Source organism: Oncorhynchus gorbuscha, linkage group LG25 (genome assembly GCF_021184085.1).
Source record: "Oncorhynchus gorbuscha isolate QuinsamMale2020 ecotype Even-year linkage group LG25, OgorEven_v1.0, whole genome shotgun sequence".
Lineage (NCBI taxonomy): Eukaryota > Metazoa > Chordata > Actinopteri > Salmoniformes > Salmonidae > Oncorhynchus > Oncorhynchus gorbuscha.
The window spans coordinates 14525517-14788278 of NC_060197.1; the positions used below are offsets into that span (position 1 = coordinate 14525517).

The 262762-nt window shown below is 44.4% G+C and overlaps 1 protein-coding gene across 1 annotated transcript; it reads left to right on the forward strand.

The window, feature by feature from the left end:
- Nucleotides 1-34116: 34116 nt before the first annotated feature.
- LOC124013791 (dedicator of cytokinesis protein 4-like) lies at nucleotides 34117-184773 on the forward strand. The gene is given in 53 exon segments (XM_046328315.1): nucleotides 34117-34300; nucleotides 73650-73733; nucleotides 78806-78846; nucleotides 79269-79324; nucleotides 79792-79888; nucleotides 80405-80553; nucleotides 81043-81127; nucleotides 92431-92582; nucleotides 100166-100247; nucleotides 100395-100455; nucleotides 100661-100793; nucleotides 101353-101441; nucleotides 111545-111670; nucleotides 117286-117410; nucleotides 118047-118209; nucleotides 120286-120392; nucleotides 127378-127531; nucleotides 129854-129951; nucleotides 130156-130239; nucleotides 131004-131104; nucleotides 133265-133346; nucleotides 133684-133854; nucleotides 137025-137217; nucleotides 137640-137776; nucleotides 140347-140481; nucleotides 140963-141061; nucleotides 141471-141565; nucleotides 141718-141793; nucleotides 141885-141985; nucleotides 142092-142150; nucleotides 142270-142418; nucleotides 142612-142697; nucleotides 143645-143671; nucleotides 144016-144172; nucleotides 144836-144929; nucleotides 145073-145221; nucleotides 145877-145963; nucleotides 146069-146173; nucleotides 146560-146701; nucleotides 150827-150993; nucleotides 152108-152194; nucleotides 155545-155721; nucleotides 159613-159696; nucleotides 159829-159948; nucleotides 160139-160263; nucleotides 160948-161068; nucleotides 161262-161343; nucleotides 166250-166359; nucleotides 166584-166656; nucleotides 168385-168504; nucleotides 169726-169787; nucleotides 182135-182461; nucleotides 182463-184773. Coding segments are annotated over 53 exon segments (5964 nt in total). The 5' UTR covers nucleotides 34117-34263; the 3' UTR covers nucleotides 182604-184773.
- The last annotated feature ends 77989 nt before the right edge of the window (nucleotides 184774-262762 follow it).

Consider the following 262762-nt stretch of genomic DNA (forward strand, 5'->3'; position numbering starts at 1 on the left):
TAGCTCAGTTGGTAGAGCATGGCGCTTGTAACGCCAGGGTTGTGGGTTCGATTCCCGGGATCACCCATACGTAGAATGTATGCACACATGACTGTAAGTCGCTTTGGATAAAAGCATCTGCTAAATGGCATATATTATTATATTATATAAACCTGAAGGAGGGGAGTGTGTTTCTCCATAGAGATGCAGAGAGGAACTCTCCACCTCTCCTCTTCACTATTCACTCTCTGTATCGCCAGAGGACACAAACAAAGACAAACAAGTCTGTGCTGCATTGTGTACCCCAAACTCACCCCTCGCTCTGGGGAATGGGGGAAGGGAAACAGAGCCGGAAGAGGAGGAGAGAGGGAACAAGAAGGAGAAGCAGCAGAGCTAGAGAATGAGAGATATGGTGAGAGAGAGAGAGAGAGCGAGAGAGATGGAGAGAGAAAGAGAGAGAGATGGAGAGAGAGAGAGAGAGAGAGAGAGAGAGAGAGAGAGAGAAGAGAGAGAGATGGAGAGATGAGAGAGATGGAGAGATGGAGAGAGAGAGATGGAGAGAGAGAGCGATAGAGAGAGAGAGAGATGGAGAGAGAGAGAGAGAGAGAGAGAGAGAGAGAGAGAGAGAGAGAGAGAGAGAGAGAGAGAGAGAGAGAGAGAGAGAGAGATGGAGAGAGAGAGAGAGAGAGAGATGGAGAGATGGAGAGAGAGAGAGAGAGATGGAGAGATGGTGAGAGAGAGAGAGAGAGAGAGATGGAGAGATGGAGAGAGAAAGAGAACAATAGAAAGAAAGAGAGAAACAGCTGTGGGCAGTATTTAAATGAGTCTGGCAGTCAAACACACAGCTACAGCTGAGTGTGAATTAATTCCACTGTCTGCTCTACTGGAGCTGCTTCCCGACAGCTCTTTGCAATCTAAATAAGACCTACATAAAGAATGGAAAGGTTAAAAAACAGGACCTGGTGGATCGGAGGAAAGGTCGATGGCTCCCCCTTTGTTGCTCACTCTCTCTTCTCCCCAGTCTGCCTGGTATCCTGACCCTGAGATAGAGGCACCGGCCTGGGGAGATGAGCAGATTTGGGGTACCGGGTCGGGTAGAACCGGGGAGCTGGGCCTTTCCCCTGAGTTCTACTACTCCCTCCCTACTCCTTCTGGTGCAGACACACCAGGGAGGGGTGATCCACATACTGTACTGTAACAGCTGGCAGACACCACAGGTCGTCGCCAAATGTTCTGGGTCAGCTCTAGTCTGGTTTTAGAAGGCTAACGTGTGTGTGTGTGTGTGTGTGTGTGTGTGTGTGTGTGTGTGTGTGTGTGTGTGTGTGTGTGTGTGTGTGTGTGTGTGTGTGTGTGTGTGTGTGTGTGTGTGTGTGTGTGTGTGTGTGTGTGTGTGTGTGTGTGTGTGTGTCCTACCTGTATGCACCTCATATCGGCTGCAGTCTGATGTTTCTTTCCTCAACACAAACTTGTGGTGTTGACTGAGCACCTGTATGGTACTTGTTATGAGGTAATCTGTTGTTGGCTGATCACCTGTATGGTACTTGTTATGAGGTAATCTGTTGTTGACTGAGCACCTGTATGGTACTTGTTATGAGGTAATCTGTTGTTGGCTGATCACTTGTATGGTACTTGTTATGAGGTAATCTGTTGTTTGCTGATCACCTGTATGGTACTTGTTATGAGGTAATCTGTTGTTGGCTGAGCACCTGTATGGTACTTGTTCTGATGTAATATGTTGTTGGCTGAGCACCTGTATGGTACTTGTTATGAGGTCATCTGTTGTTGACTGGGCACATGTATGGTACTTGTTCTGATGTAACCTGTTGTTGGCTGAGCACCTGTATGGTACTTGTTCTGAGGTAATCTGTTGTTGGCTGAGCACCTGTATGGTACTTGTTCTGATGTAATCTGTTGTTTGCTGAGCACCTGTATGGTACTTGTTATGAGGTCATCTGTTGTTGACTGAGCACATGTATGGTACTTGTTCTGATGTAACCTGTTGTTGGCTGAGCACCTGTATGGTACTTGTTCTGAGGTAATCTGTTGTTGACTGAGCACATGTATGGTACTTGTTATGAGGTAATCTGTTGTTGGCTGAGCACATGTATGGTACTTGTTCTGAGGTAATCTGTTGTTGACTGAGCACATGTATGGTACTTGTTATGAGGTAATCTGTTGTTGGCTGAGCACCTGTATGGTACTTGTTATGAGGTAATCTGTTGTTGACTGAGCACCTGTATTGTACTTGTTTTGAGGTAATCTGTTGTTGGCTGAGCACCTGTATGGTACTTGTTATGAGGTAACCTGTTGCTGTTGTGTTGGTGGCTAAAACTGTCACGCTGAAAGGACTTTGTCTGCTTTCTACCTGGCTGGTTTGGTCTGAAGGACACACACACACCACAGAAGGCTGCCGAGAGGACGACGGCTCATAGTAATGGTTGGAATGGAATAAATGGAATGGCATCAACCACATGGAAACCATGTTTGATACCATTCTACTCCGTTCCATTGATTGACAACGGCAGCCCAATGGCCCCTCTATGACTCTCTCAATGTTTATCACACATCAAAAATGGAGCGAGAGGAGTAAGGATTCATGAGACTAGCCTATTACTGTTTTCGATTTTGTTATTTTGTTTGAGTGTTTTTAAAATTAAAATCATGAACACTTTCCACGCTGCGCCTTGGTCTACTCTTTCTACCGCCAACGAGAGCCGTTACAATAATTGAGCGTTCACACTTCCCTTTGAGGATTCCAGATTACTTTATGATTTTAAGCCCATCACCCTCCTACACCGCTCAGAGGTAAAACTCTGACGATTCACTTAACTCGTCTGTGATGTGGCCAACATCTAGATTAAACAACGTATAGAAAAGACTGGAGGCTTGAGATATAATATGACACAACCTTGCAAACAACATTAAACTGGCCAGGCATTGAAGGAGGCTGTGAGGGAGACATAGGTATTGAAGTTCACATTAAATCTTCTGCATGGCATTTTTCTTAGTGGAATTACTGCACAGTAGAGTGATAGGGAATTACAACAGAGTTATAAGAGTTCTGCCTCAGCACAAGGCAGTGCCAAGGCAAAAATAGAACTGTCTGATGTAAGACATTAAGCCCAAAGGGCTCTTAAAGGTTATGGCACTGGAATGACAGTTTGAGGAAAAAGATAAGTTGAGCTGTATCACTATATTACTAGGTCCTCTGTATGGTTTGGGTATTATCCTATTGAGAAAGAGAGAGAGAAAGAGAAAGAGAGAGAGAGAGAGAGAGAGAGAGAGAGAGAGAGAGAGAGAGAGAGAGAGAGAGAGAGAGAGAGAGAGAGAGAGAGAGAGAGAGAGAGAGAGAGAGAGAGAGAGAGAGAGAGAGAGAGAGAGAGAGAGAGAGAGATGGAAAAGAAAAGGAAGAGAAGAGAAAGAGTTGTATAGGATGTACAGTGCCTTCAGAAAGTATATTCTCACCCCTTGACTTTTTCCACATTTTATTGTGTTACAAAGTGGGATTAAAATCGATTTAATTGTCATTTTTCGTCGACAATCGACACCATTCTTTTTTTACATAAAATTGTAACGCTCTGGGCGTAGTGGGTGCGAAGTCAGCCGCAGGAAGCAGAGAGTACAGGGTAGTGCTTTTAAATGCACACAAGGTGAACATAAGCCACCCCACGAAACACAGGGAGCACACAAAACAAATACCCCAAACACGGGGACTCAAACAGTCCAGAGAAAAGGCCTACTGGCTAACATAGCCCGACTAATCAGCCTACACATAAAACAGGTGAAACCAATAAGCAGAAAGGGGAAAGGGATCAGTGGCAGCTGGCGCGCCGACACAGGCCTCGAGGGCGATCTGGAGGGCGAGGCGCAGGGCGATCCGGATGGAGGCGATGGAAATCCCTCAACAGTGACGGGTCCAAGATGTCCCCCACCGGTGCCCAGCACCTCTCCTCCGGGCCGTACCCCTCCCAGTCCATAAGTACTGCAGGCCCCTCACCCGGTGTCTCGAGTCCAGAATGGCACGTATAGTGTACGCCGGGGACCCCTCGATGTCCAGAGGGGGCGGAGGGACCACCGGCCTGAGGAGAGACACATGAAACGAGGGGTTAATAAGATAATAGGAAGGGAGTTGTAATTTATAACACACCTCGTTTATCCTCCTCAGGACTTTGAAGGGCCCCGCACACTGCGGCCCCAGCTTCCGGCAGGACAAGCGGAGGGGTAGGTTTCGGGTCGAGAGCCAGACCCTGGCTAACACGGGGGCCTCACTGCGGTGCGGGTCAGCACTCCTCATCTGCCGTCCACCGGCTTGCTTGATGGATTCCTGGGTGGCTCTCCAGGTCTCCTTGGAGCGCTGCACCCACTCCTTCACTGCAGGAGCCTCGGGTCTGACTCTGATTCCATGGTGCCAGGAGCTGCTGGTAGCCCAACACACACTGAAATGGTGATAGGTGTGACGGAGTGAGTTCTGGGCCAACTCCGCCCATGGGACGTACCTCGAACACTCCCATGGCCGGTCCTGGCATTACGACCGCAGAAACCCACCCACCTCCTGGTTTACTCTCTCCACCTGCCCATTACTCTCGGGGTGATAAACGGAGGTCAGGCTGACCGAGACCCCCAGACGCTAAATAAATGCCCTTCATACCTGGGATGTGAACTGGGAACATCGATCAGAGACGAAGACGTGGGTAGATAGCACCTCAGCAGTCTGTAGGGCTGTAAGGAGCCCGGGCAATGGGAGGAGACAGCAGGACTTAGAAAACCGATCCACAACAACCAGGACCGTAGTGTTCCCCTGAGATGGGGGGAGATCGGTCAGGAAATCCACTGACAGGCTGAGACCATGGCCGTTGTGGAACGGGGAGGTGCTGTAACTTCCCTCTAGGAAGTTGCCTAGAACAGGAAGAGACATAGAACCTAACATCCCTAGCCAAGGTGGGCCACCAGTACTTCCCCCTGAGACACCACACTGTCCTCGCCACACCAGGATGACCCGAAAAGGGTAGTGTGTGAGCCCACCGAATCAATTGATCATGAACACCAAGCGTCACGTACTTGTGACCTGTCGGACACTGAGGAGGCACAGGTTCCACCCATAACACCCACTCGATGTCCGAGTTCACCTCCCATACCACTGGTGCCATCAGCCTAGAGGCTGGAAGGATGGGAGTAGGATCGATGGGCCGATCCTCCATGTCATAGAGACGGGACAGTGTGTTGGCCTTCGTGTTCAGGGAGCCTGGTCTATAAGAAATGGTGAACCTGAATCGGGTGAAGAACATCCGGATATACTCCAGATTCTGGTGGTCGGTCCAGATGAGAAAAGGGTGCCTAGCCCCCTCAAGCAAGTGTCTCCACACCTTCAGGGCCTTTACCACTGCTAGCAAATCCCGGTCCCCCACATCATAGTTACGCTCCGCCGGACTGAGCTTCCTCGAAAATAAAGTTTTGGTGGCGTACCCGAGCGCTGTGATAACATGGCACCCACCCCAGCCTCGGACGCGTCCACCTCCACAATGAATACTAAAGAGGGGTCCGGGTGCGCCAACACGGGTGCATCGGTGAACCGCGCCTTCAACCTATTGAAGGCTCTGTCAGCCTCTGCCGACCACTGCAAATGCACCGGCCCCCCCTTCAGCAGTGAGGTAATGGGGTCCGCTACCTTGCCAAAACCCCGGATAAACCTCCAGTAGTAATTGGCAAACCCTAAGAACCACTGTACTTCCTCCGCCGTGGTTGGAGTCGGCCAATTACGCACGGCCTTAACGCGGTCACACTCCATCACCACCCCCGAGGTGGAAATGCGCTAACCCAGGAAGGAGACGGGTCGTTCGGAGAACACACACTTCTCAGCCTTGACGTATAGGTCATGCTCCAGCAGTCTAACAAGCACCCTGCGCACCAGAGACACATGTGCGGCGTGGGTGGTGGAATAGATCAGAATATCATCGATATAGACAACCACGCCCTGCCTGTGCAGGTCCCTGAGAATCTCATCTAAAAACGGTTGAAAGACAGCTGGAGCATTCTTTAACCCATACGGCATGACTCATAACTAAACGCGGTTTTCCACTCGTCTCCATCCCGAATACGCACCAGATTATACGCGCTCCTGAGGTCCAGTTTTGTGAAAAACCGTGCTCCATGAAATGATTCCAACGCAGTAGCGAACTAAACCCCACCTTGATGGCATTTAGACCTCTATAATCAATGCACGGATGCAGACCTCCCTCCTTTTTTTCACAAAAAAGAAACTTGAGGAGACGGGTGAAATGGAGGGCCGAATGTACCCCTGTCCCAGAGATTCCGTGACGTATGTCTCCATAGCCAACGTCTCCTCCTGCAACAATGGGTACACGTGACTCTTGGGAAGTGCAGCATTTACCTGGAGATATATCGCACAATCCCCCTGTCGATGAGGTGGTAATTTAGTCACCCTCTTCTTACAGAAAGTGGTAGCCAAATCGGCATATTCAGGAGGAATGCGCACAGTGGAAAACTGGTCTGGACTCTCCACCGACGTGGCACAGATGGAAACTCCCATACACCTCCCTGAACAATCCTCTGACCACCCCTGGAGAGCCCCCTGTCTCCCTGAAATCCTGGGATTGTGATTAGCCAGCCAGGGAACCCCCAGCACTACTGGAAACGCAGGTGAATCGATAAGGAAGAGACTAATCCGCTCCTTTATTCCCCTGCGTTACCATGTCCAGTGGAACCGTGGCCTCCCTGACCAACCCTGACCAACCCTAACCAACCCTGATCCTAATGGCCGGCTATCTAAGGAGTGCACGGGGAAGGGGGGGATCTATCGGCACTAGCGGAATTCCCAGCTTGATGGCGAGTCCGCGATCCATAAAGTTCCCAGCTGCGCCTGAATTGACTTGCGCCTTACGCTGGGAAGAGGGAGAAAAGTCAAGAAACAAAATGAATACAAAACATGTGACCAACAGGGGGTTCTGGGTGAGTTTGGTGCTGACTCACCTGGGGTGACCGAGAAGTGTTCTGTCTGCCCTCTCGACTCCCAGACGGGCTCCTCCAGCACCGGTTGGCCGTGTGTCCTCTCCGACCACAGCTGGTGCAGGAGGAGCCTTCCTCCTCTGGTACCCCTCGGCACGCCCCCCCCCCCAACTCCATAGGAATGGGAGCGGGAGTGCTAGGAAGTGGAACAGACAGGACCCTTTCTGAACGCCTGCGGGCAGCCAGCAGATTGTCCAGACGGATTGACATGTCTATCAGTTCGTCGAGGGAGAGTGCGGCCTCCCGACACGCTAGCTCCTCCCGGAGACTACACTGATAGTGGTCTATCAGGGCCCTGTCGTTCCACCCAGTCCCAGAGGCCAAGTTCCGGAACTCCAACGCGAAGTCCTGCGCGCTCCTCATCTCCTCCCTAAGATGGAATAGTCGCTCACCTGCCGCTCGGCCCTTCGGAGGATGGTCAAATACGGCGGTGGGTGGACTCTGGATAGTGCTCCTTCGCCGAGTCTGGGCCATTTCAGACCGTGTTGGCCCACCCCAGAGCACGACCCGTCAGGCAGGAGACGAGGACACTCACACTTTCCTCCCCCGAGGGAGTCGGTCTCACGGTAGCCAGGTACAGCTCAAGTTGGAGCAAAAAACCCTGGCACCCAGCCGCCGCTGCATCGTACTCCCTCAGGAGTGCAAGACAAAGTGCGCTGGAGCCGGATGCGGGGGGAGGAGGAGGTGGACTCGTCGGAGGAACCGAAGGTGAAGAGAGGAGCCCAATCCTCTCCCATCAGTCCATTCTCTCCATCATCTGATCCATAGCCGATCCTATCCGATGGGGGATGGTGGTATGATGGAGGACGCGTTCCTTCATCGATGGAAGGGGGGTAGCAGCTGCTCCTGCTGACTCCATTGGTAAGGTGCGGGATTCTGTAACGCTCTGGGCATAGTGGGTGTGAAGTCAGGCGCAGGAAGCAGAGAGTACAGGGTAGTGCTTTTAACACAGCTAACATAAGCCACCCCACGAAACACAGGGCGCACACAAACCAAATGCCCCAAACACGGGGACTCAAACAGTCCGGAGAAAAGCCCACGAACAAAAACACGTCAACCTCAAACGTGCACAGTAGCAACACAAAACAATCCCGCACAAAGAGCAGGAGGGCCTACTGGCTAAGGGGAAAAGGGATCAGTGGCAGCTAGTAGGCCGGTGACGACGACCGCCACCCGAACAGGAAAGGGAGCCACACTCCATAGGAGTCAAAACGTTGGAGTTGTAAATATAAAACACTAGTATACAGTGTTGTGATTAGATAAGTATTCATTCCTCCATGTTAGAATCACCTTTGGTGAGTCTTTGTGAGTCTTTCTGGGCAAGTCTCTAAGAGCTTTGCACAACTGGATTGTACAAAATATGCACATGATTATTATTCAACTTCTTCAAGGTCTGTCAAATTGGTTGTTGATCATTCTAGACAGCCATTTCAAACCTTGCCATACAGTTTCAAGCCGATTTAAGTCAAACCTGTAACTAGGCCACTCAGGAACATTAAATGTTGTCTTGGTAAGCCACTCCAGTGTATATTTGGCCTTGTGTTTCAGTTTATTGACCTGCTGAAAGGTGAATTTGTCTCCCAGCGTCTGTTGGAAACAGGCTGAACCAAGTTTTCCCCTAGGACTTTGCCTGTGCTTAGTTCTATTCCATTTCCATTTATCGTATCCATACTCATGCTTGAAAATATGAAGAGTGGTACTCAGTGATGTGTTGTGTTGAATTTGCCGCAAACATAATGCTTTGTATTGAAGACATAAAGTTAATGTCTTTGCCACGGTTTTTGCAGTTTTACTTTAGTGCCTTATTGCAAACAGGATGCATGTTTTGAAATATTTGGAATCTGCCAGGCTTCCTTCTTTTCAGTCTGTCAATTAGGTTAGTATTGTGGAGTAACTACAATGTTGTTGATCCATCCTCAGTTTTCTCCTATCACAGCCATTAAACTCTGTGACTGTTTTAAAATCACCAATGGCCTCATGGTGAAATCCCTGATCAGTTTCCTTCCTCTCCAGCAACTGAGTTAGGAAGGACACCTGTATCTTTGTAGTGACTGGGTGTATTGATACAAGCATCCAAAGTGTAATTAATAACATCACGATGCTCAAAGGGATATTCAATGTCTGCTTTTTTTAACGTATACCCATCTACTAATAGGTGTCCTTCTGTGCGAGGCATTGTAAAACCTTCCTGATCTTCATGTTTGAATCTGTGTTTGAAATTCACTGCTTGACTGAGGGACCCAGATAATTGTACGCGTGGGGTACAGAGATGAGGTAGTCATTATTGCACCGATTCCATGCAATTTATGTGACTTGTGAAGTAAAACAATTATTGCCATAACAAAGCGGTTGGATACTTATTAAATCAAGACATTTCAGCTTTTCATTTTTAATTCATTTGTAAAACTTTCGAAGAACATAAATCCACGTTGACATTATAGAGTATTGTATGTAAGCCAGTGACGAAAAATCTCAATATAATCCATTTTAAATTCAGGCTGTAAAACAACAAAATGTGGAAATGGTTAAGGGGTGTACTTATTTTCTGAAGACGGTGTATGAGTGGAAATCTTCCCAGGCCCACCGGTGGCAATAAAACCATAGCATTTCTGTTTATGTCGAAGAAGGGCCACAATTTTCCACTCCAAAGAGCAGATGGAGCAACATTTTTATTTAAACACTAAGCAACTTTGTGAGAGGGAAACAAATTAAGCCGAGCTCACTCGCCTACACCGATTCCCCGCCAGGGCTTGTTGAGCTCAATCTATTTTCTAACCATCACTGAAGGAGGTGTGTGTGTGTGTGTGTGCGTGTACAGTATGTGGGGTTTTGTTGGGTATGAAAGCATCCACTGACAGCAGAATACCTTGGGCGATAAAACACACATGCTGATATCTCCTTCAATGAAGCAGCCGTCCACGATCAATAATATCTCTGTAATAGCTGTGCCTAAGTGCCAAGACTGTATCTAAACCATGCACTAAAAAGATCACAAGGCCATGTTGTACTGTACAAAAGTTTATGTGGACAAGATGAGACTGTCAAGGGAAGAGGGAATGTATATATCATATTCAGTTATCTGACAGACTCGACACTTGGTAATGTAGCCCAGTCTGTTTGATGTGGAGGTCTGACATTTGAGGAGGGTTTTTGATGTGGTAGGGATGGCATGGGATGTGCTGTGTGTGTGTGTGTGTGTGTGTGTGTGTGTGTGTGTGTGTGTGTGTGTGTGTGTGTGTGTGTGTGTGTGTGTGTGTGTGTGTGTGTGTGTGTGTGTGTGTGTGTGTGTGTGTGTGTGTGTGTGTGTGTGTGTGTGTGTGTGTGTACCTCTCCATGTGTTTGTGTCAGTGTGTGTGTGTGTGTGCGGGCATACATCTGTGTTTGTGTGTGAGTGTGCATGTGTGTAGCATACAGAGGCATTGTGGGATAGCCAGTCCTCCATGGCCAATGTTCCCAGTCTGCAGGTTATCAGGCTGCAGCCCGTTGCGTCTCCCACTGTGCCAGTCTACACATTGCGACATCACTACCCATGATTCCATCTCTACCCCAGCTTTGATCTGCGCTTCACTGGCCTTCGGCTGCTACAGACAACAGACACAGCAGGCTGAATATGTTTCGCACTGTACTGCCCTGGGTGTAATGAGCCATGACTTCAACTTTCAACACAATTCATGTTACAAAGGAAGAAAGTTACACACATGATTTATGTATTGTTGTATGTATCGTTCATTCCCTGTGTATGGACTGTATGTTCTGTATGTGTGTACTGTTGTAGACCTATCTTTATCATTTTTTTGTATTTTTATATATTTTTTCTATTTTTACTATTTTTTACATTGTAGAATTTGGCAAGAACAGCTCAAATAAGCGAAGAAAAACGACAGTCCATCATTACTTTAAGACATGAAGGTCAGTCAACCCGAAAAATCTCAATAACTTTGAAAGTTTCTTCAAGTGCAGTCGCAAAAACCATAAATCACTATGATGAAACTTGCTCTCATGAGGACCGCCACAGGAAAGGAAGACCCAGAGTTACCTCTGTTGCAGAGGATAAGTTCAGTGGAGTTACCAGCCTCTGAAATTGCATCCCAAATAACTGTTCACAGAGTTCAAGAAACAGACACATCTCAACATCAACTGTTCAGAGGAGATTACAGGAATCAGGCCTTCATTTTTTATTGAACCTTTATTTAACTAGGCAAGTCAGTTAAGAACAAATTCCTATTTACAATGACGGCCTACACTGGCCAAACCTGGACAACTGTGCACCACCCTATGAACCTCCCAATCACAGCTGGTTGTGATACAGCCTGGAATTGAACCAGGGTGTCTGTAGTGACACCTCTAGCACTGAGATGCAGTGCCTTTGACCGCTGCGCCCCTTGGGAACCTCATGTTCAAATTGTTGCAAAGAAACCACTCAAGGACACCAATAAGAAGAAGAGACTTGCTTGGCCCAAGAAATACAAGCAATGGACATTAGACTGGTGGAAATCTGTCCTTTGGTCTGATTTGAATTTGAGATTTCTGGTTCCAACCGCAGTGTCTTTGTGAGCTGCAGAGTAGGTGAATGGACAAATTCCACGTGTGATTCCCACCGTGTGGTTCCCACCATGAAGCATCCACAGAGCTGGGCTTTATGGAAGAGTGGCCAGAACAAAGTCATTGCTTAAAGAAAAGCATAAGCAAGCACGTTCACCAAAAGCCATGTGGGAGAACATATGGAAGAAGGTACTCTGGTCAGATGAGACTAAAATGGAGTTTTTTGGCCATCAAGGAAAGCGCTATGTCTGGCGCGAACTCAACACCTCTCATCACCCCGAGAACATCGCGGGGATGTTTTACAACCGGCAGGGACTGGGAAACTGGTCAGAATTGAAGGAATGATGGATGGTGGTAAATACAGGGAAATTCTTGAGGGAAACCTGTTTCAGCGTTCCGGAGATTTGAGACTAGGACGGAGGTTCACTTTCCAGCAGGACAATGACCCTAAGCACACTGCTAAAGCAACAATTGAGTGGTTTAAGGGGAAACATTTAAATATCTTGGAATGGCCTAATCAAAGCCCAGACCTCAATCCAATTGAGAATCTGTGGTATACTTAAAGATTGCTGTACACCAGCGGAACCCACCCAACTTGAAGGAGCTGGAGCAGTTTTGCTTTGAAGAATGGGCACAAATCTCCCAGTGACTAGAGGTGCCAAGCTTATAGAGACATACCCCCAACAAACGTGCAGCTGTAATTGCTGCAAAAGGTGTCTCTACAAAGTATTGACTTTGAGGGGGTGAATAGTTATGCACACTGAAGTTCCGTTTTTTGTTCTTATTTCTTGTTTGTTTCACCATTTTGCATCTTCAAAGTGGTAGGCATGGTGTGTAAGTCAAATGATACAACCCCCCTCCCAAAAGGTTTTCATCAATGATCTCTCTGTACTTTGCGCCATTCATCTTTCCCGTCTCCCAGTCCTTGCTGCTGAAAAACATCCCCACAGCAAGATGCTGCCACCACCATGCTTCACCGTAGAGATGGTGCCAGGTTTCCTCCAGATGTGATGCTTGGCATTCAGTCCAATGAGTTCAATCTTGGTTTCATCAGACCGGAGAATCTGGTTTCTCATGGTCTGAGAGTCTTTAGTTTCCTTTTGGCAAACTCCAAGCAGGCTGTCATGACCTGATTGGTGGAGTGCTGCAGAGATGGTAGTCCTTCTGGAAGCTTCTCCCTTCTCAACAGAGGAACTATGGATCTCTCTGGAGTTCTCTCACCTCCCTGACCAAGGCCCTTCTCCCCCGATTGCTCCCCCTATTGCTCAGTTTGACCAGGCGGTCAGCTCTAAAAAGAGTCTTGGTGGTTGCAAACATATTTTATTTAAGAATGATGGAGGCCACTGTGTTCTTGGGGACCGTCAATACTGCAGTAATGTTTTGGCACCCTTCCCCAGATTTGGGCCTCAACATAAACCTGTCTCGGAGCTCTACGGACAATTCCTTTGACCTCATGGCTTGGTTTTTGCTCTGACATGCACTGTCAACCGTGGGACCTTATATAGAAAGGCGTGTGCCTTTCCAAATCATGTCCAATCAATTGAATTTACCACAGGTGGACTACAATTAAGTTTAATAAACATCTCAAGGATGATCAATGGAAACAGAATGCACCCGAATTCAATTTTGAGTATCATACTGTAGCAAAGGGTCTGAATACTTATGTAAATAAGTTATTTCTGTTTATTTATTTTTTTGCGAACATTTTTAAAAGCCTGTTTTCACTTTGTCATTATTGGGTATTGAGTGTTGATTGATGAGGAAAACATTTGATTTAATCAATTTTCGAATAAGTCTGTAACGTTAAAAAAATGTGGAAAAGGTAAAGGGGTCTGAATACTTTCCGAAGGCACTGTATGTACAGGTTGTACTGTATACTTTTTGTATGCGCTGTGTGTATGGTACATTCAATGGTATGTGAGGGGTTCTGCTTTGATATTACAGTCACATAAATACAGGGTATCTCATCCCCCATGGTGATTTATAAATCTGTTGACATGTTTCTCCCCGTCATCAGTCATCTCTGATGTTACAGCTTAAACACACTAAACCTATGAGCTGCTTCCTCTGATGACATACAGCAGAGTACTGTGCATACATAGACACTACACCACATTGATATTCATTTCACTCAGTCGCAGACAGTACATTGCATCATCCTGATATATGGTGTAAATATTGTTGGAGTATGGCATATAGAGAATGGAGATTGTTGGTGGTTGTTTACTTGAAAGTCACTGCAATGCAAGGCATTCAAATTAATTTGTTTCGCATACATTTAATCTCCTTGATATATCGGCATGATGTACAGTGACTTCAGAAAGTATTAACACCCCTGGATTCTTTTCACATCTTGAATCATTAAGTATTCAAACCCTTTGTTATGGCAAACCCTTTGTTATTGGCTATCTGTAAATAAATAAAAAACAAGAAAATGGTACCATCTGGTTTACTAAATCTAAGGAATTAGGAATTATTTATACTTTTACTTTTGATGCTTAAGTATATTTTAGCAATTACATTTACTTCTGATACTTAAGTATATTTAAAACCAAATACAGTGGGGCAAAAAAGTATTTAGTCAGCCACCAATCTTCTTCTGGATCATCCAAATGCTTTCTAGCAAACTTCAGACGGGTCTGGACATGTAGTGGCTTAAGCAGGGGACACGTGTGGCACTGCAGGATTTGAGACCCTGGCGGCGTAGTGTGTTACTGATGGTAGGCTTTGTTACTTTGGTCCCAGCTCTCTGCAGGTCCCCCGTGTGGTTCTGGGATTTTTGCTCACCATTCTTGTGATCATTCTGACCCCACGGGGTGAGATCTTGCGTGGAGCCCCAGATCGAGGGAGATTATCAATGGTCGTGTATGTCTTCCATTTCCTAATAATTGCTCCCACAGTTGATTTCTTCAAACCAAGCTGCTTACCTATTGCAGATTCAGTCTTCCCAGCCTGGTGCAGGTCTACAATTTTGTTTCTGGTGTCCTTTGACAGCTCTTTGGTCTTGGCCATAGTGGAGTTTGGAGTGTGACGGTTTGAGGGTGTGGACAGGTGTCTTTTATACTGATAACAAGTTCAAACAGGTGCCATTAATACAGGTAACGAGTGGAGGACAGAGGAGCCTCTTAAAGAAGAAGTTACAGGTCTGTGAGAGCCAGAAATCTTGCTTGTTTGTAGGTGACCAAATACTTATTTTCCACCATAATTTGCAAATAAATTCATTAAAAATCCTACAATGTGATTCTCTGGATGTTTTTCCTCATTTTGTCTGTCATAGTTGACGTGTACCTATGATGAAAATTACAGGCCTCTCTCATCTTTTTAAGTGGGACAACTTGCACAATTGGTGGCTGACTAAATACTTTTTTGCCCTACTGTACTTTTAGAATTTTACTCTCAGGTAGTATTTTACTGGGGGACTTCTATTAAGGTATCTTTACTTTTACTCAAGTATGACAATTGGGTACTTTTTTCACCACTGTCACATAATATGTTGCATGGGACTCACTCTGTGTGCAATAATAGTGTTTAACATGATTTTTCAATGACTATCTTGTCATGACGTTACCTGGGGGTAGGTTTATGACAGTCATAAATACCTCTTCCCCCCTTTTTCCTCTCTCTACCCTACTGAGGTTACATTTGCAAAACCCTTGGTTAACATAGAGATTCTGGGAACATCAGAAGGTGGGGGGAAATTATCTATATTCTGGCAATCTGATCAATTGAACATATGCGGTGGTACTTAATGAATATGATGTCAGTTCGGTTGTCATCTGAGACATTCTCATCAATGATAAGATGACATAAACTCTACAGTGGAAAGTCTACACATCAGAGTTATCGGATTCACATGGAATTGTTGTTCAATTTAAATGTTTGAATATGAAATGATTCGTGATGGGATGAAATGTGATTTTAGCTTCTAAAATGTGAGATTTGGGTTTTCATGAGATAGGGCTCTGCTCAATCAGTGGCCCGCCCCTGTGATGGGACATGGGCTATGAATCTTTTCAAACACGCCCTCCTCTCCCTTCCTATATAAGCCCTTGATGACAATATAACCTCCTGCTCCGAGGACGTGAGGACGACAGTCCTATGTCAGAATGGTTCAGATAATAACTACAGAATGAAGCCAACATCAGCGTGAGCTTTGGTTACGAATGGTATGAACTTTGAACTCTTATTCACTACAGAAGTGATACCTCCTAGCCGTTGAGTTAGCAACAGCCGCTGCAAACAAGGGTTAGGAAGGAACAGGCAGAGTATCCCGTCTACCACACAACGACTTTACTACAACATATTAAATTTACCAGCAGAGACATTCTTCAAGGGACAAAGGCCTCGGTTGGGCAACACAGCCTTCCATCCGTCGGCAGTGAACTGGCGGAAGAGGGTGTCAGGCTTGGTGTTCCTAGAACCGGGGCGAGTGTGAAGTTAAACCTCCCAAAGAACACAATGCCCACTTGGCTTGCCGGGAATTCAGACACTTGGCGGTCTGGATGTAGGACAGGTTTTTGTGGTCCATCCACACGACGAAGTGGAGAATAGAACCCTCCAGCCAGTGACGCCATTCCTCAAGAGCTAGCTTCACTGTCAGGAGTTCCCAGTTACCGATCAAGATTTCTCTCTGCAGGTGAAAGCATATGGGAAAAGAATGCACATGGGTGGAGCTCCTGATTAGAGGGTGAACGTTGAGACAGAACAGCACCTAACCTTATGTCGGAGGCATCCACCTCCACAATGAACTGGAGTTCTGGGTCTGGCTGGGTGAGGATCGGCGTGGCAGTGAAGTGACTCTTGAGTTCAAGGAAAGCTGCCACTGCCTCAGGGGTCCAGTGGAACGGAGTGGAGGTGGAGGTGAGAGTTGTGAGAGTTGCTGCCATACGGCTATAGTTGCAGATGAAACTTCTGTAAAAATTTGCAAACCCCGGGAAACACTGTAGCTGCTTCAGGTTTGAGGGCACAGGCCACTGTGACTGCCCTGACCTTGGCGGGATTCATACAAAACCGTCCCTGTGCAATAATATAACCCAAGAAAGATACAGAGGAAGCATGGAATTCACCATTTTCAGCTTATTCTCAAACAGCTGTTGGAGAACTTGGCGAACGTGTTGCTGGTGAGCCTCAGAGTCCTTCGAAAAATCTGAATGTCATCCACAGACAAAAATGAAGCATCCAATCACATCCCTCAGTACATCATTGACTAGGCTCTGGAAAACAGCAGGGGCGTTAGTGAGACCAAAAAGCATGACCAAATACTCAAAGTGTCCAAGTGGTGTGTTGAACGCCTTTTTCCACTTGTCCCCCTCTCTGATGCGGACAAGGTGGTAGGCATTCCGGAGGTCGAGTTTGGTGAACACCGTGGCACCGTGGAGGGGGGCAAAAGCATACCTGATGAGTGGCAAGGGATACTTGTTCTTCACAGTGATGTTATTCAACCCACTGAAGTCTATGCACGGCCTCAGCTACCCATCCTTTTTCTTTACAAAGAAAAAAATATCAGCTACCCGAGAGGAAGAAGGCCTGATATGGCCTGCAGCCAGGGAATCCTGGATGTACCCCTTCATGGCCTACTGCTCGCGATGAGAGAGGTTATACAACCAGCTACAGGGGAGATGAGCTCCAAGTTGGAGGTCCATGGAGCAGTTGTATGGCCAATGAGGTGGCAGCGACATAGCGTGGTGCTTGCTGAACACAGGAGCTAGATTGTGATACTTGAGAGGGACTGATGACAGGTATGGAGGTTCTGGAATGGACTGCGGCACAGACAAGGCAGGGGAAAGGGCAGAACGAAGACAATTTGAGTGACAAAATGAACTCCAAGTCTCCTTTCTGGTGGTCCAGTCGACCTGTGGATTGTGCAGCTTTAACCAAGGATGGCCAAGGACCTTGGGAGAGGGCAGTCGGTTATGTGGAGACCGATCCTTTCCTGGTGATTCCCAGAGAGACGAAAGGATGACAAGGACAGTTCTCTCAGACACAAGCGAGGAGCTGTCCATTGAGAGTGTTGGCATCGAGGGGTGAATCAAGTGGAACAGTGTCCAGGTCCAACTGGATAACGACACCTCAGTGCAGGAAACTCTCGTTGGCACCCAAGTCTATATGGGCAGGCAGAGGATAAGCCTGCCTCTGCCACACAAGGGTGCCATCTAGCAAAGGTCTAGGAGAGATGGACCGGTGATTTGGCTCAATAGTATATCCCCCACAACTGCCGAGCCACCTCCTTTTGCCTGTCGCAGGGAACAAGTGGAGACGAAGGGACCAACTTGGCCACAGTATAGGCAGCTCCTAGTGATGATTCGCCGCTGCCTCTCCTCGGGTGAGAGACGGGCCCGGTAGAGCTGCATGGGTTCAGGTTCTGGAAGAGCCTTGGGAAGGGAAGCAGTCGGAGGAGGAGAACCAAGAAAAGCCACAGATGTAGTGATGGGGCATGCAACCCTACCTGCCCTCTCCCTCCAACGCTCACGGAGACGGTTGTCGATGGAGATGGCGAGAGCGATGAGCTCCTCGAGTCCTTCAAGCTCATCCCTGGAAACCAACTCATCATTGATGGTCTCAGTGAAAGCTTGCTGGAATGCTACCCGAAGGGCCTCTTCATTCCAGTCGCTCTGAGTGGCGAGGTTGCGAAACTCAATCGTCATCTCAGCAACGCTATGGGAGCCTTGACGGAGGGACAGAAGTCGCTTAGCGGCATCCTTACCGCAGACAGGGTGGTTGAAGACTCCTTTCATCTTCTTTGTGAAGCTGGAGTAGGAAGAGCTGGCCCAGGAAAGTGCTGCTCCACAGAGGCTGCCGATCAGGAAGGAAATCTTGGTCCGTTCGCTAGCATAAGCTTGGGACTGGTGCTCTTACACAAGGGAACATTGTACCAAATAGGCTTGCAAGCTCCGAGGTTGCCATCGTTAAGCTCGGGCGCCGGAACATTCAGCTCATGGGGCAGAGGAGAGGAACTCTGGACTGCCTCCAGCACCTGTCTCCGCCCACACAATCACACAACACACACAGAGAGAAAGAGGGAGAGAACACTGGGGGAGTGGCAGCAGGTCAGGGAGACACAGGATCAGCAGTAGAGGGCGTGGCAGGCGCAGATGTAACAGTATCAATATACTCGGTCATTAAACATATATAGGCGTCCTTCCGGAAAAGAAGGAAACTCAGGGATTTCACCATGAGGTCAATGGTGACTTTAAAACAGTTACAGAGTTTAATGGCTGTAATAGGAGAAAACTGAGGATGAATCAACAACATTGTAGTCACTCCACAATACTAACCTGATTGACAGATGAAAAATAAACATAATGGTGCTAAGTACAGCCTAAATCCTAGAGGAAAACCTGCTTCAGTCAGCTTTCCACCAGACACTGGTAGATGAATTCAACTTTCAGCAGGGCAATAACCTAAAACACATAGGAAAATCCGGACTAGAGTTGCTTACGAAGAAGACAGTGATTGTTCCTGAGTGGGCGAGTTACAGTTTTAACTTACATATGCTTGAAAATCTTTTGAAAGACATGAAAATCGTTGTCGAGCAATGATCAACAACCAATTTTTGATAGAGCTTAAAGATTTTGAAAATAATAATGGGCAAATGTTGCACAATCAAGGTGTGGAAAGCTCTTAGACACTTAACCAGAAAGACTCACAGCTGTAATCACCGCCAAAGGTGCTTCTATAAAGTATTGACTTAGGGGTGTGAATACTCATGAAAATAAGATATTTTGTTTTCACTTTGTCATTATGGAGTATTGTGTGAAGATGGGTGAGAAAAAACTCATATTTAATCAATTTTGAATTCAGGCTGAAACAACAAAAGGTTGAATGTCAAGGAGCATGAATACTTTCTGAAGGCACTGTATATTGTTAGACAATATATTCATATAGTCATAGACAATATATTCATAGACAATGCAGAATGTGTTATTTGCCTCGGTTGTATATTTGGATCACTATGCAACATTGACGTAAAATGTTGTTTCTCTGACTTTTACTATCGGTATATATAAATCTGGTTATATCAGTGCGAATGTGATGCATCTCATTTCAACTCCTCAGGCCAAGAACAGTGCATGCATGTGCTATGATACACTAGGTGTTACATGCTACAATGAATGGTGTGAGCAGCATGTATTTAGTGCATTAGGCCATGTATACACACACTCTAATCACACGCGCACACGCACACACATGCACACTAATTATACCATGCCACAGCACATGCATCAAGGCATGTTTAAGAGAGACAGAAAATATGTGTTTGTTTGCCCTGGGGTACCAACTACCAGTGTAACCATCATTATCTCTATGTCTAGATAAGCCAGTGTACACTCCAAAAAATGCTGGGTTAAAAACACCCCAGCGCTGGGTAAATAGTGGACAGAACACATGTTGGGTCACTTACTGTAGTTGTGTTTATGAGCTATGATCCACCAGGTCAGATCAGAAGACAGGAGGCTTGGCTTAGTAGGGGCTTGGCTTTCAGATCGTTATTTTTGGCCACCCGAGAAAGTAAATGTCATTCCAGTGAATCTGTTCTACTGTCTTATCAACACACGTTAAGATTGAGCACGGACACATTTGTAGTTTAATTAGGCTTACACAAGTTTAGTTCCTCATGTGCCTATGGGTATCCAATGTCACCACTTTGTTATGACATTTTTATAATAATGTTATTAATTGAAATCACATTTAAATATGTACAGTAATGTGCAAAAATATTGAAGGGGAATTAAGTGGATGTATTTTTTTATTTTTGCCATGTATGCACACTCACACTCCAACACATACACAAGCACTCCATAATTTGCTCACACACACACACACACGCACGTACGCACGCACGCACGCACACACACACGCACGCACACACACACACACACACACACACACACACACACGTACATACATTTATAAATCAAATCAAATTGTATTTAAACAGGCGTAGGTAGACCTTACATTGAAATGATTACTTGCATGCCCTTAACAAACAATGCTGTTTAAAAATAATAATAATAGAAATATAACAAATAATTAAGAAGCAACAATAATAGTCCGGGTAGCCATTTGATTAACTGTTCAAGATTCTTATGGCTTGGGGGTAGAAGCTGTTAAGAAGCCTTTTAGACCTATACTTGGCGCTCCGGTACTGCTTGCCGTGTGGTAGCAGAGAGAACAGTCTATGACTAGGGTGGCTGGAGTCCTTGGCAATTTTTGGGGCCTTCCTCTGACACCACATTATATAGAGGTCCTGGATGGTAGGACGCTTGGCCCCAGTGATATACTGGCCGTACGCACTACCCTCTGTAGTGCCAGTCACTGGTATTCCTGCTTTAGTTTTTTCTTGTAATCAGGAATCAGGAGGATAGAGTTATGGGCAGATTTGCCAAATGGAGGGGGAAGGAGACATTTGTACGCGTCTCTGTGTGTGGAGTAACGGTGGTCTAGAGTTTTTATTCCCTCTGGTTGCACATTTAACATGATGGTAGAAATGAGGTAAAACAGATTTATGTTTCCCTGCATTTAAAGTCCCCGACCACTAAGAGTGCCGCCTCTGTATGAGCATTTTCCTGTTTGCTTATGGCCCTATACAGCTCGTTGAGTGCCGTCTTGAGTGCCGTCTTAGTGGTTTGTGGTGGTAAATAGACAGCTAATATTAATGAAAACTCTCTTGGTAAATAGTGCGGTTGTCACGACTTCCGCCAAAGTTGGTCCCTCTTCTTGTTCGGGCAACGTTCGGCGGTCGACGTCACCGGCTTTCTAGTCACCACCGATCCATGTTTAATTTTCTTTTTGTTTTGTCTTCACTATACACACCTGGTTCCCATTCCATAATCAATGTTCCTTATTTAACCCTCTGGCTTCCCTTTCTGTTTTGTGAGTGATTGTCATTGTCATGTGGGTTCATTCTTTGTGCTCTGGATATTTGTATTTTTCCTTGTTGGAACATTGCTTACCTTTTGAGTAAATTCAGATTATTACTCATACCTGTGTCCTTCGCCTGACTCCGCTTATCCATTCACCTAATCGCTTACAGTGGTCTACAGCTTATCATGAGACACTCTACCTCAGGCCAGCAAAACCTCAAGACTTCCTTAATTGTGACAAGATTGCGTTTAGAGGTAGGTGAAGGAGTCAGGCGCAGGAGAGCAGAGATGTCTGAGATGCATATTTTAATGGGCAAGTCCACAAACACACAGGTAAAGTACAATACCCAAAATAAAACGCCCTCGACAACAGAGAAACTGGTTACTCACGAAAGGAGGAAAAAAACAACGCTCCTAAATGTATATTTATGGGGCGGCAGGGTAGCCTAGTGGTTAGAGCGTTGGACTAGTAACCTGAAGGTTGCAAGTTCAAATCCCCGAGCTGACAAGGTACAAAGGCAGCCCTACCTCCACCCCCTTTTTCTCCGACTTTTCTTCCCGCAAATGACGGGGATTTGGGCCCGTTCCTAAGAAAGCAGTATATCCTTCACGTTGGACTCGTTAATGAAAAATATTTGTCTAGTTCGAGGTGAATAATCTCTGTAGAAGTTATTTTCGGTCATAACATTATGTTCAAAATAAGTTTAAAAAGTAAGTTACAAACAACGCCCCAAAAAAACCAGAACAAAATAGCACAGTTGGAATCGAGCACGTAAAACGGCAGCCATCCCCTCCGGCGCCATTATTAACTATACTGACTACACACACATCCACTCCTATACAATCATCATAAACGCTGCTGCTGATGCCTATACATATCCTATACATACTATACATACTAACCCTATACATGCCTATACATACTAACCCTATACATATCTACCTCGTATCACGGCCAGTATCCCTGCACATTGTAAATATGATATTGGAACTGACTGATCCTGTATATAGTATGCTTACTTACTTATTGTGTTCTTCTTATTTACATTTATTGTGTGTTTATTGTTCTCATTGTGTTATTTTTTAGTATTACATTGGTATTGATTACTGCATTGTTAGGTTTAGAGCTTGCAAGAAGGTTTAGAGCTCGCATTTCACTTTACTTGTGCATATATTTGACATTAAAACTTGAAAACCTTGAAAACATAAAAATAAAAAAACATCTTCTGGGGCAACCCAGCATGAAAGTGAATAAAAGACCAACTAATGGTTAAATTAAGCCATGTTTTGGTAATTCAAAGGTGTGGCCTATTGGGGGCTTAGCTTTCAGATAGTTATATTTAGCCACCCGTGAGAATAAATGTCCTCCATATTCATCATGTTAAGTTTGTACATTGCAAATGTATATTTTCCTTCAATATTTTAGCAGATTACATATTTTAATACAACATTTATAACACTATTATTTAAATATTATAACAAAGGTGTAAGTATCCCAACATTGGGATATGCAAATACATTGAATGAACTCGTACTCTTGTGAAAGCCTTATTAAAGTTACAAAAGTATCAGTGCTCAACCTTAACATGTGTTGACAATACAACAGAATGGATTAAGCAGAATTAAATGTCCTCTCACGTGTGACCAAAAATAATGATCTGAAAGCCACACCCCTGGTCTTCTGCTCTGACCCGGTGGATCATAGCTCAATAACCCAGCATCAACAAACCAACTTAAAGAAAATAATGGGTTGTTTGTGACCTAATTGTGTTCTGTCCAATAGTTACCCAAATTGGGTTGTTTTCAACCAAGCGTTTTTTTTTGGTGTGTGTAGGTGTGGTGGGAAGAGCTTTAGTCAGTAGTACAGTTTTTCACACCAACACCCACCAGTCAGTGAGATAATTTCTCCATCCTCCCAAATGACCAAATAACATTATGATTATGCTGTGTATCACCAGCCTCAGATGCACAGATATGACTAAGTTCACTGTCTAAGGATAGCAATTACAGGAGTTTCACTGGGGTGTGCGTGTATCTGCGTGAATGTGTGCATGCGTGTCAGTCTTTCGGCATCTGTATGTCTCTGTGTGTGTGTGTGTGTGTGTGTGTGTGTGTGTGTGTGTGTGTGTGTGTGTGTGTGTGTGTGTGTGTGTGTGTGTGTGTGTGTGTGTGTGTGTGTGTGTGTGTGTGTGTGTGTGTGTGTGTGTGTGTTAACAATAGGGACAGGCCGTGGCTGGTTGGGTGTGGAGGGGTCAGGTTGACTGGGCCTGGGAATAGTTTCAACTCTTACAGACAGAACCAGTAGTGAGTGTTTTAACGACAGCCATCTGGCTCAGCAAGTGTGTGTGTGTGTGTGTGTGTGTGTGTGTGTGTGTGTGTGTGTGTGTGTGTGTGTGTGTGTGTGTGTGTGTGTGTGTGTGTGTGTGTGTGTGTGTGTGTGTGTGTGTGTGTGTGTGTGTGTGTGTGTGTGTGTGTGTGTGTGTGTGAGAGAGAGAGAGAAAGAGGACTGGAGACTGCAGGTGGGCATGGTGCTCCAGGTGGCTCTGCACCTACATAGAAGCATCCAAAATTGCACCCTATTCCCTATGTAGGGAACAGGTTGAAAAGTAGTGCACTACATAGGGAATAGGGTGGTATTTCGGATGCGCATTGATATTTCTTCCACTGAGCCTATAACAGCAGGCGAGATATGAGGCTCGATATGACAGCAGCTCTTAGTCACAGACACACAGTCATAGGCACAGCCCGCCGAGCTCGGGGCTCACACTGATACTGTCAATCTGGTAAACCAGACAACCAACAATCCAATCTCAGAGAAAAACTTTAACATGCATTTTCATGTGGTCTACTTTGTGTGCGAACCGACCTTTTTCAATGAACTTCCTATTCGTGTTCCGCACCAAATGCACTGTACTCTATCAAATCTCCAGGTGGGCCAAATGACATAGAGATAGACAGGCCTGTGTAGGCTACTCCTGGAGACTCTCTGAAAGACATTAAGTCAGACTGTTCAGTGCTCGCACATTGACTACGAACATCTCATAGGCTCAGAGACCACTTGTGTGTGGGTAACGGGACGCAGTGGGAGTGAGTAGAGAGGGACAGTGGACACATTCCAGTGCTAATCTCTGTGTTCTAGGCTGCCCAGGGAAGCTTCGTGGCAGTGAAAGGAGAATTTGTCGCTGCAGACAGGATTACAAGCACACACACACACACACACACACACACACACACACACACACACACACACACACACACACACACACACACACACACACACACACACACACACACACACACACACACACACACACACACACACACACACACACACACACACACACACACACACACACACACACACACACACACAGTGTAACACGCCTCAGTTCAGCAGTAAAGCCAAGCTCCGGTGAAAGAAGCGGTAGCTGGAAACGTGTTAGCGCACAGGGGGAAATAATTGGATCTAAATCCCTCCTCTCCTCTGCTCCCTCACAACTACAGGGTTTTTGATGGTAAACGGTCCCCGTGTATCAGAGAAAGGTGTGAACGAGACAAGACAAGAAACACCTGCATTTTCAGCCGTTTGATTCAGACAGGATGCCCGGGAATTCATGTGACAAGATTTCCACCACCACCGCCAAAAACCCGAGTCATGTTTCCTTTTGAACACTCTCTATTACATGTCAAGTCAATGGGGGAAAAAAAGGGGAAACATCCTTGGTGTATTCCATGTTGACGTTTACCATCGGAAGGCGGGAGATGTGGAAGCTATATTTTCTTTTCACGTGCAGGTAGATGATGTTCTGAAGTGTAGGCTGCATCGGAGGGGAGAAAAAGAGACTGACATCTGCTCAGATCTGTAGAGGCACACTCTCCCGTTGTCCATGTCTCTGATTGCGTGCGTATAAATGGGCAGAAATGTTGACTGGTTTGTAGGCTTATCTCACACTCGCACCTGCTTTTACACTTCCTGATTCAATTACAAAGCTGTGGTGTGGCCTAATCTCAGACATGCGTTGGCTTCTATGATCCAGTTGGAAAATGAAGGGGGGATACAGTCGGGCTGCATCCGATATGGCACCCTATCACCATAGGGATCGGGTCAAAAGTAGTGCACTATAAAGGGAATAGGGTGCCATTTCAGCTGCAGCCTAGGTCTGGATAGCATTGTGATGTGGGTACCCATATGAAAAGAAATCCTATATGAAGACATACAGTGCCTTCAGAAAGTATTCTTACTCCTTGACTTAATGCACGTTGTGTTGTGTTACAGCCTGCAATTTTTCTCTCTCACCTATCTACACACAATACCCCATAACGACAAAGTGAAAACATGTTTAAGCACATTTTTACAGTATCAATACTGTGTCAATACTATGTAGGAGCACCTTGGCAGCGATTACAGTCTTTCTGGTTAAGTGTCTAAGAGCTTTCCACACCTGGATTGTGCAACATTTGCCTATTATTCTTCCAAAATTCTTCAAGCTCTGTCAAATTGGTTGTTGACCATTGCTATAAACCCATTTGCAGGTCTTTCACTGTCTTTTCTTTGTAAAAAACTAAAGTGTAGATTTGACCTTGTGTTTTAGGTTATTGTCCTGCTGAAGGGTGAATTAATCTCCCAGTGTCTGGTGGAAAGCAGACTGAACCAGGTTTTCCTGTGCCTGTGTTTAGCTCCATTCCGTTTCATTTTTATCCTGGAAAAACTCCCCAGTCCTTAACTATTACAAGCATACCCATAACATGATGCAGCCTCTACTATGCTTGCAAATACAGAGTGGTACTCAGTAATGTGTTGTATTAGATTTGCCCCAAACAAAACACTTTGTATTCAGGTGATTCCTTTCCCACATTTTATGCAGTATTACTTAGTGCCTTGATGCAAACAGGATGCATGTTTTGTAATATTTTATTCTGTACCCGCTTCCTTCTTTTCACTCTGTCAATTAGGTTAGTATTGTGGCGTAACTACAATGTTGTTGATCCATCCTCAGTTTTCTCCTATCACAGCCATTCAACTCTGTAACTGTTTTAACGTCCCCATTGGCCTCATGGTGAAATCCCTGAGCAGTTTCCTTCCTCTCCGGCAAATGAGAGGAAGGACCCCCTGTAACTTTGTAGTGACTGGGTGTATTGATACACCATCCAAAGTGTCACTAAGGACTTCACCATGCTCAAAGGGATATTCGATGTCTGCTTTTTTTTTACCCATCTACCAATAGGTATCCTTCTTTGCAAGGCCTTACAGATAATTGTATGTGTGTGGAACAGAGATGAGGTAGACATTCAAATATATATGATTGCACACAGAGTGAGTCCATGCAACGTATTGTGTGACTTGTTAAGCAGATTTGTAATCCTGAACTTGTTTATTCTTGCCATGACAAAAGGGTTGAATACTTATTGACTCAATACATTTCAGCTTGACTTTTGTCATTCATTTGTAAATATATGCAGTATATAATATATATAAACACAACTTTGACATTACGGGGTATTGTGTGTAGGGTAGTGACAAAATATCTACATTTAAAATGTAGGCTGTATTTCAACAAAATGTGGAAAAAGTCAAGTGGTGTGAATACTTTCTGTATTAATGGGTATTTTCTGGAGGATTATGGTTTTAGCAGGTATTACTTCTATACTTCTACTTCTATAGAGCAGACTGGCTAATCCTTATAGGCTATTTGTGCCAGTACTGTAATGTAATGTGCTGTCTAGGTACAGTAATACAGCCAGCCTTCTCAGTACAATTAAGGCCTAAACTAAGGCCATCAGTTTTCAGATGAAAGATCTCCATTAAAATCCTTAGTACTAAAATAGGTACAGCACTAAAATAGGTATAGCACTAAAATAGTAGGTACAGCCTACATTTAACCCTTTTACTGTGGAGCTGTTTTCATGTTGCTTAGAAAGTTCAGATACTGAGAGAGCGTGGGGGACTATAAGGTTATATCTGCATTTTAGTCAAAATGTAGCTATTGGCATAGCATTTTTCTGTTCAATTCTCTCTACCTATATAGTACTCCGAATTCATGTTGTTTAGTTAAACAGAATACAAGATAGAAATTGCGGACACTATTCAAACCAGTGAGGGTTCGGAACTTTAAAGCCAATTATCTCAGAATCATCTTTTAGCAGATAAAGTCCCAAGCTCTCAACATGCACAGCTTAAATCAGAAATGGGCTCTTTTCTGAGATATATTTAGACAGTTCTATCCTGTGGTCAGAAAAAGGAAATTGCCAACTGTTAGTCTGTTACAGTAGGGCATACAGTATGATCGCCTTGGCAGACCAACACAGCATGATGTGAATAAAATGAAAGACAGAACTGCTGTAATACAGATAGAGTACTAGTCTCTTGTGATTACCAAATGTACTATTACTTAACTCAACAAGCCAGCAATGACAAAGTCAACCAACACTGAGCAGCTTAAATTTGCTGAATTATCAAGCAAGGTGACCGGTATGATGCCTGAAGGAATTCTCTAGGAGAAAGGGAAGGACATGACAAGGACACTCCTGGGGAGAGAAGGAGACTTGAAAGGTTTGGTGCCATTAAATATGTGTCACTGGCCATAGCCTGTCTCTACAAACTCATGGTAGAGTACAAATGGTATGGTCTCTGTAGAAAATAGTGAATAGAAGTATAGTATAATAGTATGAAAAATAGAGTAGAATAGAGTAGAATTCTAGAATAGTAGGAAAACACTTATCTTCATCTCTTTCCTTTCCTATCCTTCCTTCCCCTCTCCTCTCCTGTTCATTCTTCTCCTCTCCTCTCAGCCAGATCAAATGTCTCTACTTGTTTTATGAATTGTAAATGAGCGATGGTGGGTGATTTGCAGAAATGAAGCGCTAGGTGATATTTCAGGGTTCTATCTGGGTTACTGGGTCTGTGTGTGGTTCAGTGTGGTTCAGCCTCAGACATCATCTCAGTGGCTCTGCCAACACACTGTCATTGACACTGACCCAACTCCAGCCATTTTAATAATGGGAATTGATGGGAAATGATGTAAATATATCTAGCCACTTTAAACAATGCTACCTTATATAATGTTACTACCCTACATTATTCATCTCATATGCATATGTCTCTGTCTCTCTCTCTCTCTCTCTCTCTCTCTCTCTCTCTCTCTCTCTCTCTCTCTCTCTCTCTCTCTCTCTCTCTCTCTCTCTCTCTCTCTCTCTCTCTCTCTCTATATATATATATATATATATATATATAATCTCCCTCTCTCTCTCTGTCGCATCCTACGTGAACTATTCAAGCTATGTAACTGTGTCTTTCCAGGGACCATATGGCACCAAGCTGGGTCTAGGACACTGTGAGCCTGCAGTGTCATCTCGGTCATAGTCCACACAACCGCGTGATCAGTGGAAAACACCGTAACCCGACTGATCTTTCTCTCTGTTTGTTATTCTCTTCATCCTTGTTTTACTCTCTCTGTCCATCCTTTTACTCTCTCTGTCCATCCTCGCTTCTCTATTGTATTCCTCTGTTGACCCATGTTTTTCCTCCCTGTTCCTATCCCTGTGGTGGTGTTCTCTATCCATCTCTCTCCTTTATCCCCCATGTGGTCTCTCCATCTCTCCTCTTCAAAGAGCACTGGCTTACTCAGTTCACATGGGATACTCACAGTGGTAGAGGACATGCTATGTCCTTGTGAGACTTGATGCTTTGATAAAGCCAGAGATGCATTACATACAACATAATACATATGATGGCAAATACCAAAGGCATTATGAATCATTTATAAATCACCTGCTATAAATAAATAGTCAACAACTTCTAAATGTCGTCACTCATTTTTATTCATGTTTTTACTTCTCCCTGGCTGACCCGAGAGGTGTGATGGAACTACATGCTGGAACCGGCTAGACTTAAGTTTCCTACCCTTAACAAAAGAGCACTACCCACCCAGATCTCTTTTCTTTACAGGGAGGGAGGAAGGAAGGAATACATCAATACATCAACAAAAAAACTTTACCCCTTGTCTCCTCTTGTGATTATTTAATCTCAGATGGAGTTTTCCGTGGGCCCATCTCTCCATGCCCCATCGAGACATGGCAGAGACCACGATGGCGTGCAGGGTGAACGACTTGTAACATGGCGGAAACACTGTATAAACTGTAGTCTAAACCCAGCCAGCTAGCTAGCTCAACCACCCATTTCTTTGTTGTTGTGCTAAACACATTTGCATTTACAGCAGTGGGGTGAGGGAAGCTAGGTCCATAAGGGGAAACCAACCTACCCACAGCCCACAGCTTCACAGTAGAACAGAGTATGAGTGAGGAGGCTTCTGTGCAGCTGTTTCAATAAACAACATCTATGCTTTAAGTTGCAAAGAGAAGCAAACTACGCAGCTTGCAGCTGGAATTACTATTAGAGGCTATTTGAAAGGGGTTGGCGCTGCCTCTGAACTGATCTGAAACACAGAGTTGGAGGGAGGGAGGAAAACTGGGTGAGATTAGGAGGTCAGAGCTTTAAAATCATACAGATTGACTTAGTTAATTGCAGGCATTATGTGAGCTACAAACCCGAGACGGTGCCTTGAATTTTTGGCTGTATACTGGAGTGTCTTGCGGTCCTCAACACACTCATGCATTATTTTTGTGCTCACCCTAGGAGCAGAAGAGCTGTAAGAGGACTGGAATGCATGTCCTGCAACAGCCTTCTCTTCCATGCCTGGCATGTGAAATATGGGTTATGTCAGCCAACACGTACACCATCTGTAGTCAATGCGCAACCTCTGAATCTGAAACACCCTGGTGCCACAACACTTGGGATCTCTAGCAATATCACTGTCACGTTGTTAGACCCATAGAGATTCTATGATTTACTTGTGCATTTTGTTTTTCATGTATATGTAATGGTATGGTTAGGCCATCCTTAGACCAGGGGCTCTCAAAGTTTTGGGACCCCTTTGGTGAAAGCAAATTCATCAGGGACCCCCTCATAATCAGAGCACAAGTGAGTGAGCTAAAACAAAAAATAGCATACAAGGAGTTCTACAATGACTTTGGCAGTGCATGTCAGGACGAACCAAGTCTTGGGCACTGGGAAATAACATTTTAAGGAACATTTCCTGCAATTCTACACATTTAGCCATGAAGCAGAGATAAAACCTTGCAGTTTTAAAACTTACATTACAGTGCATTTTATTTAATTTATTTTTTATTGGGGAATTACAAGAAGTATTGCGTGGACAAATGTGATAATTGGTGGAGTACTATGGATATCAATATCCCTGTGAGCCTCCCAGGCCTATGTTGCCCAGGGTTAACTGCACTTAGAGACATACAAATGGTATCCACAAATTCAGGACTCTAAGGGAACTAGGTAAGGGGCCTTATTGCCAAAATCCCAAAGTATCCCTTTAAGAACATATATCGTAGATTCATAATATAATTGAATCTCTTCTTGTTTATTGATTTAAGTAGGCGAGTCAGTTAAGAACAAATTCTTATTTACAATGACGGCCTATCCCGGCCAAGCCCTAACCCGGACGACACTGGGCCAATTGTGCGCCGCCCCATGGGACTCCCAATCACGGCCAGTTGTGGTACAGTTTGGAATCAAACCATGTTTGTAGTGACGACTCTAGCACTGAGATGCAGTGTCTTAGACCGCTTAGACTGCACCACTCAGACGCCTATAGGCCTATCATCTCCATCTCCATTGATGGAGACCATGAGACATGGTTGGCAGCCCTTTGACAAGGCCTACAATTTCATATTGGCCTTTTTCTCGCTCTCTCACTCAGACTGTCTGCCTGTCTGGCATAAATCTAACTAGCCTACTGCATCAGGCTCACATCTACCGATCCAATGACAAGGCAGTATTACACAACTCAAGAATAGTAAAGCGTTCATGTATGTAATCATAGAGCCTCACAGTGGAGGTGTCATAATACCCATAAAACCTAGCGGTCAAACAGGGAAATGGTTCCAATCATTTATCCACCATTAATTTCCCCCCTAGGGGATTTTAGAAACACTTCAACTAAGGCCTGTGTTTCGTGTAGGCTTACCCTGGCATGAAGTTTTGATAAATATGTAAATCCCGGTCGGACAAGGTGACTTTAATCAATATGTTTGTCACTATTTACTCTCAGATTCTAAATGCTAATTAGCATCACAGTGGACATCCTAGACCCACTCCAATTTGCTTACCGCCCAAATAGGTCCACAGACGATGCAATCTCAACCACACTGCACACTGCCCTAACCCACCTGGACAAGAGGAATACCTATGTGAGAATGCTGTTCATCGACTACAGCTCGGCATTCAACACCATAGTACCCTCCAAGCTCGTCATCAAGCTCGAGACCCTGGGTCTCGACCCCGCCCTGTGCAACTGGGTACTGGACTTCCTGACGGGCCGCCCCCAGGTGGTGAGGGTAGGCAACAACATCTCCTCCCCGCTGATCCTCAACACGGGGGCCCCACAAGGGTGCGTTCTGAGCCCTCTCCTGTACTCCCGGTTCACCCACGACTGCGTGGCCACGCACGCCTCCAACTCAATCATCAAGTTTGCGGACGACACAACAGTGGTAGGCTTGATTACCAACAACGACGAGACGGCCTACAGGGAGGAGGTGAGGGCCCTCGGAGTGTGGTGTCAGGAAAATAACCTCACACTCAACGTCAACAAAACTAAGGAGATGATTGTGGACTTCAGGAAACAGCAGAGGGAACACCCCCTATCCACATCGATGGAACAGTAGTGGAGAGGGTAGCTAGTTTTAAGTTCCTCGGCATACACATCACAGACAAACTGAATTGGTCCACTCACACTGACAGCGTCGTGAAGAAGGCGCAGCAGCGCCTATTCAACCTCAGGAGGCTAAAGAAATTTGGCTTGTCACCAAAAGCACTCACAAACTTCTACAGATGCACAATCGAGAGCATCCTGGCGGGCTGTATCACCGCCTGGTACGGCAACTGCTCCGCCCTCAACCGTAAGGCTCTCCAGAGGGTAGTGAGGACTGCACAACGCATCACCGGGGGCAAACTACCTGCCCTCCAGGACACCTACACCACCCGTTGTTACAGGAAGGCCATAAAGATCATCAAGGACATCAACCACCCGAACCACTGCCTGTTCACCCCGCTATCATCCAGAAGGCGAGGTCAGTACAGGTGCATCAAAGCTGGGACCGAGAGACTGAAAAACAGCTTCTATCTCAAGGCCATCAGACTGTTAAACAGCCACCACTAACATTGAGTGGCTGCTGCCAACACACTGTCATTGACACTGACCCAACTCCAGCCATTTTAATAATGGGAATTGATGGGAAATGATGTAAATATATCACTAGCCACTTTAAACAATGCTACCTTATATAATGTTACTTACCCTACATTATTCATCTCATATGCATATGTATATACTGTACTCTACATCATCGACTGCATCCTTATGTAACACATGTATCACTAGCCACTTTAACTATGCCACTTTGTTTACTTTGTCTACACACTCATCTCATATGTATATACTGTACTCGATACCATCTACTGTATGCTGCTCTGTACCATCACTCATTCATATATCCTTATGTACATGTTCCTTATCCCCTTACACTGTGTATAAGACAGTAGTTTTGGAATTGTTAGTTAGATTACTTGTTGGTTATCACTGCACCATGTGTATGTGACAAATAAAATTTTATTTGATTTGATTTGACATCATGCAAAACTACAAATCCCTGCAAGCTCCTGCATGTCATTTCTAGCTGACACCTTTACAAACAGGCACTGTGTCAATTTAAAACTTGCACAAGACATTTCACAGAATTGTCCATTAAAATAAATGTTGCCAATTTATTGTTTACTACATTTAGCTAACGTTAGCTAGTTAATGAAGAGATTCTTACCTTTGCCTCAATTCGGAAGTTTCATCCAGAACGTCATGAAATTTGTAGTTCTTTATGATAGCCACATTAGCAGCTAATTAGCATTTCATTTTTGGGTGGTAAATACAGGTGAATATATTGATAAAAGTCACCTTGTCCAAGCGAGATTTGCACAGTCATCAAAACATCACACCAGGGTAAGCCTACAGGAAACACAGCCCTTATTTTACATTTTTCTAAGGGTGCATTCGTAAGTTCACTCTGGAGTGCCAGAGAGTGTTCAGTGTGATCTGGGCGTTCGTAAATTCAGAGTGTTGTCAGATTGTCCGTTCGTAAATTCAGAGCGTTTCGCTGATCCTACTGTTCTGAACTCAGTCAAACACCCAAGCTAACTGGCTAAAGTTGGCTAGCTTGCTAGCTACTTCCAGACATAAATGGCAGAACACCTCACTCTGACCATTTTCTCGCCCTAGAAGAGCTGGTTAGGCTGTTTTCATGTTATCCAGAGCGTTGGTGACTGTAACTGTGCTGCTGGCTACAATTGAATTATGCTTTTTTGTTATTCTGCGCTCTGGCACACTCTGACGAGAGTGCTCCAGAGGGAATTTACGAGCGCACCCTAAAATCCACTATGGTGGAAAAACAATTGGAAACATTTCCCTGTTTGACTGCTAGGTTTTATGGGTATTATGACTCATACTGTGGTTCTCTATTTCATCCATGTATTCATTATGGCTTTGTGGGACTCTGAGTCCTTTTTTTTCTCTCAGTTTGTTTACGTCATTCGGTTTTACTACAAACCCCACAATGCAAAGCTCCTTTTCCTCTCAATCCACTATGAAGATACAGTAGCCGCTCTCTCTCCTGCAATCTGAACAATGACTTCAGAGCGGAGGAAAGGAATTCAATAGCCTAGAATGCGTTATACAGCACGAAATATCTGCATTGAGCTGCTGTTCTCACAAATTACTTTAATGTACCAATCGTAAATATGTGGATACCTACAGAACACGAGAAATACGGCGTCGGTAAGTTTATTGGTTATATGTTTTAGTTTATTGGTTATATGCTTTAAAAATGCGGCGCTCTCGTTTACACCAAAAAATGTAATTAGTTTCAATCTAATAGGGAATGTGCTGCTGTTTCATTTTGTTACACACTATCAACATAACAACGACCACTTGTCTTTTATCTTGTAGTTTACTAACGGTTACTAACGCGTGCTTATTTCATAGGCACCACCACTTCCACGCATTTCACGAGTCTTTGCTCTTTCGATGCATTTGTAGGCTATAGGCTATGAGTGCATTATGGTTTTACAGCTATAAAAATGAACGCACCACGCATGACTCGGGGCAATGGAACCTCCGTGATCAGTGCATCTCTTTGCACTCTGTGCCCGCTTAATCGCTTTGTTGGTTGTTGTTACATTGTGTCTGATAAATTAATGGAAGCAAACAAAATACGATACTCTGTGCAAAACATTTATTCAGTACTTTATATGCGTGTATTGTGTTTACTCCTCATTGAAAATAAAATAAAGTGTCGATACATTTAAAAAAAAACACAAAAAAACGTTCGAATGGAACATTGTTTGTGTTTTTGGTATTCGGAAATTCCACTGAACCTTCAACCTTGTTTATCTAGTCTCTCTCAGTGAAAATAGGGAGTGAAGCTGACCTCCTAGTGTGCATTGTTCTGAGCGGCATTGGGTATCATCACCACAGATAAAACGTTGAAGTGAAGCAAACACAATGCGAGTGAAATATATACTATGGGAGTAAAATAAATAGTGCTATAATATCAAATCGAAGTGGGGGATATTCACTGTGCGCCCACATTCTGTCAAAACATCCTATTGAGATGCGTTCCCTTATTGACCAAAAACAGTGTTGCAAAGCATATTTATTGGTTGTAAAGAGTGCATGTTTGGGATGCTTTATCCATCCCCTAACTGCTTGAAATCTCACCATTGCAGAAATATTGCCATATTGTGTTATGTGGGCCTATCAGTCACACCTCTAGGTGCCTGAAGGCCTACCTTGTCTTGACCTGAAATCATTGGAACACAGTGATTCACTGAACCAGAAACTGGCCTCTGCCCTGTATCTGTTACAATGGTTTTTTGGTCACTAACTGGCCCTGCTCTTTTTTTCCCCGGGTGTGTGCATGTTTTTCTTCCCTCCCTGTCACAACTGAGCTAAGAAGCCTTTGGTACTGTATAATTTAAAGACTCAAGTTAGAACCCGGCGCTTGCGGTTCGATGCATTGCCTCATTTCAACAATTTCAACCTCTTTCTAAGTTCAGTCCATGGAGACAGGTGGGAGGAGGGTTGTATAACATTCAATGTATTCTCAGTGCTTAAATGCCTTCATTGTCTTAAATTGCAAGTGAGGCTTTAAGTGGATTAAGCAGCCTTGATCCTATTTTCAATAAGACTCTTTTAATTAGCTCAGATTTAGAGCCTGTGGTTGGGTAGTAGGGGACTTCCTCCCTATGACGGTGGTGATTCTGGAGAAGAATGACTGTTTCCTTCCTGTGCAACTCTGGTCATAAGCCCTCTGTTGTCTTTAAGTGGACCAAGAAGCAACAACACAACGTTGACTAAATGTAGTGATTTGTCCATGTTTTGTAACTCAGGTTAAGCTTTATGCACACATTGTTTGATAATGGACAAAGAGTGCAAAAGCAGCATACAGCAAATGACATTTGGATATATGTTAATGATGTAGAGAGATGTTTGATGGATGAAGACATAGCCCTATGTAGAAGTACTGTAGTTGATCGTTGGTTGTTTGTTTGGATGCTTTGGGCTGCTATGTAGGTTAAGTGGAGAAATCGGCGGAGTTCAGAGAAGGCCGTGTGTTTTCATCATCAAGACTCGCTCCCTTGTTTATAAATTCCTCCTGCCCATCGGTACACAGGGTGCTCCTTCCATTGAAGAGGTTTTTACTGTGTGTACCTTTTACTGAAACAGATAGTTGAGGTAAACATACATTTAGGCCTTTCAGTATGTTTTCCTGCGTCTTTAAAGTCCTCGTCACCATGGTTTTGGTTCATTGGTTTTGAATGAGCAAAAAAAAAAAAAAAAAAAATAGAATTGCAGACATTCATTCGTAGGATTCAAAAGGATCCCGGCGCGCGGAACACATTGCTATTCTATAGCTATATGACACCCAACCAGCTAATTACCCTCTGTGATCATCATTGATCACGAACACTCACTGAGGCTCAACACAGAATGTTATTTGAGAATATTCATGTTTCAGTGAAACAGCTGTCTTCAAAACCCTGGTTTTAACCGTTTCACCCCCGAGGTCTTTAGTCTCAAGATGTATGGATGTCCATTATGTCTTTGATGTTCCAGTGGCATTGATATAGTAGCCGGCTGTATTTGAATATGATGGATATAGTATGCACTGCAAATGTGATATCCTTGAGGTCCTGTCAGTGAACATTTGAACCCCCTTTAAACCAGGGCTGGCTTCCCAAAATGGGTTGAGGTTCTTGGATCCTTGGTGCGAACCATTTGATCTCTCGCCACAGAGCGAAATTTAGAATTCCAGCTTTTAATTGGGAGGTATTGGGCTTTGATGTTGATTTGCCTTATGCATGGGAGGAGAGCCAAGGAGGAGGAGCGCACTCTATCTATCTACCATTGATGAAATATGAATGGAGTCCGGCAGAGGAAGACAGTGCAGCATTACGGCTCCTATTAGTACACCATTTAAGTGACTACAGGTTTGTAACCGTAAGCGCAGGGGTGCTGTAAAATTGGATTCCTAATGGACATTGAGTCTACGGTGGCGTTGCGTTCTGCCAAGAGGAGAGATTTTCATAGCAAAGAGGGTTGGAATGTATTTCAGTTAAACATGAGGTGGGAATTTGAATAAAAATGTGTACATTGAGAAAGGATGGTAGACGAATGGAATAGTAGAACTGAATGTGGGGAATATTTTCACTGGAATTCCCACCTTTGGAAAAATCCACTGCATCTGGTTCCTTTTGAATGCTGGAATCCTGGAATTCTCAGTGGATTTTATCCACCATCCGTGAAACACACAACAGCTAACAATGTAGCTTCACAGCCTTGGAGAGAGAACATTGCCTCTGTTTCGGGAGATTGTATTTGCTGCACATGGTCTTAAATGATGATTAACAGGAAGAGAAGGAGCCTTTCTCTCCTTGTTAAGACTGATATTGCAGCCAATCAAGCATGTCATTGCTCATCATAATTTAATGAGCTGCGTTAGATTGTGTGAGTGTGTGTATTGAATATAATTTTCCAGCGAGCATTCAAACAAAATACTTTATATTTAGCATATAACCACAGCCTGGTGTTTACTTTTGTAATCTCAATGTTTACCCACAGCTGCCTATGGAAACACATAAATAATCCTCAACATATAAACACCCTCAAGGGAATGATAGAATAACAGAATGGAGCGGTTGAGTAGTGAAGAGCTGCCCTTGAATGGCCCTGGCCCTTGTGCAATGCATGTAGTAGAGTGGAGGAGTTTGAGGCCTGCTATGTAGTGGGGGTCTGTGTCAGGCCTGGGGCTGTCCTTCTCCCCTGGCTGCTGTCGCCTGCCCCCCTCTGGGGGGATGTCACTGGGCCGAGGGGTGGGTGGCGGGCCCTGCCTGGCGGCGTGTGTCAGGAGGCCTTATTGTTGGACGTACCCACCCTACCCAACACCCCCTACCCCCGTGGGATTAGCAGGTTGTTTGGCAGGGGGAACGGGGCCTGTGGTCCCATTCCTTCATTATATTACAACCCCCCTGCCTCCTTAATGAACACCGCCCCGGGGCACAGGGAGGCGTGGCCCCACAACGCCACCCCAGCTTGTAATTGCTTCTTCATCCGCTCCCCTCTGCTGTCTTCATCCATTAGGCTTCATCTACTAGCCGCGGCCGGGCCAACACAGGCAATCATTTAGGGATGATGATCGCTGGAGGGAGTTGCCCTAGTCAATATTGGAACTCCCTGGTGAATTAGACAGGCACAGTGGGATCAGAGAGAGAGATAGCGAGAGAGGGGGGAGAAGGAAGGGAGAGGGATGGGGAAAGGGAGGGAAAGAGGGAGCTAAACCTCTGACATTTTAGCCTAGCTGGTGTTATAGGTAGACAGGGGCAACTAGCCATGTATATTTTATTCCTCCGCTCCAACAAAATATTTTTGTGTTTATTTACAATGAAAATCATGCACAACACTTTATCTATTTAACATGGTTGGTGAATACTAGACTGGATTGAAAAATGCTGCTTTTAGCCTGTTTGTGCCATCCCATTACTGCAGCTCTATGTACTTTCAGTTGAAAATACGAGAAACGTCACTCTATCCCATTTATTATATAAAAACACACAGAAAAAAACGCTGCTACTTTCCGGGTCTTATTTCTTACAAAATCAGCATGTTGACCTTTTCACCCCCTGTGGCGACGCAGCCTAACAACTGGACTGAGGGGGCATCACTATAGCCACATGCTGTACATAGTACATGCATGTATGTCCTATTAATGTATTACTTAATGTACATTAAAATGACTACTGTGAAATAGATATATGTAAAAGCCAGGGTTTTAAAAAAGGGGTGATATCAGCCTATTCATTGTTCTGCTTCCCCTCTGAGTGGTTTCATGTATTACTTTCAGGCCTATGGGGCCTACTTATTGAACTGGACCCTATATTTAAACCATACTGATATAAATCCTACTTTAGGTACATTGTAAGGAAGTAGCCGTCCTATTCCAGAGGTCTATCTACTGTATGGTCACCGTGGTTTCCCTGGTACCAATCTGTGAACCCAGTAAGAGGTTAATGGGGCGTGTTCTATTATGAATTCCCAGGTCGTGCTCATCAACACTGCGACAGCGGAGGTGGGGGGGTGGGGGGGGGGGGTGGAAGAAATGACAGGCTGTCACCAGCGTTGTCAGAAACGAATGCTATATTCACAGACGACAATCATTGGGATTGATGTGTGAAAAGAACTATTGATGCGTTTTGAGTTTTTTGTGCACATGCTCATTTTTAAAAGGGGCAAAAAAAAGAACAGATTCCCTAAGAAATTGATTTCCAGGGGTGTTGAGTTATATAGTGTCCAATGGCTGTGTAATCTCAGTCTTGCTGTATTGATCATGGGCTCTGCTTGTGTCTCAAAATGGCACCTTATTCCCTTTAAAGTGCAATACTGTTGACTGGAGCGCTATGTGCACTATAAAGGGAATATGGTACCATTTGGGTCGCAGCAGCCATTGAGACTCTGTGACCCGCACAACACACCAGTCACCGTCTGACAACCTCTTGTCCTCAGTTCTTAAAAGGAACAATAAGAGGTATGTTATTCATGCACTATTAATGCTTTATAATGAATTGTCATTGTTGTGGTTGCGTTGTGGTTGAACCAGGCTTTTATGTGCGGTGCTGCTTGTGTTAGAGGTGTTAATACATTATGAATGCCTAATAAAATGGGTTGTTGTGGTTGGTCGTACGAAGGTTGAACCAGGCCTTTCTGTGCAGTGATGGTCCTGGTTGTGTTCGAGGCCATCGAGCAGACTCTCTCCTCTTGGCAGGCAGAAAACATGTCAGTGTCAGGAGTGGGCAGGGAGCGGGCTGTTTGCAGAGATTGGAGGTTACTCTCCCCCATATCTTCTTATCTCAATCTCTCTCTCTCTCTCTCTCTCTCTCTCTCTCTCTCTCTCTCTCTCTCTCTCTCTCTCTCTCTCTCTCTCTCTCTCTCTCTCTCTCTCTCTCTCTCTCTCTCTCTCTCTCTCTCTCTCTCTTACTATTCATTCTGCCTATCTCTCTTTTCTCTTTCTCTCTCTGTCTGTTGATCTGTCTGTCGGGTGGTTCTCTCTGTCTCTGTCTCTCTTTGTTATTTTCTCTCTTTACCCACCGCTCTCCATATCCGTCTTTCCATCTGTCTTATTTTTATCTGCTCTCCTCCCATTTGTCTATTTCGCTCCCTCTCTTTTGTCTCTTTCACTCCTTCTGTTTGTCCATTCTTCCTCCTCCCCAGACACTTCCGTAATGCTGTTGTGGTCTCTCTAGGGCAGAGAAACAGACAGAGCGACTGAGGATGGTAGTAAAGTAGTAAAGTAGTAAAACCTCACTGGCTCTCTGTGTCGTGTCTACCTCTTCCACTATCTCTATGCATTTACCTACAGTATGTCCCCGTCTCCCCATTCGGCTCCCCAAATGAATATGGATGATCATATCTGGGCATGGAGCATGTTGCTGCTGCTATCACAAGACACACAAAGGCTTCCGTTGAGTACAGAACCCCACAACTGAGCTGGTGCCTGGCCAAAATTAATTTAGGTGTTCATCTACATGAAAGAGATAGAGATCACTACCACCACAGTTGGTTGTAATCAAAGCGTATAGAACACTGTCTCTGTCTGTGTCCCAATTAAATGACACCCTATTCCCTATGTAGTGCACTACTTTTGACCAGAACCCTATGGGTCCCCTAGGATACCATTTGCGACGCACAAACTCTCTCTTTCTGGGTTGTGTTTTGTGTTGGTAAAGAACAATGTATCAGGCCAGATGGCTTTAATGTTTCCCTGGCTCTCCATGTCCTTGGCTCCTGTTTTGTCTGTGTTGTTGAAGGGTGATGTTAGAATGCTGCTCTGGCTCGGAAAAGCAGAAAGTATGATCCATTGTCGTGGTATGATTGTACTCTAGGCTGTTCTGCTTGCCCAGCTCTCATCACTCTTTCATGTGAGTGATAATGATGTATCTCTCTCTCTCTAAGCATCACAACTATTATTTTACCCTGCTGATTTAAAACTCTTCACTCTCCCTGTCGCACGTACAGTATGAATAAATATACTTGGCTGCCAGTGTTTGACTTGATACTACCTGAGCTGCTAGTGAGGTGTTAGATTTCCATTCCATTAGATCAATTCACACAACACACAATATACTGTGTTAGTTTTCCGTTCACGTCACTTGCATGCACACACACACACCACATGAATCAGCTCGATGCGGCTGGGCAGATGATGGTTTGACCTTGGCTGCTGTAACCATCATCTTACCTGTCAGTGTGTGTGTGTGTGTGTGTGTGTGTGTGTGTGTGTGTGTGTGTGTGTGTGTGTGTGTGTGTGTGTGTGTGTGTGTGTGTGTGTGTGTGTGTGTGTGTGTGTGTGTGTGTGTGTGTGTGTGTGTGTGTGTGTTAGAGGTCGACCGAATATGATTTTTCAATGCCGATACCGATTATTGGAGGACCAGAAAAGCCGATACCGATTAATCGGACGTTTTTTTGTGTTTAAAAAAAATGTATTTGTGATAATGACAATTACAACAATACTGAATGAACACTTATTTTAACTTCAGTACTTCAGTTCCTTGCTCAGAACATGAAAACATATGAAAGCTGGTGGTTCCTTTTAACATGAGTCTTCAATATTCCCAGGTAAGTTTTACACATACAACAACACAGAGTTACACATGGAATAAACTAAACATACAGTCAATAATACAGTAGAACAAAAGAAAACAAAAAGTCTATATACAGTGAGTGCAAATGAGGTAAGGAAATAAATAGGCCATGGTGGCGAAGTAATTACAATATAGCAATTAAACACTGGAATGGTAGATCGGCAGAAGATGAATGTGCAGGTGGAGATACTGGGGTGCAAAGGAGCAAAATATATAAATACCAGTATGGGGATGAGGTAGGTAGATAGATGGGCTGTTTACAGATGGGCTATGTACAGGTGCAGTGATCTGTAAGCTGCTCTGACAGCTGGTGCTTAAAGCTAGTGAGGGAGATGTGAGTCTCCAGCTTCAGAGATTTTTTGCAATTCGTTCCAGTCATGGGCTGCAGAGAACTGGAAGGAAAGACGACCGAATGAGGAATTGGCTTTGGGGGTGACCAGTGAGATATACCTGCTGGAGCGCATTTTCCCTCTATACCATATGTATTTAATTAACCGTTGACTATTGGATGTTCTTATAGTCATTTTAGTATTGCCAGTTTAACAGTATAGCTTCCGTCCCTCTCCTCGCTCCTTCCTGGGCTCGAACCAGCAACACAACGACAACAGCTACCACATCGAAGCAGCGTTATCCATGCAGAGCAAGGGAACCAACCACCCCAAGGCTCAGAGCGAGTAGCGTGCGCTAACTAGCCAGCCATTTCACTTCGGTTACACCAGCCTCATCTCGGAAATTGATAGGCTTGAAGTCATAAACAGCGCAATGCGTGACGCACAACGAAGAGCTGCTGACAAAACGCACGAGAGTGCTGTTTGAATCAATGTTTACGCGCCTGCTTCTACCTTCCACCGCTCAGTCAGATACTTAGATACTTGTATGCTTGTATGCTCAGTCAGATTATATGCAACGCAGGACACACTAGATAGTAATAATCTAGTAATATCATCAGCCATGTGTAGTTAACTAGTGATTATGATTGATTTTTATAAGATATGTTTAATGCTAGCTAGCAACTTACCTTGGCTTACTGCATTTGCATAACAGGCAGTCTCCTTGTGGAGTGCAACGAGAGAGAGGCAGGTCGCGTTGGACTAGTTAACTGTAAGGATGCAAGATTGGATCCCCCGAGCCGACAAGGTGAAAATCTGTCGTTCTGCCTCTGAACGAGGCAGTTAACCCACCGTTTCTAGGCCATTATTGAAAATAAGAATGTGTTCTTAACTGACTGGCCAAGTTAAATAAAGATTAAATAAAGGTGTACAAATAAAATACATGTTTTTTTATTTTAAAAATCTGCAAATCGGCACCCAAAAATACAGATTTCCGATTGTTATGAAAACTTGAAATTGGCCCTAATTAATCGGCCATTCCGATTAATCGGTCGACCACTAGTGTGTGTGTGTGTGTGTGTGTGTGTGTGTGTGTGTGTGTGTGTGTGTGTGTGTGTGTGTGTGTGTGTGTGTGTGTGTGTGTGTGTGTGTGTGTGTGTGTGTGTGTGTGTGTGTGATCTGTTTCCTTGCCCTGCCTGGTTCAGGGTCTGGCTCAACACACACACACAACCACAAACCACACGCACATCCTCCCCCACGTCCTTTATATCCTGTCTTGGACATCCACAGACAAGCCAGTTTAACTTCATGTTAGTTTGACATTCAAAGGGGTTTTATTGTAATTCACTGTTGGTCCATGGCTGTTTTTCACCCAGCGAAAAGCTGAGTGGGTATTTAGACCAATTGAAAATCATTTTATCCTGGTGCGTTGGTTGAAATGGCTTCGTTCTCCTTAAAGTGAGTAGGCTACACACATTGTACTTAACAATCTACATAGGTTGTTCTGTCACACTCGTTGATGGAAGGATCGGATCAAGGCGCAGCGTACTTAGAGTTCCACATGTTTAAGAAATATGTAACTCACCAAAAACAATACAGAAGGAAACGAAACGTGACGTTCTGGGCTGCTCACAGGCAGCTACACAAAAACAATATCCCACAAACAACAGGGGAGAAAAGACAATCAGAGACAACGATAGACAGCTGCCTCTGATTGGAAACCATACAAGGCCAACAAATAAATAGAAAACATAGATTGCCCACCCTAGTCACACCCTAACCTAACCAAATAGAGAATGAAGAGGATATCTAAGGTCAGGGCGTGACAGTACCCCCCCCCCCCCAAAGGAACCTAGAGGGTCCAGGTGGGCATCTACCCTCGGTGGCGACTCCGGTGCGGGACGCAGACCCTGCTCCGCTCGTGGCTCCGCCAACTTCGGTGGCGCCTCTGGTGTGGGGATCGTCGCTGGATGCTCCGGACCGTGAATCATCGCCAGAGGAATCGAACCGTGGATCATCGCCGGGGACTCCGGACAGTAGATCGTCGCCGGGGACTGCGGACCGTAGATCTTTGCCGGAGACTCCGGACTGTGGATCATCGCCGGAGGAACCGGGCCGTGGATCGTGACCGGAGGAACCGGGCTGTGGATCGTCACCGGAGGCGCTGGACTGGGAACCATCGCCGGAGGCTCTAGACTGGGGACCCTCGCCGGAGGCTCTGGACTGGGAACCCTCACAGGAGGCTCTGGACCGGGAATCCACGCAGGAGGCTCAGGACTAGGGGTCGTCGCAGGATGCCTGGTGCGTGGGGCCGGTACAGGTGGCACCGGACTGGTGACACGCACTTCAGGGCGAGTGTGAGGAGCTAGCACAGGACGTACTGGGCTGTGGAGGAGTACATCAGGGCGAGTGCGGGGAGCAGCCACAGGACGTACCGGACTGGGGACACGTAATTCAGGGTGAGTATGAGGAAGAGACACAGGATGTACCGGACTGGGGAGGCGCACTGGAGGCCTGATGCGTGGGACTGGCACAGATTGCATTGGACTGGTGACACGCTCTTCCAAAGCCTGCGTTGCCGCATACTCCTCGCCAACTCCATTCTCCGGTATCCCTCCTCGCACTGTTCTATTGGCTCCTAGGCGGGCTCTCGCACTCTCCCTGGGTCGACCGACCACCTCTCTACCTCCTCCCAGGTTGTCTCTGGTTCACACCTCGGCACCGCCAACCACCCCATGTGCCCCCCACAATTTTCTTCCGTGCTGCCTTTGTGGCCGCGAACCCCGGCGTCGTCGCTGTTGCTCCTTCGCTGCCTCCGCCTGCTTCCATGGCAAGCTTCTGTCTCCTGCCATGATTTCATTCCACGTCCAGGATGCCCTCCACTCCTGGCTTTCCTCCCAGGCCCAGGATCCCTGCTCCTCCTGGGCACGCTGCTTGGTCCGTGGGTGGTGGGATCTTCTGTCACGCTCGTTGATGGAAGGATCGGATCAAGGCGCAGCGTACTTAGAGTTCCACATGTTTAATAAATATGCAACTCACCAAAAACAATACAGAAGGAAACGAAACGTGACGTTCTGGGCTGCTCACAGGCAGCTACACAAAAACAATATCCCACAAACAACAGGGGAGAAAAGGCTGCCTAAATATGATCCCCAATCAGAGACAACGATAGACATCTGCCTCTAATTGGGAACCATACCAGGCCAACAAAGAAATAGAAAACATAGATTGCCCACCCTAGTCACACCTTGACTTAACCAAATAGAGAATGAAAAGGATCTCTAAGGTCAGGGCGTGACATGTTCAATGTTCCCAGTTGGCTTTGAAGAGACCAGAATAGAATAACAGTGTATTCTGCCATATTCCCAGTCACCTTGCCATGGATAAATGTGGTGGTTCGCATTTTGAGTTTCGTGCGAATGATACCATCTATTCACTGTTTCTGGTTAGGGTAGGTTTTACTATTCACAGTGAGTCCGACATCTATACACTTTATGAAAAACTGTCAACGTTTCAGTGTATTAATCCAAATTATTTTCGGAAGATACCCAGAACATATCCCAGTCCGTGTGATCAAAACAATCCTTAAGCGTGGATTGCGATTGGTCAGCCCATCGTTGAATAGTCCTTAGCACGGGTACTTCCTGTTTGAGTTTCTGCCTATATGAAGGGAAGAGCAAAATGGAGTCATGGTCAGATTTGCCCCGAAAAGAGGGCGGGGGAGGGCCTTGTAAGCATGTCGGTTTGTTAGCTGTGGTCGAGTGTTTTACCCACGCGAGTACAGTCAATATGTTGATAGAACTTCGGCAGCCTAGTCCTCAAATTTGCAATGAGTCGTTAAACAATGAGTCGTTAATCATGAAACACACACCTCTGTCCTTCTGCTTCCCGGAAGATATATTTATTCCTGTCTGTGCGATGAACTGAGAATCCTTCTGGCTGGATTGATTTCGACAGAATAGACAGAGAGACATGTTTCCGTGAAGCAAAGTATGTTACAGGCCCTGATGTCTTTCTGGAAAGAAAACCTTGCCCTGAGCTCGTCAACTTTGCTATCGAAAGACTGAACATCAGCAAGTAATATACTTGGAAGCGATGGGTGGTGTGCACGCCTCCTAAGTCAAACCAGCAGGCCGCTCTGAGTGCCTCTCCTCCACCGGCGATGTTTTGGGTCGGCCTCTGGAATCAGTTTATTATCCCTGGGGAGAGCGAACAAAGGATCTGCTTCGGGGAAGTCGTATTCCTGGTCGTAATGATGTTAGTTCTGGTGAGTTACCGCCGCTCTGATATCCAATAGTTCTTCCGAGCTGTATGTAATGACACAAAACATTTCCTGAGCTAATAATGTAAAAAATAATACGTAAAAAAATGAAATACCGCAAAGTTTCGTAAGAGGTAGTCAGATGCCATCTCCGTCGGCGCCAGGTTCCTCCAATCCTCAATGGGTGTTCCATGCCATTTTGGGAATTTTCAGATTCTCTCCGACTGCCTAGTTTTTATTTTGGGGATTGTTAGTTCTCAAAGATGATCTTATAAAAAAAAAAATCTATTGCTCTATCTTTTATCTTTTCTAAATACTTTGTCTGGTTTTAGTCATCTAGGTTAAAATTGAAAATGTTTTACCATCCCGAAAAGTATTGATATTGCCACTGGGTGGTAGAGGTTTTGCCTAAAAGAGGCTGTGTTTAATTTATTGAGTTGACTATACCGCCGACTGTTACCCACTCCACTTAGTCTCCTACTTAACCTGTCTTTTGGAGCTTTTTTCTGTCTGCATGTTTATCCAACTAAACCGAAAGCCTTTAAACCATTAAGGCGGAAACCAGAATTCTGTTAGGCTTTTCCTGAATAATAATGACCCGGTTCTCTCTCAAGTTGTTCGTCTGGGGACGCTGTGTCTTCTCTTCCTCATCATTGATTGAATGGGGCCTTTTTTGCATTCTTTCAGCATCAACACCAAAGGTTGGCATTGCAAAGCATTATGGGATGCCCCTTTGTTTCCTGGCCTTTTTACTGGCTGTGAGGATTCCTTCGATTTATTCATTAGGCAGCTTTTGTATCCTTGTCATTTAACAGTCTTTGTGTTACTCAACCATGACCTATTAATTTCAAAGCAAGAGTGGATTGAAGTTGTTTGCTGAATATTTTCTTTTATGAGTAAGAAGTAACTTATTGAGTAAGAAGTAACTTATTCAGCAGTGGCGGACCCAGACTGACATCCCTGTCTGGCCTCCAGTATTAGTAAATACTGTACTGAGTTGCCTCTGGTCTGGCATTTCAAGTTTATACAGTACGTGGAGTGAGGGTGTAGTCTAGATCACATCTCTGTACTGTGCATATCATATCATATGATGATATGCACAGTACACTTTTTTTTCACAAGGTACTGTAACTACACCAAGAAGAAGCTGCCACAGTCCGGGCCTGTTATAATATTGCATATCTCTCAGACAGGTTACAGTCCAGTTCAAACGAACCTCAGACTGGAGTCATTCCTAGGGCTGGTGTCTCTTTACACTTCACTTCCCGACCGATGGGCCACTGAAACCAACTGCAGTGGGACGACTGCTAGTGAAGTGGCCCGCTTTGCCCACAAGCCCTTAACCCCACAACCCCTTTCCTCTCTCTCATTCCTTTTCATCTCCACCTGGTCCCTTTATTTGACTCCTTCACTTCCCCTCGGGGGTGAACATTTAGTCCTAAGTGTCTGCGGCGAAGTGCAGTTCAGCAAAAAGTCTGCGTAATGTATACCCTTTGTGTGGGCGAGTGGGCTGGAAAGGACTGTGGCAGTCCCGCTGTGAGAGCTTTTGTGTGGGACGTTAATGCAAAGTGTTCATGTGATGACAGATGGAGACCTGGGGCTATAGTCAATGCAGCAGGAGAGGGAAGAGATACTGTATGCACAACACTGGAGAACACTTAGCCTCTATACAGCCACCTTTCTGTGTGTCAGTGGATAGGGCATAGGAGGTTTGGAGAGAATGAGAATATGGTTGGTTCCCATGCTTGAACCTATGCCAAAAACAGCATTGGCTTGGATAATCAGCGAGCATTCATACTTTATAGTCTGAATACAGTTCTCCATTTGATGGCAGATGCCAAAATGTGTATTTTCATCTTGAAATTTTGTCATCTTGAATAAGTCAATAAAATGTGACTCACCACCTGGATTTGGTCTTACGTAGCAACATTTGAAATTGTGACTTTTACATTTGATAAAGTAGAGACTCAGAGCTACAAAATGGTATATCATCCACTGCATTTTTGAGGAACAATGTGGAAGTAATCTTGCTTTGAAAGTTGATAAACTTGTAAACTCACTTTTGAGAAAATGGCCTTTAAATGTTTTGGTATTTTAGTGAAGAGCTCTTCTTTGTCTACACCCATTCAGCATCGTTCTCACCCTCTTAAGCTTTAGCCCCACCCATCTCAATTTGCTCTCGGAGCGTTCAGAGCGCACACTTGACGTATGGATAACATGAAAACAGTTGTACACTTTAGCTTAAGATATGTACTGTAGCTAGCTAGCTAGGTAAACAATGAACATAGCTAGGTAAACAACGCGTAAGATCACACACGTCACATAACGTTAGCTAACGAGCCAGCCAGCTAATGTTAGCTAGTTAAACAACAATGAACATAGTGCCAAATCATGTCGTTACTGCGCTGCATGAATATACCGGGAGCTAACCAACCAGGTTCAATGTTAGCTAGCTAACATTAGGCTCTAACTAGCAAAGCAAACAGCTCTGGGATACGAATGATAATGTCAGCTAGGGAGCCAGCCAGCTAACGTTAGCTAGCTAGTTAACAGTACACTTTAGCTTGAAATGAAACCACTTTCTGTCAAAATTAGAAATGTTTAATATCTGAAAATGTAGCTAGCTATCTTACCTGTATACATCATCAAATCAAATCAAAATCAAATCAAATCACATCATGCATGATGTCAGGGATTCCATGCCACGGTTGCCCTTAGTGTGAAGATGTAATCCAGAGACAGGTGTTTTCTCCATCTCTTTAGATATCATACTTTAATTCCACTGATTTCAAAATTTGATCCTCCAGAAAGTGGAGAGCAAACCTTATGCAGCTCCATTACACAATACTTTAAAAAAGTAGTGTTCAACAGGATTTCCAACACAGACTGACCAGCTCAAATAGACAGAAGCCTTCTGTATGCCAGACCAATCCAAACTCCTCTCTAGGTAGGCATGTCCAGCCCACTCATTATCTCAGACAATCATGGTTTTATTTATTTTTTATTGAACCTTTATTTGACTAGGCAAGTCAGTTAAGAACAAATTCTTATTTACAATGATGGCCTAACCCGGCCAAACCCTAACCGGGACGACGCTGGGCCCATTGTGCGCCATGCAATGGGACTCCCAATCACGGCCAGTTGTGATACAGCCTGGAATCGAACCAGGGTCTGTAGTGACACCTCTAGCACTGAGATGCAGTGTCTTAGACTGCTGGGCCACTCGGGAGCCCCCGGGGCAAAGGTGAGTACCTTTAGAACTATACAGATATTTTCTCTCCCACGCACCGGGAGAGTACATGGTATTACCTGGTATTTACATGGTAACAGTGTCATTATGTTTTGTCCCTATTCAATTATATGGACCCTCTCCAGAAGATACAGTAATAAACAGTATGAATCTTTCTGGTTAATACTGAAGTCAAAGGCCAGGATAATAGCTTGATGATTGGATTGATATGAATCGGAATCCAGGCCATTCTTTTATTTATTCATCAATTTACCTAAGGAATGTTCCCACTCCACTCCAGACATCCTCATCAGCACCTGCGGTGGTGACTAAATCTCTCCTGGTTGGTTTTGACCTGGAGTCGCGCCATGATCCTCTTTGATGTTGGCCCTAATGCAGTGCGAAGGCTACTGCATCCCTCCACTCACACCACCAGTGCCACCAAGAAATAGGCCTATCCTATCAACAGGACAGCAGCAGAGAAGTGCAGAGGCTTCCCCTGAATGGATCCCCCATCCCAAGCCCAGTCAGTGTAGCACAGCTCTGACAATAGGCCACACAGCAGCCTGTCACCCTGCCAGGCCGGATCCTACCTGCAAGACTGAGAGGATTACAGAGGGGGGGGGGGGTCTGAGCCATCTGTAGCCCAGTGTTGGGTTTCATCCCCAGCTGGATCTGTGGATGAGAGGCTTGTGATGTGTTGCACATATTTGAGTGTGTTGGAATACAGAGAGACAGGAAGTAAGTTAACCACTTCTGTCAGTTGGATACATTTTACAGCTTATTTATTTTTTATTTCACCTTTATTTAACCAGGTAGGCTAGCTGAGAACAAGTTATCATTTACAACTGCGACCTGGCCACGATAAAGCGTAGCAGTGTGAACAGACAACAACACAGAGTTACACATGGAGTAAACAATAAACAAGTCAATAAAACAGTAGAAAAAAAGAAAGTGTCTATATACATTGTGTGCAAAAGGCATGAGGAGGTAGGCGAATAATTACAATTTTGCAGAATAACACTGGTGACACATGATCAGATGGTCATGTGCACGTAGAGATAACGGTGTGCAAAAGAGCAGAAAAGTAAATAAATAAAAACTGTATGGGGATGAGGTAGGTAAATTGGGTGGGCTATTTACCGATGGACTATGTACAGCTGCAGCGATCAGTTAGCTGCTCAGATAGCAGATGTTTATAGTTGGTGAGGGAGATAAAAGTCTCCAACTTCAGCGATTTGTGTAATTCGTTCCAGTCACAGGCAGCAGAGAACTGGAAGGGAAGGCGGCCAAATGAGGTGTTGGCTTTAGGGATGATCAGTGAGATACACCTGCTGGAGCGCATGCTACGGGTGGGTGTTGCCATCGTGACCAGTGAACTGAAATAAGGCGTAGCTTTACCTAGCATGGACTTGTAGATTAGTCCCGTATCATCCATATTATGGGATCGACTGCCGAATTAGCCAGGCACTGCGTTGGCATGAGGGTTGTGCCTGTTTGGCTTTGAAGAACACTGAGGAGCTCATTAAAGGTTTTATACCAACCCATCCATTGCCCCCAGGGAGCTGTAAAGATGGCACGACTCACATACACAAATTAGGAAACATTTCTTTTTTGGTATACGCTCTTATACACCTCGTACTGGGGGACTGTGAAGGGAGTAAAACAAAGATGAAATTAATCACACCAACCAACCTCCCCTTTTCCTCCCATTCCATTTCCCCCAACACCTCCACATCCTCAGCCTTCTACAAAGCTTTTAACTAGTTTTGTTTAATTACAGGCAGTTTGAGGGTGTAAATGGCTGCCGCTGACCCAAATTCAGGTTGGAAACTGGGGCGCAGATCTTTTTTTTTTTTTTCAACCTCACTTTACTTTCCTCTATCGATTTTGCCTGGCTGTGTGGACCCCGGTCAGCATGAATAAATTAGCAGAGCTTAACCACTTTGACTCACGACAGGAGCAGCAATAGCTGCCGCATCTAAATCGTCCAACTGAGGAAGTGGGTCTACTCAGGCATAACTGTTTTCTTTCCATCCAATTTTAATCTGCAAGTAAAGTACAAGAATTGAAAACTCGTTCATTTCTGTTTGACTGGACGAGCTATAAACTTGAGAGTCTTTATGGAACTAAATGAGAAGCCCAGTATTAGTTTAAAGCGTGAAATGCCCGTGGCTGGACTGTAATTGGCAAGATTAAGATAATAGCAGCAGATGTGGGAAGTAGCTGTTTCACCGCAACTCAAAGCAGAGCCTTGAGAGATGAACTCATATGACAGCTGAGTAGCAGTTAATCATGACTATGTTGTGAGGTAGCTGGAGAATGCACACTCTCTTGGCTGTGCTGTGTTCTCCTGTCCTCACCCCTCCCCACCCACTCTGTGGCTACTGGCTATGCCTCCTGTCTCTTTGGCTGGCTTTGACAAATTGAGTTCCATTCCTGAAGGAACTCTCATACTGAGCCAATGGCGGTCTTCGCGGTTCCGTCGTGGCTCTCTCGCGCAGTTCCCCCGACCCCTGGAATAATCCGGCATGATCCACCAACGGCATGCGCCGGCAGCAGCGGGCGGCAAAATAACTCAGACAGCTGAAGCTCTTAGCCTCAGAGGAATGCTTAACCACGTGCACAAGCTTCCGATACCGAGGGCTATACTGTTGGGAAACCAGCTTAACCGTACTGTAGTTTACTTTAGCCCTTTCACTGTTTCTCTCTGATACTTTGTTGAATATTATTTTGTTCAACAGTAGTCCACTGTGACCTGAGAGCCTGTACTTGGTGTGTGTCCATGATGACCATGTGTCTCGAATCCCATTCCCATAACTGATCGACTTTAGGCCAAGGCTCATGTCCACACCACACCTCAGAGTGTGTTCTGGTGTCAGTGGGCTGTCAATGGGCCGGATGGAAGCCAGGGTGGCGGTTATTGGTTAGTCTAAATCCAACCAAAGGGCATAGCTGACTCTGGCATGCCTAAGGTTTAAAGGGCCTCTTCACAACCTTAGCTATTGAGGAGGAACACGTTTTCCACTTGGGGGAAAAACGGAACACCACAGCAGCATGGATGGACTCGTTTAGTCGCTTGGTAACATCTTCTGGCAGGCAGGGAAGTGGAGGGGGGAGGGAATGTTAGTGTGACAAGAAAATGACATGAATTCATACGAGGGGTTTTGGTTTGGATGACACAACTCATTTTGTTTTTCACCGTCACCATATTGTATTGGCTCTGCAGTGGACAAGCTCTGAAGACACCACAGACACAGGCATATTCTTAATGTAAGACAGCAACAGCATTCTCTCAGTCCATTAAACATGGTTGTCCTTCACTTCTCCTCCCACTGCTCTGTTGTAAATGGATGATTATCTATTCCAGCGCGTGTGGCTCTGGGATGTGTCCTAAATAGTGCCCTATTCCCTTGTATAGTGCCCTACTAAACGCAGTGGACTATATAGGGAATCGGGTGTCATTTGGGACGCAGGCGTTGCAAAACTGTGTTGTGTCAGTGCCACTGTGCTCACGGGCCACGGCTCGCGCTCCTTTCTGACGGGATGAATGGCTTAATGCTAAAACAAACAAACAGTGTTGGCACTCCTATAACCAGATGTATCAGATGATGATAGCTGGGGGTACTGGAACGTCTCTGACAGCACGGTGGGTGACGTAATGTTATAGGTTGCTGTGGAACTGGACACCACGCTCTCAATCCTGCTTGACCCAAATACAGTACAGATTTAGGTATACAAACTAATACTCTGTTTACTGAGTAAACGTGACATCTTCAAAATGCCTTTTCCCAGTATTGTGTTTTGTGTTTTGATGTAATTGAAATAGACATACATGAATAACCGTGTAACTAATGGTTATGGATGGAGACCGCCATGCAAATAAAATAACAGTCAACTATTGAAATAGGCCTACATTATATTTTATTAACTTTATTTTCATGTAGATAAACGTGACCTAATAGTGGGAGTATTTACTACGGATTATAAGCAATTGTTTTGCTAACTTAGTCTCCCTATTAAGTTAAACTGTCTACATCTTCTCCTCTTTCCAACTTTAGGTACATATGGACAACGCGCCAAACCTCTCAAACCTGGCACGGTAGAATTTGATAGTGGATCTTTTCTTAATTTATACACGAATCAACACTGATAAATAGGCTATGGACATGTTGCGTGTATTTATTTATATTTGAATGACAGTATGGAAGGGACAATCGCATAGCTATCTCTCGCCCCTTTTAAGGAAAGGATAAATATTTGCTCTTGTGTCTGACATTCACTGGCGGCTTTGATTGACGGGTCCTTTTACGGGCGTGTGTGAGTTCGCTGATTCTCTCTATAGGCCTATATACCCATTCAGATTCCTAAAGTAGCATGTCTGGACTCCATCTCTTTAATACGAATTAAAGGCTCCTGTCATGATTTCATAGAGTAAAAGGCCTCTTTTCAGTAGCTTAGGCTACATTATTTCTCTCATTACGGCATCTTCTCTTTGAAGAACATATGCCACTGCCATCGAATTACCACAGCAGCAGGGTTTGTGACATTATGCTAATTTTTTGGGACATTTTGAGAAAAAAACATCGGACTTCACGTGAATGGATTTGTGCGTCGAAATAGGAACTTTATTAGATTTTTTTTATTTGCAGAAAGGCCAACAGACAAGGTCAATAGAGGCATATCTCACACAAATTACAATGAACCTACCAGGTACAACCCCAAATCCGTAAACATGGGCACCCTCATAGATATCATCCTAACCAACCTACCCTCCAAATACATCTCTGCTGTCTTCAACCAGGATCTCAGCGATCACTGCCTCATTGCCTGCGTCCGTAACGGGTCTGCGGTCAAACGACCACCCCTCAGCACTGTCAAACGCTGGAAAATAAGAGCACCTCCTCCCAGCTGCCCACTGCACTGAGGCTAAGAAACACAGTCACCACCGATAAATCTGCGATAATTGAGAATTTCAATAAGCATTTTTCTATGACTGGTCATGCTTTCCACCTGGCTACCCCTATCCCGGTCAACAGCCCTGCACCCCCCCACAGCAACTTGCCCCCCCCCATTTCTCCTTCACCCAAATTCAGATAGCTGATGTTCTGAAAGAGCTGCGAAATCTGGACCCCTACAAATCAGCCGGGCTAGACAATCTGGATCCTCTCTTTCTAAAATGATCCACCAACATTGTTGCAACCCCTATTACTAACCTGTTCAACCACTCTTTCGTATCGTCTGAGATCCCAAAAGATTGGAAAGCTGCCGCGGTCATCCCCCCTCTTCAAAGGGGGAGACACTCTAGACCCAAACTGCTACAGACCTATATCTATCCTACCCTGCCTCTCTAAGGTCTTCAAAAGCCAGGTTAAACAAACAGATCACCGACCATTTCGAATCCCACCGTACCTTCTCCGCTATGCAATCTGGTTTCCGAGCTGGTCATGGGTGCGCCTCAGCCACGATCAAGGTCCTAAACGATATCATAACCGCCATCGATAAGAGACAATACTGTGCAGCTGTATTCATCAACCTGGCCAAGGCTTTCGACTGTCAATCACCACATTCTTATCGGCAGACTCAACAGCCTTGTTTTCTCAAATGACTGCCTCGCCTGGTTCACCAATTACTTATCAGACAGAGTTCAGTGTGTCAAATCGGAGGGCCTGTTGTCTCTATGGGGGTACCACAGGATTCAATTCTCTGGCCGACTCTTTTCTCTTTATATATCAATGATGTTGCTCTTGCTGCGGGTGATTCCCTGATCCACCTCTACACAGGTGACACTATTCTGTATACATCTGGCCCTTCTTTGGACACTGTGTTAACTAACCTCCAAACGAGCTTCAATGCCATACAACTCTCCTTCCGTGGCTTTCAACTGCTCTTAAACGCTAGTAAAACTAAATGCATGCTTTCAACCGTTCACTGCCCGCACCTGCCACCCGTACAGCATCACTACTCTGGACGGTTCTGACATAGAATACGTGGACAACTACAAATACGTAGGTGTCTGGCTAGACTGTAAACTCTCCTTCCAGACTCATATCAAACATCTACAATCCAAAATCAAATCTAGAGTCGGCTTTCTATTTCGCAACAAAGCTTCCTTCACTCACGCCGCCAAACTTACCCTAGTAAAACTGACTATCCTACCGATCCTCGACTTCGGCGATGTCATCTACAAAATAGTTTGCGACCTGTATGCTCTCGTCGGCTGGCCCTCGCTTCATATTAGTCGCCAGACCCACTGGCTCCAGGTCATCTATAAGTCTATGCTAGGTAAAGCTCTGACTTATCTCAGCTCACTGGTCACGATAACAACACCCACCCATAGCACGCGCTCCAGCAGGTACTATATATCTCACTGGTCATCCCTAAAGCCACACCTCACTTGGCCGCCTTTCCTTCCAGTTCTCTGCTGCCAGTGACAGGAACGAATCGCTGAAGCTGGAGACTTCGCTGAAGCTGGAGACTTACATTTCCCTCACTAACTTTAAACATCAGCTATCTGAGCAGCTAACCTATCACTGCAGCTGTACATAGTCCATCTGTAAATAGCCCACCCAATCTTCCTACCTCCTCCCCATATTGTTTTTATTTACTTTGCTGCTCTTTTTGCACACCAGTGTCACTACTTACCCACCATCATCTGCTCATCTTCATCTGCTCCTCTATCACTCCAGTGTTAATCTGCTAAATTGTAGTTACTTTGCTACTATTGGCCTATTTATTGCCTTACCTCCTTACTTGCCATTTGCACACACTGTATATGGACTTTCTTTTTTTCTATTGTGTTATTGACTGTACGCTTGTTTATTCCATGTGTAACTAACTCCGTGTTGTTGTTTCTGTCGCACTGCTTGGCTTTATCTTGGCCAGGTCACAGTTGTAAATCAGAACTTGTTCTCAACTAGCCTACCTGGTTAAGTAAAGGTGAAATAAATAAATAAAAAATGTAAAAAAATGTAACAAAATGGACACATCAAAAACAACACGAAAAATACATTAAAAGTGAAAGAAAAGTGAAGACCAGTAACGAAGTGTGGCGCAATAGTGAAATTGCACGTTTACTTTGAGTCTGAAAGCCTTTGTGTTAAGTTGTGTCAATATGAAAATGTGACAATCCTCTCCAATCTGACATTTCTGAATTTATATACTAGACAAATATTTAGAGGTAATTATAACTGAAATGCTACTGATAATCACGAAGTGGAATGGTAATGGTGAACTTGCACAAAATGCATTATTTTACAGATGGTTCATCTGTGTTTTTCTACCTACTGGCCAGATTCGCTTTGGCTGAACAAAGACAATTCTCATTGCCCCACAATGGGAGTGAGTGCTGGAGATGCAGCTCTGGGTTGAAGTTGGCCCTAACCATGTCCCCAATCATAATCTTTAAAGGACAACTCCAACACTTTTCAACCTCATTTTCATTATCTCCAGCACAAAACCGGTGTCAACATACACTGAGTGTACAAAACATTAAGGGCACCTTTCTAATATCGAGTTGCACCCCCGCCTGTTGCCTTCAGAACAGCCGCAAATTTGTCGGGGGATGGACTCCACAAGGTGTCGAGCGTTCCACAGGGATGATGGCCCATGTTGACTCCAATGCTTCCCAAAGGCGTGTCAAGTTGGCTGGATGTCATTTGAGCTGTGGATCATTCCCGATACACACGGGAAACAGTTGAGTTTTTGACACAAACCGGTGCACCTGGCACCTCCTACCATACCTCATTGAAAGGCACTTAAATATTTTGTCTTGCCCGTTCACCCTTTGAACTGCACACACATAGGATCAAGGCTTAAAAATCCTTCTTTAACCCGACTCCGTACTCGTATTCCTACCCTATCCCATTCAGCTCACCCAGACCCCTGCAAGATACCCAGACTATTGTGCGACACACGCCTGACCACCCCTCTCACATTACTAATGTCTTCACCCGACCCTTTCTTATGTCTTCCACCTTTTTTTGTATATATATGTTCATACCTTTATTTAACTAGGCAAGCCAGTGAAGAACAAATTCTTCTTTTCAATGACGGCCTAGGAACAGTGCTTTGTTCAGGGGCAGAACGACAGGTTTTTACCCTGTCAGCTCGGGGATTCGATCTCGCAACCTTTCGGGTTACTAGTCCAATGCTCTAACTTCTTTCTACCCTTCCAACCATCCTCTTTCTCCCCCTCCTCTTCTCAACCTCCTCTCTTTCTATCCTGGCCATCATTCTCTCTCTCTCCGCCCTTCTCTCTTTCCTCTCTGACAACCATGCTATCTTTCAACCTCCTCTGCCTCTCCCCAACTTCTCCATCTCCCCCTCTTTTTCTGCCAAACATCCAACCATCGAACAAGTCATTCAGCTACGACTGATTCCTACAAAAATGAACATCTCTCTCCAGTCTCTACCACTGGTTCTTCTGCTCGTCTGTGTCTGGGCCCAGGCTTGATTTGTATGGATGAAATATCTTGTGACCCTGGATGACTGAGTGTTTATATGGTTAGCATGGCGGTTCCTGGGCCTGTTCTCATATTGTTGTGAGCCTGGGATGGTTGCTTCACTTGCATTTTGCGCTCAATCTAAATCACAGGTTGGGATATTGTAGTCAGAGGCTGGCTAGATGAGTTGATAATAAGGTATGCTCCACTGGCTTGTTTGTGTAGCGGTCTTGTGTGTGTGTGTGTGTGTGTGTGTGTGTGTGTGTGTGTGTGTGTGTGTGTGTGTGTGTGTGTGTGTGTGTGTGTGTGTGTGTGTGTGTGTGTGTGTGTGTGTGTGTGTGTGTGTGTGTGTGTGTGTGTGTGTGTGTGTGTGTGTGTGTGTGTGTGTGTGTGTGTGGTGCCTGCTTGTATACACTGGCTACTGTCTTCTTTGTAGGGACTTCCTCTGCCCTGGCTGTGCTCTGAGCCGTGCGTGCGTGCATGCACTGAACCCTAACGCACATCTGAAGACCAGGCGTGTGTCCGGCTCTCCCACTGTGCGCTCTTCCTTCTGTAGCTCTGCAGTGACCAGAGCATTTCATACACTCACTGCTCTAATATTGCTCAGTACTCTACTCGTACACTCACGGCACTGTGATTCTTCGTTTGCACTAGTTAACTTCTATTGAGGCCGAATTGTCAAAATAAGCCATCGATAATGATTAAACCAATAGACATTTTCTGTCAGCTGATAATGGTGATGTTGATGCTTAGAGAGAAATACCTGATTCATCCTTTACCCCTCCAGTCTTAGAGCTGATGAGCTTTAATCCCGCGCGCACGTGTGTGTGTGTGTGCATGCATGCGTGCGTGCGTGTGTGCGTGTGTGTGTGTGTCAATACCACTTCTCTTTCTGCTTCCTATACAGAATACATGTTCACTGGGGATAGCTGAGGTGCATTAGGGGCTATATATCCTTGCCCCATTACCACAGCCATTCAAAGTGACAAGTTAGTCTGATCTTTATTGAAAGCTCTTTTTATCGACGTGCTAATGAGATGCAAATGGATATAGTTTAAAGGGAATCCAAACCTCCGGGCCCCAGCTCCATTTTGTTCTGAGAATTCAATCCATCTCCTCTGCCTCCCTTCCTTGCTCTGATCTGCTCTGCCTCCCTTTATCCCTTCCTCTCTCTCTCCCTACATCCATTTATTCATCCCTCCCTCTGTTCTACTTCCCCTCTTTCTCCCTCTCTTCCTCTCCTCTTGCCCCTCTGTCTCTTCCTCCCTCGCTCTGCCCTCTCCCTCATCCTGACTCCCTCTCTCCCTCTATGAACCATAGGGCTGAGGGTGCTAATCAGATGAGGCAGTGACGCGGTCCTGGGGGCCCAGGGGTCGAGGACACTCGCCAGCTTTGACTTGCTGTGCCATTAAAACACACACACACACACACACACACACACACACACACACACACACACACACACACACACACACACACACACACACACACACACACACACACACACACACACACACACACACACACACACACACACACACACACACACACACACACACACACACACACACACACACACACACAAAGTGGTGGTGTTATTGTGTGTTTTTCTCATCCTGAAGTGGTGTTGGTTGTCAGGGCCTTTCAAAATGGCTAATCGGTGTGTGTCTGTTTTTATATGGAATGAACAATGTAACTGCCTGACAATATTTCAGAGGCTACTGTCATGCAACCATCCAGCAGATTCACAAAAGAAAACCATATGGTCTTCATGGCTCAGTGCGGATTGAAATATGCTAGGCAATCCGCTAACACCACCCTGTGTGGGGCAATTTGGGGTAGAAATATTTTCATATTTTTAGCAGAAGTGACGAGCACCGTTTTGTGGTGTTGTAATAATCCATATTAACAACATGATATCATACCACTTCAGTTGAGAACCCAGCTTCCACACAGACATGGTCTGCATTGTAGGAAATGAGATGGTTGTAGCGTAGACAGTCTAAATTCAAGTGGGAGAAAAGGTGCAGCTACTCAGAAGTAGTATTTCATCTTCCCCAAGGAGAGAAATAGTGAAAGTGTACAGCCTTGCTATTAAATAATCATCGAAAAAAACACTCTATTCTCCCCAGACACGCGGTCTCCACACAATATTCACACACACACGCGCACACACGCACACGCGCACACGCACACACACACGCACACGCACACACACACACACACACACACACACACACACACACACACACACACACACACACACACACACACACACACACACACACACACACACACACACACACACACACACACACACACACACACTCCTCACAGCATATATCCCATCCTGACCAGTAACATCAGTCCTCTCGTGTGTTTAGCTCTCCCCCATTTCCTTCCCCCCTGGTTCAGTCCAGGGCTTTTGTGTTGTGGAGGAGAGTCGAGTGCTAGTGAATCACTTTATATTAGACTGATACCAGACGGAAACAGAGAATGGGGGAGACAGTAGAATGATATGCATGAGGTCTGACAGGCACTTATCTCTCCTCCTTTCCCTCTCTCTTCGTTCCTCTTTTCCCTCTCCCCTCTACACTCCCTTGTTTGTTGTAACCCCACTGGTGTCTGGCTGTACAGACAGGGGCTTGAGTCGGATGCTGTTTGTGTGTCTGGTCTAAGATCCAGTAACCTACTGTCTGTCTGCTTTAGGGCTGTCCCCAACTGAAAGTAATCTTGGTCGACCTAGAGCCTTCTGACCAATCAATTGGTTGAAATAGAATTTAAAAAAAGTGTATTTCTCCATAGTTTCTTCTTAACTGACTTGCCTAGTTAAATAAAGGTTACATATATAGACACACCTTATGTGTTTTAATAAAATCAACTATATGCTCTGAGCTTGTCTGATGCTTTAAGTAGGCTTGGTCGGTATCCAGATTGTCACACCTTCATACTGAGCTTGTGCCATACTGGGATATTCTGTAATACTGGCACTGAACACAAGGGGCGCTGTTTTCACACCCCACTGATACTTAGCGTCTGCTAAATGACTAAATGTAAATGTATTAAAAAAAAGTTCAAATAAATAGTTTCAACAGTATTGACTGACGGTATACCGCCTAGCTTTAAGCGCACTGTTTGATTAAATAATTAAGAAACGCAAATTATTTGAGTGAGCCAGGGATCAAGATAACCTGTCAGACCCCCCCCCCCTCAACTCTCTCTCTCCCTCCCTGCCCCCGCTGCTGCAGATTTTTATTTTACCTTTATTTTACGAGGCAAGTCAGTTAAGAACAAATTCTTAGAAACAGTGTGTTAACCTCTTACCTCCACCTGACACGCAGGTGTCCCATCTAGATATCTGGAAATGCAAATGCACTACGCTAAATGCTAATAGCACTCGTTAAAACTCAAACGTTCATTAAAACACACATGCAGGGTATTGAATTAAAGCTACACCCGTTGTGAATCCAGCCAACAAGTCAGATTTTTAAAATGCTTTTCGGCGAAAGCATGAGAAGCTATTATCTGATAGCATGCAACACCCCTAAAGACCCGCAGGGGACGTAAAGAAAATAATTAGCATAGTCGGCGCTACACAAAATGCAGAAATAAAATATAAAACATTCATTACCTTTGACCATCTTCTTTGTTGGCACTCCTAGATGTCCCATAAACATCACTATTGGTTCTTTTTTCCGATTAAATCGGTCCATATATAGCCTAGATATCGATCTATGAAGACTGTGTGATCAAGGAAAAAAACAGCGTTTTATAACGCAACGTCATTTTTTAAAATAAAAAAAGTTGACGATAAAACTTTCACAAAACACTTCGGAATACTTTTGTAATGCAACTTTAGGTATTAGTAAACGTTAATAATCGATCAAATTGATCACGAGGCGATGTATATTCTATAGCTGTACGTCTTGAAATAATGTCCGGGTAAATCTCAACCAAAATATCCGGTCGGAGACCGGAAGAAATGGGTTGCCTCTTGTCCGTTTGACCAAGAAACAAATCCTAGGCAAATGACAAGACTGTTGACATCGTGTGGAAGCTGTAGGTATTGCAACCTCGGCTCCAGGTATTGTGGTTTCTATTCAACAATACATTCAAGTGGCGCATTGATATATTTTCCAGTTTTCAGTGATCAGATTTTCCTGCGCTTTTCGATGAAACGCACGTTCTGTTATAGTCACAGCCGTGATTTAACCAGTTTTAGAAACGTCTGAGTGTTTTCTATCCACATATACTAATCATATGCATATACTATATTCCTGGCATGAGTAGCAGGGCGCTGAAATGTTGCGCGATTTTTAACAGAATGTTCGAAACAGTAGGGGGTAGGATCAACAGGTTAACTGCCTTGTTCAGGGGCAGAATGACAGATTTTTTGTTACCTTGTCAGCTCGGGGATTTTATCTTGCAGCCTTTTGGTTACAAGTCCAACGCTCTAACCACTAGGCTACCTGCCGTCCCATTACTGCCCCAAGTTTCCAGTAATAGGCTACACCAATGGTTCCCAACCAGGGGTACTAGGACCCCCTGTGGTTTCTTTACCTATCAATAGTGGATACTTAAGAAGACTCATGAGACCCTAAGCCTAATGGTAAAATGTGCGAGGGGGGGGGGTATTTCCGGGGTACTCCGGGCATAACAAAATTCAGTTGGTGATATCGTAACCGAAAAAGGTTGCGAACCACTGGGTTACACAATAGGCCTTGTTGTAACTATATTTGAGAAGGCCAAGTAAAATGCAGGAGAAAGCGCTCACTATCCAACACGGGAGAAAGCGCTCACTGAAGATTCAGTTCAGCACCATGGAGAGAGCCACTGCAGCGGGCCACTGTCAAGCATATAAAACCCATCAATGTTGTAGCATGCAACTAGAAAAACTAAGTTGGCTAACTTACTGTTTTCATGTGGTATGTCGTATTCGTCGTCGAACGATGTGCTATTTGCAGACTTTGCATTCCACTTTTTTTTGCCGTCATCCTGCCCGACTGCAGACCGTTTCTTTCATTTTGTCTTAAGTAGGTCTAATATGAGTATCTAGTAGTAACCGTATGTACCGGGAAGCAAGTCTTAGGCTACAATTAGGCTCATTTGCACGTGCCGTCTGCAAAACAATCAAGTGAATGCACAGTTTGATGAAAGAGGGTGTTTGGCATTATATGTTAATAGTAACAAACCAAAGAATTTGGGTAAACATATTTGGTATAAAATGTTGCACCGTCGTTCTTACATAATATAACCATATACAATTTCAGCAGGACATATGTCTTAAGAGTGATGGACTGTGCCATCCCCGCAGCCTCCACAAAGGATTAGTGTGTCTCGTGTGCCATAAAAATCTCTGTCGAACAACAGCCTATCGACCAAACAAACCAGACGACTAAATGGGGTCAGCCCTAGGCTGCTGGACCACTTCCTGTCTGACTTCCCTCAAAACATTCAAGTAAAACAAAGTGAAGAGGAATGGTCAACCTCACACTCTCTTACGAAGACTTTCATTATCCTCAAAAGGTAGCGCTCCACAAAGATTACTCACAGGCAGGATATCTCTTATTATTATTTTATTACAAGTGTGTGGGATATTTCTTTTCTCCGAGCCGTGATTTCTTGGCTGAGGCTGAAGCTGCTAAAACAAGGCATCTGTCATCTCTGTTACTCTGTCACTCAGACAATGGGGATTAGGGAAAGAGAGAGGGGGAGGGGGGAGAGTGGGGACAGTTCCTCACATGCCCAGTCAATGGCCCCTTGCTCACTTGTGTCTGCTGTACACGTGTGTGCGTGTGCGTGTGCGTGTGTCTGTGTCTGTGTCTGTGTCTGTGTGTGTGTGTGTGTGTGTGTGTGTGTGTGTGTGTGTGTGTGTGTGTGTGTGTGTGCGTGCGTGCGTGCGTGCGTGTGTGTATGTGTGTGTCTGTGTGTGTGTGTCTGTGTGTTGCTCACACGTTTTTTTCCCCTCTCTGACTGCTAGGTATTTACAACACAAACGCCTGCTCATTTGATACCCTGTGTGCACATAATGTTTGTGTTCGCCCGCAAATGTGTGTGTGTTCATACACGTGCCGTGGGAAGAGAAGGTTATGGATGTCATTTCACTTGAAGCGCGGGTGGAGTAGGTGGTCACTCACTCCTCCCCTCACCTCAGATGGAAGGATGGAGGGATGTGGTGAACAAAGATACTACGATGCAGCACGCCTCATATAACCTCTACACTACCTCTACCCTCCCTCCCACAGAAAGACACTCCGATGAGCACGCCTCATATAACCTCTACACTACCTCTACCCTCCCTTCCACAGAAAGACACTCCGATGCAGCACGCCTCATATAACCTCTACACTGTCTCTACCCTCCCTTCCACAGAAAGACACTCCGATGCAGCACGCCTCATATAACCTCTACCCTCCCTCCCACAGAAAGACACTCCGATGCAGCACGCCTCATATAACCTCTACCCTCCCTCCCACAGAAAGACACTCCGATGCAGCACGCCTCATATAACCTCTACCCTCTCTCCCACAGAAAGACACTCCGATGCAGCACGCCTCATATAACCTCTACACTGCCTCTACCCTCCCTCCCACAGAAAGACACTCCGATGCAGCACGCTTCATATAACCTCTACCCTCCCTTCCACAGAAAGACACTCCGATGCAGCACGCCTCATATAACCTCTACCCTCCCTCCCACAGAAAGACACTCCGATGCAGCACGCTTCATATAACCTCTACCCTCCCTCCCACAGAAAGACACTCCGATGCAGCACGCTTCATATAACCTCTACCCTCCCTTCCACAGAAAGACACTCCGATGCAGCACGCCTCATATAACCTCTACCCTCCCTCCCACATAAAGACACTCCCCGATGCAGCACGCTTCATATAACCTCTACCCTCCCTTCCACAGAAAGACACTCCGATGCAGCACGCCTCATATCATATGACCTCTACCCTCCCTCCCACATAAAGACACTCCGATGCAGCACGCCTCATATAACCTCTACCCTCCCTCCCACAGAAAGACACTCCGATGCAGCACGCTTCATATAACCTCTACCCTCCCTCCCACAGAAAGACACTACAATGGGGCACGCTTCATATAACCTCTACCCTCCCTCCCACAGAAAGACACTACAATGGGGCACGCTTCATATAACCTCTACTCTCCCTTCCACAGAAAGACACTACGATGCGGCACGCTTCATATCACCTCTACCCTCCCTCCCACAGAAAGACACTACGATGCGGCACGCTTCATATAACCTCTACCCTCCCTCCCACACAAAGTCACGTTACCTGAGAATTACAGGCCTCTTTTTTCCCTCGTTCACTCTCTCGCTCACTCTCTCTCCTCTCGCTCTTTCTAATTATCCTCACCCATCCCTTTTTTCTCTCCTCTTCAGATGTCGCTCTATATCCCCGTCTTTCTCTCCTCCCTCTGCCCTCTCCCTCTGTCCTCCCCTCTCAGCTGGATGTGATGATGTGGATGTGGCGTAGGCACCTGTGTGTTTCCAGTCTACCACACCGTTGACATGCAGTACTTTGTGAAGTTACAGCATCGACAACATCACTTTTCAGTGTCAAAATGCAAAGTGAGTGAGAGTAGAACACAGAGAACTCAATGCCCCCTCCACACACAAACAGTGCACACACACACAATGCCCCCCCCCCCCTCCACACCCCAGCTAGTCCACAGTGAGAGGCAGTAGGCAGGCAGATTAGGCCTGAAACTGAGAATGAGGTGAAGTGGGATTGCTTTGCATTGGACTCGCTCTGACCTATATTCCCCTTTAATCTGAGTCACGTCTGATTTCCTCTGCCTGGCCTAGTCATTAGGCAGGCTGTCACCATTTCACGGGTTTCACGGCATTGTTTAAGCAATATGGGACCTCTGATCTGGTCAACAAAGATGAGATGTTACACTGTCATTACTGTTTATGTTCGCCGTGACATTATGCAGATGTTAAACAATCGGTTCATTAAAAAAAAAATGTTACTCTATTTTCATGTCTGAACTGAAGAAGAAAAAAAATCACCCGCTGCTCTGCTGATTACAATCAGGCTATGTGGTTAATTGCAGAGATTTTGTTCGTGTTTGTGTGTCATCTTCCTTGTCTCGATGCGGCGTACCATACGCGGTAAACACACTGTGCGATTTATGCGATGTCGTTCAGGCCTAGACGCGTTTCTCAGAGCCATGGGAGCTCTTTCTTTACGAGAGGCTTTAGTTCGTGCTAATCACGCACTGGGAAAGATCTGCATTCTAAAGCAGCCACAGCAGAGCACTCAGTTCCTCTCAGACTTCCTTTTTAATGAGTAGAAATATAAGGGGCTCGAAAAGGGTCTCGCAGGATGCTGCTGAAAGGTGGCGGACACACACACACAGTTATCATGCACATGTAGACAAACACACACACACACACACACACAATTAACACCTCTCTAAGAGCACACTGCTCTCCGGGGCGCCGTTCAAACTCATAATCTTGCATTTTATGAATACATTCAGACCAGAGCGAACAAAGCACCAACCAAGCGGAATTTCAATTTGACTCTTTGTGAGGTCTTGCATGATTTACTTGCATTGACATTTGTAGGAGGAAGCCTATTGCGTGGCTTACAATTGTATTGATCGAACATTATGCATCCCGGTATGATGTTCTTTTGCTCACAGTTATTTGTAGTAATTACATTGTTTTGTATTTATTTATGTTCCGTGCGTGGCCTTGCCACCACATGGAAGCTATACACTTATCTTTTACGAAAGCTCATTGTGAGGTGTTGCGATTCGAGGGAAGGCTATTGTTGCCAGCGAGCGCTTGTTTCCCCGAGCCTGCTTATCGCTATTATCTTGACATACAAAGGCATCGAAAGGACAACTGGAAATGGAAAAGGTGAAATGAAAGCCGTTCCTCATGAGCGATTTCGCCATCTTAGCTTTTGTTGGCCTGTCTTTCCCTCTCTAGCACAGATAGAGAGTGCCTATATATATATATATATATATATATATATATATATATATATATATATATATATATATATATATATATATATATATATATATATATATATATATATATATATATATCTGTAGCTGACGCATTGTGGCGCAATGTGGGTCTTCTCCGTATCGTCTGGATGCTGTGAGGCAGGCGTGTGTGTGTTTGTTTGCTGTGAGGCGTGCGTGTGTGTGTGTGCGCGCGCATATACTCTATGCTGTGAGGCAGGCGTCTGCTGTTGACTCATCTCACGCTGTCAGCCCCTGTTGATTCCACCTGCTTTAAAATGCATAGCGGCCTCTTCCGGGGTCGAAGCTCATCCCCAGGAGATCACCTTTGTCAAAGAGAGCAGAGCGCGGCACTTATTTAATCCCCGTCTCGGTTTTACAGCGCTCTGTCAGATGACCAGGCTTGGCCCAAAGCTTCGTGCCCCTTTGTCTCACTGGACTGTGGTGCGCGTATACACACACACACGCATGCACACACATACATTTCTCTGCGCCAAAGCTGCTTAGTGTGTTTGGAGGGGCTGAGGGCTGTAGGCATGTGTACTTAACCACGGGGGCTGAGTCATTGCCTTGAGTCAATAACACAGTGGAAAAGTATATTAGGAATGGGTATTTAAAGACGCATCTGTTCTCCGCATTGAAAAGAATGTCCAACTGTAATGTTTCCCTAGAACTGGGATATAATGGGTTGGGACCCATTCAAACAACGTGGTTAATGCTGGGTTACTCTGTCATGTTTATTCGCATAGCTAGAATAGAGAGTATGTTGGTCCAGAGAATTGCACAGCAAAGCGATATGAAGACAGTCTTAGACTTGGACAGACAGATGCTGTCTTTGTTTCGATTGGGGCTCCACTGTAATGCATAAATAATTATTTTTCTCTACCCGTGTCGAAGCCACAATGGCATGCCTGTACCAACTACCAGCCCTATGCTAGAGAACATTAAGGATCTGTTCAGGACTTTGAATAAATCACTGATTCTTTAGGGACTTTTGATATTCTAACTGTGACAGCAGAGTTCCCATTATGAAACCCAACCGTTTCATGGTTATCACGTCAAACCCAAGCAGATGGCTGTGGTTTGAGATGTCAATTCTGCAGACGCCAGAGTATAAAGAAAGCGGGATGTAACCATCCTCTACTCGCAGCCTTACATATAGCGATGGAATAGAACAAGGAGGAGAGGAGAGGGAACGAGAGGAGGGATGGATTAGAGCAGGGGAAAGCGAGGGATGTCACCTTCCATTTTGAATATCACTCACTGCTGATGACTTGTTTTGTAACTTCCTGCAACTCATTCGCGGTCCCGTTCTCTCCATTATTTATTAACCTGATTACATTACATTACATTATGTTCCAGTATGTGTGGATTGTAGTAGGAATCCAACAACTACACATCTGAATAATGCGAAATGCATGCTGGCTCTTTTCTGGCAGCAGGGTCAATGGACCACCCGTGTCTGTGGCGACGAATTAGCATATTAATGATGTGTTGAATAATTGATGACGGAGGAGTGGATTACGAGTGTGATTCGTTGTCGGAACACAAATCAGAGAGAAAGGGGTGAGGCTGGGCTGTTTAATGCACTTTTATAGAGCCTTTTCAAATCAATTTGCTTGTCTGGTTGGAGTCAACTGCAGCCTGTTTTTCTGGGTTTTTAGGCAGATACTCTCAGTGGTGTAAAGGACTTAATGAAAAATACTTTAAAGTACTACTTAAGTCATTTTTGGGGGGGGGGGGGGGGGGTACTCATTACATTTTGAATGCTACCAGGACAGGACAATTGTCTAATTCATGCACCAAGAGGATATCCCTGGTCATCCCTATTGCCTCTGATCTGGTGAACTTACTAAACACAAATGCATAGTTTGTAAATGATGCCTGAGTGTTGGAGTGTACCCCTGGCTATCTGTAAATAAAAAATAACAAAATGGTGCCGTCTGGTTTGCGTAATATAGGGAATGTTTTATTATTTTTGCTTCTTTTTCAATACTGATTATATTTTAGCAATCACATTGTCACGACCTCCGCCGAAGACTCCTTGTTCGGGTGGCGTTCGGCGGTCGACGTCACCGGCTTTCTAGCCTCCACCGATCTACATTTCCTTTTCCATTTGTTTTGTCTTGATTGTACACACCTGGTTCCCATTACGTTTGAATTATTCCCCTATTTAGCCCTCTGGAGCCATCATGGTTTTGTGCGTGTTTATTGTTGTCAGTTGTCTCGTTTATGTGATTCTGGATCTTCGTTTCTCTTTCGTTGGAAGATTATCTTTGAGTAAAGTTACTTTTATTACTCATCTCTGTGTCCTGTGCCTGACCCACATCACCCCGACTCTGACACACATTTACTTTTGATACTTAAGTATATTTAAAACCAAATACTTTTAGACTTTTACTCAAGTGGTATTTTACTGGGCGACTTTCACTTTTACCGGAGTCATTTTCGATTATGGTATCTTTACTTTTACTCAAGTTTGATACTCTCTGTACTAAGAACTGACTATGTATGTCTCGTTGTCTTCTCAGAATATTCTGTCTGGCACATGAAACCCAACCGTTTCATATTATTTTAAAGTAACCTTTCAAACGTTGTTGTTGTTATGCCTGCCACACTCAATCAGGAGCTACTTACCTTTTCCACCGGGCATGGTTTGAACACATACCTAGCTAGCTGTAAACCTGACATTGCTTGATAAATTCAGTATAACCTGTGGAACCCAGTGCCTTTGAACGCAACTCAACAAACTACGCCAAAGAACTAGTGGTCTGCATCATGTTCCTATAAGGAGCTTAGAGGGAGACCGACAAAAAACAACTGTAGGATCATTTGACAGACCTAGACTCCAAATGGCAGCCTAAAGCACATGTAAGCCTAATTCACACAAACACTCTTTGTACTGATCTGCCTGCTTTTCCCCATCCACCCAGGGCAGAACACTGAGAACACAGTACACAGTCAGTCTTCTCTCTGGCTTTGGGGGACTGCTTTAGGATTAGGGCAAGGTGAGATTGGCAGTCACACGTGGGTAGATTACTGGGCGTCAGTGCGACTAAGTCTCCACTTTGACTCAGGAATGGAGCATAGTCACCTACTTCCCGTTTGGACATACAGTTGAAGTCGGAAGTTTACATACACTTATGACTTGGAGTCATTAAAACTTTTCAACCACTCCACAAATGACGCGTTAATAAACGATAGTTTTGGCAAGTCGGTTAGGACATCTACTTTGTGCATGACCCAAGTCATTTTTCCAACAATTCTTTTCAGACACATTATTTTACTTATAATTCACTGTATCACAACTCTTGTGGGTCAGAAGTTCACATACACTAAGTTGACTGTGCCTTTAAACAGCTTGGAAAATTCCAGAAAATGATGTCATGGCTTTAGACATTTCTGATAGGCTAATTTGAGTCAATTGGAGGTGTACCTGTGGATGTATCCTAGAGTATCCTAGAGATGAACGTACTTTAGTGTAAAAAGTGAAAATCAATCCCAGAACAACAGCAAAGGACCTTGTGAAGATGCTGGAGGAAACAGGTACAAAAATATCGATATCCACAGTAAAACGAGTCCTATATCAACATAACCTCAAAGGCCGCTCAGCAAGGAAGAATCCCCTGCTCTAAACCCCCATAAAAAAGCAAGACTACGGTTTGAAAATGCGCATGGGGACAAAAATAGTACTTTTTGGAGAAATGTCCTCTAGTCTGATGAACCAAAAAATAGAACTGTTTAACCATGATGACCATTGTTATGTTTGGAGGAGAAAGGGGGAGGCTTGCAAGCTGAAGAACACCATCCCAACCGTGAAGCACGGGGGTGGCAGCATCATGTTGTGGGGGTGGCAGCATCATGTTGTGGGGGTGCTGCAGGAGGGACTGGTGCACCTCACAAAATAGATGGCTTCATGAGGAAGGGAAAATATGTGTATATATGGATATATTGAAGCAACATCTCAAGACATCATTAAGGAACTTTAAGCTTGGTTTCAAATGGGTCTTCCAAATGGACAATGACCTCAACCATACTTCCAAAGTTGTGGCAAAATGGCTTAAGGACAACAAGTCAAGGTACTGGACTGGCCATCACAAATCTCTGACCTCAATCCTATAGAAAATTTGTGGGCTGAACTGAAAAAGTGTGTGCGAGCAAGGGGGCCTACAAACCTGACTCAGTTACACCAGCTCTGTCAGGAGGAATCGGCCAAAATTCACACAACTTATTGTGAGAAGCTTGTGGAAGGCTACCCGAAACGTTTGACACAAGTTACACAATTTAAAGGCAATGCTACCAAATACTAATTGAGTGTATGTAAACTTCTGACCCACTGGGAATGTGATGAAAGAAACTAAAGCTGAAATGAATCATTCTCTCTACTATTATTCTGACATTTCACATTCTTAAAATAAAGTGGTGATCCTAACTGACCTAAGACAGGGAATTTTTGTGGATTAAATGTAAGGTATTGTGAAAAACTGAGTTGAAGTGTATTTTGCTAAGGTGAATGTAAACTTCCCCGACTTCAACTGTAAGCTTTACATCTCAAATCTGAAGAAGCTGTTGTCATATAAACCCATGGATCTCAGTCATAGTTCTGTCCAGTACTTTTATTTAAGTTTGTGACTTTTATCCCAGTTCCTGAATTCCTGTGTGTGTGTGTGTGTCTTTTTTCCAGTTTCCTGCGGTCTTTACGTAATGTCTAAGTTAGTTCAGCACGAATGAGGCTGCCTGGTCAGAAATAGGAACAGCCATTTGCCCATCGAGTAGATGTGTGTCACAGCAGAGCAGAGCACAGCTTGTCGTGACTGAACTCCTGCCTCAAACCAAGCCGACTGGAAACATGGGCCCTGACCCTGTTTGACAGGTTCATGTACACATATCATACCAGTGCGTCTGTGGTTTTGCTATATTTGTGTGTGAAGCTTTTTTTTAAAACCCCAGTTCATCTATTTCATTACGCTGTGGTGTGTGTGTGTGTGTGTGTGTGTGTGTGTGTGTGTGTGTGTGTGTGTGTGTGTGTGTGTGTGTGTGTGTGTGTGTGTGTGTGTGTGTGTGTGTGTGTGTGTGTGTGTGTGTGTGTGTGTGTGTGTGTGTGTGTGTGTGTGTGTGTGTGTGTGTGTGTGTGTAGGTGCCAGGCTTTGGACTTCTGTTTGCGCTTGATCTCTTCTCTCGGTCCCCTTCTTTCGTTCCTGCGCGTGTTTGTGTGTGTGCGCGTGCTGTCCTCTCTCTCCTGCCTTTAAGGTGGCACTTCCTCCACTCCCCTGGAGAGAAAATTAAAAAAATCTATTCCCGCTGAGTGAACACCTTACAAGTGCCAACATCTCTGGAAAAGAGCCATGGCAGTTTGCAGACAGACAACAGCTGGGGGATGGTTTATGAGGAAGTGATTCAGCTCTATCAAAACTCTACTCCAAGCTGCATAATTTAGTACACTGCAGCTGGAAAACTCGACTTGTAAAACTCCTGCATTAGACTTGATGTGTTTACCCCCCCCACCCATGTGACCCATGAAATGAAGCTCTCTCCAAACCCTTTTCTCTACCCAATTTTGTGATATCCAATTGGTAGTCACAGTCTTGTCTCACCGCTGCATCTCCCGTACGGACTCGGGAGAGGCGAAGGTCGAGAGCCGTGCATCCTCCCAAACACAACCCAACCAAGCTGCACTGCTTCTTGACACAATGCCTGCTTAACCCGGAAACCAGCCACACAAATTGGTCGGAAGGAAACACCGTACACCTGGCGACCGTGTCAGCGTGCACTGTGCCCGGGCTCGCCACAGGAGGCGCTATTGCGCGATGGGACAAGGACATCCCTGCCGGCCGAACCCTACCCTAACCCGGACGACGCTGGGCCAATTGTGCGCCGCCACATGGGTCTCCCGGCTGCGGCCGGCTGCGACAGAGCCTGGACTCAAACCCAGAATCTCTCGTGGCACGGCACCACTCGGGAGGCACTTGACTCTTCCTCATTTCCATGTTGTAGTACTAACCCTATTAGTCCCCCCCCCCCGAGTGTGTCAGTGTGTGCCAGCTTGGATAATTCTCTGACTGCTGCTGTTATCATGTCCTGTCTCTCAGAACCACAGAGAATGGCATCTGTCGACACTCCTCACTACTAGATGCTGTTAGACCAAAGTGCTCTGTGCTGATCGACAGAGATGTTACTCTCTTTCTCTCTCTTGCTCGCTTGTTTGCTCTCTCTCTCTCTCTCTCTCTCTCTCTCTCTCTCTCTCTCTCTCTCTCTCTCTCTCTCTCTCTAACTGACAGTGTTTCTCATCAGCGAGAGTCCTACTCTAAGCCTCCTCAGGTGTTGCCTCCCTCCTCTACAAGAGCACTCCTAGCAGAAAGACCCAGGATGACATTATATTCCCAGCTTATTTTCCCTCCACTTCAGCCTGACACCCAGAGGTGTACTCAATCTACCAGCAGTCAGCAGGCTATTCTTTTCTCTCTTTCTCTCTGCCCGGAGAGCACTAGAAACAAATCACCGCACAGCTTCAAAGTCAAGACAGTTGTGCTCGGATTCAATTCTAGTGACATGAAAAGAGAGTGATTTTTTTGGGGGGACTGTGTGTGTGTGTGTCGATTTGGTGTGTGTGTGTTACCTACTTACGCACGTAAAAATACCTTATTGTGTTTCAGTGCTGGCCACTTTCCGAGGGACGGTCCAGCATGGCTTGCCATTGGAGATTGGGGACACGGTGCAGCTCCTGGAGAAATGTGAAGGTAACTGATAACCTCTACTCATTTCACACCCATATAAACCATGATCCCCCCTTCGAGCTTCACAGACTCACAGATGGGCTGCTACTGCTACTTGGGCTGTACGTTTCCACATTTCCTTCCCCAGTCTGTCCCTCTAGGAGTATTGTGTTGTACATGAAATGTTAATAGACTTTCTTCTTCTTTTTGTTGTTGTACTTGATGAGATTGTGGAGGCTTTCAGTTTGCTACTGTTTCCTGTGCCGCAAGAGGGAGAAGCCTTTGGTTCAGTCTTCCCGCCCACATTGAGCTCAGAGTGTGTGTGTGTTTGCTTGCCTTAGACACAAAGACGGAGAGCTTGTGTGTGCTTGCTTGCGTGTGGGTGTGTGTGCACAGGACAGTGTGTGTGTGCTTGCTGGTGTATTGCGAAGGAGTGTGTGAGCCTCAAGGTCAAGGCCGAGGCACTCACACTCACACACCAAGGTTAATTTTTGACATAGTTTCAGACAGAGCAGAGCAGGCGCCCGACACACATTCCTGTTTCTACCCAGCTTACTTACACAGCATTGACGCAACCTTCCTCCCTTCTCAGAGCGGCACAATCTCACTTCCTGTTGTTGCTCAAGGCCAGACAGACAGACGACAGATCTGTCTGAGATAGCTGATGATGCATTCCAAACTCACCCAAGGAAATTATCTGACATCTAGCACACAGCCATGCATTCTCCATAGACAAACATTGGCAGTAGAATGGCCTTACTGAAGAGCTCAGTGACTTTCAATGTGGCACCGTCATAGGATGCCACCTTTCCAACAAGTCAGTTCATCAAATTTCTGCCCTGCTAGAGCTGCCCCGGTCAACTGTAAATCCTGTTATTGCAAAGTAGAAACGTATAGGAGCAACAGTGGCTCAGCCGCAAAGTGGTAGGTCACACAAGGTCACAGAACTGGATCCCAGAATGCTGTAGCACGTAACAATTGTCTGTCCTCGGTTGCAGCACTCACTACCATTGTTTCAAACATCAGCACAAGAGCTGTTAGTCGGGAGCTTCATGAAATGGGTTTCCACGGCCGAGCAGCTGGACACAAGCCCAAGATCACCATGCGCAATGCTAAGATTCGGCTGGAGTAGTGTAAAGCTCGCCACCTTGAACTCTGGAGCAGTGGAAACGCGTTCTCTGGAGTAGAGGTCGACCGATTATGATTTTTCGACACCGATACCGATTATTGGAGGACCAAACAAAGCCGATGCCGATTGATCGGACGATTTTTAAAATGTATTTGTAATAATGACAATTACAACAATACTGAATGCACACTTATTTTAACTTAATATAATACATCAATAAAAATCCATTTAGCCTCAAATAAATAATGAAACATGTTCAATTTGGTTTAAATAATGTGAAAACCAAGTGTTGGAGAAGAAAGTAAAAGTGAAATATGTGCCATGTAAGAAAGCTAACGTTTAAGTTCCTTGCTCACAACATGAAAACATATGAAAGCTGGTGGTTCCTTTTAACATGAGACTTCAATATTCCAAGGTAAGAGGTTTTAGGTTGTAGTTAATATAGTATTTATATTTCTCTCGATACCATTTGTATTTCATATACCTTTGAGTATTGTATTTGCTTATAGGAACTTTAGTATTGTCAGTGTAACAGTATAGCTTCCGTCCCTCTCCTCGCCCCTACCTGGGCTCGAACCAGGAACACATCGACAACAGCCACCCTCGAAGCATCGTTACCCAAGGGGAACAACTACTCCAAGTCTCAGAGCGAGTGACGTTTGAAACGCTATTTGCGCGCACCCCGCTAACTAGCTAGCCATTTCACATTGGTTACACCAGCCTAATCTCTGGAGTTGATAGGCTTGAAGTCATAAACAGCTCAATGCTTGAAGCACAGCGAAGAGCTGCTGGCAAAACGCACTGTTTGAATGAATGCTGTTTGAATGAATGCTCACGAGCAAATCATAGACTTAATTATAACATAATAACACACAGAAATACAAGCCTTTGGTCATTAATATGGTCGAATCAGGAAACTATCCTTTTGAAAACAAAACATTTATTATTTCAGTGAAATACGGAACTGTTCCGTATTTTATCTAACGGGTGGCATCCATAAGTCTAAATATTGCTATTACATTGTACAACCTTCAATGTTCGCAACGAGCCAGGCGACCCAAACTGCTGCATATACCCTGACTCTGATGCAAGAGAAGTGACACGATTTACCTAGTTAAAAGAAATTCATGTTAGCAGGCAATATTAACTAAATATGCAGGTTTAAAAATATATACTTGTGTATTGATTTTAAGAAAGGCTTTGATGTTTATGGTTAGGAATGCGCACCGCATCGATTATATGCAATGCAGGACACGCTAGATAAACTAGTAATATCATCAACCATGTGTAGTTAACTAGTGATTATGATTGATTGATTGTTTGTTTTGTATAAGATAAGTTTAATGCTAGCTAGCAACTTATCTTGGCTTCTTACTGCATTCCCGTAACAGGCAGGCTCCTCGTGGAGTGCAATGAGAGGCAGGTGGTTAGAGCGTTGGACTAGTTAACTGTAAGGTTCCCCGAGCTGACAAGGTAAAAATCTGTTGTTCTGCCCCTGAACAAAGCAGTTAACCCACTGTTCCTAGGCCGTCATTGAAAATAAGAATGTGTTCTTAACTGACTTGCCTAGTTAAATAAAGGTGTAAAAAAATATATTATTTTAATTCGGCCAAATCGGCTCGGCCCCTTAGTTCCAGTGTAGGGAAATCTTCATGCTACAGCATACAATGACATTCTAAACAATTCTGTGCTTCCAACTTTGTGGCAACAGTTTGGGGAAGGTCCTTTCCTGTAACAGCATGACAATGCCCCTGTGCACAAAGCAAGGTCCATACAGAAATGGTTTGTCGAGATCGGTGTAGAAGAACTTGACTGGCCTACACAGAGCCCTGACCTCAACCCCATCAAACACGTTTAGGATGAATCAGTGTCCAACCTCACTAATGCTCTTGTGGCTGAATGGAAGCATGTCCCCGCAGCAATGTTCCAAAGACTAGTGGAAAGACTTCCCAGAAAAGTGGAGGCTGTTATAGCAGCAAAGGGGGGGACCAACTCCATATTAATGCCCATGAGTTTGGAATGAGATGCTTGACGAGCAGGTGTCCACATACCTTTGGTCATGTAGTGTATGTGTTCAGTTTGGATGAAGGGAATAAATAAAATATGTACCAGTCCCCACAACTCAAAGGCAAGACAGGGTGTTGACAAGAATGTCTATCTGTTCTGTACTAGAGAGGAAATAAGTTACTATAAAAAGGGCTTCTGCCAGTGCAGTGTCATCAAGTTGCTACTGTAGTGTGATAGGTAACATACGACCGCTTCTTCTCTTACACTCTGGCCAATCAAAAACTAGAAAGAGCTCTAAAGAAAATGCCTAGCCGAGGTCCTTCAGGAGGCAAGACCACAAGTCAGTGGCAGCAGTGAGGCTCATTCTCACCTTGTCTCTAACACTCTCACCTCTAGCACTGTCACAGACAGGTGTTGGACCAAGGAGCACATTATGACCTTAGGTTACTAGTACTACTGACACCCACCGGTGCTACTTACAGTCCCTGGTGCTACTGACACTCTCCGGTGCTACTTACAGTCCCTGGTGCTACTTACACTCCCCGGTGCTACTTACAGTCCCTGGTGCTACTGACACTCCCCGGTGCTACTTACAGTCCCTGGTGCTACTGACACCCCCCGGTGCTACTTACAGTCCCTGGTGCTACTTACACCCCCCGGTGCTACTTACAGTCCCTGGTGCTACTGACACTCCCCGGTGCTACTTACAGTCACTGGTGCTACTGACACCCCCCGGTGCTACTTACAGTCCCTGGTTCTACTGACACTCCCCGGTGCTACTTACAGTCCTTGGTGCTACTTACACTCCCCGGTGCTACTTACAGTCCCTGGTGCTACTTACACTCCCCGGTGCTACTTACAGTCCTTGGTGCTACTTACACTCCCCGGTGCTACTTACAGTCCCTGGTGCTACTGACACCCCCCGGTGCTACTTTACAGTCCCTGGTGCTACTGACACTCCCCGGTGCTACTTACAGTCCCTGGTGCTACTGACACCCCCCGGTGCTACTTACAGTCCCTGATGCTACTGACACTCCCCGGTGCTACTTACTGTCCCTGGTGCTACTGACACCCCCCGGTGCTACTGACACCCCCCGGTGCTACTTACAGTCCCTGGTGCTACTGACACCCCCCGGTGCTACTTACAGTCCCTGGTGCTACTGACACTCCCTGGTGCTACTTACAGTCCCTGGTGCTACTGACACCCCTCGGTGCTACTTACAGTCCTTGGTGCTACTTACACTCCCCGGTGCTACTTACAGTCCTTGGTGCTACTGACACTCCCCGGTGCTACTTACAGTGCCTGGTGCTACTGACATTCCCCGGTGCTACTTACAGTCCTTGGTGCTACTGACATTCCCCGGTGCTACTTACAGTCCTTGGTGCGACTGACACCCCCTGGCTCACCAGCCTGGCCTGTGCCCACAACAAATACTGTAACACCGTACCTGGTAGGCTGCAGTAAACAGTGCAGTGACAGATACGGCCTCCCGTGATAAAGTGTTCCAACTGGGCGTTTTGTTTTACAGCTCGGCAGCGCTACGACTGGTGTGGTCGGAGCTGAAGTGGCGATGCTTCAGTAACCCGGGGCCTCTGTCCCAAATGGCAGCCTATAGCCCATAGGGCTAAAGTAGTGCACTATAGGGACTAGGGTGCCATTTGAGACACAACCCCAGTCATTAGTTTGGCAGTGATAGGCAGACATTACTTAACCAGACAGCTTTTTCTCTCCTACTCTCCACCCCCATATCAGATGCTGTATAGAGATGGAATGAAATTGATTATTTGGTGGTTGACATTTTAACTGAGAGCGCAGAAGAGCCAATCTACAGAATCATAATAGGGCTGCTATCTATTAGTTCAGTGGACACACACACACAATTTGATAGAAGGAAAGATAGCGGATCTGAAAGTCACGGTGACACGATGAAAATGTGATTTTTTTTTGTTGTCTCCTCAGGCTGGTACAGAGGGTTCGTCCATAAGAATCCAAATGCCAAGGTGGGTGAGACTCTTTTGTGTGTTTTTGAGGCTGTCAGTGCAGCTGCTCTTTTCAGATTCAGAAATATCAGCTCTCTGCTTGGATCTGAGGGCTGTGCAGCAAGCAGGTCAATATGGAGAGGCTCATAGTTTAATAATGTCATGTTGACACACGCACACACACACACACACACACACACACACACACACACACACACACACACACACACACACACACACACACACGCACACGCACACGCACACGCACACGCACACGCACACGCACACGCACACACACACACACACACACACACACATTTCATTTGTATTGATTATATGCATCATTTACACTCGCTAACCGAATGTGTTAATGGCAGTGCTGTTTAATGATACAGTTAGAATGACATTCCCCATTCATTAGCCTGTTTATTCTCTCCCCTCAGGGTATTTTCCCATGCACTTATATTCACTTGAAGAACGCCCATATCAAGAACAAAGGGTAAGTAATGAGTGCATTGTGTGTGTCTGTTTCCATGTGTGTGTGTGCATGTGTGTGTGTGTCTGTTTCAGTGTGTGTCTGTTTCAGTGTGTGTCTGTGTCAGTGTGTGTCTGTTTCAGTGTGTGTATCTGTTTCTCTCTCTCTCTCTCTCTCTCTCTGTGTGTGTGTGTGTGTGTGTGTGTGTGTGTGTGTGTGTGTCTGTCTCTGAGAAGGCAAACAGCCTTATTAGATCAGCCAGTCTGGAAGGTGAGGGAAGTTTGTGTCATTTCTGTGGAAAGGAAACGTTAGATAAACATTAGATTAACGTCATATTAACAGAGCAGAGGTTGAGTGCTTCTTCTACCAGCCTCTCATAATGACACTGCATTATTATCTGTGTGTGTGTATGTGTGTGCGTGTGGGTGTGGGGGGGGGGTATACTGTTGTAATTTGATGTCCCTTTCTCTCTCTCTCTCTCTGACCCACAGGCAGTTTGAGACTGTCATCCCGACAGAGGACTCTGTTATCACTGAGATGACAACCACCCTGAGAGATTGGGGGGCCATGTGGAAACGGCTCTACGTGGTAAAGACTGTTCAACACACACATGTAGGAATGCATGCAGGAATTCGCACAGACTTGCATGAATTTACACATAAACACGTGCATGCAAACACGCACACACGCATGTATGTGCATGTCCCTGTGTGTACCACACACCTGCAGAGAGGAGAATAGACCTGGGAATACCTTTCAACTACTGGGCAATGTGTTTCCCCTGCAGCAAACAGTGGAAGCTTTTTTTCTGCTTATTAATTACTAATCTTGCTTGTGTTTGTGTCCCTAATAACTATATGTGCATGTTAGACAGAAAGCATTTATTTGTGATTTTATTTTATCGAAGGCTGACTTTCTGGACCCAATTTTTTTTACTCTGAAATCTCTCTCTCTCTCTCTCTCTCTCTCTCTCTCTCTCTCTCTCTCTCTCTCTCTCTCTCTCTCTCTCTCTCTCTCTCTCTCTCTCTCTCTCTCTCTCTCTCTCTCTCTCTCTCTCTCTCTCTCTCTCTCTCTCTCTCTCTCTCTCTTGCTCTCTCTCTGTAGAAGAATGAGGGGGATCTGTTCCATCGGTTGTGGCACGTGATGAATGAGATCCTGGACCTGAGGAGACAGGTTCTGGTTGGTCACCTCACCAACGACCGCATGAAAGACGTCAAACAGCACATCACTGCCAGGTTGGACTGGGGAAACGAGTGAGTAGTGGAGAGAGAGAAACATTCCTGCCTCCCCAGTCCTCCAGTCCCTCTGTCTTTGAATGTCACACTCCCTCCCCAGGCATATGCTGTGCTCAATCGGTTTCCGTTCCCCTTCAAACAGACACACCACACGTTCAAACAGACACACACACTTTTCGTTTTGTATCAAACAGACACACACAAACACTTCCCACCGTGCCTCTATCTCCCGGGCATAAGGGATAAAACGACACCCGTCAGTCCCTTGCTGTTTGGTGTGGACAGACGACAGATGGCTCCTCCTGCCTCTCCTTGTCTTATACCATCCCATGCTTTGAAAGACTTATCTAATCTATCCCTGGGAGATTGGAGAGCGTGTGTGTGGGTACCCATCTACGCCTCTATGTCCTTGTGAGACATAGCAGACTTGCAGTTCTGTCAAGTGTGTCCTTTCTGAATGGTTTGATGCACTGTCCTGTGGTGTGTGTGTGTGTGTGTGTGTTCCAGACAACTGAGTTTGGACCTGGTACCCCGCAGGGAGTTCAGCATGGTGGACCCAGATGAGATCAGCGTCACAGAACTCTTCAAACTGGTGAGTTATATGCCCAAAACCTGGAACAATTGTCTGAACACTGTTCTCTTGTTACTCTGTATTTCCCATTGTTAGGTTCTAAATGAACCGAGTAAAAACTCACGGACGATTAGTAAAGCTCAAACCAAAGTTTATTCACCCAAAGGCCCAGACAGCTGAACTGACAGACATGTTTCCGCCAGCACAAGTATTTAACCTTTCCTCCTCTGCTGAGTCTCCTTACACATCTACACATCCTATACACCTCTGCTGTGTCTCCTTACACATCTACACGTCCAATACACCTCTGCTGAGTCTCCTTACACATCTACACATCCAATACACCTCTGCTGAGTCTCCTTACACATCCAATACACCTCTGCTGTGTCTCCTTACACATCTACACATCCAATACACCTCTGCTGAGTCTCCTTACACATCCAATACACCTCTGCTGAGTCTCCTTACACATCTACACATCCAATACACCTCTGCTGAGTCTCCTTACACATCTACACGTCCAATACACCTCTGCTGAGTCTCCTTACACATCTACACGTCCAATACACCTCTGCTGAGTCTCCTTACACATCTACACGTCCAATACACCTCTGCTGAGTCTCCTTACACATCTACACATCCAATACACCTCTGCTGAGTCTCCTTACACATCTACACATCCAATACACCTCTGTTGCTCGAGAAAACTTTGGTGATATCTGTTTTTCCTCACTTCGTCTGACCTGACCTCTGCCCAAATTCCTCACTTCTCATGGCTGTCATGTTGACTTGTACCTGACTGCGGCCATTCTCCTTCCCGTAGGATCCCTGAGGTCTAACAATGACATATTCTGACAGAATGTAAAAACGTTACACATTCCCCTTCCTCGGTGACATGAATGAGGATACCTCATATTTTCAAGTTTAGAAGTCAGAACCCATCACTATCCTCATCAATCCTCTGCCCTACTATACCTTTCTCTAGCATTAGCCACATAGCCCTTGTGACTGCTGAGTGTGTGACAGTATTCTTTTCTGTGATTCAGGTGTGTATTTTACTCTTTAAGGCTGAATAAAGGCACATAAGTCTCCCTTCCCCTTTCCCTTCCTCACTCTTCCTCCCCAGGCAGCGCTTTCCTCCACAGCCCCTCCCCATTTCTGTCTCCCACCCCGTAACCATAGCAACCACACCCCCTCTGCCTGATGCTCCCATCCGGATGTGAGAATGGCTTTTCTTTTCCCACACAATGTAATTGAGGCACTTAATCCTTTTTTTGATAAACAAAGAAGGTACATGGGGATGAGAAAGAGGGGAGTGAGGGATGAGAGAAATAAAAGCCTAATGCATCTCCATTACAGCGTGTAGGATGTGGAACATTACAGTAATTCCTTAGTAACTGAGACGGAAGATACAAAGGGGGAAGAACTAAACAATTACTGTTGTCGTCATGGACGCAAAACAATAATAACATCACCATCATCATCACAACAGCAGCAGAGATCCCGTTTCATTTGTTTGGTGACAAAGGCAGATCGTTATTTGTGTCCCTCCGCATTGTGTGGCTTTATTAAGTTGCAGATATGGCTGTTGCGGTGACTGCATTACCGCGACACCGGCAGTCATTCGTCAGGACTGCAGTCAAATTCTATGTGACCGTTGTGTCACAGTAATCACCTCTTATGCACTCTGGACATGTGTTAGTAGCACCCAACTCTATAATGATCGTCAGGTCGCTAATGGCCGGGTTATCAAGACTCTATTGTCCCTCTAACCACTCTGACATCAATGCAAGAATCACATCAAAATACATGAAAACAGTATTGTGCTTTTACAACTCACCTCACTGTGATGATCAATTTGAAGAAAGATGTTCAACAGCAGGTTAAAACTGAGTGTAAAATATGGTCATTGTGGATGTTGTTTCAAAGCCTAGCACAACGAAATGGAAAGTGCTTTCTATGGTGATGATTAATTCAAAACATCCATATGCGTATTAGAGCTTATACCTATATATGAGTCCAACCCTTCCCCCCCAAAAAACCCAGATTTAAGATATATTTGGTACATAATTTCAGAGATACCCTACATTATAATGAATTTGTATTTGAGTTTGAATAGCCTAGTAATAGGGCGCTTTTTATATTTTCATAATGAATAGGCTAATGCATTACCCTAAGCTACAGAATATCTCACCACCGCGTTTCCATCTCCTCCCCTGTCTCCTTTCTTCAGCGCCCAGAGAGAGGAGCTGTCAACAGTTTAATGAAATACAAAAGTATGTGGACACCCATTCAAATGAGTGGATTTGGCTATTTCAGCCAAATCGAGCACACAGCCATGCAATCTCCATGGACAAATATTACTGTAGAGCTCAGTGACGTTCAACATTGCACCGTCGACATCTAGGAGCAACAACGGCTTAGCCACAATTTGGTAGGCCACACAAGCTCACAGAACGGTACAGCCGAGTGCTGAAGCAAGTAGCGCATAAAAATCGCGTGGCCTCGGTTGCAACACTCACTACCGAGTTCCAACCTGCCTCTGGAAACAGCGTCAGCACAATAACCATGGCCGAGCAAATGCACACAAGCTTTAGATCACCATGCGCAACGCCAAGCCGACGCTAGAGCGGTTTAAAGCTTGGACTCTGGAGCAGTGGAAACACGTTCTCTGGCAGTCCGATGGACTAATCTGGTTTTGGCAGATGCCAGGAGAATGCTACCTGCCAAATGTAAAGTTTGGTGGAGGAGGAATTATGGTCTGGGGCCCTTTTCCATTTCCTTTCCCTTTCCAGGGAAGGGAAATCTTAATGCCGACAATGACATTCTAGATGATTCTGTACTTCCAACTTTGTGGCAACAGTTTGGGGAAGGCCCTTTCCTGTTTCAGCATGACAAAGCCCCTGTGCACAAAGCAAAGCCCATACAGAAATGAGCTTGGTGTGTAAAAACTTAACTGGCCTGCATAGAGCCCTGACCTCAACCCTGACCTGTTTCGTTGGGAACACCTTTGGGATGAATTGGAGTTGTCAAGCACCTCTAAATCTAACATATAGGACCTGTTTCAAATTCACTTTTACGCTCAACATAGCTACTTCGTATGTGCACTCTAACTCCGGAATGGGAAAAAGTATCATTTCTATGTTACTCAGCTAAGTTCAATTATAATCTTCTTACTATAAAATCATATAATATAAAATAATTGGCATGGGACTTATACGCTTGTCTTGTCAGCTAAATGAACAAGCCAACAGCCTATGGCACGAAGCATAGTCAGATAACATACAGTAGGCCAACATATTCTATTCTTCTGAATTCATTTTCTTCATGTCATAATGTTTCTCTAGACCTGCCTAAAATAAATAATGGATGTATTGTGATGGTGTATATTCAATTGATTTATTATATATGTTTTTACTGTAGATGATCCAAAGGGCGCACGCATCAGCAGCTTGTGTGTGTGTGTGTGTGTGTGTGTGTGTGTGTGTGTGTGTGTGTGTGTGTGTGTGTGTGTGTGTGTGTGTGTGTGTGTGTGTGTGTGTGTGTGTGTGTGTGTGTGTGTGTGTGTGTGTGTGTGTGTGTGTGTGTGTGTGTGTGTGTGTGTGTGTGCGTGTGTGTGTGTGGATGCCTGGAGATGCTAATCGTGTTTATGTTAATTAACGGCCAATTACCGTGAGAACGGCAGTGTTTTGTGTGACAATAACCGTCAGACAAAATTACATGACCACCACAAACAAACATAATTTGTTCAAAGAAAATCAAATTGTATTTGTCACATACACGTGTTTAGCAGATGTTATTGCGGGTGTAGCGAAAGGCTTGTGCTTCTAGTTCCAACAGTGCAGCAATAGCTAACAAGTAATATATAACAATTTCACAACAAATGCCTAATACACACACATCTAAGTAAAGGAATGGAATTAAGAATATATAAATATATGGATGAGCAATGTCAGAGTGGCATAGACTAAGATACAATAGATGGTATAGAAGTATATACATATGAGATGAGTAATGCAAGATATGTAAACATTATTAAAGTGTCATTGTTAAAGTGATTAGTGTTCCATTTATTAAAGTGGCCAATGATTTCAAGTCTGTATGTAGGCAGCAGCCAGCCTCTCTCTCTGCTAGTGATGGCTATTCAACAGTCTGATGGCCTTGAGATAGAAGCTGTTTTTCAGTCTCTCGGGCCTCTGATTTGATGCACTTATACTAACCTTGCCTTCTGGATGATAGCGGGGTGAAAAGGCAGTGGCTCTGGGATTTGTTGTCCTTTTTGGCCTTCCTGTGACATTGGTTGCTGTAGGTGTCCAGTGTAAACTGTTATATTTTATTATTAACAAACCTATATGTAAAGTTGAAACCGATTTCTTTCAACATTCAACTTACTTTTATCCTTTTGTTAAACCTAATAAATAACTATAAGTCGCCTCTTCACTCTTGATGTTGAGACTGGTGTTTTGTGGGTACTATTTAGTGAAGCTGCCAGTTGAGGACTTCTGAGGCATCTGTTTCTCAAATTAGACACTCCAATTTACTCATCCTCTTGCTCAGTTGTTCACCGGGGCCTCCCAATCCTCTTTCTATTCTGGTTAGAGTCCGTTTGCGCTGTTCTGTGAAGGGAGTAGTGCACAGCGTTGTACGAGATCTTCAGTTTCTTGGCAATTTCTCGCATGGAATTTCTCAGAACAAGAATAGACTGATGAGTTTCAGAAGAAAGTTCTGTTTCTAGCCATTTTGAGCCTGTAATTGAACCCACAAATTCTGATGCTCCAGATACTCAACTGGTCTAAAGAAGGCCAGTTTTATTGTTTCTTTAATCAGAATAACAGTTTTCAGCTGTGCTAACATCATTGCAAAAGGGTTTTCTAATGATCCATTTGGATTAGTTAACACAACGTATCATTGGAACACAGGAGTTATGATTTCTGATAATGGGCCTTTGTACGCCACAAAAATAATCAGTTTCCAGCTACAATAGTAATTTACAACATTAACAATGTCTACACTGTATTTCTGATCAATGTGATGTTACTTTAATGGACATTTTTTTTTGTTTTTCTTTCAAAAACAAGGACATTTCTAACTGACCCCAAACTTTTGAATGGTAGTTTGTGTGTGTATGTACAGTATGTATGTATGTATGTATGTATGTATGTATGTATGTATGTATGTATGTATGTATGTATGTATGTATGTATGTATGTATGTATGTATGTATGTATGTATGTATGTATGTATGTATGTATGTATGTATGTATGTATGTATGTATGTATGTATGTATGTATGTATGTATGTATGTATGTATGCATGCATGCATGCATGCATGCATGCATGCATGTATGTATGTATGTATGTATGTGTGTGTGTGTGTGTGTGTGTGTGTGTGTGTGTGTGTGTGTGTGTGTGTGTGTGTGTGTGTGTGTGTGTGTGTGTGTGTGTGTGTGTGTGTGTGTGTGTGTGTGCGTGTGTGTGTGTGTGTGTGTGTGTGTATGTATGTATGTATGTATGTATGTATGTATGTATGTATGTATGTATGTATGTATGTATGTATGTATGTATGTATGTATAACCCATTTTGTACCAAGTAAATTTTTTTATTTTTACCTATTCACATTTCTTCAATTAGGTTACAAGGAATTAAATACATTTCCTGTACATTTCAAAATATTAAGTTCTTTGCATAACATGAAATAAAGACTCCAAACCCTTTCTTTACCTAAGACTTTCACATTAACTGGTTACAATATTGTAACCAGATGGTGACCAACTCTTTAATATCCCATTACTTACGCAGATATTATTTCAAAAATCCTGTACAGTCATTCTGAAAAGTACTTTTTCCTCTCATGGCTAACTACCAGGAGGAGCTTATATTCATGAGCTCACCTTGAGTGACAGCTCTTTGAAACGCCTATGCCAAGCAACTAGGATGCAGTGTTGCAGTAAAAATCCCCTCAAGCTAAATTGGTGATGCACAAAACAACTCAAGCGACATTGAAATTGCATCAACGATATATATATATATATATATATATATATATATATATATATATATATATATATATATATATATATATATATATATATATATATATATATATATATATATATATTTACCTTTCCCATTTGGCATGCCCTTTGTGCTGCGTTTCTCAGCAGCACTGACGGGTGTGTTGACTTGACAACTGTCAGAGTTTTGAGCGACCCTTCCCCCCACCTTTTGCTCCATGCTGACTGAAGACCTAGCCAGCCAGTATCTAGCTAACACCAGACACAGATCAAATGGGAAACATATAAGTATATTTGCCATAGGTAGATAGTAAATATAATGAAAAGTTTACCCTAACACCCTACAGTAAACATTTGAGCACCAGTAGAGTAGCTATCTATCTATATAAAACATGCCCATCTGCAAACACGCCTTAGGTAAGAGAATATATCATGGGCTCCCAAGTGGTGCAGTGGTATAAGACACTGCATCTCAGTGTAAGAGGCAACACTGCAGTACCTGGTTCAAATCCAGGCTGCGTCACATCTGGCTGTGATTGGGAGTCCCATAGGGCAGTTCACAATTGGCCCAGGGTAGGCAGTCATTATAAATACGATTTTGTTCTTAACTTACTTGCCTAGTTAAATAAAGGTTAAATTAAAAAAGCTCACCTTGTCCCCTTAATAATGAATCAACAGGAGGGGGCCAGTAACTTTATGATCACATTTTATCAATTATATATGCCATTTAGCAGACGTTTTTATCCAAAGCGACTTACAGTCATGTGTGCATACATTCTACGTATGGGTGGTCCCGGGAATCGAACCCAGCACCCTGGCGTTACAAGCGCCATCCTCTACCAATTGAGCAGAAGGACCATCAATGTAGAAGCAACAGTCATTTTTCATACTTTGATCAGATTTCCTTCAAATATCCTCCAATTTCTTTATGATTCTTTACGATTGCTGGCAGTGAACATATAATCAGAAAAGAAGAACATATTACCTGGAATGACATTCACGCTCATGGGTGGCCAAAAGAGCAAACAAAGTCACACCCCCAATAGGCCAAACCTCCAGCTCTTCTGATAGGCTGCTGCTACATTTCTCCCACCACTAAGCAAAGCGCTTGAGGTGTTGAAAGCAATTTAGAAGCTTTCATCCAACTCAAAAACTGATATTGATCTGTCCAATTATTCATTTGATTTCAGACACAAACGTAATAGAATACGGTGAACGAACCAAAGCTTAATTTTGGATCATACCACTCAGAAAAAGGCACTTCAGATGAACAACAGTGCCGTTCCTCTTTTTACAGTGAGTAGTAGAGAAAGAAACTAAGGTGCACTTGTCCAACAAAACACAAATGATTTGCGTCAGAGCGTGAGTGTTCGGTTCGATGATTTCTTCAAGAATACTTGGTGGAGCATGGCGCTTGGTTCGATTCCCAAGGACCACCCGTACGCAAAATGTATGCCCGCCCGCATGACTGTAAGACATTTTGGATTTAAAGTGTGTGCTAAATGGTACATTCATATGTATTATTACTTTATTGTGACCCGATCTTGGTGATTAAAAGCACCATTCATTCCACTATATTGTGCCAACCTCGCTACCGGTAATTCAGATGTGTGTTTAGGACCACTGAGCTTGTAGGTCAGAGAGCCCAGAGCAGAGCAGGGACAGTAGGGCTCACTACACTGTCATACTGAACAGTGGCGATGGGATAGTTCAGGTTTACCTAGGTCAACATACCGTCTCCAATTAGCACTAGCATACATGGAGAGAGTAACCAGTGTCACACTATTGTGCCAACCCGAACCATACTGGTCCAGGATACTTTATTTTCAGATTGTCCTTTGCCCCACGTTTCATGTGATAAAGGCATAATGGAAGGATCCTTATGTACTGTAGCCTTGATTATTATGTGATCTCTTAAGAATCTCAGTAGGCTGTATTTAACTCTCTCTCTAAAGCCCAGGGACTTTTAGACTGTTACAATACTTGTTTCTGTTTCACGCTACTTGCTAGAAAATATTACATGGTGAACCTGGTCCTCTGTAGCAGCTGGATCGTGAGTTCCATTACCAAAAACCACCCACATGTAAAACATGTGTGCATGACTGTAGGTCACTTTGGATAAAAGCATCTGCTCAATGGTTTGATTGTTATATATATTATGAGCAATATTTGAACAGTTTGAACGGTTGAGTTACAATACCACATTACACCAGTTCCCCTCCCGTATTAAGTGAGGCAGAAACCGTCACGCAAGACATTGCCTTAACGTACTGTATAGTTGAGACAGAGAAGAAAGTTGCTAATGAAACTCTATCAGTTGTCACATGAGCCTATTCATTCCAGATGAAACCGAACTGGGAGATTAACCCTGTTACGTGAGCCGCAGAAAACATAACGTCTCGATGCCTGCTGGTGCCCCCTCTCCTCACCTCTCATCTCCTCCTCCTCCATCCCAGCATCTTCCTCTCCTCCACCTCTTAGTCCTTATCGCTGAAAGAAATGTGAAGATGAATGCAGGGCAGGCTTCGGCAGGGACAATAGCAACCATCTGGTGGAGTGAGTGGGTGAGTGAGTGAGTGGGTGGGTGGGTGAGTGAGTGACTGGGTGGGTGAGTGAGTGAATGGGTGGGTGAGTGAGTGAGTGAGTGAGTGAGTGAGTGAGTGAGTGAGTGAGTGAGTGAGTGAGTGAGTGAGTGAGTGGGTGGGTGGGTGGGTGAGTGGGTGGGTGAGTGGGTGAGTGGGTGGGTGAGTGAGTGAGTGAGTGGGTGAGTGAGTGAGTGGGTGGGTGGGTGAGTGGGTGGGTGGGTGGGTGGGTGAGTGAGTGGGTGGGTGGGTGAGTGGGTGGGTGAGTGAGTGAGTGAGTGGGTGAGTGAGTGAGTGAGTGGGTGGGTGGGTGAGTGAGTGAGTGGGTGAGTGAGTGGGTGAGTGGGTGAGTGGGTGAGTGGGTGAGTGGGTGGGTGAGTGAGTGAGTGAATGGGTGCAAGGAAGACTTGGACTGGGTCCTAGCTGTTTGCCACCAGTCCTTCTTTTGTCCTTGTACTGGGCACCAACACAGAGACAATGACTAAGGAAGATGAGAGTTCATTCTTTTTCTGTCCTCAGTTTATGCAAATTTGTGCAGCGAGCTGTGAATAATCTGTATTAAGGCGTCAGCATGCTTCTGGTGGCTGGTGAACCGAACGAGTGTGCTGGCATACTCCCTTAACAGACATTTGCTTGAAAAACAAGAAAAAAGCGTGAAGAGTACTCTTTGTCCATTTTGAGATACCGTAGACAGTTCTTCAAAATAGTCAGAAGGTAACTCAAGAAATCTGTCAGTAATTTGACGTTTTCTGCTGAGGTCTTAGTCGAGCAATTTTACATCTAACTAAGATGTTTGGTGCAGTATTTCTAAATAAGAAAATGCTAATGAAAGCTAGTCGGCCCTCGTTGAATGACACCAAAGACTTTACTGAAGAATGCCTACTGTTGACCAATCACAGACGAAGCGGCGTAGACTTTGGCAACGGACTTCAGCTTGCCTCAAGAAAACATTTTGTGTGCCCGAACCGAAAAAATACATACCAAAGTCCAAAACAAACCAAAACGTCACAAAATGTCGTGATAATCTATGCACGAACTCTTCCAAACTGTTTCGGCTGGGAAGCATGCGGACGCCTTTACAGTACTACACTGCTGTGTCAGATAATAATGTAGAGATATACTGTAGATCTGGTTGATTTGATACGTTATTATCCAGTGCTTAAGAGCGCATAAGGCTTGATGCTGTGGGTACATTGTGCTACTGTTCCTTCTATCCCAGTTTGACATGGCTGATCGCGTGTGTGTGTGTGTGTGCGCAAATGAAATAAATATAATTCCTTTGAAGCACTCTGCGTTGTGACATCCTTCCTATAAAGGTGTAAATGGCGTGTGTGTGTGTGTGTGTGTGTGTGTGTGTGTGTGTGTGTGTGTGTGTGTGTGTGTGTGTGTGTGTGTGTGTGTGTGTGTGTGTGTGTGTGTGTGTGTGTGTGTGTGTGTGTGTGTGTGTGTGTGTGTGTGTGTGTGTGTGTGTGTGTGTGAGCGAATGAAATAAATATAATTCCTTTGAAGCACTCTGCGTTGTGACATCCTTCCTATAAAGGTGTAAATGGCGTGTGTGTGTGTGTGTGTGTGTGTGTGTGTGTGTGTGTGTGTGTGTGTGTGTGTGTGTGTGTGTGTGTGTGTGTGTGTGTGTGTGTGTGTGTGTGTGTGTGTGTGTGTGTGTGTGTGTGTGTGTGTGTGTGTGTGTGTATTTCCTCATGTGTTGTGTGTGTTTTTTTCTACAAAGAGGGCAGCATATTAACTGAAACAAATTGGATTTGGTCGACTATTAAGGAAGCGTGCTGTGAACGTGCAGCCTCTGGAATTAAATGGAATACGTAACACGTTTTTGGGAAAATAATATGCACAGCTTTTCCACAGCTTGACTTAAAGGGCCATTCAGCAGTTGAAACAATAAAAAAGCATTTTCCCCACCACTGTTTTGGTAAAAAAGTTGATGGATGGGTCGGGAGAAATGATCTATGGATGTTCACAAACACTGGAGTAAAATAAGTGTTCTGATGGGGTTTGACAGTTAAACTAAGCTCCTGAGGCATGTGTAAGTTATATTCTTCAAGAATCAATGGGAATCAATGGATGTTTCAACTGCTGATTGTCCCTTTAATGGGATTTGGAGCGAAAGGGTGAAACTGCAGCATAAATCTGAAATTACCTCGTTCTCTTTACCTGCTCTACTCAACCAGTTATAAAGCGCTTTCCTCAACTGAGATGAAAGGCAAACGCCAGAGTAGAAAGAACAGCTTGAAAAGCCAATGCTGCCATTTATTTTCACAGAGCTACTGTAGGTCCACTTTGGAGTATTTCATTCAAGTCAAATTAGATCATTACATTTTTTTTTTTTATGAAGGTCAAAGCCGAATTAAATCAGTTCATTGAAAAAGAGAAAGTTATTCAATTGTGTTCACGGGATAATCTCTGCACTCAGAACCAACGATAAGGCTGTGTCTAGATGCTATAATAAAAGACCCGTGTTTGAACTGGCTGATGACCATCAGGGTTTTGACATGTCTAATCCTGTGTGCACACATCGCAGAGCGCTAGCCCACTCTCTTCCTGACATCCCTAGTTCAGATAGTAAACAACCAGTAGACCCGTGTTTCCGCAGGCTGATGACCATCAGGGTTATGACATTTCCGACCCCTCTTGACCATAACGCGCCAGACTAGACTAGACTGGTGTTTTTGCGCCGTCCAGATGATCTCTGATCCTGTTTGCCCACACCACAGATGGAGCACCGTCACCGTAAGAAGGAGTCTCCGGTGCCGGCCAGCACGCACCACCTCTTCGTCCACATGAAGAGCCTGATGAGCTCCAACCTGGGAGAGGAGCTGGAGGTGTTCTTCCACATCTACGACGGCAGGGAGAACAGGCCACTCAGGTAAACGGTGCTACCGCTGTGACTGTATGTCCTGATACTAACACGGGTATACAACTTAGAACGAAACACTGTATTGGCATGCGTTCTCAGTGGTGTGCTACTATCGATATGTTGTTGACTTTGAAGTGTGCGCTCAACGGGTAAATTGCTGGCGGCTGCCCCAAATCAAATTCAAAGGGATGAACACATTTTGTGTTGTGTTTTATTGCATTGCGTTATATATTTAAGTGGGTAGGGTAAGTAGGGTCTCATTATGTTGTTTTGAAGGGAACAGGTTCGACTGACCTCTGACCTTGTGTTGGGGCTCTTTGCAACTAACAATGGAATTCCATTTTGAACCAGTTCCGGCGTCTAGCAACCAGTCTATCGGTTGTGTTTTTTTTCCCTTGGCCTCCGTTGAGGCTACCACACTTGTGGCCAATCCTATCGGACTGTAATGCTGCGTCACAGTGAGCTGGTGGCATGGTTGAAGTGGGTAAGACCGTGTTCCTTTCATCTGACTGTAAACACAAGTCTGTCTCAAAGCCACGTCACAGGGTTTGTTTGCGGTTGGCCGTTGCTGGTGGTAGTAGTTATGAGGGAGGCACACGGGTGCTTACGTGTGAAGGAACACCACACACACGCACTTGGATAGATCCACGCGCGCGCGTGCCTGCCCGCCAACCCGCCAACCCGCCAACCCGCCCAACACACACACACACACACACACACACACACACACACACACACACACACACACACACACACACACACACACACACACACACACACACACACACACACACACACACACACACACACACACACACACACACACTGGCCCGTTGGTGAGAATGTTATGTGAAATAACGTCACTGTTTCCTATGAAGAGTTGAGTGTGTCGTGAGTCAAAGGGAGGAAATTCCATTTCAACTCGCAAATGAATCCATTCATCAGAAAAAGAAAGGGAAGTGTGAGAATAGAGGCTCAAGCGTCCTCTTTCTGTACAACAGTGTCTGACGTCTGTACCCTGGTGGCTAACATGATAGCAACTAGGCTGATGGTGATGGGATGAATGTTTCAGCATGTGCAACAGAGACGTGAAGCCAAGTGTATCTAGTCAACCGTTATTCATACACAGTTATTATTAGGCATCGATAGACTGATGTCCCAGAATTCATTGTAGAGTCTGTTGTCCAGATAACTGTCAATGGATGTTGCACTGTTGTCTCATCCTCCCGGGAGCTTTTCATCCTATAGTTAGTTGTGACACTTCTTCCCCTTGTGAGTGTTGCTGTGACTAATATCACATGAGAGAACACATATTTTCACCTTCTCTGCACAAGGCTGTGTTGATGGCGTGCTTTGTCTGCCTGAACGTCGAGAGTGTGCACAGGGGAATAAGAGCAGGTTCTGAATAAAATACCTACCTGCACAGAGTGCCAGTGGGACTCACTTTAAAAAGGGGCCTATTTAAGTGTGCTCTCTTGGCTCTCGAACTCATAGCTCTGAAGTCCATGATAATGAAGGCAATTCTCACTTTCCCAGCAAGCAACTTTGTCGCAGAGTGTATAATTAGCTTCAACGGTATTATCTTTAATTTTCGCTCCAACCAGCTCTCTCTCGCTGTCTTGCTCGCTCTCTCTCTCTCTCTCGCGCGCTTTCTTTTAAAAAGCTTGCCACTAAGCACCTGTGCCCGGTAATTGGTCCTTAATTGTAATGCCATGCCGTTTGAAATGCATTAAGAAGTAAGAGTGCTTAGCACTACGTATATCATAGCTGTCGCTCAGTTGCTTGATAAATATAAAACGTAACCCCCCGCAAAACATAGTCAGAATCGTTTGAAAGACTATTATTTATGTGATTCTTACCTTGATATAGACTTGATGGAATTGTGCATCTTCTAGCCCAGAGACACAAGAAACACGACGCATCCAACTTATCCCAGCCGACTGTCACGTTATATGAATTCGTTTCTCTCTATGCAAGCAGCACTTTATCTTATCTCGTCTTAACTAATTACTTTCTCCCCCTCTCTCTTTTTCTCTCTCTCTCTGGCTGGGGGCTGTGGGCTGGGGGGGGGGGGACTGTTCAGCTGTCTTTAGCTGTCTTCCTCCATTGTTCCTCCGTTGTCTGGAAGCTCTGAGTGTCCGCTGAGTTCATCTTCCTGCCACCTATGTTGTCTTGAAGGGGAATCTGGCCGCATCCCAAATGGCACCCGCTACTTTTGACGTTGGGCTCTGGTCAAAAAGTGGTGCACTATAAAGGGAATTAGGGTGCCATTTGGGACGTGAGCTCTGTTGTTTTTTTATGGCTGTTTCCAAGGCTTTTTTTCCCCCTCTACCTGGCTGACAGCCAGTTAATTAGTCCTTATGGTTGTTGTGTTGGTTCGGGGTTTGACTGGAGCCAGATGGGGGTCCGACCTGCTCTTTCTCGAGGAGAAACCATGCCAGCACCACCAGCTCAGCAGAAGCCCTCATTCAGAGTCAGACATGGCATCTGTGTTATATCTAATAACCCTAGCATGGATGCAGGCGCACACACACACACACACACACACACACACACACACACACACACACACACACACACACACACACACACACACACACACACACACACACACACACACACACACACACACACACACACACACACACACACACACACACACGACTACAACCACTCTGAAGAGTGGATGACACTGACAAGCCATCCAGACACCGCTCTCTCTCTTTCTCTCTCTACTGAGCAGTTCTGTCAACATTCACTCAAGCCCCTCTCTCTCTGCTGTCATAGAAACGAATGGGTTCCCTCTCCTCTTCCACGCTCTGGTCAGTTTTAACAAGACTAGGGATGGATGGATGAGTGGAAATGGGGCACTAGCTGCTGTCTACACAATCATCTATTGTTAGAGCAGCCAGTAAAACAACAGCAGTCTAATGAGAACTGTCACAGATGGTGTAGTGGGGACACATTCACTGATAGCTTGGATGTTGATTGGTGTGATTGGTTACAATTTTTTTTCCAATGTGTCTGGGTCAGTGGCGGTTCTAGATTGTATGGCTCCCTGGGAACCCTCACCCCCACATATCAGCCCCCCCCGCCAACACAAAAAAAGCACCATTCTGCACTAACGGTAATTTTATACAGACATTGGAACAACACAAATGAATAATCCTAACTGTAACGGTTTTCGTCGTCGGAAGAGGAAGAGTAGTCGGACCAAAGCGCAGCGTGGTAAGCGTTCATGTTTTATTATTGAACTGAACACTAATACAAAATAACAAGAGAATAAATTAAATTAAATTAAACCGAAACAGTCCTGTAAGGTGCAAACACTAAACAGAAAATAACTACCCACAAAAACCCTGTGGGAAAAAGCTACCTAAGCATGGTTCCCAGTCAGAGACAACGAAAGACAGCTGTCCCTGATTGAGAACCACACACGGCCAAAACAAAGAAATACAAAAACATAGAAAAAGGAACATAGAATGCCCACCCAAAACACACCCTGACCAAACCAAAATAGAGACATAAAAAGCCAGGGCGTCAGGGCGTGACACTAACCTTTAAAACTATACAAATATAAAAATATATACAAAAGTAAGACTCATAAATATCAAAAAGAAGTAACAAATAGAAACAAATATGTGTTGATTTGGCACTCGAACATCAATACATTACCGATCCCCCAACACTGTCAACCAAGAGTCCAGACTAAACCAATTCACCTTGGTGGTGTGAAGACTGCTTTTATGTTCTTAACCATTTGGCACAAACCAGAAAAAAATGCAACAGTATGTCTGTGAAACTATATATTCACAGTATTATAAATGAATTTATGAGTTTATTTGGTAGCATTTTGTAGTGTGACTGATTTTACTAATTGCATTAGTACTGTACAAAGTTAGAGGTGCGCTATTTGATAGATTCCCCCGCTCCCCCTACCTCAGGCTTCCAGTGGGGAGACCTGAGGTCAACCTAACCCCGCCCCCCCTCCCCATCTCGTACTTCTGAGTGGGAGACCTTCCCAGGCAGTAGCCTTCCTAGCGCACAAACTAGAATCAGGGCGCCCACTCCGACAAGGTCAATTGACCCACAGTCCCACACGGTGACGTGATATCAGTGACGTGACGTGCAAATGAGCAATAGAAAACCGATCGCGCATATGTCACCATTCCCAAATAATTTGCACGGGCACCCCGTGCCGCCCCCCCGGCGAGATGCCGCCATGAACGGCAGCCCATGTCGCCTATCCCTAAATCCGCTTCTGGTCTGGGTCCTCTATGAGACACTCTCCCGCAGTGCTTCACTCTGTGAGTGTGAGTGTGTGGGCCATGTTGTGTGGCTATACGGTAGTCCCTCAGACTGATTCAGACAGTCCATTGTGGAGGGATATCCCGTCTCCTCTTCCCCTGGAGACTCTGTATAGCACGGTTCATTTACCTAGCCTTCAAACACACACCAGCCAGGTCATTCTGGCCCACGCTCATGTCTGGATCGCTTTCCTAATGCAATCATCGATACCGGGGGAGGAACAAATAAATGCTCCGAGCACTGCAGAGGGACTATGTGATGAGCGGGAGAGAGGGAGGGAGAGAGGGAGGGAGAGAGGGAGGGAGAGAGAGAAGACATTCATTATATTTAAATGAATCCGCTGATAGGCAGTGATATGGTCCCACTAGGGACCTGCTAGTGGCCTGAAGCAACCTGATCAGCAGCCTTGCAGCTGTGTGTGTGTCGTGGGGCTCAGGGATCTGTATGCACTGGAGCGGCTGGTAATTGGAGGATGAGGTTTCAAAAATGTAGTGTTAATTAGAGATTGGAGCGGGTGGGTGTGAGTGCGTGTGTGACTCCCATGCTTAATGCATAGGAATCTGTCAATCTCCTGGTTGGCTTGCTGAATTAACAGGCTAGCTAGCTAACGGCCCGTGTAAGGCTATAGCTGTAGCAGCGAGGTTGGAGTTGGCTTGCTGTCCCAGCATTACAAGGCTCTCTCTCTGCTTATCTGAGGGCTGTGAAAGTCACCTAACAGGATTAGCTGGCCGTTGGCAGTGGGATGGGACAAGTATGGCAGGGGATGGTGTGAGTGTGTGTGTGTGTGTGTGTCCTCTGTCTGACAGTCACTCTCCTCCCTATCCTTTCAGCATGGGAGCATCTGAGGCCAGTTCTGTTATGCTGCAGTTGGTTAAATGCACATTTTGTAGATGTTTTTGGAATTTGTATATACACAATATGTATAGTAAGTATGCTATGTATACTACTGTTCAAAAGTTTGGGGTCACTTAGAAATGTACTTGTTTTTGAAAGAAAAACACATTTTTTTTGTCCATTTTAAATAACATCACATTGATCAGAAATACAGTGTAGACATTGTTAATGTTGTAAATGACTATTGTAGCTGGAAACGGCTGATTTTTTAATGGAATATCTACATAGGCGTACAGAGGCCCATTATAGCAACCATCACTCCTGTGTTCCAATGGCACATTGTGTTAGCTAATCCAAGTTTATCATTTTAAAAGGCTAATTGATCATTAGAAAACCCTTTTGCAATTACGTTAGCGCAGCTGAAAACTGTTGTTCTGATTAAAGAAGCAATAAAACTGTCCTTCTTTACACTAGTTGAGTATCTGGAGCATCAGCATTTGTGGGTTCGATTACAGGCTCAAAATGGCCAGAAACAAAGAACTTTCTTCTGAAACTCGTCAGTCTATTTTTCTTCTGAGAAATGAAGGCTATTCCATGCGAGAAATTGCCAAGAAACTGAAGATCTCGTACAACGCTGTGTACTACTACCTTCACAGAACAGCGCAAACTGTCTCTAACAGTATAGAAAGAGGATTGGGAGGCCCCGAGGGCACAAATGAGCAAGAGGGCAAGTACATTAGAGTGTCTAGTTTGAGAAACAGGCACCTCACAAGTCCTCAAGTGGCAGCTTCATTAAATAATACCTGCAAAACACCAGTCTCAACGTCAAGAGTGAAATGGTGACTCTGGGATGCTGGCCTTCTAGGCAGAGTTGCAAAGAAAAAGCCATATCTCAGAGTGGCCAATAAAAAGAAAAGATTAAGACGGGCAAAAGAACACTGACACTGGACAGAGGATCCGGGAGTCACCTCTTCACTGTTGACGTTGAGACTGGTGTTTTGCGGGTACTATTTAATGAAAGACGGGAGGGATTTATCCCTTTTATACCACAGTTACCAGAGAAAACAAAGTCAAAGCAGACATTTACTACTAGAAATATATATTTTTTAGTTGATATTACAATTCATACTTTCTCCTCTTTTGGTTGCTAGAGATGCAACCCAGTTGTTCATTCTGTATGTTCTGTTGCCATGCTCACTGGCAGTGTTCTTATTCCTTGTTTGCTAACTAGTTACGGCTAACACAGTCACAACCTCTGCAGCCAGAATTAAAGCTAAATAGCGGCATTTGCGTTTGTTACTTCTATAACAATGAGCTGATGATGCCCAATTTTGCCTGGCAAAGGGCCTTCTCGTCAGGACACGTAACACTGTCCATTACGAGATCACATTGCATATCAAACACTAGGCTAGCAGCTAGGTAAATAGTTTGTTGCTAGCAAACCTTCCAATATGACGGAATAAAAAAGATCAGTTGCTGAAAACAGCTGGTCAAACTAGACGTTTCATGTGGGAGGATATGACAGCATAGCGCCACTTGTGTCCTGAAATTCATGTTCATCACTCACCCACGTTAGGTTATTCTCCCCAACAATATGTCTCTGCATGAACAAATCAATTGCTAGCTAGCTTAGTTTTTCTTCATTGGACCTGCGTTTACAATGTATCCAGTTTCGGTTGGTGTGCGGTTTAGCTTTCTGTAACTTTGTAGCAAGTACGGTCTTCATATGTCGGTGCATATTGCGACGTTTGCCATTTCACTGCTTTTCTTCCATGATCTATAATGTTTTTGTGAATTCCCCCTTCGTCGCCTTGCCATACTGCAAAATTACAATGACATCTGACATTGCAGTGTATCCCCAATGTTATTGCAAAGCGCTTTGCTTTGTTCCTTCTAATCTACACTCCGTCATTTTCTTTTCCGTTGGTTGAGAGTCCAAGAACTGGGTTAGAATCGCTCCTGAAGAATTCTCTAAATTCTATGAATATTTCATCTAGTTTGGTAGAAAGGTAGCATCATTTTCTTCGGACATGGAATTGAAGAATATTTTTTTTCTGTGTTGCCGGATATGTTGCGTACAATCTCGTCATGGTGCTATGGCATTAATTCTTCTTCGAGTGTTATTTGCCACGGGGCTCTCTCTCTGTGAATACGGAGGAGCTTACCTCTGGGTTACCTCTTGTTGTACTCTTGTAGACTAATACACTACACCTGCTTGTACTCTAGTACACTACATCCTGCTTGTACTGTAGTACACTACATCTGCTTGTACTGTAGTACACTACTCTCGTGTGGGAGACCTGATCTAGTAGCTTGCTCGTTGTTTAGCCAACTCCCCTCCTCTGTCATGTTTACTGTCATCACCAACATATATTTTATTTATGGCGTGACAATGAATAACCTCTCTTCCCCTCTTCTTTCCTATTTTCTCCTCTTTTCTGCTCCTCCAGTGAGAGGTTCTTTGTCAGACTGAATAAGAACGGAGTGCCCAAGTCGCCGGAGAAGACAGAGAGACAGTGCACCCTCTTTGTGGTGAGTACTGAACTTCACTGTGTCTTCTATGCACCCTGGGGGGTATAGAAGTCATAGTCGTTCTGCACATGACACTTTGTCTGTTATTGTATTGAGGATACTACCATCACCATTTGATTAAAAATGTATGTGTTTTTCTCTCTTCAGGATTTGGGGAGCAGCGATCTCAGAAAAGACGTCTACATTGTTGTTCACATTATGAGAATTGGTAAGTTCCCAGTGCCCTTAATTAGTCAAACACTACATTTATATTGCATACATTTTTAAATAAAAATGAACACATCTCTAACACAGTAATAACATAGTATTATAGTATTGCAGTAATTATAGTTAAGTGGTAACATTCTCTAATATAGTAACTACAGGGCACTGATGTACAGACATTGACTGTGTTGTCGTTGTGTTGGTTGCAGGGCGGATGGGCGCTGGGGAGAAGAAGAACCTGTGTAGTATCCAGTACAGACGGCCCTTTGGCTGTGCTGTGGTCAGTATCGCAGACCTTCTCACGGCAGACTCTAAAGACGACCACCTGCTGAAGGTTTACGCGTGAGTCACCTTCCATCATATCGAAAGTGCATTTGTACACAGAAGCCACAACTCACAATACACTTCAGTACCCTCTCACAGACAATGAAATACTGTAGCAGATACATCGTTCAGCATTCACAGTGGACGGATTGTGGTGGAACAGTGTTGACCAGCTTACACACACACACACACACACACACACACACACACACACACACACACACACACACACACACACACACACACACACACACACACACACACACACACACACACACACACACACACACACACACACACACACACACACACACACACACACACACGGGTACTATTACAGCACTCTAGATACATACCCAAGTGTTATATTGAAAAAGCCGTTATGGACACAGTAATGGTTTGACCTACATAGGGGCTGAAATGGGTGGACAATAGTACTTAGCCCAGAGTTTTGACACTTCTCTACCTCTGTGTTTCATTGAATTTATATGATAAAGTTGAGGAATGTTATTGGGCTAGTGTTATCTCGTTGACCCAAATCATGCATGACACACCACGTTTTGCCTTCGTGTTCCAGATGTACCGCGGAAAGCGAGTGGTATCAAATCCACGAGAACATCATCAGAAAGGTCAACTCCAGATACAACCTATCAGGTTCCAACACGGGTAAGGAACAACCTCCCTTTTGTATTTCTCACCTCACAACTAGCGGAAATATTATACCTCCAAAATTCTGCCCAACTGAAAATACACGAGATGCGATGGATGGGAGTTTAATGGGAAGCCGATTAGCTCTCTGCTGTACAATTCCACTGTAGCTGGGTTTGTACCGCGCTGCTCGGCACAGCTCAATATGCATTGAACTGATATAAATAGCAATCCCCTCCATATGAAGCTGACTGTCTGCCGTTCTCCCTAGCAACAGGTTGATGGATAGGAGGAGAACATTAGGTTTAGGCTGTGAGAGGAAATTGCAAATCGGATGGAAAGAAAGTGGATGGAAGACATGTATGAATGTCTTCTCAAATAGGCCTAAATTATATATTGTGTGTGTATACTTCTCTGTGCGTACGTGCGTCTGTGCGTCGTCAATGGTTCATTGCCATAGCAACCTCGCCTTATTCTTATATAGCTTGTTTACAACAATAAGATTAGTAGCGAACTGGCCTCTATTCACGCCACAAAACACTGGGAAGGTTTGCAAGATTTGGATCTCCATCAACAGAGTCTATCTCACAGACAGATCTGCCAAGTCTGCTCCTATTTCAGCCTCAGCCCCTCAAAAGACCAGCAGTAATTGCATGAGGCGCAGTCACAACTCGGGGATTTGAATAAGCTGGTAGTGGAAGTGGGAGCGGCAGCACCACAGTAATTACGATGACTGACAAAAGTCATTTAGCATACTGCGCTATCCGCTGCGAATTGACATGACGTTTTCACCTGAGAGTTAATAACAATAATGAATAATAATGGTTGTCTGTTCTGAAATGTTTTAAACGTGTATTCTTCCATATATAGACACATCCGGTGTGTTTTAATCAAATCAACTATATGCATTGAGCTTGTCTGATGCTTTAAGCGAACTGTTTGATTAAATAATTAAAGACACACAAATGACTAGAGGGAGTCCGACCGCAATTGATTTGAGTGTGCAGTGCCTGGCTCAGACTTGCTGCGCTGTGTTAAAAAAAAGAGACTGCGAGTGACTGCGCATCTCTCTCTCCTCCCTGCTGCAGCGACCACCACAGAACATCTACAGTGTGTATCGCACTGTCCGTGTTGCCGAATCTGCAACATAATTACAGCCATTTCTGACTGAAAAGTATTGTTTTACTGAAAAAACATTCCCGATTCCCTCAGCCCTTGATCTCTTTAGTGAAACATGTATGCATCGCATGCACGTGACCAATAGGGTCTGACCTATAGCATATTATAATCACATCAATAAATTGGTTAGAACAAACTCTGAACACTGTAACACATGGCAAATCAAATCAAACCAAATTTTATTGGTCACATACACATGGTTAGCAGATGTTAATACGAGTGTAGCGAAATGCTTGTGCTTCTAGTTTCGACCGTGCAGTAATATTTAACCTCCCCAGGGTACGTGGGACGCCAGCGTCCCATCTGACCAACATCCAGTGAGATTGCAGAGCGCCATATTCAAATACAGAAATGCACATTATAAAAATTCGGAAAACAAAACATATTATACATAGGTTTAAAGATTATCTTCTTCTTAAACCAACCACAGTGTCATATTTATAAAATGCTTTTCGGCGAAAGCATACCTAGCCCAGAACATACCTAGCCCAGAACATACCTAGCCCAGAACATAGCCCAGTTGACAAATTATTACAAACAGTAACCAGCCAAGCAGAAGCGTTACAAAACTCAGAAATAGAGATAAAATTAATCCCTTACCTTTGATGATATTCATATGGTGGCAAACAGAAGAAATTCATTTACTCAATAAATGTTCCTTTTGTTGAATGAAATCTCTTTATATCCAAAAACCTCAGTTTTGTTAGCGCATTTTCTTCAGTAATCCACAGGCTCAAACACAGTGAAAACAATCAGACAAAAAAATCCAAATTGTATCCGTCAAGTTCATAGAAACATGTCAAACCATGTTTATATTCAATCCTCAGGTTGTTTTTTAGCCTAAATGATCTATAATATTTCAACCGGACAATAACGTTGTCAATATAAAAGGTAAACAAGAAATGCACATGCTCATGAAAAAGCTCTGCGACACGGTAGGGTCCACTGTTCAGACTGGTCTTACTCCCTCATTTATAAGAATACAAGCCTGAAACGATTTCTAAAGACTGTTGACATCTAGTGGAAGGCATAGGAACTGCAAATGGAGTCTTAAGTCAATGGATACTTGTAATGGCATTGAATAGAAAACTACAAAACGAAAAAAACTACTTCCTGAATGGATTTTTCTCAGGTTTTCACCTGCTAAATCAGTTCTGTTATACTCACAGACACTATTTTAACAGTTTTGGAAACTTTAGAGTGTTTTCTATCCAAATCTACCAGTCTACCAATCTATATGCATATCATATCTTCTGGGCCCGAGTAGCAGGCCGTTTAATTTGGACATGCTTTTCATCCAAAATTCAGAATGCTGCCCCCTACCCTAGAGAAGTTAATAACAAGTAATCTAACAATTTCACAACAACTACCTTATACACACCAGTGTAAAGGAATGACTAAGAATATGTACATATAAATATATAGATGAGCAATGGCCGTGCGGCATAGGCAAGATGCAGTAGATGGTAACATTATATAAAGTGGCATTGTTTAAAGTGACGAGGGATACATTTATTACATCCAACATCCAATTATTCAAGTGGCTAGAGATTTTAGTCAATATGTTGGCAGCAGCCACTCAATGTTAGTGATGGCTGTTTAACAGTCTGATGGCCTTGAGATAGAAGCTATTTTTCAGTCTCTCGGTCCCAGCTTTGATGCACCTTTACTGACCTCGACTTCTGGATGATAGCGGGATGAACAGGCAGTGGCTCGGGTGGTTGTTATCCTTAATTATCTTTTTGGCCTTCCTGTGACATTGGGTGCTGTAGGTGTCCTGGAGGGCATGTAGTTTGCCCTCGGTGATGCTTTGTGCAGACCTCAACACCCTCTGGAGAGCCTTACGGTTGAGGATGGAGCAGTTGCCGTACCATCCGACAGGATGCTCTCGATTGTGCATCTGTAAAAGTTTGTGAGTGTTTTTGGTGACAAACCAAATTTCTTCAGCCTCCTGAGGTTGAAGAATACGCTGTTGTTGATGCGCTGTTGCACCTTCTTCACCACGCTGTCTGTGTGGGTAGACCATTTCAGTTTGTCCGTGATGTGTACGCCGAGGAACAAAAAACTTTCTAACTTCTCCGCTACTGTCCCGTCGATGTGGATAGGGGGTTCCTCCCTCTGCTGTTTTCTGAAGTCCATGATCATCTCCTTTTGTTTTTTTGACGTTGAGTGTGAGGTTATTTTCCTGACAACACACTCCAACGGCCCTCACCTCCTCCCTGTAGGCCGTCTCGTCGTTATTGGTAATCAAGCCTACCACTGTAGTGTCATCTGCAAACTTGATGATTGAGTTGGAGGTGTGCATGGCCACGCAGTCATGGGTGAACAGGGAGTACAGGAGAGGGCTGAGAACGCACCCTTGTGGGGCCCCAGTGTTGAGGATCAGCGGGGTGGAGATGTTGTTTCCTACCCTTACCACCTGGGGGCAGCCTTGCGAGGGTTAACACGTTTAAATGTTTTACTCACGTTGGCCGTGGTGAAGGAGAGCCCGCAGGTTTTGGTAGCGGGTCATGTCAGTGGCACTTAATTGTCCTCAAAGAGAGCAAAGATGTTGTTTAATTTGTCTCGGAACAAGCCATCGGTGTCCACGACAGGACTGGTTTTGTTTTTGTAATCCGCGTGACAATGCTAACACTAAATAAATTATAATGATAAATTATAGCGGTTTTTTGTAAACGCTTTATTTACAGCAACGACTAAACTGTCGCATTTATTTTATTTGTGAATGCGATTTCTGTAACGGTTTAGGCCTATTTATTGTTTACGCAAATTATTCTGTGGTCGCTTTGTTATTGTTTTTTAAAAACTAAAATGCTTGATTTCACTTCAAATCACAAATGACTGGTATGCTGTGTGATAACATAAACGAATAAAGGATCGATTGATACAGTAGCCTATATAAGTATTGAAATATAGGCCTCAGTAAGTTATGGTATTAAGACTAAACAGAATGAGGGCCTACAGCTCGATGGAAGTTACACCAGGCTGTTATGGTAAGCCTACTAATGATAATGACATTACTTATTATAATGATGATATTAATAATAATAGTAATATTAACACGAAGAAGGAGAACAAGGAAAGAGGAGGGTTATTATTATTACAAATATAATTTCTCGGACAATATGGAACAGTGTAAACAACACTAAAGAAATTATAAATTATACCAGAGGCTGTTCTAATGGAAAAAAGTGTAAAGATTTTATTACAGCATAGCAAAGATTAAAAACAGCCGTGAAATTGTTTATCCGACATGTCTGCCTCTCACTGTCAACTGCGTTTATTTTCAGCAAACTTACATGTGTAAGTATTTGTATGAACATAACAAGATTCTACAACTGAGACATAAACTGAACAAGTTCCACAGACATGTGACTAACGGCACTTCCTGATTGTATTTTTATCTGGGTTTTTTCTGTAACATCAGTTCTGTGGCACTCACAGACAATATCTTTGCAGTTTTGGAAACGTCAGAGTGTTTTCTTTCCAAAGCTGTCAATTATATGCATAGTCGAGCATCTTTTCGTGACAAAATATCTTGTTTAAAACGGGAACGTTTTTCATCCAAAAATTAAAAGAGCGCCCCCTATATCGTAGAAGTTAATTGCCTACCGACTGTAAGCTGTTAGTGTCTTATTGACCAATCCACAGGTGCATTAATTGTTTATGGTTATAATAATAATAATAATAATAATATATGCCATTTAGCAGACGCTTTTATCCAAAGCGACTTATAGTCATGTGTGCATACATTCTACGTATGGGTGGTCCCGGGGATCGAACCCACTACCCTGGCGTTACAAGCGCCATGCTCTACCAACTGAGCTACAGAAGGACCATAGTTCATTGAACAAGCATGGGAAACAGTGTTTAAACCCTTTCCATTGAAGATCTGTGAGGTTATTTGGATTTTTACGAATTATCTTTGAAAGACAGGGTCCTAAAAAAGGGATGTTTCTTTGTTTGCTGAGTTTATATGGATGATTTATTAAGCAAGGCACATTTAACAGTTAGGCTATTGATTATAGACCTAATTAAGTTGGCGTTTCCTCTCTCCTCACTTTTCTTAGACAATTTAAGCAAGGGCTGTTTTCTCGTCTCCTAACTCCGCTGCTGCCTCTGCCGCATTGTTCTCAACACCAATATGCTGGTTAACTTTGCTATTATGCTTTGCTATTAGAAACGGAAATGCGCCAATTCAACAGCGCACTGATGTGTTTCAGAACCTCGGACAGCGACCACTACCCAACGCAGGAGAAAGCACTTTTATTATAAAATAATATCATTTTTATTTGTGTTGCACCATTGTTCTTACATAATATAACCATATACAATTTCAGTACCATATCTTAGACTGATGGACTGTGCCATCCCAACGGCCTCCACAGTGGATTAGTCCACTCGGACAGGTGTCTTGTGCACCATGATATTTATATATTTTTCTACAGCTCGAGTAAAGACATTTTGGTCGACCAACAGCCTATCGACCAAACAATCGGCCAGTCGACTAAATGGGATCAGCCCTAATAGCCCGGCGCCAGTTAAAATCCCAAATGAAAGATTGGCTTTGGAATAAGTTAAGATGTTATTTGCTCAGTTGAATTGATAAGCGAGAAATTGGAATTAATTCCCTGACAAAGGTGAACTGGGGAATGATGCTAAGTAGGAGAACAATATCCTTACAGAGATACACTTTAATCAACCATTCACTGCACTCTCTCTGACTCAATTCAGTTAAATTAATAAATTCTGTAAGATGATGTTATAATCCTTATATCATATGCATATTGCAGTAGTATCGAGTAGTCTGTTATGTTGTTGTTGATACCAGATAAGACATGCATATTTGATGTTAACTAAGAGGATGGGGATTCAGAATGCTTTTAAGATGTGTTGATTTTTCAGGAGGTTGCAGAAGAGTTTAGGCGGTTTCGACATCCAGGTTATTTGTGGCAGTTTCCATGCAGGATGATATGGTCCAATAACACGTCAGTGTTCAGCTCTGCTGTATTTAGAAGAATCGGTACCCATGCAGTTGATGGAGGGGCGTAGCAACGTATGATACTGTATGCTTCGATACATCACCGAAGGGGAAAGGGGGATACCTAGTCAGGCTGCCATAATCAACGTCCACGTCATTGACGCCCGGGGGGGGGAGTTGTTGTCGGGGGCTGGGTAGAACGGCAGATTTTCCCACCTAACAGGCTCAGGAGTCGACCCAGCAACCTTTTGGTTACTGGCCCAATGCTCTTAACCGCCGGGCTACCTGCCACCCCGACACTTATCATGGTTTTTCTACACTGAGTGCTTCTCTTTCCATGACATGGAATGAAACCGGGCGAAAGCTATGATCCCTTATTCATGTCACTTGTTAAATCCACTTCAATCAGTGTAGATGAAGGGGAGGAGACAGGTTAACACTAGAACCGCTGGGCCTTTAGGGACCCAGTTCAACCTAAAGAGCGGTCATTCTGACTGCAACATTCTAACAGTGTAAGTCATATATTTAATATATGCCATCGCAAAAATAATAATTTGGTTGTGTTTATGAAGGCCTTGGGTGACATTAGAATATGATTAGTATTTTATTTCAACTAACACTTCAACTAACTTTCATGAGTTTATGTAACGTAGGCTATATGTAAAAAAAATATATACTGTATATAAGAATAAAAATAGCTAAAATTCAAGTGTTCAATCAATTTTATTAGAGGAGTGCCATTGTTACAACGATGAAACAGAAAGCATATGTATTGGAACATGGTAGTAGCCTTTTTATTATATGGACAAAATCAAAATAACCCAACCACCAAGACACATGGTCAACAGACACGCAGTCAAATGATGAACACGCAGCCTAAGCATCATTATCAGTGCCAAGTGGCCTTGATAAATAGTGAAACTCGGCACAAAAAAAAGCTACAAAGGCCTCATAATGAATATGAGTGTAGATATGACAGCAGTCAAAAATAATCAATTATTGTCAGCTCGTGTTTGTGTGCGTCTTCACGCAATGGCATTCGTTGGATTTAGTTTGTTGTCCCTTGTCCTAACAGTTGACACATTTTTTTTATTTTTAACTTTCAATAGCTTGACGCACTTTGACATACCTTTGTTTGGTTGTAGTCTCCTATTGTCTCTTTGTGTCTTGTCATTCTTCCACACTGTTGTACCATAACAGTTGTGCAGCTGCCTTATTTTGGGCAAAGGGAGGGAGCTCCTGGCTCACTTTGCTCATGGTGCCGGGCCAGACTTGTTTTCTTTGCAAGCAACTTGTTCGCCAATTTAAGTGAAGTGAAGCAATTGTCCATGGGGACATTTTTTTTGCCTGCTGTCCAAAGGGGATATTTTACCCAATATTGAAAGCCATTCAGCATGTACAGTTACGCTCACTGTGTAGCCTATTCCAAGTCGGCCGGAGGAGACTGATAAGACAGCTGTGATTGGGTGAACTGATATAGGTAACATACCATTTTAAGATTAGGCCGATAATTAGAATGGATCAATACAATAGGATGGCCTGCCCTGTTCTTCATTCACAATCGGTGTTTACGTCGCGATGCGTCGTTCTCGTCCTCTTGCTCATCAACTCACCCATTCTCTCCATTTCTCCCCACACGCACACCGCGTCACATCACATGATTGTAGTAGAGTTGATGTGGTGGAATTATTTTGAAATGCACATTTTCTTCCGACCCTGGCCTCTTAAGTTGTGTTAAATCAGAAGATCCAGGCGGCTTTCCATCGAATACCTTCCAGGTTGCGTCATCGATCATACTCAGTGCCGGATCAAGCTTCCCCTTTCCTGTTTCACAGCCGCTGAGAAGTGCAACGGGGACAGGTCAAACTGCATCACAGTAAAGCTGTGTGCGTTTCGTCTGAATGATGATGAATGCAATATGGATTGATACAGCAGTTGCTGATGAATTATGTCAAACCAGTGCTGTTTGGCTCATTGAAGAGCGAGGGCACATTCATTAATTATGATTCGGCATACAACTTTGACAGAGCCACAGTGTACGGAGTAGTTCCACGGAAACCCTGCATGTTGAAAACCTTTTTTTAGTAACAGCATGTTATGCATAAAAAAACAGATGAGTCATTCCCGAAGAGGTAGAAATGCTGACTTCTACAGAACAAACCCCATTACATTTCCCTTGGATTTACTTGACTGAGAACACTCGTTTCCCCCTGCTAATTCAGTGTATTTAAAGCCATCCCACCATTCCTACTGTACAGGTATGTATCCGCTTCATTTCAATATCAACTCCAGCCTCTTACACGTTCTGCTGTATTGCAGCAGGCTACTATACGACTGCACTAAAAGACAATCAGTTGAGCCTCTCAGCCCTGTAGCCAGGTGACTGCGCGCCTCCACTCTCTTCTCCACAGGTCCTGCCCTTATAAATCATTGATGCAGGAGGCGGTGGAATAACTTGCATAATTAAAGGCCTTAAATTCATTAGTCTGGTTGTCAGGGGAACAATTAAAATGAGCGGTGGTGTGCAGTGCTGTGCTGCGTAGCGGGGCTCGCTGTGTAGAGCTTCCAAACTACCGAAATATTAGCTAGCTGCTGGCCAATTTACAGGGAGAGACGAATGAAGAAAATATGAGAGAATCTGAAGCAGAGGAACGAGCGAAATGATATTGGTTTGAGTAATCATAGAGAGAGGATGAGAGGGAGCGAGAAGAGAGAGAAAGAATAAGCAGGAATAGAGAGATGGGGAGAATATGGAGAGAGAGAGAGTGTGCGGAGTCAGCAAAAGTGACAGAGAATGAGGCTCCGCAATGGGCAGAAGCAACACACGGCTGTGTGTTGTTGTTGTTGAACAGCGGAAATGCTCCATCCTGTTGCTCCCTGTGCTCCTTGTGTTAAGTTGGTGAAAAGCAAGTGAGGACGACAGAGGGGAGAGAGTGTCAAAGTGGTGGCAGGCAGGCTGGCAGCCCTGAATACTCTTGTGTGTTACTGTGTAGAATAGCAATGAAGCGGGGGTTTGCCTAATTGTGGCCCTGGAGTGGCTGTGAGGCTGTGCTGTGCCATGGGCTTCATCCACATGAAAGGGAGGGCAAGGCGGACATGCCCCAAGCACTGTGGAATCTCCCCCCAAACTTAATGGGTTTCTCGTCTTAGATTATTGATCAAGCCTTGACTGTGCCATGTTAAAACATAACGTTACTGTGGAAGGATTTCAGTGTTGTTACAAGACTGCTGCCTCTGTATTCCTGTGGTTTGAGCTGTGACAGACAAATCTGTTCGAGGAATGTGTGTGTGTGTGTGTGTGTGTGTGTGTGTGTGTGTGTGTGTGTGTGTGTGTGTGTGTGTGTGTGTGTGTGTGTGTGTGTGTGTGTGTGTGTGTGTGTGTGTGTGTGTGTGTGTGTGTGTGTGTGTGTGTGTGTGTGTGTGTGTGTGGATATTGTAGTTTGGGGGAATTAAACCCTTGCCATCTTGGGCCACAAAGTGCCGTAGTTTCTCCTTTTAGCAGGCCGGCGAAATATGTACCAGTTTCTAAATTCAAGAATATATTGACCTGAAACATTTCAGAATGACAGGATCAGTGGTCTGGTTGACCAAAAGCCTTTTCCACTTCCTTGAAAACCGGAGCAATATCTAGCATGGCATCAAGGAAATATGGAACGATATGAAAATGAAAACATACTGAAAATAGAAGCAGGGGTTTTATTCCAAGGCCACAGTCTGCAATTGTACATCTATTGGTTGTTTTCCAATATATTAGATGGAGACGACACCGATGCTTTCTCTTTATTATTTATTCTTAAAGCATGCCGTAGTCTGACTCATGTGTGTGTGTGTGTGTGTGTGTGTGTGTGTGTGTGTGTGTGTGTGTGCGCGCGTGCACGTGAGTCACATCTTACTACATGTCAAGTATTCAAGACGCGTCACTTTAATTCTAAACATTTGTGTGGGCTTCTTCTGTTCCCAGGCCTGGCTGTATCTCTCCAGTTGCTGCACGGGGACATTGAACAGCTGAGGAGAGAGTATATGGTGTTGTTCACCAGAGGAGTGTCCATCACCAAGAAACTGGGCTTCTCTGACATCATCATGCCAGGTAAGAAACCACCCACGCAGCTAACCTCTTCTTTGGTCAAAACATAACGACGTCTGTACTAAATCTACACGCGTAGCCAATGTACACCACCGGCTTCACGGAAATGGTTCGCTACCACAGACTGCGAGTCACGTGGCCTGCTACAGTAGGCAGACAGGCATCGAGGCATTCAGTTACTGATCGATTGAACGTTAGAACGGGCAGAACAAGTGACCTAAGCTGCTTTGAGCGTTGTACGGTCGTCAGGTGCCAGGCGCGCCAAATCCAGTATCTCAGAAACGGCCCGCCCTCCTGGGCTTTTTACGCACAACGGTGTCTAAGGTTTACAGAGAATGGTGCGACAAACAAAAAACAGTCAGCGGCAGTCCTGTGGGCACAAACAGCTTGTTGATGAGGGAGGTCGGAGGAGAATTGTAAGAATTGTGCAAGCTAACAGGAGGGCCACAAACCGACAAATAACGGCACCGTACAACAGTGATTCTACACCTGCATTGCTTGCTGTTTGGGGTTTTAGGCTGTATTTCTGTACAGCACTTTGAGATATCAGCTGATGTATGAAGGGCTATATAAATCAATTTGATTTGATGTTTTTCCTGGAAAAAGGTTAGGTCCCTTGATAACAATTGAATGCCAGGCCTAATAAACTGTCTGGTGAGTGTGTATTGGCATGAATGACTGTACACAGTAAAGTGTACAGTAAAACTTACTTGCAAAACAGACAAAGCCATTGTTTGAAAGAAGAAAAAAAGTGATGTGAACGTCCATTCACATAAAAAGAAACCGATTGCTGTGTGTCCCCTAGTGTTTTGCCTTCTACAGCAGCTCAAGATTTATATTTACAATCCTTGTCAGAGTCTGCTCCCACTTTCAATGTGCCCCTGGGCTAGGGATTTTAGTGTGTTTACGCTCCTGTAGGCAAAGGATTATAGTCAAGTCTCTCCAGGCTGTGTGTGTGTGTGTGTGTGTGTGTGTGTGTGTGTGTGTGTGTGTGTGTGTGTGTGTGTGTGTGTGTGTGTGAGAGAGAGAGAGTTGATCTCTCTGGGTTGAGTTGAACCCTGGAAGCCATTAGATAGAGATGTGGAGAGTTATTTACACACACACACACACACACACACACACACACACACACACACACACACACACACACACACACACACACACACACACACACACACACACACACACACACACACACACACACACACACACACACACACACACACACACACACACAGGGGCTGGAAGAAAACAACTTCCTCTCGTTTCCTTTCTGTGGCTAACTATTCTCTGAAGTGGATACGGACCTGTCTTCTCTCGTGCAGATGTTGCCTTGCCGCATTGTGCTACCTCTCCAAAAAACCCTATTCATAAAATGTGCACCATTACTTCTCGGCTAACTCCTCCCCAAGACTGCCCCTTCAGAGGCCGCCTCTGAGCGTATACATGTGTCCTGTTCCTGTAATTATTCTCTAGGCTGTGAAGTTAGACAGACCTCCTCAGGAGTCTGTTTTCATACGAGGCAGATACGAGCTACTCTTGAGAGTGTGTGTGTGTGTGTGTGTGTGTGTGTGTGTGTGTGTGTGTGTGTGTGTGTGTGTGTGTGTGTGTGTGTGTGTGTGTGTGTGTGTGTGTGTGTGTGTGTGTGTGTGTGTGTGTGTGTGTGCACTTGTCTCAGTACAGGTTGAACACTTCACTGGCTCAGATAGTATTGTGTTGCTGTACCCAACTGAACTAACACTTCCCACCAGCTCAGAAAGTAAGTGGGGGATGTAATTCTCCTTATCGCACAAAGTAAATGAAGAGCGTCTGGTTTAACTGTCACACCTTGTGGCCCGGGGTACCGGGTGATGAGGTAATAGAATAGCACATGAATGTGTTATCACTAGATGACTGTGTGTGTAGCATCCGTGTCACCCGTCTGAATCATACTGCAGGAAGCACCTGGCGTCTTGAATGCTATAGTCGCTTCGCCGTACTGTGACCATACATCCACTCTACTTCCAGAGCCCCACACACTCCTGAAAGTGCAGGCGCAAGTGAAAACCAAGCACATTGATTTATTTTGAATATTTGACGTGTTATTGTCAGCTATACGAAGTATGCACGGAGGGTGCTGCTATACGCCTTTTGCCAGCCGTTGGGATGTCGATGTTTTTGTGGAGGTTCAGATTCAGAACCGTCAAACCTGTCTGCCCTGAAAACAGATCTGTGCCCTGTGCCAACCCTGTCACTTCCATGTCTGCCACTGGGGTGAAGAGGTCGCCCTATCCTTGCTGACAGTGTGATGTGTCGATGCCTTCTCTTTGCTGTAAAACAGACTTTTCTCCTTAACGTATTTAACTCTAACATGTATGTGTATATCATAAATGTAAATGACCACTGAACAAAACATTGCAGGTTCGGTTTACGTGCAATTATATTAACATCCATATACTTAATCCGAGTGACGAGGAGGATTATTTAAGATGCTCTTTGAAGAGGTACGGTCTCAGATGTATTCGGAAGATGGGCAGGGACTCTGCTGTCCTAGCTTCAGGGGGAAGCTGGTTCCACCATTGCAGTGCCAGGACAGAAAAGAGCGTGGCCTGGGCTGAGGGGGAGCTGCCCTCCCGTGGGGTGGGAGGTCCAAGAGACCTTAGGTGGCTGAACGGAGTGTACTGCTTTGATGTTTGCAGAGAATGACAGGGTGTTATCCAGAGTCTCGCCAAGGTTCTTTGCACGATGGGAGGACGACACTCTGGAGTTGTCAACCGCGATAGAGAGGTCTTTGAGCGGGCAGGCCTTCCCTGGGAGGAAGAGCAGTTCCATCCTGTTGAGGTTGAGCTTGATATGACGGAGCCGAGTGACTTGGTGTATAGAGAAAAGAGGGCCGAGCCCTGGGGTACACCAGTAGAGAGAGTACAGAATGCAGACACAGATCCTCTCCACGTCACCTGGTAGGAGCGGTCTGCCAGGTAGGATGCAATCCAAGAGTGTGCAGTGCCTGAAGCGCCCAGCCCCCAGAGGGTGGAGAGGAGGATCTGATGGTTCACGGTGTCAAAGGCAGTGGATAGATCTAGGAGGATGAGAGAGTTAGCTTTGGCCGTGTGGAGAGCCTCCGTGACACAGTCTCGGTTGAGTGACCCGTCTTAAAAGTCTGACTGGTTAGGATCAAGAAGATAGTTGAGAGAGAGAGAGAGAACTATGAAGTTGATCAGAGACGGCACGCTCAAGTGTTTTGGAAAGAAAACAAAAAAAAGGGATACAGGTCTATAGGTTTGATGTCAGATGAGTCGAGTGTTTGAGGGGAGCAACTCGGGCCATTTTGAAGTCAGAGGGGGACGCAGCCAGTGGTCAGGGATGAGCGAAGTGAGGAATAGAAGGTCTCAAGAGATGGTTTGGAGAAGGGAGGAGGGGTTGAGTGGCCTGGTTGTCAGGTTGCCAGACCTCACTAGTCGCAGGATATCATCTGGAGAGAGAGAAGAGAAAGATTTCAAGGCATATCGTAGTTGTGTGAGGGAGACAGGCGGACTTTAGAGGCCGAGTGAATGAGTAGGGGATGTAGTCAACCTTTACTCTGCAGAGAGGGAAGAGGATTATTATATGTAACTAGGCAAGTCAGTTAAGAACAAATTCTTATTTACAATGACAGCCTAGGAACAGTGGGTTAACTGCCTTGTTCAGGGGTAGAATGACAGAGTTCTACCTTTTCAGCTCAGGGATTCGATCTAGCGACCTTTCGGTTCCTGGCTCAACACTCTAACCACTAGACTACCTGCTGATTAAGGAGAGAGGAGAAGGTGGAAAGGAGTTTCCTAGAGTTCGCGGCAGAATCTTGACATTTTAAAGTGGCTTTAGCCACGTACAGAGGAATACATAGGAAGAGAAGGTAGATAGGAGTGAAAGGATGATAGGTCCTCCGGAAGTTTAGTTTTCCTAAATGTTTGCTCAGCTGCCCGCAGCCCTGTTCTGTAAGCTCGCAATGAGTCACTCAGCCACAGAGAAGGAGGGGAAGGCCGACCCGCCCTGGAGGAAAGGGGACAGTGCGAGTCATAGGATGCGGAAAGGGAGGAGAGTAGGGTCGAAGAGGCATAATCAGGAGACAGGAGGGAGAAGTATTTAGCAGATGGGAGAGAGAACATAGGATAGAAGAGGAGAGGAGAGAGAAGTGAGAGAGCGAGCGAAGATTGTGACGGAGCACGAGCATCTGGGTAGGGGCTGAGCGGTTAGGGTTAGAGGAAAGGGAGGCGGAAAAAGAAGTAAAGTAATCAGAGACCTGGAGAAGGGTTGCAGTGAGATTAGTACGTAAACAGCCTCTAGTAAAGATGAGGTCAAGCATATTGCCTGCTTTGTGAGTTGGAGGGGATTGAGAAAGGGTGAGGTGAAAAGAGGTAAGGAAGAGAAAGAAATGAATCGATGGCAGACGTTGGGAGGTTGAAGTTGCCAAGTACGAAGAGCGGTGAGCCATCATCAGGAAAGGAGCTCATCAGGATGTCAATCTCATTGAGGAAATCTCCAAGGGCACCTGGTGGGCGACAGATGACAATAATGTGAAGCTTGAGTGGCAGTGACAGCATGGAATTCAAATGAGGAGACAGACAGGCGAGAGAGGGAGGAAAGAGAAAATCGCCACTTAGAAATGAGCAGACCTGTGCCACCACCGCGACAACTAGATGCTCTCGGACTATGAGGAAACAGTCAGATGAAGGAAGAACAGCTGGAGTAGCAGTGTTCTCTGGGGGGGGGATCCAGTTCTCCATCACGGCCCAAAACAAGTCAAGGGACTGAAAGGCAGCACAAGCGGAGATGATTGGCAGTTCCAAACGCTGCCAGGGAAGCCAGAATATCACATGGGTTGTGCGCGCGCAGGGGACACTAAATTAGAAGGGTTGCGGAAAGGGGGGGGGGGGGGGGGGCGTCTGTAAAAGTCTACAGGGAGAGGTCCGAACAGATATGGAAAACACACACATAGTTGACAAAGCTACAAAAGAGTACAAAGTTGATTCGTCTGTAAACAACTAGGTAAGATACTCAAGTGAGAGAGTGGTGTTGGCGCCTTCCTCAAACAACTCGGGAGAAGCGTCTTTGTTTCGTCGACGGTAAGCCGCTGCTAAGAAGCCAGGGGAGACTGAAGAATTAACAATAATTGCTAATTGTCTAGCAGAGGTGGAGAATACACCACCCTAGGAGAGGTGAAACCGCTCCTCCTCCAATACAGCCACTGATTACCAAAACAAGTAACAGATTGCCCTGCCATTGCTCTGCCCCTATGATCCTGGTTGTGTCAACAACTATCTGAAAATGGTGAGCAGTCAGCAGTTCACACACCAAGTAGACCACTGGGAAGACAGGCACCACTTAAAGTAGATGGTCCCAGCTGGCATAAAGACAGTACTAGACCACAACAGACAAAGATAAAAAAAAAAGTGTATTTCTCACTCCTGGTAGTATCAGGAATCCTCTAGCTATAGAATGAAGCAAGTGACTGATGTTTTTATACTTGAAAATATAATCAACCAAACACTAGATGAGTATGCCTGTTATTTCCACCGGTAAAAAGAAGGAACCGTCGGTTCGGTTGACCTGTATCCAGAGTGCAACATTCTGCTTGAACCACTCTGTTCGCCCTCCTGCAGGAGAGATGAGGAATGACCTTTACGTGACGCTGGAGAAAGGAGAGTTTGAGAAAGGAGGGAAGAGCGTTGCCAGGAACGTGGAGATCACGGTCTATGTGCTGGACATCGAAGGCCAGGTCATGAAGGTAAGATCATCCATTCCTTACGGTTTTTCACATTACAGGCATGAATGTGCTTTCAATTTTCGTCGTTGTGTTGTTGTGACCTGATGCAATCAGACTGAACGAGGCAAATGTTGTCTAATGCTGAAGGCCTATATGGGTACAGATGAACAGGTATTGGTTGTGTGATTTATCTATCTGCCTCAGCTAGATGTGAGATGAGGATGGGTTTTGGCACATGGTGTTGGTCATTGGTAGGGTACTAGTTTTCTCTGTAAAACACTGTGGTTTCCTGATCAGACAGGATGCTGCAGCCATACGCAGAAAATAGATTTGATTCTGCTGCTGCTAGAGCTCACCTCTGCATGCAACCCTGTCACTCTCTCAGCCAGAGCGAGAGACTTGAGATTGCTGTGCGTCACCGGTCCAGTACACAGTGTGTGTGTCCTGCAATCTCCCTCCTCTCTCCATCTCTTGCTTTCATCTCCACTGCCTATTAATGCCGCTCTCGCCCCACTCTCTCCTCACTCCTCTGCCCTCTCTTATCTACCCCTCCGCTCTTTCCTCTTTCCTCTCCCCCTTATCCCTCCCCTCCCTACCTCCCTCTCCCCTCTCTTTATCCTCCTCCGTCTTTCTCTCCCCCCTCTCTCTCTCCTCCAGAGTTATGTAGCGGCTGGTTCAGGGGAGCCTGGTGGGGATGAGTACCACTCCTTTGTGCTCTACCACAACAACAGTCCCCGCTGGGCTGAGCAGATCAAACTACCCATCCCTGTGGACATGTTCAGGGGCGCGCACGTCCGCTTTGAGTTCAGACATTGCTCCAGTAAGACACTACTCCACCACTACTCTGGGATAATGTATTGTGGGGGGTGTAAGAGGGCTGCGTGTGTGTGTGTGTGTGTGCGCGTTTGTCTGTTTCTTTGTCTGTGCCTCTGCGTGTGTTTCCGTGCGTGTATCTGCCTGTGTGCGTGTGTGTGTGGACTCCAATATATACTACTGACATTGGGAATGTAGTCAGAGTGGACTCTTATCTCTCTAAAGGAACTTTTAATTTCGGCAGCACATCCAGTGATATTAACTAGGTGCTCTTTTAGCCCACTATCGAGGCTAGCCTGCCAAGAGAATAGATGACATACACAACTGAAGCACAAGTCAAAAAAACATTACAACAACTTTACCCACACCGCCGCCGCCACCTACTGTATCTCACACACATCTAATGCTAATATCTTACATTTGGTAGCGGCTCCGGTGATTGCAGTTTTAGAGGTTCTTCTTGGTTTCTATGGTAACATCTATCTGTTGAGACTGTGGGGTCAGTGTTGCCAACTATTTGTCATTGATAACTGCTGTTTGCTCCTTGATTTGTCGCTAGAAGTCCCTAGATGACGTTATTCCGTTGCCACGGCGATGTCACAGCACACATGTACCTTGCTGCGGCACATCTACGGTCCCTGATGTAGTGTTTTCCCCCGCTCTCCCACCTGTGCTTCTCTGCCTGTGTGGAGGGGTCTGAAAACTCTATAAAATACAGCGCTAAATTAGCAACACTGTGTGGGGCAGAAGCTGTAAGGTCAGGGGTCACAGTTGGGTCAGAGGTCAGGGGGGAGATTTAAAGAGGTCTGTGGGCGTATTTAGATTGAAGAGAGTTGCAGCAGATTTCAATAGACATAATATGTACATAAACCTTTCAATTGACATTAGCGTCGGACTGTCGTGATATTGTAAGCTTATGAAGTATGCCGGGAGGGTGCCACTGTACAGTACAGTGTGACTCAGCTATTCACAAGCATGTGCGGACAATAATAAATAAATACAATTATCGCCCGTACACTCATTATATTTGAACTTCAAGACAAAAGCCGTTTCTGCTAGCTAGCTCATAATGTTAGCATATAAAAGATGAAGGGTTTACCCCTCCCATATGAATATACTATCTTACAGCATTAGAACAAACCAGGCTTCAATTTTATCAAGATCATATACATCATCAAATTGCAACTGACAATGTGAGTAATTCACTGAGGAGTGGACATCAGCTGTTTAACGTGACTCAGTGCAGCCAGCCAGGCAGAGTTGACCTCTTTTGTTGCTTCTTAAAGCTATGACAACAATTTCTAAATGACATAGGCTGTTACTGCAATTTAAGTTAACTCAATAAAACAAGTTTCAAATATAAGGATATGTCTATGTCTATATATTTCAGCTGTATCAAAAACATTGCTCTGCTGTTACGATGTTTACTGTAGGAGTGTTAGGCTCAACGAGACAGTTCTATGTACACTGCCCTGCTTGGAGGGGGGACAACTGTCAGACAAATGTCGCGCGCTACCTCCTACGGTTAGTGGTCGAGACGTGAGCATTTCACAGCTTTACATTACAGTAATCTGTCTAGTCTCTGCCCCCCCCCTCTGATACCTCTCGAGAATCTCCTTAAACATTCAAAAAAAGGGCTTGTGCCTCAGAATCTCCTCATATTCCTCTTCCAGGCCTGTAGTTGAGCGAGTCTCAGTATGTCACCCTCTCCCACGACACCGAGGAACAATTCCCACGTGACGTCCACTCCCTGCTCTGACACTCGCCGGTGTTGTTTTTAAACCCGCTACCGTGATAAAGGCACCATTTTACCTCACTTCCTCCAAGGCTCTAAACACAGCGATAGAGCTTCCAGGTTGAATGGATGCATAACACAGGAGACTGCCGAGGGGAGGATGGCTCAAAATAATGTCTGGAATGGAGTGAATTGGAATGCTATCCTCCCCAATTAAGGTGCCACCAGCCACATGTGATGCGTACGTCTTGCACTCCATAGCATGGCTGTCTGATTGTAGAGTACTAGAGAGTAGCGGTGATAGTGTGTTTCCCGATAGTGACGTTGGATGTGTGCGGTGTTCCACAGCCAAAGACAAAGGGGAGAAGAAGCTGTTTGGCTACTCCTTCGTTCATCTGATGCAGGAGGACGGACGGACATTGCCGGACGGCACCCACGAGCTCATCATTCATAAGGTACTGTACACACACACACACACACACACACACACACACACACACACACACACACACACACACACACACACACACACACACACACACACACACACACACACACACACACACACACACACACACACACACACACACACACACACACACACACACACACAATCACTTCTCACCTGTCCACCATGATAGTCGTCACTTAGGTAGGCGTTTGACATTAGTGGCGGATGAGTCGATCCACACTGTTTCATGTAAAGCTCTGTGAGACCTTGAGGGAAAAAAAAGCGCTGTAATAAGCCAGTCCCATTACCATGATTGATTGTGGCTGCTTGGCTCCAGAGCGGTGGCCAGGTGAGTCAGATGCTTCAGCAATGAGTAGGCTAGCAGGATGATGAGTTATATCTGTTTATGTAATGTCCACTAACCATGAGACATGGGCAGAGCACACACACACACACACACACACACATCACACATCACACAACACACACACACACACACACACACACACACACACACACACACACACACACACACACACACACACACACACACACACACACACACACACACACACACACACACACACACACACACACACACACACACACACACACACCACACATCACATGCTCACACTGCTATTTCCCGCTGATACTTTTCCAGCTTATACTCAGTCATAAACAGGCGCTTGCCATCCGAGCTTGTTTTCATTACTACCCCAGTAAGCTCTCCACTTAACCCATGGCCTGTCCAAAGCAAACAGCATTTAAACCAACCCTCGGGCATAGTCAATTAAACACAGCTCTACGTTATGGTGCCTGTTGGCTGTTTTGGGGTGTAGCTCTGGGTAATTGTAGGTTGAGATCGACAGGGCTAGGGAACATAAGCTGCAGAGATTACAGAGCACACAATAGTTCTCTGCAGGCTAGCAAGGAGCTGTTCTGCGAGACGGGCAAGGCTAGTTAGCACTGAGGCTGTGGGTTAAGAGAGCGATAGGAAGGGGTACAGAGCACTGGAGGTGGTCTGTTAGTGTTATAAAAAGAAAGGCATGGTAAGAGAGCATGCACAGGTTGTGGATAGTCTGAACTCTTCGGAGACACAGGCAGGGGTAAAGAGGTTTTGGCCTGAAAGAGAGACAATATAATCCAAGGTACTGCAGAGAGACAGACAGGTTGTAGGTTGTCTAGACCAGTGGTTCCCAAACTTGTTGTAGTCCCGTACCCCTTCAATTATTCAGCCTCAAGCTGCGTACCCCCTCTAGCACCAGGGTTAGCACACTCTCAAATGTTTTTTTTTTCTCCATCATTGTAAGCCTGTCACACACACACTATACGATACATTTATTAAACATAAGAATGAGTGTGAGTTTTTGTCACAACCCAGATCGTGGGAAGTGACAAAGAGCTCTTATAGGACCAGGGCACAAATAATAATATAATAATAATCAATAATTTTGCTCTTTATTTAACCATCTTACATATAAAACCTTATTTGTTCATTGAAAATTGTGAATAACTCACCACAGGTTAATGAGAAGGGTGTGCATGAAAGGATGCACATAATTCTGCAATGTTGGGTTGTATTGGAGAGCCTTAAATAATTTTCCATACACAGTTTGTGCCTGTATTTCGTTTTCATGCTAGTGAGGGCCGAGAATCCACTCAAATCAAATCAAAATCAAATTTTATTGGTCACATACACATGGTTAGCAGATGTTAATGCGAGTGTAGCGAAATGCTTGTGCTCCTAGTTACGACCGTGCAGTAATATCTAACAAGTAATCTAACAATTTCACAATAACTACCTTATACACAAAAGTGTAAAGGAATGATTAAGAATATGTACACATAAATATATGGATGAGCGATGGCCGTGCGGCATAGGCAAGATGCAGTAGATGGAATAGAGTACAGTATATACATATGAGATGAGAAATGTTGGGTATGTAAACATTATATAAAGTGGCATTGTTTAAGTGACTAGTGATACATTTATTACATCCAAATGTTAATTATAAAAGACGCTAGAGATTGAGTCAGTATGTTGGCAGAAGCCACTCAATGTTAGTGATGGCTGTTTAACAGTCTGTTGGCCTTGAGATAGAAGCTGTTTTTCAGTCTCTCAGTCCCGGCTTTGATGCACCTGTACTGACCTCGCCTTCTGGATGATAACGGGGTGAACAGGCAGTGGCTCGGGTGGTTGTTGTCCTTGATGATCTTTTTGGCCTTCCTGTGACATCGGGTGCTGTAGGTGTCTTGGAGGGCAGGTAGTTTGCCCCTGGTGATGCGTTGTGCAGACCTCACTACCCTCTGGAGAGCCTTGCGGTTGTGGGCGGAGCAGTTGCTGTACCAGGCGGTGATACAGCCCGACAGGATGCTCTCAATTGTGCATCTGTAACCTTCTTCACCACGCTGTCTGTGTGGGTGGACCATTTCAGTTTGTCCGTGATGTGTACGCAGAGGAACTTAAAACTCTCCACCTTCTCCACTACTGTCCCGTCGATGTGAATAGGGGGGGTGCTCCCTCTGCTGTTTCTTGAAGTCCACAATCATCTCCTTAGTTTTTTTTACGTTGAGTGTGAGGTTATTTTCCTGACACCACACTCTGAGGGCCCTCACCTCCTCCCTGTAGACCGTCTCGTCGTTGTTGGTAATCAAGCTTACCACTGTAGTGTCGCCTGCAAACTTCATGATTGAGTTGGAGGCGTACATGGCCACGCAGTCATGGGTGAACAGGGAGTAGAGGAGAGGGCTGAGAACACACCCTTGTGGGGCCACAGTGTTGAGGATAAACGGGGTGGAGATGTTGTTTCCTACCCTCACCACCCGGGGGCGGCTCGTCAGAAAGTCCAGGACCCAGTTGCACAGGGCAGGGTTGAAACCCAGGGTCTCTAGCTTAATGATGAGTTTGGAGGGTACTATGGTGTTAAATGCTGAGCTGTAATCGATGAACTGCATTCTTACATAGGTATTGTTCTTGTCCAGATGGGTTAGGGCAGTGTGGTTGCGATTACGTCGTCTGTGGACCAGCCAGCTGGTCCACACATGCTCTGAGGACGTGGCTAGGGAGGAATTCTGGGCTGGGCAGCTTTGCGAGGGTTAACACTTTTAAATGTTTTACTCATGTTGGCTGCGATGATGGAGAGCCTGCAGGTTTTGGTGCGGGCCATGTCAGTGGTACTGTATTGTTCTGAAAGCAAGCAAAGAAGTTGTTTAATTTGTCTGGGAGCAAGACATCGGTGTCCGCGATGGGGCTGGTTTTCTTTTTGTAGTCCGTGATTGACTGTAGACCCTGCCACATACGTCTCTTGTCTGAGCCGTTGAATTGCGACTCTACTTTGTCTCTATACTGACGCTTAGCTTGCTTGATTGCCTTGCGGAGGGAATAGCTACACTGTTTGTATTCGGTCATGTTTCCGGTCGCATTGCCATGATTAAAAGCAATGGTTCCCGCTTTCAGTTTTGCAAGAATGCTGACATCAATCTACAGTTTCTGGTTGGGGAAGGATTTAATAGTCACCGTGGGTACCACATTACCGATGCACTTGCTAATAAACTCGCTCACCGAATCAGCGTGTACATCAATGTTATTGTCCGATGCTATCCGGAACATATCCCAGTCCACGTGATCGAAGCAATCTTGAAGCGTGGAGATTGGTCGGACCAGCGTTGAACAGACCTGAGCACGGCCTTTCCTGTTTTAGTTTCTGTCAATAGACTGGGAGCAACAAAATAGAGTCGTGGTCAGAGTTTCCAAAAGGAGGGCGAGGGAGGGCTTTGTATGCGTTGCGGAAATTAGAGTAGCAATGATCCAGAGTGTTGCCAGCCCGGGTTGTGCATTCGATATGCTGATGCAATTTAGGGAGCCTTGTTTTCAGATTAGCCTTGTTAAAATCCCCAGCTACAATAAATGCAGCCTCAGGATATGTGGTTTCCAATTTACATATAGTCAAATTAAGTTCTTTCAGGGCCGTCGAGGTGTCTGCTTGGAGGGGGGCTGTGATTAGAATCGAAGATAATTCTCTTGGTAGATAATGCGGTCGGCATTTGATCGTAGGGAATTCTAGGTCAGGTGTACAAAAGGACTTGAGTTCCTGTATGTTGTTATGATCACCTCAGGACTCGTTAATCATAAGGCATAAACCCCCGCCCTTCTTCTTACCAGAGAGATGTTTGTTTCTGTCGGCGCAATGCGTGAAGAAACCGGGTGGCTGTACCGAGTCTGATAACGTATCCCGAGTGAGCCATGTTTCCGTGAAACAAAGAATGTTACAATCTCAGATGTCTCTCTGGAAGGCAACCCCTGCTCGAATTTTGTCTACCTTGTTGTCAAGAGACTGGACATTGGCGAGTAGTATACTCAGAAGCGGTAGGCGGTGTGCCCGTCTACAGAGCCTGACCAGAAGATTGATCCGTCTGCCCCTTCTGCGGCGCCTTTGTTTTGGGTCGCCTACTGGGATCCGATCCATTGTACTGGGTGGTGGTTCAAACAGAGGATGCGATTCGGGAAAGTCGTATTCCTGGTCGTAATGTTGGTAAGTTGACATTGCTCTTATATCCAATAGTTCCTTCCGGCAAGTATGTAATAAGACTTAAGATTTCCTGAGGTAACAGTGTAAGAAGTAATACGTGAAAAAACGAAATTCTGCTTAGTTTCCTAAGAACGCGAAGCGAGGTGTCCAAACTTTGCAACCACGTACATGGGTATGTTGTTGCAAAGGTCATCTGTGTCTTAACAGCATGATTTGCCAAGGCAGGATGCAGCCCATTCCAAAAATCTGGCAGTGGCTTCTGATTTAAATTACATTTTTACAGAACCACTTGTTGTAATTTCGATAAGGCTCTCTTGTTCAGATATCAGAAAGTGGACTGGAGGCAGGGCATGAAAGGGATAATGAATCCAGTTGTTTGTGTCATCCGTTTCGGGAAAGTACCTGCATAATTGCGCACCCAGCTCACACAGCTATATCACATTTGACATTGTCCGTAAGCTTGAATTAATTTGCACACAAGAAAATCATACAATGATGGAAAAAGCTGTGTGTTGTCCTTGTTAATGCAGACAGAGAAGAGCTCCAACTTCTTAATCATAGCCTTAATTCTGTCCTGCACATTGAATATAGTTGCGGAGAGTCCCTGTAATCCTAGATTCAGATCATTCAGGCGAGTAAAAACATCACCCAGATCGGCCAGTTGTGTGAGAAACTCGTCATCATGCAAGCGGTCAGACAAGTGAAAATGATGGTCAGTAAAGAAAACTTTATGCTCGTCTCTCAGTTCAAAAAACGTATCAATATCCCCTTGATAACCAACGCACTTCTTTCTGTATGTTGTAAAAGCGTTACATGGGTAAATTTGGTATTTGGTATTTTATTAGGATCCCCATTAGCTGTTGCAAAAGCAGCAGCTACTCTTCCTGGGGTCCAACACAAAACATGAAACATAAACTTCAGAATGACATAATACAGAACATCATTAGACAAGAACAGCTGATGGTTTCATTTTATTCCCTTGGCAGCAAGAGCCTCTCGGTGGATGCTGCAGTGTACCGAAGTGGCGTCGGGAGCAACTGCTTGCACACGCGTTACCACTCCACTATGTCTCCCTGTCATGGCTTTTGTGCCATCAGTACAGATACCAACATGAGCAGCAGCTACGTTTGGCTACATATGGACCCGTTAGTGGAATTCCCGCGAGAGAGTAACGGTTAATGTGATTGGATGTTAATTATTTGACATTGTGTTATTTCGCTGAACACTAGATGGTTTAATTCGATTTTTGGCAGTGAAACAGGGCTACTCAGGCGAGAAACAACCTCACCCAAATGTATAGCCCCGTTGGAAAATATGAATGGACTATTTGAAAATGTGAAGAAAAAAATTAATCACATTTTTATTTGGCGTACCCCTGATGGCATTGCGCATACCCCAGTTTGGGAATACCTGGTCTCGACACATCTTAGTTCGGCAGGCAGGCGGGCGGGCGGGCGGGCGGGCAGGCAGGCAGGCAGGCAGGCAGGCAGGCAGGCAGGCAGGCGGGCGAGTCAAGACAGTGGGAGAACCATTATGCAATCAAGCAGCCTCTCCCTCCTTGTGGTTCTGGGCTTTGCTCTCTGCTGCCCTTTTCTATTCCTGCTCACCACCTCATTAAGAAGGCTCCCACTGCTAATAGGTCATTTCCCATCACACAGGAAAAACAGAGAGATTAAAAACACCTTGGCCTGGCTTCAGATGCAGTCTCTAGTCTAACCTGTCTGCAAACAGAAAGGGATAGTCTACAGATGGACCGCTTTGCACAGTTTTAGCTGCCTTGAAATGTGTGTAAAAGTCCTATAATTCACATTAAATACAGTTGCTTTTGTAGCCTTGCTCTTTGAAGTGTTTCCGTGTGTCTCCCCTTTTGAGACAGCCGGTTCTCTGTAGGGTTTTACGGAAATTGCATTTGATGCCTCATAAGAATCTTCTTGTGTTGTTTTCCATTGGCGTAAAAAAAATCCACTTTACTGTCAAGATAGAAGTCAGGACAAAAGCTGGAAGAAATTGTCATGGCCTAGTTCCTCATCTCCAAAATAGGGAAGAGGAATTCAGCACTAACCACGTGTAAGCATCAGAGTGGGAATAGCCTACCTGAACTGTTGTTCAGAGCATATTGAAACACTGTGCTGATATGTTCGAAAGCATGGCTAAAACCATTGAAAGTTAGAGAATTGGAAAATGCACAGTCCTTACTTTATAGGGTCCCCAGCCCTTTGCAATGTTTCATTGAAACAAAGATATTGTTGTAGTTTGAATGATGATGAAGATAATAACACATTTAATTCCCCAAACTGCATTTTCCTAGCAGTATGGAAGCAGTATATTGTAGTGTATCAAACTCCTTAATCTTTGAGAATGCAGTTAAGTAACGAACGAAATACCGTAATACTGTAGCCTTTTTCTCCAGTCTCCTGTAGTGGCACTAACCCAGTACTGTATCTCTGCTCCTTTCAGTGTGAGGAAAATGCTAACCTCCAGGACTCTAGCCGTTACCTCAAGCTGCCCTTCTCCAAAGCCAATCTGCCCGGCAACAACCAGGCTGTGAAAGGCACCAAGGAATCCTTTTGGATCACCTCCTTCCTCTGCTCCACTAAACTCACACAGAATGGTAAGGGTGGAAGTCAAAGTATTAGAGCTTGCGCCTGCACGGTAGACCTACACCCGAACCAGTAGACCGACACCTTTCCTGCACCACTGTAGGCCTGCTCCAACTTTCTATGGCTCTACTATCCAGCGGCAGATCACTTACTAGTGTAAAGTGTATCCTTCAGTCTGGATAGTGGATAATCGGTCTGATTCTGATTCTGACTCGTCCGGAGTCGTTGTCTTGTCTTGTCTTGTCTTGAATATTACTGTAGTAATGCTGAATTCTCAAACAGTCGACCACTCAGTGTAAATATTCTGAAACGTTAAGCTGCACAAAGTGATTTGAGGCATTGTGCAAGGAATATATCTAGTTTATTGTCTGCGGAAATACAGGTACTTCCTCACATTCAGAAGTACAGGTACTTCCTCACTTCCAGAAATACAGGTACTTCCTCACATCCAGAAATACAGGTACTTCCTCACATCCAGAAATACAGGTACTTCCTCACATCCAGAAATACAGGTACTTCCTCACATCCAGAAATACAGGTACTTCCTCACATCCAGAAATACAGGTACTTCCTCACATCCACAAGTACAGGTACTTCCTCATATCCAGAAATACAGGTACTTCCTCACATCCAGAAATACAGGTACTTCCTCATATCCAGAAATACAGGTACTTCCTCACGTCCAGAAATACAGGTACTTCCTCATATCCAGAAATACAAGTACTTCCTTATATCCAGAAATACAGGTACTTCCTCACATCCAGAAATACAGGTACTTCCTCATATCCAGAAATACAGGTACTTCCTCATATCCAGAAATACAGGTACTTCCTCATATCCAGAAAAAACAGGTACTTCCTCACATCCAGAAATACAGGTACTTCCTCATATCCAGAAATACAGGTACTACCTCACATCCAGAAATACAGGTACTTCCTCACATCCACAAGTACAGGTACTTCCTCACATCCACAAGTATAGGTACTTTCTCACTTCCAGAAATACAGGTACTTCCTCACATCCAGAAATACAAGTACTTCCTCACATCCAGAAATACAGGTACTTCCTCACATCCAGAAGTACAGGTACTTCCTCACATCCAGAAATACAGGCACTTCCTCATATCCAGAAATACAGGTACTTCCTCACATCCAGAAATACAGGTACTTCCTCACATCCAGAAATACAGGTACTTCCTTACTTCCAGAAATACAGGTACTTCCTCACATCCAGAAATACAGGTACTTCCTCACATCCAGAAGTACAGGTACTTCCTCACTTCCAGAAGTACAGGTACTTCCTCACATCCAGAAATACAGGTACTTCCTCACATCCAGAAATACAGGTACTTCCTTACTTCCAGAAATACAGGTACTTACTTACTTCCAGAAATACAGGTACTTCCTCACATCCAGAAATACAGGTACTTCCTCACATCCAGAAATACAGCTACTTCCTCACATACAGAAATACAGGTACTTCCTCACATCCAGAAATACAGCTACTTCCTCACATACAGAAATACAGCTACTTCCTGAAGTGCAGTTGAAGACAGACTGAGTCCTTTATTCTTTAACCTATTTTATTAATACATTCTGGGGAATTTAACACTGGGAAAATTGCTTTGTGTTTAATGAGCTGTCATCATTATTTTGAATTCGTGGATTGTTTGAATGTAAATGTGTTGTCTTATTATATACTTTAAATAGAATAGAATGACATTGTTTTTTTCCAGAAGGAACTTCAGTAATTCAATTATAGCGCTTTAACCATATGCCGTCATGTTGCTTTGACAGAAATGTTCTGGATTTCCCAAATCGTGATGGAAGTTCAATAACGCGTCTTCATTGCCTCGCCATGATATTGTTTGACAAGACAACGGCAAGTTGCCATTATGCAGAAACCCAGGCTACTGTGCAGATGTAGTCTGTTTGACTACAAAAAAAGTTTGATCACTTTTTTTGCTGAGAATTGTTCTGCAAAGCAGGAAATGCAAACTTGGAGTGTATTTGAGTGTAAACATTTTTGCTGCAGGATTATTTTCCTGCCGTAGCAAACTGGCTCAAATTAAGATCCTATATCTGTATGTTTCTGTGTGTGTGTGTGTGTGTGTGTGTGTGTGTGTGTGTGTGTGTGTGTGTGTGTGTGTGTGTGTGTGTGTGTGTGTGTGTGTGTGTGTGTGTGTGTGTGTGTGTGTGTGTGTGTGTGTGTGTGTGTGTGTGTGTGTCTAGGTCTCGGAACCAAGAGTAGACAGTCTCTCACTACATGTCTATGAGCTAACTGAGGTTGTCCATGATGTAACGGTGGTTGTTTCTCTTCATGTGTCTCTGTAGGTGACATGTTAGACCTGCTGAAGTGGAGAGCCCACCCAGAGAAGATCAATGACAGCTTGTCAAAGCTGAAAGAGATCGATGGCTCTGAGATAGTCAAGGTACCGCCCCTCCCCGGGCCCTCTATTTTCACCCGGATTGGTTTAGGATCATGTCACTCAAAGAATGTCCTGTTTAGATTGGCCTTTTTTTGTGTTTGACTTGAAAAAGTCTCCTAGATGTCTTTTATAGATGTATCATAGGATTTTTGATCTCGTAGATATTCACTCTTTTGTATATCTATCACTCTATCTCTCCCTCACCAGTTTTTACAGGACACACTTGATACACTCTTTGGGATCTTGGATGAGAGTTCCCAGAGGTATGGGCTGAAGGTGTTTGATTGCCTGGTAAGTGGCTACTGCTTCTGTGGTCTTCTATTTCCTAGCATATTGTTTTCTCCCTCCCTGACAGCTAATCATTGGTTGATTCTAAACACTGCTGGTTGGAGCCAGGATTTGGGTGTCATGACGGCAGAACTAATTGTGTGTGTGTGTGTGCGCATATGTCAGGAAGTAGACCAAGCCTCATTAGAAAAGAAGGCCTGTGCCCAATAGTGGGATACTGCGGTCAGAGAGAAAAAGTGCAATGATGCATGGTAGACACAGACAAACACACACTGGAAGCTTGAGCCAATGGATGTGCTTAATACTGTAACTCTTCACAGCCTTCGCTGATCAATCCCAGACAGTCATGCTGCATCGCTCTAATATAGAGCTGAGGATTGATCTGCTTGCAGTTGACTCTGTTCAATCAATCATGCACGCACACACACGCACCACACACACACACACACGCACCACGCACACACACACACACACACACACACACGCACCACACACACACACACGCGCACCACACACACACGCGCACCACACACACACACACATACACCCACACACACACACGCACACACAGACTAATCTCTGCTCTGTTCTCCTTTATCATGTGAGGCAATCATGTGAGATGAATCTGTACAAACTAGGCCAGTTTGTGTCACATAGGAGGCGAGGTTGAATAAATAGGTTGTTTGCTGTTGGCTAAGTAAAGAGCGTTGCATCTTGTGGAAAGCATAAAACGGTGTGTGACTGAGTCATTTCCTTGACTCTTTCAGGTCCACATCATTAACCTGCTACAGGACAGCAAGTTCCAGCATTTCAAGCCCGTCATGGATACCTACATCGAGAGTCATTTTGCTGGAGCCTTGTCTTACAGGTGTGTTTCTCTCTTTCTCCTCCTAGGGTGCATTGTGGTTGTTTTATGGTTGTCCTATGGTAATACCTACGGTATACTACCTGGTAATAATGGTGGGCTGCAAAGGTGCTTCAGTGGTGTGGATGAGTCACCTGTGGCGCCCTCCTAATTATAAATGAGGATCATGTGTCCTCAATATCTCACGTTGATTTGGCCCTGCAAATCCACTCGCTGTTCCTCGTTACGCTGTGCTGTCGCCTCAAACTCACAATGTGACACGCTCACGCTGTTCTGCCCTCACTACCTGCTAAGCTCTCACACTACCCATTTCTCACTAACACCCCTCTCCTGCCAGGCTCACAGCTAAAGCTCTCACCTCTCGCTTACCTAAAATAAACTCAATAAAGTGTTGCCTGCCTCTGGAATCATAGTCTACGGTGGTTTAGTTGAGTTCAGTGATTTTCAGTAGATTATAAAACTGTATGTAAATTATATATACAAAAGTATGTGGACACCCATTCAAATTAGTGGATTTTTTTTATTTCAGCCACACCTGTTGCTGACAGGTGTATAAAATCGAGCACACGGCCAGGCAATTGCCATAGACAAACATTGGCAGTAGAATGGCCTTACTGAATGGCTCAGTGGCTTTCAATGTGGCACTGTCATAGGATGCTCACAGAATGGGACCCGGGAGTGGTGAAGCGTGTAGCGCATAAACATCATCTGTCCTCGGTTGCAACACTCACTACCGAGTTCCAAACTGCCTCTGGAAGCAACTGTTCGTCGGGAGCTTCATGAAATGGGTTTCCATGGACGAGCAGCCGCACGCACACAAGCCTAAGATCACCATGCACAATGCCAAGCCTCAGCTGGAGTGGTGTAAAGCTCACCGCCATTGGATTCTGGAGCAGTGGAAAGTGTTCTCTGGAGTGATGAATCACGCTTCACCATATCGCAGCCCGACAGACAAATCTGGGTTTGGCGGATGCCAGGAGAATTCTCCCTGTCCGAATGCATTGTGCCAACTGTAAAGTTTGGTGGAGGGGGAATAACGGCCTGGGGTTGTTTTTCATGGTTCGGGCTAGGCCCCTTAGTTCCAGTGAAGGGAAATCTTAGCTCTGCAACGATACAATGACAGTATAGACGATTCTGCACTTCCAACTTTGTGGCAACAGTTTGGGGAAGGCCCTTTCCTGTTTCAGCATGACAATGCCCCCGTGCACAAAGCGAGATCCATATAGAAATGGTTTGTCGAGATTGGTGTAGAAGAACTTGACTGGCCTGACCTCAACCCCATCGAACACATTTGGGATGAATTGGAACGGCGACTGCGAGCGAGGCCTAATCGTCCAACATCAGTGCCCAACCTCACTAATGCTCTTGTGGCTGAATGGAAGCAAATCTCTGCAGCAGTGTTCTAACAGCTAGTGAAAGGCTGTTATAGCAGCAAAGGGGGGACCCCATCTCCATATTAATGCCCATGATTTTGGAATGAGATGTAGGCCGAGCAGATGTCCACATACTTTTGTTCATGTTGTGTATCTATTTCAGTCCCAGAAATAACATTGTACACTTCGTTAGCTGATTATTTCCAACAAAATGGTGGCTGTCTCTTCAGTACACTATGTACCCAATGGAAAACCAATCAACATGCAATCACAGTCCAATCACAGAGAATCAGGCAAAAACATTTCCCACACAAATGCTCAATCTGTGGAAATGACTGTACCATTTGCTCTCTCCATCATTTTCCCTTTGCTTGTACTCATAATGTCTCTTGTGATTTTGTTCAATTATCTGTAAGTGTGTGATTTCTCAAACCTGGCCATTAATGTTAATACAGTACACCGTGTGAATCTGAAGTGTTGTGGTCACACCATTGCACAGCCACACACAGACATTTTATAAACCCACCCTTGTGTTCTGTTTCTTTTGCTGTACAACAGAACACAGCCGAAGGGTTGTTCAGCCCTAGACATTGTTTGATCATGAACACCATCGCCATACATTTTTAACACAAAGATTTGACATGCGCTACCTCACGCTACACCAAGGCATTCTTTGTGTGTTGTGTCTCTGGAATAGGTAGGTGGATGCTTGGATTGTTGGTGGAAATGCATTGTGATCGCAGAGGAAGGTCGAGTTCAGTAGTTGATGCTAGATGTGTGCTTTTCACAGGGACCTGATCAAAGTACTGAAGTGGTACGTGGATCGCATCGTAGACGCCGAGCACCAAGATCACATTCAGCAGGTCCTCAAGGTGAGTGTGTGCACCTGAACGCGCACGCGCACACGCATCCTCTTCAGCGTGTGTTGAGGATCCCTCAGTAGCATTCATTAGTCTCTTTTCGCCCCTCGCTCTCATATTTTTGCTGCATGCAATTTAAAAAAGTGGAAATACTACACTTTGGGTGTTCAACATCTCCAGAACACATGACTTTTAATGGCCTAGTAGCACACATAATTGCAGGGACCCACATCAACGACACTAATATGTTTTCCCCATTATGTTTTAATATCAGTGGTGTCTAGCGTTATGGTGGATGAGTGATATTGTCAGGGAGTAACTGGGTGTTACTTTATGTCGCCCCCCCCAGGCCACGGAGTACATCTTTAAGTACATCATCCAGTCCCGGCGTCTCTTCGCTCTCGCCACGGGGGGTCAGAGCGAGGAGGAGTTCCGCTGCTGCATCCACGAGCTCTTCATGTCTATCCGCTTCTTCCTGTCCCAGGAGAACAAGATCACCAGCCCTGTCACGCAGACACAGGTGTGTGTGTGTGTGTGTGTGTGTGTGTGTGTGTGTGTGTGTGTGTGTGTGTGTGTGTGTGTGTGTGTGTGTGTGTGTGTGTGTGTGTGTGTGTGTGTGTGTGTGTGTGTGTGTGTGTGTGTGTGTGTGTGTGTGTGTGTGTGTGCGCGCGCGCGCGTGTGACATTGACACAGTAGCCTGACTCAGTGCAGACATGAAACATGCCCCATATGATTGATAGAGAGCACTGAGGTTATCAACATTGCATCCTGGTCTGTCTTGCTTTATATGGCATAGGCAATAACAGGTGTGTGTGTGTGTCCGCGTCCGTTTAAATTTCAAGCAATCCCACTTAATTCAGTTTGATTTGTAAGAAAATGCTTTTAATGGAATTTCATGCTGATATAAAGCCCTGGAGATACTTGGTCATTCATATTTCATGCTTTGTCTTGGGGTTCTGCACAGCATGAAACCTAAAAGAAGAAGACTAAAACAAAGCTGCTACCCACAAATAATCTGAATTACGCACCTGTCTGCGTGCCTCTGTCTTAAACTGATGTCTTTGTTTGTAGACACACACAGTAGTATGAGTGTGTGTGTGCGCGTCTGTGTGTGTGTGTTTGCTGATGTGCTTATTATACCCCAGAGACCCCTTTGTCCTCCTTCCCCCAAATAATCTTGATCCTAATCTACAGTAATACATTATTTATGTGTGTGTGTGTGTGTGTGTGTCCCTGCTCTCTTTAATAATCATCTCTCCCCAGTGGCTCTCTGTTGGCCTCCAGCCTGTCTTACCCTTGTGCCGTCCACAGATAATGTGTGGGTCTAAATCATGGTTGCACACTAGGATATAAACCACTGGGCTGTATGTGTACGTCGGTGTGTTGTCTGTTTGTGTGTGTGTGTGTTTGCTGCACACTTAGCTGTGTAAACTCCCGCAGCAGCCCTCCCTAATGGACCCAGCTGATAATGACCTGGCCCGTAAAGTCTGTCTGTACACCCCGTTGCGTGAGTGACCGTTCACTCTGGCTCACACTCTCTGCTGGAGATCCTTACCACACACTGCGCTGTTATTTTCACCTCGTGTGTGTTGTTATTTCACCCTGGTGTCATCACGCTGCTCCACCTTTCCTCCCTCCCAGTGCCGCTGGGAAATCATTTTAACTAGGCACAGAGGCTCTCTGTCAGAACAGCAACAGTGCACAGTAACGGAACGCACTCTTGGCACAAGCCAGTAAAATAAATGGCTGATTGCTGATCTATTGTCATCTTGATCCACAACAGAACAGAACAATGGCTATAGGAGAATGCAGGTCAGGCCACTCATAATCCATGTTAATCCCCCCCCCCCCCCCCCCATCATGTATTGCACTGTGCTGCTGGATTAGGTGTGTTGGAGGCTTTAATGAATGGTGCCCGCATGGTAAACTCTCCATGATGGCCAGTGGATTGCGATTGGAGATGAACATACATTTAATTTCCAGCCCAGTACATTAGTTTGTGAGCAGCTCTCTATATGTCAAGTTTGAAAATTGGGGTGTAGATAGACGGGGATATTTGTGACATAAAAATCAATATATGCACAATTTGACATGACTTGTCATGCCATTCTTAAGGGGTATATGAGGGGTATTTTGAAAACACAGTATGAGTGGAAGGATAAGTGGAAGGTAATGTTGCAGTTTTAAAGCTAATTTCCTTCTATTTATACACATTTTTCCATTGGGCAGAGAGAAAGAATTGCTATTTTGTAGCTCATCTCATGCTATTCGTCACATTTTACCATGAGGATGAGATTTATTTTGTAGTTTTACATCTAATTATCTTCAATTCTACACATCTGCCATGGAGCAGAGACAAAAAACATGTATTTTTAAAGCTCATCTCATGCTACTCTACACATGCTATGATGCTGAGAGAAAATGTTGCAGTTTTAAAGTAAATTTCCAGTGAAAATCTCACTTTTAAATGTTCATATTCTGTTAACTTATACCTAAATAATGTTGTTGACTCATCATATACTCATATTTGTAGCCAAACACTTCAAAACCCACATCTCAGACAGACCATTTAAAAAATGCTTGCTATTTCCTTATAGAGGATGAGCTGGCCAATCAGCGGCCTACTCGCTTGAATATTTTGAATGACTGGTATATGCCCACATCATTCTGTTGTTGGGGTACGCCCACACCATTCCAAAAGCTGTTTTTTAAAAAACATACTTAACTACCATTTTCCTGGAAGGAAAACTATTTCACTCATATTGTAATTAATTGTAGGTCATGTTTCATAGAAATCTGGAAACACTGGACAGTTACTTTTAAAGGTAGACTTTGGACAAAATTGCAAAAGTAACGGTTTTAAACTGTATAACCTATAAATGCACCCTCATACCTGGTAATTTTAATTCTTAAAAACAAATTATGAATAAGATATTTGGCTAGAGAAGTACGATTTCTTATCAATCTCTACAGCTTCCGTTCCAAAAACAAAACCTGTGAAATGACGTCAGCACATACTGGAGGAGTTACTGGCTAGCTACAGTGTCTAGCTTAGCTAACAAACTAGCTCTGTCGGTTGCAGCGCTCATGACCAGAATAACACATCGATGAACCACAAAAGGCACACCCCATTTATGTTTGAAAATGGAAATAGAGGAGTTGGACTGTTTTTCGAGCTCAACGTCGACTGTTAAAGCTAATTTCCTGAAATGTTACACATTTTGACATTACTTATGACATGTTCATATGCTATCTGGGGGGGCTATAAAACAACACAATGTGGATTAAGTCAAGGGGTATGAATCATTTCTGAAGGCACCGTAGGTTAGATATAAGGGATATCAAGATTAATAAAAGTAACTTTTATTATACTGAAGTGGAATTGTATTTCTGTACAGGCCGGGTCCTAGACGATTGGTTTAAGCATGGGTTATAATTGTTTTGATTTCTCATGGGCCACATTTACTGAATATACAGTAGCCTATTTGTTACTATGCTAGATAAGTGTGTTGGGGTCCTAGACCTAGACTGTATATGGTTTGAGTAACATTTTCTCATAAGGCGCATGCTGTACAGTACACAGTAGCTTATGTGTTAACTGTAAGCCACTTTAAGTAGAAGCCTGTACTACTGTACTACTGCTAGATATCTATATTTATTCCGTGTCTGTTTATGTCTGTGTGTTCCCAGGCTGTGTTCCTGCGGACGTTCCCTGCGGTGTACGGGGAGCTGCTGAAGATCTTCACGGTGAGGGAGGTGGCAGGCTTTGTCAGGGAGACGCTGGGCAGCCTGCCCGCCACCGCTCACGCTGAGTGCCCTCTGGAAGCCGTCAAGCTGCATTGTATCGCCAAGACCGTGGAGAGCCAGCTGTACACCAACCCAGGTAGGAACGCACGGCCGCACACACACAATATTGAATAACTTACGCAACACTCACAAGCAAACATTTGGGGGTTGTGTAGGCACACACACAAACACGCATATCGCACACACATAATTATACACATTTGCTAGTAATTACATACCTACACAGGCACACTTGCCAGTTAATTGTAGTTAATGGTAATTATATACTCACACAAATAGCTGTGGTAACATTTTATTAGCTGCTTGCTCAGTGGGCGGGCTGGGGGGTTAAAATCACACCCAAGAGAGGGAGAAAAATAGGAAAACAGGTGTTTGAGCAGGTCATGCTTTCTAGTAATTTTGTGTCTGTGTGTGTATTTTCATGTTCAAGTGTGTGTACTTTCATGTTCAAGTGTGTGTACTTTCATGTTCAAGTGTGTGTACTTGTGTGTATTACAGAGTCGAGGTGTATCCTGCTCCCGGTGGTGTTGCGTCTGTTGCAGGCCCACATGCAGGAGCAGAGAGACCTGGTGATGTGTGCCCGTATCCTCACCAGCATGCTCTCTCTCATCAGGAAGGATGACTCTGTCACCACTGTGAGTACAGCTACAGCAGTTAATCATGGACAGTCTACAAATTGTGCAAGATTTGTAAGTCGCTCTGGATAAGAGCGTCTGCTAAATGACTTAAATGTAAATGTAAGATTTGAGGTTCTGGGTTAATCGAGATTTACCTCACAGTTAATACAGTGGCTTGCGAAAGTATTCACTCCCCTTGGCATTTTTCCCATTTAGTTGCCTTACAATCTGGAATTAAAATATATTTTTTGGGGGGGGGTTTATAATTTGATTTACACAACATGCCTTCCACTTTGAAGAAAGTCAATACTTTGTAGAGCCACCTTTTACAGCAATTACAGCTGCAAGTCTCTTGGGGCAATCTTTAAGTTATACCAAAGATTCGCAATTGGATTGAGGTCTGGGCTTTGACTAAGCCATTCCAAGACATTGAAATATTTCCCCTTAAATAACTCAACTGTTGCTTTAGAAGTACACTTAGGGCCTTTGTTCTGCTGGAAGGTGAACCTCTGTCCCAGTCTCAAATCTCTGGAAGACTGAAACAGGTTTCCCCTCAATAATTTCCCGGTATTTAGCGACATCCATCGTTCTTTCAATTCTGACCAGTTTCCCAGTCCCTGCCAATGAAATACATCCCCACAGCATGATGCTGCCACCACCATGCTTCACTGTGAACTGTGATGGTATTCTCGGGGTGATGAGAGGTGTTGGGTTTGCACCAGACATAACGGTTTCCTAGGTGGCCAAAAAGCTCAATTTTAGTCTCATCTGACAAGAGTACCTTCTACCATGTGTTTGCGGAGTCTCCCACATGCCTTTTGTCGAACACCAAATGTGTTTGCTTTTTTTTCTTTAATTAAGCAATGGCTTATTTTCTGGCCACTCATCCGTAAAGCCCAGCTCTGTGGAGTGTACGGCTTAAAGTGGTCCTATGGACAGATACTCCAATCTCCGCTGTGGAGCTTTGCAGCTCCTTCAGGGTTATCTTTGGTCTCTTTGTTGCCTTTCTGATTAATGCCCTCCTTGCCTGGTTTGTGAGTTTTGGTGGGCGGCCCTCTCTTGGCAGGTTTGTTGTGGTGCCATATTCTTTCATTTTTTAAATAATGGATTTAATGGTGCTCCGCGGGATGTTCAAAGTTTCTGATATTTTTTTATAACCCAACACTGATCTGTACTTCTCCACAACTTTGTGCCTGACCTGTTTGGAGAGCTCTTTGGTCTTCATTGTGCCGCTTGCTTAGTGGTGTTGCAGACTCTGGGGCCTTTCAGGACAGATGTCTACATACTGAGATCATGTGACAGATCACACAGGTGGACTTTATTTCACTAATTGTGTGACTTCTGAAGGTAATTGGTTGCACCAGATCTTATTTAGGGGCTTCATAGCAAAGGGGGTGAATACATATGCACGCACCACTTTTCCGTTTAATATATATATATTTTTTAATTAATCAAGTTTTTTTCATTTCACTTCACCAATTTGGACTATTTTGTGTATGTCCATGACATGAAATCCAAATAAAAATCTATTTAAATGACAGGTTGTAATGCAACAAAGTAGGAAAAATGCCAAGGGGGATGAAAACATTTGCAAGGCCCTGTAGGCATTGCTCAAAAATGTTATTGTTCCCTTATTTGATAACAACAATGTGTATTGTCATCTCAATAAAGCTTTGTTTGTTTGCGTGGCGTGATAAAATAAACTAGCAAAACCTGCCAGACTGACGATAGACACCAATAAATCTGGTTTATTGAACAAGTAATGAAGTAAACCGATAGGTGCAAGAACAAGTAAACAATCCAATTGGAATCCATCAATGAAACAGTGTGGATGTGGCAGTTTGTCCCTGTGAGCGTGTTAGTCTCATCGTGACCTTGACACGGTGCTGGCCTGTTTGGCTGAGAAGCAACTAATCGCACGCGCACATGCACGCACACACACACACATGCACACACGCACACACACACAACTCTGACAGACACACACACACACACACACACAACACTGAAAGACAGGGATGTGAACATGGCTAAGATGAAGTGACAGCAGGAGCAGCCAGTGTGCCAGCCTGACACTCTCTCTCATTATCACTTTGTCTGTCCAACACGGGGCTCTCTTCTCCTGTCAGGATGAGAGGGGAAATGGACTCTCTCTGCCTTGGCCTTAGTTTCCCTCTGCTGTTGCTCTGTTGCTGTGGCTCAACGAGCAGGCTGGCAATGTGGATCACACACACACACACACACACACACACACACACACACACACACACACACACACACACACACACACACACACACACACACACACACACACACACACACACACACACACACACACACACACACACACACACACACACACACACACACACACACACACACACACACACACACACACACACACATATTTTATCTCTCTATTGTGTGTCCAATTTGTCTAAGACTGGTCTGACTAGTATGGGCTAGTGGTCTATCTTTTTGTCTCACCTGTGTTTGCATACTGTCTGTATAGGTAATGTGTGTGTACAAACTTCAGGCATGATTATGTACCTGTGTGAAACTTAATGTGCACTTGTGTGTGTCCCGAGGAGCCGGTGGTTTCTGAGGAGGTGGATCTGATAGTGGACAGTCTGCTGGTTGTCCTGATGAGGACTATCCTTGAGATCACTAACAGACCACAACCAGCCGGGACCAATATGAGACTGCAGTTCCAAGACATCACGGTTAGTGTGTGTGTGTGTGGGTGCATGTGTGTGTATCTAACTGCTGGTCATTCTAAATATAGCATGAGGTTTTAAGGTCAATGATTGAAACTGAAATTGTGGTCAAAAAGAGCCGGGCTTCTGTCCTGCTCTAAACCACAGCCGAGTTTAGAGAAAACCATTCTCTTATGTTTCCATTTGACATTTTGCCAAATGTCAAACCACCTAAACAAGTAGAAAATAACCACTTCATTTCTCTCCCAGCTTGTTCAGACTGTAGTATTTACAGGTCTTCCATGGAGATACATGGTCTTCCATCTCTCTCACTGTTAGATCTAGTATATGTGGCCAATGTCTCAGATTTTAAAAGCTGTTGCTCTTCTTTCTCTCTCTCTCTATCTGTCTTTCTCTCTCTCTCTTCTCTGTGTGTCTCTCTCTCTCGTTCTCTCTCTGTCTCTCTCTTTCACTCTCTCGGTCTCCCTTTCTCTCTCTCTCTCTACAGGGGGAGTTTGTGGCATGCCTGCTGGCTCTCCTCAGACAGATGAGTGATAAACATTACCAGCAGCTCCTGCAGACCTTCACCAGCAAGGATGACCTGAGGGTAAGGCTACACACAGACACACACACACCACTCAGCAGAATCTGACTGATGACTCGGCTTACGTGTCATAGTCAGTAGCAGGAGTGTGTGTGTGTGTGTGTGTGTGTGTGTGTGTGTGTGTGTGTGTGTGTGTGTGTGTGTGCGTGTGCGTGTGCGTGTGCGCGCGTGCGTAATGTGGAACGGTCATGCCAGGGGTTGAGGAAGAGGTGGGATGGAGAGATAGGAATGTTGAAATGGGGTCACTAAGTTCACAGTAATAGGAAGGAATTCCATAAATGCACACTATATATATCATGAATGCACTCCCACTCTGAATACATTACTTTAGATTCACAGTTTGGTGATGTGCTGAATGGCAATTGCTGTTAAACAAAGTAAATGTCGTGTGCTCTTTTTTTCTGTTTTTCAGGACTTCCTCTTGCAGATCTTCACCGTGTTCCGCATTCTGATTCGGCCAGAGATGTTCCCGAAAGATTGGACTGTCATGCGGTTGGTCACCAACAAGTAAGACCCCTTTCCCCCCTTGCAGTAGCTAACCTATTTGATTCAAAATGGTGTGCCTCCATTACTCATCATTAGCTGACACCTGTTTATAGTCTGGTTATAGTCTGGTTTATCAACATAATCTCATTATGCTCTCTCTCTCTATTTCTCAGTGTCATCATAACAACAGTCCTGTACCTCTCTGATGCTCTGAGGAAGAACTTCCTGAATGAGAAGTTTGACTACAAGGTAAGAGCTACTAACATCCGTTTTGTCTTGAAAAAGCATGTAGTGACCTGTCATTGACTTGCTATAATGTGGTTTAATGCGTCTTCCCTAGGTGTGGGACTCGTACTTCTATCTGTCCGTCATCTTCATCAACCAGCCCTGTCTTCAACTGGAGTCCTTCTCTCCATCCAAGAGGAAGAGGGTACTGGAGAAGTAAGTCTTGTCTCTACATGCACACTCACTAACTTTCTTCACTTTTCACATCCTGGGTTTGGCCCTGTTCTGACCTCGCGCTCTCTGGTGTTATCTCGTTGTACAGGTATGGGGACATGAGGGTGATGATGGGTTGTGAGATCTTCAGCATGTGGCAGAACTTGGGTACGACACAGTCACATTCTCGTTCTCTTCCTGTGTCACGTCGTTGGATTCTTGCTCGCCTCTCAGGGGAACGTAGTTGATCTCTCTCTTTCTCTCCTGCTCCCTCCATCTCTCTCCAGGTGAGCACAAGTTGAACTTCATCCCGGCGATGATAGGTCCGTTCCTGGAGGTGACCCTGGTTCCCCAGCCTGACCTGAGGAACGTCATGATCCCCATCTTCCATGACATGATGGACTGGGAGCAGAGGAGGAGCGGAAACTTCAAACAGGTAATGGGCCAGAGCCGTCCGTATTTTGCAGGTCATATAGCTCTGGTACTGGACTGGCTGGGACCCGCACTAGCACCCCCTGGTGGCACTTTACATATATTGCAGTTCCACCAAGACCAGACCGACTGTGCCCAATGGTGGCATCCGTGTGTTGATATAGATTGATTACATAAACAATCTGTTCTCACGTCAGGTGGAGGCCAAGCTGATCGACAAGCTGGACAGTCTGATGTCAGAAGGCAAAGGAGACGAGACGTACAGAGAGCTCTTCAACAGCATGTGAGTCGGAGGGAACACGCATACAGTCACGCCGTACTGTAAACGTCGTTACCAGAATCAGTTTGTCTGTGTGTTGTATTGAGTAAGGGAGGAGGACTCGTGGAGGGATGTATGTGGGGAGGGAAGGGTGGGAAAAGGGAAGTGTTTTGAGTACTCCAGACAAGCACCTCCCCTCATATCCATACTCCTTCACGCCTCCTTTCTGAGATCTCCTAGTATGTGTACTCAGGTTGGTCCCTTCACCTTGCATGCTAGGTGCTGTTGTGTGTGTGTGTGTGTGTGTGTGTGTGTGTGTGTGTGTGTGTGTGTGTGTGTGTGTGTGTGTGTGTGTGTGTGTGTGTGTGTGTGTGTGTGTGTGTGAGAGAGAGAGAGTGTTTTATTGTTGTTAGCCTGTGCAGTGTTCATGCAATCCTCTCCCTATCTCACTGCAAGCCCATACATCATAGTCCCACTTTATGTCAAACATCAATTGGGCCATTTATGAATGTTCCACCAGCTTTGAGATGTATATGCTTTATGAGCTATTATATGAGTGTTATAACTGCTTTATGAGCACTGTAACTAGTTTGTAAACAAGTTTCAACGTTAGGTTAGAGCTCAGCATGAGGCGACATTCATTTACAGTACGTACAGTCCAGCATCCATATGATGTGTCACTGCCTTGTCCACCACCAGGGCACGTGCCGAACACTGCACAGCTTCGTGCCGCTACATTGCTCTCCCTCCACCACCACAGTCTTTTACATGTGCGGTCTGGATACAGCTTATTTCAGTATATCGGTCAAGTTTCCCATAACATGGGGTGCAGACACTCTTGAGCCTTTATGGCTGTACACAAGTATTCTCCCTGACTGACATCACTAACCCTGAACTAACTTGTGTGAGTGTGTGCGGATATTATTAATCTATTAATATTCATTTGTTTTGCCATTGCGTTCCCGGAGTAGAATCCCTCTGTTTGGTCCGTACCCTAGGTAAGACACTCCAATACTCTACACACAGTGTGTTGTCCTACTGTTAGGGAATTCCTTTACTGCTGGGATACAGGACCGCATGATTGACAGCAGGATGAAGAGTTTTATTGCTCTCTTTTTCTGTATTTTTCTCTGACTTCTCTCTTTTTCTTGCTCTCTTCTTTCTTCTATGCCTATTTCTCTCTCTCTCTCTCTCTCTCTCTCTCTCTCTCTCTCTCTCTCTCTCTCTCTCTCTCTCTCTCTCTCTCTCTCTCTCTCTCTCTCTCTCTCTCTCTCTCTCTCTCTCTCTCTCTCTCTCTCTCTCTCTCTCTCTCTCTCTCTCTCTCTCTCTCTCTCTCTCCCAGTCTGTTGAAGAAGATTGAGAGGGAGACGTGGAGGGAGAGTGGCATCTCTCTCATCGCCACCGTCACGCGTCTGATGGAGAGGCTGCTGGACTACAGGGACTGCATGAAGCTGGGGGAGGTGGATGGGAAGAAGATTGGCTGCACCGTCAGTCTGCTGGTCAGTGACAGTCTCTCCCCGCCCTGTGGCCCTTGAAGAGATTCAATCACTGCTCTCCTGTCACCATAGAAACCCCATTTATTTGTTGCTAGCCTTTTGTCCCGTTGAACTATTGTGTAAAGAGAGCAGGACCAGGGCTGTGTTTCTGTTCCATTCCCAGTGATGATAAAGTTGCTATGATGATCGTGCTTTTTAGACCAGGGCTCAAATAGTTCACAGCCCGCTCATACAATACACAATGTTCTGGGTTGTCTTTGTTGCCATGCCAACCCGGTGGATTTATTTTGTGCGTGGTGTCTTTCAGTCCTGCAGGTTTATCTTACATAACGGACCGAAGCACTAGGAGCCTGAAAGCACCTGTTCATGTGGACCGATAGCACAGAGTTCATTACTATTCAGTAGCTGTTAAACAATTGCACACTTTGCTCTCTCTCTCTCTCTCTCTCTCTCTCTCTCTCTCTCTCTCTTTCTCTCTCTCTTTCTATTTCTCTCTCTCTCTCTCTCTCTCTCTCTCTCTCTCTCTCTCTCTCTCTCTCTCTCTCTCTCTCTCTCTCTCTTTCTCTCTCTCTTTCTCTTTCTCTCTCTCTTTCTCTTTCTCTCTCTCTTTCTCTTTCTCTCTCTCTTTCTCTCTCTCTTTCTCTCCCCCCCGTTGGCTGTCTCTAGAATTTCTACAAAACTGAGTTGAACAAGGAGGAGATGTACATCCGCTACATACACAAGCTGTACGAACTGCACCTGAAAGCACAGAATTACACAGGTACACTGTAAAACATGGCCTGTAAATTAAGCCATGTATGAAGTGTGTGTGTGAATGCTATGTTTGGGCTGTGAGTGTGCCTGTTCGTGGGCTCAAGGGTTTGGCATAACCATGACTATGTGGTGTTGTTGTGTGTTGTACAGAGGCCTCCTACACGCTTCTGTTGTATGACGAGCTGTTGGAGTGGTCCGATAGGCCCCTCAGAGAGTTCCTCAACTACCCCATGCAGAGCGAGTGGCAGAGGAAGGAGTACCTCCATCTTACCATTGTACAGAACTTTGACAGGGGGAAGGTGGGATCTCTCTCTCTCTCTCTCTCTCTCTCTCTCTCTCTCTCTCTCACCCTTTCTTTCACTCCCTTTGTCTCCGTCTCACTCTTTCACTCTTTTATCTCTTGTTCATTGTTTCTGTCTCTCGTTCACCCTTCCCCACACTCTCCATTAACAATCACCCTGGAACAGTGTCGTAATTAAAAGGGCAGTCTTACTTGAATGCTCTGCTCAGCAACTCCCATTACTTTATTTCTCTGCTGAATCATTCAAAATGTCCTCCCCCGTTATTCTTTGCCCAATTTCCCTGTGAATTCACGACCAAAGCCATCTGCTCGCTGCCGCTGCCTTGGGATTAAGACACAGCAGGAACGGAAAGCTTCCATTTCATTAGCACGGTGGCTGGGTGTTGCACCTGCATGGTGACTGCAGGTCTGCCTTGGCAGTTGGCACGGTTATTGTTAGTACACTACCGCCACCCAGTGGTCAACACTCATACTGCAGCCAGTGTCCTCATACTGCAGGCCATTTGACATGTTTTGTCAGCATCTCAATATTCTAAAGAGGTTTCCTTCCCTTGAATATTTATCCTGCGAATGTGAAAGAAATGAAAAGGCGAAAACACGTTCCTATTGAGATGTGACCATTGTTAATGTGATAATGTGTTTTGTTTCTTCAGTGTTGGGAGAACGGGATCATTCTGTGCAGAGAGCTGGCGGACCAGTACGAATCGTACTACGACTACAGGAACCTCAGCAAGATGAGGGTGAGTTACTTTACATCTTCTCGGTATATCTCCACGCTGACTGATCCCTGACCAGTTATGACATAACCTAATCGTGTTTTGTAACCTGACATTTCCTGTTGACAGATGATGGAGGCATCGCTGTATGATAAGATCATGGACCAACAGAGACTGGAGCCAGAGTTCTTCAGGGTCGGCTTCTATGGCAAGAAGTTCCCCTTCTTCCTAAGGGTACCGCTCTGTTTTACCACTGGTTTTGTTAATGAAAGGACCTTTTAGAGGCCAAAGAACTGCTCTTGAAGGCGTTTGCTCTCCCAATTTCCATCTGCACTTCTAAGCAAGTTGCTCATGAAGTATATTGCCTCTTAGTTTCCTCAAAAGGACTCGTAACTATGCATTCATAACCAACGTAACACAAAAGCAACCTCATAGGAATTGTTAGTGTGTGTTAGTGTGTGTTAGTGTTAGTGTGTAAGTCCTATTTTGAAGTTACATCATTAGAAGATTTGACCTCGAGACACTGTAGCCGTTGCAGATGCTGCAACTGTCCACTAGATGTCATGATAACCCCTGTGCTGTCTCTGTACTGCCTCTGATGCTCTCTGCCTCGTCTGCAGAATAAGGAGTTTGTGTGCCGTGGCCATGACTACGAGAGGCTGGAGGCCTTCCAGCAGCGCATGCTGAACGAGTTCCCCCACGCCATCGCCATGCAGCACGTCAACCAGCCTGACCAGACCATCTACCAGGCCGAGGCTCAGTGTATCCTTTATTGACCTATTGACATAGACAACATACACTATACACTACACACACACACACACACACACACACACACACACACACACACACACACACACACACACACTAGTTTGTTTTACTATCCTTGTGGGGACCAAACAATTGATTTCCATTCAAAAACCTATTTTCCCTTACCTTAAACCTAACCCTTTACATTGGTGGGAATTGGCCTATACGGTGGATAGGGCTAGATTGAAGTGTGTTTCTTACAGAAGATATATGGAATACATACATGTATAACCATGGTAAAACATGTAATACATGTATAACCATGGTAAAACAAAACAGGAACAGTTTGGAGATTAGGGAAAAATGATTAGACTAAAGGTGAGGACACAACAGTTCACCTGCATTTGACATTTACTGTACTTTCCTTTCTCATTTGTTACGAAGTCTGAAAACACTCTGGATACATTCAGTAACACGATGAGAATATTCTTGGAAAACGCGGGGTAGGTAAGACAAGACAATGACAACGTTTTGAGTGAGAGATCAAACTAGTTGTCTCCAAGTGATCACACGCACCTCTCCAGTTTGCACAGTTCCTAAGTCATTTCCATGCTCACTTATGACTCAAAGAAGAGTCTTCAACCACGAGGTGCTTCTTTGAGCTCTCCTAGCTGTGCCGTCGACGAACCAGAACAAGCCGGCTTGTAGTTGTTTTGATTGGAACACAGCCCCGCATCCCCGCCATCTATCCCCGGGCATCATTTGAAAGCTTGTTCTATTGCCAACATGATTCGCTTTTACAAGGCAATTCAGAGAAGCGGATAGCCATTTCGGTGCATATAGAACGTACTCATGAGTGCATTCAGACGCAAAGTCCGCAGCAGATTTTCTCAGGACAACCCAGGGTACAACGCCATGTCATCTTGGAACTGCACATCAAACATAGTGATCATAAACGTTGACACTGTATATTTAAAGAGTTTTACGATATGGACTATGGTGTTTTGGCTTGTATGACATTTAAAGCTGTATTTATTATAATCCTCAACGTCTCGTCTCGTCTTTATAAATACATCGAATCCTCTTAAATTTACAGCATTTCTCTCACTCGGACAACCAAAACATTTGCAAAAGTGTCCCAATTAGCAGGAGGGATGGGGACAACTTCCTGTCGCGCGTGGTGCTCATGCTCAGAACGTCTGTCAAGTCAAAAGCCACACAGAGCTCTGATGTCATGTATAGCATATTACTGTACAGCCACTGTGTTTCAATTTAGGCACTTGACCAAATCTGCCATTTTCAACCCGAATACGGGTACGAGTCTAATGGGTTAACCTGACCTGAACCTCAACGACTAAACTTAACCCCTTGCCTAAAATAGCCTTTTTCCGTGTGGGGACTCTCAAAATGTCCCACACTTGTTAAAATGTTGTTGTGAGGACTTCTGGTCCCCGCAAGGACAGTAAAAGCAAAAACACACACACACACACACACACACACACACACACACACACACACACACACACACACACACACACACACACACACACACACACACACACACACACACACACACACACACACACACACACACACACACACACACACACACACACACACACACAGTGGTACGCTGCATCCCACATGTCTAGTAAGCCTCAATAATCTAAATGGCATATTATACCGGACTGATTATTCCTTTTGAATAAGGATATCAATAGGAGCCATATTAGGAGTGTTTCCTAACCTAACCAGGAAACTCTTAGGACCCTAGTTTTCTTACACCGCACACAGGTTTCTACCGCATTACAGCATGTTGATTTATAGAGGAGTAAACCAAAGGTATGACTCCTTCCCATCTTGGTCCCGAGCCAGATCTCGAGCCATGCTGTAAACACACACGTGAGGACTTAGTGCGGATCGGGATCGATCCCTTGATGAAGATGCACAAGGTGTCTGTAGGACGCGGCAGCCATCTTAATGATCCTCCTCCTCCTCCTTTTCCACACGTGATTGATGGGACAGCTGTTTGGAAGGAGCCGCTCCCGCTCTCTCTCTCTGAGTGTGTGTGGATGTGTATACATGCACTCCCTCTATATGGGTGTGTGTGTGTGGATGTGTATACATGCACTCCCTCTATATGGGTGTGTGTGTGTGGATGTGTATACATGCACTCCCTCTATATGGGTGTGTGTGTGTGGATGTGTATACATGCACTCCCTCTATATGGGTGTGTGTGTGTGGATGTGTATACATGCACTCCCTCTATATGGGTGTGAGTGTGTGGATGTGTATACATGCACTCCCTCTATATGGGTGTGTGTGTGTGGATGTGTATACATGCACTCCCTCTATATGGGTGTGTGTGTGTGGATGTGTATACATGCACTCCCTCTATATGGGTGTGTGTGTGTGGATGTGTATACATGCACTCCCTCTATATGGGTGTGTGTGTGTGGATGTGTATACATGCACTCCCTCTATATGGGTGTGAGTGTGTGGATGTGTATACATGCACTCCCTCTATATGGGTGTGTGTGTGTGGATGTGTATACATGCACTCCCTCTATATGTGTGTGTGTGTGTGGATGTGTATACATGCACTCCTCTATATGGGTGTGAGTGTGTGGATGTGTATACATGCACTCCCTCTATATGGGTGTGTGTGTGTGGATGTGTATACATGCACTCCTCTATATGGGTGTGTGTGTGTGGATGTGTATACATGCACTCCCTCTATATGGGTGTGAGTGTGTGGATGTGTATACATGCACTCCCTCTATATGGGTGTGTGTGTGGATGTGTATACATGCACTCCCTCTATATGGGTGTGTGTGTGTGGATGTGTATACATGCACTCCTCTATATGGGTGTGTGTGTGTGGATGTGTATACATGCACTCCCTCTATATGGGTGTGTGTGTGTGGATGTGTATACATGCACTCCCTCTATATGGGTGTGTGTGTGTGGATGTGTATACATGCACTCCTCTATATGGGTGTGTGTGTGTGGATGTGTATACATGCACTCCCTCTATATGGGTGTGTGTGTGTGGATGTGTATACATGCACTCCCTCTATATGGGTGTGAGTGTGTGGATGTGTATACATGCACTCCCTCTATATGGGTGTGTGTGTGTGGATGTGTATACATGCACTCCCTCTATATGGGTGTGTGTGTGTGGATGTGTATACATGCACTCCCTCTATATGGGTGTGAGTGTGTGGATGTGTATACATGCACTCCCTCTATATGGGTGTGTGTGTGTGTGGATGTGTATACATGCACTCCCTCTATATGGGTGTGTGTGTGTGGATGTGTATACATGCACTCCCTCTATATGGGTGTGAGTGTGTGGATGTGTATACATGCACTCCTCTATATGGGTGTGTGTGTGTGGATGTGTATACATGCACTCCCTCTATATGGGTGTGTGTGTGTGGATGTGTATACATGCACTCCCTCTATATGGGTGTGTGTGTGTGGATGTGTATACATGCACTCCCTCTATATGGGTGTGTGTGTGTGGATGTGTATACATGCACTCCCTCTATATGGGTGTGTGTGTGTGGATGTGTATACATGCACTCCCTCTATATGGGTGTGTGTGTGTGGATGTGTATACATGCACTCCCTCTATATGGGTGTGTGTGTGTGGATGTGTATACATGCACTCCCTCTATATGGGTGTGAGTGTGTCGTCTATTCTGTGTTTTTGACTTTTCTCCGAGTGCAATTAGAGCAGACAAGGCCCCTCAAACAGCATTAGCATACAGCTTTGTTATCCTCATGTGTCGTTAATCATTGAGGCTCCCTGGACCCATGCCCGTCCCTATTGATATCTATGGGCTGATGAGCTCTCCCTCCACAACGCTGATACAGGCCAGTCCTGCTGCCAATGGGTATGTGTTATGATATAGTGTGGGGTGGACGTTCAGATATATGGCTACAGGATATGATTAGCAGGAAAGGATGTCTTAACACAGGAATTGGATGGATAGACCTGTGGAACCAAGGAAAGAGGGGGGGTGAGGAAAGTGTGTGTGCATGTGCTTGCGTTCGTGTGTGTATGTGTGTTTGCCCGACCTATTGTACGCACCTTTGTGGATCAGTCATATCCTTGACGTGCCGGCCCAGACCTACAGATCTACGCGGTGAGCCCAATCCCAGAGAGCCAGGACGTGCTGCAGAGAGACGGAGTGCCTGACAACATCAAGAGCTTCTATAAGGTCAACCACATCTGGAGGTTCAGATACGACAGGCCGTTTCACAAGGGCACCAAGGACAAAGAGAACGAGTTCAAGGTGGGAAACACGCAGTGGATGTGCATGCAAAAAAAACCTCTCCTCTGTGCCTTTCTGTTTCTCTCTCTCTCTTGCCTTTCTGTCTCGCTCGCCTCGTCATCTTATCTCTCCTTTCTGGACTTGTTAGTGTTCTCCTTCAATGTTTACCCCACATCCCTCTCTTTACTCACTTTCCCTCCCTCTCCCTCTCTCCCAATCTCTCGTCCTCCCTCTCTCCATTCTCTTGTTTATTGAGTGGTTGTGTGGGTGGCTCATGGTCTTCCTCTCTGTATTACAGGTGTGTTCAGGTGTTGTTTAATTCATAGTCCTACTAATTAGACTCTGGGGCTTGGAGAGGCTGAGACATGGAGCTCAGTCTAAATATCGTCTCTCCAGACTCCACCCACCCACGCTCACTCAATCTCCATTCGTTATCTTAATTTTGTCAGGTTTATGAATTGGATATCATCATCATATCCATATCGTCCCGAGGGTTAGGTTTCCCAGCTGTCTTTTTTTGGGGTCTAGTTAGTACTTGAAATAAACTGTTCAGGCCAAGTGGATTTGACATTTAATATGGACATATTAAGTAGCAGGAATCAGTTCTGTGTTGATGTGACCTCGGAAAATGATGGGACAGAAAATATAATTTGGTTTCTAAACTCCTTGTGGATGAAAGGAAAGGTATTACTGGAATATATATACGAATCTCGTGTTTTAATTCATTTAATTCAGTGACATTGCATCATTTGCAGATCGGTGTAGACTGCTGCTATGAGAACTCTGTATCCATGAGTATGTGTACTACTTGGACATTTATATGAACCAGTGCCTACACATCATATATTGACAGGAGAGAAAAGCAATGTTCTGTGCTACTCGGATGTGTGGGTGAATGTGTTTGCAGAGTGCCAGCATTAACATGAAGTGTGTGTGTGCCTGCCTGCCTGCATGTCCGTGTGTGTGTGTGTGTGTGTGTGTGTGTGTGTGTGTGTGTGTGTGTGTGTGTGTGTGTGTGTGTGTGTGTGTGTGTGTGTGTGTGTGTGTGTGTGTGTGTGTGTGTGTGTGTGTGTGTGTGTGTGTGTGTGTGTGTGTGTGTGTGTGTGTGTGTGTGTGTGTGTGTGTGTGTTTTCAGAGCTTGTGGGTGGAGAGGACTACACTAACCCTGGTCCAGAGCCTGCCAGGAATCTCCAGATGGTTCGAGGTGGAGAAGAGAGAACTGGTGAGTCTCTTACACTCCTCCAATAACCTCCTCATATAACCCCATTCACAACACACTGCTCAATGCTGACCCAGCTATGTTCTAACTTTGCAGAGAGCCCAACCGAGCTCCCTGAGTGTAGACCTATATTAAAGGGAAATTTCATCTCCAGCACCACCCCAACATCTACATCTGTGAAAATTGTGCATTTCTATGTTTTGTCGTAAAAAACAAATTATGGGAAGATAAGTGTTTCCAATGATTGTGAAATGTCCCTTTAAGAGAAGGGTGAAAGTTATTCATAAGATTCATAATTATAATGTTACTCTGTAACTTCCGACGGATCAACCTGCATACGGGAAGGTTGTGTCTTAGAGAGATGGTGTTTGTTTTAGGGATGCACGATATATCAGTGAACATATCGGAATCGGACAATATTAGCAAACAATGCCAACATCGGCCGATGTGCAAAACCGATGTCAAAGCTGACGCGCATACCTATGTAACGAAGGTACATGACGTAATGACGCCACGTAAAATGTTGAGCTACATGTGCAGCACAGCATTCCTAACCTCGCCCACAATGTCTGCTGTGTGGATCGACAAGTCAAGCAGTCATTTGAAAGAGTAACTACATTTCAGCGAGACAACGCAAACGCAAAATCCTGTAAAGCCAAGATAATGGAATTCATTGCCCTTGACAATCAACGGTTTTCTGTCGTGGGCGATGTTGGCTTTTGCTGACTGGTCGAGCACTATTTTTACGATGTTGCCCTACCGGAGTTACACGGTAATAGTGTTACTGCTATTAGCTTCACGACATACATACTATGGAATGCCGTTTGGATCTTTGCGCGTCAAAAAATATACAATAGCTCTGTCAAAGCTGTACGAAAAAGTCAGCAAACACCGGCCATGAACGATGTGTTAACAATACCGCAAGAGCAAGCTAATAAAGCATCATTTGTTCGACCGCAACTTCTGGGGTAGCTAGCATTAGCTTGGTAACGTAAACTCACCCCATTCCGTACAAATGTGCGCAACCGCAACATTGAAACGAGACTGTGTTGATGTCAAAATCAGGGGTGTGAACTAGGTTTCTATTCAAGTGTTGATCGACATGGTAATGGCTCTATAGTATTGGAGAAAAGTGGGAAAGAACTGACCCTCCGTTACATCTTGACGTGTCATGTAAACGTACAGCACGCATAAAGCAACTATTTCTGTCTTACAATCTCTCTCCACCAGGTGTAGCACTTCTATCATCCTTTAAAAACAAGGGGGTAAGGGGCGGATACCTAGTAATTTTTTGCGTCATCATTGCATGCAATCATCATTCTCAAAACCGCTGTTTACTTCTAAGATCACTTTAGCACCGCCCTAAAAACCAGATTAAAATTCGACACAAACCTTCAAATAGGTATGTAACGACACATTTCAGTTACATTTTTAGAGGCGATAAGGTGATACGTTGGACAGATCGAGTGAAAAAAAGCAATTTTCCCACACAACATCTCTCCTTCTCACTATCACGCATTAGTTTCGCTTCCCCACCCGCCAACGGGGCTCATTGCCTGCTTGATATTATGCAGAAACAGGCAGCTTTTAGGTCATGTAATTGATTCTGTTGGAAAGGGGAGAAATTGTGCTTTACAATGGTATTAACATTGCAGTTGATCTGGAAGTATTACGTTTTTGGGGCGCTAAAATAAGGGCAATTGTACGGACCACGGCGATGTACGAGTTTACATTACCTAGCTTGCACCAATACAACCAGCCTGACAACAATGAGCAGTAAAAACTGCAGTCATTTTCATTATTCTTAGCAATGATTTAGGAGTCCTTGTGAGTAAGTATTAACTAGGTTGCCACTTGTTGTTTGCCTATTGAAATTGAACTTCAGTTCATGTAAATAAATAGCTAGCCAGCTACTTAACACTGTTGCCCAAAGCTAACGTTATAAGCAGCCAGCTAGCGTCATCTGTCTGGTGAGGCTCCACCGGACCGGGTTATGTGTTGTGAAGCTAGCCACAGGATTAGGCACAATAGTGGAAATTGCGTTTTGCCTTGAAAATAACCGCAAAGTACACTATTGTGGCTAGCTTCACATAGATAGGTCCGACCACTATTAATCAAATAATAACTGTCTTATTAATTAGGGTTATTTTAGATGATGACACATAGCTATATAGTTAGTTAGCTAACTAGAGCTAGTGAAACAGATTGTCGTTTTGCTATGTTTTTGAGGAAGAACATTGTTTGCATCCATGAGCTAGCTAGCTTTTTTTATGACCAGCACTGTAGGTGCGTGAGACAACTTTACCAGCATCATAGCATACGTATCGATGAATCGTTGTGACATGAAATACGAGTGATAGAGTAGTCAATGTGTAATAACTACGTAAAACATTTATGAGCTCGTTAAATTATTATGTCCTGATTGGTCAATAAACTTATTTGACATGTCAAATAGTGTTAAATATTATATTCTTTGACACGCAAAGACCCAAACGGCGTTCCATAGAAGTCCTGGTTGAGAATGAAACGACTGAACAAACGAACAACGAAACAGCACAGCAAGTAAGTGAAAGAAATAGGTTTTGATTATGTTTTACTGGTAATGGGGACATGCGTAAATGCCAACTAAATAACTTTTTGGTCAGTGTGGTGTGTGTGTAACCTTTATTTAAATAGGCAAGTCAGTTAAAGAACAAATTCTTATTTACATTGACGGCCTACCCCGGCCAAACCCGTATGACGCTGGGCCAATTGTGCGCCGCCCTATGGGACTCCCAATCACGGCCGGATGTGATACAACCTGGATTCGAACCAGGGACTGTAGCGACGCCTCTTGCACTGAGATGCAGTACCTTAGACCGCTGCGTCCGTGTGTGTATGTGTTAAATATTTAACTGTCCTAGAATGCTTAAAAGGCTGCTAAAATTTTAAATATTGGTTATCGGTATCATCTTTTTTGGCAAGGAAAATATTGGAAAACAGTATCATCCAAAAATGTCATATGCACCTGGATCACTATTTTGTTTTTGTGTGTGTGAGTTGAGAGAGTGTGTGTGAGAAAAATACTTATACTTACTTACTTTGTGTTTATGTGGCCTGCCTTATTTTGTGTGTCTCGTCTCTACTTATACATATTCTGATTGTGTGTGTGTGTGTGTGTGTGTGTGTGTGTGTGTGTGTGTGTGTGTGTGTGTGTGTGTGTGTGTGTGTGTGTGTGTGTGTGTGTGTGTGTGTGTGTGTGTGTGTGTGTGTGTGTGCGTGTGTGCGTGTGTTTGTTGTATCTCTACATAGAGGTATGCATATGTCTGTGTATATATACTAATATCTTATCACCCTGTGTTTTCCTCCTCAAGGTGGAAGTGAGCCCGTTGGAGAATGCCATCGAGGTGATTGAGAACAAGAACCTGCAGTTACGGACGCTGATTGCCCAGTGCCAGAGCAGACAGATGCAGAACATCAACCCCCTCACCATGTGCCTCAACGGGGTCATCGACGCCGCCGTCAACGGGGGGCTCGCACGCTACCAAGAGGTCAGAGGGCAGTGATGATGTGACTGGCTTACATCGGTCACTCAATATTGTGTGGAGACATTGTCTGGGCATGCTAGATCTAGAATGTCAGTACAGTCTGTCTCATGTGTTTGTATAAAAAGTGCGCATTCAGTAATACAGACACGGACAGGGACAGATGGCAGACGGACAGATGGAGACAGAGACAGCATGAGACAGACAGAGACAGACAGACAGAGACAGACATACAGCAACATTCAGACAGACATACAGCAACATTCAGACAGACAGACAGCAACATTCAGACAGACAGACAGCAACAGACAGACAGACAGACAGATACAGACAGCAACCGACATGCAGTCATCGACAGACAGACATACAGCGATAGACAGATAGCAACAGACTTGCATACAGCGACAGACAGATAGCGACAGACAGACAGCGGCATACAGATAGCAATAGACAGGCAGATACAGACGGAGAGGCAGATACAGACAGCAACCGACATGCAGTCATTCGACAGACATATAGCGATAGACAGATAGCAACAGACTTACATACATCGACAGACAGATAGCAACAGACAGGCAGATACAGACGGAGAGGCAGACGGAAACAGACAAACCTACAGACGGACACACAGCGACACAGAGCGACAGGCAGCGAGGGACAGCGACACAGAGCGACAGGCAGCGAGGGACAGCGACACAGAACGACAGGCAGCGAGGGACAGCGACACAGAACGACAGGCAGCGACAGGCAGAGAGGGACAGCGACACAGAGTGACAGGCAGAGAGGGACAGCGACACAGAACGACAGGCAGCGAGGGACAGCGACACAGAGCGACAGGCAGCGAGGGACAGCGACACAGAACGACATGCAGCGACAGGCAGCGAGGGACAGCGACACAGAGCGACATGCAGCGACAGGCAGCGAGGGACAGCGACACAGACACAGAGCGACAGGCAGCGAAGGACAGCGACACAGAGCGACATGCAGCGACAGGCAGCGAGGGACAGCGACACAGAGCGACAGCGACAGGCAGCGAGGGACAGACACAGACGACATGCAGCGACAGGACAGGACAGCGACACAGAGCGACATGGGACAGCGACACAGCGAGGGACAGCGACAGGCAGCGAGGGACAGCAGACGACAGAGCGACAGGCAGCGAGGGACAGCGACAGAGCGACATGCAGCGACAGGCAGCGAGGACAGCGACACAGCGACATGCAGCGACAGGCAGCGAGACAGGACAGGACAGCGACATGCAGGACAGACAGCGACAGGCAGCGAGGGACAGCGACAGAGCGCAGCGAGGACAGCGACACAGAGCGACATGCAGCGACAGGCAGCGAGGGACAGACATGCAGCGACAGGCAGCGAGGGACAGCGTCAGGCACAGACAGCGACACAGAACGACATGCAGCGACAGGCAGCGAGGGACAGCGACACAGAACGACATGCAGCGACAGGCAGCGAGGGACAGCGACACAGACGACATGCAGCGACAGGCAGCGAGGGACAGCGACACAGAACGACATGCAGCGACAGGCAGCGAGGGACAGCGACACAGAACGACATGCAGCGACAGGCAGCGAGGGACAGCGACACAGAACGACATGCAGCGACAGGCAGCGAGGGACAGCGACACAGAGCGACAGGCAGCGACACAGAGCGACAGGCAGCGAGGGACAGCGACACAGAGCGACAGGCAGCGAGGGACGGCGACACAGAGCGACAGGCAGCGAGGGACAGCGACACAGAGCGACAGGCAGCGAGGGACGGCGACACAGAGCGACAGGCAGCGAGGGACGGCGACAGAGCGACAGGCAGAGAGGGACAGGCGACACAGAGCGACAGGCAGCGTCAGGCAGAGAGGGACAGCGACACAGAGCGACAGGCAGAGAGGGACAGCGACACACAGCGACAGGCAGAGAGGGACAGTGACAGGCAGAGAGGGAGACTGCGACAGGCAGACTGCGACAGGCAGACAGACATAGAATAAGAAGGAGTTCCTTCAGACACATTCAAGGGCATATAAAATCACACATTACTTTGAAATATATACTTAAAAATACATACAGTAGATAAAAGTCCTGAATCTCTGTACTCTGTAAATTAAGTGTTAAATGAACCCTTTCTTTTCTTTCCAAATCCATAACGGAGTGCCATAGCGTCGGAGCTATAATCACTCCTTTTCAAGGAGACCTCCGGCATCTGTGTGTACTGTACAGTGGCTCTCGGTTGCGTAGCAACGCCACGCGTCGAGTTTGCGGCGAGGCTTAAGGGTGCCAAGTTAGCAGGGGTCTGCTCTCGTCATGACCGCCACTACCTCTCACCTCTATTAAACTGGTGGTGGCGATGATGTGATGAAGCCAAATATGAGGATGTAACAGGAAATGAGTTTGACCTGGGAGAGAATAGCTAAGCTAGCTACGGTTGTGTTTGCGCAATGTCCACCTGTTGCTGCTTGAAGTACATTATCTGCCAGAGCTTTGATCCAATAGGCTCATTGTATGAAGGATGTGATGATATACAATGCTGCTGAATCTGTAGACTACATGATGTGACTGTTTAGATCCAGTAGGTTTCATGTACCTACATACCATGATATTCAATGCGTACATTTTATAAACATATTACTAATTTCAAGTGTGTACCATTTGAGGGATATAATGATGATCTATACTATCCATAAAGGCAATGGAGAACGTCATACATACACATTTTGTATGCCTAATTCTCCATGATATTACACAATACACCATAAATACACCATAAATCAGTTTCTTTATTAGGATAACGCAATTGACTTTTATGCCAATTTGTTCAGCCATAAATGAAGCCGATATCAGTATTCATATTTCGATTTATTGCTCATGGTTATAGTTCCAGCCCCGAAGGAGAATCCAGCCTGATTTAATATCTATTTATTGCCAGCATTTCATCTTTAATTGAGGTTTTATAATGATTCACAATGTCACTTGACACTTGGAGTTTCTCCTCCTATCTCAAGTCCAACCAGCACCAGAGAAAAGTCCAATTTGATGCAAATATTGGTTGTTTTTCCACCCTCGGCTATGGATTTCAGACAGTTTTATTCATACAGCCGCGCTATGATTCACTAAGACGGAATAAGTCCCTTTTTCTGTGGCTTTGGACTATCTTTCACAGCAGTTGTTTTGGTCAAAGTGACCGCGGCGTTCACAGCGTCACAGCAGGGGTCGTAAAGCTGTGTTTTGTGTCGGGGATAACGATCGGGAGATGAGCCTGCTACTGTAGTCTAGCTAGCGCTGTTGCAATGTTCACATGGTGGTAATTGTGTGTGTTATTGTTTAGCTCGCGTCACGGTAAGAGGTTGCCTCTCACACTCAGATGGTAGACACAGATAGGACCATGCCTGTTTTAGGGGGGGGGGGCTTTGACGTAAGCAGTGAGCTCCTCTCCCCTTTTGAGTCCCCCCCCGCCCCCATCCCCCATATCTCTCTCTGTCTTTTTGGAGATAGCCTGAGACCAAACCCTGCGTTCTCCTTTGTGGAGACTCTTCCCCCTTTTGCTCTCTTTCCACGGAATATTTTAAAAGAGAGTTGTTGTTGTTGTTCATTTTCTGATGTGTTTTTATTGTGATGCAGATTAAAAAGCCTTGACTCTAATCTGCACTCATCTCAAGGGTTGCAAATATCAACATCAGGGAATATGCAACAGACACACTCATAATTATGCAAAGCATGTTTACATTATGAATATTATTTCTTCATTTTTGTCTTTTGCCCACAAAAAGACATATATATATATATATATATATAGAGAGAGAGAGAGACAGACAGACAGATAGATAGACAGACATACATGCATGGTGACACAATGAAGTAAACTGAAAGCATGCAATGAATTGTGTTCATGCAGGCGTTCTTTGTGAAGGACTACATCGTGAATCACCCGGAGGATGGGGAGAAGATCGGACGACTAAGGGAACTCATGTTCGAACAGGTCAGATACCCGACGTTGGAAAACGCTAGCCCCACTTTACTAGGAGAACTGCTTAGCTTTTGTGATGATATTTCATCTGGAAGAGATTAACGTTAGCAAACAAAAATGCACCGTCTCCGACTCCCCATCCAGGCTCACATCCTGGAGTATGGCCTGGCCGTCCACGAGAAGTTCGTTCCTCAGGACATGAGACCTCTACACAAGAAGCTGGTGGACCAGTTTCATGTGATGAAGTCTAGTCTGGGGATCCAGGTTAGTGAAGGCCACTCAACAGGAGCAGGAATCTCTAATCCTCAAATGGACCTTCATCAAGCCTGTGTTAGCGCAGCCATAACTCATGCTAGCCTAAACAATAGGCCAATCACAGGTTCTCCCTCTCTCTCTCTCTCTCTCTCTCTCTCTCTCTCTCTCCGTTTGCCCTTCTCTCTAATCCCCACCCCAGGAGTTTCCAGCATATGTGCGCGCCAGCCCCGTGCACTTCACCAACGGCAGCCCGCGTAGTTCATGCAGGAACTCGGCCCCCAACATCATCAGCCCAGATGGCGCTCGCGTGGTGGCCAGACGCAGGTGAGAAACACTGTCCTCGTCTCGCTTTATCTTTTTTCTCCCATCTTCCTCTCTCTCTTCACACCCTTCCTCATACTATTTTCTTTCCTCTCCATCTTAACTTCTCTTTTCCCTTTCTGTCTGTGCATCCTCTACCCCCCCCCCCATATCTCACTTCCTGGTTTGGCACCATATGGGCGTAGGTGGGCAGACTGGCACCTGCAGTGAGCTCTCTGTGTGTGTGCTCAGTGACCCTGCCAGTCTCTACCTGTAACATCCTACCTCCATCCTACCTCTTCACGAGCGTAATGAGGCATACACATAGACATACACAGCCCAGAGTGAAATATACACACCCACACACACATACACGTGCAAGCACACGCACACACACACACACACACACAAACTCAATATGTCCTCTTAAAATCGACCGCTTGCTAATTTAAAACTCACTAACAGTTTACTTGTGATTTAAGGAGAGATTATTTGGCTGTGATTTTCTTCTGAAACCCAAATATTGTGCCTTTTTATTAGAATGATATGGTATTATGTCAGATGAATGCACAACCACATTCTGAAAGTAACGGATCTTATTTTCTCATTCTCTTTCTCTATTTTTTTCTCTCTTTCTCTCGCTCTCTCTCTCTTTCTCTCTCTATTTCTCTTTCTCTTTCTCAATGTGTGTGTTATGTTTGTGATCAGTCCCCTCACTTACCCGGCTGTCAACCGCTACTCATCGTCATCGCTGTCATCTCAGGCCTCCAATGAAGTGAGCAACATCACAGGGCAGTCGGAGAGCTCTGATGAAGTCTTCAACATGCAGGTACAATTCCAAACGAATTTACCCGCAACCTCCCCTTTTTACCAGAGTGAATTCCTTTTTTTTGTGTGTGTTTGCAAAAGGCTGACGTGAGAAAGGTACTGATTTGGAGAATTCCAATCCCCCACACGATCCTGGCGGTCTATAATTCTTAACTTGCCAGTGATATTGTTGATGTAGTTGTTTGTCCCTGCAGCCCAGTCCATCTACCTCAAGCCTCAGCTCCAATCATTCTGCCTCTCCCAACGTGACCAGCTCTGCTCCGTCCAGCGCCAGAGGTAAGACGAGCAACGAGAAGGTGTAAGAGAGGGAGAGAGAGTGTGAGAAATTGGTGGGGGGAGGTGAACCCAATGAGGAACAAAAATAAAAAATATATCACCTATTGGAAAGACACCACAATAACCCAAAACACACTTGAATGCTTTTTGGCCTTCCACACAGTGCTTGGTGGCAAACTATCGGACCACCGTGTCGGAGAAAAACACAGACTATTTACAGACTCAAGGAGCACAGCCTGGCCATAGAGACCGGCCGTCACAGGCGGATCTGGCTACCCGGAGAGGACAGGCTGTGCACACTCTGCCCTCAAAGAGAGGTCGAGACAGAGCTGCATTTCCTTTTCCACTGCGAGGACTTTGCCGACATACAGGCAATTTTCTTCTGCAAAAAAAGGAAAACAAATATGACTTTGAAAGAAAAACATTGGGAGAAAATAACCTCTCTAGAAAGAGAGAGAGAGCGAGAGAGAGAGAGAGAAAAAAACAAAAAAAACAGCTCATATCATATCTGAAATAGTATCAGTACTTGCACTGGGAACAATCTGTATTCAGACCAAAATACTTCACTGAAACAGAAAACGGTGTCCTACTGGAGGACATCAAGAAATCACTAGATGAGGGAAATGTGGTCGGAGCAGTCTTCCGTGACATGAACACGTCCTTTGACATAGTTAATCACAGTGTACTGATCTCCAAACTGTTCTCAGACAAAGCCATACGCCGGTTTGGTTCATTCCCCCAGAAATTCTGCCACCACAATATGAGATTTGCTTTGTGCATGTAATCGTGATAATGTGCTGATATGTGACGCAATGTCATTTGAATTGATTATGCACGACTTTCGTTCCTTTCGTGTTCCATAAAAGACATTGTAGGGACGGTTGTTGACAATTTGCGTTCGATAGAAACACCCATCGGACGATTGTTTGTTCAATGTGTCCATGTGTTTTGCACTTGTCCCCATCCAAATAAACCAAACAACAAAAGAGATGGAAATAGACAGACAGAAATAGCACGAAGGAGGAGAAATCAAATGATTACCGTTTTGTTGTCATGTAGTTAGATTGGTAAGCAACTAAGTGTTGTGTGATTGAAAAATGTATGCATGAATGCACACATGGGAGAAAGAAAGAGAGATGAAATGGAGACACAAATCCAATCTTGAGAGGGTGCATTGTTGATTACGCCTGTGAATCGTAGAGAATGTCTCTAAGCCCTATAAGAAGCGTGGCGCCACAGCCGGCCAGGTTAGGAGGTTCTCTAGAGGATTGCGACTATCTAATCGCTCCTCCTGCCTCTTCTCTCCCCTCGCTCAGACACTCACGTGTTTCTGCCCGACGCAGATCATAAACATAAGAATACATGGAGACAGTTCTGGATGCCTGGACACTCCCCTTGGCAGCTCCTGTGCAACCAGAAGGACCCCTATAAAGCCACTGCCAGGACCATAAAGTGTTTAGAGAAGTACAGCAAACTGAACTGCCTGTAAGATTCCCATATGATGTCCATTCTAAAGCTAATTGCCAGATAATGTGTAATGGAAAAGGATCTACGGGCAGCCAGTGATACGCTGTAATCGTTACTGCCTGTAATGTGTTTGCGTGTATCTGTGCACACGTGTGCGTGCGTCGTCTGTGTACACATTATCCCCGGAATGAGTGTCTGGCAATCTGACAGCCAGCCCCGCAGGACAGGTCTTTTATGTGCCGAGGTTAGTGAGATGGAAACAGCCAGGGTGGAGGATGTGGAACAGGGAGCTGTTGGTTGGTCGATGATTGTTGACTGCCAGCTTCTATGCTCGTTTATTTGTGTGTATCGCTTGTCTAACAAGACCACCTTTTGCACTTGTGTTTTTTGTGTCATTATTGGTTTAACACCTATTCTCACACCCCCCCCCCCCTCTTCCTCTCTCTGTCTCTCTCTCTCGCTCTCTCTCTCGCTCTCTCTCGCCAATAAAACAAATAACACAACGCCTCTCCCCTATCTGATATCGTTAACCTAGTTAAAGCATATGTATATTGTAACTTCATCCTACTGCTACGATTGGATAGAGCGAGGCTGTAACTCACCTCCTTTTCACATCTCCTTGCATCTCTCTCCATCGCTCATATCACTTAGAGCTGCTTACTGATACTATGAGAACTAGCTTAATGGCGATGTCATTTGCTACCAAGCCATACATGTGTATAATATCTAACGAGGAGAATGAGGGTGGGGGGAAAAATATGAAACGATGATGCATGTTCTGTCTGACTCAAGTCTGTCCATTAGGCATTTTAAAACACTTCCTTCCTTTAAAACACTTCCTATTATAACAATCGTCTAATCCAACTATGAACGGACAGTTTACGGATACGATTATCGCTGGTCAGATTAGCACACCAGTAAATAACTAACGTTACACCGCAAGTCAGATGGCTCGTTGCAGAAAATGGTGCATGTTCAAAATGATAACCAGCTAACGTTAGCTAGCTACATTGGCAAAGATTATGTATGTACTGACAAGATACATGTCACTCCGCCCTTACAATCGTTGTCCACAAAGCGGCAAGGTGGGCAGTAATTCCTGCCTATCCTTTCTTTGGATTGGTGGATACATCTAATTTATTGTCATCTTCTTTTGAATATTCAATGAGGGTTGATGACAACCACGTGTATTCAATGGCGAGAGATGCTATGCTACTAGCCTTAAAGTTGCCAGGATGTCACGTGTCCTACTTATATCAGTACACTCGTAACAACTTAAGCATTACGAAACATCTATTAGATCAAATAAACCTTACGTAGCAAATAAGCCATACATTTTTTTGTTGACCAAATTCCACACTCATTGACCTCCATACAAAAGCTTCCTTGCTTGGTGGGCAAAACATCTAATAAAATGCCACCAGCTGGAGGGAGGGAGATATTCCGCCGAGTTGAGCCTCACTCTTCCTCTCTGCCATTAGCTCCTATCTGATATCTTTGCACCATGTTAATCTAGCCAGCTAACTAGCATAGTAGCTAATATAGCTAGCTAGCTAACACCACAGATGAAAGGGTTAGTTATTGTAATCTTTGCTAACAGGTCACATAGCTATCTGCTTAGCTAACTTGCTTATTGCATGCATGTCAAGGGCACATCAACACTAGCCTTATTATTAGTGAATTAACTAAACTAATATTTGCAACAGGAGTTTGATTTTGGTCACTGTGAATTCATCCATTTCTCAATACTGCAACTTTCTGTTGGAGAATGAGCTAGCTTGCTGCTGCTGATTTTTTTACTATTTGCTACATTGTAGAACAATAGTGAATACGTCAAAACTATGAAATAACACATATGTCGTAACCAAAAAAGTGTTAAACAAATCAAAATATATTTTATAATTGAGACTCTTCAAAGTAGCCACCCTTTGCCTTGATGACAGCTTTGCACACTCTTGGCATTCTCTCAACCAGCTTCATGAGGTAGTCATCTGGAATGCATTTCAATTAACAGGTGTGCCTTGTTAAAAGTTCATTTGCGGAATTTATTTCCTTAAATGCGTTTGAGCCAATTATTTGTGTTGTGACAATAGGGCGACAGAAGATATCCCTATTTGGTAAAATACCAAGTCCATATTATGTCAAGAACAGCTAAAATAAGCAAAGAGAAACGATCATTACTTTAAGACATGAAGTTCAGTCAATGCGGAAAATGTCAAGAACTTTGAAAGTTTCTTCAAGTGCAATCGCAAAAACCATCAAGTGCTATGATGAAACTTGCTCTCATGAGGATCGCCACAGGAAAGGAAGACCCAGAGTTACCTCTGCTACAGAGGATAAGTTCATTAGAGTTAACTGAACCTCAGATTGCAGCCCAAATAAATGCTTCTCTGAGTTCAAGTAACAGATGCATCTCAAAGTCAACTGTTCAGAGGAAACTATGTGAATCAGGCCTTCATGGTCAAATTGCTGCAAAGAAACCACTACTAAAGGACACCAATAATAAGAACAGACCTGCTTGGGCTAAGAAACATGAGCAATGGACATTAGACAGGTGGAAATCTGTCCTTTTGTCTGTTTGAGATGTCCAAATTTGAGATTTTTGGTTCCAACCGCCATGTCTTTGTGAGACGCAGAGCAGGTGAACTAATGATCTCCGCGGTTCCCACTGTGAAGCATGGAAGAGGAGGTGTGATAGTGTCACCAGCAAAGCACCCCCTCACTGTCTGTGATTTATTGAGAATTCAAGGCACACTTAACTAGCATGGCTACCACAGCATTCTGCAGCGATACGCTATCCCATCTGGTTTGCGCTTAGAGGGACTATCATTTGTTTTTCAACAGAACAATGACACAACACACCTCCGGGCTGTGTAAGGGCTATTTAGCCAAGAAAGAGAGTGATGGAGTGTTGCATCAGATGACCCGGCATACACAATCACCTGATCTCAACCCAATTGAGATGGTTTATGATGAGTTGAACTGCAGAGTGAAGGAAAAGCAGCCAACAATTGCTCAGCATGTGGGAACTACTTCAAGACTGTTGGAAAAACATTCCAGGTGAAGCTGGTTAAGAGAATGCCAAGAGTGTGCAAAGCTGTCATCAAGGCAAAGGGTGGCTACTTTGAAGAATCTCAAATATATTTTGATTTGTTTAACACTTTTTTACATGATTCCATAGTTTTGATCTCTTCAGTATTATTCTACAATGTAGAAAATAGTTTTAAAAAATAAGAAAAACCATTGAATGAGTAGGTGTGTCCAAACTTTTGACTGGTACTGTATGTATGCCTGTAAGACTGTAATGTCTTTTGTTAATGTTTTTAAATGTATGTACATTTTAAAGTATTTTTCGTTATGTGTTGCACCCCAGGAAGACTAGCTGTCACCAATCAAATCTACATCTAAATCTCTCCTCTCTCGTCACCTCTCCTTCCAGGTTCTCCCCAGCTCCAGGACAAACACAAGCATTCCAGAGAGAACTCCTGCCTCTCTTCCAGGGAGAGACCCGTCAGTGCCATCTACCCCAATCCCCTGGACCCTGCACAGGTGAACACACACAAACAAATGAATACTCAGACAAGTACAGTCATAATACCTTTAATTAAGATCTCTGCAGTCTGAACCAAAAGAGCTCTTCAGCCAGCATGAAATGTCACTTATAGTAGTAAGTTAAGACTGTAAAACCTGAACTCCACATAAGTCAAAATGTCTTACTCTCCTTTATGGATTTTGTAGCTTCAGTATTGTGCTGTCTTGTTTGCTTTTTCTAGAGGGCGACCCCTCATCAAATAGGTGACGCCACACTACCCCGAAGTGATCCTAACCTTTCTGCACCAGACAAAGGTAAAACATGTCTCATTGTCTTGTATGTCATCTCAGTCATTTGTCTCCATCTCTCTTTCCAGTACATGAGTATATAAGCCCAAAATCATTACATCACCAAAGTATCCTGGGCTATGTGTCGTACCAAGACACTAGCGGCCTGCTAAACAGTCGCTTCTCATCCCAGTCAGTCAATGAGATCATAGCTGTGGTCAACTGTCCGGACATGAGTGTAGTTGACAGACTGACCGGTATAGTTGACAGACTGACCGGTGAGAGTGTGACAGACTTTGTCTGGAGAGGAGACATCTGCTTCAATGACAGCCTCTCCCCATGAGGTCTATTCCTTCTCAGCTCCATCAGTATTCACAGTCAACAACAGATATGCGAGGAATCCCAAACGGCACCCTATTCCTTATATAGTTCCCTACTTTTGACCAAGGCCCATGGGGCTCTGGTCGAAAATAGTGCACTTTATAGGGAATCGGGTTCCATTTGGGACACACAAACACACATTAAATTGATGCTTTTTATATATTAATATCAGAACGCGTGAAAACACGTTTATTCCCCAAGGGTTGATGGGATACGCCTTTTCGGAAGGTTATCCATATGTATAAATGCATATGTGTGTCAGTTTTTTTATCCACAGATGCCTGTTTTGTATATTTTGTATATTATATAAGCGCTTTATATTTTTACATATTCCAGTGGGGCGGCATTTCAAATCTAGTTTGGAAGGGCCCTTGTGTAATTAAAAAAAGCTCAGCTGTTTGATTGCTTTCTTTGAAACTTCACTGAAGGTTAGAGGTTCAGGGAAAATTAACTCATGAAATTAGTATTTTATAGAAAATATAAAACACATGTGGAACTTTAATATACCTGTTTTTTTTTTTTAATCACGTCGATCCACAAGCACGGTGGTGTGCCACTTTAAGGTGTCGTCGCTCAGCTTAAGTGGAAATGCGCAAACCTGCTCTTTTACACCAGTTTGTGGAAGAATGAACTTAACACAGGAAGAGCACCTTCGTATTAACAGGAGAGAACAGGGAAGTGTTATTTACAGTGTGATTTCTCTCACTGCATTCTAAACAGCACAGCGAGGGTTTAAGATCAACTAAAACTTGTCAGTTGCATGATATTCAGTACATAAGAAGATTGAGGTGTGGTTGATTGTTATTAATAATAATTCATCATTTGTATTTGTCCTATTTCACACATATGTATGTATGAATTGGAAAGTTTTTTTTTTTTGCATATCACACTCTCTCTGAGACACCCTCGAAGAGCCGGGGTCACACCCAAGGTCTGCCATTCAACGGCGATCGTGGAGCAATTATGATGAAGTGCCTTCCTCAAGGGCACATTCATAGATTTTTCACCTTGTCGGCTCGGGAATTCAAAACTAGCGACCTTCCGGTTACTGGCCCAACGCTCTTAACTGCGAGGCTATCTGCCACCCCCACAAATTGAAGGTGCAGTCTGTCACATCTCCACCTGCCTATGCTTTATATTTAGGCTAAGAAGATCTTGAAATGTAGTAACTCTGTCATGAATGATCAGTTACAACAACCGACAGGAATCGCTACCTCTGTTATCAAATGTTCTGTTATTGACTATGATTACATTCTAATACAGATCTAGAATCTAGTCTACATCGTCTGATGTGTTGTGATATGTTGTGTCGTGTTGTAACCCAATGAGCAGTGATTGATGCATGTCTGTCTATATGTTTGTACACCAACATAGTGAGAACCACCTTCAGTAGCCGGAGTCTAGACAGTGTAAAAGAGGTCAACAACACACAGTGCTCTGACACTGTGGGAAAGTTGCTCTGTCCCCCTGTACCTCCTAGGCCACCATACTCAGGTAAACCAATCAGAACACTCGACCAATGAGGAATGGCACTAATCCTTTCCCCCATATTTTGACACCTGGTGCTTCCACCTGCTCTCTTACAAGGCTCGTTGTTACACTGTCAACTCTCTGCTATAAACTCAGCTGCTCTCTTCTATTCCTCCTGGTTTGCTTCTATAAATAACTTCTCCTTCACATGATGTACACATACTGTATAATAATGGTCTGTATTCTAGCCTGGGTGCCTGTCTGTTTCTGCTCTAGCCAACGTGTTATTATCCTGCCAAAGGCAACCATCTAGCACTGTTGAGTACACAAATTGTCCAGTACCAAAGCTATTTATTCCTTTGACTTATTGTAAATTGACTTGCCTAGTTAAATAAAGGTTAAATAAAAAATACAAAACTTTATTTTTTTTAACTTATGAACAATAATTAACTATCTGACAAGCTTTGGTACAGGAGGAAAATCAAAAAACAATCTATATGATTGACTTTGATGATGATTGCAGAAGAGTTGCTATAGACAAATAAATTGGTCAAGCTCACGTCATAAAGCCGTGAATATGTTATGAATGTCTTTTATCTGAGGGGACAACCAGTCTAGAGGGCATATTTTTCCCTCTGCTATACCGCCTGCTACTCTATAATCCAAACTATATATAATAACTATAACCAGTTAGACTCAACTATACGATTGTATAGATGAGCCTTCTCATACCATCTCCATCCACTTTAATCTCTGTGGTGCTTCAGGGGTTCATTAAATCCCCAAACAGCAAGCCTACACACACGGAAACACACACATGCAGTGCACACATACAAACAAACATATACACACAGAGTGCACACATACACACACAGATGCACATAACTCCCAAACTCCCACTTTTCAAGCCCTGAGCCTGACACTTCCAGTAAACTTAAACTTATGTTATTATATGTTTTTAGTTATATATTTATTTTGTGATTCACTAGAGCTGACTTTTCCCCCTGTTGTTGCGTTGAATTGAGTGTTTTGCCCTCCAAAGAGCAGCTGTTGGATGTATAAACAGCTTAGTGCTTGCTAAGGACCCGCGACTGTGCGATTATTTGATTCCCAAACCTACTGAAGTCCTCAGCTCTGGAGGGCTCACTCCAGTGTCATCAAGTCGACTGGTTCAAAATGGTGGCAGGAGTTAAACGTGCCCTCTTTTCTTTCTTTCTCTGTTTCTCTCCGGTTGACTGTCAACAGGCTCTTCAGCCAAGACTATGAGGTCGCAGTCCCCTCTCCCAACATCCAGATCTCCACAAAAGGTTGGTGTTGTGGTGTGTGATTGCATTTGTGTCCTCTAGTGTTCTTCTGATGCTGCTGATCTGAATGTACTGTGCACTACAAATAGGGTCAGGAGGACAGCATGGGATCAGAACCCAGAGTCCTTCATTCCAGCAGTAGATGACTCATTTGATCCTGTTTGCATGCATGCTTGTCTGAATGTGTGCGGGTCTGCGTACATACATGCATGCTTGTCTGAATGTGTGCGGGTTTGCGTACATACATGCATGCTTGCATGTGGTACGCGGTGTATGTATTTGTGCATGCATGCGTCCATCTGTGAATCTGTGGTTACTGGGCTGTGACAGATGACACTGATCCGGGTTGGCCAGCCCAGCTAAACAGAACTCAGCTGAGTCCAGGGCCCTGAAGGAGTTCTCTCAGTATAGCATCCTGCTCACCACTTAAACCACACACATTCACAAGTTTAAGTGCCAGGCATTAAAATTGGTTAAAAATACTTATTGAGGAAGTGGAACGGATGTTAGAATGAGGATTCAGGAGGTGAATGAGAATGGACCGGATGAAGCCAATGGCTGCAGATGAAGGATCCAGGGAGGGGACTCTGTAAGGGTTTGGCTTTGAGTCTCAAAACATCATCTCCAGTTCTTGATAGTTAGGCTGCTGTGGTGATGGCAATCACTCCTATGAGGTCCTTGGAAGAACCTAAAAGATACTAGATAGAAGGTAGAGAAGGAGCAATGCAAGACTTCAAAAGGCTAGTAACACCACACGACATGCACTGCGGAACAGAGAGGAGTCTGATTAGCAATGAGTAGCAGCAGCTGATGCTTGTTAAAGTGTTGCATTCAAGTCTGGTCCTCCTGAAGTTTTATTCTTAACACCATAACAACCCTATGTCTCCCCCACTCATATACCAAGAGGAAGAGCCTCTTCATTATATTATTATTATTATATTTTATTAAAAACTACCCTGGACCTTTCCTATAATCTTTTATGGGTTGTTAGCTGGCTGCTGGTGAATATATCCTGTTGAGGGTTGAGGCCAATGGAGCTGTGTATGTACAGTCGAAGTTGAAAGTTTACATACACCTTAGCCAAATACATTTAAACTCGGGTTTTCACAATTCCTTACATTTAATCCTAGTAAAAATTCCCTGTCTTAGGTCAGTTAGGATCACTACATTATTTTAAGAATGTGAAATGTCAGAATAATAGTAGAGAGAATGATTCATTTCAGCTTTTATTTCTTTCATCACATTCCCAGTGGGTCAGAAGTTTACATGCACTCCATTAGTATTTGGTAGTATTGCCTTTAAATTGTTTAACTTGGGTCAAACGTTTCGGGTAGCCTTCCACAAGCTTCCCACAATAAGTTGGGTGAATCTTGGCCCATTCCTCCTGCCAGAGCTGGTGTAACCGAGACAGGTTTGTAGGCTTCCTTGCTCACACACGCTTTTCAGTTCTGCCCACAAATTTTCTATAGGATTGAGGTCAGGGCTTTGTGATGGCCACTCCAATACCTTGACTTTGTTGCCCTTTTGCCACAACTTTGGACATATGCTTGGGGTCATTGTCCATTTGGAAGGCCCATTTGCAACAAAGCTTTAACGTCCTGACTGATGTCTTGAGATGTTGCTTCAATATATCCACATAAGTTTCCTGCCTCATGATGCCATGTATTTTGTGAAGTGCACCAGTCCCTTCTGCAGCAAAGCACCCCCACAACATGATGCTGCCACCCCTGTGCTTCACAGTTGGGATGGTGTTCTTCTGCTTGCAGTGGCTTCTTCCTTGCCGAGCGGCCTTTCAGGTTATGGAAATATAGGACTAGTTTTACTGTGGATATAGATACTTTCGTACCTGTTTCCTCCAGCATCTTCACAAGGTCCTTTGCTGTTGTTCTGGGATTGATTTGCACTTTTCGCACCAAAGTACGTTCATCTCTAGGAGACAGAACGCGTCTCCTTCCTGAGCGGTATGATGGCTGCATGATCCCATGGTGTTTATACTTGCATACTATTGTTTGTATAGATAAACGTGGTACCTTCAGATGTTTGGAAATTGCTCCCAAGGATGAACCAGACTTGTGGAGGTCGACAATTTTTTTTGTCTGATTTTGTGGAGTTCTTGTCTGATTTCTTTTGATTTCCCCATGATGTCAAGCAAAGAGGCACTGAGTTTGAAGGTAGGCCTTGAAATACATCCACAGGTACACCTCCAATTGACTCAAATGATGTCAATTAGCCTGTCAAGCATCGAAAGCCATGACACCATTTTCTAGAATTTCCCAAGCTGTTTAAAGGCACAGTCAACTTAGTGTATGTAAACTTCTGACCCACTGGAATTGTGATACCGTGAATTGTAAGTGAAATAATCTGTCTGTAAACAATTGCTGGAAAAATGACTTGTGTCATGCACAAAGTAGAACTTCCGACTTCAACTGTATGTATGTGTCATGCAGGTGAAAGAGGACCCAAAAGCGACTTAACAGAAACAGAGTTTATTTAAGTCCAAACAGGGAATAACAGAAATCCTCTAGTCTGTAGAGGGGAATAACTGGAGAAGCGGCCACAGACTGCAGGTCGCTTCGGGTAGGCGCAGGCCGTAGTTGACAGAGACACCTGCTCACACGCAGCATCTGATGAAGGCAAAAAACACGACAGGACAGGGCGATACACAATCACAGCAAAAACACGACAGGACAGGGCGAAACGCAATCACAGCATGGTGAATACTAAACAAGGAACCGACGGGACAGGAACGGAACACAAAGGAATAAATAGGGACTCTAATCAGGGGAAAGGATCGGGAACAGGTGTGGGAAGACTAAATGATGATTAGGGGAATAGGAACAGCTGGGAGCAGGAACGGAACGATAGAGAGAAGAGAGAGCGAGAGAGTGAGAGAGGGAGGGGGAGAGAGAGGGATAGAAGGAGGGAAAGAACCAAATAAGACCAGCAGAGGGAAACGAATAGAATGGGGAGCACAGGGACAAGACATGATAATAAATGACAAACATGACAGTACCCCCCACTCACCGAGCGCCTCCTGGCGCACTCGAGGAGGAATCCTGGCGGCAACGGAGGAAATCATCGATGAGTGAACGGTCCAGCACGTCCCGAGACGGAACCCAACTCCTCTCCTCAGGACCGTAACCCTCCCAATCCACTAAGTATTGGAGACCCCGTCCCCGAGAACGCATGTCCATGATCTTATGTACCTTGTAAATAGGTGCGCTCTCGACAAGGACGGGAGGGGGGGAGGGAAGACGAACGGGGGTGCGAAGAAAGGGCTTAACACAGGAGACATGGAAGACAGGATGGACGCGACGAAGATGTCGCGGAAGAAGCAGTCGCACAGCGACATGATTGACGACCTGGGAGACACGGAACGGACCAATGAACCGCGGAGTCAACTTACGAGAAGCTGTCGTAAGAGGAAGGTTGCGAGTGGAAAGCCACACTCTCTGGCCGCAACAATACCTTGGACTCTTAATCCTGCGTTTATTGGCGGCTCTCACAGTCCTCCCCGCAGACAAAGGCAGACCGGTAATGAAGTCTAAGGCGATGTGAGACCATGGTCGAGAAGGAATGGGGAGCGGTCTGAGACGACCGGCAGGAGGAGAGTTACCCGACTTAGTCTGCGCGCAGTCCGAACAAGCAGCCACGAAACGGCGCGTGTCACGCTCCTGAGTCGGCCACCAAAAGCGCTGGCGAATAGACGCAAGAGTGCCTCGAACACCGGGATGACCAGCTAACTTGGCAGAGTGAGCCCACTGAAGAACAGCCAGACGAGTGGAAACAGGAACGAAAAGGAGGTTACTAGGACAAGCGCGCGGCGACGCAGTGTGCGTGAGTGCTTGCTTAACCTGTCTTTCAATTCCCCAGACTGTTAACCCGACAACACGCCCATAAGGAAGAATCCCCTCGGGATCAGTAGAAGCCACAGAAGAACTAAACAGACGGGATAAGGCATCAGGCTTGGTGTTCTTGCTACCCGGACGGTAAGAAATCACAAACTCGAAACGAGCGAAAAACAACGCCCAACGAGCTTGACGGGCATTAAGTCGTTTGGCAGAACGGATGTACTCAAGGTTCTTATGGTCTGTCCAAACGACAAAAGGAACGGTCGCCCCCTCCAACCACTGTCGCCATTCGCCTAGGGCTAAGCGGATGGCGAGCAGTTCACGGTTACCCACATCATAGTTGCGCTCAGATGGCGACAGGCGATGAGAAAAATAAGCGCAAGGATGAACCTTATCGTCAGACTGGAAGCGCTGGGATAGAATGGCTCCCACGCCTACCTCTGAAGCGTCAACCTCGACAATGAATTGTCTAGTGACGTCAGGAGTAACGAGGATAGGAGCGGACGTAAAACGTTCTTTTAGAAGATCAAAAGCTCCCTGGGCGGAACCGGACCACGTAAAACACGTCTTGACAGAAGTAAGAGCTGTGAGAGGGGCAGCAACTTGACCGAAATTACGAATGAAACGCCGATAGAAATTAGCGAAACCTAAAAAGCGCTGCAACTCGACACGTGACCTTGGAACGGGCCAATCACTGACAGCTTGGACCTTAGCGGAATCCATCTGAATGCCTTCAGCGGAAATAACGGAACCGAGAAAAGTAACGGAGGAGACATGAAAAGAGCACTTCTCAGCCTTTACGTAGAGACAATTCTCTAAAAGGCGCTGTAGAACACGTCGAACGTGCTGAACATGAATCTCGAGTGACGGAGAAAAAATCAGGATATCGTCAAGATAGACAAAAACAAAGATGTTCAGCATGTCTCTCAGAACATCATTAACTAATGCCTGAAAAACAGCTGGCGCATTGGCGAGACCGAACGGCAGAACCCGGTACTCAAAATGCCCTAACGGAGTGTTAAACGCCGTTTTCCACTCGTCCCCCTCTCTGATGCGCACGAGATGGTAAGCGTTACGAAGGTCCAACTTAGTAAAGCACCTGGCTCCCTGCAGAATCTCGAAGACTGATGACATAAGGGGAAGCGGATAACGATTCTTAACCGTTATGTCATTCAGCCCTCGATAATCCACGCAGGGGCGCAGAGTACCGTCCTTCTTCTTAACAAAAAGAACCCCGCCCCGGCCGGAGAGGAAGAAGGCACTATGGTACCGGCGTCAAGAGACACAGACAAATAATCCTCGAGAGCCTTACGTTCGGGAGCCGACAGAGAGTATAGTCTACCTCGAGGAGGAGTGGTCCCCGGAAGGAGATCAATACTACAATCATACGACCGGTGAGGAGGAAGGGAGTTGGCTCGGGACCGACTGAAGACCGTGCGCAGATCATGATATTCCTCCGGCACTCCTGTCAAATCGCCAGGTTCCTCCTGAGAAGTAGGGACAGAAGAAACGGGAGGGATGGCAGACATTAAACACTTCACATGACAAGAAACGTTCCAGGATAGGATAGAATTACTAGACCAATTAATAGAAGGATTATGACATACTAGCCAGGGATGACCCAAAACAACAGGTGTAAACGGTGAACGGAAAATCAAAAAGAAATAGTCTCACTGTGGTTACCAGATACTGTGAGAGTTAAAGGTAGTGTCTCAAATTTGATACTGGGAAGATGACTACCATCTAAGGCAAACATGGGCGTAGGCTTGTCTAACGGTCTGAAAGGAATGTTATGTTTCCGAACCCATGCTTCGTCCATGAAACAACCCTCAGCCCCAGAGTCAATCAAGGCACTGCATGTAGCACCCGAACCGGTCCAGCGTAGATGGACCGACATAGTAGTACAAGATCTAGATGAAGAGGCCTGAGTAGTAGCGCTCACCAGTAGCCCTCCGCTTACTGATGGGCTCTGGCCTCTTACTGGACATGAATTAACAAAATGTCCAGCAACTCCGCAATAGAGGCACAGGCGGTTGGTGATCCTCCGTTCCCTCTCCTTAGTCGAGATGCGAATCCCTCCCAGCTGCATGGGCTCAGTCTCAAAGCCAGAGGAGGGAGATGGTTGCGATGCGGAGCAGGGAAACACCGTTGATGCGAGCTCTCTTCCACGAGCCCGGTGACGAAGATCTACCCGTCGTTCTATGCGGATGGCGAGAGCAATCAAAGAGTCCACATCTGAAGGAACCTCCCGGGAGAGAATCTCATCCTTAACCACAGCGTGGAGTCCCTCCAGAAAACGAGCGAGCAGCGCCGGCTCGTTCCACTCACTAGAGGCAGCAAGAGTGCGAAACTCAATAGAATAATCCGTTATGGACCGTTCACCTTGGCATAAGGAAGCCAGGGCCCTAGAAGCCTCCCTACCAAAAACTGAACGGTCAAAAACCCGAATCATCTCCTCTTTAAAGTTCTGGAACTTGTTAGAGCAATCAGCCCTTGCCTCCCAGATAGCTGTGCCCCATTCTCGAGCCCGGCCAGTAAGGAGTGAAATGACGTAAGCAACCCGAGCTCTCTCTCTAGAGTATGTGTTGGGTTGGAGAGAGAACACAATCTCACACTGCGTGAGAAAGGAGCGGCACTCAGTGGGCTGACCGGAGTAGCAAGGTGGGTTATTAACCCTAGGTTCTGGAGGCTCGGCAGGCCAGGAAGTAACAGGTGGCACGAGACGTAGACTCTGGAACTGTCCAGAGAGGTCGGAAACCTGAGCGGCCAGGTTCTCCACGGCATGGCGAGCAGCAGACAATTCCTGCTCGTGTCTGCCGAGCATGGCTCCTTGGATCTTGACGGCAGTGTAACGAGCGTCTGAAGTCGCTGGGTCCATTCCTTGGTCGGTTCCTTCTGTCATGCAGGTGAAAGAGGACCCAAAAGCGACTTAACAGAAACAGAGTTTATTTAAGTCCAAACAGGGAATAACAGAAATCCTCTAGTCTGTAGAGGGGAATAACTGGAGAAGCGGCCACAGACTGCAGGTCGCTTCGGGTAGGCGCAGGCCGTAGTTGACAGAGACACCTGCTCACACGCAGCATCTGATGAAGGCAAAAAACACGACAGGACAGGGCGATACACAATCACAGCAAAAACACGACAGGACAGGGCGAAACGCAATCACAGCATGGTGAATACTAAACAAGGAACCGACGGGACAGGAACGGAACACAAAGGAATAAATAGGGACTCTAATCAGGGGAAAGGATCGGGAACAGGTGTGGGAAGACTAAATGATGATTAGGGGAATAGGAACAGCTGGGAGCAGGAACGGAACGATAGAGAGAAGAGAGAGCGAGAGAGTGAGAGAGGGAGGGGGAGAGAGAGGGATAGAAGGAGGGAAAGAACCAAATAAGACCAGCAGAGGGAAACGAATAGAATGGGGAGCACAGGGACAAGACATGATAATAAATGACAAACATGACAGTATGTACACTATGTGAACAGCTTTCTCCTGGCATCTGCCAAACCCAGATTCGTTGGACTGACAGGTGGTGATGCGTGATTCATCACTCCAGTCCACTAGCAGCGAGCTTTACACCACTCCAACCGACGCTTGGCATTGTGCATGGTGAGCTTAGGCTTGTATGTGCTGCTCGGCCATGGAAACCCATTATTTGAAGCTCCCGACGGAAAGTTATTTTGCTGACGTTTCTTCCAGAGGCAGTTTGGGACTTGGTGGTGAGGGTTGCAACCGAGGACAGACGATTGGTATGTGCTACACGCTTCAGCACTCGGCGGTCCCGTTCTTTAAGCTTGTGTGGCCTACTACTTCACAGCTGATACGTTTTTGGTCCTAGACGTTTCCACTTCACAATAACAGCACTTACAGTTGACCAGGCCAACTCTGGCAGGGCAGACATTTTACAAAACGACTTGTAGGAAAGGTGGCATCCTATGACGGTGCCACATTGAAAGTCACTGAGCTCTTCACTAAGGCCATTCTTTTGCCAACGTTTGTCTATGGAGTTTGCATGGCTGTCTGCTAAATGTTATACACCTGTCAGCAAACGGTGTGTCTGAAATAGCTGAATACACTTGTACTGTGTTCGGAGTTTGTTATAACCAATATGTGACAGCAAAATGGATACCGAAGACGTGAAAAAGAAACTCGAATTGTGCAAATGTTTACTGGTTGTTCAGGAGGGAAAGGGGAAGTCAGATCTGTGGAAGACATTTGACTTAGTTGTGGAAACTGCTGGAGCTCAAGAGGAATGGAGCAAGCGTTGCATGTGCTTGTATGCCATGCAGTTGCTGTTAGATTACAATGTAATTTTCTCTGACATTTTGGAACAGTGTTAACAACACCAGAGAGTCTGTTCTAATGAAAACATATATATGTATATGCTATATATACTAAAAGCAGTTGCATGCGTTTGTGAATTGCGGTTTATTTATTATTTTGGCTGATTATTCACAGCTCTATTTATTTTTCTTATTTTTTATTTTTTTTTAAGCTAAAAAGGTTGATTTGCCTTTCAAAGCATGAATGTCTCGTCTGCTGTGTGACGGCATGGACGAATGAGGGATTGATTGATAGACACAGTAGCCTAGATATTGAAATATAGGCCTAAGTAAGTTATGGTATTAAGACTAAGCAGGACACGCTCTTAGGCCTACAGCTCGATGGTGGTTATACCAGGCTGCAACACCAAGCCTCCTAATGATAACGACATGACTTATTATTATAATGATGATCATAATAATAATTGTAATAATTACAATAAGAAGGGGATCAAGAAAAAGGAGGATATAGGAACGAGAGCTGCGTGCATATTACCTGTGACAAACCGGTGCTGTTAGATTACAGTATAAATGTTCTGCCTGTTTGTAAGTGTAAACAACACTACATATTTTATAAGTAATACTAGTCTGTTCTAATAAAAACAAACTAATGTAAAGCCTTTATTACAGCATAGCAAAGAATAGTGAATCTATGAAATTGCTTTCTCCAACATATGCCTTTGAATGAGGCTTGGTTCTCACAGAATCAGCAGGCTATTAAACAAACACTCAAACAGGCAAGAGAAGCAATATCTGTCTTATTTCTGTAGATATATATGGATAATTTATAAAGCCAGGCACATGTAACATTTAGGCTGTTGATTATAGACCTAATTAAGTTGTGATTTCCTTCTCTCCTCACATCTTAGACAGTTAGGCAAAGGCAAGGGCTGTTTCCTGGTCTCTGCTGCTGCCTCTGCCACATTCATTTTCTATTATCCACATAGCAACATAGGGAAAGGCGGCAATTAGAAATGTCCTTGTTTTTGAATGAAAAGCTTTTTTTTTTATACATCAAATTGAAATACAGTGCAGACATGATTAATGTTGTAAATGACTATTGTAGCTGGAAACGGCTGATTTAAAAAAAAATGGAATATCTACATAGGCGTACAGGGGCCCATTTATCAGCAGCCATCACTCCTGTGTTCCAATGGCATGTTGTGTTAGCTAATCCAAGTTTGACACTCTGCCTAGAAGGCCAGCATCCCGGAGTCACCTCTTCACTGTTGATGTTGAGACTGGTGTTTTGTGGGTACTATTTAATGAAGCTGCCATTTAAGGACTTGTAGGGCATCTGTTTCTCAAACGAGACACTCTAATGTACTTGTCCTCTTGCTAAGTTGTGCACCGGGGCCTCCCCTCTTTCTATTCTTGTTAGAGCCTGTTTACGCTGTTCTGTGAAGGAAGTTGTACACAGCGTTGTACGAGATCTTCAGTTTCTTGGCAATATCTTGCATAGAAAATACCTTCATTTCACAGAACAAGAATAGAATGACGAGTTTCAGAAGAAAGTCTTTGTTTCTGGCCATTTTGAGCCTGCAATTGAACCAACAAATGCTGATGCTCCAGATACTCAAGTTGTATTGCTTCTTTAATCAGAACAACAGTTTTCAGCTGTGCAAACATCATTTCAAAAGGGTTTTCTAATGATAAATTAGCCTTTTAAAATGATCAACCTGTATTAGCTAACAACGTGCCATTGGAACACAGGAGTGATAGTCTCTGATAATGGGCCTCTGTACGCCTATGTAGAAATTCCTACAATAATCATTTTCAACATGAACCATGTCTACACTGTTTTTCTGATCAATTTGATGTTATTTTAATGGACAAAAAAGGTGCTTTTCTTTTCAAAAACAAGGACATTTCTAAGTGACCACAAAATTTTGAACGGTAGTGTATATTAGTGTTGCACCATTATTTTTTCACATACTATAACCATATACAATTTCAGTATCATGTCTTGATGAGTGGACTGACATTCCCGTGGCCTCCTCAATGGATTAGTCCACTGAGACAGGCGCGAATCAAACATGCGTGTGGGTGTGGGTGTGTGCCTGACTGAATACCTGTGTGTGTCGAGGGTGTGTGCCTGACTGAATACCTGTGTGTGTGGAGGGTGTGTGCCTGACTGAATACCTGTGTGTGTCGAGGCTGTGTGCCTGACTGAATGCCTGTGTGTGTGGAGGGTGTGTGCCTGACTGAATGCCTGTGTGTGTGGAGGGTGTGTGCCTGACTGAATACCTGTGTGTGTCGAGGCTGTGTGCCTGACTGAATACCTGTGTGTGTCGAGGCTGTGTGCCTGACTGAATGCCTGTGTGTGTCGAGGGTGTGTGCCTGACTGAATGCCTGAGTGTGTCGAGGGTGTGTGCCTGACTGAATGCCTGTGTGTGTCGAGGGTGTGTGCCTGACTGAATGCCTGTGTGTGTGGAGGGTGTGTGCCTGACTGAATGCCTGTGTGTGTCGAGGGTGTGTGCTTGACTGAATGCCTGTGTGTGTCGAGGGTGTGTGCCTGACTGAATACCTGTGTGCCTGACTGAATGCCTGTGTGTGTCGAGGGTTTGTGCTTGTGCATCTCTATCTGTTCTACTAATGCTGTTGAGTATTCTGACAGTACTTTGAATGTCTGTGTGCTGTATGGTTTCTCTGTTGGTTGTCAGGCAGTACTTTGAATGTCTGTGTGCTGTATGGTTTCTCTGTTGGTTGTCAGGCAGTACTTTGAATGTCTGTGTGCTGTATGGTTTCTCTGTTGGTTGTCAGGCAGTACTTTGAATGTCTGTGTGCTGTATGGTTTCTCTGTTGGTTGTCAGGCAGTACTTTGAATGTCTGTGTGCTGTATGGTTTCTCTGTTGGTTGTCAGGCAGTACTTTGAATGTCTGTGTGCTGTATGGTTTCTCTGTTGGTTGTCAGGCAGTACTTTGAATGTCTGTGTGCTGTATGGTTTCTCTGTTGGTTGTCAGGCAGTACTTTGAATGTCTGTGTGCTGTATGGTTTCTCTGTTGGTTGTCAGGCAGTACTTTGAATGTCTGTGTGCTGTATGGTTGCTCTGTTGGTTGTCAGGCAGTACTTTGAATGTCTGTGTGCTGTATGGTTTCTCTGTTGGTTGTCAGGCAGTATTGAACCACAATTGAATTATCTTCCCCCTCTATGTCGTCTCATGTTCTCATCCACATTGGCTTTCGCCTGTCAGATAACTCTGCTAATGAGCTATTTATTATCTAGCACCAGCCTGCATGTGGCAAGGCAGTTTAGAAGTGACATTTTAACAGGATTTTATAAATCTACATTGAGAAATTCATATTTTTTGTTAGAAAATAAAATACAGTTTGTCTTTGCACTGGCAGTTTTTTATAAGTGAGGCACAAACAGCAACACAAATACAACGCCTTTGTGTGTGTGTGTGTGTGTGTGTGTGTGTGTGTGTGTGTGTGTGTGTGTGTGTGTGTGTGTGTGTGTGTGTGTGTGTGTGTGTGTGTGTGTGTGTGTGTGTGTGTGTGTGTGTGTGTGTGTGTGTGTGTGTGTGTGTGTGTGTGTGTGTGTGTGATAATGGAGCCTGTTGGAGGTCTGCTGAGGGGTCTTCTATGATTGTGCTGTGAGGGGCAGCTCAGCGCTCCAGGCCTTTGAGATTTGTGGGGAATATTAACATATCAACGAGCATTTTAGCTTCAGTCTTGTTGAGAGAAGTTACATGAATATATCGAATTGTCAGACAGAAACATGAATTTGCTGCGTCGCAGCACGACAAACTGTAGCAAAAATAACATATCAATTGTCCACTCCACTAAATCCAATTAGAGTAACAAGATATAACAGTATTTCCATGTAATTTCTCAGAAAACATTTTGACAACGTATTGGATTCCTCACGATGGAACTGCCGGATATTGTATTTCTCCGTCCCAATGCACACTGACATATGATGAGGTGGAACAAGCACTGTGGCACTGTCAGTCTGTCTGGTGTCTTCATTCTTATGCTTCATAGGCTTTATTGTTCCTTTATGCTATACCTCATTAGGCTGTGAAGCACACATGTGCAGTCTTAAGGAGATTGGTACTTTTTCTGTTTGAGCGATCGGCTGTGGTTGGTTCTCCGTTTCTGCTTGGTTCTCCGTTTGGTTCTCTTTTTCTGTTGTGTTTCTGATTGTCTCTCTGTTTCTGTCTCTCCATAGAGTTCGTTGCCGCCCTTCACGCCCTCACCCACTGAGTGCCAGTCGGCTGGACTGGTGTCCAACTCGCCCGTCCTCTCCGGTAGCTACAGCAGCGGCATCTCCTCCATGAGTCGCTGCAGTGTGTCCGAGGCGTCGGGCACCGAGGCAACCGCTGGAGACCACCCCGCCCACCAGGGGCCCACTATGCCCAACTCGGTCTCCTCGGGCTCGGACGAGCTCATCCGCCGCGAGAACAAGACGCCGCCGCCCTACAGCGTGTACGAGCGCTCCAACCCTCGTAGGCCGGTTCCCCTCCCCCACAGTCTCTCCATCCCTCCCAGTGTGGACCCCCCCGGCCCTGCCCCCCAAGCCCCACCAGCTACGCACTAGCAGCATGAAGCTGGTCCCAACTTCGGACCCTCGCAGGGCCGACGGGGTGCCCCATGTCCCCAGACCCAGACCTCTCCCCAGGAAGGTCTCCCAGCTATAGGCTGGGTGAGGACCTACAACCCTAGTGGGTTGATGGGTGACACCACTGGCGCGTTTTGCACTTTTTACACTGTCTTCTCTTCAGTTTGGTAATCCCAGGCTCTGCCCAAGACAGTCTCAAGACTCGTGAGTCGGTCTCATTGTGAAGATCTTTTTTTCGAAAGGGCTTTGCAATGACTGACTTTGTCATTCCGCACTTTTAGCTCCAGTACAGTAGTAGGTTCCACACGGTAAATTGCTGCGTTTATCAGAAGAAAAATGAAGACAGCGAATTTAGGTGTCGATTTTTTGATAGATGTAATAGTCCCAATATATGTATATATTGGTTATATATATAAGAAGTGTTTTGCCTTAAGTATTGGAAACAGAGTCTTTTATCCATGAGTCTTGCACGTTTTTTGAAGTACACTGTACTTTTCTATATAGCTAAAAAGGTGCTAGAGGTCTCATGCATATGCATTTCAGTTTATGGTAGTAGCTGAGGGTGTGTTCACATACATCAAAAATGGTACCGGAACAGGAATGAAAGATTTACCTATTTGATCATTTCTTTCATTGTCATGACCATTTGAAAGTGCGGTGTAGCTAAAATTGATGCCTCGTTTTTATTCTTGGAGAATTGTAGTCGTAACAAGTTACTCAGAAATCCACCCATTTTGTGATATTGAATCGCTCAAATCTCTTGACCTTTCTTCAAGCTCTACTCTAAGCCATAAAGAGCTCCTTCCATCTTTGAAATCCACTTTCCTAGACCAATGCACATGTTTCCAAGAATCCATTGTTCTTGCATCTGACACGTGCCACTAAATTGAAGGCTGTAGCTCTAGTAAATTGTGTGTAGCTCTTATTAATTGGAGGCCATTGCTGTAAGAGGGGCCAGAGATGTGGACACACCCTAACCCTCCGGCATGGAGTGCGGTATGTATGTGGTGGTGGATCATTTGGTGGGTTAACCAAGTATTGTGCCAAAGGAAGATGTACTCTTATGTATGCTGTAACGACAAACTAGAATCCTGAACCTGGAAACTGGAATCACTCCATTGACTAGACCAGCTGAGTTTGTACTAGCCCACAATGAAAACAACAGACTTTCAGACAAATCCAGTTATTAAGATGAAAAGTCATTGTGTGGGGGGGGGGGTATATGAATGACAACTGTTACAAGTAAGGAATGGAGATATGAGATTAGCACAAATGAGTTTGAATCTGCATTAACAGTGGTTGCATCACCAAGGACTCACTCCACCTCTTGAGTTGTTGTCCTGGCGACCACAATGGGCATTGGAAGTGCAGTATGTATGATGGAAAAGATGCCCGCTATCTGCCACCCAGTAACTGCCGGCAACTCGTACACACACACACACACACACACACACACACACACACACACACACACACACACACACACACACACACACACACACACACACACACACACACACACACACACACACACACACACACACACACACACACACACACACACACACACACACACACACGCGAGGGCTGCTCTTCTATTTGAGAATCTTTTTAGAACACCATTTTTCAACGAATCATTGTATGGTCACGCTTGTACAGTACAGCCGAGTGAGTTAGAGGTGTTGTCTCCGTTTGACATTCGCGGTGGACAGAGTGTACTGGTATCGAGTCCTCTTCTCCTGTTCTACGGTATCTAGGGAGTCGTCACATCAGGTGGTTTCTGGTCAGTGTTTTATGAAGAGAAGACGACACTGTTTGTTTTTGTAATAAAACGTTTTTAAAACCGTGCGTAAATATTGATCACTTAATTCAGTACAACGGTTTTCAGAATTAACTTGGGTATGGTTTGTATGTTTGACTTTTGTATGTTTCATTTCCTTTTTAATTAGTTGTGAATTGTTTGGATCAAATATTCACATTAATCAGTACTTGAGAAATTGTAAATTATATAATGATGAGATTGTTGTAAGTATGCCAAATATACTACCTTTTGTGTATTACTATTATTGTAAATATTGTGTTTTTAACAAAGTGTAGCTAATACACATTTACAGCTTTGAATGTTGGAACAGCAAATTGTTATAAGTGTCAAAAGAATGCTGTTTTAGTGAGTGTAGAAGTCTATTGTAATGCATATCTACACCTACGGTAACACATTTACATGCTCAATAAACTGCCCTATGTAATGACATTGTGCTCAAGCATACCTCTAAATCATTCCCAGCTCTAACCTGTTAAAAACAACTCAGTGATAATTACTTCGATAATAGTTGCGTTGTACAGTGAGGGGGAAAAAGTATTTGATCCCCTGCTGATTTTGTATGTTTGCCCACTGACAAAGAAATGATCAGTCTATCATTTTAATGGTAGTTTTATTTGAACAGTGAGAGACGGAATAACTAAAAAGTCCAGAAAAACGCACGTCAAAAATGTTATAAATTGATTTGCGTTTTAATGAGGGAAATAAGTATTTGAGCCCCTCTGCAAAACATGACTTAGTACTTGGTGGCAAAACCCTTGTTGGTAATCAGAGGTCAGACATTTCTTGTAGTTGGCCACCAGGTTTGCCCACTTCTCAGGAGGGATTTTGTCCCACCCCTCTTTGCAGATCTTCTCCGAGTCATTAAGGTTTCGAGGCTGACGTTTGGCAACTCGAACCTTCAGCTCCCTCCACAGATTTTCTATGGATCAAGGTCTGGAGACTGGCTAGGCCACTCCAGGACCTTAATGTGCTTCTTCTTGAGCCACTACTTTGTTGCCTTGGTTGTGTGTTTTGGGTCATTGTCATGCTGGAATACCCATCCACGACCCATTTCCAATGCCCTGGCTGAGGGAAGGAGGTTCTCAACCAAGATTTGACGGTCCCTGGCCCCGTCCATCGTCCCTTTGATGCGTTGAAGTTGTCCTGTCCCCTTAGCAGAAAAACACCTCCTTCGCATAATGTTTCCACTTCCATGTTTGACGGTGGGGATGGTGTTCTTGGGGTCATAGGCAGCATTCCTCCTCCTCCAAAGACGGTGAGTTGAGTTGATGACAAAGAGCTCAATTTTGGTCTCATCTGACCACAACACTTTCACCCAGTTGTCCTCTGAATCATTCAGGTGTTCATTGGCAAACTTCAGACGGGCATGTATATGTGCTTTCTTGAGCAGGGGGACCTTGCGGGCACTGCAGAATTTCAGTCCTTCATGGCGTAGTGTGTTACCAATTGTTTTCTTGGTGACTATGGTCCCAGCTGCCTTGAGATTATTGACAAGATCCTCCCGTGTAGTTCTGGGCTGATTCCTCACCGTTCTCATGATCATTGCAACTCCACGAGGTGAAATCTTGCATGGAGCCCCAGGCTGAGGGAGATTGACAGTTCTTTTGTGTTTCTTCCATTTGCGAATAATCGCACCAACTGTTGTCACCTTCTCACCAAGCTGCTTGGCGATGGTCTTGTAGCCCATTCCAGCCTTGTGTAGGTCTACAATCTTGTCCCTGACATCCTTGGAGAGCTCTTTGGTCTTGGCCATGGCGGAGTTTGAAATCTGATTGATTGATTGCTTCTGTGGACAGGTGTCTTTTATACAGGTAACAAACTGAGATTAGGAGCACTCCCTTTAAGAGGTGCTCCTAATCTCAGTTTACCTGTATAAAAGACACCTGGGAGCCAGAAATCTTTCTGATTGAGAGGGGGTCAAATACTTATTTCCCTCATCAAAATGCAAATCAATTTATAACATTTTTGACATGCGTTTTTCTGGATTTTTTTGTTGTTATTCTGTGTCTCACTGTTCAAATAAACCTACCATTAAAATTATAGACTGATCGTTTCTTTGTCAGTGGGCAAACGTAAAAATCAGCAGGGGATCTAATACTTTTTTCCCCTCACTGCATTTGTACAGGTTGAGCGATCACAGCCATGTTTTCAGCGATCGTATGTGTACTCTAACGTGCCATGATTCAGGATCAGCTTCGTGTCTTCAAAGTCATTCCCACACAATGCAACGATAATCGCGTACTGAGGGACCTCAAGGTGATGTGGTAATAGTTTGAGAGGAACTGGTGCGTGATCAGATAAGACAAATGTGCGCACACGGGGGAAATGTTCCTTTAAACCGAACACATCTAATGAACGTCTCCTCTTTAGTCTGCTGGGTGAGTCTGTGAGCCTGGATGATGGTACTCTTCATAACATCACATCACCGCCAAGAGGAGTACCCTTCACCGGATCCGATAGACGCAGTAATACAGTAATTGTGTCTGAGGCTGAGGCTGGTAATTTGACAGTGTTAATCGTGTCAGAAATGAATTTCCTCTAATCCTGAAGACTTCTCGGAAGAGAGAACACGTATCGGGGTACCGGAGGAGCGATTAACGTGCCTCCGTTCTGGAACCCAGGAGAATGGGTTGTCAGTCCTACCCTCAATGGGCTTGTCAATCATCCTCGCTTTCACTAGCAAGAAGGAAGCTTTCGTTTCATTCCTGGACTGAAAGACGGTCTCAGCAGGTTCGGGGAAAGGTTTAATCATTATGTACAACAACTTTTTGCGGATGCAAAAACTAGACATCCTGTGTTAAAGTGAAAATAGCTTAATTGTAACAGAGCTAATAGCTCGAAGGCATGACCGCAAATGATATAGAAATGTTGTCAACGAGTGTGGCTTCCAAACAATCACTATAACATATAACACCATACATTTGAACAATACGTCATTCAAACTCTAGTCTAACTCAGCAGAACAGTTTAGCCTCGTTATTTGGATGCTAAACATCCGACATTGAAAAGTGTTCCATAGGTGCTAAAAAAAGAATTAGCGAGAGAAGGCAGGTTTTAATTTAACCTTGCCTCGGGCACATTTTGAATAACACACAACCCGAGAGAAGCCCTTGGTGTTTTCTCTCTCTGTGCTAAATCTCCCTGGAATAGGAAAGCTGGAGCAACCCGACGGTGCACTGAGATCCGGCTTTTCAGAGTGGAGGGAATTTTCAAAGGAACCTGAATAATTGATCTTCTTTTTTTATCCGTCTTATTTCCTATATCAACTTTGTTTTGCTCCTGGCTTATGGGGATTTACCTGACAGCTTCAAGTGCTCAGTGTCTTCTTTTTTTTATGCCAGAATGAGTGAAAGTTACATTTTTAGTGTGTGCTGTTCTCAGTGGAAGAGTATTGTCTCTACTGTGTAGGGATTTACCTGGTAGCTTCAAAGGGTTAGGCTGTTAAGTATATGTGTGTGTGTGTGTGTGTGTGTGTGAGAGAGAGAGAGCGAGAGAGAGGGGATTGTCAATTGGAGACTTACTCGCCCGGATAAAGTCATGTTTGTGCATAGAGTGGCCTCGCTGAAATGGCCAATGCATTTATAAAGGCAGTACTTGTTCGGTAATGAGTACACAGTACCAATACCCCTCTTTAGAGGACACATGAAGGTCTTAGACTACCTCATAAAAAATCAGCAATCATGGGAATCCAATGGGAGTCCTGTGCAGTGCCTACAACAGCACAAGGACTACATTAAAGAGACATTGATTGGTAAATTACGGGTAAAAAGAGCACAAAGGAATGGTTGTCTTGGTAAAAGGACATGTGTTGAAGGGCGTTGTTAACTACCTCTATCTGTCCTGGTTGGGGCTAGTCTCTTAGCATGCCATTGAGATTCCTTCCTGTATGGTTGACTATTTGAGTGTTTGTGCAAGTTCAATAGCCAGCTGTGTTTACGTCGTCAGTTCACAGCAAAGAGTATTGTGCCATCGTTCTCGTTGTATTATTCAGAACACTTCTGTTTGTTATCAGAGGACCGACACAGACAGAGAAGTGGCTTGGGGGGTAGATGATCGTACAGAGGTAATTTCACTGAACTCAAAGAGAGGAAAATAACAGCTCTGGATGCACCATATTCATCACGACGGCATGGTGAGAGGTGTAGCACCCTCCACCGGGCACTTGAACCTGGACTTTCATTATCTCACTCCCCATCCTCTTCGCTTACTCATCGTCCAAGGTCACCAGACTAGAGGCCCTGTTTACCCTGCTCCAATACCCACAGCGGACCCTCGTCTCTGGCCATGTTGACACCTCCTCCACCCCCCTGTGCTGCTGAGAAGCTCCAGAGGGACCCCTTTATCTGGAGCTCAACACGGTTGAAAACCAAAACACATCTCTCTCGCTCTTCCTCCCTCTCGCTCTCCCTTCCTCCTCCTTTCTCCGATGATCACCTTAGTTCTGCCTGGGTGACCTTGCCACAGCGATGCGCAGATGAATAAACATGAGCCCGATGAAGCCGGTTGGGGATTACAGGGCTACGCATACGTCACCTAAACACTAATAAAGTGTAGCGTACAGAGTCACTGCTGTAGCGTCACACACTCATTAACTTAACCAATCAGGAGGAGCTGTAAGACACTGTAAGGTGTTATGACTTCAAAAGCCGTACTATAAAAGATATTGAGTGAAGCGACTCAACCATTGAGTACAAGTTCATGGTTTAGACTCAAGTTTGAGTTATAGTAGGGACTAAATGGTTTAGTAAAGTGACTGAAAGCTTGAAAAACAATATTTCAAAAGGCAGGATCAACTCAACCAAACGTTGTCATCAAAACAGCAGGCAGAAGAAGAAGAAAAAGCCGTTCTCTGTTTCCCCAACCCCATCTCACTTCTGATATTGCATTGTGATTGAACACGTACCAGTAGTGGCAGTGTTGTTTGAGTAGGGAGGGATGGCTGCTGTGGACCAGAATATTTGAAAGGCTCTGGTGGGAGTGATATACTGCTTGGGTACACATGGTTTGATTTTAGTGTGACAATGACTTGACTGCGCTGAGGGCTTCTGTGAGCTTTCCCATGAGTGATTATTTTGTCCCCCATACGGCTCAGGGGGGCATTCACAAAGCACTCCTATGGATTCTTCTGGTCATGACATAAAATTGTATGTGGCTGGAATCATGACTACTGTTTCTCATTCTTCTCCCTACAGTTCTCCTCTATTAACTTGTTATCCTGTTTTGATGGGTCTAAATGAATCAGACAATAAGCACTGCATATAAGGCAGTAATACGCTTTGAAAACACCACAGTAACATTGTAGGACTCTAGTACAATGTATTATAGGGATACTACTGATAGCCACCCACCCAACCGGTAATTTACCAAAGTTACCAGCATCTTCAGTAATTCTGTGTTAATGAAGCTCTCATCAGGCTAGATCAAGTGCTCCAGGCCACCACCCAGACTAACTAATCAATAAGGTATCCCCCCAATAACTCCTAAGCCTCAGCTTTGTCCAACACAGGGTAACATGCTGATGGGGTTGTATTTGTCTACTGTTTTAATGGAGTTGATTTCACTCTGAGTGTGGTGTGGATTTCCGATGTGTGTTATAGTGGAGTGAATGTATAATGTATTGGAGATTAAACCCAAGGTCTTTCTGCTTGGATAGCATATGGCAATGCTTTAGAGAAAATACTTCATGTGATTTCAGAGTTGTCTCAGTCGATTACAGCTCCACATTTGGTGGTTTATGAGCTGATTAGAATATCATGCAGTGCACATTAGCCACGATGGCAGCCAGGCAGGCTTGGCATAACCCATTGGCCTTCTAGACTTAAGGAATTTATGTGGATATCTTTTGAACGAACTTTGGGTGATTCCTCATGAAACTAGAACAAAAAAAAAATCACGATTTGGGGGATTTTCACGAAATGTGGTCCATAGAATGGTCCTTTGGAGGAAGGATTGTTGACATATATTTGACATTTGTCACTCCCTGATCTGTTTAACCTGTCCTTGTGCTTTCTCCACCCCCCTCCAGGTGTCGTCCATCTTCCCCTCTTATCCGGAAGGTTGCAAGTTCAAATCCCCGAGCTGATAAGGTACAAATCTGTCGTTCTGCCCCTGAACAGGCAGTTAACCCACTGTTCCTAGGCCGTCATTGAAAATAAGAATTTGTTCTTAACTGACTTGCCTAGTTAAATAAAGGTAAAATAAATAATAAATCCCTTGGGTATGTATACTTGTGTTTTCTGTCTGTGCAGTTCATCTTGTCTGTTCAAGTCAACCAGCGTTTTGTCTTACCTGAAACTGTCATATGAATAATTGGACCAAGGCGCAGCGTGAGTAGAGTTCCACATTTTAATGACAGTGAAACTTCCAAAACAACAAAGATATAATGGTCGTGAAATACGTCGCGCACATAGGCACTCACACAAAACAATATCCCCCATAGCAGGTGGGGAAAAAGGACACACTAAGTATGATCCCCAATTAGAGGTAACGATTATCAGCTGCCTCCAATTGGGAACCATACACACACACACCAACATAGAAATATTATACCTAGATACCCCCCTAGTCACGCTGTGTCCTATTACACCATAGAGAACCCCGAGGGCTCTCTATGGTCAGGGCGTGACAGAAACCTGATTAATTTCTATCTTAAAGCATAATTGAGAGATTATTTAAGACCTCAAAGTGTTTCATCTGTAGTTGCGACAAAGCAAAACGTGGTGTCATGAGAAGCTTTACCGTTTGCTCTGTAATATAGTTGTTGCTCTGTAATATAGAGTTGTTTTTTGATTTCAATAACAATTGTCTTACATTAATCTATGAATATAAAAAAATGTAAACGTGCTTATTGAAAAGAAAAAGAAAAAAAATGTATTTGAAAAATTTGACATTGTTGAACATAGTATACTGTACAGTCAAATCAAAGTTTGAGAGTGGGATCTCTGCTAGTTTTAAACTTTTGGCCCATTTTATACAGAGAAATTGGCATAGTAGGCAATGTAACCAATCACAGCCCTTGTTTTAATTGTAACTGCGACATCCTACAAATATCCAGCAGAGGGTGACCATTTTGAATCCATTTTCACATTCACTCTGTTGGTAAGGCATTCGAATTGGATCATAACTCTAAAAGGAGCAGAGATCCCACTCTGGGACATTGATATGCCAGTAGAGTATACTATGTTCAACAATATATACAAACATTTGCCTACCATTAATATTCATATTTTTCGATATTCATACATTTCTGCAAGAAATGTGTTAATGAAATCAAAATACTATTAATAATACAGAGCAAACGATAAAGCTTCATATGACACCAATTTTTGCTTTGTAGAACCTACAGATGAAACATGGAGTCTTCTAGAAGGCCTGGGTAAGGCCAGAATGTCAAAAGTATTCCAACTTCAAGTAATTATTTATCAATTATACTATACACCTGTCAAATATATGTCAACAATCCTTCTTCCAAAGAACCCTTCACTGGATTACATTTGGTGAAAATTCCGCAAATCATGGTATTTTTTTGTTTCAGTTTCGTGTGTAAATGATGTTAATTCAACCAGTGTGTACCCAGTTGGGTGTGTGTGTGTGTGTGTGTGTGTGTGTGTGTGTGTGTGTTAGGCGGCCTGGCCAGACCAGCAGGGAGGGTCCTGCTAAGCACCAGCTGCTAGCTGCCTTTCAGACCGATTCCCACCAACTGTGAGCCCTGAAATATTTACAGTGGAGGCAGCTAGTGTGTTTTGATAGAAAATTCATTTTCAGCTCAGATCAATTTTTTGGGCATCCCTCTCTCTTCCTCCCTCCTCCTTCTCTATTCTCTCCCTCTCCCTCCCTCTCTTCATCTCCTCCTCCTTCCCTCGCTCTGGCCTCCTAATCGTGTTATGAGGAGTCAAGGAGGTAAATAAAGAACAATCCTGGTTAATTGCTGGAGTCAAGTCTGTTTACTTTCCTGCCTTTGGTGGAAATTCATTTTTGGCTTCATGTGTGTGAGGTGATTGGTACATGGCATAGCGCATAGACATATAATGAATAGATTATATTTCCATGGCATAGCGCATAGACATATAATGAATAGATTATATTTCCATGGCATAGCCACAATGGCCAAGTTTTTAATGTGATCTATAGACTGATATAAAGTGATGTGAGTCTAGCTTGATCAGCTCAGGACCTGTCGTCATTCTACCTATTATCATGGATGCCATAGCTTCAGCATGCAATGTCAGAGAAAGGTGTACGCAACCCCTCTCTCGCTTTTTCTGCCTATCTCTCTCTTGCCTCTCTCTTTTCCCTCCCTCCCTCCCTCCCTCCCTCCCTCCCTCCCTCCCTCCCTCCCTCCCTCCCTCCCTCCCTCCCTCCCTCCCTCCCTCCCTCCCTCCCTCCCTCCCTCCCTCTCTGGTTTTATCAGGGTCTGGCTGGCTTAGAGAACAGCTTCTTAAATGTCAGGGAGGGAAGACGGCACCAGAGGATGTTCTGGAATCAAAACTCCTTCCCCCTACTCCGCTTTACTGAAATGAATCTTGCTATCTCGCTCCAGTCCAAATGTTGTGGCAATAAGCAGCTAGCCTGCTACAGGTACAAACCAAAACCCACAAGCACACTGTTAAGAGTAGATCTGGATGAAAAAAGTTGAAGTTGAAATGGACAGTGATGGACTTTGCGTGACCCTGTGGAGTATAGGGCACAGTGACACATTGATTTAAGAAAGCCTGGTTTCTCAGCATGGCTGGAACATAGAGCTAATTAAGTTCCATAATATAGTGGGCCTCACCTTTCAGTTCTATTGAGTGAGGTCATGTGGCCTGTTAAATGATTGGACGCTTCGGGAGCCAGGGCACAGGGGTTTCCAATGAAATTAACTTTGTCAAATGCTAAAGGGATTAGTGGGCCATTGATTAAACCTTTTGATTTCCTCCCTATACTGTACATGAGCAGGAATGCACGCACATGCACATGCACACACACCGAAACCCTCAGGGGAACCATAGAATGTCAGAAAGTAGCATGAAGCCTCCCGAGTGGTGCGGTGGTCTGTGCTAGCTATGCTAGCTGTGCCAGTAGAGATCCTGGTTCGAGTCCAGGCTCTGTCCCAGCCGGCCGTGACAGGGAGACCCATGGGGTGGTGCACAATTGGCCCAGCAACGTCAGGGTTAGGGGAGGGTTTGGCCGGCAGGGATGTTCCTGTCCCATAGCGCAGTAGCGACTCCTGTGGCGGGCCGGGCACGTTGTCACAGTCTCCAGGTGTACGGTGTTTCCTCCAACACATAGGTGCGGCTGGCTTCCGGGTTAAGCCGGCGTTGTGTCGAGAAGCAGTGTGGTGTGGCTGGTTTGTGTTGTGTTTCGGAGGACGCACGGCTCTCGACCTTCGCCTCTCTAGAGTTTGTACGGGAGTTGCAGCGATGGGACAGGACTGTAAACTCCCAATTGGATACCACGAAATTGGGGAGGGAAAAAAAACAATAATAATAATTGAAAGTAGCATATTTGAAAGTAGCACACATCTCATTTGATTAGAATGCAGCATGTTTGGTTATCATAATTACTCCAACAGCATTAACAATCAAAATGTTTTGCCACAAAAAGAAAGTATGTACAGTAACAGCATCATTCTACCTGTAATGGTAGTTTGGAGCTGCTACAGTGTGGGTTGTTTTATACGCCTTTAGGCCATTGTATGATTGTATGTCCTATATCAGGGTTTCCCAAACTTGGTCCTGGGGCCCTCCCTGGGTGCACATTTTGGTTTTTGCCCTAACACTACACAGCCGATACAAATAATCAAAGCTTGGTGATGAGTTGGTTATTTTCATCAGCTGTGTAAGTACTAGGGCAAAAAAACAAAACGTGTACCCAGAGGGGGCTCTAGGACCAAGTTTGGGAAACCCTGTCCTATATGATTATGGTGTGTCGCCAACCAGGCCTACATTCCAGGAAATGATGTATTCTTTTGTATGCAGGACCATTTCTATTTCCCATCAGAGAGGAAGTTACAGTAATGCACTGAAGTGGAGTGGTCACGCCACAATAAACAGAGGCATGCGAGGACGATCGGCAGTACAATTGATAGTGATGATGGCAGGCCAATAAAAGAAGATGTCTGGGCCCAGTGGAAAACTGCTACTCATCCCACAATGCATAGCATGATCCCCACGGGTGGGGTTGAGTCAGAGCCAATGGAGGTGTGTGTGTGTGTGTGTGTGTGTGTGTGTGTGTGTGTGTGTGTGTGTGTGTGTGTGTGTGTGTGTGTGTGTGTGTGTGTGTGTGTGTGTGTAGGCATGTGCAGGCATGTAGACGAATCCATCCTCAAGAGAGAGCCTTTGGGACCAGTCTCACTCTCAGAAGCTCATCTGTTCACGTACCTGTGATGCCTCCGGTCTAGTTATCCACATGCAACCGCTGCAGGAGGAAAGAGGAAGGAAGGGAGGAAAAGACAGAGAGGGAAGGATGAATGAGAGATAAATACTGTAATGCAGTATGAAACTACAGTATGTACAGTTAGAACACACACACCAGCCTGGGGCATCGCTCTCATAGTGTTCTTAAAGTAGAATGGGTCCAGGGACCCTAGGGCAGACGACACTGAATCCTGGGCTCAGTATCTAACACAGCAGGTATAGGTCAGGGTACAGGAGAGGTGGCATTGACATGAGAACCGAACAGGCCCTTTATCCACTATCCACTCCTCCTGGCATCCCTGCCTGGCCCTGGATGAGAATAAAAGTTGTCCTGTCTGCGTTTGATCTCCATGTTCTCCCCAATTTCATGATATCCAATTACTATTTTTGTCTCATCACTGCAACTCCCCGACAGGCTGGGGAGAGGTGAGTCATGCGCCCGCCGAAACATGACCCGCTAAACCACGCTCCTTAACACCCACCCGCTTAATCCGGAAGAGAGCTGCACCAATGTGTCAGAGGAAACACTGTTACCCCCCCCCGCCAAACCCTTCCCTGACCCGGATGATGCTGGGCCAATTGTGCTCCGCCTTATGGGACTCCCGGTCACAGCCTGTTGTGACACAGCCTGGGATCGAGGCCTGGGTCTGTAGTGACGCCTCAAGCAATGCGATGTAGTGCCTTAGAGTGCCGCGTGACTCGGGAGGCCTGATCTCCAATTCTAATAGAAGAGGCATGGAACAATGGGTATGTTTTTTTTGTGTATTTTTGTTCCTCATCTTCCAAGGCTCTGGCTTTATGACGACGGCTTCTGTGACAAAGGCTAATTGTGTTAGATTTGGCCAGTCGCTGCGTCTGTTGGAGCCCCTGCTTTGTTCATAATATCGCTTGAATTGATCTGTTGGAAAATGAAAAGGCAATAATAGGCAATCAGATCCGAGTGAGGCATGAGGAGTTGCAACGCTTTTTCATTATTTGGCCCCATTCCAGTGATTTGTCTGCCTTACACCAACGCCAGCTCCTCACCTAGACTTTAACGTTGAAAGACACGTCATTTCGTTTTAAGTCTTACCGTCCATTTTCATAATTTTCTCTTAATCTCACTCTACAGTTAGATGGGTTTATCCCCAGAACCTTAAACTATGTCTCCTCTTATCCTGACTCATCCATAGAGTACCAAAGTATGATTCATAATACCCATAAAACCTAGCGGTCAAACAGGGAACAGGGATTTTTAGAAACACTTAAAATAAGGACTGTGTTGTGTAGGTTCACCCTGGCATGAGGTTTGCATAACCGTGTAAATCTCTCTAGGACAAGGTGTCACGGTTTTCTTTAGGTGAAGTAGAGTCAGACCAAAATGCGGTGTGGCTATTGCGATCCATGTTTAATGAAACAAAGTAAACACGAATCAAATACAATAAACGTACCACGAAAACCAAACCAGCCTAATACTGGTGCAAAGTAACACAGAGACAGAACAAGGACAATCACCCACAAAACCCAACACCAAACAGGCTACCTAAATATGGTTCCCAATCAGAGACAATGACGAACACCTGCCTCTGATTGAGAGAGAACCATATCAGGCCACACATAGAACTAGACAAACTAGACATGTAACATAGAATGCCCACTCAGCTCACACCCTGACCAACCAAAACATAGAAACATACAATGCAAACTATGGTCAGGGTGTGACACAAGTTGACTTTTGTCAATATCTCCTGTATTTACCCTCCCAAAATGAAATGCTAATTAGCTGCTAATGTGGCTATCATAAAGAACTACAAATGCCATGATGATCTGGACGAGACTGCCGAATCGAGGCAAAGGTAAGAATTTCCGGATTAACTATCGAATGTTATCTAAATGTAGTGATGAGTAAATTGGCTACATTTCTTTAAATTGACAATTCTGTGAACAGTCTTGTGCAAGTTTTAAATTGACACAATACCTGTTAGCAAAGGTGATATGACGTGCAGGAGCTTGCAGGGATTTGTAGTCTTGCATGATGTTTACTTTGATGCTAATTAGCATTTTCGAAACCACGAATAAATAGAGCCCAATATGTTGATAAAAGTCACCTTGTCTGAGAGAGATGTACATAGTTATCAAAAACGTCACGCCCAGGGTAAGCCTACATGAAACACAGACCTTTAAGTGTTTCTAAAATCCCCTATGGGAAAAATGAATGGAGGAAAAACAATCATTTCCCTGTTCGACCTCTAGGTTTTATGGGTATTATGACACCTCCACCGCGGGTCTCATTAGCCTTTTAAGCGGTGTAAATGATATCATGTTGCTTGCTTAGCCCCTCCCCCCCCCCCCGAGGCTCAAACCCAGGATCTCTGCCTTGCTAGCACACGTGAACACCCTCCCGAAGAGCCTTACCAGTCAATGCGACCGAAATGTCAACAATCTGAAGCACAAGTGGTGACATCCCTTCAGGATGAGGAGTAGGTTCCACACATCCCAATGTGCTACACAAAAACAGGATTTGAATTGTGAAGCCCCCCGAAAGACCAACTAACATATGGCCTGCTTAAGGTATCTATCTCCATGGATAATATAACCTTTAAAAGTTTCATTTTGACTCTGCAATCATCAAGGGAATGGCTCAACCTAGATACTGTAGCTCTTCACCCGAAGGTAGATCCCCTTCAAATGTAACAACTGTGATATATATTGCATAGGGATAAAGTCAAGAAAAGTGTGTCATATGAAAGAGAGAGGGGATGGAGAAAACCAGTTTGAAATAGCAGAATATCTCTCTCTCTCTCTCTCTCTCTCTCTCTCTCATGCTCTCTCTCCATTCATCTCAATCTCCCCTGCTCTACTGTCTCTATATCTGTCTCTTCATATCCTATTTCTCTCTCCGTTCTATTCTCTCTATTCCTCACTTTCTCCATCTCCCCTTTACAGCTTTTAAAAAACAGATTAAAAAAAAAACACATTGTATCACAGCACCTCTTCTCTTTCTAAATATCTAATTGAACTGTAATGTAATAAGAATATGTACACTGCCGTTCAAAGGTTTGGGATCACTTAGAAATGTCCTTGTTTTCCGTGAAAACATACATGAAATGAGTTGCAGAATGAATAGGAAATATAGTCATATACGTTGACAAGGTTAAAAAATACAGATTTTTAATTGAAATAATAATTGTGTCCTTCAAACTTTGCTTTCGTCAATGAAACCTCAATTTTCCGCAGTTGCAGCCTTGCAGACCTTTGGCATTCTAGTTGTCAATTTGTTGAGGTTATCTGAAGCGATTTTACCCCATGCTTCCTGAAGTGCCTCCCACAAATTGGATTGGCTAGATGGGCACTTCGTACCATACGGTCAAGCTGTTCCCACAACAGCTCAATAGGGTTGAGATCCGGTGACTGTGCTGGCCACTCCATTGTAGACAGAATCCCAGCTGACTGCTTCTTCCCTAAATAGTTCTTGCATAGTTTGGAGCTGTGCTTTGGGTCATTTTCCTGTTGCAGTTGGAAATTGGCTCCAATTAAGTGCCGTCCACAGGGTATGGCATTGTGTTGTAAAATTGAGTGATAACCTTCCTTCTTCAAGATCCCTTTTACCCTGTACAATTCTCCCTCTTGGAGGAGGGAACACAACACCCAACTACAACTCAACTCCCCTTGGAGTGAAACAATATATATGATTGTAGGTGTGGGTAAGGATGACAGAGGTAGAGAATATTACCGTTTACAGGGAATTTATACTTCCACCACCAAAGCAACCCCAGACCATCACATTGTCTCCACCATGCTTGACAGATGGCGTCAAGCACTCCTCCAGCATCTTTTCATTTTTTTTCCTGCGTCTCCCGAATGTTCTTTGTGATCCGAACACCTCAAACTTGTCCATAACACTTTTTTCCAATCTTCCTCTTTCCAGTGTCTGTGTTCTTTTGCCCGTCTTAATATTTTATTTTAATTGGTCAGTCTGTGATATGGCTTTTTCTTTGCATCTCTGCCTAGAAGGCCAGCATCCAGGAGTCACCTCTTCACTGTTGACGTTGAGACTGGTGTTTTGTGGGTACTATTTAATGAAGCTGCCAGTTGAGGACTTGTGAGGCGTCTGTTTCTCAAACTAGACACTCTGATGTACTTGTCCTCTTGCTCATTTGTGCACCGGGCCTCCCACTCCTCTTTCTATTCTGGTTAGAGCCTGTTTGCGCTGTTCTGTGAAGGGAGTAGAACACAGCGTTGTACGAGATCTTCAGTTTCTTAGCAATTTCTCACATGGAATAGCCTTCATTTCTCAGAACAAGAATAGACAAGAATGATGATGCTGCAGATACTCAACTAGTCTATAGAAGGCCAGTTTTACTGCTTCTTTAATCAGAACAACAGTTTTCATCTCTGCTAACATAATTGCAAAAGGGTTTCCTAATGATCAATTAGCCTTTTAAAATGAAAAACTAGCTAACACAATGTGCCATTGGAACACAGGAGTGATGGTTGCTGATAATGGGCCTCTGTACGCCTATGTAGATATTCCATTAAAAATCTGCTTTTCCCAGCTACAACAGTCATTTACAACATTAACAATGTCTACACTGTATTTCCGATCACTTTGATGTCATTTTAATGGACACAGATGTGCTTGTCTTTCAAAAACAAACTTTTGAAAAGTAGTGTATTTACTGTATGAATAGTGTGTAAATAGTATTTTTGTGGTCTCTTGGCGTCTTTCCTACATAGGTATAATGCATGTGTACGTTTTATGTGGACCCCAGGAAGAGTAGCTAATGCATGTGCAGTGGCTAATGGGGATCATAATGAAGTAAATTAAACTCCACTCTCTCTCAATTCAATTCAGAGGGATTCATTGGCACTTGGGCAACATATGTTAACATTGCCAAAGCAAGTGAAATAGATGAACAAAAGTGAAGAAAAAAAAACAATCACAAAATGAACAGTTAACATTACACTCACAAGTTTCAAAGGAATGGACACATTTCAAATGTCATATTATGGCTGTGTACAGTGTTATACATCCTGTGTTTTACTTGCTGCTCTTTCTCTATCTGTCTCATCCTCTCCTATCTATCTCTATCCCTCTCTTCATCTGCTCTTCTCTCTCTATCACTCCCCTCTCTCTCACTCCCCCTCTCTCCTCTCCTCTTCCTTGTGTGTGTGTGTGTGTGTGTGTGTGTGTGTGTGTGTGTGTGTGTGTGTGTGTGTGTGTGTGTGTGTGTGTGTGTGTGTGTGTGTGTGTGTGTGTGTGTGTGCGTGCGTGCGTGCGTGCGTGCGTGCGTGCGTGCGTGCGCGTGCGTGCGTGTGCCTGTACAGCCTGTATGTATCTGAAAGGCATGTGGCTGCCAGCGGGTCCTCAAGTGCTCCACTCATTTTTCTCTCCAAATTTGATTCTCAAAGAAGAAATGTTATATTATGCCACCATATCCTGCTGGGGGAGATGTTTAATGTTTTTAGTGTTGCTTCTTTCCTTCTGTTCAGTTCCCTTTCACTGAAAAATAGATTTGGAGCTTAACATCAGAGAGTATTTCCTCATTCTGTTTTGATTGGGCCGCCTGTCATTGTCTTTGTGTCTGTATTGGGTGCGATCAGAATGAATCAATGACTTGACCGTCTAGAATACTTCCTGGAAGTATGTGTGTGTGTGCATCCATATGTGTTTGTGTGTGTAACCTCTACCAGCTCCTCACAGCCCTAGAGACTGAGATTTGATTGAGTGATGCCACAGACCCTCCAACCATTAGACATACACCTAACTGCCAAGACAATGGAAAAGCTAGAGTTGATGAGGGATACAAAGTATATTGAAAGTCGGTGCTTCCCCACATGTGTAGTTCCTGAGTTAATTAAGACTTTAACATCCCATCATGCTTAGGGTCATGTATAACAATGCTGGGCAGGCCATTGTTTTGGTGTCCAAGTCTATGCCCCCATAGGATGACAATGTCTTCTTTCACAGGGCATGAGTGGTCACTGAATGGTTTGAGGAGCATGACAATGACGTAAATCACACATCATGGCCGTCTCAGTCACCAGATCTCAACCCAATTGAGTTTCTGGAGCGGTACCTGAGTTAGCGTTTTCCACCACCATCAACAAACCACCAAATGATGGAATTTCCCATGGAAGAACGGTGTCACAACCCTCCAATGGAGGTCTAGACAGCTTTAGAATCTATGCCAAGGTGCATTGAAGCTGTTCTGGCTCGTGGTGGTCAAACACCCTATTAAGACACTTTACAGTGCCCTCCTTAATTACCGGGACGGTAACATTCTTACTTCTTTTTTTTTGTCCAAATACGTTTTGTCCCCTAACATGGGGGGGGGCTATGTACAGAAGGTGCTTTACTTTTGAAACGTTTCACCCGATATGTATGAAAATGCCCTCAAATTAAAGCTGCCAGTCTGTACTTTAACCTCGTAGTCATTGTTTAATTTCAAATCCAACGTGCTGGCGTCCAGAGCCAAAACAACAAAGAATGTGTCACTGTCGCCTGGCAGGAACCCTGGCAGGTAGCCTGGCAGGTAGCCCTGGCAGGTAGGAGCGTTGGGCCAGTAACTGAAAGATTGCTGGATGGAATCACCCGAGGCACCGGAGATTCTGTCGTTATGCCCCCGAGCTAAGCAGTTAAACCCCAACAACAACTGCTCCCTGGACACCGATGATGTCGATGTTGGCAGAGCCCTTCACCTCTCTGATTCTGAGTAGTTGGGTTAAATGTGGAAAACACATTTCAGTTGTACAAATGAATAGGTATCCCCCTTTCCTTTATTTTGGCAGTTGCCTGTATATATCACATTGATCTTTATTGAGCATGACCCACAAATATTTGTTTCATGCATCTGACTTTTGTATTGATCTACAGGACGGTAGCTCTCCAGGAACAAGGCCGGAGAGCCCTGATCTACAGTAAGGGTCTCTGCACTGGTGTTCGAACGTGTGAACTACCTCCACCATCCTCCTCTTATTTGTGTGCAAAATGTACGGCAAGAAGCGTTAAGATTCAGATCACTGTCTCATTATATAAATGGGTTTGCCCAGAGGAGCAGCCAGCGATTAAAGAGAATACGCTCTTTTTAATAACGTTCACACCACAATCTGGAGGAATCTTGTTTTCTGCTCACACTTCAGACCAACTGGAGAATACCATGACCCCATCTCAAAGGCTGGCTGTTTGTTCGAATTGGTTTAGACAAGGGTAGTTCCCAAATCGCACTCTATTCCCTATATATTGGCTACTAGGGACCGTAGGGCTCTGGTCAAAAGTAGTGCACTATAAACGGATTAGGGTGCTATTTGGAAAGCAAACAAGTGAAAAAGAGGAACCCCTTGGGTACAATTTGAGGTTGGATGGAGATGCTTGTATTCATATCTAAGGTAGTTTTAACTCAATTAATATATGTATATATGGTTCTTCTGGTTGAATTTGGTGGCTGGAAGAGAAAGCAATTTCCTCACTGACTATCAATTGGTTTTAATGGCTGGACCTTAACATACAGTAACCTGTCATGGAAATGACCCTGTTTTGGTGCTTGGTAACCGTGTTGTAATAGGATGAATCTACAGGCATTATGCTATGGGATGGTGTCCCATAGCATAATCACTATGGGACACCATCCCAACTGTGAAGCAGGGGGGTGGCAGCATCATGTTGTGGCTAGATAATCTGTGGGCAGAACTGAAAATGGGCCAAAACTCACCCAACTTACTGTGGGAAGCTTGTGGAAGGCTACTTGAAAACGTTTGACCCAAGTTAAACAATTTAAAGGCAATGCTACCATATACTAATTGAGTGTTTGTAAACTTCTGACCCACTGAGAATGTGATGAAGGAAATAAAAGCTGAAATGAATCATTCTCTCTACTATTATTCTGTCATTTCACATTCTTAAAATGAAGTGGTGATTCTAACTGACCTAAGACAGGGAATTTTTAGTGGAATTAAATGTCAGGAACTGTGAAAACTGAGTTTAAATATATTTGGCAAAGGTGTATGTAAACTTCCGACTTCAACTGTACACTGTACAGTAAAAAAACACACAGTCACAGTCACTGTTAAATGGTGCTGTCGTCTACTGCCTCTCTTTGTAGAATTCTAACAGGTTTCAGAAGTCACAAGGTAAGAGTGTCCATTTGTGCGTGCGTGTGTGTCTGTGAGCAGAGAGAGGTTTGGAATATACTTGCCTTTCAGCAGTCTGAGTAAAATCTGCTCAGTTTCTGAGGTTGTGGTGCTTTCTGGATAGAGAATGAAAGGAAGGGTGAAACAGACATAGAGAGAGAGAGAGAGAGAGAGCCATGGGCATGAGAGGGAGGGAGAAAGAGAAGAGGAAGAGAAGAGGAAGAAAGAGCAACAGAAAGAGAGACAGGTGGGCATGAAAGAGAGAGAGAAGGGAAAGGGGGATACCTAGTCAGTCACAGTGAAAGGCTTACTTACAAGCCCTTAACCAACAATGCAATTTTAAGAAAATACCCCCCAAAAGTAAGAGATACAAATAACAAATAATTAAAAAGCAGCAGTAAATAACAATAGCGGGGCTATACAGTATACAGGGGGTACCACTACAGAGACATATACAGTATACAGGGGGTACCACTACAGAGACATATACAGTATACAGGGGGTACCACTACAGAGACATATACAGTATACAGGGGGTACCACTACAGAGACAATGTGTGGGGGCACCGGTGTCGAGGTAATTGAGGTACCGCTTGCCATGCAGTAGCAGAGAGAACAGTCTATGACTAGGGTGGCTGGTGTCTTTGACAATGATAAGGGCCTTCCTATGACACCGCCTCGTATAGAGGTCCTGGATGGCAGGAAGCTTGGCCCTGGGGATGTACTGGGCCATACGCACTACACTCTGTAGTGCCTTGCAGTCGGAGGCCGAGCAGTTGCCATACCAGGCAATGATGCAACACGTCAGGATGCTCTCGATGGTGCAGCTGTAGAACATTTTGAGGATCTGAGGACACATGCCAAATCTTTTCAGTCTCCTGAGGGAGAATAGGTTTTGTTGTGCCCTCTTCATGACTATCTAGGTGTGCTTGGACCATGTTAGTTTGTTGGTTATGTGAACGTCAAGAAACTTGAAGCTCTCAACCTGCTCCACTACAGCCCCGTCGATGAGAATAGGGGCCTGCTCGGTGCTCCTTTTCCTGTAGTCCACAATCATCTCCTTTGTCTTGATCACGTTGAGGGGGAGGTTGTTATCCTTGCACCACACGGTTAGGTCTCTGACCTACTCCCTATAGGAGGCTCTGATCAGGCCCTACACCCAAATAAGGGCACTGCGTTCATCCACCTCTGGCCTGCTCGCCTCCCTACCACTGAGGAAGTACAGTTCCCGCTCTGCCCAGTCAAAACTGTTCGCTGCTCTGGCTCCCCAATGGTGGAACAAACTCCCTCACGACGCCAGGACAGCGGAGTCAATCACCACCTTCCGGAGACACCTGAAACCCCACCTCTTTAAGGAATACCTAGGATAGGATAAAGTAATCCTTCTCACCCCCCCCCCCCCTTAAAAGATTTAGATGCACTATTGTAAAGTGGCTGTTCCACTGGATGTCATAAGGTGAATGCACCAATTTGTAAGTCGCTCTGGATAAGAGCGTCTGCTAAATGACTTAAATGTAAATGTAAATGTAATGATCCTTACAAGGCACCCCGATGTCTTTCTGCGAAATCTCACTTTCTTTCTCCAGCGAATGACGGGGATGAGGGCCTTATTTGGGTGGTTGGAGTATATCCTTCCCGTCCGACTCATTAAAGAAAAATGATTTGTCCAATTTGAGGTGAGTAATCGCCGTTCTGATGTCCAGAAGCTCTTTTCGGTCATAAGAGACGGTAGCAGCAACATCATATACAAAATAAGTTACAAACTGTCAGGATTTGGTCAGGGTTGTTCCGGTTTTTGGTCACTAGATGCCCCCATTGTGCCTTTTGACTTTTTCTTTTCCCTTGATCCCCATTATTATTTGCACCTGTGCCTCGTTTCCCCTGATTGTATTTAAACCCTTTGTTTTACTCAGTTCTTTGCTCTGTGTTTGTATGTTAGCACCCAGCCCTAGTACTCTGTGAACTCTTGTTGATCCCGGTGGACTCTCTTGTGGAATTCTGTTTTTTTGTTCTTGTTTGTTTGTTTTTAAGTATCTTTTGAGGCTTTTTTGTGCTATACCTTCCACCTTGTGGATTTACCTTTTTGTCTTGGAGGATTACCTTTGTTCTTGTGGAATTCCTTTTGAGGTTGTGGAGTTACATGTTTTCCTGAAGAACTTCACTTTTTACTTCATTAAATACACCGTCTCAAGTACTGCTGTGTCTGCCTCATCTTCTGGGTTCTGCTGACTATTCGTGGCTCAGTTGGTTTAGTGACTGTTTCTCACTCCGGAGACCCGGGTTCGTTACCGGGTCCTGACACAAACAATGCGAAATAACAAACAAAATAGCGCGGTTGGTTAAGAGCCAATAAAACAGCAGCCCCATCCCCTCCGGTGCCATCTTTCACAGTCTTACAGAGATGGATAAAGCGAGAAGGAGGAAGAGAGTGAGTGACCAGTTCATCCTCTAGACTATATTTGTCAGTGTTGTGTCCTGATTCGTGTTGTGTTGTGTCTTTATCTTTCTCCCTTCTCCTATGCATCCTGCACAACATGTCTCGATAAGTCAATGAATGCAGCTTCCTGTTCGTATTTAGACCCCGCTGCTGGGAAAGAGAGGACTCGCTGCACGTTGCTATAGAAAATGTCCAGAGGAAATCCTAACAGAACCTGATGTTCCCAATTACCCGATGTAGGGAGATTCTATTTTCTATCATATGGTTTATCCTATTTTCTATCCTGTGTGTTAGAGTCAGTAGTTGAATGTCACTAATGCTTGGGATCTGTCCTTCCTGATGGCCATTAGATGCTGTTGTGACCCATTTATGTCTTGTTGTTTAGTCTCTCCCTGTGTGTTTTGCCTGTGTTCCCTGCGCTGCCCGCCTGTCTCTGTGTGTGAGGCTCTAGCAGTCCTCTCCTCTCCTTCAGGATGACTCCATCGCTCACTCTCCTCAGACAGACAGAGTAAAGCCCACCGGGGAGCCTGGTAGCAGCCCAAAAATAGGCCTGCCTAGGTCTCACACTAATCCTCAGACCCGCGTGAGAAGATGAGAAGGAGAGGATGGGATGGAGAGAGAAAGAGAGGGTGGGATGGTGAGAGAAAGAGGGCGATGGATGGAAGGGGGGTGATAGAGTGTGCGTATTTGTGTGTGAGAGAGAAGGAGATTGAGGGAGGGAGATAAAGAGAGAGGGATGGATGGGATGGAGAAAAGGAGAGATGGCGAGAGAAATGAGGGTGAAGGGCTGAGAGAGACTTTTATGGCATCTCGCTCTTCTCGTGTCATCTATGGGGCAGGAGAGGAGACAATGTTGTTGTCGCCAGCATGGTGTGAGTGACCGATAGGTGTTACTTTAACTCCTGCCGCGATATTGTTTTGGAAAATCACAGCCCTGCAGTGTTTCACAAGAAATACTTTGCTCTTGTCGGAAATACCGCCAAAGAGCAAATGAACCCCAACGGTTTTCCTTTTCACTTTGTTGTTTGTTTTTCATCCTTTTACCCAAAACAAAAAGGTCTGCCCGGTCGCCACTTTGTCAGAAGAGAAACTTGCTTAAGGTGTGTTCAGTCAAGTCTGCTGTTTTTTTTATTTTTTAAAAAGGCCCTCCAAACTCTATCAAGCTTGTTACAGATTCAGTGAGTGTATCTGAAATGGCCAACCTACTTCAGCCAAAGATGGCGAAAGAGAAGGGAGAATGAAGGAGAGAACGAGAGAGAGCGAGTAAGAGAGCGCGTGAGAGCAAATATAGCAAAGGAGAGAGAGAACGAGAGAAAGAGAAGAGAGACAGACCTGGAGATTTGATTAGCATGTTCTAGTGGCCCAGTCCCTGGAGATAAGAGCTGTACAACTAGCTAGGACCCTCTCAGGAGGGAAACTGACTGTCAGCATACCAGCTGCAGGAGGATTTGTCTATCACAAATGGAGTAGCACATTTAAAGTACTAGGGTCCCTGACCTCTAGTTTCCCCCTCTGCATCAATGACTGCGAGCGGCCCTTAGGATGTGTGTAGTGACCGTAGAGATTCTCTTTAACTTGAAGTAACTGTATGTGTATAGTGTCTGTTTAACTTGCTTTGCACACTGAGACCCAATGGTCTGGTTCTGTGTACAGGATCTCAAGGGGACTGTGGTGAGACTGGTAAGACACAGGGGATGTGCTCTGGTTCCTTTCTACCTGATACTTGGCAAGTATAATATGTGGAAGGAGGAACTTTACCTATGGCTTGAGTGGAAGTAGTGATTCATTTGGACGGAGTGTCTTATCCGTGCGTTCCCATGTACAAGGATTCTGACTCCCCATCCTGAGAGAGTATGTGTGTCGGCCTGTGGCCCTGTCGAGCCTCAGGGTGTGTGTGACCACTCTCGCTGTCTTCTCACATCTGTCTCCTCAAATGAAGCCTTCCTCCAGTCCCCCGTAGAGGATGGACACACACACACACACACACACACACACACACACACACACACACACACACACACACACACACACACACACACACACACACACACACACACACACACACACACACACACACACACACACACACACACACACACACACACAGACAAAACCCCTGGGCTGACATGTATCAAGCTATGGGTAGTTCAGTTGGGGATGAGCGCTGGGTTAAGGAACAGACTGACACACACGCAGACACATGCTCAGGCGGACTCGCACACAAACATGCACACACTGTATGAAAAACAGACACATGCTACAAGCAAACTCACAATCACTCATGCAAAACACACACACCCACACAATCATTGTACACGTCTGAATGAATAGTACTTATGCTCCCATAGACAATGTTCACCTTTCTCAGAAATCAGGTAAGACAGCTCCAAGAAGACAGTAGACAGTGAATCATATTTCTCTCTGTGTTCTACACATGACATAAAAGAGAATAGTGTGTACTAGATCTTACTCCACATTTGTATTCCCTGTCAATATGCTGATTTCTTCTTCTGCACGCGAGGCAGACGGCTTCCAAGTTTAATTTGTTTAGTCGTGCCGCTCAGATCAGAGGCCCCGGAGAACAGAAGATCTCGCTGTCTTTCCTCTTACACTACAATGCTGTCAACACAAGTAGGATCTGCTTTGTTACTCTGCCATGCCATGAAACTCACTCTCTCATGTATCAAACTGAAGTGGAAAACCCTCTGAAAAAGGTAAAGTGTAAGTGTATTCTGAGAAATTATATGGCTTTCTCTCTCTGTGTGTGTGTGTGTGTGTGTGTGTGTGTGTGTGTGTGTGTGTGTGTGTGTGTGTGTGTGTGTGTGTGTGTGTGTGTGTGTGTGTGTGTGTGTGTGTGTGTGTGTGTGTGTTGTGGGGGAAGTGGCTCTGGTTGCGAATGTTAACCTGAAATTCTCCGTTATTTAGAACAACCTATTGAATCTTGTTGCAGTGACAGTCAGTCCTGGCTGTTTTACACAGTGGCACAATGCAGTGTGTGGCCTTGATCTCCCTCCAGGTGACCATTAGCATAACTGTCAAACTGTGGCGGACTCTATTTCACTGTGGCAGACTCTATTTCACTGTGGCAGACTCTATTTCACTGTGGCAGACTCTATTTCACTGTGGCAGACTGTCTCACTCTGGCAAACTGTCTCCACACTTAACACTCTTTGTTTAGAAGCCCTGTGCAGAGCCAAATGTGTCTGCTCTGTAAGAAATGGACTCTGTAGTCCCATGCAGAACCCCTACCCAGCACTACCCAGCACTCACACATCTGGTTAGTTCTTTTTAAATAGATAAACACTAATGAACTGACGGTTCCCAAGCTCTCGCTGCTTTCAGAATTATAATATGCGGTATATTGTGTTTCTCTTTGGTGTGCTGAACCATGGCAGCAGAAGACTAATAGACTTGGTGGCAGAATCATGTTTTGGTATTTTGCCATTTTTCTATTTCCTAAACTGTGTTGGGCCAAGAGGTCTCTCAGCATCCAGCATTACAATTGGCATATTGCTCTGCATATTTATTCCGAAGTACATGTTGTTCATAATGATAATGGCAGCCTATGGCGGATGTTATAATCTCTCATATACCTGTTATGAAGAATTGATCAATCCATTGCTGATATAAGTGACCTCTCGTAAAGTCTCAGTGAACTATGAGCTATACTCCTCACCTCATCCATTATAGCCCAAAGATGGCAGTGTCTCCCTGCAGGGTGATGTGTAGGCTAGGCACTAGGCATCAATGGGCAGGTCAGAGAACCAGGACATCTATCCCCCATTAGAGAGCTCTGCCTGACAAAGTGTGCAGGGCGCCGCAGGCGAATACTAATCTATCCGATTTGTATGTGTTTCTCGCCGGCTCACTATTCAACACAATTGCATTCATTTGGCAGAGGTGAAAACAACCCAAACCAACAACAGCCAATATGGACTGTGGCTACTATTTATCTCCCTCTTGTTTGCTGCTTGAGAAGTGGATTGATGGCTAGAGAGACACAAGGATCACATGTTCAGACGTACACAGGGATGCACACACACACACACACACACACACACACACACACACACACACACACACACACACACACACACACACACACACACACACACACACACACACACACACACACACACACACACACACACACACACACACACACACACACACACACACACGTACACACGTACACATTTTTTTATGTACACACTTTCTTCACTTGCTCATTTGAAATGCACTTGCATCGCAGCACAGAGTTTCAAGTTGAAAGGCTCGAAGAAATGTTTTTCTGTTTAATTTGACATGAAAATCCTCCTACAACAACGCTGTCGACTCCATTTCTTATTGATAGTCGTCTGTCCGTGACCCAGTAACTCCTATGCACATTACCAGCATGCCCGTGTCGAGAAACGTGTTGTGTCAGAAAACCCATTTAAATATGAAGTTTTCAACACAGCCACTTGCCATGAGGATCCAATCTAAATGTGGCCAATAATTAATACATCAACAACATTAATTGAATCTGTATTGACAGCTATAAACACCAGGGATTTCCTTCAAAAATAAAAAGCTTGTTTCTTCCCTGGATTTTCTGTGTGAACGAGTCTTATCTGGCATTTCCATTTCAAATAGGATGTTTGCATACGTCTGGAGATGCCTAATTCCCACACATAATTGATATTCATTTTTTTTTAAAGCAAATAGTTCAAGGGAACTGTGTGTCTACAGAGTCATATTTTATGTTCAGACAACCCTTCTTAATTTCGTCATGTTTTCCCCGGCCCACGTTTTGATAGAGAAAAGCGTACTGCCATTGGTCTCTTCCATTGGTCTCCGTATGGGATTTGCTCAATGCTCTTTTTGTGTGTTTTTGTCATCCTTTTAGCGGAAGCCTTTATAAACTTGATGTATTCTACATGCTGCTGTGAGCACCCTCATCTGCTTGCTGCCTGAAAACTGATTTCCCATGCAAAGCATCCTATCCAATCTGGTGGATATACAGTAGATCATATAGATATTATATTCCACCGGATAAGAATACATGCTGGCAGAAATGAGAAGTGATATGTCATTTTCCGCATTGCTCTATTGTTCGCGGCATGTTTTTACCATATAAATTAATGCAGTGATGTCACATTAGCCTTTCACTTAGCCTAGCTCTTTCCCGTTTCCCATAGCTTTTACCACATACATTATACCACGTACATTATTCTGATATGGAACGACAGGAGTATTTTCTAGTATGCAATGACAGCAAAAAAAAGGCAATATTATTATTATTTATTTAGTAATGATTTTGGTGATGTTTGTCGAATTTTGGAAAACAGTCAACAGCCATGCTTTTGCACATCCTAATTAAGCTACTAAAAAAACATTGAGCATCGAGTAAAAGTTATTCCTTGAATTCCCTTGTTTCCTTTAGAAATGTAATGAGTGTCGAACAAGCCTGTCTCAGTCTGAGACTCATTAGCTGATGTGTAATGGACATGCTCAAACTCGTAGTTGTTCCACTGCTTCCTCCCTCCTCCTTCTAACGCCAACATTGCTGAGCGACCACGGCACGCCAAGCGATACTAAAACTGAGGCGTTTGGCTTTTTCTCGGCCTCGGAAACATGACAGAAAAGGTTTTAGGCAGCTTTGGGAGGCTTCTGAGCCACCAATCTCTGCTTTCCAGGCATGCAATGCATTCTGGGATGAATCAGAGCTGTATGGTGTGGCAGCAGGATAAGAGGAGGGTGAGGAAGGGAAGGCTCCATGGCTGGATCCAGAGTATTGTTCCCTCAGCTACTGGTAATAAACAGGTTCCTGACTGGGAAGATTGGGAAAATTGGTCCCAGGTGGGAGCCAATTTCTTTGGTGGTGGTGGTGCATGGTGGTGTTCCCTCTAATGAACAATGATTCCCTGGTAGTGTCTGTGTTTGGGGGGGTTGTCCAACAAGGAATCTTTGGCCCCTAATTGTAGTGATTTTATTCTGGACACTCATGTTCAGAAAATGATGATGAATGAGGATGAGATTTGATGTTATAGTTCATTATACGGTAGCGAAACTAAACCCACCGTCTAGGAGGGTCCTGGTTCATACTTCCTATTCATTACTGTACTGTACAGTCGGCTATACACAATGAGTAGGGCCTAGCCCATATGCTAAATATTTTATAGATCTTAATTCATATTTATTCACACTCATACATTAATAATTATGAGGCATACAGCGACTTAAATATTGCGTGCATTCTATTGCAGGGTGTTCATGATGTGATTGGACAAAATGTGTTTATGAATAACTAATGTTCTGTTAAATCGCTCTGCCATTTTATCTATTAATTTGCGCCGGAACAGAAAATGTAATATTGATGTCTTTTTTTGGCGCTGAAATATGTATGTGCAAATCATAATATTCAGTATACTACTCACCTTCACAGTCAGGTATCGGTGAAAGAAAGCATCTGACTTGAGTGAATATAGATCACATGATGGGCTTGTAGTCGCGATACACCTAACGGGATACGCTAGGTGTTAACTAAAGTTGACAGATGATTTTAATTCCACTGTAGATACTAGCTTTCACGCCCTGGCCATAGTAAACTGTTTATTCTCTGTGTTGGTTGGGGCGTGATAGGGATTTGGGTGGGTCATCTAGGTGAATTTGTATGTCTTTGGTGGCCTGATATGGTTCCAAATCAGAGGCAGCTGTTTATTGTTGTCTCTGATTAGGGATCACATTTAGGTAGGCATTTCCCTATGGTTATTTGTGGGATCTTATCTATGGATATTTGCCTGTGTGAACCAGTAGCTTCACGTTTCGTTTCTGCTTGTTTGTTTTGTTTTGCTGAGTTTTGGTTTATCTGCGCCGACAGAGATGGCAGCATCGCGACTAGCTCTTAGGAAACGTTGCAGTATATTTAAGTACAATTAAAAAAAAACATGATTAGCTCAGGAAATGTTTTGTGTCGTTACATACAGCCAGGAAGAACTATTGGATATTGGAGAGGCGGTAACTCACCATAACTACCAGTATTACGAACAGGAATACGACTTCCCTGGAGCAGACCCTTAGTTCACTCTCACCAGAGCAATTTAACTTATTCCAGAGACCGACCCAAAACAGGAGAGGAGAGGCACTCGAGGCGGCTTGCTGGTTCGACATAGGAGGTGCGCACACCACCGACTGCTTCCGACTATATTACTTGCTAATGTTCAATATTTGGATAACAAAGTTGATGAGCTTAGAGCAAGGATTTATAACCAGGGAGATATCAGGGCCTGTAACATACTTTGTTTCACGGAAATCTGTTTCTCTTGGGATCCTCTGTCGCAGTCAGTAAAGCCAGCAGGATTCTCAGTACATCGTGCAGACAGGAATAAATATCTATCTCTCCGGGAAGCAGAAGGGTGGGGGGAGGGTGTTTCATGATTAACGTGGTGTAATTCTAGGAACAAACAGGAACTCAAGTAATTTTGTTCACCCAACCTGGAGTACCTCACAATTAAATGCCGACCATATTATCTCCCAAGAGAAATCTCCTCCGTCAACCTCTACGGCCCTCAAAGAACTTCACTGGACTTCATGCAGACTGAAAACAGCATATCCTGTGGCTGCATTTATTGTAGCTGGGGATTTTAACAACGCAAATCTGAGGACTAGGCGGCCGAAATTCTACCAACATATTGACTGTCCTACTCACGCTACTAAGACTCTCAACCATTGCTATTCAAACTTCCGGGATGCTTACAAGGCCCTCCCCCGCCTTCCTTTCGGGAAAGAAATCTGACCATGATGCCATCTTGCTCCTCCCGTCCTATAGGCAGAAACAAGAAGTGCCGTGCTTCATACTATCAAAACACTGGTCTGACAAATCGGAATCCACGTTTCAGGATTGTTTTGATCACGTGGACTGCAATATGTTCCGGGTAGCATGCGAAAATAATCTAGACGCATACACGGATACGGTGACTGAGTTCATAAGGAAGTGTATAGGAGATGTAGTAGCCACTGTGAATATTAAAACCTACCCTAACCAGAAACTGTGCATAGATGGTAGCATTCACACGAAACTGAAAGCGCGAACCATCGCATTTAACAATGGCAAGGTGACTGGTACTATGGCAGAATACAAACAGTGTAGTTATTCACTCCGCAAGGCAATCAAACAAGCTAAACATTAGTATAGAGATAAAGTGGAGTCGCAATTCAATGGCTCGGACAAGAGACGTATGTGGCAAGGACTAGAGACAATCACGGACTACAAAAGGAAAACCAGCCACGTCGCAGACACCGACGTCTTGCTTCCAGACAGGCTAAACACATTCTTTGCACGCTTTGAGGATAACATAGTCCCACCGATGCGCCCCTCTATCAAGGATTATGGGCTCTCCTTCTCCGTGGCTGACGTGAGTAAAACATTTAAGTATGTTAACACTTGCAAGGCTGTGTTTATGGGTATATTAAATCTCTCCCTATCCCAGTCTGCTGTCCCCACATGCTTCAAGATGGTCACCATTGTTCCTGTACCCAAGAAGGCAAAGGTAACTGAGCAAATGACTGTCGCCCCGTAGCACTTACCTCTGTCATCATTAAGTGCTTTGAGAGTCAAGGATCATATCACCTATACCTTACCACCCACAATTTGCGTACTGCCCCAATGGATGATGTAATTGCCATCACTCTGCACACTGGGTCCTGGACTTACTCACTCCGCTGATCTTCAACCCTGGTGTCCCACAAGGGTGTGTGATCAGCCCCCTCCTTTACTCCCTGTTCACCCATGACTGCGTGGCCATACACGCCTTCAACTCAATCATCAAGTTTGCAGACAACACAACAGTAGTAGGCTTGATTACCAACGATGACGAGACATCATACAGGTAGGAGGTAAAGGCTCTGGGAGTGTGGTGCCTGGAAAACGGCCTCTCACTAAATGTAAAAAAAAAACAAAGGAGATGATTGTGGACTTCAGGAAACATCTACATCGACAAGAACACATCACAGACAAACTGAAATGGACCACCCATACAGACAGTGTGGTGAAAAAGGCGCAACAGAGCCTCTTCGACCTCAGGAGGCTGAATAAATTTGGCTTGTCACTTAAAATGGACTTTTTTTTACAGATGCACAATTGAAAGCATCCTGTCAGGCTGTATCACCACCTGGAATGGAAATTGTACCGCCCGCAACCACAAGGCTCTCTAGAGGGTGGTACGGTCTGGACCAGCGCATCACCGGGGGCAAACTACCCGCCTCCCAGGACACCTACAGCCCCCAATGTCACAGGAAGACCAGAAAGATCATCAAGGACATCAACCACCCGAGCCACTGCCTGTTCACCACGCTACCATCCAGAAGGCGAGGTCAGTACAGGTGCATCAAAGCTGGGACAAAGAGACTGAAAAACAGCTTATATCTCAAAGCCATCAGACTGTTAAACAGCCATCACGAGCACATTAGAGGCTGCTGCCTATAGGCTTAGACTAGGAATCACTGGCCACTTTAAGGAATGGATCACTAGTCACTTTAATAAGGTTTATATATCTGGTATTACTCATCTCATATGTACATACTGTATTCTATATTAACCTACGGTATCTTAGTCACTTAATAATGTTTACATATCGTGCATTACTCATCTCATATATATACACTTTTGTTCTATGCTATTCTACTGTATCTTAGTACATTCCACTCTGACATCTCTCGTCCATATGTAAACTCAGCAAAAAACGTCCTCTCACTGTCAGCTGCATTTATTTCAGCAAACTTAACATGTGTAACTATTTGTATGAACATAACAAGATTCAACAACTGAGACATAAACTGAACAAGTTCCGCAGACATGTGACTAACAGATATTGAATAATGTGTCCCTGAACAAAGGGGGGGATCAAAATCAAAAGTAACAGCAGTATCTGGTGTGGCCACCAGCTGCATTGAGTACTGCCGTGCATCTCATCATGGACCGCCCCATATTTGTCAATTCTTGCTGTGAGATGTTACCCCACTCTTCCACCAAGGTGCCTGTAATTTCCATGACATTTCTGGGGGAATGGCCCTAGTCCTCACCCTCTGATCCCACAGGTCCCAAACATGCTCAACGGGATTGAAATCCGGGCTCTTCGTTATGTCAGGATGAGCCTGCAGGAAGGGTACCACATGAGGGAGGAGGATGTCTTCCCTGTAATGCACAGCCTTGAGATTGCCTGCAATGACAACAAGCTCAGTCCGATGATGCTGTGACACACCCCCCAGACCATGACGGACCATCCACCTCCAAATCGATCCCACTCCAGAGTATAGGCCTCGGTGTAACGCTCATTCCTTCGATGATATATGCGTATCCAACCATCACCCCTGGTGAGACAAAACCGTGACTCATCAGTGAAGAGCACTTTTTGCCAGTCCTGTCTGGTCCAGCGACGGTGGGTTTGTGCCCATAGACGACGTTGTTGCCGGTGATGTCTGGTGAGGACATTCCTTACAACAGGCCTACAAGCCCTCAGTCCAGCCTCTCTCAGCCTATTGAGGACAGTCTGAGCACTGATGGAGGGATTGTGCATTCCTGGTGTAACTCGGGCAGTTGTTGTTGCCATCCTGTACCTGTCCCGCAGTTGTGATGTTCGTATGTACCGATCCTGTGCAGGTGTTGTTACATGTGGTCTGCCACTGCGAGGAAGATCAGCTGTCCCTCCTGTTTCCCTGTAGCGCTGTCTTAGGCATCTCACAGTACAGACATTGCAATTTATTGCCCTGGCCACATCTGCAGTCCTCATGCCTCCTTGCAGCATGCCTACGGCACGTTCACGCAGATGAGCAGGTGTTTGGTGTTTGGTGTTTTTCAGAGTCAGTAGAAAGACCTCTTTAGTGTCCTACGTTTTCGTAACTGTGACCTTAATTGCCTCCTTTCTGTAAGCTGTTAGTGTCTTAACGACCGTTACACAGGTGCACATTCATTAATTGTTTATGGTTCATTGAACAAGCATGGGAAACAGTGTTTAAACCCTTTTCAATGAAGATCTGTGAACTTATTTGGATTTTTAGGAATTATCTTTGAAAGACAGGGTCCTGAAAAAGGAATGTTTATTTTTTTGCTGAGTTTATGTAGTCATAATTCATTCCTACTTCAATTTGAGTGTATTGGGTATATGTTGTGTACTTTGTTAGATATTATTTGTTAGATATTACTGCACTGTCAGAACTAGACGAACAAGTGTTTCGCTACATCCGCAATAACATCTGCTAATCACGTATATGTGACCAATACAATTTGATTTGATTAATGTACAGTACAAAACACTTCACTTGAAATGTATATATTTCCATAGTACATTTCTCTATGGTTACCACAGTCTATCTAGGCTAGTGAGCGTTTATTTTGCTGTTTCTGTCCTAAATACTTTACTCAGACAGAGGGAGAGAAGTTATGGGTTTGAACCTTGACCTTTTAGAATTCCCATAACACACCTCTAGTGCTCCACCAGTTACCACTCAGTGTGAAACATTACACCCAATAACTTTCTCCCGTTCAGGAAACCTGCCGGCTTCCAAAGGGCACATCCTAAATATTGATTGCTAGGTGTTACTGCGCTTCATTTTATTCCCTGGTCGTTTTGCGGCGAATTGCGTTCATTCTCCAAAAGTTTTAATTTAGAGTATTAATTGCTAAAAGCACAATATAGGGGAGGGCCAAGCCATAGCTTAATGTAAATGCGCTATTAATATGTTGTCAGCCAGGCTTTATTGCTCATGTTGCTGTGTATTTTATTCATATGAGAAAGGATGAGGGGCAAAGGGCCCAGCTAGCAGCTTCTGAAAATACCAACGGAACGACTGAAATGGAGAACCTGAGGTTGTTTTGTTCTTCCGGCTGAGAGAGAGGGACGAATCGTGAATCCCGGATCCTCGCCCCGCCTTGGGCAGAACAAACCATGCTCATTAAAGGGGATCATGGTGGGGTGGAAGTGGGTCCTTCAGTTCTTTAGATCCTACAGCGCTGCTACTTCTCATACATGGTGGGTACGTAGCTTCGGAACTAATTTCCAGTAAATCTCTATCTCCATGATTGTACTAATTAAATCGCCCCATGAGAGGTTTGCCCTTCTTCTCTTCTTGCATTCACGATCCAACCGCCTCCTCTTTTAAACACTGTGGGGTTATGAGTCAGTCAATGGGCTGAGCTGAGACAAGACCAGCATTAATGTGTGAAATTAAGCAAGTGTCCTCACTTTAAGTGGGATTTGAACTTGCATCCCTCTGATTCTTGAGGGGATTGGATGTGCCCACCCGCGTCTCCACGAGATGCACATCAATCAGCCCAGTGGTTGTTGTTGATGAAATAATTAGTTCCTGAACGAAAGTCCACTGCTCACACATTACAGATCAGCTCTCTCACCCTGAAACAAAAGGTGAAGGTGGTGTCTTTGGATTGATTTCCTGTGCGGAGATATGCAGTGGGGTTTGAAATGAGCGACTGTATACAAATAAATAATTCAAGTACTGAGCTTTATTGTATGCTCAAAAATAATGGGGAAATTATAAACATTTAGAGTAATACAATTGCTCAGGAGAAAGAGATTCTGTTGAAAGATTCTTTTGAATAAAGTAGTCAAAAGTGTAGTATTTGGTCTCACATTCCGAGCACGCAGTGATTTCTTCACACTCGTGCATTTGCAGTCCATTTTGGTTAGGTTTCAGATTAGTTTGTGACCAATAGAATTGAATGATAAATAATGTATTGTTTCATTTTGGATTAACTTTTGTTTGTAATCATTTTGGAGTAACTTTTGTTGTACATGAGAATAGAATATGTTTCTAAACACAATAATGGGTATGCTAACATGATTATGGATAATCCTGAATGATTTGTGAATAATGATGAGCCATAAAGTTACAGAGGGTCGAAGATCATATGTACAAGACATGATAACCTCACCTGCTATTGGTAATGTTGAGCCATAAAGTTACAGAGGGTCGAAGATCCTGTTATTGGTAATGGTGAGCCATAAAGTTACAGAGAGTCGAAGATCCTGTTATTGCTAATGGTGAGCCATAAAGTTACAGAGGGTCGAAGATCATATGTCCAAGACATGATAACCTCACCTGTTATTGGTAATGGTGAGGTTAGCATGTCTTGGGAGTATGATCCTTATTCCCCGTGTTTTTGAGCAGTCATTATAGCTCAGTATTTGAATGATTTATTTTATACAGTCATTATTGCCCATCTTTATCAAGGGTGTCAATAATTTCAGACACCACTGTATATCTGTGGTATACAAGGAAGTTAGTTCAGTGATCTTTCGGTAATATTTGTAGTTTACACCAGTGTTATCAGTGATATGCCATGTCTGTCAACATGCCAAACATGCCTAGGGGTGGTTTTAACACGGTAGAGGAGGATAGGCCGGTGTAGAATTTAATTCTGGGAATACAAATCTAAGGAATGAAACATCAAACAGCAATTTGACATGACTGTCAGAGCAAATACTGTGAGAAGGGAACTACTGTAAGATAGAATGTATCCTCACTGCTGGGTATAACAGGCTAGCTACACATTTGACACATTGAGGCCACGCTGAAAGTAAATATTCAGAAACCCGTCAGATAAAAAAGTCAAATCTACGTCTTAATATAGTTGTTTCCAGAATACGTTGATGTGGATGCCTTATCCAGTATTGTGGTTTCCAGAATACGTTGATGTGGATGCCTTATCCAGTATTGTGGTTTCCAGAATACGTTGATGTGGATGAATTATCCAGTATTGTGGTTTCCAGAATACGTTGATGTGGATGCCTTATCCAGTATTGTGGTTTCCAGAATACGTTGATGTGGATGCCTTATCCAGTATTGTGGTTTCCAGAATACGGTTTCCAGAATACGTTGATGTGGATGCCTTATCCAGTATTGTGGTTTCCAGAATACGTTGATGTGGATGCCTTATCCAGTATTGTGGTTTCCAGAATACGTTGTAGTTTTGGAATTGTTTGTTAGATTACTTGTTGGTTATCACTGCATTGTCGGAACTAGAAGCACAAGCATTTCGCTACACTCGCATTAACATCTTCTAACCATGTGTATGTGACAAATAAAATTTGATTTGATTTGATTTGGTTTCCAGAATACGTTGATTTGGATGACTGATCCAGTATTGTGGTTTCCAGAATACGTTGATGTGGATGCCTTATCCAGTATTGTGGTTTCCAGAATACGTTGATGTGGATGCCTTATCCAGTATTGTGGTTTCCAAAATACGTTGATGTGGATGCCTTATCCAGTATTGTGGTTTCCAGAATACGTTGATGTGGATGCCTTATCCAGTATTGTGGTTTCCAGAATACATTGATGTGGATGCCTTATCCAGTATTGTGGTTTCCAGAATACGTTGATGTGGATGCCTTATCCAGTATTGTGGTTTCCAGAATACGTTGATGTGGATGCCTTATCCAGTATTGTGTTTCCAGAATACGTTGATGTGGATGCCTTATCCAGTATTGTGGTTTCCAGAATACGTTGATGTGGATGCCTTATCCAGTATTGTGGTTTCCAGAATACGTTGATGTGGATGCCTTATCCAGTATTGTGGTTTCCAGAATACGTTGATGTGGATGCCTTATCCAGTATTGTGGTTTCCAGAATACGTTGATGTGGATGCCTTATCCAGTATTGTGGTTTCCAGAATACATTGATGTGGATGCCTTATCCAGTATTGTGGTTTCCAGAATACGTTGATGTGGATGCCTTATCCAGTATTGTGGTTTCCAGAATACGTTGATGTGGATGCCTTATCCAGTATTGTGGTTTCCAGAATACGTTGATGTAGATGCCTTATCCAGTATTGTGGTTTCCAGAATACGTTGATGTGGATGCCTTATCCAGTATTGTGGTTTCCAGAATACGTTGATGTGGATGCCTTATCCAGTATTGTGGTTTTCAGGATAGAAAAGGGGCCAGATTCAATTGAATTGATCATACATGAACACATAACAGTGTTTTCTTTGTAATACAGAAGTCAGCCCTCACAAATGTAGCAGAATAAGGCACGTGTTTTAAACAGTATACCACAAAGGTAGGATAGATTGCATCAGGACCTTGGACAGCTGTGCATAGACATCAGCGTTGTATTCCAACAACTACACTCAGCTTAAACTCAGAACATTTATTCACGTTGGAAACGGAATTGAATCTAAACTAAATCAGGCCCTTGGACAACTGCACACAGCTCAAACGTCTTACAGCTGTTTGTGTTCGAACTAGCCAACAGAGCTATTGACATAACACTCGACTTATCCCACTTATGTAAAACCCCACTGGTCAGTATTTCTCCTGTGACAGAACTTGTTCGGCGGCCACCCTGCCACTTGTCTGAAGTCATTATGCTTATCTCCATGCAGGAGGTGCACCGTGTTGAGCCCCATATCCTATCCTCAGTGGCACACAGCAACGCTGTCCCTCCAGCCACAGACATGTTGATTTAGTGCCTGTGTGTGTGTGTGTGTGTGTGTGTGTGTGTGTGTGTGTGTGTGTGTGTGTGTGTGTGTGTGTGTGTGTGTGTGTGTGTGTGTGTGTGTGTGTGTGTGTGTGTGTGTGTGTGTGTGTGTGTGTGTGTGTGTGTGTGTGTGTGTGTGTGTGTGTGTGTGTGTGTGTGTGTGCTTGTGCGTGTCACGGTTGGCCAGAGGACCCTGGTGGTTTGATATGAAGAGGTCACACATTAAGATGCATGCGTGCACAGTCAACACTGTAATCCCTTAATAAAGAGAAGGGCTTTGCTACGATTAGACACCTCCTGAAGCACACCTCCTGAAGCTATGTCCTTTTCTCCAACCACTATCTTTGGCATTTGATATCGTGTTCGACTGAGAAGTGTGGTAAAATGCTTACAGCGGTTTAGTCCGTCCAATAGCATTGACATTTATCATGTTTGGTTGAGAAATGACAATTTTGCTACTTTGAGCAAGTTAGGCCTAACTAACTATTAGTTTCGCTCTCAGCTAGCGGGCGCTAATATATTAGCCGGCTAGCTAGCTGAACACTCATTAGAAGCTTGTCTGTTGTCTGCATTTTGTACTGAACTAGAGAGTTTATGTGTTGTTTCTACTTTTCATTCTGTTAGTGTTTTTCTGGAAAATGATAGGCACTGATACTTGGGCTACAAGGTTGACTTCTCTTTCGGCTAACTGGCAACCACTGTACAGCATACTGTTGGCTAGTGATCTAGCTGTGCACAATGTGGCTTGCCTAATTAAGAGAAAAATGGCCATTTTCTACCTGCTTTTCAGTTTCTCCGGTCAGATCTTGTCTGGTGTGGTAATACCAGTGCCTAGTTTAAACAGGTAAATGATGTCGTTCTCTTGTGGCAAGAACTAGTAAGATGAGGGAGAGAATTAGCCTCATAAATTATAGAATTCCCAACGTGGATTCATAATGACTAATGGCGTGATTTACTAAGCATTTGTACCTGTTGTTCTCAGACGGGAACATCGTAAAATACCAAAAGCTTGATATATGAAACATGTTCACTTGAATGTCATTCATTCTCTTAATTCACCTCCAAATAATACTTTTTAAAAGTTATCTTAATCTAAAATAACTGGCTCAAACATGGGACTAGAGTGAACAAATTCAGTTTGCAAAAATGAACTTCCACTGTAGGGTTTGTATTTCATGTGGCTGAGAGACTTTCATCGTTGTGGAGAGAACTCAAACACAGACATTTGTGTTCAGTGACTTGATCAGTCAATTTTCAGTGTTTGATATGTTTGCCCTGAAAAATGTATCTCAAGGTTTTAGATAAACTGTGTGTGTGTGTGTGTGTGTGTGTGTGTGTGTGTGTGTGTGTGTGTGTGTGTGTGTGTGTGTGTGTGTGTGTGTGTGTGTGTGTGTGTGTGTGTGTGTGTGTGTGTGTGTGTGTGTGTGTGTGTGTGTGTGTGTGTCAGTGGAGACTCCTCAGTGAATTCATAAACATGTAAATTGTAAAACATTAAAAATGTACAAATTTTCAGATAAAACTATAGTAAATATAATCACGTCACCAAATAATTGATTAAAAGACACTAGTTTGCAAAGAAGGTCTACAGTAGTCTCAACAGCACTTGGTGTAGCCGGAGGACAGCTAGCTTCCGTCCTCCTCTGGGTAAATTGACTTCAATACAAAACCTAGCAGGCTGATGGTTCTCACCCCCTTCTATAGACTTACACAGTAATTATGACAACGTCCGGAGGACGTCCTAAAGCCTATCAGAGCACTTGCAGCATGAACTGACACGTTGTCCACCTAATCAAATGACCAGAGAATGAATCTAGTACTGAAAGCTTGGGCAGACACATGGACAGACAGTGACACACTATGTGGACTTAAGCTTTAAGTTCATAGGCTAGGTTGGCTCAACCTCATGATGGGTATAGGGATTCTTTTTTTGTATCATTTAGTAGCCTAAACCTATCACTGTTATATTGAACTGGGTGAATGGAATAGTAATGAGAGTCATCCAATGTGCAGTAATAGAAATAAGGCCATGATCATGAAAGAAAAAGCGTCCTCCTCATCTTAAATGGCATTGACCCCCACTGGTGTGTGTGTGTGTGTGTGTACGGTGCATGTGTGCATGCTCGCTTATGTTTTCCCTCTCTGTCTGTGGTTGCACACTCTGTAGGTGGTTAGGCAGCAGTGGCTGGAGGCTCACCTCCAGTCAGATTTCAGGTATTTATAAACCGGTGGTGAAGAAGACAGATCACCAGCCCTGAAGCTGCCTGTGTCCCATCGTTCTCCAGTCTAGGCCAGCCTTCAAACATTTCCAGTCATCACCAAACGACATTCACATTGCTTTCTATTGTGTTTCAATTTCTGGCTGAGTTCCGAGTCTTCATGGAGTGCTATTCTCTGGCAATTTGTAGCTAGTCACGTCCCATTGTATTTCGAATAAAGCTTTACGTTGTGTCACTTTAAATACCTTCCCCCTTGCATTTACTGTAGCCGGCTATCTGCCACTGTATATCGGGTTCCATATGAATGTGTGTGTTGGTGGAACCGCACGGTACGGACAAATATAGGCTCGGGGTGAGCTGTGCCTGAGCTAGCAATAACAAGTGACAGGTATAAGCATGTGTCACAACAGAGAGGTACCTCGTCAGGTGACTGGCATAAACACTTAAACCGTATATTTAATCTGGGAGCCAGTGACAATTTTGTGCTGTGCAAGATTTCTATGTCACAGAGCGCAAGATATACAACAGTATATTTTGAGCAATAGTTTTACCAAAAGAGTTTAAGTAAGCAAATGTAATCAGTTTCTTACTCTAACGGGTTGGCCAGTTTCTCTGAAATCCCATTCAAGTTTTGTTGTCAGGCCATGTTTTAAGAAATGAGAACATGTGGTTGAACCCCATTTGGTTAATCCACACACACACACACACACACACACACACACACACACACACACACACACACACACACACACACACACACACACACACACACACACACACACACACACACACACACACACACACACACACACACACACACACACACACACACACACACACACACACACACACACACACACACACACACACACACCACATATTGGCAATGAGGAATGTTCTCCCTATATGATGGATAGTCTCCCATATCCTTGGCCACTTTAAGACCCTTCTACTGTGGATGCTCTACAAAAGAAAGCACACCAGGGACAACAATGCCTCTTCACATCCATAGAGTACTAAATCTCCACTATGATTCAAGTCCAGAAGAACAAAAACCTGCAGGGAAGGAGGGAAAATAAAGGTGCAATGGGGTATAGGGAATATACAGCTATTGAAGCGAAGCCGTTTGAATATAACAATGGAGTATTGCTAGGCTATGATGTAGCCTCAGTTGGCTGTACCAAGCCCACAGGTATTATTTCATATTTCATATCATTTGAAGTGCTTGTAGTCAGTTGCTGGGTCGTGCACACACTGTGCATCATTCAGTGAACAGTGTAGAGGCTTATGCTCACTTAATGGTGTGGTTTGACTGTGTTGGATGGGATGTGTTTTCCCTTCTCAAGAATTCTGACTGGTTGTGCAAGTGGGTTGGGCACTTCCCATTCCAGGGCACTTCCCATTTCTCTCTCCTTTCATCCTCACCGATACCTGTACCTTGCTGCCCTGCTGCTGTTAGAGAAGAGGGAGGGAAAAGAGAGAGAATCGAGAGGGAACGTTTGGAGCCTAAGTCAGGGGAGTCTAAGTATGGATGAGAGTCCAGATGGCTCCTATGGAATTTGATGTAATTCTACTTAAGTCCATCACCCTCCTTGTTCAAGGAGAAGCAGCTGAACCCCACGGGTCACAGAAAAGGGAGGAAGGCTGTGGGATGTGAATATGCTCATTTCTCTGTTCTGATGAGCGATGCTGTCCTGGGTTTAGATTCATCCCTCACTGAAAGAGAATAAAGAGCATGTCTTTTACCTCCACCCTTTGGAAGCAGTCTCGGAAGTCCGCCTCCAATGTCCATCCAGGGGCTACTCGTGGTCAAAGGTAGAGATAGAGTAAATGCACTAGGTGCATGTATAGAGTAAATGCACTAGGTGCATGTATAGAGTAAATGCACTAGGTGCATGTATAGAGTAAATGCACTAGGTGCATGTATAGAGTAAACGCACTAGGTGCATGTATAGAGTGAATGCACTAGGTGCATGTATAGAGTAAATGCACTAGGTGCATGTATAGATTAAATGCACTAGGTGCATGTATTCATGAACAATAAAGCTGAGAAGAGATATGCGGCAGAGTTTGACCATATCTGATTCTATAGATGACCTTATACACAAATGGACTATAGATACAGAAATAGCAATGGAGTATCATGCTGCTAAATTACTAAACTGTATTATGTAGAAATGAATTGGCCATCTAGTCCCAAGACGGTGCATTAGTCCCGGCAATGGATTATTATTTGACGAGGACCCATGTTTGAATAAATGCATGCTCCTCCAGTTTAAATTGGCGGTGATTTGCTCTGTTTTGTCTGCGTGAGTAATAGCAAGAGCTTTGCTGTTTTTAACGAGATCTTGAGACATAGAACTCTGAATTATACACCTTATCTCCTCATTTGAAATACAACAAAACCCTTCACCACCGAACGGCAATAGGTCATGGTTGTGATCAGGAAGGAGTGAAATCGTTGCTATGCCATTATCCTCATGGGAGCATTTTATTATTTCAAATGCTTCTATCCAGCCGCTATGTTTGTCCCGTTGTGGCAGCTTGTATATATAACCTATGGTAATTTAGTCGCGTAGCTGTTCTCCAAAAACACCTGGGCTCCTATTTTTGGCCTGATCGTCTGCAGCAGAAAGGATGCTTGAACACTGTGTGTATGTGTGCGATTATTGAGGAGATGTTATACTACCATTATGCTGCTGTTCATTGATTATTGATCACCATTACCATTAGTATCTATCTATTTATCCTGCTACTGGTCACTAGTACTCCTGTTTACATGTATATAAATTACCATTAGTATATTATCAAAAAGTATTTATATTTTCCTGCTACCAGTCACTTTTTTTGTTGATAAGCTTACACACACACACACACACACACACACACACACACACACACACACACACACACACACACACACACACACACACACACACACACACACACACACACACACACACACACACACACACACACACACACACACACACACACACACACACACACACACACACACTTCTACTTTTGTAGGCACACTCACCACCACGCACACACCCACCCACCACTTAATGTATGCTGCTTCCATACTGTTTACTATTGCTATTATTATTATTATTATTACTATTATTATTATTATTTATCCGGCTTCCGCCACTCACTCCTAATCCCTGCCTACATGTACATATCCTTATCAAGTGCTTCAGTATCCCTGCACATTGTGAATTTGGTACTGGCACTGATCTTGTACGTAGCTTGCATTCTTTATTTATTCTTTATCTTTATTCTTTCTTATTTCTCGTGTTGTTGTTTGTTTTTTATTCATTATAATATTTTGATATTGAATACTACACTGTTGAGTACTTGCAAGTTAAGCGTTTCCCTGTACTGCATGTGGCAAATAAAACGTGAAACGTGAAACTTGAGAGAGCGAAAGAGAGCCTGAGAGAGTGTGTGTGTGTGTGTGTGTAAGCGCCTAACCGTCAGCATGTGTGTAAGCTCAGTGGTTTTGTTTTCAATGCTAATGTAGGCACCTGGCTTTTGAAAGTGAAAAGTGGAGATTCTTTACTTAAGCATGGCCCCGTTTGGCCTTGAGATCTGAAACTCGTTTCACCATAATGGCTCTATTCCACAGCGAGCTCCCCTGGGAGATGGTCAGCTCGCTTCGTGCTCTCGTTCTTCCTCTCCTCCTCCACGGAAGTGAGGGAGAGAGGAGGGGAGAGGGTGGACTGTACACTACTACAGTGAGTGAACTGATGGGGGACAGTTATTATGCAGACATTATTATATATCTCTCCTCGAGAGCAGGGACATGTCAGTGGTGGGTCTGTTCATTAAAGCCATTAAATATGACTTGCCGCACAGGGGCCAGCCCTGCAGGTCCACACCACGCACACACACCTCAAACTCCTTATTTCTCTCTCTCGACGTACAGGTATATACACTCTTGATCTGGCTCCCTTTCGTTCCTTTTTTCTCTCTCTAGAACACTTTCAATCTCTCTCTCTTTTGCTCAAACACACACACACACACTTCCTCTGCCCCCTTTTACTTCTACATTTCTCTTTCTCTTTCCCTTTCTCTCTCTCTCTCTCTCTCTCTCTCTCTCTCTCTCTCTCTCTCTCTCTCTCTCTCTCTCTCTCTCTCTCTCTCTCTCTCTCTCTCTCTCTCTCTCTCTCTCTCTCTCTCTCTCTCTCTCTCTCTCTCTCTCTCTCTCTCTCTCTCTCTCTCTCTCTCTCTCTCTCTCTCTCTCTCTCTCTCTCTCACTCATGGTGCAAAGAGCGGTCCCAGAGCCAGAGCACCTGCCCAGGCTTAACTATGATTAATGCTGAAGGGAGGACCAGGTCTCTCCTGGTGTCCCATCACTGAGACCTCTGTCTCCTCTGTCTCACACGTACCGGGACTCAGCATATCAGACCCCCCTTTCAATCTTTGGCTTCACAGGCTCCTGGTATCTTACATATCATTTTCTGTCTTGAAAACATTCCCAACCCTGTCTGTTGCTGACTTTCTTCTGGGTGTTTTAAGAACCCTTTGAATGACAGTCCCATTGAGATACACATATTTCATGTGATATTATAGTGTTTTTAAAAATCCTATGGATTGAATAGAAACCATTGAATCATTGATGAGTACATAGACTGCACGCAGGTCATGAAGAACCATCTAAATAGAGATTACAGTATATACATCACTTAACAGTATTCTATTCTCGTAAACTCTACTTTTGTTCCCACCGAAGGGTGATGCTGGAAGTGGGAATGCGTTCAGCGGTGTGAAATATGGAATGTCACAGGTACAGTAACACCTCGTTTGTGCGTAATCGATGGTGAGAAACGGATGATGGAGACATAGCGGCAGCAGGTGACATCGCCTCAGCACCAGATGCTAGGTGTGAAAGTGCATCACGTTTCATATTCACTAAAACCTCTATGAGTTCGACCTAAACGTTCCTTTCAATCCTCAGTCAAAATAATTTTTCGCTGAATCAATTAACCACCATTTCCCATTCACTCTTACAAAAATTACCATTACCATTATTTCTAGAACAGGGAACATTTTATGGCCGCATTTATCCTTTTTTACAGTTCCATTAAAAAAGAAGATGGCAGTTCAGGTTTATGGATGTGGCCAGACCTAAGTAGACGATTTGTCATTGCAGTCTCTCTGTCATAACAGATCTCTCATCGGTCTTGGTATTGCAGCACTCAGCAATCAAGGCATTGGTGGCCATTTTTCATTCTGTTGCTAGGGAAACAAGTGTCACGCCTGCTCTCGCTTTCCCTCTCTGGCGCCAGGCTGCCCTTCATTACGCACACCTGTCACCATCATTACGCGCATCAGCGCTCATTGGACTCACCTGGATTACTTCACTTTGTTGATTGCGTTCCCTATTTCTGTCTGCTCCTCAGTGTGTTCCCTGTGTCAGCATTAATGTCATTATGTGTTCATGTCCAGATGCTGCCCTGTCCTGTTCCATTCCGTTGTTAATGAAATGTTCACTCCCTGTACCTGTTTCTCGTCTACCTGCGTCGATCCATATAACAAGTTGTGTGTGTGTGTGTGTGTGTGTGTGTGTGTGTGTGTGTGTGTGTGTGTGTGTGTGTGTGTGTGTGTGTGTGTGTGTGTGTGTGTGTGTGTGTGTGTGTGTGTGTGTGTGTGTGTGTGTGTGTGTGTGTGTGTGTGTGTGTGTGTGTGTGCGCTTGCATGTGTTTCATCCAAACATCCCTGAAACCACAGGGTTCCAGGCATTTTCAAATGTATACTGCTGTGTGTATGTTTATTGCATACTATAATGACAAGTTACATGTCTACATACAGAAGACGAAACACATCTCCTATAAATCAACCACAGCTTAGTATCGCACCTAGCCTACTGAATCATGTTAATGGAGTTAAACACTTCGAGGAGATCTAATAACCCTGCTCTTACTGATTACAATAAACATTTGGTTACTGAAGAATTAACTGAAGTTGTGCAAACGTATTCCTTTTCCACCCTAGAAACACATGGGACTTGTCACCATTTGAATGCAGTCAACACAATCTTTGAAGCTGTTCTCCTGCGCCATACTATGCTTTAACTGTTGAACCAGTGATTTCCTGTAGCTTTGCTATTGATTTGCTGTAGCTTTGCTATTGATTTGTATTTGCATAGTTATTTGTTGATGGATTCAAAGCCGGTGGTACTCCATTGACCATGCTTCCATAACGTGCACTGAGCACACGGGGGCAGCGAGGTGGCGAGAGCCAATCGTTAAAGCAGACATGGAGAGAGGGTCGTGCTACGAAACCCCAACGAGATCTAACGGGTTGACACAGTTTCACTTCAGCATTTGACGTTCATCGGTGGGGGAGATCAACATCACGTTTTGGTGGTTAAGTTGAACCATTCATTCGGAATGTTTAAGGTTTAGAATTGGGTTCAAATAGAAACAACTCAATGGTTAAGTTTAGGCATTAAATCCAAATGGTTAAGGTGAGGGTTAAGGTTTGAAATAGGGTTAAAAACCCATCATTTCAAATGAGCGCCCAGCACTGGGATTGAACACTGGACATATGCCGATCCACCATCCCAATCCGCAACGCCCTAGCAAGCCTACTTGATGGTAACAACGCTCACCTAGTGGCCGCTTTTGAAGGCATTTCCCGACGTCCTGGGGACCGGGACGAAGGCTGAATATCACCTTGGATCTCGAGTGACCTGGCTGACTACAGTGTGAGTGGTAGCCCCTGATTGGGAGCTGTGCTGTGTATTTATTCATCGCTGTGCATAATAATGAACATCATAATGTCCCAAAATAAAAAAAATGATCTTCCCTGTATCCTTCAGTTACACAACACTCAACTAGTTTGGGATTATGCACAGTGTGTGCGGTGTGTGTTTGGGTTTAGATTGTTTGACTGAATCCACAGTGACACAGGCACATGATTTGATTTCAAGGGTAAATTTGATTTAATAATCCCTCCCAGACTCCCTAGGGTCACAGTGGTGGTTTGGCCCACACCAACCCCTCTCTCACTCAATCTACCTCTCATTTTGTAGTGATATACAGTTCCTCTGATCAATTCTTCTCTAGATTATCTTTGTTTAACAAGGTTTCAGTTTCTGACACCAACACATGTTTCTGCTCCAGTAAGAATTGAGCTCAATCCTCTTCCACAATCCTCTTCCACAATAGAGCCAAACAACAAAGGCACTAAATGGATTAGTGTAGGTGATTATTGCCATTGTCACCAGTCAATAGCGTGTGTTTGTCTTGTGTGGCCTTTCTCTTTCATGGTTTGAGTGTGTGTCTGTGTGTGTGTGCGTGTGTGTGAGTGTGTGCCTTTAGAGTGCGTGCGTTTGCGTGGCGTGCCTTGGGGGGACAGCCTTGTAAGCGATTTGTGGGTGAGATCCTCACTTGACAGTGTGATCAAGATGAAGGGATGAAATAGAAGGATGGAACAACATGAGGAGGGTGAGGAAGGGGGATTCTGCCACAAATGGCATTAGTGACCTTCACTGTGGGGTTTGAGGAAATTGGCCAGAATGAAGATGGACTGTGTGCTGTGTCTGCCGGGCTCCTTGGCCACCAGCCTGGTCTCATAAACTAAACATAACATAGTAAAAGTAAATCCGTGACACCAAAATTTGTATGATATGTTACTTTTGGTATGGTTACTTAATTAAGACAGATAGTTACATAAGGCAAAAGCGAAAGTAGGGTGGATGGCTGAATGTATAATGCGAAAGTCTAGCAACCCAAAGGTTGTGAGTTCGAATCATAGGCAATGTCATCATTTTAGCTACTTTGCAACCATTCCCCTAACCCTAACCTTAACCCGTTAACCTAACTCCTAAACTTAACCGTAACCTTTACCCGAACTCCTAGCCTAGCTAAGCTTAGCCAGCTAGCTAACATTAGCCGCCTAGCCATCTAGCTAGAATTCGTAACATGTCATACGTATAGCAAATTCGTCACATATTGTACGTCTTGCAAATTTGAAACATATAGTACTTTTTGCAAATTTGTAACATACAATACGAATTGTAATTCATAACATATCATGTGAAATGGGTGATGGACATTAATACAACTAAAATTAATACATACCATACAAAATGTAACGTCATGCTAAATGGAGTGGATCGGATTTACATGCAGAATCATACGAAATGCTCTGTGACCTGGTTGTGGCCACAGATCAGTCACACATAGGAGTGTTGGCAGGAGGAGAGGTGTGGGGGAGGCCCCCACTGCCAGACCACAGGCCTCACATGCATGGAGGAGAGAAAAAGAGACGGAGAGAGAGACAGCGAGAGAGAGATACAGGGAGAGAGAGAGATACAGGGAGAGAGAGAGATACTGGGAGAGAGAGATACAGAGAGAGAGATACAGAGATACAGAGAGGGAGAGTGATAGACAGAGGGTTCCAGGTGAGAGAGGTATCTATAAATAAGTGCAGACCCTGAGGTGCAGATTCTCTCTGGGGTTTAGTACAGATCATTATGTGCAAAACAGTGGGTGGACTGGGTGGGTGGGAGGGGGATAGACTGCATATATATACAGTATATATGACAAGCATACCCATAACATGATGCTGCCACCACAATACTTGAAAATACAGAGGGGTTTGAAATCAGAGACAAGGTTAGAATATTGCTGTCCATCAGTGATTCCCAACCAAATGTATTGAGCTTGAGCAATTTTGAGAAAAACAATGGATATATGTTGCCCTAAGAGTTGTGCAATGTGGCTAGAATCTTATATGAATTTATTCGCAGCTGTAATGTCTGCCAAATGTGCTTCCACCAAGTATTAACTCTTGGGTGTGAAGACATACAGTAGACAATTCTTCATTTTGTACTTTTTTTTGTAATTCATTTTGGAATAGTAGACCTATTTGAGTCCCTGTTTAGATGTCATTTTAAGGTAGCAAAAATGTGAACACTGTGCACGGGGTGTGACGACTTTAACTAGGCACTGTGTACCACAGGAGGTTGGTGGCGCCTTCATTGGGGAAGACGGGCTCGTGGTAATGGCTGGAGCGGAATCAGTGGGACGGTAATCAAACACATCCAACCCAGGGTCTCCAGGTGTTTGATGCCATTCTATTCGCGCCGTTCCAGCCTTTATTATGAGCCGTCGTCCCCTCAGCAGCCTCCACTGCTGTATACTATACTATACTATACTATACTATACTATACTATACTATACTATACTATACTGCTGCTGCTTTCCACTTTAGAGGTCACCTGCAGCTCTGCTATATTGCACTCAAATAGAGCCACAGAGGCCCTCCTCTCCTCTATCTCTACAGAGTCTTTTGTCTTTATGGAGAGGAAAATCACATGGCTGTGGTGGGGGGTGAGATGGTCTTGTTTTAAAGAGCCTGATGGTTGGAGAAGATGTGGTTGACCTGCAGCACTTGATTGTGTGCTCAGGTCATGTTTGCCGCTGTGGCTCACCTTATCTGAGCCATTCCTCCTCCTTATCAGTTCAATTCAAGGCGTTCTATTGGCATAGGAAACCTATGTTCACATTGCCAAAGCAAGTGATGTAGATAATATACAAAAGTGAAGTGAACAATACAAATGCTCAGCCAACATTACACTCGCGGAAGTTCCCGAAAGAGTGAAGGCAATGGCATCTCTCTCTTTCTCGCCTCGCTCTCCCCTCCATCCTCTCGTTTTCTCTTTGAGCTTGTCAAAAAAAAAATCTAGCCGAGTTCGAGAAAGAAAGTCCTGCTGACTTTAGTTTTCTTTATTTCCATTTAGGCAAATGGTCAAATCACACCAAATGTCACTGCACAGAGTAGACTGCTGGAAACGAAACGTTTGACAGTCAACTTGGGTGAACGGCGCGGGGTTGTTGAACTCTCACTTAGTGCTTGCGAGCGCTCCGCTCTCTTGTGTTATTATTTGAGAAGACAGAGACAACACTCGGCCTGATTAGTGCTGAGAATAAATGATCAGTAATTATGCTAAGTGCCTCCGTGGGAATATTTTAGAGGAGTAGAGAACAAAAAAAGCCAAATCTCCAACAGCAATTAGAGCGCAAGAGAAGAGATACTTCTCAAGAGACTTCTCAAGGAAATGCAATCGTTTTAAAAAGGCACTTCATAGCGAAGAGTGTCCCACTGAAGTCTTTGAGGGGCTACCGTGCTCTCTGTGATCTCTCTCCACATAATTGATCGGTTCATCACATTGATTGGCCACACTTCTGAATGCTCCATGTATACGTTTGCCTGAATAGAAGACCAGGAAGGACTTCAGCCATTCAGGTCCTCAGTGGTTCCCCATTACTGTCTAAAACAGCAAAAAAGGTCAAGCGAGACGCAAACATCTAGAAACAATCCGCGTACTGTACAGCCCGCCTCTTACGCACAGGGACGATTTCTGTCAAACATCAAAGAGGAAGAGGACATCTTTATCTTGGAAACACGTGTGTCGCATCACTAATTATGTTTCATCATTTATCACCTCGAAGAATAACACTTTCCTTCCGAGTCCAAAACCTGTACGATATAATATGGGGGAGATGTGTTTATTTGATTCGCAGCGGGATTAAAAGCTGGTTATCATTCAATTCCTTTCAAGTCGCTCCCTCTCGCTGTCATTTCCAGCTAATTAGATTCCAGCCGGGGTGCCAGTGGCTGGCGCAGGTTGACGTTTATTGTCACGAGTCTTGTCTTGGAGGCAGAACCGAGCCATTTCTCCCTTTGATAGGCCAGCTGCAAAGTCACAATTGTCGCTATTGTAAACTAATAAAAACAATTTTTTAAAGCGTTTTGGTCTTAATTTAAGTTTAGGGTTAGGCATTAGGGTTAGCAGTAAGAGTTTAAGGTGAGGATTAAGGTTAGGGTTAGGTATAAAATCAGATCTGATTACTTTGTAGCTGTTGTAGCTTGTGACCACCACAGAGCTGTCTCCAGAACAAAGATTCATGATGAAAAACGCTAACCTGCGTGGCGTGTTGCTGTGTTTTGGCAGGCTGACGGATAACATTATAGAGCATGACCTTCCTCCCTTTGTTGTCCCTGTGACAGCCAACAGCTTCTGCTGCTGCTAGTACTGCAGCTATCCCAGGAAGGAAATGTTCTTCATCAGATTACTGTACAAATAATCAGTGGGTTTTACTGTAGGCTATGTGGCAAAAATATATTTTAAAAAATGCATTTGTACATTCCCATATTTCACAAGAATATTTGATGGACTGTTACTTTTCGTTCTGTCCACCTCACCCTCTCTGTGTGTGTGTGAGCGTGCGTGCATGTGTTCTTCCCGCGTGTGTGTGGACGAGCCGTGGCTATACTCAATTGTATGATAAGTAAACGCAGCAGGGCACCAGGGCTTGCGGTCAGACTGCTCAACAGTTTAAATGGCTGGCAAGCCTCATTGCAGATCCCCACTGTCAGTCCTGCCTCAGCGATCCTGTCACTGACCTCCCTTCGCTCTTCCCTCTCTCTTAGATGGGCATTTCAACACTGTGTGAAAACAAACCTCTTGTTTTTTTTTGTCTTTGGATGAGGAGGAGAAACTAGGTCAAACTAAAAGGCAAACCAAGTAAACCTCTCATCTTGTCTTGTGCGGGAGGACAGCTACTTTGGTCTTTTAGCTTTCACATAGCGGTTAGGAGGGGATTTGCACAATGGTGCTTGGTGTGTTCATGGTAACTACTCCACTCAATGAATTTTGGTGAGAGCTACAGCAAATACTGTTTGGTTTGATACAATCTACACCAGGGGAGGCTGCAGAGGGGAGGACGGCTCATAATAATGGCTGGAATGGAGTGCAGTGGATGGAATAGAGTGAACGGAATGGTATCAAATGGTATCTACACTGAGTGTACAGAACATTAAAGACACCTTCTTAAAATTCGTCAGGGCACGGACGCTACAAGGTGTCGGAAGCGTTCCACAGGGATGCTGGGCCATGTTGATTCAGTTTGCTGGATGTCCTTTTGGGTGGTGGACCATTCTTGATACACACGGGAAACTGTTGAGCGTGAAAAAATAAAATATTTCCCTAAAAACTCAAATTACACATTTGATTAATTCAAATTGATGTCTCTTGATTGATTGGTGATATGTAATCCAAAATACACATTTTCCTTCTCTTTTTTTGCAACATCTCACCTCTGTTTGAGAGAGAGAGAGAGAGAGAGAGAGAGAGAGAGAGAGAGAGAGAGAGAGAGAGAGAGAGAGAGAGAGAGAGAGAGAGAGAGAGAGAGAGAGAGAGAGAGAGAGAGAGAGAGAGAGAGAGAGAGAGAGAGAGAGAGAGAGAGAGAGAGAGAGAGAGAGAGAGAGAGAGAGAGAGAGAGAGAGAGAGACTAGCCACACATTAGGAGCGTAGTGGATTCTCTAAAAGCTAGCTGCAAGAGGTGGCATAGCTAAACGAAGAGAAGCTGAGAGTACATGATCCACTGTGGCACTATGTGTTTACTCATTTCTCCCGTTGATCCATTCAGACTGGCTATCAATGTGCTTTCCAACCCTGTGAGCGGACGGAGCACTCAACCATGTGATAGGGGTCAACCTCTGTGACCTCAAGTCATGGAGAGTTGACCCTGAGAGCCTGGAGATCTGACCTCTTGTCTGAGCAGGTCAAATTGATCTTACCCTTAATGTACTGTAGTACATGCATTCACACTTTCCCTTCTCAAAGGCATAGATAGAATTTACCAGGAGAAATATGTCTAACGCTGTGAATGAATAACACATGACAAAGAGGCTGTGTTTTGCCTTTGCTGGTATTGGTAGGCAACTATGGAGAGACACATACAGTACAGGAACATTGTGTCATTTTATTCCCCAGCCTTCTATGGTGGAGGAGCTCTGAGATCACCTCAAGCTTTATCTGATGATGAAAAAGGCCCATCGGACACCATCGATCTTAAAACGGTGCACACACACACACACACACACACACACACACACACACACACACACACACACACACACACACACACACACACACACACACACACACACACACACACACACACACACACACACACACACACACACACACACACACACACACACACACACACACACACACACACACACACACACACACACACACACACACACTTTCCTGCAACACACTAACCTCCAAACAACTCCTCTCCCACACAACACCTACTGTTGATAGTTACATGCAGTACAGTATCTCTCTGTCTCTGTCTCTCTGTTTCTTTTGGTCTCTGTCTCTCTGTTTCTATTTGTCTCTTTCTGTCTCTGTCTCTCTGTCACTCTATTTCTATATGTCTCTCTGTCTCTCTGTTTCTATCTCTCTCTGTCTCTGTCTCTCGGTCTCTGTTTCTATCTCTCTGTCTCTCTCTCTGTCTCTGTTTCTCTGTCTCTGTTTCTATCTGTCTCTCTCTGTCTCTATGTCACTCTGTCTCCCTGTCTCTCTCTCTCTCTCTCTCTCTCTCTCTCTCTCTCTCTCTCTCTCTCTCTCTCTCTCTCTCTCTCTCTCTCTCTCTCTCTCTCTCTCTCTCTGTCCATCAGTCTACAGTAGTTTGACTGGCTGGTGGTTAGCTGTGGTACAAAGAGAACAAGCGCCGAAGCAACAATACAATAACGGGCATGCTAAATAGGATCGATATATGCGTGGGCCTCAGCCTCTGCGTTTATGTGACAAGCGTGAGGCGTATCGTCTCTGCTTGCGCCAACAGTTAGCAAGCTCTCCGTTCCTCCCCCATCTATAAGGATATAAATCAATACACAACCAGGTGTTACAACAGGCAGACAGTGACTACAGAAAATGTATATAATTTTTTGTGTTGATTCAGGAGTTAAATTCACTCTGTAAGAGTGAAATTAACACTCAGTGGTATAAAATAACCTCTAGTGTTGGTGTTTTTTGGGGGATTGTTTTTAAAATCTGTGTTTTTCATGTATATACATTATTCTAAACTAATACAATTGGTTCATTAGATATATTGCACCTCTTGCTGAAACGGTTGTTACATTATAAATTGTTAAGCTCGTCTTCTTATCAACTTTCTTAACCTTGACAGTAACCAGGTTTCAATCCAACCTTTTTTCTCCTTGTAAAGTACATGTCGGATACATTTTTCTATGACAGGCCAAATGTCGACAAAACAAAATGCGCTAGACAAGGTGGGATCTCTTCTGTCTGTAAAATGAAGTAATGCGAGAGATGTAGGTGGAAACACTTCTACTCCTTCTACTTCTACTCTGCGTAAATATTGACATATTAACCATCATAAGCTTGGAGTCACACGATGACATGTTGTGTGGTCCTCCCATTAGGACTCGTCAGGAAACCATGCAGACTAGGTTGCAGACAAAACAAGTTATGATGAACTTCACAGGGTGGAGAAAGGTGACATGATCATGGATGCTTGGCTGCCATTTGACAAATAAAAATAGTCGAGCTCTTTTGTCCATAATAATCTAGTAAAGGGAAATTCTGGACACTCAAATTAATAGGATATGTAACGTTTGGTATGGTTACATAAGACAGATACTTAAGGCAAAAACTAAAGTACGGTGGTTGGTTGGGGTGGATGGGTGAGCATATGACTTTTCAACTACTTACTACTTTTTTAGCTTCTTTGCAACTACTTAGCATGTTAGCTAACCCTTCCCTCTAACCCTTCCCTCTAACCTTAACCCTTTAACCTAACTGATAAACTTAACTCTAACCTTAACCCTAACCCCTAACCCCTAGCCTAGCTAATATTAGCGACCTAGCTAGAATTCGTAACATATCATACGTTTTATAAATTATTTACATATTGTACATTTCGCAAATTCGGAACACATAATACGAAATGTAATTCGTCACATATCATACGAAATGTAATTCCTCACATATCATACGAAATGTAATTCCTCACATATCATACGAAATGTAATTTGTCACATATCATACGAAATGTAATTCGTCACATATCATACGAAATGTAATTCATCACATATCATACGAATTGTAATTCCTCACATATCATACGAAATGAGTGATGGACACCACAAATGAACGCATTCCATTTACATGCAGAATAATATGAACTGCTCTGAGACCAGGTCGGGAGGAAATATGCCATGGTCTAGTGGCGAACACTGCGCAAGTTAATTTCACTTCACTGTGCTGTAGGTCACTGAATTCATTTTCCGAATGGCAATTGGTGTAATTTCTCAAGGGACTTGTTGCGAGGGGCGGCTTGCATTTCCCCAGATTTCCTACAACATTTCCCCAGATTTCCTGAACGAAACCCTCTTGTTTACTTACCCCCCCCCCCCAAAAAAACAAGAATCCAATCATATCAAATGTTATTTGTCACATGCGCCGAATACAACAGGTAGACATGCTTACTTACAAGATAAGTAAGAAATAAAAATAAAATCAACAAATAATTAAAGAGCAGCAGTTAAACAACAGTAGCGAGGCTATATACAGGGGGTACCGGTACAGAGTCAATGTGCGGGAGCAAAGGTTAGTTGAGATAATTGAGGTAATATGTACATATATGTAGAATGGGGCTCATTATACACAGTAGCATGACAGTGACAATACAAGAACAGTACATACAGGTCTTTAATGTCAGTATAACTCCCTGTAAAAGTGATCTCCGGCTGACTAAACTAGAGGAGTAGAAAGGACTCTACTCTCACCCTTTTCCCCTCTCCCTCTCCCTTTCTCTCTCGCATTCTCCCTCGCTCCCTCTCTTTCTCTATCCTTTTCCCCTTCCTTCCTCTCGCTCTCTATCTCCATCTCTTCCTCTCCCTCGCCACCTCTCTCTCTCCCTCCTGCTATCTCCATCTCTCTTTCTCTCCCTCGCCACCTCTCTCTCTCTCCCTCCTGCTATCTCCATCTCTCTTCCTCTCCCTCACCACCTCTCTCTCCCTCCTGCTATCTCCATCTCTCTTCCTCTCCCTCGCCACCTCTCTCTCTCCCTCCTGCTATCTCCATCTCTCTTCCTCTCCCTCGCCACCTCTCTCTCTCCCTCCTGCTATCTCCATCTCTCTTCCTCTCCCTCGCCACCTCTCTCTCTCCCTCCTGCTATCTCCATCTCTCTTTCTCTCCCTCGCCACCTCTCTCTCTCTCCCTCCTGCTATCTCCATCTCTCTTTCTCTCCCTCGCCACCTCTCTCTCTCTCCCTCCTGCTATCTCCATCTCTCTTCCTCTCCCTCGCCACCTCTCTCTCCCTCCTGCTATCTCCATCTCTCTCTCTCTCCCTCCTGCTATCTCCATCTCTCTTCCTCTCCCTCGCCACCTCTCTCTCTCCCTCCTGCTATCTCCATCTCTCTTCCTCTCCCTCGCCATCTCTCTCTCCCTCCTGCTATCTCCATCTCTCTTCCTCTCCCTCGCCACTTCTCTCTCTCCCTCCTGCTATCTCCATCTCTCTTCCTCTCCCTCCTGCTATCTCCACCTCTCTCTCCCTCACCACTTCTCTCTCTCCCTCCTGCTATCTCCATCTCTCTTCCTCTCCCTCGCCACCTCTCTCTCCCTCCTGCTATCTCCATCTCTCTTCCTCTCCCTCGCCACTTCTCTCTCTCCCTCCTGCTATCTCCATCTCTCTTCCTCTCCCTCACCACCTCTCTCTCCCTCCTGCTATCTCCATCTCTCTTCCTCTCCCTCGCCACCTCTCTCTCTCCCTCCTGCTATCTCCATCTCTCTTCCTCTCCCTCGCCACCTCTCTCTCCCTCCTGCTATCTCCATCTCTCTTCCTCTCCCTTGCCACTTCTCTCTCTCCCTCCTGCTATCTCCATCTCTCTTCCTCTCCCTCGCCACCTCTCTCTCTCCCTCCTGCTATCTCCATCTCTCTTCCTCTCCCTCGCCACCTCTCTCTCCCTCCTGCTATCTCCATCTCTCTTCCTCTCCCTTGCCACTTCTCTCTCTCCCTCCTGCTATCTCCATCTCTCTTCCTCTCCCTTGCCACTTCTCTCTCTCCCTCCTGCTATCTCATCTCTCTTCCTCTCCCTTGCCACTTCTCTCTCTCCCTTTTGCTATCTCCATCTCTCTTCCTCTCCCTTGCCACTTCTCTCTCTCCCTCCTGCTATCTTCCTCTCCCTCGCCACCTCTCTCTCTCCCTCCTGCTATCTCCATCTCTCTTCCTCTCCCTTGCCACTTCTCTCTCTCCCTCCTGCTATCTCCATCTCTCTTCCTCTCCCTTGCCACTTCTCTCTCTCCCTCCTGCTATCTCCATCTCTCTTCCTCTCCCTCGCCACCTCTCTCTCCCTCCTGCTATCTCCATCTCTCTTCCTCTCCCTCGCCACCTCTCTCTCTCCCTCCTGCTATCTCCATCTCTCTTCCTCTCCCTCGCCACCTCTCTCTCCCTCCTGCTATCTCCATCTCTCTTCCTCTCCCTTGCCACTTCTCTCTCTCCCTCCTGCTATCTCCATCTCTCTTCCTCTCCCTCGCCACTTCTCTCTCTCCCTCCTGCTATCTCCATCTCTCTTCCTCTCCCTCGCCACTTCTCTCTCTCCCTCCTGCTATCTCCATCTCTCTTCCTCTCCCTCGCCACCTCTCTCTCTCTCCTGCTATCTCCATCTCTCTTCCTCTCCCTCGCCACCTTTCTCTCTCTCCTGCTATCTCCATCTCTCTTCCTCTCCCTTGCCACTTCTCTCTCTCCCTCCTGCTATCTCCATCTCTCTTCCTCTCCCTTGCCACTTCTCTCTCTCCCTCCTGCTATCTCCATCTCTCTTCCTCTCCCTCGCCACCTCTCTCTCTCTCCTGCTATCTCCATCTCTCTTCCTCTCCCTTGCCACTTCTCTCTCTCCCCCTCAATCCCTGGATTAAATCGCTCTCTCTCGCCCAATTTCAATTTCAATTGAAGGGGCTTTATTGTCATGAGAAACTCTCTCTCTCTCTCTCACTTCCTCTACCTCACAACGTCTCTCTCTCCCCCTCACTCCCTGGCTAAACTCTCTCTCCCTCTTGCACCGACAATCACTGGCTAAACTCTCTCACTCACTCACTCACTCACTCACTCACTCACTCACTCACTCACTCACTCACTCACTCACTCACTCACTCACTCACTCACTCACTCACTCACTCACTCACTCATTCACTCACTCACTCACTCACTCACCTCCCATCCCATTGTTGCTGATCTTATCTCCCTGTCTGATAGGAGGACAAATGACCCTGGAGATCCCATTGGCAAATTAGATGTACAGGTCTAGTTCTGATGACATGCTTAATATGCACAGAGGGAGAAGGACTAGAGTTAGTTTAAAAAAAAGTACTATATTGGCTTTGGGAAGGAAATCCAGGCATGACATGAAATCATATTTGATAGAATGCTCTTTTCTATCGTTTGTCGTTTTGAAACGGACAAGTTCCGCTGTGTTGCCTATGGGTTACTCAGCATTTATTATAGGGTTGAGTTCACCGAGCTTAAAGTCTAGACTCAGCCAATTGGCCTGTAGTTTGAAAATAATGTACAGCCCACTTTCTCATTATACGCAGCAATTAGGCATGCGGCTGCTTGGGCAACATTTTTCTATATTCATTTGTTTTTGATCAAAGACCAGAGTGGCATGGACTCTGTTGACGGGTCCATTACTTATGCTCTTGGCATTTCAGAAAAGGCAAAGTTGTCCAGTATGTACTTTTAGCAAAGATTTCCTGTCAACGTTTAGGCAAACGAGTTTCCATGAGCGGGCGATCTCAAAACTTTGTAAACAGTAAATTACCCCTGGGTACAACGGCAGTGACAAAGTCAGCCTGCTGATGCACTGGGCTGCTGCACCTGTGATTGACAGCCAGCGCTGAGCCTGGCCATGCTGTTCAGATGGATTTAGGCTCACGGGACTGAGGCCTCTCTCTGTCTGGTCCAACCTGCTATCCTGTGCTGGAAATATAGACCTATTATATGTTTTCTATCTGGTGAAAGCCTTGATTCATATCACCTCTCTATATGGGTGCATTGGCCCTATGCTTTGTCATAGTACTGACACTGGAATAATTGTCCACTTTTACTTGAATTAAGCTTGAGCTGTTTTGCAAGGAGGCATGGGAAAAAATGTCAGTCTCTCGATGTGCAAAACTGATAGAGACATACCCCAAGCGACTTACAGCTGTAATCGCAGCAAAAGGTGGCGCTACAAAGTATTAACTTAAGGGGGCTGAATCATTTTGCACGCCCAATTTTTCGATTTGTTAAAAAAGTTTGAAATATCCAATAAATGTCGTTCCACTTCATGATTGTGTCCCACTTGTTGTTGATTCTTCACAAAAAAAATACAGTTTTATATCTTTATGTTTGAAGCCTGAAATGTGGCAAAAGGTCGCAAAGTTCAAGGGGGCCGAAGACTTTTGCAAGGCACTGTACCTACTCACTCCAAATCCGTGTGGATTCCCTTGACCAGGTATGATTAATCCTCAAACGTCTTTCAATGACGATCTGACTCCGAAGAGAGGGAGGATTTGACCCACAGAGGGCTTCAAGTAGACAGAAATATAATCCCCTCTAATTTCTCCCTCTTTATTTCGCCTGCAGTTGATCGTTTTCAGGGTAAATGTTAATTGGGAGGGAGCCCAGAGCTTCTCTTCTTTTTAATGACTGCACCTTTCATTTCATCTTCTGCTTTGACAGCGCCTTAGCAAGTGGATTATTCCACTGGCAGAACAAGATTATTTGCAGCTGAAGACACAGTTGTAAAGATAAAGCAATCAACAAATCTTCTGGAAGACATTTTCTAGACTAGAGCACTAAAACGGGTAAGGTGAAACTAGATGTTGTTTAGATGCTCGACTACAGTTATACCGACCTCAGGATTTCACTTTCAGGCCAGTGATCATTCATAGGCCATTTAATATGCAGCATGGATACTGAAATCGGTGGATACCCTTCTGAAATCAATTTGAAGCACCCTCATAAAGCTTTGCTACCGAGCTACATGGTGTGTGTGTGTGTGTGTGTGTGTGTGTGTGTGTGTGTGTGTGTGTGTGTGTGTGTGTGTGTGTGTGTGTGTGTGTGTGTGTGTGTGTGTGTGTGTGTGTGTGTGTGTGTGTGTGTGTGTGTGTGTGTGTGTGTGTGTGTGTGTGTGTGTGTGTGTGTGTGTGTGTGTGTGTGTGTGTGAAATAGAGAGAACAAAGAGGGAGAGAGTGAAACATATAAACAGAGAGGGAGTCAGGATGAGCATATTGCGAGTACATTTTTTATTATTTCAGATGAAATAGGTTATTGGCATCCCGGGATGGCTGGTTGAATGTGGATGTCATTACAGTACATGAAAGCTTTAGATCTAGTTTGCCTATGGACTTAATAACCTCTCATCCTGCATAATATATGCCATTTAGCAGACGCTTTTATCCAAAGCGACTTACAGTCATGTGTGCATACATTCTACGTATGGGTGGTCCCGGGGATCGAACCCACTACCCTGGCGTTACAAGCGCCATGCTCTACCAACTGAGCTACAGAAGGACTACACATCAGTACTGCCTCATAGTGTTATAATGCATGGAAAACATAGGATGCTTGGTCTCTGGCTTCCCGCCACATACACCGGGTACTTTAAACACTGTGAATTTAATTTAGCCTCCTCTGTTCCTTCCTCATCCCTCGTTCATTATACCTTGCCTATATAACATAATCCATGTTCCTTTCTTTCCTCCCTGCTGTCTTCTTTCCGTCCATCCTTTCTTTCTTTCTTTCTTTCTTTCTTTCTTTCTTTCTTTCTTTCTTTCTCTCCTTCATCACAGAACCATGTGAAACGTGGAGGTTCATAAGATAGGCACCATTAGACACAGCTAGTGGTCAGTAAAACTATGATTGCCTGATATGGCTTAACAGCCAACTGAAAGATATGGATCATATAAAATCGAGGTGAAACACCCTATAGCAGTGATGTGCAGTCGGGGTAGGCAGGTTTGGCAGTGCTTACCGTGTTATAATCTAATATAAAGAACTGTTATGCAAAGGCAAAAAATATATATAATGATGTAAAAAAAAAGCAATTGGGTGGTTTTTATGCTCAAAATCCCAGAATTTGGTAAAACTGCATCACAACCTCAGGAAAGGCTCCAGGGTGTGCCTTTTCCCCCAATACCCTCATCCATTCAAATTGTTGAAGCGCGTGCCTTTCCTGACTTCAGTCACTGTTAATGGACACAGTCAGCTTTTGGGAACAAACGGATCGATCTGCCGTTAAATGAGCAGCAAAAACAAGTTACCATCCACAATTGCAATGCAAGGGTTTAGGAAAACGGTGATATTTTGAAGGATCGTTTTAGAGCAACATGATACATAGGGAAACCAGAGTTAGCATGTCGCGGTAATGACGATGAGTACAAGCACATGTAATCGTGGGAACTATGTGGAGTTATTGTATACTTTCGCTGAAAAAGACACTTCAGGTACATCAAACAGAAGAAAGATTTGATTGAAGCAGTCAGTGATGTGATTCGAAAGGACATTAAAGACGAGATGAATACAGACACATTTGTTGCATTAGGCGTCGATGAGGCCACAGATGTTACAAACAAACACCAGACGTCTTAGACTTTGCTGTGGCTGAAAGCAAAGTCAAGGAGGAGCTTCGGGGATGATGGGAGCGATGACAAATGACCTGTGGTGATTATGTGTCGGTAGTGTTGGGGAAGTACAACTGCGCCATCCTTGGCCCTCATGTCAATTGAGATTAATAAAAGAATAAAGACGATTTCTACAAGGCTGTCACCGAGAGGTTCACCCCGATGGACGTACAAGTACTACGAAAAGTAGTAAAGGTGAGCCTAAATTGCATTTTTTCTTTGCAGGTTGGGCTACTGAACATGAGAAGAGTGCTGCTATTCCATTCAGCACCACGGAGTTAACCTGTAGGCTATCATATGTGCGGCCCCATTCATTCAGTCATGCTGAATCCTGGCCATGGCCTCAGAAACCTTTATAAAATATTTTCCTTTGATGCTAATTTCCTCATTTTTGATATGATCTATATTTGAATGGCTTTAATATATATTTCATTTCCCAAAGCGGTCTCACTGTCTATGACTTGGATTTGCGCAGAACATCCCGTTGATGAGCTTTTGATTCATCAAAGTATACATTATTTGATGAGACCCTTTTTAATATATCGAAAGGCATTCTTTTTGTCATTTAGATTGTTGATATGGACATTTAATTCGAACCTTATTTATTGTACATTACCAGTCAATAGTTTGGACACACCTACTCATTCAAGGCTTTTTCTTTATTGTTACTATTTTCTACATTGTACAATAATAGTGAAGACATCCAAAACTATGAAATAACACATATGGAATCATATAGTAACCAATATATATATATATATATATATATATATATATATATATATATATATATATATATATATATATATATATATATATAATATTTGAGATTCTTCAATGTAGCCACCCTTTGCCTTGGTGACAGCTTTGCACACTTTGGGCATGATATTAACCAGCTTCATGAGGTAGTCACCTGGAATGCATTTCAATTAACAGGTGTGCCTTGTTAAAAGTTAATTTGAAGAGTTTATTTCCTTCTTAATGCGTATGAGCCAATCAGTTATGTTGTGACAATGCAAGGGTGAAGATACCCCTATTTGGTAAAAGACCAAGTCCATATTATGGCAAGAACAGCTCAAATAAGCAAAGAGAAATGACAGTCCATCATTACATTAAGACATGAAGTTCATTCAATTTGGAAAATGTCAAGAACTTTGAAAGTTTCTTCAAGTGCAGTCGCAAAAACCATCAAGCGCTATGATGAAACTGGCTCTCATGAGGACCGGCACAGCTTTAGACCCCCGATCTTTCTGTGCCATCCTTAGTAGTCAGACATAGGGCTTTTGAAAGAGATTAACCTCTCCAAGACAGACAGGCTGACAGCTAGACAGCGCTGTGATACAGTGTGGTTGTAGGCTGTCTGTTCAGTAATTGATCCAGTGTGGCTTTACCTGGCTGGAGAGAGAGAGACTGTGTCTGTCTACTGTCTATCTAGCACCCAGCAGGACTAGGCTGACTGTCTCTCTTTGTCTGAACCAACAGACAACCATTAAAAGCTCATTACCAACATTTCTGGAGAGGATTAAAATGGTCATGAAAGCGAGAGAGAGGAAAAATGATTTCTTTCATCAATTAATTGAACTCTCGGAGAAGTACTTGTTTGAAAGTTCTCGACATCACAGAGGAGCAGACATTTGTTCTTTTCCTTCTAAACGAGTTCTGTATAACCTTGCTTAATTGTTTAATTAAAACAATGGGGTTCCATTTCCAACGTTTTTCTTTTAATCTTAGCTATTTATTTTAGAGAGAATTGAATGGAATGGTGGGCGGGTATCTGTTTTAATGCATGTTAGGACTCTTTTATTATTTGCTTTTATGCTGGAACTTCCTTCTTGGTCTCCCTTGAACAATAATAAATACGTTAATGGTGAAGTTCCTGGTTTTACTTCCTGATTTAAACCATACTTCTTGCTTTAGACTAAAGTGAACCAAAAAAATTGTAACAGTGTCATGTGCTAAGTTATTAGTGCACCAATCTATCTTATTACTTTCCCAGTAATAAGGTGGGATGGGGGTGTTGACAGCTCACCACAAAAACATATCTATCTGTGATTTATCACACCCCTCCCAGCTTAACAGCTGCTCATCTCAACACCATATGGAAGGAAGTCTTCAGGAAAAGGGATGTGGGCCAGGTCCAGAAACACCCCTAGACCCTACTGCCTCCTCCCTAGGCCCTTTATGTACATGTTTAATTGGTTGAAGAGTTGGCAATATGGTTGTAGCTGAACCTCTGATCGCTAAGCCCCCCCCCCCCCCACTACCATATTGATCATACATGTGTATTAGGGGGGGGGTGGTATTGGTTGTTTCTGGACAAAAAAGTAATAGGTTGCCTCGTTACAACTAGTTCCCGCTGAGTAATAGCCTGCTTGGTCCAGCCAGCTAGCAAAAAGCTAATCTCAGGTAGGAGTGAGAACACCTGGACGAGCGCGTGGCCTATCTCTATGAGATCTCATCTGTAGCTGCCCAGCGGGGTAGCCTGCCTCAGCCTCACACAGTTAGCAAGGTTGGCTACGCCTGATTTCTTGGAAGGGAGCACCGTAGGGGGCTAAATGTTCCAGTTCAGCTCAGTTTTTTTTCTTCTATGTGACTTACTTAATGCTGCCTTTGACACTCAATTCTGAGCTGCCTTTTGTACATAGATTCCTGCTGTTTGTAGTGATCTCCGGTAGCTAGCACCATTAGTGCCATTTACTATGACCTTGGCTTCGATTGGATTCAGGCTTGACAACACAATAGGGCATAAAGGGAATGCACTTAATAAAGGTCACCTGTCCTTGAAAGCCAACTTCTTCTTTTGAAAATGGCTTCATGTGGCATCAATATGAGTCAGAAACATTTACTCTAGTGTCAAAATGAACTACAAAAGGGAAAATAGGATCATATTGGTCATCAAGTCAATCTCGTCCAAAACTGAGTTTCGTAAGTGAGTTCGTCACGACGTACTGGAGGGTTGGGTATGAATGACTTCGGGTTAGTGTACCTATTAAACCCACCAATGTCTTTGTTTAGACATTTCTATCCTATACTGCCCACATTGTTTTAAAGAAGTGGAGACAAAATGAAAGATGAATCTCTCATGTGCATTTGTATGACTACTTACAATTTCACTTTAATAAGACATTCAAATATTTGATAAAATATGTGAAAAGTGCAGTCTGGGTTAATTGGTACAAAATGTACCTTTTTAAATCCAAGGGTGTTCTCAATAAACCTCTTAAATAATCAATTTCCAAATGTTCAAAACGTACAATCTCACGTTTCTTATGTAAAATGTGATTATATTAATCTCCGTAAAGTCATTGAAATGAATAGTTGATTACTATTCATCATGAAAGTGGCACTCGTAAAAGGGGTGTGTCCAATCGTATCCACAGAGCTCAATGTGGACTTAGGCTTTTGTTCTTGCCAAGCAGTTCACACCTGATTCAAATAATCAACTAATCATAGCCGTCAATCATGATCATTTGAATCAACGTTAATATAATTACCTGAAAGCTGATTCCCATTTGCTGTCCTGCTATTCTTGTTCATTAGTTCAACTTGTCTTCCTGAAGCCTGTCTGAAGACAGTCTCCCTCTACTGTGCATTAACAAGGTATAGGTGGTGGACCAACAAATGGAATCACCTGGATCAATGAAGGACAACAATGTGGCAACTCAAGAAGGCATGAGTAGTTGCCCAATAGTCATCTTTGCTCGCTATATGTTTATTAAGTGATGATATTTTATTTCATTCACAGGCTATGTACAAAACCTGATGGATTTATTGTTCAGCTGTGTGGTGGGAACCCCCTTACCATACCTGGAGCTGTTACAGAAGGATGAGGCAGTGGCCAGACACCAGAGTAATGGAGGACACTTAAATCAGGTTGGTCACATTTGATTGGTCAATGGTCAAAATACTTTCTGTCCTGGAATTTACCTAACCACCATTTGTAATTGGTGCTGTGTGCAGCATACTGTATTTGTGTCTTGTATGTTGTAAAGAGGTGCCAATGGACTATTCCTGGGCCCGAGTGAGTAATGCCAACCTGTTAGTGAGCATTTCTCCTCTGCCAAGATAATCAATCCACCTGACAGAGGTGGCATATCAAGAATCGGAATAATTTACTTCGTATTAGCCATGGCCAGTAGAGAAACAAACACTTCCTGTACATTCTTCCTCTGTATAGTTTTCTGAGTTATCGTTCTTGTATTTGTCAAATGCAGCAATATATTTAAAAAGAAGGTTACAGGAAGCGTTGGGGAAGCTAGGTAGCTGGGTGTTATCGTTGGTGAAACACCTTTCCTCCACAACACAATATCCATGTCAATTCCTCCACAGTGTCTCAGTTACGCCGAAACATGCCCAAACTTGTGGTGTGGAGAAATCTCCCCCCTTCCTCCATCAAAGTGTTGTGCTTGTGGTTTCTGAGGTGGTCAGCCTCCATGACCCTAAACCCCCAGCGATCTACACTGAGCTCCAGTTTCCAGCCAAAACCTTCATGAATAGATCAAGGAAGTCTCATAGACTCCCCCACAACCGTGCGTACATCAGTCTCTCTCCAAGGTCTGCGGGACTGAAATGGGGAGGACTGACAGTCAGACAGGAAGCAAACAAGCCAGGCCTCTTCCTGATCAATAATGTATCTTTACGACCAGACTATTTGTCACAGTGTTTTCCAAGGCGGCTACTGTGGAAACAGCATAGCTGTGGATTTGTTTACCGGGAAAGACAAATAACGGGTGACAACGTTGCCAAAGCAACTCCGTGTCTGGTATTGTGACTTCCCTCTCATTTTTTTGGCAGTCACATTATAAACAGCTTCTAAATGCCATCTAATCAAATCAATGGCATGGAAACACAATGTCATCACCACTAGCTCTCATTCCTATAGGAAGATATACATGTATGTATGCAAGAGCCCAATTTGCGGCTTAAATGTCGTTTTTCATCCATGCTCATTAAGAAATTGATGATTGAAGGTCAACAAGAGTTGTCTTGGGTGTGGTTTGATATGTGTGTTTCTTGGGTTTGTCTTTGAAATGCATTCCAGTTGACTACCTCATGAAGCTGGTTAATATAATGCCAAAAGTGTGCAAAGCTGTCATCAAGGCAAAGGGTGGCTACTTTTGAAGAATCTCAAATATAAAATATATATATTATTTTTGGTTACTATATGATTCCATATGTGTTATTTCATAGTTTTGATGTCTTCACTATTATTGTACAATGTAGAAAATAGTACAAATAAAGAAAAAGCCTTGAATGAGTAGGTGTGTCCAAACTTCTGACTGGTACTGTACAATAAATAAGGTTTGAATGAAGACAAACCCAGTAGTTAAACAAGTACACACACACACTTTACATCTTGCGTTTATATTTTTGTTCAGTGTACATAACATTACTTTTTTCTTTAATTGACAGAATCTGAGGTTGATGTAAGTTTTGGGGCGTATTAGAAGGCAATTCTGTATGTGAAAATAACTGCACCAACACACAGGAACAGTGGGTTAACTACCTGTTCAGGGGTTAGGGTTAGGGTTAACCCTAACCCTTCCGGTTACTAGTCCAACGCTCTAACCACTAGGCTACCCTGCCGCCCCCATTTTACCTAACCCTATCCTAACCATAACCTTAACCCTAACCCAAAAATCTAACCTTAACCCCAACTCCTAAGCATTAATGAATGTAATTCTAACACTAACACTAATTCTAACCTTAACCCTAAACCCCCTAGAAATATCATTTGACCTCGTGGGGACTAACAAAATGTCCCCGGTTGATCAAATTTTGGTTAATTTACTATTCTCGTGGGGACTTCTGGTCCCCACAAGAATAGTTAAACAAGTACACACACACACACACACACACACTACTTCAAGCAGCTTGTGACAAACCAAGGCTGAAAGGCCCCTCCATTAGCGAATCTCTTCACCAACCACCCAATGAAGCTAAATGGCACTCTTGCCTTAAATTCAGCCACTTTGGAGAAGTGGAGAAAACAGGAGTGTCAGCAAAACAAAAGCACAACTCTTCACAGTTTCTTGTCATAGACCCTGAAGAATACATAGTTGCCATGTTTTGTGTGCATGTCCGTTTGTGTGTGTCTGTGTGTGTCTCTGTCTATTCGTGTCTCTGTCTGTGTGTGTATTTGTGTCTGTGTGTATTTGTGTGTCTGTCTGTGTGTATTTGTGTGTCTGTCTGTGTGTATTTGTGTGTCTGTCTGTGTGTGTCTGTGTGTATTTGTGTGTCTGTCTGTGTGTATTTGTGTGTCTGTCTGTGTGTGTCTCTGTGTACGTGCATCTTTTTTCTTCAGGCCAGCTCCTTGAAAATAATGAAGTGTGGCTGCTCTGTATCTGCAGAGATGGCCTTCCCTGTAAGGAGAGACGTATGACACAGGAGATAGAAAGCCAGTGCTTTTAATAAAAAGCCATCCCTTTTTGTCACAGCCAGCCAGGGTGAAGCAAAAAAGCATTTGCTCGATGCCAATAGGAGATTTCTTTTCTCGTTTCTCTCCCCTTTCTTTTCCCCCTTTTCACTGAAAGTCGAATGCAACAAAATGGGGAGCCAGCGCCTCAGTGCCACTGTCATTGTTATCTTCCAAATCGTTTTGTCTCCTTCGGAGGGGCTGACCTCTCCCGCTGTACATTTTCAGGCTATCGAGTGTCTCCCGAAAGTCACACTTATCATCGGTAAGAGATGACTTTGAGCCTGCCATTTATTTCCCACAACCCCTTAATGACAATGGAGGAGTCTGTGGTGGCAAAGGTGTTATTGAATTCAAACACTTTTTTTTCACTGCTTATAAGAGCTATAGGGCCAGATTGTAAGATCTGCCACTTCTTGAAGTATCTTTTAAAAATGGTCTGATAGTTCAAATAATAATAATTTGGCAGGTACTTATATTTGTCCTACTTTGCACATTCAAGTTTGCACTATTCACGTGTGAATTACTTGCATATCCTAATGCCCCTGAGACACCCTCGGAGAGTAGGGTCATGCATGGCCAGCCGTTATCAACGGCAACCATGGAGCAATTAGGGTTAAGGGGCTCGCACGAGTGCATACCTTTGTCAGCTCGGGGATTTGAACAATCAACCTTTCGGTATCTGGCCCAACGCTCTAACCGCTAGGTTACCTGCTGCCCTGATAATAAACCAGAGGAGGTGTAGCAGGAGAGAGGGAAAGTGAAGGAGGAGGGTGGAATGCAGTGTTGTTCCAGATTGATAGGTTGAAGATGGGTCGTAGGTGGAAGTGTCTGAGGCGAGGACTGTGCCAGTTCTAGCTTCAGGAGGGCATGAAACCGGATTAAAGAAAGCATATCAACAGGCATATAAACATCCTTATAAGGTCACAGTGTTACTTGTGAAGTGTAATTTTATGTAAATATCCTGTAGGCTATCTTGGAAACCGATCCTTGCTATATCCGGCTGCTTTTCGACGGTGTGATTACAATATGGTACACAGTTCTGACAAATTTGATACTGTGCATGTTTGCAGTTTTGTGTTAATACACATCGACACAGCTTCAGGCCATGTTTCCCTCTAAAAGAAATATGTCATTTTGGCAAGATGAAACCTCAAAAGCAATTGCTTCAGTCAGTACAAACATCAAGTAAAATAGAACATGTCCCATGAGTGAAATTGGTTCTTGACTTTGAGCGACTGATTTCTCACTGCGGTGTGTCATTTTTTTTCAGCTGGTGTGGTCTTTCTGTGGCTGCTGAGAGGGGTCGCTTCTGGGAAAGATTTCTTGAAAATAGCCATTAGACCCCTGCAGGGAGGAATCCGATTTGGCCTACTGGTGACTTGGAAGACTTCTTTCCTGCCTCACTTTTCTCCTGAGGTATAAAGTGAGCCATTAACCCATGTAGTGCTTTTCTATGACTTTCAGGTAGAAACAGATGCACATTCACTCATACGGGTACAGACACAGACACACACGCACACCTATTGTACTTCACTATTACCCAGGACCCTACAGCTCCATTTACATCTAAAAGGACAAAGATGCAGCATTACCGTGTGTGTCGACGCACGCAGGAGGAAACTTTCCAACCTCTTTTGCTTCCCTTGGTCCTAAATGGTAGGAAATCCAATCGCTGCAGTGGGGCGGCGTGAAATAAGGAGCTGTGGTCACAGACTTAATATGATCTGTCACAGCCTGTTGGATGGAAGCAATACGCTGCAGCGGATTGGCTTACCCTGATAAGCTGAGGAGGCCTTTCTTTTTCCCCTCATACGAAATATGTGTGGATGCCACAAAGGTAGTTTCTTTTCCAAGTCCCAATGTAATACTTTTTAAGAGAGCTCCCTCCCTTCTCTCTTCTTCCATCCATCCCTTCCTCCCTCCTTGTCCTCGTCGCTCGTCTCCTTGGCTTCTACCACAGTATCTGTATCTCAGATGGGTTTTTTCCACGCCGCAGGCAGACATGCCCACTTTTAGATTAGCCTGCCACTGTCGTCTCACCGCCTCTCATGTTGTTTTCATGGTTGACAATCCAAAGTGGATAGTATGTTAATTCAAATGGGCTCTCACTCCCTTAACAGGAGGAAATAAGTGCAGAAATATACGAGCCCAGGCAGACACAGCCAAGCACAGGAGATACACAATATATATACGAAAGTATGTGGACATCCCTTGAAATTAGTTGATTTGGCTATTTCCGCCTTACCCCTTGCTGACAGGTGTATCAAATCGAGCACACCGCCATGCAATCTCCATAGACAAACATTGGCAGTAGAATGGCCTTTCTGAAGAGCTCAGGGACTTTCAATGTGGCACCGTCGTAGGATGCCACCTTTCCAACAAGTCAGTTTGTAAAATGTCTGCCCCGGTCAGCTAGAAGTGCTGTTATTGTGAAGTGGAAATGTCTAGAAACAACAATGGTTCAGCAGCGAAGTGGTACTGCGAGCCCGGGACTAATCGCCCAACATCAGTGCTCGACCTCAATAATGATCTTGTGGCTGAATGGAAGCAAGTCCCCGCAGCAATGTTCCAACATCTAGTGGAAAGCCATCCCAGAAGAGTGGAGGCTGTTATAGCAGCAAAGGGTGGACCAACTTCATACTAATACTCATGATTTTGGAATGAGATGTTTGACGAGCAGGTGTCCACATACCTTTGGTAAGTGTATTGTTTCTATCAATATGATTGCTAGTTCAATTGACAATTAGAATTTTGCATTAGTTTAGTTACTTTGTAGATGTGTTTTTGTAGTTTGGAAGGTCATATTCTGTCTGTTCTTTGGTATCATTTCACAGCTTTCAAAAATACTGCCCAAACATTGTCATAATTTCGAGCTCCAGATGAAATAGTGATTCATTTTGCACACCACACAGATGCACAAGAGCAATCGCATCTCCCCAACTCAGATCACTGAACAGCACCGTGAGGTGAATTCACAAGTAAGAACCCTGGTTCCATGTTTACAGTGCACATTGATTTACATCTAGATGTAATATGTTGCTCCATTGATTGTTCATTATAGTAATTCCCAGAAGTGTTTTAATGTGCTATGGCAGTGCCGGGGTACACAGTTAATTTGGAGTTCCATTAAAACAGAATCATTAAAGGCATGGCACACAACATTTCAGAATTAAAATGGCGTCAGGAAAGGAACTGAACGTCTAACGTCTCATTAGTATTGTGACTCTGTTTTGTTTTCTTCTGCCTGACTAAGTTAAGAGGAAGGTTTCCTAAGTAAGCAAGGATGAATGTCATATGTGGCTGCTTCTCTAGCTGTCTGCCTGGTATTTTGTAAGCGCGTGAGCCACCGTTGAAACAATGGGTTTATTAGGAAATGCGTCAATATTAAAACGTGACCTAGCAAGGTTTTAGGTCATGGAAAACGGAACTGTCTTAATTGCATACGGACTCTAAACACATTCTTCAAATCGTATTAACATAAACATGAGTGGGTTCGCAACCTGTTTAAAAAAAATTTAAAAAATGTATTTTTTTTTAGAACCACAAACAATTAACCTTCTCGGCCAACTCGTCTCACGACGCTGAAAAAGATTTCTCGTTGAACATAATTGTTTATCATCATTTCAGATATGATATCAACTATTAGAAACGCAGCAACACACTGCAGGGCCATGTTGGAAAGAACCCAAGATATATCTTTCTCTAATGAAACGGGAAGAAATCCGATCACTGTTTTTCGTCGATACCCATGGCGTCATGGCGATGCAGTAATGCCACAGGAAAGATCCATATGGTGATAATGAGATGCAATTGATTAATTAATCTTCTGTGAAAATAGCTCTTATTCTAAGAAATTGAAATAACGTAGGGTTGATGTCTCCAGGCATGATTAATGGTGTTTTGGGGATGTGTCTAGTGGTATTTACACAATGCACACAATCAACAGGGAGGAAATTAGCTATTTCCAAAGCACTCTCTGCAACAATGATTATTCATTCATGTTGATGTGTCGTCCCTGATTGTGATATATGATGATTAAAGGGCTTGGTTATCAGTGCTCTGATTACATCATGCCACTTGTGGTTGGGGGGGGGGGGGGTGGATAGGGAGTACGTGAATGAACCTGTTGCTATTCTACTATATGTGTTTGTATGTAGCGATACTGTACTAGACAGACCCAAATTGGGCACTAGCCTGTTTATTGTGATTGTTGCTGTAGGCCATCAATATTCAAGTGATGTCCAGTCAAGTAGGGACTAGCTGTTCAACACTTGTACAGACGGGCCTATCTTGCTACCCTGCATTTTAGAAGTGCTGTACTTGTTAGCGTGAGTGTGATTGAATGACTGTATAGGGGCACTGGGGGGGGGGGGGTTGAGTGGCTTGGGCATATAGGACTTACGCCATTGGCGGGCTGATTAGAAGACTGGTAGAAGAATGGTAGGCCCAGAGGAAAGTTTATTCCTCCCTCTCCTCTCAGACCTCCGCTGTGGGGGTCGTCCTTCACCGTGTGGCCCTGTTGATTATTAAGGGCTTGTTTGAAGGTCCTGGCGCCATGCTACTGTGTAGGCTGTCTCAAATGGCGCTCTATTCCCTATATACCTGTACATGCAGTGCACTGCTTTTGACCAGGACCCATAGGGTTTCAGTCAAAAGTGGTGCACTATCTAGGGAATATGGTGCCATTTGGGACACACAGCCAGAGAGAGAGGGGAAACTTGGGAATGGAGTGTAGCCTATTACCGTGTAAGCACACACACTCTCTAGGGAGCGAGGATATCCAAAACATGTCTTCCACTTTTTCTGACACTGAAAGGTCACTGTATGATTTATGCGCCTGTTTTGTAAGATAGATGGTGAGCTTTTGGTTTCAGGCACTTGACCGATCAAAATATGAAAAATGAAAATTAAATTCGTAAATGTATTTACAAGGGCAAATGTGAGATTAAGCGGTTCCCGGAGTTGTTGTTTAAATAAAGTGAGGTGTGTGTGTGTGTCCGTGTGTGTTTTTTTGGGATGCATTCTTTGTGTGTGTGTGTGTGTGTGTGTGTGCACATTCACTCTACACATTTGTTTTTCTTCCATTCATTCATGACTTGGGCTGATGTTAGTTTGCCGCAGGCAGAATCCACATGACAGAAGTCCATGTTGTTGGATACCTTCTATAACACCAATCACTGGGGAAGAGCGAGATGGGAGGTTTAGTTCTTAATGGCTCTAGATGGCCTCACTGACGTTATAGTAGGTGACAAGGTACTCCATTGCAGGTCCTTCATAACAGCACCACGTTGCTCTTAACCACATCAAGTCATTTATTTTCAACTCTGCATTTCTGAATTTTAACATGCTCTAATGAATGCTTTTCCCCCGTGGACTGTTCGAAGGGTGTTGGAGTTTCACAAATAAACCACCTAGAAAGATGTATGGTATTTTTTTTTTTAGTGTAGCATTTAGCAGTACAAATTCTTCTGCATGGTTTGCATCATTTACATAAAAGTTGCACAGGGAATACACACCCTCACACAGAGATAAAGAAGTGAATCTGGATGAACCTCAAAATAAATCCCAGCTGCTGGGTAAAATACATGTACATCACTGTATTAAATCAAGGGAACATACTGACATCTCATTGTCTGATCCTCTTAGAGGGATTTTTACAAAATGTGTATATATATATATATATACACACAATCATCCTGTTACTGATGTGGCAGGGGTGTGCCCCAACATGCTAATTAGTGAGACCGAGAGAGACGGATCTGCTCAAAACGTGGGATTCAAAGTGTTCATTCCTAAGTGTTAGCTTTTCCTGTGATGGTTTAGTGCATTTTGCTACAGCGCAGCTGCAGCCCTGTATGTCATGATTTGGTGGTATGTTGACTTTCTCCCATATCTGAGAGTAATCTAAAGTACCGTTCTGTAGCATCCATCCCAGCACTTTACAGAGAGATGCTGCCATGCACGGATGATCAAATCAAATCAACGTGTATTTGTCACATCTGCCGAAGATCTAGTTGCTTTTTGGGGACGGCACCCTTGGGACAGAGGGGCTTAGTGGGACGCTTCCCGAAAAGGAGACACAACCCCAGCCCTCCTCATCCTAATCCACCATCTCCTTTTCCTCAGCCACCTGACAGAGAGCTGGTCCCTCTGCATGTGTCAACACCATGGAGGCCATGCTAGCTGCTCCTCTTCCCCACTGAGCAACACTGAGGTGCATGTCAGGTCAATTAGTGATACTGCGCTTACATTTGCCACCTGACTCTTTTCATCAGTGTGTTTTTACTCATGCGGCGTACTAGCTGCTTGCCGAGTGTGCCGTCACTCAACCTAGCATTAGCCTAGCCTAGATTAGCGTAACATAAACCAGCTTGTGTTTCAGCAACCACACCGTGCGCAGAGTGTCTATCAACCCAAGCACTAGCCTAGCTGTCATGGATTTTGAGCTTTTCACTTTTCCATTGCGGTAGAATGACTTTTTTTCACATTTTCCATGGAGGGTAAAGAAGAGTGACGGTTAGTAAATGTTTTGATGTGGTGAGGTGCTTTGAAGCCACAGAGAGGGGCAGTTGCAGTTCTGTTCTGTGGGGCCTGGAGATAATATAAAATGGATTTGAAAGCGTTTCTGCATTGCGGGCAAGGTTGGGTCGCGGCGGCGTTGCTAGCTTGTCCGTCAGGCGCTATTCGGCCACCTGCCAGGGTCCTCACGACAGAGTCACACATGGCAGATCAAAGCAGCTCATCAGCCTTTGTTTTATTGGGTTTAATGTGATTCTGTTTATTTATGCATATGTAATTGATCTGAAGGTATTACCGTCTAATTGACATCAACTGGGTGATAACATTCACATGGCAGGCAAGCAGCAGCTGGTGCTCTGCTCTCAGAGACAAGATATTTCCTTGTTGTCAACAAAGTTAAAAGTGAATTAATCTGCATTACCTTTAATAGTCTATAATGCAATTATTATGAGATAGTCCGTAGTAATTTCATTCTATGGTCATAAACACTTTGGACTCAATTTTATTGTCCATAGACCGAGCCACTGCTTTGCCCATTTAACGCTTAGTGCAAGGTCAATGTTCCTATCTTGAATATGGTGCAGACGTTTGAAACCATCCTGCTTGTGGGCGTACACCCTCCTTCACCTAAACATTACACCGAACACCACACCACAGCGATGGATGGCCATCTGTCTTATTGTTCCACAGCATCGCTACAGAGCTTTAGCCACCTTAACAGGGGAATAAATCTTGCTTCCCACTCCTCAAATGGTGTGATCGTCTGTCACAGTCTTTCTCATCCGGTGTGCTTTATTGGTTGTGGCTTACGCCTCCAGATATTTATATATTTTTACAGCACATACAGAGGAATGGAGAAAAGGAGGGAGCGAGGGAGCGGCCGAGCTCAGCTCAGGGAGTAATGGTGTGGAATGCTGAGGAGGAGGGATGTGTGAGGCGTTGGCGGCGGACAGCGCCCATATCTGTCGTCTCCTGTTTTGAAACCTCTACGTTACGGTAATGGCTGCTGGCCGCGAGGTGGGTGCAGCGGAGGTTGCGTTATGTCGGCTGGAGGAGATGAAAGATATGGGAGTCGGAAAGGCCAAGCTAAGAGGTTACTTCTCCCAGCTTGGTCTCTCCATTCTTGGCTGGGGCCTTGGCATTTTGCCTCTCCATGCCAGGGCTGCCTGAGGAAAATGCCTCAAATTGTTAGCTCGGAGGTTCTCGCCTGTGTGAGGAGAGGGTCATTCACTCATAACAACGAGGTACTGAATAGCCAGACTGGTTAATGCTTCATTTGTGTGATATCATATGATCGGTCCCCTTACGCCACAGATTCACCTATGGATGATATATTTTAGATGAGAGAAGATATATTACAGGTAATACAACATATTACACTCTGTTCCTCGGTCAGGTGAACGGTGCCATAAACACAGTGACTCCTGCTTGTGTCAATGTATTATAAATGGCGTTATTTATTATGTGAAACCCAGAGACCAAGCTCACAGTGAGTAAACCCTGACCTGACCGTCGAAAATGATCCATGTTCACCATGACAATGGCATTGGTTCCACACACTGAAAGAAGCAAAAGTATCTTGCATGCAGAACATCAAGCCGCCATCGTACATTCGGGAAACGATGGTGAAGAAATTCTAGGTGACAGCCTGGAACAAATGCATGGCAAGGGCTATTTCTGTTTCACTCCATAACTGTGGCTCTTTTGTTGCTTTGTGGCTTTGTGTGCTTTTCAGTGCTCCGTCCCATTCACAGGCGAAATGACATCTTCTGCCTCTCGGCAGCAAGACGCCGTCTGTCTCATACCATTTCATACTCTAAATACTTGAGCGAGATTCAGTCCATTTGCCGGCATCAACTGTAACCGTCTTCAATTTGTCGAAGGCTATTTGGCTGCCTTAGTACAGAGAGAGATAATTGAATAGCATTCTTGCTGATTTTTCATGTTACCTTTTTAAGGGACTTGGCTTGGAAAGCATTCACTCCCCCTTTGATGCAAAGGGCATTCATGGAAGGGGTATGAAAACCATATTGGAGTGAGCTCTGTACTCTAGCACTTATTGTTTGTGTGAGAGGACAGAGAGTGCTGAGGCAGAAGGCTCCGGCTTTATAATTTCCTATCACCGCACACGTAATCAAGACGAGGGAATATCATTTTACTTGACAGAATATTGAATATTCTCCCTTTCCCTGAATAGCAAGTTATTAGAAAAGCATTCAAGAGTTTTTGATGTAATTGCTACAATTAGACTACAGACATACCCCACCAAGAGTCATAAATATTGAACAAGTTGACTATGGTGCTTATTGATTTGCACAAATAAGATCAAATAGAAGTCAGAAGGAGAAAAAAAAACACATCGATCTCAAATATATACACTAACATTAAACACACTCAATACATTGGCTACATATTTACAGAAATAAACTTCTGCACAAACAAATGAAGCGCCCTTCCTGCTAATGAACGGTCAGGGATTTTTGTTTTCAAGACCTGGTGCCAGACTAAAAGACTGAATTTTGAAAGAGTGAAACAGTTTAAAGATGGAGACCGCAGTGGAACAGAACTAGCCAAGGGCTTAACTTTACTGTACTGTAAGTGTCTGAGTTAAATATTTGTCATGCCCTGATCTGTTTCGCCTGTCCTTGTGATTGTCTCCACCCCCTCCGGGTATCGCTTATTTTCCCCAGTGTATTTATCCTTGTGTTTCCTGTCTCTCTGTGCCAGTTCGTCTTATTTGTCAACTCAACCAGCATTTTTGTTTTTCAGCTCCTGCATTCCCAGTCTCTCTTTTCTCACCCTCCTGGTTTTGATCCTTGCCTGTACTGACTCTGAGCCCACCTGCCTGACCAGTCTGCCTGACCTGTCTGCCTGCCCCTGACCTCGAGCCTGCTTATCGTCTTGTACTGTTTGAACTCTGATCTGGTTACTGAACCCCTGTCTGTCCTGACCCCGAGCCTGCCTATCGCCTGGTACTGTTTGAACTCTGCTCTGGTTACTGAACCCCTGTCTGTCCTGACCCCGAGCCTGCCTATCGCCTGGTACTGTTTGGACTCTGACCTGGTTTATGAACTCTCGCCTGTACCAGATCTGCCTCTTGCCTACCCCTTTTGTCATAATATTTATCGGAGCTCAACCATCTGCCTCCTGTGTCTGCATTTGGGTTTCGCCTTGTGCCCTTTAATATTATATCAATGCACGGTAGATCCCTTTTCAGTGCATCACAAACTGGAATTAGTGTAATATAGGAACTGTACTAAATCTAACAGAGCTATTGTACTGTCGATTGTGCCACCATGATGAGTGTGAATTTAGTGACCCTGTGCAGAGAAAAGAAGCACAGCTTTACTAGTCGGGTGACGGATACTCAAATGGGAAAGCTTTGTCAAGATCGGCAAGAACATCGGGTTGGTGATGTCTTTAGTGCTGTACAGCATTTTGATGTGTGGCTCCAAAAATGCTGACAAATTCTTAATTAAATGTCCCCCCTTTTCATTGAACTGAAGTGACGCTTTATTAATTGTGATTGTTCACCCACATGATAAATACAATAGACAATGGCTGAAGGAACAATACAACACAGATACAAAGTATTTCTCTTTCCACTTAAAAGCAACGGAAAATTTGTCAATGCCTAAAGAGTTTAATTAATTTTCAGAATGGCGTTTAGAATTGGGTTAGATGAATGTTTGAGCTTACACCATCAATTAATATTTTACCCATTGTGCATGTTGTGCTCCAAAAACTGGGCTTGCATAGCATTGCCAAATCCTTAAGACTTTTATGTTTGCTGAAATATCATTTATATTTCTTTCAGCTGCTTTAGGTCGACTTGTTGTTTGCCATTTCTGTCAACTGTGAATTTTCTTTGGTGTTTTGTTTTACTTTGTGTGTCATTTGCTCTCCCCATTTACAATGTCTCAGAATAAATAAATAAAAACTATGGATTTTTATTAAGGCGCCACAGTGTGACTCAGGGAAGCTGCTCGCTGATGGACAGAATGACTTCCTGGAAAATGTATTTCTCCCAGATTGCCACTCGTCTGTCTGTCAATCAAACGAGACCCTTCACAGCTTGCCTTGATGATGAACACACGGCTTGCATGTGTGTCCTACAGCACTCCAATCAAATCAGCTAATATCAATATGGAAACAGAAAGGGGAGGGGTTACTTATTCCTTTGACGGTAAAGGGCAATGGTGGTTTGAATAATGAGGTATAATAAGATCTGGAGACTCCATCCAAGATGTCCAACCTTTTTTTTTTCAAGCTAATCTACTCGCATTGGCATACCCCTGCATCCGGTTTATACGGACCAACATCACATGCGCGCCAGCACTCAGTGTGCCCAGGGAGCAGCATGAACAGTGACGTCATCATCATGTCCTCAAAACACATGGCTGTGAGTGATGGAAAACATCAAATCTGCCACAGAGACAATCATTTGAATAATTCAATGGATGTTTTGTGCACAAAGATGATGACTAAAGTGTCTGATTAGGAATGTTCAAATCTGATTTATCTATTTGGCCGTGTTTGGTAATAGTCTTTTAACCTGCAGTACCGAAGCAAAACTGTAGGAGCAGTCGAAACCGTCCTTCTAGACCAGAACCCTGGCCCCTTGAGTTTGAATGCCATTGACACATGGAATCAGGTCACTATTGATTTGATGATAAAGGTCCAGCAGTGGGAGAAGAGGATAAAGAGAAACCTCATTCTGTCCAAGTTTATATTCTGTCTAATAGGCAGGATAGAGGGAGCCAGGCATTGACATGGAGACATCACACCAACATAGACTACATACAGCTTGAGTGGCATCTCCACTTCCTACTGTACTCATTCCCACTGCCAGAGACATTACAGTGGCTGCACCAGTGATGGGTACTGGAAAGCGCATGCTTCACAGGCACTGGGATAGATTGAAATGACATTATAGTGTGCTGCTCATACAAGCTGGGGCAATAATAGGCTAGCATCGCTGGAACTAGCACACTGAAAAAGCCTACTTCCAAAAGAAGGACAGATCAGGTGGATGTTACAGTATGTGATCGCCAGTCTTTGTGAGGACTTGAATAATGCACAGTACACAATAGCCTGCCCGTCCTGGTACTGTTATTTCTCCCAGCGTTCTACTGCTCTAAGGGGTGGCAGGCAGGCAGACTGGTGGCAGCGGGTGGGCAGGACTGGTGGGTGGGCGTCTTGCTTGTGAAATGCTAAGTGCTCCTGCAGGTGAAGTCTTCATTCCCAGCGTGCCACCCCTTACTGCTGACCAGGACCTATTTCACTAAGGAGCTGGGTTGGGGTTTGTGGAACAAGGGAGGGAGGGAAAGAGGGAGA